Source organism: Myxocyprinus asiaticus, chromosome 38 (genome assembly GCF_019703515.2).
Source record: "Myxocyprinus asiaticus isolate MX2 ecotype Aquarium Trade chromosome 38, UBuf_Myxa_2, whole genome shotgun sequence".
NCBI classification, from domain to species: domain Eukaryota; kingdom Metazoa; phylum Chordata; class Actinopteri; order Cypriniformes; family Catostomidae; genus Myxocyprinus; species Myxocyprinus asiaticus.
Window position 1 is genome coordinate 28,395,239 of NC_059381.1, and position 209,642 is coordinate 28,604,880.

General features: G+C 37.9%; 3 protein-coding genes and 1 pseudogene across 4 annotated transcripts; 3 read left to right on the forward strand and 1 right to left on the reverse strand.

Moving 5' to 3' along the window:
- The first annotated feature begins 27,123 nt into the window (after positions 1–27,123).
- LOC127429007 (AT-rich interactive domain-containing protein 5B-like) lies at positions 27,124–56,620 on the forward strand. The gene is made up of 10 exons (XM_051677730.1): positions 27,124–27,262; positions 31,909–32,169; positions 38,965–39,139; positions 46,502–46,738; positions 46,847–46,953; positions 50,092–50,239; positions 50,392–50,444; positions 50,575–50,672; positions 53,285–53,435; positions 53,564–56,620. The coding sequence occupies exons 1-10, from the start codon at positions 27,242–27,244 to the stop codon at positions 54,884–54,886; spliced, it is 2,574 nt and encodes an 857-aa protein (XP_051533690.1). The 5' UTR covers positions 27,124–27,241; the 3' UTR covers positions 54,887–56,620.
- Positions 56,621–62,769: 6,149 nt separating this feature from the next.
- dbn1 (drebrin 1) lies at positions 62,770–185,007 on the forward strand. Its single transcript, XM_051677736.1, has 15 exons — positions 62,770–62,928; positions 145,877–145,932; positions 151,812–151,924; positions 156,472–156,561; positions 161,167–161,313; positions 162,859–162,936; positions 167,230–167,381; positions 167,469–167,526; positions 167,861–167,914; positions 169,210–169,324; positions 173,926–174,030; positions 177,720–177,827; positions 179,314–179,750; positions 182,972–183,077; positions 183,737–185,007. Exons 1-15 carry the CDS (start codon positions 62,846–62,848, stop codon positions 183,787–183,789), a joined length of 1,755 nt encoding a protein of 584 aa, XP_051533696.1. The 5' UTR covers positions 62,770–62,845; the 3' UTR covers positions 183,790–185,007.
- A 137-nt stretch (positions 185,008–185,144) lies between these two features.
- On the reverse strand, positions 185,145–201,177 carry LOC127429019 (proline-rich protein 7-like). 2 transcript variants are annotated; one of them, XM_051677750.1, is made up of 3 exons: positions 200,902–201,177; positions 198,111–198,914; positions 185,145–191,507 (listed from the first exon to the last, which is right to left on the reverse strand). In XM_051677750.1, the coding sequence occupies exons 2-3, from the start codon at positions 198,409–198,411 to the stop codon at positions 191,074–191,076; spliced, it is 735 nt and encodes a 244-aa protein (XP_051533710.1). In that variant the 5' UTR covers positions 198,412–198,914; positions 200,902–201,177; the 3' UTR covers positions 185,145–191,073. The 2 variants fall into 2 exon arrangements, with proteins under 2 accessions (XP_051533710.1, XP_051533709.1); XM_051677749.1 differs by having other exon boundaries at positions 185,145–191,510.
- A 5,981-nt stretch (positions 201,178–207,158) lies between these two features.
- LOC127428778 (uncharacterized) lies at positions 207,159–209,292 on the forward strand (annotated as a pseudogene).
- Positions 209,293–209,642: the final 350 nt, after the last annotated feature.

Consider the following 209,642-nt stretch of genomic DNA (forward strand, 5'->3'; position numbering starts at 1 on the left):
CTTATAAAAGCATAAACATTAATTTTTCTGGTAACATTTTTTTATTATTTGAGCTATAGTTCTTTAAATCATAATGTTTGCATTGGACTGCTAAATTATTGGGTTTACGATGTTGTAAAATTGGATATAACAAAGTTTAGTAAGCGGTTTTATTACACTAAAATCATGTTAACACCATTATTATTTGTCTTGTGGCTATACTTTTGAAACTGAGTATTTGAATGTTTACTGATTGGCCCTAATCACTTCTAAGTGCCTCATTTCAACCTAGACTTTTTTGTTTTTTTGTATTTTTTTTAATGTTTGTGGTAATCAACATTATTCCACAAATGCTGTCGATTAAGCTTAAGTTGTACTGAACCCAGAATATTCCTTTAAGATGCTTTTGGGGTGATCTGAAATGGATTTTGTCAAGCCAATATGATTAGTTCCCTTACGACTCAGTACACTTCACATTGCGTAGCAACGCATATGGGGAGCGCCTTCTTTCACGACCTAGTTGAAGCCTCTCTATAATAACGCCAATATTCTAATATTGGCTATGGTGTTTGAGCCCCGCCTGTTTTGGCGCGAAACTGTCCGCTATAAAAACAGGTGCACAGACACCATTTCCTCAGAATTTCTTCCTTCAAGACAGCAATCATCTCTTGTCCAGAAGCCCTCTTACCTTCACCATCGATATACACGAGTCAGCGGGCGGAATCTTCATGGCAGTGAGAAGACTTTCCGCTCCCCAGCAGTGCTCCGGCAAACATCTCTCTGCCTCGTCGCTTGACGTTTCGCTGGTGAACGGGCCTCAGCATCCTGATTCTCCGCAGTGTGTTGGCAGGTGTAGAGTATCCTTTAAAAGCAATTGTAATTTGTGTGATATAAATATAAATATTATATATATATATATATATATTATCTAAAAGAGCTACTTACATGTTCGTGTCTTTTTCAAGATGTTGTTCCATAAGTGTTCATTGTGCGAAAGGCAGATCCCGCCATCAGACCAGAATGAGAGCTGCATTTTCTGTCTGGGCCGTGCCCACGCAAAGTCAGCTTTCATGGAGACAGACTGTCCTCTGTCACTTCGCTCACGATTCGCCCTCGTTCTGAGGAACGTTTCAACCTCTCAAGCCCTCCCACCCACCTCTTCTGTGATACCCGAGGATTCACACGAGGAGGCATGGCAGGGCTGCGAGGTCGAGCAGGATGAATTTGAGGTGGATCTCGTGCCAGCACATGCCCCGCGAGCCCCTCAAACTCCACGAAGCGCATGTTTCCCAATGCGTTATGTGTGAGACAAACTCCGGCATCTGAAGGAGCATGCGGCCTTGTCTCGTTCGGTGGATCTGACACTGGGGATGATAAGGAAGATAATGATGATGTCATGTCACTCACTGCATCAGGCGAGTGGTCAGTGGATGATGCTACCGCCCCTCCCCCCAGCGAGGGTGAGGACTGTGTACGCGCCACTGACAGGGAGATGCTTTGCGTCCTTACAAGGGTGGTTTAAGAATTCAAACTTGAGTGGTCTCCCCCAGAGGAACCTGGGCAGTCTCGCCTTGATGAGTGGTTCTTGCAGTCCAGACACCATCAAGTGGCCGGATTCCGCAGATCTGCCCCATTTTTCCCTGAAGTTCATAGCAAACTAAGTCCTGGCATGCGCCCCTCTCAGCGCACACACGCAGTGATTCCGTTCTCACGAACGTGGACCACGGGGAAAAGAACGGTTATGCCCAACTACCCCCTGTAGAGGAGGCAGTAGCGGCACATCTCTGTCCTACGAGTAACAGGGCATGGAAATCATGTCCCATACATCCTTCTAAGCCGTGTAGACGGATGTCCACACTGGTGGGAAAAGCCTACTTGGCGGCAGGAGAAGCTGGATCAGCACTCCATGCAATGGCAGTGCTCCAGGTATTCCAAGCAAAGCTCCTCAGACAAATGGACAAGCAAGACTTTGATCTGGAGACTTCCAAAGAGCTACGGACCACTACAGACTTAGCGCTGCATGCCACGAAAGTCATGGCGAAGGCCATCGGCAAGTCCATGGGCAACCTGGTAATTCTGGAGCGACATATATGGTTGACCCTCACGGAGATGAGTGACAGAGAGAAACTTCTGTGTTGAATGCACCAGTGTCTCCAACCGGCCACTTTGGCGGCACGGTGAGTACGTTTGCTGAGCGTTACATCGCGACTCAGCAGTAGTCACAAGTTATAAGATACTTTATGCCCAAACGGAGCATAGCGCAGACGACTCATCCTCACTCTGTTTCAAGCCAGCGCCCAGCTAAAAGACCCATGCCTGCTAGCTTAGCGCCAACACCTGCTACCACCGAGCCACCAGTGAGGCCATGCAAGCCGTGGCCCAGACGGAAGCAGCTGTACCAGCGCCCGCCTTGTGCCGACGGGAGGAACTTCCGTCGCTCCTGATGAGTGCAACGCTTTGAAGCGGAAAACGGAGCCCGTGGTTCCCTCCGGTGCCCTGAAGAAGGCTCGATTAGAGACACAGAACACTGTTCCCCATCTCCCCACTGCTGTTCATCGGGAGAGGAGAAGAGTTGTTGTTTACAATGTTTTGCAAAATGTTGTTTCTCTATCCTATGCAATAAAAAATGCTATACAAAATGCAGTAAAGAATACAGCACTCGTTACAAATGCACGAGATGCTCATACATTCTCAAAAAAGAGCCCTTTTCCTCTTCAAAGCACACACAATATGCGCAACTGCTCTCTTATAGTGAGCGTCGCATCATATCATACGGTGAGCAAACCAAATTGCCCTCTGTCCCATTACACGGACACGTGGCGAGCCATGATGGGTATTTCAGAATGGTTACAAAAAATGATTTAACATGGTTACACAATCCAATTTGCACACTAGCCACCCTGTTTCAACGGTGTTCTCTCTTCCATGGTTTCTTCCGAAGACGTGCCAATATTACGAGCTGAAATACACAATCTCATCTGGAAAAATGCGATGGAGATTGTGCCAAATTGTCAAGCACAAAAAGGGTTTTACAGCCGTTATTTTCTTGTTCCAAAGAAAGACGGCAGACGTCGGCCAATCCTGGTGTTAAAGCACACTCAACTAGAGGCATGGCCTCCTCATGGGCATGGACGAATGGTGTGTCCTTACAAGATATATGTTTTGCAGCAGGATGGTCCTCTCAAAACACATTCGCAAGGTTTTACAACCTAGACGTAACGTCTCTTTCTTCACAAGTCCTCTCTGTTTAGAGCACTTGCTATTCATTAGCCAGATATACTGTATATATACTTATGCCCTTCCCTTTAAGTACAGGCTCCCCATCATTTGCACAACTGCCTGCATTCAGGCCATTATACAGTGCATCCGGAAAGTATTCACAGCGCTTCACTTTTCCACATTTTGTTATGTTACAGCCTTATTCCAAAATGGATTAAATTCATTATTTTCCTCAAAATTCTACAAACAATACCCCATAACGTGAAAGAAGTTTGTTTGAAATCTTTGCAAATTTATTAAAAATAAAAAAAGAAAAAAGAAAAAAAATCACATGTACATAAGTATTCACAGCCTTTGCTCAATACTTTGTTGAAGCACCTTTGGCACCAATTACAGCCTCAAGTCTTTTTATTTATGATGCTACAAGCTTGGCACACCTATTTTGGGGCAGTTTCTCCCATTCTTCTTTGCAGGACCTCTCAAGCTCCATCAGGTTGGATGGGGAGCATTGGTGCACAGCCATTTTCAGATCTCTCCAGAGATGTTCAATCGGGTTCAAGTCTGGGCTCTGGCTGGGCTACTCAAGGACATTCACAGAGTTGTCCCGGAGCCACTCCTTTTTTATCTTGGCAGTGTGCTTAGGGTCGTTGTCCTGTTGGAAGATGAACCTTCGCCCCAGTCTGAGGTCCAGAGCGCTCTGGAGCAGGTTTTCATCAAGGATGTCTCTGTACATTGCTGCATTCGTCTTTCCCTCGATCCTAACCAGTCTCCCAGTTCCTGCCGCTGAAAAACATCCCCACAGCATGATGCTGCCACCACCATGCTTCACTGAAGGGATGGTATTGGCTAGGTGATGAGCGGTGCCTGGTTTCCTCCAGACATAACGCTTGCCATTTAGGCCAAAGAGTTCAATCTTTGTTTCTCATGGTCTGAGAGTCCTTCAGGTGCCTTCTGGCAAACTCCAGGCGGGCTGTCATGTGCCTTTTACTGAGGAGTGGCTTCCGTCTGGCCACTCTACCATACAGGCCTGATTGGTGGAGTGCTGCAGAGATGGTTGTTCTTCTGGAAGGTTCTCCTCTCTCCACAGAGAAATGCTGGAGCTCTGTCAGAGTGACCATCAGGTTCTTGGTCACCACCCTGACTAAGGTCCTTCTCCCCCGATCGCTCAGTTTGGCCAGGTGGCCAGCTCTAGGAAGAGTCCTGGTGGTTCCAAACTTCTTCCATTTACGGATGATGGAGGCCACTGTGCTCATTGGGACCTTCAATGCTGCAGACATTTTTCTGTACCCTTCCCCAGATCTGTGCCTCGATACAATCCTGTCTCGGAGGTCTACAGACAATTCCTTGGACTTCATGGCTTGGTTTGTGCTCTGACATGCATCTGTTAACTGTGGCACCTTATATAGACAGGTGTGTGCCTTTCCAAATCATGTCCAATCAACTGAATTTACCACAGGTGGACTCCAATCAAGTTGTAGAAACATCTCAAGGATGATCAGTGGAAACAGGATGCACCTGAGCTCAATTTTGAGTGTCATGGCAAAGGTTGTGAATACTTATGTACATGTGATTTTTTTCGTTTTTTATTTTTAATAAATTTGCAAAGATTTCAAACAAACTTCTTTCACGTTGTCATTATGGGGTATTGTTTGTAGAATTTTGAGGAAAATTATGAATTTAATCCATTTTGGAATAAGGCTGTAACATAACAAAATGTGAAAAAAGTGAAGCGCTGTGAATACTTTCCGGATGCACTGTATAGCACTTGGCATTACTCATTATGATAGATTAAAAGCATAAAGATGATGATTGAATAGGCCTGTGTTTTCATACTATTTTGACCTGACAAATGTGCTCTAAGAAAGGGGTGGAGGGGAACGAGGGGTTGGCAGATCTCTGCAGGACAATACGCAGTTTATGACCCAGTTATGTGGGGCTTCATGAGAACATCCTAAAGACGACAAAAAGCTGTTATGATTTCTGCACAAAATACCTGGAATGGACATTAAAATGGCCAAAACTACTTGGTGACTTTAAGAATGTGAAAGTTTAAATTAAATGTGTATTTATTATATTTATTCTAAATCATATTAGTTTCAGTGAGTGTTTTGTCTGAAACTAAGCATGTTTATAGTGTCTAGGCCTGGTCTCTTGGCATGGAGTTTTTTTAATTTTCATGGGATTAAGATATTAAATGAATGTTAAATAATTTGCTTTTAATTTTGCTTAGAGAAGTAAAATCATAAAAGCGTCATAACAGTTTGCATTTATTACCTTGCAATATCTCAAAACAATTTAATCTACGCTTTCACACACTGAAAAAAGCTACAATTGCCACAATAGCTGTATGTGAATAAGTATGCATGCAGAAATTCTGGGAAATATTTTCTGTGCACAGGTTACATCGTAGATCACACAAAGTTTTGATGTGGAGTGTAATACAAGTAATAACATAGGAAGTTAGGAAACCAAAACTTGGTGCAAAACCTTTAAAGGGAAGGTGTCTGGTGCTCTCACTCATGGATGCCTCTTGATTTATTTTCATAAACAGCAAAGTATGTAAACTGTCTTTTACTGCAGTCCACGTGCATGTTAACTGGTTTTTCTAGAGATTAAGTATGATTAAGTATGACACATATTGCATCATATTTTGAAACATGTTTTGTGAAAGCTCTTAATTTGTGAATATTTTTCATATTTTATTCTGACATATAGGCTGAAATGAAAAGCTTTTAAACTTGAGAACTATTTGAGTATTGTCCCTTTAAATTTCTTCATGAAACAGTTTTATGTAGACATCAGCAATTGTTCTAAAATATTGTTCTTTGCTTGTTTATATTGCTGTACAATGTCTCGAAGTACACTGAAAAACAAAAAGGTAAAGGTGTATATTAAAAGTATAGCTCACCAAAAAATGAGATCCATATCCTCCTAATGCAGTATCAAATTCAAATGACTTTTTTTTTTTTTGCTGGAACATAAACACATATATTTTGAAGGATAAATTATTTGTCTATACATTGTCAACCCAAGTCAATGAGGTCCAAAACTTTCAAGCTCCAAACAAGACATGAGAAGGCAGCATACGATCAGCATACAATTACTTTAGGTGAGAAACAGACTAAAATTTAAGTCCTTATTCACTATAAATCCTGACATACAGCCTGACTGCAACATGGTGCTTTCAAAACGGTGATGCTTTGACAATGCACGCGGATGCCAGGTACTCAGTCCTTGATGTATAATTATACATCAATAAGACATTGCATTTTTATTTCCTACTGTTTATCGTCAACCTTTTGACAACCTTGGTATATTTTAAGAGTATCCCCAAAAAACTCAACCCACAAATCTATTATTTTAACTCTAGTCTCAAGTCACAATTTAAAAATAGCTCGACTGGACGTGAAAATCGTGAACCTGGCAACACTATGTCTGATTTGTGTACAGCGATCTGCGCAATTGTCGATTTTAATTAGACAACTGTTTTTATCGCTAATTTTCAGTATTGAATGAAATCTACCTTATGGAACAGCCTTTGTGTAGGCGTGCCTATTATGCTGTCTAGGTATGCAGCTCACTAGGTTTTGAACACAGCTAACATGTACAGTCACAGTTTGGCAAGCAACCGTTCTGTAATATAGAACTACAAGCAAGAATGCTACCTGGAACCTTGGTATGATGTTCTGTTATAATGTATTTTAACCACATTGTTGTAACACTTGAAGCCAGAAATCTAAGGGCTTTAGGAGCTTTGCAGCTGACTAGGAAGTGCACTCATTGATGAGGCTGTTTACAAGGAGTCTGGGATTGACATCTCCTGTTTGTAGGCTTACACCTGCCTCATTCAAAAAGGCTGGTTAAGAACCATGCCAATGACACAGGATATAACTAAATGCACTTACAGACCAAAAACCACCTCCTTTGCTTGGTTTCCATTCCTAATTTATCTTGCAGAGTAAAGGGTAATATTTTAAGGAATGTTGCCATTAAAACTCAATTTACTGTAGCTGCTGGTTCCTACACCCAACCATATAATTAGGACATCTTTCTATATCATCTTTAAAATATTAAAACTGACAACCAGTTAAAAAGGTAGGTGTATCAAAAGAAATGTGAGAATGTCCCCACACCAGAGCAACTGCATTTCGGTTTGCAGGATGAGATGTGCAGCACCAGCTAAAGGGGTCAATAGAACTGTAAAGGATGTTTGCATCTACACAGAGAATGATGTAATATCACAGTCACAGTGACTGGCAGAGCCAGCAATGATAAAGGTCTTACTGTCTGGTGTATTTGTTTTATGTTTGCTCACTCCATTGGTCAATAAACAGATTTAATAATAAGCTGCATGATCTGCGATGCCAATATTTTTAACTGACCTCTTACGCCACACTGATAAATATGGACGTGCAAACAGATTTTAAAGACACCGTGAAATTGCTTGACGAGTTTTGTTTTCCTGTGTTGATGTATAGTATTTCCTATTGAAACAGGAAGTTACAGATCCCCATTCAGTCATTATAATATTCTTTCAGAATTGACTTCATTAAAAAAGCAATATACACTAATATTTCAGTTGTAATGTACACAACTTCGGCCTAACCATTAGCTCCACTCTTCTCCACAATTGTAACCTCAAAACAAATTCAACATGAAAGAAACTCCTCTAAATCCCAACATAACAGAACATTAAACACTAACAAGTTTCTTACTTGTTTCATTTTGTGTAGAAATACATGAAAATAACACATCATTTTAAGATTTACTCTCCCAATCCAGTCCAATGCAAAGCATGCTGGGAACTGGAAATCTCTTGCTCGGTTTCAACAATACATTGATGCAACAACTATTACTGACATAGTCCCAACACAGTTGTATTAAGTGAACATAGATGGATTGTACACAATGAAATTAAGTTGACTCCAAATGCTACAGTCCTTCCTAAATTCACAGTATGCCCACCTCTTCAGACACTACTACACCACTGGCTGAGATGGATATAAAAGAGCAGTCCAGTCTGCCGGAGGAGAGAGAGAGGCGCACAAAGCTGTGTGTGTGCATGTAGTGCTGAAAAGCAAACAGTGATGAAAATACTGAAAAGTGCATAGAAATAAAGACTCATGTGGACTGTTTATCCGCCTCCCGGTTCCTCCTTTACAAGAGAGCTAAGAACCTGTCACAGTGGTGCCAAAACCTGGGATTAGGAGGAAGAAAATGCTGTCATGGTGTCCTCACTGCTGTCTGAATTATTCAAGACCCTCGCCAGCATCCACCAAGCCCAACATCAGTCTCTGCTTGAGCTACGTTTGGAACAGGAGCAGCAGTTACAGGTGCTCTTCCAGGCTCAAGTGGAGGACAGGCAGGAGCTCCGGAGCTTGGTACACCAGGAGGGGTCTTCAGCCATGACCCGCATGTACCGCACATCACGCTGACAAAGATGGGACCTCAAGATGAACCAAATTTTGTAGTTTGATACCTCTTCAAACTTACAGGCCAATGAGAACTCACACTTCCATGCCATGATGGCAGCAGCCAAAGATACGCTAAGTCACCCATAAGAACTAAGCAGACACTGAACAAATGGACACAGGTAGTTGGTGGGCCGTGAGCTGGGCTTCCCTGGACAACAGCGGCACGGGGCGGCCACCCACTGAGCGCTGGGCCAGTTCCATTCTCCAGCTGTCTGCTCAAAGAGCTCAAGGAACACCTCCGGGTCGTCTTGAGGTCCCATCTTCGTCAGCGTGACATGCGGTACGGCTGTAGATGTGTCCGGGGTCGCGGCTGAAGACCCCTCCTAGTTTAACAAGCACCTTGAGCCTGGAAGAGCACCTGGAACTGCTGCTCCTGTTCCAAACGCAGTTCAAGCAGAGACTGATGTTGGGCTTGGTGGATGCTGGCGAGGGTCTTGAATACTTCAGCCAGTGGTGAGGACTCCATGATGGCGTTTTCTTCCTGGTGGGTTTCGGCACCACTGTGACAAGTTCTTAGCTCTCTTGTAAAGGAGAAAGCGGGAGCCGGATAAACAATCCACATGAGTCTTTATTTCTACACACTTTTCAGTATTTTCATCACTGTTTGCTTTTCTTCCTCTCACGGCCTCGCTCTCCACAGACATCGCTCAGCCATGCCCCCATCACCACATATATGTTTAAGAATGATTAACTAATATTCTAACGCACATTGCCATGAAAAAAATCTGATGTTGCTTATATAATTTATATAATTTCTTAACATTTTGTTTTATTTTATATATATATATATATTTACTTATTTAGATTTACTTAGATATGTAATATTTATTCTAATAATTTCTTAGATTATTTGATTTGTTGAAAACTCTTCATACACTTAAATCAAATATTGTGGCTTTTCTGTTTATTCTTTAAGACAGTTTGTAATGTGTGGAGGAAGGCTTAAACTCTGCTGTGGGCAAACAGATAAATGCAAAATGCAACCCATCTGTGTGAGATACATGCCAGAAGATATAAGCAAAAAAGAGAAGTCTCACGTTGTTCCCTGGAATAATTTTTAAATATTAAATGGTCTTTTCCCCAGAACTGCACAGACAATCCTTTATTTCTATTGTTGATTGTGATGTACTGTATATGCCAAAGTGTAGACTGTGCATACAGGTGCATCTCAATAAATTAGAATGTCGTGGAAAAGTTCATTTATTTCAGTAATTCAACTCAAATTGTGAAACTCGTGTATTAAATAAATTCAATGTACACAGACTGAAGTAGTTTAAGTCTTTGGTTCTTTTAATTGTGATGATTTTGGCTCACATTTAACAAAAACCCACCAATTCACTATCTCAAAAAATTAGAATATGGTGACATGCCAATCAGCTAATCAACTCAAAACACCTGCAAAGGTTTCCTGAGCCTTCAAAATGGTCTCTCAGTTTGGTTCACTAGGCTACACAATCATGGGGAAGACTGCTGATCTGACAGTTGTCCAGAAGACAATCATTGACACCCTTCACAAGGAGGATAAGCCACAAACATTCATTGCCAAAGAAGCTGGCTGTTCACAGAGTGCTGTATCCAAGAATGTTAACAGGAAGTTGAGTGGAAGGAAAAAGTGTGGAAGAAAAAGATGCACAACCAACCGAGAGAACCACAGCCTTATGAGGATTGTCAAGTAAAATCGATTCAAGAATTTGGGTGAACTTCACAAGGAATGGACTGAGGCTGGGGTCAAGGCATCAAGAGCCACCACACACAGACGTGTCAAGGAATTTGGCTACAGTATTCCTCTTGTTAAGCCACTCCTGAACCACAGACAACGTCAGAGGCGTCTTACCTGGGCTAAGGAGAAGAAGAACTGGACTGTTGCCCAGTGGTCCAAAGTCCTCTTTTCAGATGAGAGCAAGTTTTGTATTTCATTTGGAAACCAAGGTCCTAGAGTCTGGAGGAAGGGTGGAGAAGTTCATAGCCCAAATTGCTTGAAGTTCAGTGTTAAGTTTCTACAGTCTGTGATGATTTGGGGTGCAATGTCATCTGCTGGTGTTGGTCCATTGTGTTTTTTGAAAACCAAAGTCACTGCACCCGTTTACCAAGAAATTTTAGAGCACTTCTTGCTTCCTTCTGCTGACCAGCTTTTTAAAGATGCTGATTTCATTTTCTAGCAGGATTTGGCACCTGCCCACACTGCCAAAAGCACCAAAAGTTGGTTAAATGACCATGGTGTTGGTGTGCTTGACTGGCCAGCAAACTCACCAGACCTGAACCCCATAGAGAATCTATGGGGTATTGTCAAGAGGAAAATGAGAAACAAGAGACCAAAAAATGCAGATGAGCTGAAGGCCACTGTCAAAGAAACCTGGGCTTCCATACCACCTCAGCAGTGCCACAAACTGATCACCTCCATGCCACGCCGAATTGAGGCAGTAATTAAAGCAAAAGGAGCCCCTACCAAGTATTGAGTACATATACAGTAAATGAACATACTTTCCTGAAGGCCAACAATTCACTAAAAATGTTTTTTTTTATTGGTCTTATGATGTATTCTAATTTTTTGAGATAGTGAATTGGTGGGTTTTTGTTAAATGTGAGCCAAAATCATCACAATTAAAAGAACCAAAGACTTAAACTACTTCAGTCTGTGTGCATTGAATTTATTTAATACACGAGTTTCACAATTTGAGTTGAATTACTGAAATAAATGAACTTTTCCACGACACTCTAATTTATTGAGATGCACCTGTATATTTAATTGAACAGCCTCCACTTTGGGTTTGAGTTAATTAGGCTGGGAACGGGGGTATGAGGGATGCCATGCAAGGAGCAGACATGTGAGCGACAAGCTCTGTGCACTTTGCTGAATTTTCGATTATTCTCATGTTGTAATCTGGTGAAATTTGATACACCCAGTTACACATTTGTCCTTTGTTGCAAAACATGGCAAAGAAGTCAAAATCCTCGGGCTCTGGAGATATTAAAAGACACTTACGTGTCCAAGATGAAAGCCCCGACAGGCCTACAGACCGGGGACTCGATTTAGATGATGCGGCAGGAGAGGTGATCCAGCATCAGTTGTCCAACATGTCGGTGATGTTGACGAAGATTCTTGCTGACTTGGAGGATCTCGCTGTAATACGTCGATCGATTACGGCGATGGAAATAAAATTCTCTGAGTTAGGTACAAGAGTGACTGATGTTAAAAAACGAATCGATTTTCTGGAATCTTCGGAGAGGGAACTAACTGCTAATACGCCCGCGACCAAAGTTGATTTGGAACATCTCCTTGAAAAGCTTGAAGATCTTGAGAATAGAAGCCGCAGGAATATCGTTAGAATTGTTGGAATTCCTGAGCACGAGGAGGGCAGAGATATGGTGAAGTTCCTGGACGAGTTTTTCCTGAGTCTGCTCGACATAACAGGCCACAAGCTGGAAATCGAGCGAGCTCACAGATCTGCTGAGGGAGATAGGCCCAGATCGATTCTGGCCAGATTTCTGAGATCATCCGATAAAGATCTTGTGTTGCACCAGGCAAGGAGCAAAGGGAAGCTTTCTTGGAAGAACCATAATGTTTTCTTATTCCCAGACTTTGCGAGTTCGACAAGAGAGAAAAGCGATCGGTTCAAGGAATGTAAGAAACTCTTACATCAGAAAAAGATCTCGTTTGCTCTGATGTTTCCTGCCAAACTGAGAATAGAAACGAAAAACAGTCGCAAAGTATTTACATGTCCAAATATGGCAATGTCTTTTATAGAATCAATGACTGAGTAAACCATTGGATGTTTCTCATGTGAGTGGGCCTGACTCGCTGTACCTAACTCTTGAGGAAGCTGGGCGAAATTTTGTTTTTTTTGCATTGGCTTCGCCGTGCGGCTGGAGCTTGTTTTGTGAATAACACTTTTCCTTAAAGAAACTTTTGCATTGATGGAAGATTACCTTTGCATTGAAGTTCCCGGCCAGTTTGAGAGTGGACACTATGGATGACCGCAAAATATCTACATGCTCACACAAAGGATGTCTTTTATAAAGCTGACGGATTGTGTAAGTCATGGTATATACATTTATGCAGTCTCCGAGTGAATTGACTCGATCATCCGGGGAACCAGGATGCCAGTTTTGTTTCTTTTTGTATTGGTTCTGCCTAGCGGCTGGAGCTTGTTCTGTTGAATAACATTCCTTTGGAACAGCTGTGGATTAATCTGTTCGTTCTTCGTGCTTATTCCTCCTGCTGGCTGTAGTTTGTTTTGAGTTTTTTTTTGTTTTTACGGGACATTTTAATGATTACGTCATCCGCTGAACTCATAACAGCCGGCTCACTGAACATTCGTTTGTCTGTCCGAGGAATCTGAACGGTTTTATATCAGCTGGAATTTGTTTTGTGGAAGATCACACCTTTGAGACAGTTCTGTGAATGAATCTACACATTTTTTGTGTTCATTCTTCCTATTAACTGGGTTTATTTCACAAAGCATTTTCTATTATGTAATTTTGCCTCACAAATTTGAGCAATCCGATGGCAAAGTTGTCGTGGGGACTCGTGGGCGTTCATGGACCTTTTGAGTTTAGAGGGATTGTCGCCGGTTGGCGCTGTTGTTCGCAGGGTTAATGCGCACGTTTTTCTTTTTTCTGTTTGTTTTGTTCGGGGGGATGTTTGGGGGTTGATTGTTTCACTAATGGGGAATGTGGTCTTCATAATTTTGTTTTTCACACACAATTTTTTTTTTTATTATATCATTGTCAAATGTTAATATGAGTGTACTATCTCTCTCCACGTGGAATGTAAATGGGTTGGGGCACCCCATAAAAAGAAGGAAGGTTATTACTTTTCTTGTAATATGAAATATGATATAGTGTTTCTTCAAGAAACACATCTTTCCCTGCAGGAAGCTGAAAAATTTGGGAAGATATGGGGTGGACATGTTTTCTTTAGTGTTGGCTCAAGTAAGAGCAAGGGAGTCATTATATTGATTAATAAACATTTACAATTCAAATTTATTCAAACAGATTAAAGATAAATTAGGAAGAGTAATTATTGTTTTAGCTGAAATTCAAGGGCAAAGTCTGATTTTGGCTAATATTTAAGCACCTAATGTTGATGATCAAGGCTTTTTTATAGATCTTGAAGGGATGTTGCAAACCGCTGGCACCCCTCATGATATAATATTGGGAGGAGACTTTAATCTTTTGATGGACTCAGTCCTTGATCATAGTGAAGCAAAAGTGTGTAAACCCCCTAGAGCAACACTGATACTTCACAGGATGTGTAAAAATCTTGGTCTTTCAGATATTTGGAGACTTTTGAACCCATCCGGTAGGGACTATACATTTTTTTCATCAGTCCATAAGATTTACTCTAGAATAGATTTTTTTTTTTTTATATATATCCAAATCCCTAATTTCATCTGTTGTTGATTGCTCAATTGGAAACATTTTAGTCTCGGATCATGCCCTGGTGAGTTTAGAGGTGTTGCCACATATAGAGAAAAAGAAATCATATAGTTGGCACCTTAATGTATCCCTTCTGCAAAATCCTGATTTCCAACAAATGTTAAAGACTGAAATCAGTGTTTATATGGAGACCAACTGGTCCTCAGTATCCTCTGTGAGCGTGGCTTGGGGGGCACTTAAAGCGGTTCTTAGGGGCCGGATCATACAGTATGCCTCATTCATCAAAAAATCCAAAGCACGAGAACTTGTGGAGTTGGAAGGAAATATTAAAAGTGCAGAGGCAGAGCTGAAGCACCGTATGTCAGCTGATGGCCTCAGAGAATTGACCCGATTGAAATATAGATATAATACTATTTTGTCGCGGAAAGTGGAGTTTTGGTTATTCAGGGCAAGACAGTCATACTTTGAGTCGGGTGACAAAGCAGGGAAGCTTTTGGCTAGATATATAAAGCAGAGAGAGTTTTTTTCTACTATTCCCTCAGTGAAATCTGCTGGTGGTGAAATATTTACCTCGGCCATTGATATTAATAATGCCTTTAAAGAATTCTATATTGATCTTTATGGTTCCACGTCTTCATCTACTGATGAAGATATTAGAAACTTTGTGGAACCATTAGATCTTCCTAAACTGACGACTGAGCAATAAAACTCTCTTGATTCTGAGATAACCTTGGAGGAGCTTAACGAGGTAATTAAGTCCTTACCTACTGGCAAGACTCCGGGCCCAGATGGTTTTGCCGCAGAATTTTTTAGATCCTATGCTACAGAACTGGCCCCACTTTTGTTAGAAGTTTATACTGAATCATTAAAGAAGAGAAAACTTCCTCCAACCATGACACAAGCCCGGATCAGTCTGGTTCTTAAAAAGGACAAAGATCCAAGCGAGTGTAAAAGTTACCGTCCAATTTCCCTGATCTAACTAGATGTAAAAATATTGTCAAAAATTTTGGCTAACCAATTAAGTAAAGTTATGTCATCTCTTATACATATAGATCAGGTGGGATTTGTTCGGGACCGTAGCTCTTCTGATAACATCAGGCATCTCATCAATATCATGTGGTCAGTGGCGAATGAAAAATCTCCGGTCGCTGCCATCTCACTTGACGCCGAAAAGGCATTTGATATGGTAGAATGGGATTATCTTTTTAAGATTTTGGAAATGTATGGGTTCGGGAGTACATTTCTTGTTTGGATTAAGTTACTTTATAAACACCCTGTAGCAGCGGTGCAAACAAATGGATTTATTTCAGTTTATTTTACTCTGGATAGGGGTACTCGACAGGGTTGCCCACTTTCCCCATTATTGTTCTGTCTTGCCCTGGAACCATTAGCAGCCACGATAAGAAAGGAGGATGATTTTCCAGGGGTGACAGCAGGAGGTGTGGCGCATAAGCTTCTGGATTACGCGGATGATATTTTATTATTTGTCTCTGAACCTACTAGATCTATGCCTTGCCTCCACAGAATTATTAATTTCTTTTCCAAGTTCTCAGGATACAAAGTCAATTGGTCTAAATCCGAAGCTTTGGCGCTGACAGCGTGCTGCCCAGAAACGGCTTTCCAGCCGGGCGTCCTCCAGTGGCCCAAACAGGGAATTAAGTATTTGGGGATTTTATTTCCAGCAAATTTGTCTAATTTAATGAGTTAATTTTGACCCTTTAATTAAAAGGTTTTCGAGCGATGTGGACAGGTGGGCTTCATTACATTTATCGATGATTGGGAAGGTTAATGTTATTAAAATGAATTGTATTCCAAAATTCAACTACCTGCTTCAGTCTCTCCCTGTAGATGTCCCCCTCTCTTATTTCAAGCAATTTGATAGCATAGCGAAGTCCTTTATTTGGAATGGTAAGCACCCCAGATTAAATTTCAATAAGTTACATAGGCCAATTGACAAAGGAGGGCTAGGCCTGCCCAAGATTTTGTTTTATTATTATGCATTCGGTCTTAGACATTTGGCTCATTGGTCGCTTCCACCTGAGAGAGCCCCTCACTGGTTTTGTATCGAAAAGGAAGTTCTTGCCCCTATCTCGCCACTGCAAAGCCTTTCGATCAAACTAGCCAGAGAGGTTAAGTCGCACCCCGTAATTTTGCATTTGCACTCGATATGGACAAAAGTGTCCAGAGTGTTTAATTCGGATATTTGTTTAAACACAGCCTCGAGCATATGGCAGAACCCTAAACTATGTATTAATAAGTCCCCTTTTTGTTGGTCAGATTGGATTGTGAGGGGGGTTAATGCACTTGGTGACCTATATGAGGGTGGAGTATTGAGACCTTTTGAAAATTTGGTTCAACATTTTGGCATTCCCAGATCTCAGTTTTATAAGTATTTACAGTTTCGCCACCTACTCTGCACTATTTTTGGGAGTGGCACGCACCCCCCTAAAGCGGCAGGTGATTTGGGAGAGGTGATTGCTACTTTTGGAAAAGGCCATGAAGCATCAGTGTATTACTCCCTACTAATTCAGAGTCTGGGGGATGGAGCCTTGACTTCTCTCAAGAGAGTATGGGGAAAAGATTTGAATTTGGTATTGGAGGATGGAGTGTGGACTAAGATTCTTAAAAATGTCAAGTCTGTATCTAAAGATGTAAGGGTTTGCTTTATGCAATTTAAGATTTTACATAGATTTTATTGGACCCCCTCTAGATTATATAGGCTTGGTCTTAAAGACACACCCACTTGCTGGCGATGCCAGTCAGAAGTTGGAGACACTACCCATGTCTTTTGGGGGTGTGTTAAGATCCAGGAGTTTTGGTTGAGGGTTCAGAGGTATTTGTATTTTTGAACACTCAGGTTTTGCTTTGTCCCAGACTCTGTATTTTGGGTGATGGGGCGGTCATGCATTCAGGGGACAATCATATAAAAAATTGGGTTATGACCAGTCTCATGATCGGCAGGCAAGTAATTTTAAGGGGTTGGAAGTCAAAAGGAGCACCCTCTTTTTCGGAGTGGTGTGTGGAAATGGGGAGGGTAGCTGTATTTGAAGAGGCGGTAAATAGAAGGCTGGGGTTGAGGGACTTATTTGCTAAAAAATGGGACAAATATTTAGTTTTTTTGGGGGAATCTCGGGGAGGGGATGTGGAGAGTGTAGTTTAATCATGTATGTTTATTATTTTATTTATTTGTGTATTTATATGTATATATATGTATATATATATATATATATATATATATATATATATATATATATATATATATATATATATATATTTATTTTATTTTTTTGGATTGTGTGTGTGTTATGTGGGACCACGGGGATGTTCGTTAGGGGTCAGGGTGGAACTGTATTAGTAGGGTTTAAATGTAAAATGTTGATTCATTATATATGTGTTGAGTTTTTTTTCACTGTCATGCACATGAATCAATAAAAATATTATTTACAAAAAAAAAAAAAAAAAAAAGGAAAGAATTTATGACCAGACCTTGAAAATATTATTTAAATACCTCTTTTAATGTAATTAAATACTATTTTAATGTATATAAACACATTATTAACAGTTTTGTTTTTACATGGTAATATGTTAGTTACAATAAAAGTGTTAGGTGAGATAAATATGGAAAACAGTTTGGCCCCAGTTCAGTTTATAAAACCCTAAGTTTATTTACTTGTTTTTAAATAAATATATGTTGTGGGAAAAAAAAATAAAAAATTAGGCTGGGAACGTGCCTCAAACTTTGGTGCACTGCCTGGCTTAATGACCAACTGTGATTTTCTTCATGCTGCCTTATTCTGGCTTGAAAACTATAAAATTAGTCTGTAAGAGAGTATCTAAGTCCATCTTTTTCAGTGACATATGCATCGTAATATATAACACCTTCGTTTAACTGAGCGTTGCACAATCTCACAAGACATTGGAGTAGATGGGAAATGTAGTTCACACACATACTAAACAGTATATAGGCTGTGTATAAACAGTACTGTGCAAACGTCTGTTTCACCTCAAGGTGGATGGACATGTTGTGCATTCTGAAATGCTATTCTGCTCACTAAAATTGTATAGAGTGGTTATCTGAGTTACTGTAGCCTTTCTGTCAGCTCGAAACAGTCTGGCCATTTTCCGTTGACCTCTCTCATCTACAAGGTGTTTCCATCCGCAGAACTTTTTGGCACCATTCTGAATAGACTCTAGAGACTGTTGTGTGTGATAATCACAGGAGATAAGCAGTTACAGAAATACTCAAACCAGCCCGTCTGGCACCATCAATCATGCCATGGTCAAAATCACTGAGATCACATTTTTCCACCATTCTGATGATTGATATGAACATTAACTGAAGCTCCTGGCCCGTAACTGCATGATTTTATGCATTGCACTGCTGCCACACGATTGGCTGATTAGATAATCGCATGAATAACTAGATGTATAGGTGTTCCTAATAGTATACACTGATGAGCCAAAACATTATGACCACTCACAGGTGAAGCGAATACCATTGATCATCTCCTAACAAGGCCACATGTCAAGGTCTGGGAAGATTAGATGGTAAGTGAACAATCAGTTCTTTAAGTCAACATGTTGAATGAAGGAGAAATGGGCAGGAGTAAAGACCTGAGTGACTTTGACAATGGCCAAATTGTTATGGCAAGAAGACTGGGTCAGAGCATCTCTGAAACGGCAAGGTTTGTGGGGTGCTCCAGGTCAGCAGTGGTGAGAACCTACTGACAGTGGTCCGAGGAGGGACAAACCACAAACCGGCGACAGGGTGATGAGCGCCCAAGGCTCATCAATACGCGAGGGCAACTAAGGCTATCCCGTCTGGTCTGACCCGACAGAAGGTCTATTGTGGCACAAGTCAAAGAAAATTTTAATGATGGTTAAGGAGGAATGAGTCATAACACACAGTCCATCGCACCCTGCTGCATATGGGGCTGCATAGCCATGCCCATGATGATCCCTGTCCACCATCGAAAGCACTTACAATGGGTATGCGAGTGTTGGAACTGGACCTTGGAGCAGTGGAAGAAGGTTGCCTGGTCCGGTGAGTCACATCATGTGGGCGGCCGTGTACGTGCGCGCTGTTTACCTGAGAAAGTGTTGGCACCAGGATGCACTGTGGAAAGACGACAAGCTGGTGGAGGGAGTGTGATGCTCTGGGCAATGTTCTGCTGGGAAACACTGGGTCTGGCCATTCATGTGGACAACAATTTCACACATGCCACCTACCTAAACATCATTGCAGACAAGGTACACCCCTCATGGCAATGGTATTCCCTGATGGCAAAGGCCTCTTTCAGCAGGATAATGTGCTCTGCCACACTGCACACATTGTTTGGGAATGGTTAAAGGAACATGATGAAGTGTTCAAGGTGTTGCCCTGGCCTCCAAATTCCCCAGATCTCAATCCGATTGAGTATCTGTGGGATGTGCTGGACCAATAAATCCAATCCAGGGGTTCTCCACCTCGCTATTTACCGGACTTGAAGGATCTGCTGCTAATGTCTTGGTGCCAGATACCACAGGATACCTTCAGGGGTCTTGTAGAGTCCAGGCATCGGCGGGTTGGTGCTGTTTTGGCAGTATGCGGAGGACCAACAGCATATTAGGCAGGTGGTCATAATGATTTGTCTCATCAGTGTATACTGCATATACTGTATAAATTTACATTTGCTGTGTAGATTACATCCGGTACTGAATACAAATTACATGACTAAATTTACAATCAGTAATGTAAAATCTTGGATTATATTTTTTAGATAATCTAATCCGATTACTTTTGTATTACCTCTGAGCTTACTCTTTTTATTTGATGTCATCTGCATTTGAGTTGGATAATCTATACCATTTGGACATAATTGTCATGTGTATTTTGTTGATTCATGTTTTTGATGTCTTTTATTTTGTAAAGTTTAGTCCCTGTTTCATGTCATGTGTTCCTGGTCAGGTGATGTCCTGTTTTCCCTCCATGTTCATGTGTCTTGTTTTCATTGGTTTATTGTCTTGTTATCCTGTTATCAGTTCTGTTTGTTCATTGGTTATCTTTGTCATGTGTTCTCCCATGTCCATGTATTTTAGCCCTCATGTTTTCCATTGTCCTTTGTAAAGTATTGTGTGAACCCAGCAGTTCAACTCCTATGCCTTCGTTAGGGGAATCGATCCCTGGAGGAATATGTGGGGGACTTCTGCACTCTGGCCGGCGAGGTTGACTTTAATGAGATTGCCCTCAAGGACTGTTTCCGTTTTGGATTGAGTGAGCCAATCTCCTCTTTGATGCCTGGCGGTCGCAGTCCCCTCAATCTGGTTCAGTATATCAACCTTGCCCTGCGAATTACTGGTTCTACGTTCATTGTGTGGGAGGCGGATACCGAACCGGAGTCCCACTTCATGGTCGACAAGCTGGAGTCCCACGTCATGGCCGCTGAACCAGAGTTCCACGTCATGGCTGCCGAGCCAGAGTTCCACGTCATGGCAGCCAAGCCAGAGCTCAACGTCATGGCCGCCAAGCCAGAGTTCCATGTCATGGCCACCAAGCCAGAGTTCCTTGTCATGGTCGCTAAGCTAGTGCCATCTTTTGCTCCGGATCCTGAGTCTGCTCCATGCCTCGGCCTGCTCCATGCCACGTCACAGCAAAGCCTCAGCCTGCTCCATGCCACGTCACAGCAAAGCCTCAGCCTGCTCCATGCCATGTCACAGCAACGCCTCAGCCTGCTCCATGCCATGTCACAGCAACACCTCAGCCTGCTCCATGCCACGTCACAGCAATGCCTCAGCCTGCTCCATGCCATGTCACAGCAACGCCTCAGCCTGCTCCATGCCATGTCACAGCAACACCTCAGCCTGCTCCATGCCACGTCACAGCAATGCCTCAGCCTGCTCCATGCCACATCACAGCAACGCCTCAGCCTGCTCCATGCCATGTCACAGCAACGCCTCAGCCTGCTCCATGCCACGTCACAGCAACACCTCAGCCTGCTCCATGCCACGTCACAGCAACGCCTCAACCTGCTCCATGCCATGTCACAGCAACGCCTCAGCCTGCTCCATGCCACGTTACAGCAATGCCTCAGCCTGCTCCATGCCACATCACAGCAACGCCTCAGCCTGCTCCATGCCACATCACAGCCACGCCTGAGCCTGCTCCATGCCACATCACAGCCACGCCTGAGCCTGCTCCATGCCACATCACAGCCACGCCTGAGCCTGCTCCATGCCACATCACAGCCACGCCTGAGCCTGCTCCATGCCACGTCACAGCCATGCCTGAGCCTGCTCCATGCCACGTCACAGCCACACATGAGCCTGCTCCATGCCACGTCACTGCCACACCTGAGCCTGCTCTATGCCACGTCACAGCCACGCCTGAGCCTGATCCATGCCACGTCACAGCCACGCCTGAGCCTGATCCATGCCACGTCACAGCCACGCCTGAGCCTGAGCCTGCTCCATACCATGTAACAGCAATGCCTCAGCCTGCTCCATGCCACGTCACAGCCACATCTAGGTCTGCCCAATGCCTTGTCATAGCCACATCTGAGCTATTAGACCTGGAGATGGTTCCCACCCTTATAACCACCCTTAGTTCTCCTGAGCAGGCAAGGGGAACTTTCAACCCTCTGACCCCGCCTGGACCCTCCGAGCCCTGGTCTCCGCCTTGGCCTGTCGGTCCCTCAACATTGCCTCAGCTCTGCATTCCCTCGGCTCCACTGCAGTCCTTCAGCCTGTCGGCTTTTCCGGGGTCCCTTGTCCCTCCGGCTCCGCCTTGGCTCTCCGATCCTCTGGCTGCGCCTCGTCCCTCCAATCCGCCAGCTCCACCGGGGACCTCTGTCCCTATGGCCATGCTTTGGTCCTCAGCCCCACCGGCTCCGCCTCAGTCTTCCGATCTCCCAGCTCTGTCTTGCTACTCTGAGCCTCCAGTGCCGCCTTGGTCCTCCCTGGCTCCGGCTCCACCCTGGCCCTTCAAGTCTTCGGCTACTCTCTGGGTACCAAGTTCCCTGGTGTCGCCCTTCAAGTCTCTCACAGTTCCGCCTTCCACGGCTCCACCCCTCGAGCCTCTCAGGGCCCCACCTTCCATTGACTCTGCCCTGGTCCCATGCCCCACGCCCTGTCTCGCCAGGCCACACGCCACGCCATGTCTCGCCAGGCCACACCCCACGCCATGCCCTTCCAAGCCACGCTTCAAGACCCCCCCCCCCAGCTCCCTACAGAACTTTGTGTTGATTCATGTTTTATGTGTTTGTTCATGTGTTGGGGCGTTCGGAGCAGCCTCTTAGTGGGGGGGATATGTCATGTGTATTTTGTTGATTCATGTTTTTGATGTATTTTGTAAAGTTTAGTTCCTGTTTCATGTCATGTGTTCCTGGTCAGGTGATGTCCTGTTTTCCCTCCATGTTCATGTGTCTTGTTTTCATTGTTTTATTGTCTTGTTATCCTGTTATCAGTTTTGTTTGTTCATTGGTTATCTTTGTCATGTGTTCTCCCATGTCCATGTATTTTAACCCTCATGTTTTCCATTGTCTTTTGTCAAGTATTGTGTGTGTTTGGTTACGTGTCATGCTAAGTCTAAGTCAAGTCAAGTTTATGTTAGTTGTTCATGTTTATGTTTTGTTTAGTTCACGTTTATAGTTAGGGTTTATTGGATTTCACTTTTGTAAATAAATTGCACTTGGGTTCTTCATTTCATCGTCATCGTCATCGTCATCATCATCGTCATTGCCAGTGCCAGCGCATCGTTACAATAATATTGCTTAAATGCATTTAAAAAAACTTACTTAATGAATCAAAATATGAGAATTTATTTGATTTTTGTGTTTTACACTCTATTTGTCTGTTACTACAGAGGTCAGTTCACTCTCCGTCTCTGTAGCGGATGTAAGCCGATCCTTCTGACGGGTGAATATCCGCAAAGCTGCGGGTCCAGACGGTATTCCGGGCCGCGTCATCAGAGCGTGCGCGAACCAACTGGCTGGTGTTTTTACGGATATTTTCAACATTTCCCTCTCTTTGTCTATAGTCCCCACATGCTTTAAAACGTCCACCATTGTGCCTGTTCCAAAGCAATCCAAAATCACTTGCTTAAATGACTGGCGTCCTGTTGCTCTGACCCCCATCATCAGCAAATGCTTTGAGAGACTAATCAGAGATTACATCTGCTCTGTGCTGCCTCCATCACTAGACCCATTGCAGTTTGCTTACCGCAACAACCGCTCCACTGATGATGCCATTGCATCTACAATGCACACTGCACTCTCCCACCTGGAAAAAAGAACACTTACTGTGAGAATGCTGTTTGTAGACTACAGCTCAGCATTCAACACCATAGTGCCCTCCAAGCTTGATGAGAAACTCCGGGATCTGGGCTTAAACAGCTCACTGTGCAGCTGGATCCTGGACTTCCTGTCAAGCAGACGCCAGGTGGTTAGAATGGGCAGCAACATCTCCTCATCACTGACCCTCAACACTGGAGCCCCGCAGGGCTGTGTTCTCACCCCACTCCTGTATTCCCTGTACACACATGACTGTGTGGCAACACACAGCTCCAGTGCCATCATTAAGTTAGCTGATGATACGACGGTGGTAGGTCTGATCACTGACAATGATGAAACAGCCTACAGAGAGGAGGTGCACACTCTGACACACTGATGTCAGGAGCACAATCTCTCCCTCAACATCAGTAAGACAATGGAGCTTATGGTGGACTTCAGGAGAAGAGATAGAGAACACAGTCCCATCACCATCAGTGGAGCACCAGTGGAGAGAGTCAGCAGCTTCAAGTTCCTGGGTGTCCACATCACTGAGGAACTCACATGGTCCATCCACACTGAAGCCGTTGTGAAGAAGGCTCATCAGCGCCTCTTTTTCCTGAGACGACTGAGGAAGTTTGGAATGAACCGCCACATCCTCACACAGTTCTACACCAGCACTGTAGAGAGCATCCTGACTGGTTGCATCTCCGCCTGGTACGGCAATAGCACCGCCCATAACCACAAAGCCCTGCAAAGGGTGGTGCGAACTGCCAGACACATCATCGGAGGTGAGATTCCCTCCCTCCAGGACATATATACCAGGCTGTGTGTGAGAAAAGCTCGGAGGATCATCAGAGACTCCAGGCCCCCGAGCCATGGGCTGTTCTCACTGCTACCATCAGGTAGCCGGTATCGCAGCATCAGGACACGCACCAGCCGACTCCATGACAGCTTCTTCCCCCAAGCAATCAGACTTTTGAACTCTTGATCTCCCACGATCAATACATCAGCACTGCACTTTATTAATCTTATATCTCACACCGGACTGTCATAAATTATATTATTATTATATTATATTCTCTCTTAACAACACACTGGCTATCTTACTATCAATCGACAGCCTGAATGTCAATACAGTACAATACAACCTACTGTACATTTTATATATACTATATATACTTTTTTTATTGTATAATGTGTATTCTATATTGTGTGTATTGTATACTGTACATTGAATGTTATTTGTATATTGTGTTATGTGTAATTATGTGTATATTATATTTAAATTGTGCTGTGTTAATCTGATGTTTATTGTAAATTGATATATGTCTCACCACTGTCACGACTACTATGTTGCTCGGAACTGCACCCAAGAATTTCACACACTATTGCACTTGTGTATATGATTGTGTGACAATAAAAGTGATTTGATTTGGTTTGATTACTGAGTGAAAAAAGGCACTTAAAGGGCCATGAAACACAAAAACACATTTTAACTGGTACATATGTTTTGTCCAAGGTGGCAGAAAAGGATGTTGTGAATTATTCTTGTTTAGAAGAGGATTTTTTTTTTTTTGTCTTCCAGGTTTAAATTTTTTTCTGTCCAGACGTTCTGGGCAAGGTCACTGGATATAGTTTTGATCAACTAATTTGATCCGGAATTAAAATTAGGTTTAGAGAAGTATCTAGAGAATATAAGCACTTCCCAAAAGGTCCCAATAGATAAGTTTAGTCCTTTTAAATGCATAAACAAGCTCATGCAACATTAAGGATGGAATATGAAAAAATACAGAAAACAACAAGTAAGCTGGCTTTAGAAACAGCAGCGCCCCCTTGAGGTCGCCTTAAAGTACTTCACACGACTAGGGCTTCACTTCCACAATGATGTTACAAAGTCCACTAAGATTAGTGAATTATTAATAATGATGAATTTAAAGGATTATTCCATTACTTGAATAGAGTCTCTGGGATATAAACATTAGTGATTTATGTATGACCAGAAACACTTTGAGCATTGCGTAAAGGCACAGTCCATATTCTTAAAAAATATTTTAAAAACTATTATTTAAATCTAGTATACATTACGTTATTAAAAATCGTACATTTCTCTGAAATACTGTTATTATTTTTATTATTAATATTGTTGTTATGTTTACAGTTTATTTGTAAAAGGTTGTTTGTGAATAAAATGTACATTAAAATCCTTGAATATAATTTTATTTAATACTAATTTTTAACAAACTTCATTTAATGCACTGTAAATATTAATAGTTATCTCAAATTGGAAAAAAAAAGTTTACTTTTTTTTTTTTTACTATTCTTACTAGTTTTAATTAAGTTACCATTACTCTCTAAACTCTAAAGTTGTCATTAATACAAACATTTAAGTGGTCCTAATTAAACAGTACTTGAAATATCATATTTTGAAATCATAACTCAAATAAATAAGTTCTTTAAACTTTGGCTTCAGGTACTACTAACTCAAAATTATCAAGTACAAAATTGCGGCTTTGTGGAATACCCATAAAACTTTAATTGAATAAACTGAATAAATGATGTATGTTTGGTCAAAACAAGGGAACTCATGTAGAAAAATAATAATTGTTATTTAAAAATGTATATAGTTTTAATTCTTATGACTATTGTTGTTGTTGTTTTTTGTATCTGGTTGATAGTTGTGATTTGCTTCTGGTGAACTTTGGTGAATTAAGTATGAAGTGATGTCATAAAGCTTTAACAAATGTGAAAAAAATATCCAGATACTTTTGACTGGAAATTCACCAGACTTTGACCAAATGACCTGCAAGAGAAAAACAAATCTGTACAAATGCAAGAGACTGATTGCAGTCCGGTGTGACCTGGTGTCACATGTCCTGAATCCAGGAAAACAGCATTTGTTCTGCCACAAGCAGGGGTGTAGATCACAGGGGAAGGACACATCATTACAACTTTGGAAAAGCATTGAAATTGTCAAAATTACAATCATATTGTAAAGATAATTTCTTGTTTGTTGCACTCCCCCCATGAAAAGAAATATGTACCTATAGCCACACACATTATGACCAATACTGAAATGTAAATTACTTCTCTGCATGACAGACATAGAGAACTGAGTTACAGTATAAATATTATTTTATTTCAAACCTTTGATTCAACTTTTTTTAAATGCAGTTGAGGTTTCTGATGTCATGACTTTCCATGTGTAAGAGCAGGAAAAACCAAATGTCATGGCCATTGTCTCGTGGAAATGATCACGTGCAGCCTCCCCCTGCTGGAGAGCAAAATAATAACTATTTTAGATCTTTTTTTATTATTTATATATACATATTTTAATGCATGTTTTTCAATCAAAAGATATAATCCAATTTTTATACTAAAGGACTGTCCTGGACAGTGAAATTTGTGTTTACAACTGGAAAAGTTACATTTTAAACGGGAAATCTAATACATCTATATATCAAAGACCATCTAGGGACCTATATTGTTATTTAAAATAATGCCCATTTTAATATTTTGCGTTACACTAATAATGTTAGCTTTAGAGATTCATTGTATTCGTTCAAAGTGAGCTATTTTTATATAAGAACAGCACTTTGTTCTTCTCACGCATGCTCTGTACTGAACATATAGATTTTTTTATTTCATGAAATACTGATTTCAAGTCCCCATATTGTAACTGAGCTTTATTGAATTATCACTGTTACTCTTTGGATTCAATTTAAGAGCCTGCATGTTTCCACAGGCAACTGTATGCACAATGAACAACATATATTAAAGTTCTTTTGGCAAATGGAGTTAAGCCACACCTAGATCCTGCCCTATTTTCACAAAAAGCACTAGCTTTTCTCCAGCTTTGTTTTATATGTGTGTATGCCGGTGCTGTTAGTACCCGGCTGTGTAACTCGATAGGGGGCATCGAGAGGGATAAGGGAATGTTGAGTTGCAATGGAGCAGAGCGCGATACAGGTAAACTGAATTACAACTTTAACTGTTACTTTGTTGCAGCTCGAGGTGCTCAGCGCGCGAGATGTGAGAAATGTGCTCGCGTGAATTAAGGAAATAAAGTCTTCATTTTTTAAATCGATGCTCGCGTGACACGTCATAATATTTGGAAGTTAAAATGCCGAATTGATTCCTGTCCAATCAAGCCAACGAAGACGTGAAAATATAGACTCGCATATGGGCGAAAATATATTTGTTTTAAAATGTATTTTAAATGTCGTCGATTTTGTATCGTTTTTATGTATATATTGTAATATCCAGAACGCATGTATTTGATATTTCGATTTTTTGCTAATGATTAATTTGTGTGTGTGTCGTGTTGACTACCTCGATTCTCCCCGTTGCCCCCACCCCCACATTTCACATCTGCCGAACAGATTTGGTTTAATTCTCTATTAAAAACGAGTCGATTTGACCCAGCGATTTAAAGAGAAACGTGTTTGGTTTTTACTCAACAATCCGTCAGCAGGTTTGTCGATGAAATCTCGCGAATTTACCCTGATTATAAAATGACGTGGTAATGAAACTTCTAGGAAGAGGTAAACTTGGAGGAGCAGCTGATTTTAATTTTACACAACCAAGTTATTTTTTCGCAATATTTGAGGTATATGATCGTTACAAGAACCGTGATATTATATTTAAGATGACGTATTAGCCAAAATAATTTGTAATATCGACTAGATTTAACATAATGATTATAAGACATATAATTGTGGGCTAGAAGGCTAAACACATTTTTGTCATGGTATATGAGGCACGCCTGTGGCAGAAGATAGTTACCCTAAAATATTGTATTGATCATGTATCATATTGAATGAATAGCGATATTATTTAGACTCCGAGAGGACCCGGATTGAGGACTTCCATCCGCCCGCCCGCCCCCCAATATTGAAACGATTTCATATTAAATTTAAACAACTCCAATTATAGCTTTTTTCCCCGCAATTTTCATAGTAATAAATGTCAACATTGTTAGACACTGTAGGAAGCCCCAAGGTCATTATGTTTTGGCTTTCTAAATATCTCTTCAGCTCTCTTTCTGTTTGAAGAATCCCTCATGACAGATGATACAGTCTCGTTTTAGTGCTTGTTAGAGTACATTAAATCAGTATTTGACCGTCACAGACGTGTTTTGTGGCTTAAACTGTAATAACAGTTCTCTTTTTCTTTTTTTTTTTACCAGTAGGCGCTCGACATGTGGACGCCGTGTCGTCGCCTGCGATTGGTTGATTTTTCGGTGAATATGATGGAGACCGGTGGGGGTGGGGCGGGGTGACTGACCCATGACTGTGTATTACCTCGTGAACGCGTCCTGTGATTGACATGTTAAGTTACAGTAACAGCGAGTACGTCCACTTAATGTGCCACTTTCAAGAGGTATCAATGGAAAACATGAAATACAGTTTTATGGAAATGTGGATTTTGTGTGTCCCTTTAAAAACAATATGGATTATCAAATGGATTTAGTTTGGATTTAATCTCCATGTTCCTTTTGCATTATTATACATATCACTATTTTAATAAGGTAATAAAATAATAGTGTTTTTAAATATTTATAAAGGTACACAGTCATGGAAACATGACACTGTCTTAGGGTATAAAATTAACAGTGGTGCGTGGCAAAAATGAGTTCCTCTGTGTGCTATTTGTAACATCAGATATATTTCTACTTATTCTAATCTAGGCCTAGGTGTAAAATATAATATATATATATATATATATAAGCGAGAGAGAGAGAGAGAGAGATACTGTGTATTATTGCATATAAAAGATAAAATTACTCCAAACATTTGTCAATAAATAGATTAAATATAAGTATTTGACTTTCTTTATATCATTAGAAAACATGTGCCCTCCTTAAGGTAAAAAATGCTCCAGAAAATCAAATCTAGGGGAAATATCGCCCTTTAGTGGAAAATTAATTTCTGACACATATATATATATATATATGCGCGCACGCTGTATGTATATATGTATATATATATATATATATATATATATATATATATATATATATATTATATGTATATATATATATATATATATATATATATAATTATTTAGAAAATATTTAAATTATGTTTTTGCCAGTGTGAGCAGTTAGATATGCAGCTTATATATTACAGCAGATATTCAGCTCAGCCTTCACACAGTCACATTTGTATTCCATTTTAAGTAACAGAATGTGCCATGAGCACGTTTTTATATTTGAGGCTGCAAACCACATTTTGGCATCATCTCCATGGAATTTTATCATGAGTTTTTTTCTGCCACTCACATTATGTGACACCAGGAGGTCACACCAGGACTGCAAACAGTCTCTTGCATTAGTATAGATTTTTTTTTCTTTTTCTTTTTTTCTTGCAGGTCATTTGGTCAAAGTCTGGTGAAATTCTCATGCTTTTTTTTCCATTTTGCTATCATGCTGTTCCTAAGTAGATTAATACATCGGAATGTGTTTTCAACCATGGAAATATTGCTAAAGAGGACCAAGCAATTCTGAGTACTAGATTATGGGAATGATTAAAGTTCCTGTATTAAAGGGGAGTTTTAGGGCAGTATTCGCTCCTGTTTTAGCAAAAATATAGCATTGCAATGCATTTTAGCAGAATATTTTTTGTCTTACTGGAGAAGTTGAGCTGATTTGAGAAGACTGCAATGGTTTCTGTTTAGACATAATTTGAATCATGTGAAGGGTGTTTGCATGTGTGTATTTGAGTTGTGTATGCATAAGTTTTATCCCAAAGATCTGACTGTTCTGAAGTGTTTGTGTTACATCAAACAACTCTGTTTGCTTAAAATATCTGAACAAGAGCAAATTCCAAGTGAGCTACGTGAATTGATGTTGTTTTTAACCATCAACCACAGATACTGTATATAAAAAAAAAACCTGTACTTAAAGCTTGTGAACAGTATAAGTTAATTAATATTGGATTTTCAATAACCAATTCTTTCATTTTTACATTTGTTCCTGACGTTCTTGAATATTTGGTTAATTTCTTGCTTGTGAACGCTTGTAACCTGTAAATTTGTTGCGTTCTGACTCACTATTGCTAAAGGTATTCTAAGTAGTGGTTGACCGATTTGAATTTTTTATCGGCAGATACAATGCCGATATATCACACAATTTAATATAGTAAATATCATGAACATAAAATTGCTAAAAATTAATAATAAACTTATTAACACTATATTTACTCAATTTCAAACAAAACTAAAAAATTATATTGTATTTTAAATGGTAGCAGTTTCTTCTGATTTCTGTATAGTCATCAAATTTTAGTAATTTATTTGCACATGAAGAAATTGTTAATATATTAGGAAGAAGGAAATAACAGTAGTCCAGCAACCATGGATGGCATGTCCACGTTAGCAATCGCATTTTCTCAAAAAATACCAAATCAAACCAATTGTACATACAGTGTATAGTGAATAAGACATTTATTTATAGCACACGTGAAGCGCTTTTACCTTGGGCTGCATCCGAAAACGTACGCAGCTGATTTGCTACCTTGCTGCCTAATCAGTTAATGGCTTAACTGACAGCTGTTTTGAATGAATGGAACTCTAAAGGAAACTGGTCTCCAAACAGTTTGAAAAGCACCTTATTTTAATCGTACCTCCGTATACAGCCTCCGGAGGCAGCATTTTCACACGCTCGTGCGTATCCAGTGCAAGCCTCAATCTCCTGACAGTTTAAACGGCCTGGATCGCCTACTTGGATTGTCGTCATGATTTGTGAATCAGAGGAACTTTTGATCCTGATACTGAAGTTTTTGATTCTGGCTGATAGAATACGCGCTTCAGAGGAAGATATTAGATGGTAAGAAAACGCTGGATTTTTGTGAGGTTTGTGAATGACATCTGTTTAAACAAGATATCTGCATATTTGCAAATGGTATATAATACATTTTATTTATATTTGCCTTTTATCATTAGAAAAGAAAGTTAGAAGTGACAGGGAACTGCTGAGGAGAGGCTGTTAGAATACGTGCTTTAGAGGTAAATAAATGAGCGCTCCACAGGACACTGGATCTGCTAAATTTGTGTGAGGTTGGTTTATTACATCTGTTTAAATGAGATGTGTGTATATTTGCAGATGGTAGATGATATTAGTGAAATGAAATGATATATATGAAATGTTATTTTTTTTTATATTTGCCTTTTTATCATTAGACAAGACAGTTAAACGTTACAGGGAACCGTTGAGGAGAGAGAGGGAGAATGAAACAGGCGAGCACTCTAACATTATGAGCTCAAACACGTCTGCCGCGGCTCTGATAAGCGTATCGTTTAAATGACACTGTGTTGCACATCGGTCTATTATTGTAGTAACACGATGGCACGTAACAACAAATTAACTATGACTGGTAGTTTACATGTTTCAGTTGCTTCACATGCAAGCAGGTGATTTTTGGCGCCCTCAAGAAAAAAATCGGCCAAACAGGATAATTTATTGGCCAATCCCGATAATTTAAAAAAAGTCAGAATATCGGCGGATTTATCGGCCTCGGCGATATTTCAGTCGACCACTAATTCTAAGCAAATGTGTAATTTTCTCACACTTCTATACACTAATTTTTTTGTTTGTTTGTTATTGTTTTAAACAGTGGTTAGGTGCTCCCAGCTGCCTTCGGGGCTCCTTTGCCTTTTACAAGTCGGTGAGTTGCAGGCAGGAGTCGGGTGTTCCGCCTCAGGTCTGGAAGCTCGGGGAGTTTTACTTCATGCGCTGTGGCCCTCAGGAGCCCGTTTGCATAGCTGAGGTCACACTACTATGGGAAGATCAGACACAGCACCGCCTGCTGGCCAGTTCTAGACTCTACTTCCTACCTGAAGACACCCCAAAAGGCAGAGCGGTGGAGCATGGAGAGGTAAAAAAAAGATGGCAAGAAGTAACAGGCAGAAAGACATAAATAAGCCATTAGTTCTAATACTGGCTTCTCTTTGCTTCCAGTTCTTAAACACCTAGTTCCCACTTTGTTACAGCTGTGAAACGTTTACTTTTTTTTGGTGGGTTTTTGGTGGGGGGGGGGCTTAGAGGAAGAGTGCACAGATCTGTCAATGAGGACCTGGATATTATCATATTTACAATATGTTTACTTTTTAATGTGAATAGCTGCAGTGTTTTATGGTTTATGGTATTTTGCAATTGTGTGTTGTTAGCTCTGACATTACTGCAGCAAATGTTTAACATATGGTTGTTTCCGGGTAATGCAATTTTATTTGAGTAGGGTTTCTTCAATCCTGTGTAATAAAACAATGCCTAGTGAAGCTTTGACTCTGGTTTAAATAAGCACACTTTTATACACTGCCTGGCCAAAAAAAGGTCACCGTTTGGATTTAAATAAGCAGATACTTAAGAGCCTATGATTAGATAATTATTGAAGTGAATAATATGTTTCAGCTGGCAACAATTCTTTTAACCCTAATTGATGCAGTGTGTAGCTTTTCATTTCTTAAATGACCATGTCGGAAGACGTATCCCGTGGATGTGGAAAAGATGTTACTGTGTTTCAGAAGGGGCAAATTATTGGCCTGCACCAAGCAAAGAAAACAACTAAGGAGATTATGGAAATCACTGGAATTGTGTTAAGAACTGTCCAACGCATTATTAAAACCTGGAAGGATAATGGTGAACCGCTAGCTTTGCGGAAGAAATGTGGTCGGAAAAAAATCTTGAATGATCGTGATCAGAGATCACTAAAACGCTTGAAGTCACTTCGTAAAAAATCTACAGTAGAACTCACAGCTATGTTTAATAGTGAAAGAGCATTTCCACATGAATAATGCGACGAGAACTTACATGATTGGGACTAAACAGCTGTGTGACCACAAGAAAGCCACTTATTAGTGAGGCTAATCAGAAAAAATGACTTCAGTTTGCTAGGGAGCAAAAAGTTTAGACTGTGGAACAATGTAAAAAGGTGATGTGGTCTAATGAGTCCAGATTTACCCTATTCCAAAGCCATGGGCACATCAGAGTAAGATGGGAAGTGCATGAAGCGATGCACCCGTCATGCATAGTGCCCACTGTACAAGCCTCTGGAGGCAGTGTTATGATCTGGGGTTGCTTCAATTGGTCAAGTCTAGGCTCAGCAACATTATGTGGCAATAGAATGAAGTCAGCTGTCTACCTGAATGTTCTGAACGACCAGGTTATCCCATCAATGGATTTTTTCTTCCATGACAGCATGGGAATATTCCAAGACGACAATGCCAAGATTCATCGGGCTCAAATTGTGAAAGAGTGGTTCAGGGAGCATGAAGAATCATTTTCACACATGAATTGGCCACCACAGAGTCCTGACCTTAACCCTATTGAAAGTCTTTGGGATATGTTGGAGAAGACTTTATGGAGTGGTTCGACTCTCCTGTCATCAATACAAGATCTCATCCAAAAATTAATGCAACTCTAGACAGAAATAAATTTTGTGACGTTGCAAAAAGTTGAAACAATGCCACGATGAATGCGTGCCATAATCAATGCTAAAGGCAGTCGAACGAAATATTAAGTATGGAACTTCTTTTTGGCCAGGCAGTGTTTAAGATGGTATTGTTGTCTGTAAGTATATAAATCTTGTGATTAAAATATACAGTTGAAGTCAGAAATTTACATACACCTTAGCCAAATACATTTAAACTCAGTTTTTCACAATTCCTGACATTTAATCATAGAAAACATTCCCTGTCTTGGATCATTTAGGATCACTACTTTATTTTTTTATAATTAACATTTTTTATTAAATCATGCAATAACAAGGATATACAAAACATATATATATATATATATATATAAACAACATTTAAACCCCACAACCCCCCTCCCCAACCCCGCCCCCCCCCCAAAAAAACAACCTTGTGGTCAAACGTAAGTAAATATATATTAAAAACAAACAAACAGACACATATATATATATATATATATATATATATATATATATATATATATATATATATATATATATATATATATATTATATACATATGTTTACATACACTTTGATAGCATTTGGTAGCATTGCCTTTAAATTGTTTAACTTGGGTCAAACGTTTTGGGTAGCCTTCCACAAGCTTCTCACAATAAGTTGCTGGAATTTTGGCCCATTCCTCCAGACAGAACTGGTGTAACTGAGTCAGGTTTGTAGGCCTCCTTGCTCGCACACACTTTTTCAGTTCTGCCCACAAATTTTTTTTCAGATTGAGGTCAGGGCTTTTTGAAGGCCACTCCAATACCTTGAATTTGTTGTCCTTAAGCCATTTTGCCACAACTTAGGATGTATGCTTGGGGTCATTGTCCATTTGGAAGACCCATTTATGACCGAGCTTTAACTTCCTGGCTGATGTCCTGAGATGTTGCTTCAATATAGCCACATCATTTTTCTTTCTCATGATGCCATCTATTTTGTGAAGTGCACCAGTCCCTCCTGCAGCAAAGCACCCCCACAGCATGATGCTGCTACCCCCATGCTTCACGGTTGAGATGGTGTTCTTTGGCTTGCAAGCCCCTTTTTCCTCCAAACATAACGATGGTCATTATGGCCAAACAACTAAATTTTTGTTTCATCAGACATGATGGACATTTTTCCAAAAAGTAAGATCTTTGTCCCCATGTGCACTTGCAAACTAGTCTGGCTTTTTTATGGTGGTTTGAAGCAATGTTTCTTCCTTGCTGAGCAGCCTTTCAGGTTATGTCAATATAGGACTCGTTTTACTGTGGATATAGATACTTGTCTACCCGTTTCCTCCAACATCTTCACAAGGTCCTTTGCTGTTGTTCTGGGATTGATTTGCACTTTTCGCACCAAATTACATTCATCTTTGGAGACAGAATGTGTCTCCTTCCTGAGCGGTATGATGGTTGCGTGGTCCCATAGTGTTTATACTTGCTTACTATTGTTTGTACAGATGAACATGGTACCTTCAGGCATTTGGAAATTGCTCCCAAGGATGAACCAGACTTGTGGAGGTCCACAATTTTTTTTCTGAGGTCATGGCTGATTTCTTTTGATTTTCCCATGATGTCAAGCAAGGAGGCACTGAGTTTGAAGGTAGGCCTTAAAATACATCCACAGGTACACCTCCAATTCAGTACACCTCCAATTGACTCCAATTAGCCTATCAGAAGCTAATTGCCTAAAGGTTGACATCATTTTCTGGAATTTTCCAAGCTGCTTAAAGGCACAGTTAACTTAAATTTCTGACCTACTGGAATTGTGATATAGTCAATTAAATGTGAAACAATCTGTCTGTAAACAATTGTTGGAAAAATGACTAGTGTCATGCACAAAGTAGATGTCCTAAACGACTTGCCAAAACTATAGTTTGCTAATATGAAATCTGTGGAGTGGTTAAATAATTTGTTTTAATGACTTCAACCTAAGTGTATGTAAACTTCTGACTTCAACTGTATAAATGTAAGTAAGGAATAATTGCATTATTTTTCAATAATTCAATGGGCCGGAGTCAATTATTCCACTTATACCACAGTTACCACACCACTTTCAGGGTTTTATCTCAGGAAATGTTGTTTTTTGTCCCTAAAACACTTTTGTAAGTTGAACTAATTTCTTATGCCACTTATTCAGTGTCTTGCTTTGATACAGCCCAAGCCTTCGTTGCTAGTCCTAAAACATCACTTTAGAAGTAGTAACGGAGGCTTGCGCTGGTTTTAAAGTCCCCATGAAGTGCTTTGACAAGCGCAGTTCAAAGTGGGTCCTAGCCAGTTTTATGATCGGCAGGCAGGTCATCCTTAGGGGATGGAAGTTGGCTGGAGCACCCCAATTTCAAGAGTGGTGCATAGAGATGGGCAGGGTGGCGGCATTCGAAGAAATGTCATATAGAAGGCAGGGAAACTTGGAGTTATTTAATAAAAAATGGGGCAGCTATTTGGCATTTTTGGAAGGCGTTCGGGGAAAGTGAGAGAGATGTGTAGATTTAAATGTGTGTGATTTTATTATATATATATATATATATATATATATATATATATATATATATAATATACTTTTTTTTTTTTTTTTTTGTGTATTCTCAAGCTGGACCACAGGGATATTTGTTGAGGGGTGGGGTTGGGGATTGGGAGGGCGAAAGGGAATTATGGGGGTTAAAAGTTGATTCGGTGTATATGTGTTTGCTTTTCTGTTTCATGTGTCTGAATCAATAAAAGTGTTAATCAGAACAAAATAGCCAACAGGCTTTAGTTTACAGCCACACACACACACACACACACACACACACATACCCCTTTCCAACGTGCTGCTCATGTCAGAGCTGCTTACTGGGGAAACTTGAGAAGCAATCTCAATACTGGCCAGCTTTTCCAAAGACTTTTAGAACCAAACGATGATCTGACAGCATTAATTCATAACCAGCCCACAAACGCACTTAGCACATCTCTGTCTTTGCTTACGACGACACTGGAGCCATTGTGCTAGATGAATGACAAACAAGCCAGTAAAAGACAATATATTCAAGTTTTGAATCATACTTCACTAAGCTTAAAGAATAAAGAACACTTACTGGTGCTGTACATCCCAAGAAACCCCCGGCTACACAAAAAATAGAAATAAACTCCAGCAACTTTCCTTGTGTCCGGCTCCTGTGTTGACACGTCCCCATTCAGAAGTAATCATCTCTGTACCCTATTCCCTGTGAGAGCTTCAGATGGCTGAAAGGTGACAACGGTCAGTCATAACTCACTTTTTAAGCGATTCTTTTGTGTTTGGAACGACCCTATAGCATGGATTGTGCTTCTCCGTAGTGCCCTGTGAAGGCATGATCAGTTCCAGTTAGAACACAGCCAGATGCACTGAACAGTCGTGGGGGAAGGGAGCATTCTAGAAAGCAGTTGATTGGACAAGGGTTCTCAACCTCTGTGACATTATCTATGTGAGTCTTTTTAGCCGCAAGAGAGAGAGACTGCAGATTTTAAATGCTTAGATCTTCTGAAAACTAAATTTGTCAACATTTAGAAGTACACTAGCATATAGATGACTCAAAGCTAATAGATATGGACTAAAACCAGCAAAACTAAAAATTTTATTTCACAGGGTCTTTAAGCACTTAATGCAGTAATAAGGTATTGTGTGTGTGTGTGTGTGTGTGTGTGTGTGCGTGCGCTTGAGAGAGAGAGCAAGAGCAAGGGAGAAAGAGATGAAAGTGAGTGAGAGAGAGTGCTCGGGCACGTCTGTCGCAGCTCTCATCAGCTGTAACATCGCTTCAAATCGCGAAGCTGTTAGTTTACTTTTCTCAGCAGGGTGGTAGTATCGCCATTCTTGTATGGAGATTTTCTGTTGCTAAACTGTTTTAAGTCGCAGGGGTGCGTTAACATCAAGGGTGTGTGTGTGCGCGTGAGTGTTGATGTGGGTGAAAGAGAGTGCGAGGGTGCTTTCCATGGATATTAAAATAATCTTGGATATTATAGACATTGTAATTTTTATTCGATTTACTTAGCCAATGTCTTTGTTTTGATTGGTAACCTGTACGGCTCTTTGAAATAACTTCAGTAATTTGGCAAAGTGGAACCGTTATGCGATCAAGACCTGGAACTACTTCATAGCCGTGCGTTTACTGAAAAATAATTGCTCACCTTATGTCTGTCAGCCAATCAGAATCAAGCATTCAACAGCATTCAATTAAAAATATTCTATAAAAGATGAAGGTAAAAATTATCTTTGGATTTGACTTTCATGGGAATTTTTCCTGTATGAGGGCACAGGTTTTCTCATCGTATTAAAAAAAGTCAAATTCAATTTCATCTATGTACTAACATAAATTATCTGAGTAATTATATCTAATGTTTCATGCAGTAATATGTATTCTTAGGCTTACAATAAAATATTAAGGAATATATCAGTCTCAGATGTTACAAATAAAGCACAGACAGACGTTTCTTGCCTCCACATTTTATTTAATTTGGGGAATTTGTGACATTTTTGCCTCAAGCCCCTGTTAATTTCTGACCCTGCCTTGGACCGAGAAGAATCAGTATACAGACAATACAAAAGACATCAAATAGAAAAGAAAAAAATCCTCACTTTCTGTCATGTACACTTGCAAAAATTGCAGTCATATGACTTAACTAACAGAATTGTTAATAACCAAGTGGTTGGAATGTGCTGGAATTGTCAATTAGAATTAGACAAGTTTGTTCTGCTAGTGCACTGGGATATTTTCAGTTGAAAAACATTGTTTTCAAGGTAGCAGAGTATCAAATAGGCATGGCTAAACTAGACATAGCATTTTAAACCTGGCCTCAATGTCTCTTGTAGTGTTTTATTTCTTCATAATGTGTGTGGAGCTCAAATCCTTTTTGCCATGAAATACATGACTAAGGAGAATTCTTAAAGCTACATTTCTCAGCCTTTCAGAGTTTCCATTGTAATCAGTTGAGTTGAATGTGAGAATGTCGAAAAGATAAGCATCTAAATGTCAGCTTGGCTTTTTGTCCCTTTTTTTTAAAGCAGTTTGGGTTGGTTCTTATTGCCTGAGGTGACAAGTGTCCTATTGTTAACCAATATAACAGGAAAAAAGGAGAGGGGTCTCCGTAGTATTCATTGTAGGTGTTAACCTGATCCTGCCTGTAACCTCATGTAAATGTATGAAATGCGCACTTTGGCTCTTTGTTTGCCTGCTCTTTTGAAGTTTATGTGCATTTTTGTGCACAGGATGAAGTCCTTGCTGTGTCGAGAAAGATTGTTGTGAAAGTGGAGGATCTGGTAAAGTGGACCTGTCAGGAACCGCCACAGTGGAAGCGCAGCAGTCAAAACATATACAGGTCTCACAATTCTGATGACTCACAAGATGCTGCTTATTCACAGGGAGGGAAAACGGAGAGTAATGGTGAGTAACTAATGAAAAATCCTGAGCAATGATTTTTGTTTTTTAGGCTTTGTTCTCACAGGCAGAAAAAAATCAGCCTATCTGACTCAAATCCATTTAGGTTTTTGTAGTCTGAACAGGACAAAAAAATCAGATTTTAACAAGACTGATCCAAACCACATTCGTAGGTGGTTTGGAATCTGATAAAAATCAGATTTTAGCTAATGCATCTCAGTCTGAAAAGTCAGATCGGATAAATTTGTTTTTTTTTCATTTATTGTGCGCGACGGGTTGTTTTGTCAAGAAGACATGTAATGCTTTCCAAATGGCTTAAATTATGCTTTCACAGGGCACTTAGAAAGGAAACCAATAAAGATGACCATGCTGTAGGATCGTTACAAGAAAAATGTCTTATAAAAAATGACTTAAAAAGGGTGTTCGGAATGACCGTTTTATTATACCTTTCAGCCCTCCGACAGTGGAAGGTAAAGTCTATGTGGGGAACAGGGCATTGGGATGATCACTTCTCTGTGGAATGCACCCATGTGTCATGTACATGTTACGGAGCAGCCAGAGCAGTACAAACCTTTAAAATAAAACAGATACTGGCTTTACTCACCTAAAGAGATACGTTAAGGTGCGGTAACACGCACCGGCTGCGAGCCACCACAGCGCGATAAGGTATTGAATGACTCGCGCGAATACGGGATACAATTCGCTACTCGCTAAAATACAGGACAACAGGCATCCAGTATGGGATACAATACAAGACAGATTGGCTAAAACTGGACTGTTATAAAACTTAGCAGCAATAAACAGTGCATATGCCACCCCTCTCGTTCTTTAAGCCATTGTCTGTGACGAATGTAATTAGGGCTGCAACAACTAATCGATAAAATCGATAATGGAAATCATCGATTATTTATTTGCGGTAAGCACGGAGAAGCCGTGACTGACAGCAGTGACGTCACTTCACTGAAACTCGTTTTAAAAACAATGGAGGCAAGTTGAAGCGGAAAAAATATGACCCAAGTTGTCCAGCACACGAGGGCACTTAATAAACGCTTCAAAGATCATAGTAAGCATAACGTTTTATGTGGAGCGGTTGCTGCATTAGGTGCATTGGAAGAGGTCGTATGCTGTTTGGTGCGCGAGAGTTGTTTTTCTCCAGCGCACCACTCACATTTTACTGCTGTTTTCTATGTTTTATAATGTAAACATGTTATGAATTCAAATCAGCTGCGTATTTGGCAAAACTGTTTGTTCTTACCACAAGCGAGTCTCCGTTAAACTCTGAGCAAGCGAGCATGCAGATCCGCATCAATCAAACCAATTGCAATGAAAAAAGGGAGCGTAATCATTTACATCATACCACAATTTCAGTTTCGATGTAATCATGTGTGCAGGTTTCATGGATATCCGACTGAAGTCTCAGCAGTCAAGGTGTGCCGGTTTTTAAAGTGTTTTTTTTTCTCCTGCTCATGTAAGCGCATGTAATACAGTGAGCACCGGGAGGAGTCTTTTCAGCGTGAGAGTGAATTTGCACAGGGTTTACAGATGATTGTACTTTATTAAACTGTATGTAATGCTGAATATAATGTATAATAATGCTAACGGTCCTGGTATTTCAAAGTCCTCCTGATAATTACGGTGGCCATGAAGTGCAAAACAAAACAGCAAATCATAAAACACAATGGCAAATCCAAAACAATATAACAATTCAGAAACACATCAGCAAATCTGAAAACAAAAGAGCAAATCAGAAAACACAACACCAAATCCAGAAACAAAACAACAAGTTAGAAAACACAACGGCAGTTCAGTCGAAACAGAAAGGGTAGGTACCATAGCTATCAAAATCCATGCCAAAAGGTCACTGACTGAAAAACTAAATAATTTGAGTGTTTTCTCTCTCGGGAAAAGAGTAACAGTAAACTTCAAAACACAGAGAGTAAAAACAGCGAGTGGGAAAGGTTAGTTTTAGGTACGATGTTCTCATGGTTCCTCTAGTGCGTAAGGGACCGTCTTAAAATCCACAAACTGCACCAAAACGTTGGTGGCATCCAAACGTTCATTCAGTTTGCATTTCTAACTTAAAAAAACACGGTTGTTTAAAAAAAAAATTATAAAGGTTCCGGTTGCTGCCAATGGATAGATTTTCCAAGTATATCTAATTATATGAATACAGTATTCAATTAGTTTAGAAAAAACACCACTAAAATTCATCAAGATTTAATTTTTACATTACAAAGGTTGTAGCAGGCTGCCAGTGGTGTGAATGACTAACTTACATTGTTTTGTTTTTTGTTTTAAAAAAAAAAAAAAACAAATTATTATTATTATTATTTAAAAAAAATAAATGAATACTGTACATGTATAATTCCACATCCTGGGAAAATCTCACCCAGAGTAAATCAGCATATCTAATAGCAGCCTTCTACAACCTTTATAATATGAAAATAAAATCTTGGTAAAATTTCAGATTTTTTTTTCTAAAATAATTGAACACTGTACTCATAATTGGACATGCTGGCTTCAAATGCAGAAAGTGAGCCATCACGCCAGCAGTCTACTGCAACCATTAGAATAAGACAATACTTTTTTAATAACCGTGTTATGTTAGAATATGCAAGTCAACTGTATGAACGCATAGACACCGGTGTTTTAGCGCAGTTTGTGGAATATTTAGACGGTCCCTTACACACCATAGATGAACATCGTACCTAAAACTTTTCCCGCTCTGTGTTATAAAGTGTCCCGTTACTGTTTTACTGAGTGACAAACCACTCACAATTTTCAATAATTGAGCATTTGGAATGAATTTTGAAATAATCGCGCAAGTGGGCAGAGAACCAGTCCTGAGGAAAGGACTAGATATTCTTCACACAGCCAATCAGATGACAAGCTATGGTACCTACCCTTTCCATTTTGACTGAACTGCTGTTTTGTTTTCTGAACTGCTGTTGTGTTTTCTGATTTGCTGTTGTGTTTTACGATTTGTTAATGTGTTTCTGAATTGTTATTTTGTTTTCGGATTTGCCGTTGTGTTTTTTTGATTTGTTGTTTTGTTTTGCACTTCACGGCCACCGTAGATAATGCCACATGTAATGTCTGATTTCACTAGTAAATTTATACTATGGCAAACATTATTTTACTTGATAAACATACACAGTTTTTTTGAAAAGAATAGTTTACAAACATGTAATCAGTGAAAATACTATTTAAAAAACTATAATATTAAAATACTTAAATGTATGTAATCAGTGACTGTGTACAAGCATATGTATCTAACATAATTATGATTTTTTCAGCTGGGCAGATTTTTTTTTTAATTTGTTTTCTCCCCAATTTGGAATGCCCAATTCCCAATGCGCTCTAAGTCCTCCTGGTGGTGTAGTGACTCAATCTGGGTGGTGGAGGACGAACCTCAGTTGCCTCCGCGTCTGAGACTGTCAATCCGTGCATTTTATTACGTGGCTTGTTGAGCGCGTTACCACGGAGACATCTATCACACTATTCTCCGCGGCATCCACACACAACTCACCACATGTCGCACCGAGAGTGAGAACCACATTATAGCAACCACGAGGAGGTTACCCCATGTGACTCTACCCCTCCCTAGCAACCCAGGCTAATTTGGTTGCATAAGAGACCTGGCTGGAGTCACTCAGCACACCCTGGATTCAAACTCACGACTCCTGGGGTGGTAGTCAGCGTCTTTACTCGCTGAGCTACCCAGGCCCCCACTGGGCAGAATAATAAGTATTTCTATTCTCGTCTCACTATTGCTCTCTGCTGGGATGATTTTTTGTCCCACTCCATGCCCTATGGATCATTTTACTCTTTAATGATGTGCACTTTTTGTTAAGTTTTATGAGTAAAGGAACTGTTTCACATATGTCCTGAAAGTAATAATGCTGTTAAAACTGAACTTTTCATGATTCAGGCTTTGTTCAAAGTTTTTTTAGAGTATAGAATCATGAATTCAGTAATGTAAATCAAACCTAATCCTTACGCCCTTTATCATTTCAGTTAAAAACGAATATTTTAATAAAATACTGGAAATAAAATGGCATTTTTATCCGATTAATTGATTATTAAAATAATTGTTAATTGCAGCCCTAAATGTAATATTTGATACTGCCCAGTGTCCTCATGAAAATGTCCATTGCTAAACTCTCACACATGGTGAATACGAAAGTTTGCATCGTTACTATGACAACAAACATGTATGTGCTAGCAAAAGTGACTGCTGTCTGAACAGAAAAAAATCAGACCTGTCCACAAACAGTATTGTGCAAAAGTTTTAGGCACTTGTGAAAAATGTTGCATAGTGAAGATGTCTTCAAAATTAATGACATAAATAGTTTTCATTTATCACTTAATGCCATACAAAGTCCACTAAACATAAAAATGCTAAATCAATATTTGATGTGACCACCTTTGCCTTTAAAACAGCACCAATTCCCCTAGGTACACCTGGACAGTTTTTTTGGTTGTTGGCAGATAGGATGTTCCAAGCTTCTTGGAGAATTCACCACAGTTCTTCTATCTATTTAGTCTGTCTCAATTACTTCTGTCTCTTCATGTAATCTCAGACTGACACGATGTTCAGTGGGGGGCTTTGTGGGGGCCATGACATCTGTTGCAGGGCTCCCTGTTCTTCTATTCTAATCTTTTCTATTTGCAAATGTAATGTTTGTGAGTCTAACATTTATATTTCCTATTTGCACACTAAAGCTGAAGATATAAATAACCAATCTTCAGACAAATGCTTTTGTGAAACATCTTATGTGCCTAAAACTTTTGCACAGTACTGTATAACCTGCTGTTTGAACAGTCAATCCAAAAATCGGATTTGAGAATAAATCAGTGAAAAAAGTGTTTTGGAACTTATCCGACACATCCATTTCGTTGTTTGTAGTAGGAACAGCAAGAAAGTGCATGAAGTCCAAATGACACATTCAAATGTGGTTTGAAATGTGAAAAACAGAATTCTGTAAATTCATTTCAGTCTAATGATCAGTAGTTATTTTTTATACGTTATTTCATATTGTTGATCCTCCTGTTATTTTTGACTTTGTTCAGACAGGCAATTAAAAAAAATAGAAAATAAAAACATTTATTAATTGGACTCAAATCAGTTTGTTGTCCAAACAGCAATGAAATCCATATGAAATATGTTTGTATATGGTTTGCAATGTAATTTAAAAACTGATTTTAGGGTTTTTCATTATTTAGACTGTCAACTGGGCTAAGAAACTACATTTGAATTTATCACTTAAATATGACCAACATTTGAATTGTTTAAATAATGTTCTGAGAGGCAACTTCAATCTTATAAAAAAGATAAAATAAAAATGTTTACATCTGACATAGTCTGCACCAAAAACAAAATGCATGAAATCCATGCATTTGTTTGTGCTGTGAAATGTCATTGGAAAGTTCAAGTCTGAATGGTCAGTAGTTTATCGTAATTTCACATTGTTGATCTTCCAGCTATTTTTGGCTTTGTTCAGACAGGCAATAAAAACCTAAGCAAAAATTTAGAATTTTAAAGAAATTCTTTAATTTTCTTTTAATTTTCTAATTATATTCAAATTTTGAAGACATTAATTAAGTTAAGGGGAAAAGCTACAAGACATCAGTGATCACCAGATGTTTTATTAAATTCAGACTTTTTCATTTCAATAACAGTTGTATGTGCAATAGTAATATTCCCAGTTAGCTGTGGTATTGAGTTGAACTCTGTTGTTAAGTGGCATATATCTGAGACTAGTGCGGCAGCCCAGTGAGTCCGATACGGCTGTTCGAACAAGACGCTTGACGGAGTACAACAGAAAGGAACCGAACACGAGATGCTTCCTTACACAGCATTTTTAAACGCATTGCGTATGCTGTGAGATTCTGATAGGAAGCAAGACTCAACGACCAAGACCTCCACGTTAGTCATCGTCAGTGCTAGGCTAGAGGCTGTTCTAGAAAAAATCTTTATCCCTCACTAAAATTTCCATCATTATCTATTTTTATCAGTCATACTTGTTTTCATTTCATATGTACTAGGTCTACAATAATGGGCATAGCATCCAAGACTCCAGAGTGAATCTGGTGAATCAACCCACTACGATAAAACAAGATTTTTAAACGTTGCCTGTGATGTGGGGCTTTAAAAGGAAATAACCATCCGGTTTGAAAATTTGAAAAAGTGCATACATCCACAAGTTCACTGAACTTTTTCAGTGTGCCTGATATCAACATAAAGATGAAAAGCACACACATCTGAAGCTCAAACTGCACCAAAAGAACTGAGAATTCTGCTTTAAATGTAATGTTTGCGTTTGGATTAAATGCAGGTATAATTGGCAGAAACGATACGCGACTTTTTGCGCTTTCTTTTAGTTCTGCGCTTTATTATCATGCATTTACACACTGATGTAATGATTGTTGTATGCAGTCATGAAATCAGAGTCCCTCTCCTCAATCTGAACACAACTGGTCAAAAGAGAGAAGAATGTGCCTGTCCACTTGTGATCGGATTGCCTGAAACTCATCTTCAATACCAGGAAATAAACTGGGAGAGTGAGAGAGCGAGCGAGTGAAGTCAAAACTGATGCGTTAGGTTAAAATGATTGGTAACATTTTACAATAAGGTTCCATTCGTTAACTTTTAGATAATGCATTAGGTATCATGAACTAACAATAAACAATATATATTTAACAGCATTTATTAATCTTTGTTGATGTTAGTTAATATAAATGCAATTGTTAATTGTTAGTTCATAGTGCATTAACTAATGTGAACATAACTTTTGATTAAATGTGTTACTATATGTTGAAATTAACATTAACTAAGATTAATAAATGCTGTAATAATATTGATTATTGTTAGTTCATGTTAACTAATGTTCTTAACTAATGTTAAAATATGGAACCTTATTGTTAAGTGATATCAAATGGTTTTCTTTTTTAATCTGTCAGAATGATTGACAGCATTTGAAATTATCCATCAATGTTTAAATAAATCTGTAAATGATGGAGAATTTTAGTGTAACACAACCCCTTTTCTTGTGTTTTAAATGTAGAATCTACATTTGACAGCCTTAATCATTAAATCAAAATAATACATTTAAACAATCAAATTTATTGTAAGGTAAAACATTGCTTAAATTCTCAGGGGGTTCTTCAAGTAAATAATTTAGATCGTCAGCTGACAAAAAAATGGGATGGAAAGCATCATTATGGTTGCCACAAAGGGAACTTTGCCACATTCATGATATTTTCCCTGGAGTCTGATAATGTGTTTGAGCTTGGGGGTTTCAAGTGATAAGGTCATATTTTCTTGTCATTTCAAAATGTCCTTTTATACATATATATATATTGCAGATGAGTCTACAGCAGTACAGCAGAAGGTTAGAGTTCTCAGTTACCCTCAGTATTGCCGCTTCCGATCCCTCCAGAGACGCGTCCCTTATCAGGCTGGCTGCCCTGGTCTGCAGGACCCTCTCCTGCTGGCTCTGGGGGGCATAAAAGTGGCCTTTAACAACACACGGGTCCTTTACTGTCGAGATACCTTCAACCACCCTACTCTTGACAGCAATGCTAGTATACTGACACAGATTGGTGAGTACTACTCTCTTATAATATGACTTGTTGGAAATTATAATATGAGGCTAAGTCTGCTGTCACTGCTCTAAAATATTTTAAAATATGCCATGCTTTCTGTCCCAGGATGTTCCTCTCTGAGTCTGAAGGGGCGACCTCGTAAAAGAAGAGTGGATGGCTCTGAACAACAAAACCATAACCATTTATCAGAGTCATGGATGGAAAGGATGAAGGTATGCTTTGGAGTCAACTCAATAAACGTGCATGTTGGTGAATGTGATGCTGATAAACAGGATGTTTAATATTTTGAACAAATAGTGAAGTATACTGTGACATCAATGTGTGCTTCCTGTTATGTTTTAACTGCTGACTTCCTTTCACACCATTTGTGTATTTTTGTCACTTTTCTCTCATTTTCTTACAATTGCTAATCTTTTGCATGTTACTTTGTTGGCAGTTCCAACTATCATGATGAGAATATCACGGTTTAAACTGAATTACTAAATTAATGTAGTGTTTATGGCATTTTCAACATTAGGCATGGTTTATGTATCGCAGTAAAAGTGCTGTGGTTTACTTCAAAAACATAATCAACCAGCACTGAAATGAATTGCAGCGTTTGAAAACTTGATTCGGGGCAAAACAAAGTACAAAACTGTGTACAAATAAGAACTACTCTTCCCATAAAGTCTAGTGAATTAAGTAATTGATTACATTATCAATTTTGTGTATTTTTAATATAGTCGTTATCAGAAAACAGCCCTACTGTCTTTTATAATACTAGAACATGCCATACAAAATGTTCATTGACAAAGGGTTTTTTGATTTTGTCAACGATAACAAAGACACTTTATATACACCTTAGCCAAATACATTTAAACTCAGTTTTTCACAATTACTGACATTTAATCATAGAAAACATTCCCTGTCTTAGGTTGGTTAGGATCACTACTTTATTTTAAGAATGTGAAATGTCAGAATAATAGTTGAGAGATTTATTTCAGCTTTTATTTCTTTCATCACATTCCCAGTGGGTCAGAAGTTTACTTACACATCGTTAGTATTTGGTAGCATTGCCTTAAAATTGTTTAACTTTGGTCAAACGTTCTGGGTAGCCTTCCACAAGCTTCTCACAATAAGTTGCTGGAATTTTGGCCCATTCCTCCAGACAGAACTGGTGTAACTGAGTCAGGTTTGTAGGACTCCTTGCTCTCACACGCTTTTTCAGTTCTGCCCACAAAGTTTCTATCGGATTGAGGTCAGGGCTTTGTGATGGCCACTCCAATACCTTGACTTTGTTGTCCTTAAGCCATTTTGCCACAACTTTGGAGGTATGCCTGGGGTCATTGTCCACTTGGAAGACCCATTTGCGACTGAGCTTTAACTTCCTGGCTGATGTCTTGAGATGTTGCTTCAATATATCCACTTAAGTTTCCTTCATGATGCCATCTATTTTGTGAAGTGCACCAGTCCCTCCTGCAGCAAAGCACCCCCACAACATGATGCTGCCACCCCCATGCTTCATGGTTGGGATGATGTTCCTCGGCTTGCAAGCCTTACCCTTTCTCCTCCAAACATAACGATGGACATTATGGCCAAAAAGTTACATTTTGTTTCATCAGACCAGAGGAAATTTCTCCAAAAAGTAAGATCTTTGTCCCCATGTGCACTTGCAAACTGTAGTCTAGCATTTTTATGGTGGTTTTGGAGCAGTGGCTTCTTCCTTGCTGAGCAGCCTTTCAGGTTATGTCAAGATAGGACTCATTTTACTGTGGATATAGATCCTTGTCTACCGGTTTCCTCCAGCACCTTCTCAAGGTCCTTTGCTGTTGTTCTGGGATTGATTTGCACTTTTCGCACCAAACTACGTTCATCTCTTGGTGACAGAGTGCGTCTCCTTCCTGAGCGGTATGATGGCTGCATGGTTCCATGGTGTTTATACTTGCGTACTATTGTTTGTATGGATGAACGTGATGCCTTCAGGCATTTGAAAATTGCTCCCAAGGATGAACCAGATTTGTGGAGGTCCACAGTTTTTTTTTTTTCTTGGCTGACTTCTTTTTATTTTCCCATGATGTCAAGCAAAGAGGCACTGAGTTTGAAGGTAGGCATTAAAATACATCCACAGGTACACCTTCAATTGTCTCCAATTAGCCTATCAGAAGCTAATTGGCTAATTGTCTAAAGGCTTGACATCATTTTCTGGAATTTTCCAAGCTGCTTAAAGGCACAGTTAACTTGGTGTATGTACATTTCTGATCCACTGGAATTGTGATATAGTCAATTAAAAGTGAAACATTCTGTCTGTAAACAATTGTTGGAAAAATTACTTGTGTCATGCACAAAGTAGATGACCTAAACAACTTGCCAAAACTATAGTTTGCTAATATTAAATCCGTGGAGTGGTAAAAAAATGAGTTTTAATGACTTCAACCTTAAGTGTATGTAAACTTCTGACTTCAACTGTAATTACAACGATAAACGATAATTGCAACATACTGTTGATGAAAATATGAAAAAAATAATACTGCAAGATATTACCAGTGCACAGACAGAGAGAGAAATTTCTAAAAAAAAACATTTGTTTTTAGAAGAAACATCTAGAAGGGATTTTATTAATCCAATAATCCAGTATGTTTGGTATTTCATTAAGGATTATTCACTTAGGTATTATTATATATTACATTTACTGTACAAATTACATTTGCACAGACAAAGTGATTGACCAGGTGAACATGAACTAAGTTACGTTCTAGTCAGAATGCGTTTGACACGCATTTTTTTCATTTTGCATGATATCATCAACTAAAATGTTATTTTGATTAGTACAACTAAAATTAATAAATCGGACAAAATATTGACTAAATTTAAAGGACATTTTCATCAAAAGACTAAAACTATGGCTAAAACCAAAAAACTGTGTAAAAATAACACTTGTTGGTAGCTTGCAGATGCTCGCTAACGTTTCATAATACCTAGACAGTCTGCATAAACGTAACAACCCTGCTTGCTGCGATTCCCTTTTCCATGGTGACATCTCTGATTGGTGGATCTCACTGAAGGATTGTGGGTAGTGTATTACTTCACCAGGAATTGCACAATTAATCACTGTTTTTTTTATATGTAATTGGAATTGCATTGGCTTGAGGATTCTACAGATGCATATACTGTCTATTACCAACCACCGAGCTCAGGGTTGGCCTGGCTTGAAAGATTGAACTTTATCACTTAAAATAAACTGATCTTTGGAGATTTTGAGGGAGTTTTTTTTTTTTTTTTTGACCTCTGGAACCCTACTGTTGCTGTCTATTGCAGTTTATCAGCTTATAAACAGTGATCTTGATTTAATGTGTTTTAACTCACTCCTCTAGGAAAATGTGATGGGCAGTGTAGAAATGCATTGGGACGGGAACTGGCTCCCACACCCAGAGGAGCAGCTCTTCCTGGATCAGCTACATCTCTTTATGGAGCGCAGGGGTTCCCCCATAAGCAAAGTTCCCAATCTGGGTTTCAAAAAGAGTATGTGTGCATGACTTCCTCTTTACTTGTTGAAATGGAGCAGTTCAAACTAAGCACCAGTCACAGTTCCTTTAATCAATGTAGTCTCCCCCCCCCCCCATAAATCAATTTGTCTTTATCTTTTATATTTATGTTTGCTTATTTGTCCACAGTCGACCTGTTCCTCTTGTATTCAGTTGTGAAAAGGCTGGGAGGCTATGAGAGGGTACTAGGTTATGCCGTTTTCTTTTCTTGGCTCTGCTAAGTAATCTGTAATCCATCATAAAGACATGAAAGTGATAGTGGTGATCTCAGTATTGTGAGTCAGAGATCATTGTCCTCCCCGTCGCCTGCAGGTGACGTCGCAGCGTATGTGGAAGGTCGTGTACAATGAGCTGGGTGGAAGTCCAGGCAGCACCAGCGCTGCCACCTGCACCAGGAAGCATTATGAAAGGTGAGTCTGGGCATCCGATTACAGAACAGTTCATTCTTGCTGTTTCAGAGAACTTTGTTCAACTAAGGCCACGCTTACACCAAGTATTAAGATCCATCTCGAACGATCTAGGTTAGGGATGTAGACAGTTAGCCTATTAACCAGCGCTAACAATTTGTTCCAGTAATACTATCGGTTAAAAATTATTGTTGTTTTAGAAGAAACAACTAAAGCAAGGTATTTTAATGGGTTTATCATGTAAGAAACGTTATGTACACACAAGGGCACTATTTAACTCGTAAACCACTCTTCCTCTTAAGTTTGAAACATCAGGAAATATGAAGCGTGCAGCTACAAATAGCGCTGTGTGGGACAATTAAGACTATGAAGTTGACATGTTCCAATGCTAATTACGCAATAAGACTTAAGTTTAGTAGTACCATGAGTACAATGCAGTATCACATAAACTAAAATCTGCAAGCCTTGATATCTAAGAGCATATGTTTACATCCCTGCATTTCATCCACGTTGCAAGGGAGACAGTAGGATTAGTGGTGGGATATTCAGCCACCGGTCTTGCTGTCAAATGGCTGTGTACCATACTGACCCCTGCCTATGTAGATATGTTGATTTTTCTAAACAAAAATTATTAGGATTGCTCAATGGCACAATTTGTAGGTAGGCCATTATTCCTTTGTTAAACTGGCAAAAGTTATCGCTTCGTAGGTTAATTAGGCATGCAAGCGATTCATTATTTATTTGTTTGTTAAAACGTTAAGTAGGAAATATACACCGATCAGCCACAACATTAAAATCAGATGCCTAATATTGTGTAGGTCCCCCTCGTGCCGCCAAAACAGCACCAACCTGCATCTCAGAAAAGCTGAGATGCTGTTCTTCTCAACACAGTTGTACAGAGTGGTAATCTGAGTTACCGTAGACTTTGTCAGTTCGAACCATTCTGGCCATTCTCTATTGACCTCTCTCATCAACAAGGCGTTTCAGTCCGCAGACTGTTGTGTGTGAAAATCCCTGGAGATCAGCAGTTACAGAAATACTCAAACCAGCCCATCTGGCACCAACAATCATGCCACGGTCCTAATCACTGTGATAATTTTTTTCCCATTCTGATGGTTGATGTGAACATTAACTGAAGCTCCTGACCCGTATCTGCATGATTTTATGCACTGCACTGCTGCCACATGATTGGCTGATTAGATAATCGCATGGATGATTGTTGGTGGCAGCAGGGCTGGTTTGAGTATTTCTGTAACTGCTGATCTCCTGGGATTTTCACACACAACTAGAATTTCTAGAATTTACTCAGAATGGTGCCAAAAACAAAAAACATCCAGTGTGGGGCAGTTCTGTGGACAGAAACACCTTGTTGATGAGAGAGGTCAACAGAGAATGGCTAGAGTGGTTCGAACTGACAAAGTCTATGGTAACTCAGATAACCGCTCTCTACAACTGTGGTGAGAAGAATATAATCTCAGAATGCTATTCTGAGATGCGGGTTGGTGCTGTTTTGTCAGCACGAGGGAGACCTACACAATAGTAAGCAGGTGGTTTTAATGTTGTGGCTGATTGGTGTACAGTTGTTCATTCAAATTTTAATGTAATGATTATCGCTTAATATTCAAATCTGTCATGTGAGCCTGTTATGTTTCAGCCAGTATAGACTTATTGAAAAAACATGTTTAGCCTTTGTCATGCCTGTTTGGTCACTTGTTTGATTTATGGCTTGTCTGTGGTTATTTAGTTAAAAGACTTTGCATTCCTTTTCCAGCTGTAGATACGGGTGTAAACAGGGGTCCATATCATTTTGTGATCAGATCACTAAATCCACATTCGAAAGACTTCAAAAACGCTTGTGACTAGATTGTGTTTATCTATCTTAATACATCCTTGACAGCAGGCAATCAATCACCTGGCAATCAATCACTGCAAACAAAACAAGAGTTTGAAACTTTGTGGGATTTGAGAAGCACTGTCTGATGAAAATAAATAAACACAGTAAACAAAATAAACACATGCATGAAACTTCACAAAACTCAATGTCACATTTGTGCTTGGATATGAAAATGATTTTGAGAATAAGGAGAAACCATGCACTCTCCTTTTTCTATCTTTTACTTTAGTGACTTTTATCATGCACATTGCAAAAAGTCTCTAATTTTTTCTTATTTTCCAGTAACAACATATACTTAAAACACGATACATTTATGTGAGAAACAAGTCTTGTTTTTAGAGCAATCTTAAAGTTAAATAGCATAAGCAAACTTATTAAATTTTTTTAGATTTAGCTGAAAACAAGACAATGTGTCTCGTCTTACAGTTGTTTAGATATTTTCATTGGAAAACAAGACAAAAATACCAAGTAAGAAAATTATTGTATTTTTTTTCTTTGCATTGCAGTAACTCGCTAACGTAGTGAATCGGAGACCCTTGTCCCCAAAATCTGAACAAGTTGTCACAAGAGACGCATTTGAGATACATATTACTTCCATGTGTAAATGCCAGTGTATCTCGCCTGACCACTTGTGATCGGATCACCCGAAACATATCTTAATACCAGATGTAAACGAGGCCTATCGGACAATTGACCGTTTACTCTTTTAATCAAATCCCAGGTTGATGCTCCCTTATGAAAAGCACATAAGGGGAGAAAACCCAGAAATTAGCAAGCCCATGGCTACATCAGTTTTACCAACCACCATCAAAAAGACTGTACAAGGAAGAGGGGTGTCAGCCAGCCCAAAAAAGAATGGGGTCACCAACCAGGTAAGGGTTTTACTGAATGTAGCAAAAGAAAAGTGAAATACTGATCTAATTTTATTCAGTACCTGCGAAGGTCTGTCAGTTGGATTAGCATGAGTAAATTTTACTTGCTTCCCCCACTTCCTCTTCAGGATTCACCACCAGATGGTGGCATTGTACGTAAAAGAGGACGACCACCTGGCAAACGTAATGCTAAAGTTCTGCCAAAAGGCAGAGTTGGAAGACCACCCTTGTACCCCAAACCTCTCCCTGAGACAACAAGACCCCATCAGGAGGTCCAGCCACTGTCTATTTTCCAGGAACTAAAGCTCATTAACCACCCTCAAGTCCAAGGTCTAACCCCCATGTCCTCTACCCCTGTGTCCCACCAACTCGTACTTGGACGAGATGTAAAGGTGGAGACCATAGATCCACAAGCTCCCTCATTTCTGTCTGCACCTGTCAAGCTGATGGCAGGTGGTTCCCTGGAAGGATTCAGTCCCACCAAAGGACTGTGTCCGTTGGACCTCTTCCGAGCCCGCTTGCGCCTCAGTGGAATTAGCAATTATGAGGTAACTACCCAAGATTCTTCCACACACCACCAGACAATTATAGTCCATCAGCCCAAAGTCAGCACGCCTGAGACCCCTGAGAACCTCCAGCACCAGTGTTCTGGGTGTAGCTTGGATACCTCATCCCAGAGTGGAGGTCTCGCAATGACCAGAGCTCCCTTGCCACCTCTCCGGATCCTCCCACTTGACATTGGCTGCAGTCTACAGTTGCGTCAACTGATGCGCACCCGTCTTGGGTCAGCACACATGAACTCGTTCACCAAGCGACTCTCAGAGGTTCTGGCTCAGGATCTTGGTAAGACCTCCCAAACTAATGGGAACCTCCTCGGGATTCATCAAGAGCAATCGCTCCCGCTCAACCTGAGCAAAAGAGCTATCACAAAGAGGTCTGCTGGAGACATGGAGCTGCAAAATTTGGACTTGCAGTCTATGACCGAGAAGCTAAATGCTGAACCTGAGGTGGTGCTAAAGTGGAATGGCACGTCCTTGCTGATTCCAATGACCCAAGATGAGCCGGCTGACCTTAGTTCTCCCAATAGGGCTAGAGCTTTGCGTCAAGACAGGTCAAGTGTGGCTCTGAATCTCCCCGAAGCCACTTGTTTCTCTTTAATGCCCAAACCGGATGTCCCTTCTGAAAAGCCCTCCAGTATTGGTGCCTCTCCTGAAACCCTACCTGGTATTTATCATCTGAAACAAGGGGAAGACAAGAGCAGCACGATCACAATGACAATTAAGAAAGAACCAGAGATTACATCTTTGGATCCAGATCTAGAACCTCAGCCAAACAGTGACCTCTATCCTCAACGTATACCTACTGATGATATTATAGTGGAGTCAGACACAGTTGCCTCTCTCAAAGTGCTCTCTAATTCACTCCTTTCGAAGCCATCACAAAGCTGTTAGCATGCAAGCATTGGAGAGCTTGCCTGCCTGTAACCTGCATCAACAACTCTTAATGCTAGGATGTACTTCGTTATTCTGTGTGCCATTCCGTCTCCCCACGGTTGAGCTCTCAGCCTTTCAAAGTATATTCTTTTTGACCGCGAGCCAATATGGATGCTTTAGAAGCATGCACACTAAGACTGCTTTGTGATATGCTTTTAGCAGTCAATGCCAGGCACATGTGTAAAGATGCGGATTGTCTGCATGTTTAGAAAAACTTGGATGCACATGGACAGTCTGCACTTCCTGTGCTGATGAAGAAATTTGCGTCACGCTCAATTGTTATTGCGGAACACCGAAGTATACTTGGGCCTCGTGCTTTATCGCTCCTTTCTCTCTTGCCTTTCTTAAGATCCACAGCGCATTTGTGTTGCGTATGATCAAAGAGACAGTTCTGCAGATGCATTGTTATCTGCTCAGTACCTGCTTTTAAACACTACTAAACTTTGAACTGATGCAGGTGTTCAACCAAAGATAAAGTGCCTTGTATAACTTGATTACTTAAGTCTGCATTTAAGTGCAAACATGTGCTGTAGATAGTGGATCATCAAGTCGGCAGCCAATAAAGGCCGTCTAATATGCCTCATGGAGCATTTAATGTCGTATTTGAAAAATACAGATGTGACTATTTTAGCAAAACAACTTCATGAACACAAACATTTGTGTCAGGTTACAGTTTTTTCAGATCCAAATGTCAAAATGCATATGATAAAAATTTTCCTCAATGTTAAAGATTTGGTGAGCTATTGAATTTTTTTAAATGCTCGTAAATGCTTTGTTTTTAAACAGTGTCATTGTGGGTGTAGGTCATATTTGCAGTTATTATTTATCTGTTTCACTCCTTAAGATTGCTTTGATTTCTTGAGATTGATCTCAATTTTAATTTACTGTTCTTTAGCAGTGTGGTTTGTGTGTTTTGTGTCTTTACTATTTATGACATGGAAACAAGATCACCTCTGTGCTGGATCCCAGCATATTTTTCTTGGCTACTCATTTTAAAAGAATGTACTGTACTGTTTGCAAATTATGTGCATATTTTGGGTCCCAATGCAAATGTCAATTTTTCATTTTTTGCATTTGTATTAAAATATAGTCGTATGTTGTACATAATTAATTTTTGTTTTCCTGATAAACCAATGGATGGTTTACCATAGACTTCAATGATGTGTTTACAGAGAGACTGATGCAGAAACACATGTTGTGAGAAAATGGTTCACTTAATTAGCTTTTCACTCCTTGCAAACAGACCTTTCTTAATGCAATATATTTTGGTGGTTTACAGATGATAAATTATTTTTAATAATTTACAATCAATTTGCTATAATGAACAGAATTTTTTTTTGTGTAAAGCTCATTTTATGGTTCTTTATTCTTTATATCTATTGGGCTCCTTCCATTTATTACTGTTCTCGAAAGTCAACCAAACAGAACGCTACTCCTTATTTAATGGTGTATTTAACTGTTATAGTACCACCAGGTTACAAAAAGTGTTTTTCCTCATCTTGCATGCTTATGCTAATTGAACATGGACTCTGTGACAGATTGTCATTGCAGACACATGTTTAAACACTGAATATTTATAATAATAAAAAAATGCAATTCTGATATGCTGTTACATTTTGCAAGAATAAAGCAGACCCTGACACTTATTTAATATGGGATCTACTTCAAACAGAGTAAAAAAAACAAAAAACATTCAGAATCTGACATTTTATTTTTCCCCCATTTGGGGACATCTACTAAATGTTAAAATTGTCATAACAGTTACCACAATATTGCAGTAACAAGCTGTAGTAACTGGGGGGAAATTACAGTTACCATAGTACATTTTGTAAGGGCCACCAGGTGGCAATATCATCTCATGTTGGGAAAAAGCCATCCGGCTACAAAGCCAGTGAAGCCACATAATCTCTTACAAATATACAGAGTGAAACTTTCAAAACATCTTAAATGTCATTGTCAGCATTTTCTTTAAAACTGCTAAGTTATGATTTCTTTACATTTCTAGACTCAAGCTGTTCAATACTGAGGAAATGAGACCTCAATGCTGAAACTTAAACGGTTAGGTCAACTACCTCAGACAAGACAAAGAGCTGGATGCACTCTTTTACATGAGGATTTTTGTATGACTGAATAAATGGGGACAGTTGATGGTGTTCGTGCCTTCCCCCTCCTCTTTTAGGGAAATAACTCGTAGGGTATTTCCGTTGGTCAGACTCTTTGTTTTAACTTAGACGGCTCTCCATGGTGCCTTGCTTTCATATGTCTGGTATGTGGATTGTGTTTTCACAGAGCTGCAGTGCTTCTTTAACCCTTTATAACCATTGGCTTTATTCTCAAAAAAGGCTATCTGAAATCAAAACTTCAAAGTATAACAAAAGCTCTAATTTCATTTTACCCCTCTTATACTGCTACGCATCCCTTCTAAACTTCAGTTGTTTTTGTTGTTTTAATCTTTGGTTTTTTTATGCTGGATTTTACTTGAGCTCATGATGTTCATATAAATAAGTGTTCGGTTGGTGACTGGATTTGAAAATTGTGACACTGATCAGATTTCCTGGAACTATGACTATTTTATTACTGTTCACACAATGTAATTTGAATGCTCAGTCACTCATCCTGTGACTCCCAACACACTCAGATATGTTGACATATTAAAAGTAAAATATATAGTATATCTTCCTTTACAGATATCTTCGAATATCTTTCTGCATCGCTAAAATAATGCTAAAATAAGAGGGGTTGACTGTCAGATGAATCGAGGCAGAGCAAGTATTAGGTCCACATTTTAAGACAAACTATTTTTGTCTTTGGAATGACATGCTTCGATGAATCAACATTAACATTAAAGACCAGGAACATGTATAAAGTTGATAGGGTCAATTTTAATTTCATGTTAATCTTAAAGGTACACCATGTAATTACTGCCAATATGACAGTGATACCTGACGGCGTACAGAGCTCCTTGGAGGACAAGGAGGGAATTTATTTTCCAGAATTGTTTTGTGCTCCTTCACAAAAAGTTTTGTTTTCTGTTGCAATACCTTTATCAATCCCTTATGAAAATTTACCCTTGTTTTATTACATTAAAGGGATAGTTCACCCAAAAATGAAAATTCTCTCATTTACTCACCCTCATGCCATCCCAGATGTGTTTGACTTTCTTCTGCTGAATACAAATGAAGATTTTTAGAAGAATATTTCAGCTCTGTAGGACCATACAATGCAAGTGAATGGTGACCAGAACTTTGAAGCTCCAAAAAGCACATAATGGCAGCATAAAATTAATCCATATGATTACAGCGTTTTAATCCATGTCTTCTGAAGCAACATAGATATAAAAGGTGTGGATGAGAAACAGATCAATATTTAAGTATTTTTTTTATATCTATAAATCTCACATTCTTTTGTTTTTAATCATTCACATTCTTTGTTTATATCGCCACCTACTGGGCAAGGAGGAGAATTTATAGTAAAAAAGAATTAAATCTTGTTCTGTTTCTCACCCACACCTATCATATCGCTTCTGAAGATATGGATTAAAACACTGGAGTCATATGGGTTATTTTATCTTGCCTTTATGTACTTTTTTCGAGCTTCAAAGTTCTGGTCATCATTCACTTGCATTGTATGGACCTACAGAGCTGAGATATTCTTCTTAAAATCTTCATTTGTGTTCAGGAGAAGAAAGTACACATCTTGGATGGAATGAGGGTGAGTAAATGATGAGAGAATTTTCATTTTTGGGTGAAATATCCCTTTAACCATTATATTCATAGTATTAACAGTAATAATACAGGAAAATCAAAACTATGGTTATAAAAATAATAATTTTGCCCAAAAATATGGTAAGGCTACTACAGTTTTGTTGTACTATAGTAACACCATGGTTTTCTTGTGGTATAGTATGGTTTTTAAAAAATGGATTCCACCAGAAAATCATGCCTTACCATTAATAGTGGTTTCACTGAACCTGCAGTAATCATGTAAGCATTTTGTATGGTACGAACCATGGTAAAAAAAGAAAAAAAAGAAAACAACAACAAAAAACATGTTTTTGGCACAGTGAATATGACTTTTTGGTTTTCATGTATTATTACTATGGTTTTATCATGAATATCATGGTTAAAATATGGTTAATGTAGTAAAACCATGGTAACTTTTATGGTTATAGTTTTACTACAAATCCCTTATTTGAACTAATGTTACTCTAGAAAAAGAATGGTTGATTTTCGTAAGGGATGGATAAAGGTATTGCGAGGGAACCCGAAATGATTGTGAGAAAATGCAACAAATATTGCGAGTGAACGCATAATTTATTAATACCTTTAACAGCTAATCTAATTTATAGCCCTGCTACTTTGTGGTATATTTGGAACAAATTATTACTAGCAAATCAAAGACATCATGTTTGGATCATGTAAAGTCTGCTTTGGTGTTAACATCTCCAGTCGTGCTGTTAAACCCAATGCCGTTGTAAAATCAGAGACTTGTGTTGTGCTTGGTTGTTTTTCTGATTGACAGATCTCTCCTGCTTTTGGAGGCATGCCGAGGCTCTGCCGGACAGATGTCTTTCTTTAGAACAGTCCTACTCACCACTGAATATAATTGCTACCTTTGTAGGCAGTAGGAGACGCGTCGTGAAGGACCCGATCAGAGAGAATAATTAATTAATGGCAACCCATTTAGCGAGCAGCCAAGAGGAGGGGAAACTCTGGGGCAAACGGAGATGCTGATTGGATGAGACCGAAGTTGAAGGTAAATGTGTGTGTATGCGTTAGTTGCCTGCGTGCGGCATAGCAAATGTATGTTTGTGGGTCATGGGATTACATACTGTATTGTGTCATTGTTTTAAGGCTGAAATAAAAACCTTCACTGGAGGTGAATGCATCATGCATGAAATCTGTGCTCTATTTGAATACATTACATTCACACCGATGCTGTTACTGGCAGATCCTGGCATCGTGCCATTAAACAGGCTCGAGAGAATCCTTGGTGGTCTAGACACCGCTATTAAGATGTTGTTAAGTAAAGGATACTATAGGATAAGGTGTGCTGTTTGTTTACTCTTTAAGGGATGATGAAATTCCTAGCACAAGATATCCTGATTTTTAGTATTATTAATACATAAACATAATACATATTAGTTTGTTTTTATTTATAATAATAAACAACAATTATAAAATAATATGTATTGTTTCTATTATTATTTATTATATATTTTATATAATAAAAATAATGTATTATCATAATTATACTAAAACGATTTTTAGTATTAATAATAATAATAATAAAAATAAAAATACATATTATTTTACGGTTTTATTTAGAATAATAACAATTAGAAAATAATATTTCACAGATAATAATAATAAAACCTAATAATTTTTTTATGATTTTTATTTATAATAATAATAATAATAATAATAATAATAATAATGTATTATTATTATTTAATACAAATAATTATTTATTATTAAATTAATTATAAAGATAATGTTGTTTTGAAGCTTGGCAATTCATGACCCAGATATCTTCTAAAGTGCCTTCAACTTTAATGCACTGTGTCATCAGTGCTGAATCTCAGACTTGACAGTGTCTGCCAGCTATCTGATACATCAAGTACAGTTAGACTGAACCCTGCAGCTGTTGCTATAGGCACTAGAGCAGTCTTTCCACTATACACTCAAACAGTGATCAAATAACTCAAGGGAGTCTGGCCTTTTGTCCCAAAACAAGATTGTGTCTAAAAAGATTATGTTCAGAGACAGTGAACAGAGATTATTTAGCAGGGACGGGTCACTTCTATTGAAATGAATGGGAGAAATTGGAACGCTCAACCAAGAGGCTCTAGCGCCCAACGGTCAACGGATGTAGAAAGGAAGTCTCGCATTACAGGTTAAAGAGTCAATCACCTTTTAGATGCAGACATCATCTGTCAATCAACTGTAGAACGCGCATGCGCATTAGCTATACAAGCCGAGAAATTGCTTTTTTAAATTTTTTTTTACGTAATATGAGGTAAACTATCACAAACTACCAGAGATACCAGTAGGCCTATTGCCAGATTTGATTGCTGATTTGAAATATGTTCTTTGATCGTAATCTTGACCAACCATTTTTGAGATTTTGGTCTTTCCCCATTCAAGTTGAAAGGAGCTGCACTGGCATGACTGGAAATAGTCTCCCGAGAGCGTTCCAAAGATGGCCGACAGTGGACTGACTTGCTAGAGAGACTTTGCTACCATTCTAGACAGCATTTTTTGGGCCTATGATGCCCCACAAAAGCTATATTTGCCTTTGACACAAGCAGACCATTTTTTATTTAAAGAAACTGTTCCATGTAAATACAATGGAATTTGAAAATGGTAATTATTCACCATGGTACAGTAAAAGGGGATGCCCAAAAATGCTGAGGCAGCTCAGGTCTTGAGACAACTGGAAAACTCTCTTTCCATCCTATATACAGCATAATATGCACTCGATTCATATCCGATGCCACAAATCATAGAGGAAGTATTAATCTATAAAGCCTATAAGCATCTTATCTCCGAGACACAGGAGATAAGAGGGACAGGTCAGTTGAATTACTCGACGGTACAGTTTTATGATTTATGCACTTTGCTCTAACCCTATTTGTCACTATTTGTATGTTTTATCAGTTATTTTAGTTCAAGATTTAGATTAAGATTTAACATTTAGATTTAAAATTCAGATTTATAGCTATTTAAGATTTGTATTTGAATTTATCATAGAATAGATTTAGAATAGTCATATGTATATTTATTAGCCTATTATTTGTTATTCACCATTTTTATTGATTCCTGCCACAGATTAAATAAACATGACAGAAAATACGGAATCAAATTATATGAACTATTAGCCTATTATTATAATTTTAGGTCTATTTTGTATTAATAGGCCTATATAAATTTACACATTTTGTAATCTTTTTACATTTTTTCATCAGATAGACGTCTTTTTCCAATGCGTCGCATTTTAGTGTATTTTTTTTTTTTTTTTTTTTTAAAACAACATATCAAGTTAAAAATAGTTTAACTTAAAGGAATATTACGGGTTCAAAACAAGTTAAACTCAGTCAGCAGAATTTGTGGCATAATGTTGATTATCTCAAAAAATTATTTTGTCTTGTCCCTCCTTTTCCTAAAAAAAAAGCAAAAATCGAGGTTACAGTGAGGCACTTACAATGGAAGTGAATGGGGCCTGATTTTGGAGGGTTTAAATGCAGAAATGTGAAGCTTATAATTTTATAAAAGCACTTACATTCTTCTGTTAAATCTCATGTAAATAAAGTTGTTTAATTTTTACAGTCATTTTAGGTTTTTTGACATCACATCATCATGGCAATAAAGTTGTAAAATTGGCTATATCTTGACACAGAAAAGGTTAGTAAGCAATTTTATCACACTAAAATCATATTAATATGCATACTGTTTATGTCTTGAGGCTATACTTTTGAAACAGTGAGTATTTTAATGTTTACGGATTAACCCCATTCACTTCCATTGTAAGGTCCTCACTTGAACCCAGATTTTTGCTACTTTTTTTTAAATTTAAAAAAAAAAAAATATTTTTTTAGAAAAAGAGGGACAAGTCGAAGTTAATTTTTGTGGTAATCAATATTATGCCACAAATGCTGTTGATTGATGTTATCTTGTATTGAAGCTGGAGTATTCCTTTAAAAAGGCTTAAAGAGGACCCTGCGTTCTGTTCTACTTCGTTGTGACTCGTCTATTTTTAAAAACTCTTCGGCACTAGGACCGCGCCGCGCAGTTGAGAGCAGCTGCAGAGTCTCTTTGTTCCACGCGCAACGTCTCTCCTCCTCTCGTGCTCCGCAGTGACTCTCGCGCTCCTCATCATCACCGCTACACTGGTCTTGATGATTGCAGTGGCAGCAACATGGCTGTGAATCTCAGCAAGAATAGACTGGCCCTCTTAACAGCCTACCAGGACGTTATCAGCGAGACGTCTGCAGCCGACTGGTAAGATACATAAATTCTATTTTAAACGCACTCTTTGGTTTTAATATGTTGCTACTGCGTTGCTTGGAAGAGAATTGAACTTCCACAATAACTACATGCGGATGGGTGCACAGAATGGGATGCGTGTGAATTAATGCGTGTGGGATGGATGCTGAACCTCTCGTTTCCTATTCCTTTTGTTAAATAAACTGATTTTAAATGTCGGGATAAAATCTTTGATAGGTTTTAGATATTTACATTTGTCAATGCATATACTCCGATATATTTTGAATCTTAAAAAATGCATATTCCAGCGTATTTGCTTTACTCCAGAGCTTACAGTTGATTGCAGTTCATTCTTTGACCTCCAGAGAGTTGTGCAAGGGATTCTGTACTGTTTGCTCAGGTCAAGGGAGTCTCCACTACAGCGCTCGTGATTCGCTACTTTAAAGCAAGAGCAGTTGATCACGTAAAACACAAAAATGCACAACGCTTTATCAGTTACTTAGCTATTAATTTAAGTAGATCAGCGCCCATGGACCTCCCCTCCATTTGCATCACAGGACAAAGATGGGCGAGGCAAGATGTACCTGTCAAGCTGCTATCCTTTTATTGTGTGCTCTCATCATCTTTGGGCCAGATGGGAATTGTACCTTTGTTGTAATCTACAGTAACTGTCCCAAACTATTTGGAGTCCCTGTTATGCTTATGTATGCTTACTTGGCGTGCACCCTGCATAGTCCAGTGAGGTATCTGATCTCTTTGTGTTGAAATGAAAATGGCCTGAAACTGAACTGTAGATTGGTGCAACTGTCTTTCAGCTGGAGCGCATCTTCAGTAATGCAACGTTGGGTGAGCAGAGCACCCTTAGAAAACTGGTGTTATTATTGTAATGTTGTTGTTATTATGATTATAATCAGAATATGTTGTTTGTTTTGCACTCTGGTCCTTTATGTATGATATGTTATGATGACAACTGGTAGCCTAGCGTTAGGCCGAAATATCGGCCAATACTATTGATTGTCTGATATTTGGTAATTTTGAGATAACCCTGCCCACTTGACCAATTAATAGAAGTGTTAACACAAAATATACCGATCACCTTGCTTTAAAATAATTTTGTGAGAATACTGTGTAAAATAAGTGTTCATTTAATTTCCACAATTTATCCCAATTGCTATCTTTTAACTTTATTATATATACATAGAAGTATTATGTAGACAGACTCAACAGACAGATTGATCGCATTGTGAATTCTGCGACAGTAGGTGGAAAGTTACTGTTGAAATCAATTTTGACTAACCAAAATGCGAATCAATGTCCTCCAGTGGTAGAATTGCTGTTGAACATATGGACATGTGTGAGCTCCAGTTTCCAGTTTCATCTGGCACCAACAATCATGCCATACTCCAAATCACTGAGATAATATTTTATTTTACCCCATTCTGAAGGTTGATGTGAACATTAACTGAAGCTCCTGACCCGTATCTGCATGATTTTATGCACTGCACTGCTGCCACACGATTGGCTGATTAGATAATCACATGGATGATTGTTGGTGTCAGATGGGCTGGTTTGAGTGTTTCAGTAACTGCTGATCTCCTGTGATTTTCACACACAACAGTCTCTAGAATTTACCCTGAATGGTGCCTAAAATAAAAAACATCCAATGTGGGGCAGTTCTGTGGATGGACGCCTTGTTGATGAGAGAGGTCAACAGAGAATGGCCAGACTGGTTCGAACTGACAAAGTCTATGGTAACTCAGATAACTACTCTGTACAATTGTGGTGAGAAGAATAGCATCTCAGAATGCTATTCTGAGATGCAGGTTGGCGCTGTTTTGGCAGCACGAGGGGGACCTACACAATATTAGGCAGGTGGTTTTAATGTTGTGGCTGATCGGTGTATTTAAAGAACATTTTGGACATAAAATCAATCACTTGATCTCTCGATTTCATTGAGATTGTATTCTTCATAAATACTCGGTAATTTGCTTGATTGTTGAGAGTTGCCTCATTACGCACAGTTGACTTGAGGGGAATAAAAACAAAGACTTTTCGCTACAATTGACTCCGTAAACAATGGCCTTCCTCTATATTCACCCTTAAACCTTGGCTCAAACAATATGTCTGTCCTACATCAATAAAACCACATGACTTTACCAGAACCAAACACGACTCTGTCCCCTTTCCTGTAAGCAAAACACATAATAGTGTTTATATCCACATAGTTGACCTTACCATCTCTTAGAGTATGGCTGTCCTTGTTTAAGCAACCTCACATTCTTCTTCCTGGTATTCATCCATGTTGCGTTACAGTACAACCAACACAGCTGTATCGGTGAAACCTTTACACAAAGTAAACTCTGTGTTTAAACCCACTGGGTCATCAACACTTTACAAACCACCGTATCAAGTTCCAACAGTTCCTCAGGGTAGGCTTCAAAGCTGTGTAGATAAAGCATCCATACCCAACTTGGGTTCTCAAATCTGCTGAGACACATCAGACATTGAAATTAAATTGTCTTGAGAAATCTTCTAAGGATGCATTGTGGAACATTCTTTAGGTAGTGGACCATCATCCATTGATGTGTGGATAAGCCGTAGGCTTCAGAATAGACAGGCTTTTGAAGTTGGACAAGGAAAGGTGAAGCAAGGCCAGTTGGGATAGAGTAGAATATCAGAGTATTCTCAAATATCAAACCAGAATTGTTGCAAAGAATGTTCAGGCTGCTGATCTGAAGAAGGCATATGGATATGTGATCCTCAGACTTAAACGTCTCTTCAAGATGAGTAATGTGTCTTGCACACTAAAGTGTGGTGAAGGTAATGGTATGTCTGGTCACCTATCAGTTTATATCAGATCTCTTTGTTTTAAATACGTCTTAGGTTTCTAAAGAATGTTCAAAAGCATTTTTCCTTACAGTATTAAATCAGGAGTTTTTTAAAAAGATTGTTTTCCATTCGTCACATTTTTCTTTTTTTCCATTTTTACCTCCTTTAAGGTCAAAGCAGTATTCAAAGGTCCACCATTCTGTAAACGCATTGCGCATATTCCATATTAAATGCTTTGCATTATATTTTGGTCTGGTTGACATGGATGATGAAATGTTTTGATACTTCATTGTAAAGTTGAATTGTAATAGACAGCATGGACCTGGATGCACTGTTCCCTTTAACTTAAGTGCAGTTGGAGATTTGTGATCGCACCACAGGGCATCACAGCACAGGATGTCTTGTATAACACTGCAGTAGGAAAAGTCAGGAGGTAAACAGTCCTCGCAGATCTTGCCAATGCCATTTATGAGTGAGTTACTGCGATTTAAATAGCCTTATAAAAAATTTCAATTTTAGCATTTAGAAAATTCTAGTGTTAAATAACTGCGGGTCTAATGCACATAGAAAAGAAGATTCCAAACAGGAATTTGGTTTATTTTTGAAATATTTTTCTAACATCTAGAACAAGAACTTTTCAAGAAAAATAAAGAATTAGCATTTACAAGTGTTAAACCTCATATTCAAGAGAGGGCTTGTAACAAAGCTACTCAAGAGCTTCCCAGAAAACATGATCATGCTGGAAATTGCAGCCTGGTCTCATGAAATTTACGTGAGCATTGCAACATTTTTGCAAAACTGAAATTACTTGCTTCATAACATGTTTTGCTGCACTTTTCAAGCGATTTGTCCAGCAGGGGGGCACCAGACTTGAGCGAAATGAGGTTGTAATCAGACAAGTTTAAGGTGAATTTTAGATGGAGGTTTTAATAAAACTCACCTTAAAGTTTACCCTAAATTTAACCAATAGTGTCCGAAAAGTGAAGTGAGAGTTTAAAAAAACGTATATTCTTACCCTTAACCAACACCTAACCATAACTGATAGTGTTTTAAAATGCAGAAGTGAAATGAAAAGCACATTTTCTAAAGCAACCACGTCATTTCGTGTGGTTTCTATGACTCTGTCGTGTCACATGTCAGCTTGAGTTCTTGTCTGTTTTTGAAACATGGTCCTCCGAGTCCAAAGTCCAGTGCTCTTTGAGGTTAAGCTAATCATATTGGAATAAGTGTATACATGTACAGTTGAAGTCAGAAGTTTACATACACCTTATCCAAATACATTTAAACTCAGTTTTTCACTCAAGTCCTGACATTTAATCGTAGAAAACATTCCCTGTCTTAGGTCTGTTAGGATCACTACTTTATTTTAAGAATGTGATATATCAGGATAATTGTAGAGAGAATGATTTATTTTATCTTTTATTTCTTTCATCATATTCCCAGTGGGTAAGAAGTTTACATACACTTTGTTAGTATTTGGTAGCATTGCCTTTAAATTGTTTAACTTGGGTCAAATGTTTTGGGTAGCCTTCCACAAGCTTCTCACAATAAATTGCTGGAATATTGGCCCATTCCTCCAGACTGAACTGGTGTAACTGAGTCAGGTTTGTAGGCCTCCTTGCTCTCACATGCTTTTTCAGTTCTGCCCACAGATTTTCTATCGGATTGAGGTCAGGGCTTTGTGATGGTCACTCCAGTACCTTGACTTTGTTGTCCTTAAACCATTTTGCCACAACTTTGGAGTTATGCTTGGGGTCATTGTCCATTTGGAAGACACATTTGCGTCCAAGCTTTAACTTCCTGGCTGATGTCTTGAGATTTTGCTTCAATACATCCAAATAATTTTCCTTCCTCATGATGCCATCTATTTTGTGAAGTGCACCTGTCCCTCCTGCAGCTAAGCACCCCCACAACATGATGCTGCCACCCCCATGCTTCTTGGTTGGGATGGTGTTCTTCGGCTTGCAAGCCTCACCCTTTTTCCTCCAAACATAACGATGATTATGGCCATTTTGTTTCATCAGACCAGAGGAAATTTCTCCAAAAAGTAAGATCTTTGTCCCCATGTGAACTTGCAAACTGTAGTCTGGCTTTTTTATGGTGGTTTTGGAGCAGTGGCTTCTTCCTTGCTGAGCAGCCTTTCAGGTTATGTCGATATAGGACTCATTTTACTGTGGATATAAATACTTATCTACCTGTTTCCTCCAGCATCTTCACAAGGTCATTTGCTGTTGTTCTGGGATTGATTTGCACTTTTTGCACCAAACTACGTTCATCTCTAGGAGACAGAATGCATCTCCTTTCTGAGCGGTATGATGGCTGCATGGCCCATGTTGTTTATACTTGCGTACTATTGTTTGTACAGATGAACGTGGTACCTTCAGGCATTTGGAAATTGCTCCCAAGGATGAACCAGATTTGTGGAGGTCCACAATTTTTTTTCTGAGGTCTTGGCTGATATCTTTTGATTTTCCCATGATGTCAAGCAAAGAGGCACTGAGTTTGAAGCTAGGCCTTAAAATACATCCACAGGTACACCTCCAATTCAGTGCACCTCCTATCAGAAGCTAATTGTCTAAAGGCTTGATATCATTTTATGGAATTTTCCAAGCTGCTTAACGGCACAGTTAACTTAGTGTATGTAAACTTCTGACCCACTGGCATTGAGATATAGTCAATTAAAAGTGAAGCAGTCTGTCTGTAAACAATTGATGGAAAAATTACTCATGTCATGCACAAAGTAGGTGTCCTAAACGACTTGCCAAAACTATATTTTGCTAATATTAAATCTGTGGAGTGGTTAAAAAATGAGTTTTAATGACTTCAATCTAAGTGTATGTAAACTTTTACTTCAACTGTAGGTTGGTCTGTAATACAAGCACTAAAATGTATAATTTTTCAAAAGATGCGTTAGAGTAAAAGTGTCTCGATATCATAACATAGCAGGGTCTGAGTAATAGAGAGAAAAATAAGTGTTTATAAAGTAGTTATCAGCCATGATTTCAGTAAAATTGACATCACGGCTGAATAGCTCTATAAAACACACAGTTGTTTTAGCGCTTCTAGTGTTCATTTCACCTGAAAACTGCAGGGAATTGTACCTGGAGACACGTATAACAAGTTTTGCAAAAATGTGTATAGAGTCACGTTTTCACTATGAGACCATGTTGGAAAATCGACATTCTGCTTCCGAATGTTCAGGTACCCTGAAATCGACCTCATATTGCCACATTTCTGACAAGTGCCATACTCCTTCAGACATTGCGCGAGCAACCTCTGAGACATGGATTCTGGTCCCGTGGAAACCAGGAAATAATTGTGTTCACATAAACAATGGTGAGGGCTATTCGGAGTTGCCACAAATATGCTCTTCTAGATGCAATGTCTTGATGTCACTTAGTGCACCGTGGCTGTACAAGTACAGTGTACAAGTGTATCTCTTTCCAAATGAAACCGACTGTGACGTTTGCCATTGCCAAAGCACAACCACTGCCTCTTCAGCAAAAAGTAGTCTGACTGCTCAGCAGAGCTCAAGCCTTTTTAGTTTTGTTTAGGTCTTTTGAGCACAAAGAAAGCATGTGAGAACCCCAGAGACAACTCTCCTGTTTGCATTCGGCTGCCAAGAAATGTTGGGCAAACCACAGAGAGGCCTGGAAATTCACAGTTCACGTGGTGTACCAGATTCTATAAAATGTACACATTTCCCTACATTTGGGTGTGCAAAGTCCAGACCTCTGCTTCACCTGGTTGGGGTGGGGGGTTATCTTTCTAGAGTCCTACAGTCTGATGCTTGCATTCTTTCAGCATCAGGTCACTATTTTAATGATCTACAGCCATTTATCATGGTGAAAAACCATTGCAAGGGGAGGATATGTTAAATGACTTTTCCTTTTTATAAAAGCTATTTCCCATTTAAAAAAGCTTAGTCTGAAAACTGATCCTAAATAAAGGCATACTCTTGGAAAGGCTAAGAGGAGTCAGCAGTACTAAAGAATGTCCTGCAACCCATAATCAAACTGCTTACCACCGTTATTATCATTACAACCTGGTCTCATGACAAGTCATACTTGTAATAATAGTACAAGATGGCGAAATCGTAAGAAATCGTATGTTTCAAGATTTTTACAAACCAACGAACGATGTTATTAAAAAAAATTTTTTTTTAGGTTTAACCCCTAACCTAAACTAGAGGTCGACCGATAGTGGATTTTACGGATACTGATAACTAAGTTGGGCAGTACCTGCCGATAACCAATTAATCAACCGATAGTTTTTAAAATTGAAACTGAATGAAAAAATAACACTCAAAGTAAAATAGTGCTGAACTTTATTACAAAAATAAACAGTACTGACTGAACCATGAAAATGTATTGCACTTTTTTAAAATAAATATATAAATATTAATATATATGAACTAATATTCAAATGTTAAAGTCAGCTGATTTTTAAATTGACGTTATTTCCTTAGTCCACAAGAGGGCTCAATAAATACATAAACCATTCAGCATCGTTATATTATTGCAAAGAACATTCCTGGCTGTTAAAAAAAAGAGCATTCCATTTTCAACTAATGTGCATAAAATAAATAAATAAAAAGTTTTAGTCGGTCCATATTCTCAAATGTTAATTCAAAAGTAAAATGAGTGGGGAAAACGCTTCAATAGACATTTCACATGGTGTTACACATGCACTGATTCCTACTACTCCAGACTCAAGCTTCATAATAACAGTGAAATACCACATTGTTTTTATTCAGTACAGTTGTTTGTAGAGTAGCAATATTCACAGCAGTGGTATTCGGCTGAACTTGGTGGTGAAGTGGCTCAGACTATGAGCCCAGGCCAGCGGCTGTTTAAACAGATGGAACACAACAGACTGGAACCAAACGCAAGGATTTTGAGACCCACATTTCCAAGTTGAACATCTTTCCTGACAAAGCATTTAAACAAATCACTGCTTAATCTGAGAAACGCTTATAAGAGAGCAAGACGCAACAGCCAAAGACCTCCACCAACTGTAACGGGCTGTTCACACCGAACACTTTTGCAACCATCCATTTGTTTTTCTATGTAAACGCATGCTAGATGAACGTCTTTGTTACCCCTTGGTTTTTGTTTATTCAGCATCTCGTGCAGGAGCACTGTTTTTTAGATGATGTATCTAATTAAAAAGAACTTTAAAAGCATATTGAGACACCTGCTTTCTGTTAAACTGTATTTGTTGCACTGTGTCTAGCCTTTTTTAGCGAAAGAATGCAATCTATCTGAAGTCATCGTGTTACAGTGAGGATAAAAAAATTTAATTGAAATCAGGTGCATTTCTGATTTGTATATACGTTTCTCTCGGCGGCATGAAGATATTTGTTTGCTTTCTCACGTCACTAGCTTTAAATATTAAAGCTTAGCTGGCTAACGAATGCATAAACATGACCAGCTGGATATAAACTAATGCAAAAAAAAGAAAATAGATGGTAACAATCGTGACATTTAAACATTTGGGTAGGACTTGTATTTTTGTCACATTGTTTTAACCGCTTGAGGTTAGCTTTAATTTAACGTCCTCTCAGACTTGTCGGCAAACATACTGCTGTTCTCTACTAATGCAGCATCTAGTCAACAAATTAATTACTTTATAATGATATGAAAACCTGTAATGTAGTGTACTGTATACATACCATTTTGTTGATGTTTTAAATCCGCATCTGAAATATTCCGCTCCATGCAGAGTGTAGTCTCACGTGTCAAAACAAACACCACAAGGCATCAGTGAAGTGATAGTTTTTATTTCGCCTCTAGAGGCCGCTCTCATACTGTATAAAGACAGTGGATCCTTCCCAGCCGCTCCAGCACTGGACGCAATGGGAAGAAACTATCGGTATGCCGATAACCGATAGTTCCAGAAATCTCTTATCGTTGCTGATTAATCGACAAAACCGATATATCGGTCGACTTCTAACCCAAACCTAAACTTAACCATAAAGTCTAAACCCTTACCCAAACCCTAAACCTAACCATGAAAGAAAAAATTATGATAATATGAAATGACTAACCAAATTTGATGTCTGTATTTGTAAAGTGTAATTTAAAATGTTGTTTCTTTTTTGGTTGGTTTCTAGGGGAATAAAAGTAATAGTGTTTTGTATGAGCCATGTCTTTCAACATTATTGGAATAACTGAAACTAAACTAAATTACATTACTCCAAAAAACAAAAACATTAAACATGAAAATACCATTAAATATCACGACAGGAATTTACCTTATTTAAATGGTATTAATTTAACATATTAAGTTTGGCAGCCCTAAAGTATTGAATATAATGTAAAACCTAAATATACTGAAAAACTAAAAGTGAACTGAAACTAGAAAACAACAGTAAAATTCAAACTACATTAAAAAGGACAAATTTAAAAGAAATCAGAAACAAAAGCTAAATGAAAAAACTATAACAAAAACTGTTCCTTACACATGCAATTAAGACAATTTGATTGTCTTAGGAAAATTGTAAAGTCAAATAGTGTATAGTTGCTTTATTTACTCTGCTTGGAAGCTAGCCTGAGGAACTTTTGTTGGAACACTAAAATTGTGGTTTGTAAAGTGTTGATGAAAACTGATCTTTGATGTAGCATACTGCTCTTTGGAAAGGCTAGCAAGAGTCAACAGTGCAGTGATGATGCTGTAAAAAATGCATTCTGAAGGCAGTGTAATTGATGAGAGTACATGCAGTGTTATCACTTCCCAGACATAGTGGTGCGCTGTGTGGGTAGATGATACTTTGGCTTCTCTCTTCATGGACTCAAGGCGGTCTGTGAAAGGCAGCTGATTCAGATCATGGCTATGTACTTTTCCTTTTACTCAGATTGTGAGTGACATATATTCTTAACAAAGACGGCATCTTGCCTAGCTCTTGACCCTTGGCATTACAGAAGTGCAAACATGTCCACCTCACAGTCGTGAAAAGATCCAGGCTACAAAATTCTCAAATTACACATGGGTCCAGATTACAGGTATTAGTATTTTAACCGCTGATTAGAATCAGTACAAATTTTGTTTAACAAAGATGTTTTTTAAGATTTACAGTTTGTCTTTGTCAAATATATGAAACGTTTCTATGAAAAGTTAAAGTCTACAGTAACTAATCAATAAAATCCATAAAGACTGACAATGAATGTAATGATTGATTAGTTGGGTGTTTTTGTATTAAAAGGTTTACATTTTAAACCTTTTGCAACAGTGGATTGCGTACATTTACATTTTTTGTTGTAAAGCCTCCAATTTGTGCAATGTTTGAAGGAGAGCATTTGACAAGCAGTGAAATAAAATGCTGGAAATAAAATTGGGCTTCTTTATCCGATTAATCGAAGAAATAATTGGCAGATTAATTGATTATCAGAATAGTTGTTAGTTGCAGCACTTGTTATATAACTGAAGCTGTAACTATGATCACGGGAGTCTGTTTGTTATCATAATTTCAGCAAATGTGATTCCATATTTAACTCTGTTGGACATAAAAATTTAATCTTTTTGCAATGCCTCATTGGTTACGCTTTATTAGGACTAATACTGCTTTCAGCTAATGATTCTTTAAGAGCGATAAAGTGTTGATTAACTAATGCATTGTGCTGACAAGTTGTGCCACAACTACATCAGAGGTTTGACACTGTGTTGAGGCTACAGCAAAGTAGCCTTTCATCATATTTTGGGTTTGTTTTTGTTTAATCATTTACATTTATGCATTTGGCAGACACTTTTATCCAAAGTGACCTACAGTACAGTTATTACAGGGGCAATCCCCTTGGAGCAACCTGGAGTTAAGTACCTTGCTCATGGACACAATGGTGGTGTCTTTGGGAATCGAAACGGCAACATTCTGCTTACCAGTTCAGTGCTTTAGTCCACTACACCACCACCACTAATCAGAATCATTTTAAAAATCATGTAGGCTATTGTTCCTGGATCTTTGTTTGCAAAAATGCCACATAACACAAAATTGTGAAACAAAGACATGATCCCTGATTTCACCCTGTTTTGGATGAACCAAGAAGCTACTGACATCTTAAAACTTGGCGAGAACTTTGCAAAGTTTGCTGTAATTTTGATCTATTTAAAGTTCAACTTAAAATGCTTGCTAGCACCAAGAAGTCCTCCAGACTCTAACTGTATCTTGAGATGACATTAAAGGAATAGTTCACCCAAAAATGAAAATTCTCTTATTATTTACTCACCCTCATGCCATCTCAGATGTGTATGTCTTTCTTTCTTCTGTTGAACACAAACAAAGATGTTTAGAAGAATATTTCAGCTCTGTAGGTCCATACAATGCAAGTGAATGGGTACCAACATTTTGAATCTCTAAAAACCACAGAAGTCATCATAAAAATAATCCTTATGACTCCAGTGGTTAAATCCATATCTTCAGAAGCAATATGATAGGTCAGGGTGAGAAAATTATGAGAGAATATTCATTTTTGGGTGAATTTGTCCTTTTGAACTTTTGGAGAGGAGATCCCACTGGGTTCTGAGCTGTTGGATCTTCCCATCAGGAAATTCTTCTACTAAAATAAGTGAACCAGTTTCCTTGTAGTGGCAGCTCCTGACTTCCCCACATCAAAAAGCTCTTTGTCTTTTGGCACTGGTCTTGCCATTAATTTCAGTTTTGTTAGTTGGTCACTACAAAGCAGTGAACAGAAGACTCAAGTGTAGGGGTTACTATTGCCAGTATTTGAGTTAGTTCACTTCCCTGTCTAATCTCTACTTCTAAGTAAGACAGTTTAAAGTGGATCTTGTTAATAATTTATCAATTGTTCAAACATTTCACAAGGCCAGTTTCCCAGGTTTTATTTCGCTGAGTAGGTGGGTAGTGGACAAAGATTTTTTTTAATGTGATCTCATTAGTATTCGTAGGTAATTGTACATAAGTGTGGTTCAATCAACATGATCACACAGGAAATCAAAATATTGCTTTCATGTACCCTGAAATCGACCCCATCCTGCTAAATTACAAACAAGCCCCATCCCCCATCAGAAATGTTTTCATCAATTACAATTTGATCACCTTGTGCTACTGACAGCGCATTGTGTGAGCAATCTCTGAGACACGGGTTCTGGTCCCGTGAAAACCAGGAAGTAATTGTGTTCACAAACAATTGAGAGCGCGATTATGAGGTTGCATTTTTGCTTTGAAATTACAGTTTTACTCCACTGATGGTTAGGTTCAGGGTTGGGGTTTGGGGAAGGGCATGTGGTTAATAAAATATGCATTCCTGTTGACTTTATCACATCATATACAACTTAAAAAATTCACTTTTGCTGCCACTCTGTGGATGTTTAACCTGGAAACTGGAGCACTTCCAGCTTCAGCCACTGGGGGCAGTGGTTTGAATTTCTGTAAACATGATTTAAGTGGCAGAACTTTTGATCTCCTGTCACCGAATTCACTGGTTCTATCATATGTATGTTTATAAATCAATTGAGGCTCAAAGAACCAGAAGTTTCGGAACACACACAGTCGTCAGAAGATTTATAAAGATTTGTTCATCTCTGAAGCTGTACATAAGTTAAAGTACTTGCCTTGTAGAATGTGTGAAAAGGTTGATATTGTACATTTCAATGTCTATCCAAACGTATAAAAATATCGTGAAACCATTACATACAAATATCTTCGAATACTAAGAGATCACCCTGGAATTTTTGCACATCCTGTGTTTTGATTTGAGATAAGGCCATTCTCAAAATGTGTCCTGTCTAGGAATGTGCATTCATCAGTAATTTGGTATTCGAATATATAAGCTCATAAAAAACGAATACTTGAATATTCTATTATTTAAATGAAGGTAATTAATGAGAAAGAGACTTTGTAAAATAATTTTTCTAGTCATAAAGTTTGCGTCACCATTTAAAAAAAATAAGCTTCTAATTATATCCAAAACAAGCTTATATTATGTCCTGTGTTTTTTTGTTGAAAACATTTAAACAATGTGTGAAAACAAAAAAGTATAGAATAAAAGCATTTAAGCTTACGCAAAGCGAAGAAAAAGAAACCGCTAATAAAGTAGACTGACACAGTTAACATACAGGACAAATATAAACACTCAACATATAAAAGTTATGTTTATATTGTATCTCATGTCATGTTTTTGTTGAGAAAAACAAGCATATCCACGTGCTCTGTAAACTATACTCATTTGTAAATACCAGCTTAAATGATGGCATGTCCCTTACCTCAGCTAGCATAGTCTTTCTTGGATGCCATGTTTGTTTTTTACAGAAGTATCGCGGGAATTACGTTGTTATGGGGACGCTGCTTTCTGAGGAGCTGCACATTTATGGGAGTAAAGAGTACACCGCTTATACAATACATTTATACAGGAACCCAGCTTTCTTGCAGTAAGCCACATCGCAATAACCCGCATTTTGGTGTCCATCTAAACACACTGACAGAACGGTTTGCTCATCAAATGTGATCAACTTGTGTCCACACTCAACAGCGCCACCCAGTGCATTCTGTTATAACTGCCAGTTTTAGTTTGTGTGTTCAGGATTTAACATGCATCTCACTGTATTTATGGCCAGCAAAGCAAAACCTCGAGTATTCAACTATTCGTGCACATCCCTAGTACTGTCCCCAGAAACAAATCTAACAAATTTAGAGAATGCCTTGAAAGATGCCCCCTATTCAGGGCAAAATTAGCCCTTTCGTTGCCAACACTTTGTAATAGAGTAGCTAAGTAGCCAAAAATTTTATTTTGATTTTTGGAGATTATGAAAAGTTAATCTTTTATTTTTTACTGTATTGATAATTCTCTCAATGGTAGTTTTAATGCTAAGTAGATATTTTCAATACTAAGTTCATCACTGACATGGAAAAAGTGTAATTTGTGTTATTGAATGCCTTGAAGGTGCCAATTAGTGTTTGACTTCTACATAATTACACTCTGCTCAAGTGACACAAATAGAAATAGGGTAAGTGCACCCATTAAGCCCACATACTCTTTAAGCCCACTATCATCTTTGAAGTTAAATAAAAAGAAACCTCATTTCTTTTTGGTTTTGTTTTAGATTTTTATATTTCTATTTATATTAAAGTCTATTTGTCAGTGTTATTTTCACTGCAAGCCAATCAGATGCTTTTGTGCAAGCATTCCTTAGCAACAACACAAGAAAACTTTGGTGTGAAGAGACCCTGCAAATGAACAAATATTTTATCCTTTTTCAATCCATTATTTGGTAATTATGCACAATTTTGTTAAATGTAAGAAATTAATGATTTGATCAATGCATGTATTGAAATATAATTCTGTCAATAATTACCCTTTGCTTTGAAATGGAAAGATTTGTTTTTTGATCTAGCAAACAGACCATATGGCCTGGTCAGTGGATTGGCTTCGTAATGTAGTGTACTGGCGAATCATCAAGCATGTTAACCATGGTGATTAACTACACAAAATTATGCAATTAATCGCTATTAAAAATCGACTGACAGCACTGTTAATAATGCATTGAACTGCTTATTAAAAATTGGTGTCTTTCATCATATTGCTGTTGCAGCCATTTTATAAAAGCTATAAGCCAATTGAGTCTGTGTGTTAATGTGATTTTACCACAGAAAAAGGGGATTTTAGGCACTTCGCTTGGAATCATGCCAATGGCCCTGTCCCAGATGGAACCAAAAACCCTTGTGGTCCACAAGTCCAAGGTGCTGTAAGCGATTTTATCCTTTCTGAAACTTCCACCAGACAAGCCGTTGAATTAGCCACGCCCCCTCTCTTTCCAAAACGTAAAACCCAGCACTCCAAAAACATACGAGCATATATGGGCTGCCCTGCAGCATGCACAATGATTGACTGGCAGAAAGTCTTCTGATTGGCTAAACATACGAAACGATCTGACCGCGTGCCAGCGGATATCTTTTGCCCCGCTGTTTACCCCAGCCTAGGGCTGTTAAAGAGACAGGTGTGATATTTCATGGCACCTATTTCAGTGATATCTGACAGGTAATAGAGGTGTTTTCTTCATGTCAATTCATAAAAAAAAAATCATTTACAACACCTTTAAGGCCAGAAGTCCACATCAAGTGTGCCATTTGGAGCAGGGCGTAATAACCGCCCCTTAGCCATGGTAAAATCTCTGTAACACAGGCCTCTTGTGGCTTAATATTGCTTTATTAGATTTTAGAATTAGATGTCCACTGTTCATTGAGAAGTTTGTTTTTTTAAAATGTTACTTAAACATTTATTTAAACTTAGTGTATTAAATACATAAAATGTGTTTAATGCATCTTTTAAATGTTTCAGTGGTAATGAATGTATTTAGTCTGTTCACTAAATACATTTACTGTTCACCTGATGTATTTTACATAATATAGAATTAATTATTGTGTTGCTGTAAATGTTAAATTATGTTTACCAGTCATGTTGGATATGTTTTACCAATTGTAAACAATAGAATATTGATATTTTTCAGTTAATAAAAAAGTGGGCTTAATTGGTAAACCCATGGGTTTATACAGTACATCATGTACAGTTTAAGCCCATTCCATACTTTTCACATATTTCATGAACTATTTGTATTTAATATTTTAGAAACTGTTGGAATTGATAGATACAACTTCAAATGAGAGATAAATCTCTTATTGTATCATTTTTTTTCCATGTAAACTAAGGAAATATGCAGTTAATAAAAAAATTAGTGGGTACACTTACACTATCTTTTGCATCACGTTTTCCATAAATAGAACCTAAGAATTTGTGTCATGCTCCGTAACTGTCGTGCAATAGAGATCATTCCAAAAAATCCATTCTGTTGAGGTTCTAATATGTTTAAGAAAGTTACTTACATTACTAAATTGGCTCCATAGCTTTACTTGTTGCACCAATGAGTGGGCATCATTGCATTACAGAGATTGGATCTATTTTTAGAGTGATTCTTCAATCAAGGTCATTCATCGCTACAGGCACTGAGGAGTCTCAATAACTGTTTGCACAAGTTAAATTGTCTTTCCTGCTTGAAATGTCAAATGGCTGTGGTGATCATTCCTGAAAATCATAATCTGATTGGGGGAGGAGAACTTCTGTGGTCTGGATGGTCTGAATTTGAGATATGAGATACATACAGGAAGTGAAAGTGTACAGCGCCTTGCAAAGCACAAATGTCCCATACAGCATTTGTTGTTCATTGCATATCCATGCAATTTCTTTCACTTTCAGAAATTGCAAGAAATATGATTAGGTGTTTATTCAGTTTTGTTCATTTATTTTCATGTGCATTTTTAGTTTTGCGCTTTATTCCAGAATATCTTATTTTAAGCCGAGAACCCATCGTAATGGCTGCAGATGAAATCAGTGAGGAAAAATGTGCTTTAATCCCTTTTGAAAATTTATATTTATGTCTGTGACATGGGCTCCTGTTAGTGGATCAGGCTCAGGGATTTATGAGAAATGATTTGCCTAGCGTGGGTGTTGGTTTAAAGCTCAGAACTATCTGAGACAGGGGAGGAGAGGTGAGCTTTGAATCCGAATGCCATAATGAAGAGCCTTTACAAATTTGGACAAAGGCTTCCATGCCCCTTTTAGTGTCATCAAAATAACATAGACTGGAATATTTTTGTAATATTTTAATATAGCATGTTTGTGACAATATTTCTTCAAATACACCCAATCAACCCTTCAGTAGGTACATGCAATTAACATACCTACACTACAAAAAATCCTTTTCTTAATAAGTATTTTTTTTTTTTTTTTCCATTAAAAATAACTAAACATTCTTAAAACCAGACGGCTGTCAGAAAACATTGTTTTTGAAAAAATGGCCTCTAAAGATTCCAAAGATTAATATCTCTTAAAGGGGTAGTTCACTCTATACATTTTGTTTCTTAGGTAAAATTATTTTGTTTTAAGGATGTTTAGATATTTTTACTAGAAAAGAAGATAAAAATGCTGACTAAGAAAATGATTTTTTGCCCTATAGGAACGTTATATTACGTGTACCTACATATGTAATTGTCAGGTATATTTGAAGAGAAATCCTCTTTATATAAAGTAAACATTTGCAGTGTATGTATAGAGATAAAGATGTTTTATTATTGCCATTTACACATGCACAGATTTCTAATGTAAAGTTGAGCATGATTTCTTGAATTAAACAGTACTAGATATAGTTTATGGAGGAGACTGGTGTCGCAGTGAGGTCTCAGTGCCCCCGTGAAGTCCATCTGGCTGTGTGCGTATCCTCACTCTCATCCGCAATAATATTCGCTATGATTAATTCTGAATCCTGGAATGAGAAGAGTTTGCTCGGCTGTCAGCTGATGAAGGGGATTTAGGGAAGAGATCATACATTCCTAATTACACTCACAGCACTCTGAATGACAAAAACTAGCAGTTTCAATTTCAAATTTAATACCATCCATGAAAACGGTTCACATATGCTTTGAACTGTTAACACACACTTGAACATACACAAAATGTTTTCAGGATGGTTGTATTTGGTGGATGCACAACCTTTTCCATGGACGTTTTTGCAACATAGTCTCATGACATCTTGTAATAATTTGAATGAGATGATAAAATCGTAAGATACCGTACATCTTGGCTTGGATGAAAAGCGACACCTTTTATTGCCATAGAGATCAACCAATCAGCAAACAGAATTTCATAATCGATCGTTGTGGAATTTAACGATCAGTTAATCGTTAACGTTAATACCGTAAATCGGGGGCCTGGGTAGCTCAGTGGTAAAATACGCTGGCTACCACCCCTGGAGTTAGCTAGTTCGCTAGCTTGAATCCCAGGGCGTGCTGAGTGACTCCAGCCAGGTCTCCTAAGCAACCAAATTGGCCCGGTTGCTAGGGAGGATAGAGTCACATGGGGTAACCTCCTCGTGGTCACTATAATGTGGTTCGTTCTCAGTGGGGTGCGTGGTGAGTTGAGCGTGGTTGCCGCGGTGGATGGCGAGAAGCCTCCACACGCGCTATGTCTCCGTGGCAACGTGCTCAACAAGCCATGTGATAAGATGCGTGGGTTGACAGTCTCAGACGCGGAGGCAACTGGGATTTGTCCTCCGCCACCCGGACTGAGGCGAATTACTACACGACCACAAGGACTTAGAGCGCATTGGGAATTGGGCATTCCAAATTGGGAGAAAAAGGGGGAAAAAAATCACACGTGGAGGACTCCAAATAATATGTGCATGTAGTCTACTGTTAAATATCATTTAAATTAATATACTTAAGAAATGCAAGTATTGGCATTTTCCTCTTAAAATATTCTTAATTCAGTGTATTTTCATTCATTTAGGCTATGTTTAGTATGAAGTTGTGAATTGTTTAATTACTGTTAATGAATTACTGTTAATAATAACTTGTATTCAAGATAAATATTTGAGTTCATTAAAACTTCACGTTGTGGATTGTGGGATATTTCGGACCTTTGGACTTATTTTTTTATTTGAAATGAAGTCAAATCATAACACGCTGTGTAAACACAGTAGTCTTCATAACATACCGTTTATCTGGTGTTGGTGAAACAAGACAACTGTGCTTGTTTTTATGTTGTACTTTAACACACTATTGTGGTTTATGCAGAAAAAATTATTTTCATTTACAGCGGCTGTGTCTGAAACCAAGAAAATTTTGATGCCTGTCATCAAAGCTTATGAACTTATTCCATCATAATCAAAACTCACTATGCATCTAACCTTAAATACAAATTCAGTTTTAAACTGCGGAAAAAAAACAGACAAACTACAATCATGGTCGACTAACATGAGTCTGGTAAAATAGTGAAGTATCAATTTTACTTGCTGTCATTAAGCTACGTCACCTAGCAGTGTGCTGGGCTAGCGACAAAAGATACTTGTGAGATGCACAACGCATGAGTAGATGCTTTTTTTTTTTAACTGCAAAAGATAGGATTATTTCATTGCATATTTATCTGACCTTTATGACTCAACCATTTTGGTGTTTCTACACTAGAGGGCACACAAATTTAATTTGCCAGTGAGAAATACATGAACTGGGTTTGAACATTATTATAGACAGTGATGAAATCAAAAGAACGGTAAATCTCAGAATTTTATTCGCTTACCCCCATTGTCACCTCCAGGTGTACGCATACCCCAGTTTGGGAAATACTGCTTTAAGGGAAACTGTAGGTCTGTATCTTAGGTCCTGTAAGTGATCACCATTTCTTTTAAGTTTTTCACCATTTTCATTTACCTTCACTGGTTCATTTTAAATGTAAAGTTAGTGTCATTACTTATAGTTAGTTAGCTTTTTTGATGATTTAACTGTGCAAATCAAGACCTTGAAGTCTCTCTTACCATGTCGAGAGGGCATATTTTTGTCTGTGTGTTCAAACAAAACATTCTGGCAGACAGACATTTAGCCTGGAGGGACAAGATGGCAACTATAGCATTAGAAAAAGTGCATCAGTATATTTAGATCAGTCTTGGACACTACCTGTTGACTCTGACAGATTCTGTACCTGCCATTGAAGTCCAAATCCCTGAACACTGTAATCTGCATCAGTATAAGAGAATTAAGGACACGGATTTACAAGTCTCCATATATGCAGAATGGCACAGTTAAAAAAAAACAAAAAACAAAAAAAAACATACAAATTGCATATGAGTTATTTTACCATTTAGGTCAGGTTCTTCTGGGCTTCTTGGGAATAAGCCTAGTCCTTATTAAAACATTTAGTCAGAGTGGTGCCAGCAATGAGTCTTTTTATGTTGCCCAAATACTTGAAGCGATGAGGAGATAATAGAAGAATGTCCTTTTCTTTTTTTTTTTTTGGTTAAGGGGTGTGTTTGCTCAAATGGCAGTATCTCCATTTGTAGCCTACCATTGATTTGTACTACTAGTTTTGGCCTTCTTGATTTTATATGGAATAGTCAAATAGATGATGTTCTGTGAGGATTAGGGTATTGGGGCCAAGTTTATTTCCTCACACCTACAGAGCAGCAAGACAAATGTTGAGCTGCATTCAACGCCTCAGCTGAAGCTATTGATCAAGAGAGCTGCAACATAAATGTCCGATCAGAATTTAAATGTTACAGAAACATGAAAATACATGAATAATTATTCAAATCAATCTTTTAGTCCTTTTAAGAGTGAAATAAAAGTGGCAGGAATGTGGATTCAAAATTTATTAAAACATGCATTAATGGATAATATGTATAATGTATAATAGTTTCAACATTAAGATAGTTGATGTGACATTGTCCTGCAGTGTGAAATGCTATACTTAAAATGTATAAGTTTTTACATTTAAAAACTGATATCTTCAAACTTAAAAAAATATCAAAATATGAATAACTACAGTCTTGACCAACACAAAATAGGTATAGTTTTAAAGCTTAGAAGCTGTACTTTACAATGCATGTAGGCATTATGACCAAAACTGTGTTCCATTTCAATAATTTATTATATATTAAAAAAACTGATCAAATAGCCATGAGTCATATGTCCTTGGAAAAAGTAGAATACAACCAGCCTAATTATTTTACCTTACAGACAAAAATATAGCTAGTAATAGCTAAGTATATGTCTTAGACATACATGTTACATGTTAAAAGGTGTTGCTTATATGCCGTATTTTCACTTAGAACTACATAGAAATAAACAGAACATCAAATATCATAACATTACTTAGAGGAGGTGATTATCTTTAAAACGAGCCCACACCCCATGTAATCCAATGCAAATATCATTAGATAATCCACAGGAAGCACAATGTGCACAAAATACATAATGTGCTTTCTGGCTGAAAACACGTTTGCTTTCCTGGATCAGATGATTTCTTCGGAAATGATGTAGTTCATTGTCCAGCATCATGGAATGATAAACCAATCGTATTAGGATTCAGATCGGTGAAACCAGAGGTGGAAGTCTTCCAAATATGAGCAGAGAGGATCATTCACTCTGATTACATTTGGACGCCAGGAGATGGTGTCAAGTACATGACACAGACTCAATGATGGCTCAAATGACACAGAATGGAACTGAATGAGATCTCGTTACTCATGCCTGCATGCTTTGGAGAGAGAGCATACCTTTAGTTATTGCTGTGTTTGTATGTGTAATTAGTTCTTATGTACAATTATTATGTTTTATTTGTTTGGAGAGGCTTTTGGACACTTGGAGACGTTTTTGGTCAACTAGGATAAATTATTTTTGTAAGGCTATAATTTTTGATTGCTTTGTCATATCAACAAACAATTTTACTCAGTTACAGGTGACATGATTGGAAACAAAGCAAACGTATTTCCTCGGAGCTACCTTATTTACAGCTTGAGATATATAGTGTCAAATCAGGAAAAGCAGTTTCTTAGGAGTCTCAGAATGTATCATAAATTTTTTAAATTTATTTTTATTTTTAATTTTAGCCCCTTTTCTCCCAATTTGGAATGGCCAATTCCCACTACTTAGTAGGTCCTCGTGGTGGCGTGGTTACTCACCTCAATCTGGGTGGCAGAGGACAAGTCTCAGTTGCCTCTGCTTCTGAGACAGTTAATCCGTGCATTTTATCACGTGGCTCATTGTGCATGACACTGTGGAGCCTCCCATATGTAGAGGCTCATGCTACTCTCCGTGATCCACGCACAACTTACCACGCGCCCCATTGAGAGGGAGAACCACTAACCACGACCATGTGGAAGGTACTCCATGTGACTCCACCCTCCCTAGCTACCGGGCCAATTTGGTTGCTTAGGAGACCTGGCCGGAGTCACTCAGCACACCCTGGATTCGAACTCGCAACTCCAGGAGTGGTAGTCAGCATCAATACTCGCTGAGCTACCCAGGCCCCCTATAAAATTTTCTTGAAAATGATACCAAACACTTGACCCTCCTTGTTTTGTTTTGTTTTAGTTATAAGCCTTTAATTTTGGGGATGCCACTGAAACAGGAAATCTTTAAAATCACCCTCAGAGCTTTAAGTGTTAAGCAAATAATTAAGCATGTAGTTTATGTATTTGTATTTTTAAAAATGTATTTGTCTCACAGCAGGACTATTTTGGTGAATTGCAGAACAGCTAAAAGGTGACTAAAATGTTTCTAATATATAATGCCTAAAATATATACTTTCCCTTAAACATATATTATTTTTCATAATAATGAAAAATTGGTGCTTAATTCTAAATATTTCATTGTATTCATCCTCAAAATTACAACATATTTAAACATTTTATGTAATATTAATAATGTGTAGTAATAGTAATGTGAATGAATTTCAGTTTAGTAAAGAAACCCAAGTATGATGTTACTGATTTGAGTTTCTATCATGTTTATGCAATTTTTTCAAAGTATATTCTCACACAGATTATTTATCATGTAGCTGAGATGAGAGAGTATGTGAGAACTACCTGTGTGGGAGAGGAAAGTATTTACACATGAAAACATTGTGTAATTGAATGAGGTGAATATTCTGCACACACACACAGATACACACAAAATCTCACATTTGCAATTGATAAAATTGCCAGGCAGCACTTAGAATGACAATCAAGGTCAGAGTTGAGTTTGCTTGCCTTGTAAGTTTGTATTAATAAGGAATTTGACCTGGGCAGATGGTCACAAGATGACACTGAACAAACATTTAATGAAAAATATGCACTATGTGTACTGTATATAAGTCAATTTCACTATGTGTTGTATCATGTGTGTTTCATAAGACAATAAATAGCATTTTATAACCATAAATAGATTAAAAGCCCATATTGGCTGTGACAGCATGGTATTGGATGCTAACAGTAGTGTTATTATCATAGTGCGTGGTTACAGAGACTGGTTATCCCGAGACAGAGTACTTGTATTAAAATTAATGGGTGAAATTGGAACACCCACTATGGCAGATGTAGAAAAGGAAGTCCCGTCTTACTGGTCAAATAGACAATCACCTTTTAGATACAGAGATTGCCTGTCAGTCAGCTCAAGAATGTGCATGCAAAAAAGAGTTATCTGAGCTACAGAAGCACAATTTATGATACCACTGTTGTCAGATTTTCCTGCTGATTTGAAATATTTTCTTTGATTGTAATCTTGACCAACCGTTTTAGAGATTTCGGTCTTTCCCAATTCACATAGATAGGAGCTGTACTTTTATTCTGCTTGTTTACATTGAAAAATAGAGAGTATTCCAAAGATGGCCGCCGAGTGGATGACTTGCCTTGAAAGAGATTTTGGTGTTTAGGAGGGATGTTATTTGGTGATTATATTGATGACTGAGCTATTTAGAGCACAGAGAGGCATTTATGGTGAAGGCTGCATCAATATATGTAGTTTAAACTGAAATAATCTAAACACAATTGATTCTGTTAGCCGAGGCAACATCTCAGGAGCAAAAGCTTTTCTGCAGTTGGTGATTGATTGCCTTTGTCTCCATTTCTGTGATTGCTTACTACCTGCTGATTATGGAGACATTTAAAGGAATAGTTCACCCAAAAATGAACATTCTGCATCGTTTACTCACCCTTATGTCTTTCAAAACCTGTATGACTTACTTTCATCCATGTAACACTAAAGCTCTTTTCCATACAATGAAAGTTAATGGTGGCTATGGCTGTCAAACGTGCCTGATTTTTAGTGAATAACGACTTAAATTAAATTGACTTTAAAGTCAGTTCTTTGCACAAAGCTAGCATATGACTTCAGAAGACTCAGAATATAGTTTATGAGTTGTATGGACTAATTTTATGGTGCTTTTTTGTCCTTTGTGGAGCTTGGAAGACCTTGGTCCCCATCCATTTTCATTATATGGAAGAAAGCAACATAAACACATTCTTCAAAAAGTCTCTTACAGATCATACGGGTTTGAAACAACATTATGTAAATGACTGACAGAATTTTTATTTTTGTGTGAACTATCATTTTAACATTTGAGAACGTAAGAAATAGTGATGAACAGTCCTTTTTTGGGGATGAAATAAAGCGGATGATGGGAAAGAGGGAGATTTGGAAGCTAAGGCAAAGATTTAGAAGGGGAAAAAGGAGATTGACAGAGTATGATCCGGGGATAAAAGAATGAGAGAATGATTGTGGAAGTGAGACCGAGATAGACATGCTGTTAGCTAAAGCCGTTGTTTGCTGAGGTTAGCACACTGCATAAATGGATCGGTTAGGGGGGTGTGGGCGGGCACAGAGGGCTTGATGGGTACCAGCTCATGCCAGGCCATGTAGTCGTCGTTCTGATCCGCTCTTTCTGCCTGGATGTAAAAATGACTACGCCCAGACAATGTGTCCAAATGCGCTCGATACTCTCACCCACCTCATTCACCACTGTTTGTTCTGTCAATTGTGCCGGATACTTAAACCCCTGTGGGTCATGCAGTGTCAACTCAAGGGATGTGCAAAACTACATATTTATTAAATCGGCTAGTCGGTGGGTTTCCTGAACAACTAGTAGAATAACTGGTCTTTAGGAAGCTTTGAATAATTATGCTGGTTTATGGATCACCTGACCCCGATCTGACACGTTTTTTTATGGAGTGTTTACATTAGTTAGGATAAGATAATGCACTTAGGAAATGTTATTCTGTAATAGTTTTTGTCCTAAATGAGATCCTAACTGAAATTGCCATGGTTATCAAACATACACGATTCTAAAGTTAGGATCTTTCTGTAATACGCCCCTTGAATTATAATTTTGCATTCTATAGAGGCTTGAAGATGTGGTTACCATAAACTGCCATTGTATGTCATCACTGAGCACATTTTTTTTTTCTTCAAAAATGTCAGCCTTTGTGATAAGAAAAAGAAAGAAAGTCATATAGGGTTATAACAACACAGGTGTGAGTAAACAATGACTGCATTTTCTAATCTAATCCTTTAAGGTTTAGTGTAGGGAGCTAAGTTTTTATTGATATAAAACTCGATAGTGTAATAACCTCAAAAACCTCATCTGTTTAGGGGAAGAACTTGCTTTTAGCCCACACAATGGACATTTCACCTTGGAACTGCCACATTACATGTAAGGAACCACTGCAAAACGTTCAACATAGTCACTTATTTTCATGTGATCAGGCTGTAAAACAGCACAAGGCGGCCAAAGACATCTGTATGAATGTGCTTGGCTATAGCGACGGTGCTTTAAATGGAGTTAATTTAAAGACGCAACTTTTCTGAGAGGGTTTTACCAACCAAACTGTCTAACAGCTAAAGCACAGCACACTAATTGAAAAACGGCACTAAAAATATCAAAACTAAAAAAACATATTAGAAAAATCTAAATAAACGAATCGACCTCACTAATCGACTTGTTGGTTGATTGACGACTGCTCTACTAGTTGTCGCATCCCTCGCGAGTTCATGAATTTGCCATGAATGACTTTGCAATACTTTTTTTGGAGAGGAGATGAAGAGGAAAACTGCACCAGGTCACGTCATTCCTGGCAAGGGGTCTCTTTTCTGCTCTGGTGGGGGCAACCGGATTGCCGCAGTGGAATTTTAATACCCTGCAAGCATCAATCAGTTGGAACAGGGCTCGGTACATTCCACCTGTGTTTACTGTTTCCTGTCTCCCTTCTTGGCCATGTTAAGGATTGGTGTTTGGAAAAAATGCCATTCGGACTTATGTTGGGAATTACAATGACATATCAGATGGTGAAAACCAAGTTAGTCTTTCATCACAGCTGAATGTTTTGCATTTGCATCATGTTCTTTTTGCATCACTAACATCCTTGTCTTGATAACAAATGTTACATTGGCCACAGGACTCGACAATAAGGATTTTTCTCTGCTAGCTATTTTTAGGAACGTATTTTTAGTGACTATTAAATAAATATGTTTGCATTTTTCATCTACAGCTGTAATGTAATTTCATGAGAGCTATAAATTCATAATCACACTTTTGGTGGAATATGCTGGCATATTGTGATTTAAAAAAAAATATATTTTCCACCAATTCTGGTGCTTCTAAACAAGTCAAGTCAAGTGGGTTTTTATTGTCATTCCTCTATATAGCTTGTATACATTGGAACGAAATGTCATTTCTCCAGGACCATGGTGCAACACAGAACAGTATGCAAGACTACTTAAAGTGCAATACACAACAGAATGAGACGAGTGCAGGACAATAAATACACAGAACAGAACAACAGATACACAGGACAATGAATATACAGGACAATAAATACACAGAACATGAGCTGTAAACTGTAAACTATTTTGTAGTGTAGCAGCAATAAGTATAGCGGCAATATTGGCAGCAACCGATGCATCCAAATAATAATTCTTGCAGTTTGGACTAAACCACAACTATATCATCATTTTCTCACCCTGAAACATGCCTTTCTTTCTTTTGTGGACAAAATCGAGATGTTAGCCTGAATGTTAGCCACAGTCACTCTCATTGTATTGGTCATTAAGAAAAACGTGCAATAAAAGTGAGTAGTGACTGAGTCTGACATTCTGCCTAACATCTCCTTTTGTGTCCAAAGATGAAAGAAAGCCATGTAGGTTTGGAATGACATGAGGGTGAGTAAATGATGACAGAATTTTCATTTTTGACTGAACTATCACTTAAAGTAGTGACGTTGGTCTTTTAAATTCAATTCTCAATCCTACAGAGCTATTAACAAGCATGTCAGACACAGCCAGTGATAAATCTGCACAAAATAGATTTGGTAGAGGGTACTTTTTCCATCAATGCGATAACACAATGAGACAGATCTTTCTAAAATGTGAGAGCTAACCTTTCTTTTGGTTACACATTGAGTCAGAGTGAGGTTATATAATCTAGGACTTCCTTAGTCTTTTTTTTCTGTAAGGCTCAATTACTGATTCTTTTGTCCAAGTTCAACTGAAGCAGACAGCGTTTTTTTCTATTAAAAAAAAAAGAAAAGGTCTGCCAATTTTGAAGCCTTTTTCAGTCTTAGAATAAAAATGCCACAGTGGAGACCTCACCTTCATTCCCTGAGTTAAAATCCGTGATTGATGTGGCTATACAGGAGTCCAGATAACTGTCCTTACTAAATTTAGCCATAGAACAACTGAGACTGTAATTGAAAACGGAAGAGGGATTTTGCACCTTTTCTTCAGCCTTGATCCATTCTCTGATCACCATTCAAGATTAAAAGTGTACTTAATGATAAAAATAACCAAGGTTAGACCCAGGACATGCACCTGTACTTTAAAACATAATGGCTGCTTGAGCACTTAGGCTAAGCTATTAGCATAGGTATAATCGCATACAAGATTATCACAGCAAACCTACACAAATGCGAGCCATGTAGAGTTTTCTGTTACTTTTAGAATGCATACACAAACTAGAGTTTTTGGTGCAGAAGTAATCGCAATTAACCGCACATATCAATATTTACTGAGAAAAGCCCCCAAATAGATAATTCAATAAAAAAAATACATAATATTTTAAATAATAATAAGAAATATATATATGTAATAAATCAAATATTCAGATTGAAATATATTGCATTATTGTGGCAGATGAGTAAAGCATTGAATAGACAATATGAAAAGTGGCTTTAGAAGTCAATATTTTTTTGTATTATTATAATAACATTGAATGTACTGTAAGCCTAGAGTCCACGGCAATCCATTTTGAAATTGAATTTGTCAGTCTGCCTTGTTCTCATATGATGTTCCGTCTGCACTATTTGTAATTATATATTGACATCCGAGATATACTTATTGGCAAACGTCTAATAGACATATTGCAAATGAGCAAACAATGTAAAAAGTATGTCTTGCAGATGTAAACACACGTCAAATAGACATCTGGGTGATGTATGTGAGCTATCAGGGTAATTACTTGCCTCTGCTGATTGAAATACCATGACCCATGTGTCCAGTTAATTGTCTGGATCCCAAAACAAATCGCTCTTGTGATGAAAAAGCTCTCAAATAAACAGGGGCGGATCTAGACAATAATTTAAGCAGTGGCAAGGGGGTGGCAACACCAAAGTAAGCGCCCCATGCATAGCTCTTCTGGATTAAGATACCAAGCTTCATTGCAACAAGTAGGCTACTAGAAAATTTAAATCACTATCAAATTACAAATGCCCATGAATTTGTGATACAGTTGCATTTCCACAGAGAGGCCACAAAGTAATCATTGTGCTACTATTTTGCTAACATTAAAATTATTTTATTGCTTTTTTTTAGTGCTGTCAGTCAATTAAAATTTTAATCGTGATTAATCACATAATTTTAAAAGTGCTACAATTTGATACTATATATACTTCTTGTCAAAATTCATTTATTTCCATCTTAGTAAACAAAACAAAACAACATGTAGCAATATAATGCTTTATTAACATTTTCCAAACAAAGCCTTCCACAATATAAAGATAGAAATGTACTAAAATATCACCAATTCAAGTAACATTAAACTTTTCCCCAAAGTCTAAGAGAAAGGTGGACTAATTGAAAGAACTAGTGCCCACATAGGTTGCATATTCATCGCAATGGGCATTAAATCTCTTAAAATCTCATCTTCCACAATATTAATCTGCCGATAGACTGTGGCTATCTGCTTTGTTACAGCAATCGTGAAGCTGCGTTCATGATTCGCGTCAGAGCGTCAATGCCAGCATCAAGTGCCACTTTGAACTCACCATGAAAAGTGCTTGCAAACAAACACACTTACAAAGGCTGAAAAACACTTCTATCACAAATCCCATCTGGGCTTGTTTTGTACATCAAATGGTGCATAGCTCCTTTCTCCATAATTTTGTCACTGACAGGGAAGCAATGCCAGAGATTATTTTATTTATCGAGATAACAAGCTACGCGGCTCTATCACAGAAGAGAGCGTAACAATCAACTAGCATGTTACGACAGTACCGTCCATAGAATGTCTATGGGACCGCCTCGTTATGCTGTTTTATGCTAAGCTTGTAGGCTTGGTAGAAGGGCTCTGGCGCAGTGGCGTGTGCATCAGTGTAATAACACATTACAAAGGTTCCGTCCTTCACACAAGTGTTTATGCTGTATTATTGCATGGCTGTCTGGAATATTCGATTCTGATTGGTTAATGGCGCCATCTAGCGGCCTGTTATTGCTCTGTAACAACCGCAGCTCCACGTATCAGACTGCTTATCCAGGTCCTTGCGAGCTGTCTCGCTTCTTTGATCACTGTGCGATCTCTTCAAGTAAGGTAATAAAATACTTTCAACTCAAATCAATGTTTCATGTCCATTTATTTGTTTATTTGGCAAGTAGTCTTGTAAAAGCCTGGATAATGAGGAGGCAGTCGGCCATTTTTGCAAAATAAACATCCAACAGAAAACTCCGGCAGATGGCCCTTTTTGCTAAATAAACACCTAACAGAAAACTCCGATGCAAACCGGAGGTTGATTTCAGCTGTTCAGTGATTTATTTCTTCTCACATAATTACACAATTTCAACACAAATCAAAGTGTCATGTCCATTTATTTGTTTATTTGGCAAGTAGTCTTGTAATAGGCTGAATAATGAGGAGTCAGACTGTCATTTTCACAAAAAGAAACCACCAACAGAACTCCGATGCAAACCAGAGGTTGATTTCAGCTGTTCAGCTATTTCTTTTTTCTCAAATTACATAATTTCAATGCAAATCAGTATTTTATTTCCATTAATATATTTATTTGATAAGTAGCTGTGTAATAAGTGGGATAATGTAGGCTACAGTCAGCCGGTTGTTATCGCAAAATATACCCATGGTGATACAAGACCCCTCCGCTTCGAGTCAGAGTCCTGATCACCCTGTCGAGATTTATTGTGCGGCTGACTGTACATTATCACTTACTTAAAGGTCAATGCATTAATCGCAATTAAGAAAAATGTATGCATTAAAGGTCTGCCAATTAAACTTAAATTAATCGCATGTGTAACGCGTTTATTCTGACAGCTTCTTTGCATTCTTACATAACATTAAAAATTAAAAACAAAAATATTAATATCCAGAGCACCAACTCTATTGGTCCATTGTCTATTAAACGCATCAACAGATTCTAAACGCTCCTTAGCTTGACCAATGCTAGTTATCATACTTTTTACTCTAGTAAATATTTCTCAGAGTAGGTGGTAGGTTTAGTTTTTGACGTCATATATCTGTAAAGCCATATACACTGAAATCTTGGCTACAAGAAGAAATTCAAAATGTTCAACTTTATTGAAAAAATATCAAGTTCACTGAACACACAGTGGTGTAAAACTCATTTTAAATTTACAGCCGGATTGGACAAAGTCACCTAATGCAGGCCAATTCATTTATTTTTTAAAACATTGATGTACATGTACCCTTGAATGAAGAGTATGCACAGACCATGTTATTAAAGCTAATACAGTCCTGTATCACCTTTGAAATTCACATGTAACCTCTTTTCCATGAATATGTCCATGTAGTCATTATTTCCCTTGTTGAGGAAAAATGAACTGGGTTCCCTTGAGAGTGTCACTCACATCCAGTTTCCGATGGAAAAAACGAGTCAGCACGTGGAGTATATGCTAAACCGTGAGTGCAGAAAGCTGCATGGGGCGGGTGTGTTGGAAGCCCCAAAACATGACTGTATTCTGAAAATAAGCCAAAAAAACACGAGTGCCCATATTCATAAGCAACTTCATGAAAAAAATCCCAAGGACGCTAAATAATAAGCGAACTTGGCAACTATGCCTGTCAGATGCAGAATAAATGTGCACGTGCTGCGGTACCCAAACATGCGATTGGCCGCAGCTGCGATCAGTGATGCGATCGGCCACAATAGTCAAGGACCGCTGTACCAGAGATTATTTAGCAGAGATGGGCCACTTCTATTTAAATGAGTGGGAGAAATTGGAACGCTCAATCAAGGAGCTCTGAGTGCCCAACAGTCAATGGATGTAGAAAGAGCCAATCACCTTTTTAGATACAGACATCACCTGTCAATCAACTGTAGAACGCGCATGCACATTAGCTAAACAAGCCGGGAAAATTGTTTTTTTTTTAGCACAGTATGAGATAAAGAATCACAATTTGTGATACCAGTATTGTCAGATTTTATTGCTGATTTGAAATATGTTCTTTGATCATAATCTTCACCAACCGTTTTTGAGATTTTGGTCTTTCTCCATTCAAGTAGATAGGAGCTGCACTGGCATGACTGGAAATAGCCTCCTGAGAGCATTTCAGAAATGGCCGACAGTGGACTGACTTGCTAGAGAGATTTTGGCTGTAGTCATTTATGCATTAGGTTAGAGTTGTGACAAGTCGACATAAATAAACTCTTACATAACGTCAGTATCAACTATAATATACTTACATTTATATTTTATACATTGGGATACCACATGCTGGGGTGGCAATGCTTTTACTTCGGGGGACAGTTGCCACCCCATGCCACCCCGGTAGATCCGCCCTGCGAATAATCCAATTCTGAGAAGTAAGGGTTTTTCATTTAACCCAGTTATTGGACCTACAGGGCCTGAGCTTATAGGATCAGTTGTCAAGTCCATCCAAATCCACTTCCCTTAGGAATGGTTTGGAAGCGTCTATCTGTGTGTGTTTTGCGTGGATAACGGGATTTGCCTCTGATGATGGAGGCAGTTTCACAAGAATGGCATTAGCGCTGGCCTGTGATCACAGCACAGAGTTGGACAGAATGGAGTATGAATCTCTTCAGACTGACAGCACTAGTGCCATATTTCAGAGATTTGCCACAGAAACATGGCACATGCACATCCTTGTAGTTCACTAGAGCTAAAAGCAAGGTAAAAGCATGGGCCAGTCTTCTATCACTTTTTTCTGTTGAAGTATAAGCATAATAAGTATTTTATCATTTACTCATTAATTATTCACTCTCATGTTGTTCCAAACCCATATAACTTTCTTTCTTCCAATGAACACAAAAGGAGGTATTAGCCAGAAGGAGAAACAAGGACTTGTGTATGAAAGAGTGAGAGAGAGACTGAGCGTGTGATTACCTGCGTCTGTTGCAGTGATGAACAGTAATGCTGCAGCTATTAGTTTAAGTCTGTTCCTCAGCTGTAGCGTGATAATCCGATCGTAGAATGATGCTGCCATACGTGCTATTGGAATTATCCTATAAATATTTCACTCATGTTCAAGTGTTTTGTTCTTGTATATTTCTTGTGGAACTCTTATTTTGACACCTACAAAGAAACCTGACTCTCCTCCACCATGTTGAAAGTTTTCATCTTCTCCCAACTCGAAACTTGTGTAAAGGGTAGGTGCCCTAAGCATGTTTGATTGCTCCGTCTGTCGTGACTCTTAGCTCTGATTGGCAGTAATGCTGAAGCTGTTAGTTTAACTCTATTTCTTAGCTATAGTGTAGTAGTAATCCAAGCGATCATGGAGTGAGAGACAATTCCGGATGACTTTAAGAAGCTCACGCAACCAATGACTGACACAGTCAAGTCAGCTGAAACTCGCTCATAGCACACACGACACAAGGTCTTTTTTTGACCTGCTGGCTCAAATCTTTAATGTCACAGGGATGAATGGAAATTCACACATCTAGCTGCTCTTACATATCTGTACTGCTCTTACACATTAGTTTGAAATGAACACAAGTGGAGTGATACAAACAGTAAAGCATCCCATTCTTGGATCACCTCTTGTCCAATCAGTTTCGATGACTGGAACTAACTGTTGTATAATTGTATATATCTGAATATTTAAATATATTGATTCTATGCTTATAATCAATAACTTTAAATCAATAGTTTGATATTTTTCCATAGTTTTTTATTTCGATTATGTCATTCACAAAGACGGTAAGTCTTTTTGTACGATGTTCAAATAATTTTTGCTTCAAATCAAAGTTTGGAATGTTGTGATTCACTTTAGAGCTGGTTGGTTTGGTTAATTGGCTTAGAACTCTTTTATGAAATTATTTTATGAAATCCCAATGGACAAAATTAATGGGAAAAATACAACCAGAAGGCTGAAAAGGTGGGCAGGCACTGTTGTGATGTATAGGACTATTACATTGATAGGGATGTTATTCCTGAATCCTGGACCAACAAAAAATATCCAGGAGTATGTCTTGGCAGAATCATGATAACCCATGAGCAGAGAAAGAAATGATGTGGGGTTTGGGCCAAAAATGCCACCAAAATTGACTAAATGTCCCCGGAATTCAGAATATAGGACCTAAAATTGCCCCATAATGAATTCTGTGTTTATCTGAAGTAGTAGTACAGGCTTCTTAATAGAAGTTAATTTCTGATACTGGCCTGTGCCCTATTTAGCAACAGTTTTAGAGTAGATTTGACAAGTGCACCTTCCGTCAGTCTCCCAGTCTTGGAAAAACACTCACACTAGTATTGCATGCCTCCAGAATTAGCAATTGGGAAGCACACAGTGGCCATTTTTGGGACAAAACTCCCACTGCTAGGTATATAGTGTGACAACTGTTCCGGTGACCAGGAAACAAATCTGTGCCATGCCTGAGTAGAAGCAGTGTGCTGACTCAGATATTAGCGTCTCCTCCCTTAAGAAGGACAATTCTCAGCTTTTCTCTTATAGCGATTCCTTAAATATTCAGAAGAAGACTGTTTTCACTAATGAAATCCATATGCATTGCATCCTGTTTTTTCCTAATAGCTGGCTAGTACACATAGGCAGTAACTACAAGCCAAGTCATCTGTGGTTTCAACATGTTGTTTTCTCCATCAGACAGATAGCTAGTCAGTATTCAGTGTGAAATGGTGGTACAAATTGTGTTTGTTTGTCATTTAGGCTGTGCAGTTGCAGATGCTGGTAAAATCCATTTAGGGCCACTGGCACAAACCATTACTGGATATACTAGGATTTCTCTGCTATGGTTTTTCCTCCATTCTGACTTTCAGTTTTGTTCCCTTTGCCATCAGTCAGTCGGTCAGTGCTACCTTAAAGGTCCACTATGTGCTGTCAAATTAGCTTTACCATTAGCATTAGCTGGACCAGCCTAAACAAAACCGTTTTTTTAGCATGATTTTAGCTTAACAAGCTAAACTTAAACTAAGCAGTAACTTAAAGGGATAGTTCACCCAAAAATGAAAATTCTGAACCCTAGGGATGAAAGGATTAGTCGACGTTATCAATGAAAAATTGTCGACAAAAATTTTCATTGTCGAATAGCCATTTGATCTCATTTAACGTAACATCTAATGATGGCGCGAGAGGAGCACTGCAGCTTGTGCCTGACTGAGGAAGAGGAAGAAAACAGCTTACACGATGCACTCTAAACTTTCCAAACAGCTTCAGGTGATGTAGATAGCAAAGTATGAGGGAATTATACAAAAATACCAAATAAGTAAAAACAGAAGCACTCTCGTTGTGGAATAAGTGGAGCTGGAGCAAGACTTGGGTGTTGAGCATCTTTAAAGGAAACACCCCGGCGTTACATCTTTAATGCAGTTATATTTAATGTGTTATAGCTTTATTAAAGTTCAAATAATAAGGAAGTAGGCCATGTAAATAACTACAAACTCTGAAACTGTCATTTCTCTGTGTGGTCAGCGCCTCTTCTATGAGTTGAGCGAAGTGTCCTGATCTAAGGGGGGAGAGATTGAAACTGCACCCGGCTGATGCACACTCTGATGCGGGGACGCTCATCCCTTGAGCGCGCGCACTTGCTGCAGCTAGATTATAACATGATGGCTCGTGACTTATTGAATCATAATATATGTGTCACTGTGCATTTCTTATCGTGAAGAAAATTGGCAATACGCAGCTTTATTAATACGAGAGAGTTTGTTTTTTTGTGAGTTAAAGATGGATTGAAGTGAACAGAAAGGTGAGAGAGGGTAGTCTTTGCCCCATTATACACTGCAACAAAATAAATGTTTTATTTGTTTTTGTTTTGGCTTTTTTTCCAATATAAATATCTAAAACTCCTTTAAAACAACGTACATTTTCTTTAGCAGCTATACTGCAGAATCAGAAATTGTTATCTGAGAATATTGAATATAATATTAAAAACACAAATATTTTAAAATATCTAAAAATTCTTTAAAAAAGATGCATTCACCTGAGAAGCAGCATATAAGATATTTAGACTTGCTTTTAGAGAATAGAACTTGAATAAGTATATTTTGTCTTTACTGCACTCGCAGAAGTATAACCAAGTGAAAAAATACACTTGTATACAAAATACACTAATATTTGTCTCTTAAAGCAAGTCTAAATATCTTATATGTTGCTTCTCAAGTAAATGTATCTTGCTTTAAGGATTTTTAGACCATTTTAAATGGAAAACAAGACAAAAACATTTGATAAAAGTAGGATTTTTTTGCAGTGAATTTTTTACTGAATTAAACTTAAGTAATAAGTATTTTTTTCCTTTAATTCAGTGAATGTCATTTAGAGGTATTTTTAAAAGATGATTTTGTCCTCTTTATTGTTAGCAAGCATGTTTAATACAACCTTTTTACTTCGGTCACAAGCTGAATAGTCAGTTAAGAGCTAATGATTAATCGATGCAATAATCGCCCAAATAGTCGAATGATTGTTTAAATATTCGTTAGATTAGACGATTATCAAAATAATCATTAGTTGCAGCCCTACTGAACCCTCATGTGGATGCAAACCCGTATAATTTTCTTTTGTCTGGAAAAGGAGAATTTTGAAGAATGTTGACACTGCTTTATTTCATAGAATGAAAGTAAGTGGTGACTGAGGCTAACATTCTGCCTGATCTTTTTGTGTTCCACGGAAGAAAGTTATACAAGTTTAAGGGTGAGTAAATGATGACAAAATGTTCGTTTTTGAGTGAACTGATTCTTTGTATTCTGCATAATTGGCTTTCAGACGGGCTGCAAGGATTAATGATTTTTATTCAAGCGATCATTTAACAAAACCCTTTTCAAGAAGCAGTGCATATATTTCATGCATCATAAAGGAATGTTAGGTTTAATACAAGTTAAGCTCAATCAACAGGATCTGTGCTGTAAATTGCCACAGAAAAGCATTTAGACTAGTCCCACAGTTTCTAAAATCAACATTTTTTGGTTTAATGCTCTTACAATAGAAGTCTATGAGGCAAGGCATTGCACTGTAATTAATGTTAAAATGCACACTGTTTTAAAAGTATTCAACATTATACTGTATGTGTTAGCATGACTCTAGTGTAATGAAATTGCTTACTAACCTTGACTGTGAGAGGTTAATCTGCCTAGAACAGTAGTTTCACCATTAAAAGGAAGATTAAGATAACTTCACAACTCAAATAATAACAATTTTTGTTAGGAAGAATTAATAAGTGCTTTAACATAAATGAGTTTTGTATTTCTGCTTTTAAATCCTTTTAGAATGCCTTGTCCCATAAACATGATCACATGGGAAATTGACATGTTGCTTCTGAATGTTCATATACCCTAAAATTTACCCCATTCTGAAAAATCACCATGCCCAAAAAGCGGCATCCCCATCAGACATGTTTGCATCAGTTCAAAAGTGTTTACCATTCCCTATGACGCTACTAATAGTACGTTACACGATCAACCTCTAAGACACGTGTTCTGGTCTTACGGAAGCCAGGAAATAATTGCATTCACATAAACAATGGTGAGTATGATTTGGACGTTGAATTTTTGCTCTTAAATGATATTTTTTACTCCACTGACGGTTAGGTTTAGGGTTTGTGTTTTGGTTAGGGGGTAGATTTGTAAAAATACAACTCACTTTTGGTGCCACTCTGTGGACATTTCACCTGGAGCCCATGTGCCCAGATGTTCAACAGCACTTCCAGATTTGGACACTGGGGCCAGTGATTCGAATACTTGTAAATGTGTGTTTTTTTTAACACACTGAGGGACGAGTCGAAATTCTTTTCTGTGGTAAATATCCATATTCCACGAATGTTTTCAATAGAGCTTAAGTTGCATTAAACCTGGACGATTCCTTTTAGGTTTGTGTTGGAAACACACATCTTTGAGGGCACCTTGCACCTCATGATTGCCTCTTCACACCTTACACAGGTGTTGTTGTCTCTTGACACTTTAGAGAGGGTAACCGAAGCAAGCCTGTTGTTATTTAAAGTGCAGTCTGGATTAGTTTTTCATCACATTTCTAGCATTTCTAGCAAGAGGGTCTGTATTTTCAATTTGCTTTGGTGTAGAAAGCACTTTTGGGCCTTGAAGTTGAAGACTGGACTGCCAGCCATGGTTAGATGGTGCAGTTACTGCAGAGTGCTGTTAAATATTCCTGGTGATGAAAGACCCAGTTGATCTTGTTCGTGCAAAAGCAGACCGTAGACTGCATGTCGCACATTGTGGCTTATCATTTACTCACCCTCATATTGTTCCAAGCCTTAATTACTTTTTTCCCCTAAGGATAACATTCTGCCCAACATCTCCTTTTTGTGTTCTACAGAAGAAAGAATGTCATATGTGTTTGAAACAATATTAGGGTCAGTAAATGATGACAGAATTTAAATTTTTTGGGAGAACTATCCCTTCAGATGTCTGGCACTCATCTGTTATACCTGTGACCTGAAGTGTGATATTTTTATGTGATTTTGTAGTTTGAATAGAGATTTGCTGCTGCTCGGAGAGAGATGTATGTGCCATAAGCGTGCCATTAGTTATCAGCGTAGTAAAGGAAAGCTGTGGACAGAGATTGACTGATAATTAATTTTGTTTATCATGGTGTCTGTCAGAGCTGGAAACAAGTTTTCTGTCTACACGTTGTTTAGAGAGCATTGATTCTCGTATAGCCTGCTCAAAATGTGCCTTCAAGAAGAGTTCTATAGGTGATTCATGAAAATGGACTGTGGTGTTGGCTTGTGGTTGTTTGGTGATTTCTTTTTAAGACTTGTTTGTGTGTCCACTGTTCTATCTAAAGTGCATTTAGCACAGCTGAAGTCTAGCGTTCGTTAGACCTGCCAATGGTAACCTGCTACAACTGCGATTGGCACTGTTGAGCAAGATTGTATATTTATGGACTATGGCACTTAATGAGACAAACAAGGGTGTGGATGAGGAGGCATGAACCTCTTTGATATCATCCACACACACACACACACACACACACACACACACACACACACACACACGTTGGTGTGGCTATCATTATGAGGACTCTACATAGACATAATGATTTTGATACTGTACAAACTATAGATTCTATCCCCTAACCCTAACCCTACCCCTAGACCTAACCCTCACAAAAACATTTTTACATTTTCTATAAAATATAGTTTAGTATGTTTTTTTAAACGATTTGAATTATGGGGACACTAGAAATGTCCTCATAAACCACATTTATAGCATAATACCCTTGTAATTACCAGTTTATAACCTAAAAAAAAAGTCCTCGTAAACCACTTAAACCTGCCCACACACACACACACACACACACACACACACACACACACACACACACACACACACAAATAACTAGCATAAAACAACTCCAAACATTGTTCACATTTAATTAACAGTGTAGCTTTAATTCAGTGAATTGCTTTGAAAAGTGACTGAGTGAATTATTAATAATTGAGAGTTGAGTGTGTCCTTGGATTGTGTGGTTTGGGAAAAAAAAAAAAAAAAAAAACATTTCCAAGTGGAAATCAAGCCATAAGATGCAAACATTGTAACTGTGTTTGTGTAAAGGGCAGTACTTCAATTTGGGCATAGAGATGAAATGATTACCACAAAATGGAGACTGTTAAAATGGTCTGATTTTACAACTCTACTCGAATGAAAAAGATATGAAGATATTTTAGTTATGAAAAAGATACTAGGTATTGATGAAACAATGCTGACTCTGTCTCTCTCTCTCTCTTTGGAAGTATAGAATTACGAATGTCTTTACCTGACTCTTATGTAAGAATAATACACCCCAATAATTACATTTTTTTTTGTAATTATTTACTCTCTTATTTGCCCTCAATCAGCACACAGTGATCAATAAAAATAACACCATAAAAATAACACAAAATTATTCTATATGACTCATTTACTGTATTCCAAGTATTTTAAAGCCATACAATAGCTTTGTGTGAGGAAAAGGCCAAATGTATTTGCTTATTCGCTAATAGTCTTCCCCTCCGCCACAGCTCTGAAAATGCATTCGTGCTTCCTCATATTAAAGTTGTCATCTCAAGTGAACCTTGATGTTACTTTTCTATCCTAGGAAATGAGTATGTGAACATGAGTATGTGATACTTATTTGATTTATTTATTTGTTTAATTTTATAGAATATTTGAAATGTCACACTAGAAGACGGTTTTAGAGTTTAGCTTCGAAACATTAGTTCAAAATACAAAAAATGCTATGATCATTTACAATGTTGGGTAAGTTACTCAAAGTAATTACTTCTCTAAATATAATCGGATTACTTTACTGATTACTTAACTGGAAAGGTAATTACATAACAAAAGTTGTTTTTCCACTCAAATTCAAAATAATGTCTATATTTTCTCCTTGTTCATAGTCGCACAACCTTCAGATTCACAGAAATGGAAGCGGATGTACTGTACATATAAACATATTAATTCATATTTTAAATGTATTATACATAAATAATATTCAAAAAATTTGTGTAACCCAAGAAATGTACTTAAAAGTAAATACCTTTATTAAAAGTCTTTAAATATAATATGATTACAAGAATTTAAAATGTAATATTACACTACTTTTAGACTAAAAGTAACCGGATCAGATTACACCCAACACTGATCATTTACTTCAAGCAGTCAAGATCATGTGCAATGTCCATCTGTGTGAGTTCTGCGTCCTGTTTACCAATATTTTTTCCCCTAACCTTTCATACTTAAATGTCAAGCAGCCATTGTATTGTCTGGCCACAGGTTCCAGTGGCTGTTTGTGCTTGATACATTTCAGTTCCTCTCTCTTTGCGTTCGGTCTGGTCTGGAGAATAAATGGACACATTGGCATTTTGAATCCAGAACAGAAGTTCATTGGTCATGCTTTCACTTGTACTTCTTGGCTAAATGTCACTCTGCAAGAGCTTGTCTTAGAGCTCTCGCTTTCCCTATGGAGCCGGGCTTGGTCTGGAGGCTTTCACGCCTTCCTTTTAGAGCTTTTGCCAATCACCTCCAAGAAGAGAAGAACACAGCATCTATGCGAGCAACCACCTCCCTCCTGATGCATTAACTGGCCTTAAAGGGTTAGTCACCCAAAAATAAAAAAATGTCATCATTTACTCCCCCTTAATGTTGCTCTAAACTCTTATGATTTTCTTCCCTGGAACACAAAAGTGATGTATGTTTTCCATTCAATGAAATATTTGGAATGACATAAGAAATGTCTTGGTTTTACTGTCCAATATTTTGGTTTCCCCTTTATAATACACAAACCTGTTTCTTTATAGGCTCATTATTCTATCATAGGAATTATATGCAGTATTGCTATGTCATTCCAATAATGTAAACTGGTGTCTAAAATCAAGACTTTAGCATGTTATCCTGGAGAACAAATATTATATTTGAGGTTGCTTCAGTTTTCTGAGTAATTTGTTTTTCTCTTGTAACTAGTTCCAGATGCTTCCTTGTTTGGGATGAGTTACAAATTAGACCCTTCTGACAGATTTCATGCTCTATCCCACATAAACTTATGTGGACTGGAGAAGAAAACAGTTGTAAAAGATGCAAGGAAATCACAATTGTAACACAACTCCAAAAGCTGATAGCTTATCCTCAGAACTTTGGCCAGAAACATACTTTATGCAAGTACGCAAATGCAGGCGCGAATGATTGGCCAAGGTGTTGCAAATGCGCAGTCCCATGTACATATTTAAAAGGATTTGTGGTAGTTGAGCAGAACTTAAGGTATCAGAAAAAACATATTTGTAACTGCATACTGCTCTTTCTATTTCTGTCAGAGATTGACAAAGCAGAAGTAGTTATAGTATCAGTAGGATGCCATTGCAAATTCAGCCCATGAAACGTACATCATTTTCATCTGAGATTTCTGCCCAATCACGAATAAGCTGTGTCATCATCAGAGCTTGTGCAGCCACTTAAGAAAAACTGCAGCAGCTGAGCCAAGCGGCTTGTCATGACTCGCTCTCACTTTACTTTGATGGCATACGTCACGATGACATGCCGGTGGCACTGAATAAAGTGGGGCAAAATTTCTCATTTCTAAAACCACCGAGATGCAGATCAATAGTCAAAGTGGACCGTCTAGGAAATGTTAACTTCGAAAAACAATTGAAAAACAGTGCAAATGGATCCAAAAACGGTCCCTTTGGCTCATTGCAGGTTTTCACATGCATGACACTTGGTCCTTGGTAGCACTTGGTAGACCATCAGGTTCAGTTCCCTCCCACTGAAGGGTTTAATTGCATGTGTATGACAGCAGGTGGCACAGATTTTCCCTTCAGTAAGGAAAATGTCAGAGTAGCTTGACTTCACCCATTAAATGACAACAGAAAGATGACAGGAACCTGTATACAATGTGGGCGTGAAGCTTCAATGTTCCAGGTGCACAAAAGAGGCAGAAACTACACCACCTCCATTTTCTGTCATCGTCTGCCACCTCAGATTTTGCTGCTTCCTTCAGACAGATGTGGCACTATATTTAAATGCTGGTGAATTATGGTGTCATATTATGTCATCAAGCTAAGGGGACCCTTTCTACAGTGCTGAAAAGACCATCATACAGTATGTTGTGTTTTGGTCTGGTGTACCTAAAACCAAACAGTTTAACACAGCCTATGTTTGTTTACTGCTTTCAGCCGGTCTACCTGCCTTGACTGGTTTAGAGAGGTTTTGGGTTATTTTGAGCTGGCATTTCTCAGCCTCCCAGCTTAACCACAAACATGCGAACAAATATGTTGGCACAAAATTAGCATCAATGTTCACTTGCTCTTCAATGGACATCAAAAGCCAGATGTTACCGTAAGAGAAACTTGGTTTGTTTAGAGTTCTCTTCAGGAACTGTCTATTGAAAACTTTAAAAAAGGATGACAACAGCTAACTATTGCCTGAAGGAAAAACTAATTGTAAATGTGACTGTTTTGTGGATCAGAGCACTTTGAAGAATTTTGACCTTGCGAGAGAGCTCTCGTATTCTTCTTTCTGAGATAAATAACACTCATAATATTATTCACATCCAGCACTTCTGCTCAAGGAGCTAACCGTCCTCCCGGGAGAACAGTTTGCAGATGAAGTCAGGCCATTTAATGACTGTCTGAAAACATTTGAGTGTCCTAATCAGAAATGACCATTAGCAAGATGCACCCTTGTCTTTTGTGACCCAACTGGTAGAAAATAAAGCTGCTGTTAGCATTAGTATTCAAGCATGGAATGTGACTATAACCTCAGCCACCACCAAACTGAACTGCCTGCTTGTGCAGTCACATCATGACCACATGACAGACCATTCATGGAAGCTAAAAAAGAACGAATGTGGGATAGACTATGAGAAAATAAGAATTTTACTTGGGAATCATTATGAGCAATCTGTCAAGGCACTGGCAGCCCCCTCATGTGTAATACAGTATGAAATGTTTTTTGCATATTGTCTTGGTTTGATGCCAAGTTGAGGATTGGTACAGGAACAATGTTAAACTTCCTGACACAACAATGACCTAAAGTTTTAAAGGTTTGTTTAACATTATTCCTATTGTTCCAGGGCTGCAGGGTGTGGCTTTTTGTGGAGTATATTGGAAAGGAATAGTTCACCCAAAATGTCATTATTTTTCATAACGTATTCACCATTTACTAAAGGAGATGCTGAATGTTTACGTAACATAAAAGCAATCCATACAACTCCTACCTACCCCTATGACACAGCTGTTAAATCCTTTTAACATACACATTTTTCAGTCTTGTAACTTCAGTTAAGACGACAACAACATATTCTCGTGTATGGTTGTTTCTTCATCTTCACACACTTTCATATTGCAGGGGATGATTTTTATTAAAACAAACAGATTTCCACTTTTTTCCTTTTATTATAGAAAGGTCTCGTCATTTATTTTTGGTACTTTTCAAAATGCCTTTTATGTCTAGATTTAACTGTTTTAGCCTTGTCCCAGATCCATACTTTCAATATTAAAGTTTGAAAATCCATTATAAAAACAAAAATTATTCAGTTTAAACAGATCAATATTTAAGTCCTTTTTTACTATAAATTTCCACTTTCACATTCTTCTTTTTTGTTTTTGGCAATTCACATTCTTCTTGCATATCGCCACCTACTGGGCAGGGAAGAGAATTTATAGTAAAAAGGACTTAAATATTGATCTTTTTGTAATCCACATCTGTCATATCACTTCTGAAGATATAGATTTAACCACTGGAGTCATGTGGATTACTTCCTTTATGTGCTTTTTCAACCTTCCAAGTTCTGGCCAACATTCACTTGCATTGGATGGACCTACAGAGCTGAGATGGTGCTTTCACACTTGGTTCGATTGCTTGGACCAAACCCGAGTTTGTTTCCTCCCCCGCCGGCTGCCCGTGCTGGTTTCTATACACATCATATTATTTGGGTCCGGACTGTGGTCCGATTACATCATCAACGTGAGTACAAGCGGCTGTTTACCACTGTTAATAGGTAACAACTCGAGAAGACGTCACTGTGTTCAGTGAAATATTAAAGTTTGTCTCTTTGGATTTACCACGAAAATTTACATGCACAGAACAACACTTGTGTTTGTGTCCCGCGGATGCATTTAATGTGCAATGATGTGATGAATATTAGCATTTGTCTGCCGCTCACACGCGGATATGTTGGAAGAGATGTGAAGTTTGTGACCTGCTCTCTGAAGTCGGTGATTTTGGACACAAGCAGGTATGAGAAAAGCATTATACTATAATAATTGCAATCGCAAGCCTGCAAAGACGCAAATTATACATCGTCACAAGCGGTTCACTTCCACAATTTGGTACGATTGCATTCATATCAGCAGTGAACCGTACTGGAGTTCACATGAACCGTACCCCAGACCACCTTTTCAAGCGGACTCGGGTGTGGTTCGCAGATGCGCACCCGAGTTCGGAAATCAGCATTCACATTTTTCAAACGAACTGAGCTTTGATGTCATTTGATCCTGGGTGCACACCAAAAGTGCTAGTGTGAAAACCCCAAAAATGTGAAAATATTATTTAATTGTATTTAGGATACATAAAATGTTAGCTATAAAATTAGCTTTAGCCACACAAAAGAAGCTGGACATTTTATTTTAAAAACATTAAAAATGTAATTTCATTCACCATCATTTCCACCAAAGAATTCTATTAAACTCAATACAGAATTTGAAATGTGCTGAAAATGACACTGGTACAAAAGACAAAAGTTGGACATTGTTAGTAGACAAACTAAAGAAATTAGTAAGTGTGAAAATGTTTTAACAAGACTTTGAAGAAATCCAAAAGTGTCCACAGTTGAAGAAACACCCATATCTCGTAACCGAACACATGCACTTATTCAAAGGATTTTTCATTTTTGGGTGAAATATTCCTTTAAAGAGTTTAGATGTAAAATATTTTCTATAGATCTCCCTTAGTTGGATTAGTAATGGTGAACTTTTCTTTTTAAATGTTTATAGTGTTCAATACAGATAAGCAGTTAAGCCTGAAACTACAGTCCCTACAGAATCCTAGGTATTAAAACATGTAAAATAATCAAGCTGTTACATCACTTTAGCAAAGACACAGTGACACTTCATGTAATCGGGTAAACCTGAATATGAGTTCCTGGAACCAGGACATTGCATTTTGCTGCCTGTTTTACTGACTTGAAACCTGATTATCTGAAGGGAATTGGGACAATAATTTCATATGAAGCCTCTCTCAGCTGTTTTGTGCAACAAAGTCGTCCCTCGCCAAAGCAAACGAGAGATCTCGGATTAGTTCAGTGACGGCTTCTTGGCAACAGCCTGAAGACAGGCCTGTCAGCTTGCTTTTGTTTGCCGATTCTGTCCGCAAACCTTGTTTACAGCTGACCATCTGCTGTTGGTAAGGCTGGGCCATAACCTGTACCACTCAGAGGTTAGCTTTAGTTCTGACGCTGAAAACGAAACAGCCGTGCTGACTCTAGAGCAACAGGAAGCCAAGGGAATAAACACCTAAAGCAGTGCAACACAGTAAACACATAGAGGTGCTGTGAGGTGAAATGGGAAATTACTGCCACAATGCACTAAAAATAGTTTGCATGAACAAGACTGTGCCACTGTGGAATATATGTAAAAATAAATAAAAATAAATAAATAAATAAATAAATATATATATATATATATATATATATATATATATATATATATATATATATATATATATACACAGTGTATATACAGGGCTCCAGACTAAAAAAATGACTTAGGAGCCATTGGCTCTTAAACTGAAATATTAAGGAGCCAAATGGCTGTTTTTAGTTGCCAAATCATATAATTGCTCGATTTAGATTGCTGTTCAGAAACCAGATAGAAAGCCGAAGAAAAGGAAGACAGCTGATAACCCATTAATCAGAGGTTTAAAAACAGTAAATATAGTTGAGAAGATAAGTTTGCATTCCCTTTTGTCTCATAAATGTTCACACCCCTTTCATAATTTATACAAATATAAGAGATAACATTTTTTTTTAATACTGCTCTTCACAATCTACATTACAGATAATTACATTAAGTATAGTATGCATATAGTAGTTTGTTGTCTTCTTGAGCATCAATGAATGTTTGCACCTTGTGTAGTAGTTGTGAATAAGTCCCTCAATTGTCCTAAGTGTCAAAAGCTTGATCTCATCTATCTATCTATCTATCTATCTATCTATCTATCTATATATATATATATATATATATATATATATATATATATATATATTGTTTTACAATATAGACCTTATTCACGGTAGTGCCATCTTTGATTTTTAATGGGAATGACAACAAGGCTGTGAAAGATAGACTTACCATCTCTTCAATGGACTGTACTGCAGTTTAAAGTGTCTTTGGATCATTCTGTGGTCAAAACATTGATAAAATATCTGTCCAAGAACATTCTGTATACAAAGAACTCCAGACAACATGAGTTGTGGAAAATCAGATGTGATCTTTATACGCCTTTACACAATTCGTGCCATTGAAGAGACTGTACGTCTGTCCCTCACAGCCTCGTTGTCATTCCTATTAAAAATCAAAGATGGCGCTATCCTGGGGTCACGTGACGCCATGCAGAAGCAGATGTGTGAGCGACGAGCTCTGTGCACTTTGCTAAATTTTTTATAATTTTCATGTTATAATCTGGTGAAATTTGATACACCCAGTCAGTTGTCCAATATGTCGGCGATGTTGACGAAGGTTCTTGCTGACTTGGAGGATCTTGCTGTAATACGTCGATCGATTACAGCAATGGAAATAAAATTCCCTGAGTTAGTTACAAGAGTGACTGATGTTGAGAGACGAATCGATTGTCTGGAATCTTCTGAGAGGGAGTTAACCGCTAATCCACCCGTGACCAAAGTTGATTTGGAACATCTTCTTGAAAAGCTTGAAGACCTTGAGAATAGAAGCCGCAGGAATAACGTTTGAATTGTTGGAATTCCTGAGCATGAGGAGGGCAGAGATATGGTGAAATTCCTAGACGAGCTTTTCCCGAGTCTGCTCGACATAACAGGCCACAAGTTGGAAATCGAGCGAGCTCACAGAGTCCCAGCTCACAGATTTGCTGAGGGAGAAAGGCCCCGATGGGAAGCTTTCTTGGAAGAACCATAATATTTTCTTGTTCCCAGACTTTGCGAGTTCGACAAGAGAAACGCGAACAGTTCAAGGAATGTAAGAAACTCTTACATCAGTGAAAGATCACTTTTGCTCTGATGTTTCCGGGCAAACTGAGAATAGAAATGAAGGACGGTTGCAAAGTATTTACATGTCCCAATCAGGCAATGTCTTTTATTGAATCGATGGGTGAGTAAACCATTCGGTGTTTCTCATGTGAGTGGTCAACTCGCTGTACTTACTCTGGCTTTTGAGGAAGCTGGGCGGCATTTTGGTTTCTTTTTCTTTTTGCATTGGCTCCGCCAAGTGGCTGGAGCTTGTTTTGTGAATAACACTTTTCCTTAAAGAAACTTTTGCATTGATGAAAGATTACTTTTGCATTGAAGTTCCGGCCAGTTTGAGAGAGGACACTATGGATGACCGCAAAATATCTACATGCTCACACAAAGGATATCTTTTATAAAGTTGACGGATTGTGTAAGTCATGGTATATACTTTTATGCGGCCTCCGAGTGAATTGACTCGACCATCCGGGGAACCGGGATGCCGGTTTTGTTTCTATTTGTATTGGTTCCGCCTAGCTGCTGGAGCTTGTTCTATTGAATAACACTTCTTTAGAACAGCTGTGGATTAATCTGTTCGTTCTTCGTGCTTATTCCTCCTGCTGGCCGGAGTTTGTTTTGTTGAGTATTTTTACGGGATATTGGAATAAGTACGTCATCCGCTGAACTCATAACAGCTGGCTCACTGAACATTCGTTTGTCTGTCCGAGGAATCTGAATGGTTTTATATCAGCTGGAATTTGTTTTGTGGAGGAACACACCTTTGAGACAGTTCTATGAATGAATCTACACGTTCTTTGTGTTCATTCTTCCTACTGGCTGGGGTTTATTTTACAAAGTATTTTCTGTTATGTTATTTTGCCTCACAAATTTGTGAGGCAAAATTGAGCAATACGATGACAAAGTTGTCGTGGGGGCTCATGGGTGTTCATGGACCTTTTGAGTTTAGAGGGATTGTCGCCGGTTGGCGCTTTCGTGCACGGGGTTAATGCGCACGTTTTTCTTTTTTCTGTTTGTTTTGTTCGGGGGGAAGTTCGAGGTTTGATTGTTTCACTAATGGGGAATGTGGTCTGTATAATTTTGTTTTTGACCCAATATATTTTTTCTACTATATCAAAATGTCAAATGTTAATATGAGTGTACTATCTCTCTCCACATGGAATGTAAATGGGTTGGGGCACCCCATAAAAAGAAGGAAGGTTATTACTTTTCTTAAATGTAAGAAATATGATATTGTGTTTCTTCAAGAAACGCATCTTTCCCCACAGGAAGCTGAAAAATTTGGGAAGATATGGGGTGGACATGTTTTTTTTAGTGCTGGCTCAAGTAAGAGCAAGGGAGTCATTATATTGATTAATAAACATCTACAATTCAAATGTCTCAAACAGAACAAAGATAAATTAGGGAGAGTCATTATTGTTTTAGCTGAAATTCAAGGGCAAAGGTTGATTTTGGCTAATATTTACGCACCTAACGCTGATGATCAGGGCTTATTTTTTTATAGATCTTGAAGGGATGCTGCAAACCGCTGGCACCCCTCATGATATAATATTGGGAGGAGACTTAAATCTTTTGATGGATGCAGTCATTGATCACAGTGAAGCAAAAGTGTGTAAATCCCCTAGAGCAACATTGACCTTTCACGGGATGTGTAAAAATCTTGGTCTTATGGATATTTGGAGACTTTTGAACCCATCTGGTAGGGACTATACATTTTTTTCATCAGTCCATAAGATTTATTCTAGAATAGATTTTTTTTATATCCAAATCCCTCATTTCATCTGTTGTTGATTGCTCAATTGGAAATATCTTGGTCTCAGATCATGCCCTGGTGAATTTAGAGGTGTTGCCATATACAGAGAAAAAGAAATCATATAGTTGGTGCCTTAATGTGTCCCTTTTGCAAAATCCTGATTTCCAACAAATGTTAAAGACTGAAATCAATGTTTATATGGAGACCAACTGTTCCTCAGTATCCTCTGTGGGCATGGCTTGGGAGGCACTTAAGGCGATTCTTAGGGGTCGGATCATACAGTATGCCTCATTCACCAGAAAATCCAAAGCACGAGAACTTGTGGAGTTGGAAGGAAATATTAAAAATTCAGAGGCAGAGCTGAAGCGCCATTTGTCATCTGATGGCCTCAATTGAAATACAGATATAATACTATTTTGTCGCGGAAAGTGGAGTTTTGGCTATTCAGGGCAAGACAGTCATACTTTGAGTCGTGGGACAAAGCAGGAAAACTTTTGGCTAGATATATAAAGCAGAGAGAGTCTTTTTCTACCATTCCCTCAGTGAAATCTGCTGGTGGTGAAATATTTACCTTGGTATTAATAATACTTTTAAAGAATTCTACTTTGATCTCTATAGTTCCACGTCTTCGTCTACTGATGAAGATATTAGAAACTTTGTGGAACCATTAGATCTCCCCAAACTGACGACTGAGCAAAAAAATTCTCTTGATTCTGAGATAACCTTGGAGGAGCTTGGCGAGTCTCCGGGGCCTGACGGCTTTGCCGCTGAGTTTTTCAAATCTTATGCTACAGAACTGGCTCCACTTTTGCTAGAAGTTATACTGAATCATGCCAACCATGACACAAGCCCGGATCAGTCTGATTCTTAACAAGGACAAAGATCCAAACGAGTGTAAAAGTTACCGCCCAATTTCCCCGATCCAGTTGATGTAAAAATGTTGTCAAAAATTCTGGCTAATCGATTAAGTAAAGTTATGACATCTCTTATAGATCAGGTGGGGGTTATTCGAGGCCGTAGCTCTTCTGATAACATTAGGCATCTCATCAGTATGTGGTCAGTAGCGAATGAACAATCTCCGGTCGCTGCCATCTCACTTGACGCCGAAAAGGCGTTTGATATGGTAGAATGGGATTATCTTTTAAAGATTTTGGAAATGTATGGGTTCGGGAATACTTTTATTGGTTGGATAAAGCTACTTTATAGACACCCTGTAGCGGCGGTACAAACAAATGGACTAATTTCAGATTATTTGACTCTTTCCTCATTATTGTTCTGTCTTGCCCTGGAACCATTAGCAGCCACGATAAGAAAGGAGGATGATTTTCCAGGGGTGATCGTGGGAGGTATGGCGCATAAGCTTTTGCTTTACGCAGATGATATTTTATTATTCGTCTCTGACCCTACTAGATCTATGCCTTGCCTCCACCGAATTATGAATTCCTTTTCCAAGTTCTCTGGATACAAAGTCAATTGGTCTAAATCTGAAGCTTTGGCTTTGACAGCATACTGCCCAATAACGGCTTTTCAGCCGGGTGCCTTCCAGTGGCCCAAACAGGGAATTAAGTATTTGGAAATGTTATTCCCAGCAAATTTGTCTGATTTAGTTAGAGATAATTTTGACCCCTTAATAAATAGGTTTTCGAATGATGTGGACAGGTGGGCTTCATTACATTTATCGATGATTGGGAAGGTTAATTTTATTAAAATAAATTGTATTCCAGAATTCAATCTCTCCCTGTAGATGTCCCACTCTCTTATTTTAAGCAATTTGATAGTATAGCGAAGTCCTTCATTTGGAATGGAAAGTGCCCCAGGTTACATTGCAACAAGTTACATAGGCTGATTGACAAAGGTGTTAAGCCTACCCAAGATTTTGTTTTATTATTATGCGTTCGGTCTCAGACATTCAGCTCAATGGTCACTTCCACCTGAGAGAGCCCTCCCTGGTTTGGAATTGAACAGAAAGTTATTGCCCCTATTTTACTATTACAAAATCTTTCTATTAAACTAATTGGAGAAGTTAAGTTCGCACCCCATTATCTTGCATCTACACGCACTATCGACAAAAGTGTCCAGAGTGTTTAATTCAGACATTTATTTAAATGTTGCCTCAAGCATATGGCTAAACCCAAAGTTGCATATTGGTGAGTCCCCTTTCTGTTGGTCGGAGTGGATTGAGAGAGATGTTAATACACTCAGTGACCTATATGAGAGTGGTGGGTTGAGATCATTTGAAAATTTGGTCCAACATTTCAAGATTCCTAGATCTCAGTTCTTCAAGTATTTACAGCTGCGCCACCTGCTCTGTACTATTTTTGGGATTAGCATACACCCCCCTAAAAGGGCAGATACTCTAGAAGTGGTGATTACTGCTTTTGGAAAAAGGTCATGAGGCATGAGTGTATTACTCCCTGTTAATTCAGAGTCTGGGGGATGGAGCTTCTACTTCTCTCAAGAGATTATGGGAGAGAGATTTAAATTTGGTATTGGAGGAGGGAGTGTGGGCCAAGATTCTAAAAAACGTCAAGTCTATATCTAGAGATTCGAGGGTGCGTCTGATGCAATTTAAGATTTTGAATCGATTATATTGGACCCCCTCTAGATTGTATAGACTTGGTCTTAAAGACACATCCACCTGCTGGTGATGCCAATCAGAAGATGGGGACACAACCCATGTTTTTTGGGGATGTGTTAAAATACAGGAATTTTGGTTAAAGATTCAGGGATTTATGTGTGATGTGTTGGACACAAGGTTTTCTTTTTGCCCCAGACTCTGCATTTTGGGTGATGGGGAAGTCATACATTTTGGGGATAGCCACTTGAGAGGTTGGGTCCTGGACGGAATTATGGTGGCCAGGCTAACAATACTCAGGGGGTGGAAGACGTTTCGGGAGTGGTGCAGGGAGATGAGCGAGGTTGCGGCATTTGAGAAGGCAATCTTCAGAAGGTTAGGAAAGTGGGATTTGTTTAATAAGAAGTGGAGTGGATATTTGGATATTTTGTGGAGGGTTCTCGGGGAGGGGCAGTGGAGAGAGATTTTTGATTTTTAATTTTTAGTTTGATGTGTATGTGCACTCTATTTTTTTTTTAGTTTGTTTCTAATTTTTTGTTATAATTGTAAGAGACCACTGTAATGCAAGTTTGTGTCAGGTGGGGGGGATGTTCGGGGGGAAGGGTTTAATTTATATATCTGATTCCGTATTTTATGTTGTGTCTATTGGTTTTTTATGAATGGAATCAATAAAAATGATGGCGCTAGCGTGAATAAGGTCTATTGCCTTAGTCTTTTACTGTTACCAGATGGCCCAGACACAGAGACTACAAGAGTGCAAATTGAATGAAATCCCAGCTGCAGTTTATTGCACTACTCCAATCCCAATCAATAATTACCAGAAGAAAAAGACGGGACTTGTAATTATAAAGAAGCCCGAAATACACATGGGACTCTTATTTTGAAATGTCTGCACTCCCAGTTGTGAGCTCACTGATGGCTGATTCGCTTAGAAAGTGAATCTGATTCAAACTGCTAACCTGAGCTCTTGAATTCAAACCCTCAGTTCTTTTCGGGTGATTCATGAAAAGATCCAGTTCAAAAGAGTAATTTGGTCACGACTCTCTCGCGCTGGGTTTGTTGTTGTTGTTGCGTGCGGTGCAGCAAGCTCGTCACCACAACAGAACGTGTGAAAAGCGGTGCAAGACACACTGGTGCTCGCTCTATAGATTCATTAACTCACTAGATGATATTTGACGAAACCGCCTATGAACGCACACAACCCGACTGTCGTCAATGGCGACTAGATTTGAAATTATAGTCACAATAAATTATTTTTGGTCGCATTTGCGAACATTTTAGTTACAGTCTGGAGCCCTGTGTATATATATGAATATATATATATCATAAGACACAAAATGTTTCCATTGTAAAATGAACTATGTTCCCTTCCAGGCAAGTCACTCCATGTGGCGGCCATCTTTACAACATCCCTAGGGTGGCAGTAGGAAAAAGTACAGGTCCTATCTACTTCGGTGAGAAAACAGTGAAATCTTCAATTTGGTTGGTTAAGCTTACATTTCATTAACATATGTCAAATCACCAATTGAATTTGACAACAAGGGTTGATCAATACTTGGGCTCAAATCAGGTAAAAAAGCCTAAATATTTCTGGTTGGTTCTGCAATGGTGCCTACATGGTTTATTCAGTCACTGAAAGCTATTTGAAAACAGTGTTTACTTTTGCACTTCTGCTTGGTAGCACTAGTGGTGCAGAAATTGCACACTTCAGCTAGATAAGACTCTTGAGACTAAGGATGCACCAATCTGATACCTGGATCTGTATCGGCTCCGATACTGAAGCTTTTAGACAGATCGGGTATCGGTCCGACGAGCCCGATCCAAATCCGATACTGTGTGTTAGTCATGTTCGTTACTGTCAAGCTCCAAAAATGACATAAAAGAATCATAAAAACACCATTAAAGCAGTTCATATGACTTGTGCATTTTATTAAAAGCCACTTGAAGAGGTGTGATAGCTCTGTGACTCACAAAAGGCTGTGTTTAATAAGTAAATGTATAGTATGCGCAGCGCCAGCACAGCTCTGTTGACACAAACTCTCGCACAGGCTGGTGATGCACTCGCGGCTGTTTTTAGCCTTCACAGCGGTGCGGAATATTTGAGCACTACTCAAGAACAGCATCTCAGATGTAGATGCTCAGTAGTTCGGTTCACTTATAATATGGATTTACAGTTGCAATCGAAATTATTCAACCCCCCCAAGACAGTAAGGATTTACAAAGGTAAGCTTTTCTGATGACCCAGAATTTTTAAACTTTACATCAATAACAGTTGAGTGACACATTCAAAGTCATATTGTGAATATATAACCTAATATTTCTAAATAGCAGGATTTTTAAAAAAATACAGCCATGTCATAATTATTCAACCCCTATTGCATGTAGCTGTTTCTTAAATATGTAAGTAATTGTTTTAAAACAAAATTAAGTCATCAATCTGCAATGGCACTTATTTAAGTTTTAAAATGTAAGTTTAGCGTTGTAAGCAAAATTGTATTTCTATGCAAAAAATGCAATTAAAAATAAGCTGTCTCAAAAGCTAATAGAGGAGATTATTTCATTACACAAGAAAGGTCATGGCTAAAAGTACATTTCCAAGGCACTTCAATTTCCAATAGACAAAGTTGGCAGCACCATTCATACATGGCACATATGGTACAACAGCAACCTTCTTGGGGTGTGGAAGAAAGCAAAACTTCACCAAGGGAAATGTTGACTTGAATATTCAAGAAGTAATAGGAAAAAAGTAGGAAAGACCTGTGGAGTCCTGGAAGAATGTTTTATAGACGTATGACACTAAACTGAAAATGAGTTTTAGACCCATGGGTCAGCAGTACGTCTGGAGTAAGATGACAAGGTGATGACAAGAACAACACCATCCCCACAGTCAAGCATGGAGGTGGGTCAGTCCTGTTATGGGGGTGTTTTGCGGCTGCAGGAAATGACTATTCTGACTATGTGACTGACACCATGAATTCTTTCAGGTATCAGGCCATTTTGGCATGAAAAATGTGATGCCTTCGGTGTGTAAATTGAAGCTCATGATCACTGGACTTTCCAGCAAGACAATAACACCAAGAATACATCCAAGCTGTACAAAATCTGGTTCAGGGATAGGTCGTGGTATGTCCTTAAATGGCCCTTTCAGTCCATCATTAAAATCCCATTGCAAACCTTTGTTGGGATTTCAAGGAAGCAGTGGCAGCACAGAAACCAAAGAATGTCAATGAGCTGGAAGCTTTTGCTCATGAGAAATGTGTAGAAATTCTAATAGAGTGGTGTCCGAAGCCTGAGAACACTTACCTGAAACATGTATTTGCTGTTATTAAGGATAAAGGATGCTCCACAAATGATTGACTTTGGGGGTTGAATATTTTTGACATGACATTTATGGAGAGAATTAGTTATTTTTTATTTTAAAATTTGGGTAAACTGAACTCTTTGTTCTCAAAATCACTCAAATGTGTATTAAAAACTTACTTTGACTGTTTACTGAGGTTTTAGTTGATGTGTTTTAATTCACATCACCAGAATGTATTGCTGGTCAGGGGGGTTGAATAATTTTGATTGCAACTGTAGAACGGCACTGGAGGTGCATTTTACCAGAATTTGAATAAGAAGTGAATTAAACTACTGTGAACTTGCCTACAAACAGACACATACAGGACTTCCTGGAGAGTTCAGAATGTCAAAATAAAAGCGTGAGGGTTTAAAAAGTGCACGATTTAAATATATTACTGTTTTATTTAAAATTAAAAGTCAATAATAATAATATTAATAACAATGTATTATTATTATTATTATTGTCATCATTAGTATTTGTTTACAATTTATAACACATTTAAGTTGAATGGGTTCCAAAAAATAACTGTGTGAATGAAAAGTGAGCTGATGTCTTACAACTAAATTGAACAAAAAAGAGATCTGAATCCTTTAAAGTCCAGATGCAAGAAAAACAAACAAACAATGGTTTCTTTTCTACTGAAGACTTGAAGACTGGAATTACTGTTAATTTTGCTGCTACATGATCCAGTATACTAGTTAATAATAAAGTGTTTCTTAATAAGCTATACATTTATATTGAAATAATGTGTAGTTAGATGTTTGTGTTTCTTTACATATTAAAGAGCACACCCAATTAATTCCACACAATAATGTAAAGATATTCTAAACCGATTATGGAAAAAACAACACTGGTATCGGCTTGGGATCGGTATCGGCCGATACTGAGATTTCCGATATCGGAATCGGATCAGAAGAGAAAAAGTGGTATTGGTACATCCCTACTTGAGACATTAGAGTAAGTTAGGGGTTGTGATCATCACGATTTGGACATTGGTTACCTTACATTCCTTCTCACTTTCATCCCACAAAAGTTTAGCAAGGTTTGATTCTCCAAAATAATGCTTTTGACACTCTTTAGGGTGTCTTCTTTAGCTACAGATAGGTGACTCTTTTGAAAGAAAAAATAATTATGGTGTCTCTTCTTGAGAATGACATTAACTTCATCTTTTTCAATGGTGACTGTGGACAGACAGGCAGCTGTATCCACAAGCATGGAATTAACTTCTACTTAATCAGTTTCTTTGTTTTTCTTGGGCACCGTGTGGCAGTTGCACAACTTGTTTAAATGAATTGTGGTGGCGATCTTTTATGTGGAGGAACCGCCTCCTTATTTAAATGACAATGTGAATCCGTCAGCTAAGATTGGATGAGGGAGAAGTTTCGCCTAAATTATCCTAGAATTTGACTTTGCATCAAGCAACTTAGATCTTATTCAAATGTCTTGAATAGTTAAAAGTCAGAGTATAATACACATTCTCATTTTCAAATCTTCGTCATATGTGGTTTGGCCACTGCTGCTACACTGCCAGTGCTCCAGGAATAGACATATTCATCCTTCCCTTTCACATAAGGCCTTTGACATGAATCGATGTAATTTTCCTGCCGGTTGTACATTTACAGGCTCTTTGAAGAGGCGTGGATTTCCTAATTATAGAAACCCTTGTAGAATGAGGTTATTTTGGTTATCATTCATCCCATAGCTGAATGAAGCAGATGTAACTGTGTGTGTTTGTGTGTGTACAAGCATAAAAAACCTCGTCCGTCAAAGAGCGCTAAATGAAATATACAGTTTATTAGAGCACAATGTGTGTAGTATTTTGTGTTTTTTTTTTTTTTTTTTATTTTTATTTTTTACTTGAGTAAGCAGTAAGAGCTGAAAAGGGTATTTATGGCTGACAGAGTTTGAGTCAGAGCTAAACTGATGCTGAATGTGATATGACCTGATCTCCATGAGGACCCTGTGACACCGTTTCTGCACTAATGCATCTCTGAATGGCTTTATTTATGTGTGGATATGTTTGTATGTGTGAGCTTGGCTGACTACATTTTAAGACAACATGGAACAGGCATTTGCAACCTATTTTACATTTGTAATATGACATATTTAAGAGTTAAACAGGAAATTCAGTGAAAACTAAATTTCGGGCAGGACTTGATTTTGTACATTGAGAATTGATTGGATTCTGAAAACTGGGCATTCCATACCACAGTGGAGCAGATCTGAATGTAAGTCTACGGTCGACTGTGGAGCACTGCTGAAAAGGCCAGCACTGCTGGTCACCAGCTTATGTTGTGTTTTGTGTACTGGTACCCAAACATGGGATGCTGGTGTCCCCATCAGGCTTCTTAACCAGCTTCACCTGAAAGACCATGCTGGTCAATCAACTTAACCAGCTAGGTTTTGCTGGTGAAAAGCACTCGGCCAGCACCAAACCAGCACTAACCAGCATTAACGATCTTAGACCAGCATGGTTAAGCTGATCTTTTTAACAGGGAGGACTACTCCCTTCCTGAAACACTTTTGAGGAGGCTTTTTGACTTGGATGTGGAGGTTAAATGTCAAGTTTACTCCATCTTGCCATATTGCAATGGTAATGCTTATTTCTTAAAGTCTTTATTTGATATTATTGCTGCAACCTTCATTACAGTAACATAAAACAACGTTAAATTACTGGGTTAACTATTGACAAGATTTTATGAATGCTGCAATACCTACTACAACAGCCAAAATCAATGGGTTAATAGCAAATTTGGCTTTTGGTTAACAAACCGTGGCCTAGGTGATGTCAACTGAAAAGGAAAGTTGTTTCAGAGACTGTGAAGTATTCAGACTGATCTTACTGTGAAATCAGTGACAGTGGGTCGAAATTTCTTCAGCAGAAATCTGTCTGTGCGTACTGAAATTCAAATCACTGCCCCCAGTGGCCGAAGCTGGAAGTGTTGCTAAACGTTTAGGCATGTGTGAGCTCCAGTTTCAAGGTATTTTAAATTGTAAATTATGTACAATCAACAAGAATGCGTATTTTATTAACTATATGCCCTAACCCCAACCCTAAGCCTAACCATCAGTGGAGTAAAAATGTAACCTTAGAGCGAAAATGCAACCTTTGAATCGCACTTGTCACTGAGTATGTGAATGCAATTACTTCCTGTTTTCATTGTGGGAACAGAACCCGTGTCTCTGAGGCTGCTGACGCAATATGCTATTAGCCGTACCACAGAAAAAGGTAAACACATTTGAAAATGTCTGATTGTAATCGCGTTGAAATATTACAAAGTCAAAAAAATAATAATCTTTGGAATAATATGCACTGATGAATCGTGCATGGAACATGTTTTTAAAAAGTAAATTGATTTCATGTTGACTTGGCATGTTCACATTATTTGTTGTGTGTGTGCATGTGTCCCACATCATCACTGTCACAGATGTCGCTCCACCCCTTAGTGCACTATGGTTAAATGAGATTTGCTTTCAATTGTTTTATGTTGTGGAAAATCTTCATGCGCCTGCCCCATACTCTGCAACTCAAAAATGGAAAAATTGCATGGAACCTGTGTAATCACCGCAATTACAAGTAGTTACTCCTCAACATCACACTGAAGTGTTAATGAAAGCAGAAAACTCAGAAGGTGGTCTGTATTTCCTCTGAGTCGGCCTGATTTATTGATACCAATTGCATTTTATTCCTGCAGCACATGGTCATTTCCTCATGGATTCCAGGGCCTTGCTGTACTCATGACTATATAAGGGTATTTTCCTAGCTTTTCCCCTCCCAATGCTAATGTACCGCCACATACTGGAAACACATTCCCAGACTGAAGAAATTGTTTCAGGCCCTCTTCTCCACAGCTCAGCCCTTCTCCTCTAGTCTAACAGCAGATGCTAACTCAACAAGGAGGGAATGATGTCACTGCACTCTAGCTGAGGGTCAAGGGGTGACATAATTTGTATGCTCCCCTCCCATTCACCCCTCCTCGCTTGGCATCACAAAGTACTTTGTGCTGATTACATCCACTGCATTGAAAAATAGTTTTTACTTGTTTTAAGCATAAACCTCACAAAATTTGTATTAGATTTATGATTAAAAATAAGATAAAACATGTGCCAGTGGGGTAAGAAAAAAAAACTTAACAATGCGATACAAAAATACTGATTAAGAAAATTATTTTTAGCAATAGAGAACTAGTTGAGACATTGATTTGCCACTGGAATAGTTTAGGAATGTACCATCTAGAGTCAAGAAGCTGGAATTCCTTCTCCACCGCATTTTTAAACTGGCTTCTCCTGATTAAAAGCCATAGATTTTCCAGCCATGTGCTTATGTTTCACATGCCTCATAGCCTCTACTGCCTCATCAATTCAAGTGTTTTTGTTCCTCAAACAGGAACATAACATGAGGTATTTTAACCCAGGAAGATCTCAGTCTGCTCATGTTATTTCCCTGTAAATATGTGGAGGTCCTGAGAAAATGTTGTCTTGGCTGACAACATTGGTAATAACCACTGTGGAGGTGAGATTCGACTTAATTTATCTGAGTTGTGATAATCATCTCGTGTGGAGCCGGTGTTGTGCAGGCATAGAGACACAAACTTTTCATACCTTTAAGAGATCCTTGGCTCATACATGGAAAAATATGGCTCTGTATGTAGCAGATGACAGCAGGCAGAGCGCTAATTCACTTTTTAGTCATATACAGACTACATATTTATTTATTTGAATATTTGCCTTTAACAGTTTAATAATCACTGTGATTCACGTAACGACCGGCTTTTCCGGATTGGGAATCTACCATCATTACGTCAGAGCTCCTTGGTTATAACAAAAAAACACTTCAAAATAAAAGCTCATCCAAAATAAAAGCTCAATTTAGATGAAAAAAGTATGAAAGTAGATCGCTACTGTATAGTTATGAAATATTCATTGTTATACTACTACTATTACTACTAATACTAATAATAATATTAATACATCAATAGTAACTATTATATTTAAGCAATATCTCACATCTATGATGCTCTGTAGTGCAGCACTTTATTTGACAAAAATAGCTTCAATGTTGTATTTAGGTTTGTGCTGTGAGGTTCTGTATAAAACACTTAATTTGATAAAAATAATACAATATCATGTTGAAAATTAATTGTTATACTTTCATTTGATTAAAGTTTTAATTAATTAATTTAAATACAATTTTGATGATAAAATTGAAATAAACTGCTGATATGGAGTTCAGAAAAAAATACAGGTATCAGAGTCTGTATCGGCAAGTACAAAAAAAAAGTATCGGTACTTGTTCTCAAAAAAATGGTATAAGGACATCCCTAATACAAACCAATACTGATGGAATTAGGTTAATGCACATACAGTATATAAACTCTGAGTCTACATAAACACTATCACAATTTTATAATTTCACATTATTCAGAAAACTAGAAGTGAATGTTGGCTTTTTATAAAATGTGCTTTGCCCTTGTTCAGAGATTTAACGCACATACACACTTCCCAGTTGAAGAGGCCAAAATAAACTAACATGAATTTCCATGCCGTTCTCGTAAGATGTAACTGTTAGAGGTCGACCGATAGTGGATTTTGCAGATACTGAGGTGGTAGAAATGCAGATGACAGATTAATTGGCCGATTGTTTTTAAAATGGATTTATTTAAGGTTCAAAAATTTTAGAAGTCTTTTCTTGCTTTGACGAGTACAGAGATAGAGGCTACAAGAGGCCAGAATGAATAAAATCCCAGATGCAGTTTATTGTGCAACCAAAATCCTAATAATATCCACAAAAAATAAAAATAAAAAAATAGATTTGATGCATAACAAAGGACTTTTAACTATAAACAATCCCGAAAAACACGAGGGACTCTTATTTTGAAATGTCTGTGCCTCCAGCTCAACAAATAATAAAGGTGAAATAAATAAACATTCAATAATAACATTTTGTCAATAGTGATAGAGACTTGGCACAGTTACAATGCTCTGTATGTAAATATTCACCAAATTAAGCTTTTATAGCCTATATATAAGAGGTCAACTGTTAATGTGTTTTGCTGATAACGATATTAAGGTGATGGAAAAGGTCGATAACAATTAATTGGCCAATAGTTTTTTTTATTGATTTATAGAATGTAAAAAATGGAGGGAGAACCATGGCATTTTTATTTCTCTGTTGTCTATGACGCCATCCAAACAGACCTTTTGGGTCACGACCCACCAGTTAAGAAACACTGATCTAGATGATCCATGCAAAATTTAATGCAAATCGGACAAATGTCTAGGAGGAGTCCGAAAAGTAATGCCAAAATGGCAGAAGGAAGTGAAATTGAAGATACACATTTTGTTTCGCTAATCCTTGTAAGTTTGCAAACACCATACCGAAAAGGTAGCTTGAGTACTTAGTAATGAAATTACTTTGCCCCTGACAAGTTTGGTCATTCTCTCCACTTTTCCAAACTGCTTGGACCCCGATAATTGCAACTTGCGCTGAAATAAAATTTGATGAAGCACAGTAATGACACAAAATATACTTTTAGTATACTGTATGTTGCTAATGGTGACTAACCAGATACATGGAACCATTTTAATTGTTCCCACACTTTCAGAAGTTCAGAAATAATTTTTTCTGAGCTAATCATTACTTTTCAAAAACCCATGCTATAAATCAATGTGAAATCAGTCTATTTACTTTCTTAAAACACATATCTGGGCTTAATTTAAATGATTAAACTATGCATATTATTTGAAAGACAAAAAATGTCTAATAAAATATCTTGACTTTAATGTGCCCACCCACTTTTCAAGCTGTTCCCATGCTCTTGATGACTTGTTTTAAATTACTGTTGCAATTTTTATTTTATTTTTTGCCTTTTTGACCATTTCATTTGCCGTCTGGAGTACTGCATTAAACACCCATTACAGAGACACTGAGAGATTGTCTTGTGGTTCAGCACAGTTCCTAACCATGGCCAACAAATCTGTAAACCTCAGCACATTTTCCAGTGACTTATTGCTTTCTCTACAAGGATCCTTATGCAGTGATGTGAAGAAAATGCACTAGGTTTTGTGATAATCTTTCCTGAAGGACTATCTGTCGTAGTCAGCATAAGGCTTTTCCACCCATGAGGGTTTTTGCCAAATGTTTTTCCATAAGTGTGACTAATATGATTCAGTTTATAAAACACATTTGGTAAAAAAAAAAAAACTTTGCCAGGAAACCACAGTGCATCAGGATCTGTCTGGGATAATCATTAACAGAGCACAATGCTATTGTTATTTTTGTAGCTTTCTCTTATGTCACAGTCATGATTTCTGAGTGTTACACTGCTGCTGGGTATTTCTAGAACATTAGCAGATACATCTCTAAAATATTCACAGTTTAGAGAGCAGTGCCTAGAAGCGAATTATGGCAGCTCAGTTTTAGTTCCTGTAGAGATGAACAGTATTCCCCTGTGCATTATATGGGATTTTTGGTTGCCATGACAACTGAGAGGCAGATATCCCTGTATATCCTCATATTCTATGTACGAAAATGTCACAGCTGTATTTTCACTTCAACTTAAAGAGTCCTTCCTGAATTATGAAGTGATGCTTTTGGTCAGCAACCACATGTATATTTGAAGTTTTACATATCTTTCCAGGTCAAAGACACAGGAAATGACTTCACAGTTGAAGTCAGAAGTTTACAAACATTTAGGTTGAAGTCATTAAAACTAATTTTTTAACCACTCCACAGATTCCATATTAGCAAACTATAGTTTTGGCAAGTCGTTTAGGACATCTACTTTGTGCATGACACGAGTAATTTTTCCAACAACTGTTTACAGACAGATTGTTTCACTTTTAATTGACTATATCACAATTCCATTGGGTCAAAAGTTTACATTCACTAAGTTAACTTTGCCTTTAAGCAGCTTGGGAAATTCCAGAAAATGATGTCATACCTTTAGGCAATTTGCCAATTAGCTTCTGATAGGCTAATTGGAGTCAATTGGAGGTGTACTTGTGGATGTATTTTAAGGCCTACCTTCAAACTCAGTGCCTCTTTGCTTGACATCATGGGAAAATCAAAAGAAATCAGCCAAGAACTCAGAAAAAAATTGTGGACCTCCACAAGTCTTGTTCATCCTTGGGAGCAATTTCCAAACGCCTGAACGTACCACGTTCATCTGTACAAACAATAGTACGCAAGTATAAACACCATGGGACCACGCAGCCATCATACTGCTTAGGTAGGAGATGCATTCTGTCTCCTAGAGATGAATGTAGTTTGGTGCGAAAAGTGCAAATCAATCCCAGAACAACAGGTAAGGACCTTGTGAAGATGCTGGAGGAAACAAGTAGACAAGAATCTATATCCACAGTAAAACAAGTCATATATCGACATAAGCTGAAAGGCTGCTCAGCAAGGAAGAAGCCAGTGCTCCAAAACCACCATAAAAAAAGCCAGACTACAGTTTGCAAGTGCACATGGGGACAAAGATCTTACATTTTGGAGGAATTTCCTCTGGTCTAATGAAACAAAAATTAAACTTTTTGGCCATAATGACCATTGTTATGTTTGGAGGAAAAAGGGTAAGGCTTGCAAGCCGAAGAACACTATCCCAACCACAAAGTACGGGGGTGGCAGCATCATGTTGCGGGGGTGCTTTGCTGCAGGAGGGACTGGTGCACTTCATAAAATAGATGGCATCATGAGGAAGGAAAATTATGTGGATATATTGAATCGACATCTCAAGACATCAGCCAGGAAGTTAAAGCTCTGTCACAAATGGGTCTTCCAAAAGGACAATGACCCCAGGCATACCTCCAGAGTTGTGGCAAAATGGCTTAAGGACAACAAAGTCAAGGTATTGGAGTGGCCATCACAAAGCCCTGACCTCAATCTGATAGAAAATTTGTGGGCAGAACTGAAAAAGTGTGTGCGAGCAAGGAGGCCTACAAACCTGACTCAGTTACACCAGTTCTGTCTGGAGGAATGGGCCAAAATTCCAGTAACTTATTGTAAGAAGCTTGTGGAAGGCTACCCAAAACATTTGACCCAAGTTAAACAATTTAAAGGCAATGCTACCAAATACTAATAAAGTGTATGTAAACTTCTGACCCACTGGGAATGTGATGAAAGAAATAAAAGCTGAAATAAATGATTCTCTCTACTATTATTCTGATATTTCACATTCTTTAAATAAAGTAGTGATCCTAACTGACCAAAGACAGGGAATGTTTTCTACGATTAAATGTCAGGAACTGTGAAAAACTGAGTTTAAATGTATTTGGCTAAGGTGTATGTAAACTTCTGACTTCAACTGTACTTAGAGCTGACTGCAAGTAGGAATGAGAAATGACTGAAGAAATACAAGAGAGTGATATACTTCATGACTACAAATGCACTCAAAGCCTCAGATCGGACAGTCCTCGGTGCTGTGTTGTTTTGCAAACTGGAGTAAAGGTCGACCGATATTGGATTTTGCAGATACCGATAACTGAGTTAGTGGAAAAGGTAGATGACCGATCAAACAGCCAATAGTTTTTAAAATGTATTTGTTGCATGAAAAAAACAAAATCTTAGTCTTTCCTTATTGTTAAAGGCACACACATAAAAGAAACAAGGGTCCAAATTGATTAAAATGCCAGATGCAGTTTATTGTACAACCAATCCAAAATTTGGTGCATAGCATGTGACTTTTATCTATGAACAAGCCCAAATTACACCAGGGACTCTTATTTTGAAATGTCTGTGCAGCCAACTCACACACACATAAGATAAACAAAACATGCACTCTTACAATAATTTACAAAGTATTGCAATATAAACACTTAAAGTAAGAATTGACATATAAAACTTTCAGCAAACTATCGTCATTGCTTTTTTACCAATGTTCCATAAGCAGCTATCGGTGCAGATTAATCAGCAAAAACAATCTAAACTGTGTTTATGTTGCCTTCATGTGCTATTAGAATCCTATTTCCCAGTTCTGAAGTGTTCTAATTACAAGCACGTCGCATTCAAGTGGTTTGTTGTTGGAAAGAACAGGAAGCAAGGATGACGCCAGGTACATTCATGCATATTTCTTGTATGATAAATAACACCATGTTAAATATTACTCAGTTAGCTTGCTGATGATTATGGAATTTTGGTCAAATACAAGCTTTTTGCATGGTGTAAAAATGTACAACGTGCATCAAACGGTTGATGATATACATAAATTAATATGACTGAAATGGCAAGCGCTTACAATTAGCTGTATTTTTAAAAACGAATAAAACCTGTCATTCACTACAGAAACTGTACTCTCCTCCGCCATGTTGATAGTTTATGACTCCCATCTTGAAACTCAGATATCAAAATTTTCTTAGATATTCCCAGTTGTAATTACGACTTGAGGGGTCATTCATGTGCAACATCCGAGTAGGAAACTTTACGTTAATTCCGATAGCACATGTAGGCAGCTTTAGATACAGTGTTCCGACTCTAATGGAAATATCAGGGAATTTAAAAATGGTGTTTTCCAAGACTTCGTAGAAATTAATAAAATTTGAAAAGTCATGGAAATTTCTATGGTGAATATAAATTTTTCTAGTTATAAGTGGCTAGTTATTGCCTTTGTGTAAAGCTTGTGTAGGGTATAACTTGCTCGCAAGCCATAACGATTCATATAAAATGAATAAATCATTTTTTTGAGTTGGTTCTTGTCAATAAATGGTTCGTACTGATTCATAAAGTGATTCATTTTCAAATCAGTCTGACTCAAACTGTTTTTATGACATAAATTATTAAGTAATCACAGATAACTGGAAAGGTCATGAAAATTCATTGGCCAAAAAGTTTTGGGACCATATGGACCTGACTGTGATAAGTTGGACATAGACACACAAACAAACTCACAATTGGCTCGTCCAAATGAAAATGACCTACTTGTGCTGTGCTGGCCACGAGCAGTGATTTAGAACAGTAATTTGGCCAAATTTCTCAGGAAATTCCAGTCTATTCAAAAGCACAACAGACGTATTCAGTAAACACACTGCTTTTGCAGTGACACTGTTTCGTCTGCAGTGGTATTGTTTTCGTCTCTCGTCTGTGAGTTTAACAAACATTTATATTTAACTCTCTTTATTAGCACTTTAATGCCTTCTCCGATGTTTAAAAAGTTGCTTTGATCTTCGCTTGTTAAGTTGGCACCCCATATAATAAAGTCATAAACAAACTGTTTTTGAATTGATTTGTGCTGCATTACAAAAGTTTGGTTCGTTTGATTTCTGAGATATTATTTTAAGCCTTGTGACGTCATTTTTCACACCAAGTAACTCAAAGTCACTTCCAAATGGTCTTATTTGTTTGAGCTTAATTTGTGCAGTTTTGTGTCGTTAAACAGAATATTGTTGCTATTTTTTTATTGAATACTAAAAATATTCATATTACATATAATGCTGTATATTACAATATATTAAAGCAAAAAGGCACTCAAGATCATGCATTACAGTGATTTTACAGTATCACAATTAAGGGGTATTGTTAATAGGCCCAATTTGAAACAGTATACAAAGCAGTACTGTTCAACATAAAAGCATTATAAAATTACACCAAAAGCAATATTATAAAAGACCAATGTTCAATAAAAAAAATAGAATTATAATCAGGGGTTAAATTGGGGAGGGAAATCAGATTAAAAATAAATTAAAAAATATTGGCAGTTTGTTTGTCACCTCATTCTCTGTCAGGCTCTAGTTCAGTTATTTTTTTATGCTTTCCGTCTCCATTTAGCAAGTGTACTTGCTTGAAAACACCTTTAAAGTTCTTTAAAGTTAATTACATAGGCATTATACTTCCGTCTATTCTGTGTCGGAACCTGGGCGGCTATATCCGCCTTGAGCGACACTATTTTGATGGGGTGGGTTGCACGCTCGCTCCTCCTCGCTTCGCTGCCCACTTCTGTTCCCGTTAGATTACAAATGAATATGCATCCAGTGCTCCAAGTGGGAAGAAATGCGTAGTGGCAGTGGGGGTGGGGGTTGGGGGTGTTAGGGTTCCCCTTCCTCAGAAATCCCAATTTAAACCCTGATTATAATCAGCAGTACTGGGAAGATTACTTATGAATTTTAATCTGGTACTGATTACAAATTACATGATGAAAAGTGAAGTCAGTAATGTAATTACTTGGATTACATTTTTAGGTTATTTTGGTTACTTTTGGATTACTTCTGACCTAATTCTTGTTCATTTGATGTCACACGTATTTGAGTTGGATAAGCTTGCCTTGTACCATTTTACATGATGTTGCCTAAATGCATTAAAGAAAACTTACTTAATGGATAAAAAATTTTTAATTGTATTTTAAGAAATGCTTTTACTCCGGCAATTTTTTGCATTACACATGCCATCCATGTGTAGTAACAGATCAGAACAGTTATATTTTTTAATTAACATCACAAAAAAAGTTGTCGCAAAAGCAAAAGCGCATTCATGTACATTTTTGATGCTGAGTATAAAAGCAATTTGCAAAACTATAAATAACTTTACTGCACTTATGCAATTGGTTCAGCATGAATGTGTGGACTACCATTCCATCTTCAGTGTAATTATGGATGATGGCTAGTATCAGGTCTGTGTGTGCAATTCCACATCTAGAACAAAATGTATGTTTTTTGCCATTATTGAAAAGTGCGTGAAATTTACTGTCCCGTTCTACACACAAAGTAGGTTTAAAGATACAGGCGTTTTAGTAAGCCTTGAAGATTTGAAGTGGTGTCAGTCTGTCCTGGTGTGTAGAATTGGGTTCTCTTATCTGTCAAACACACTACATTTGGACCACTATGGAACATCCTAATGCATGCACACACCCCTCTGGCAGAGAGACGCCTGTGGACCAACAGGCAGGGATGCTCTTGACTGACTGTCCTAATGATGCACTCAGGGGCTTCAGACCACAGGTAATGATGGACCTGAGTAACAGGGGCCCTCACTGGAGGGGGGCCCACATAAAGGCTTCACTGATATTCCATTATATTATCATTATCTTTGATGCCAAAATGTTTTTCTCCAGAACTCCATGAGATACATGTGAAATTTTCCTCAAATTAATCCACCAAAAGAATATGTGAGGAACAAAATCACCTGTTGTTGTGCTCAGACGCCATTGTCTAGTTAAAGAGATGGTACCGATTTAACATGTGTTCTGAGTATCATTGTAAATAATTGTAAATGGAATAATTTATGCATGTGAACAATAAACATGTAACAAATATATATGCTAAATAATAAATGCAGTTTCAAGATATTTATTGATGGAATATAATGAATTTGACAATTTTTCAAAAGCTAAAATGGAACCAATATGAGGAAAAACTGACAAAATAAAATTTGTAAAATTTAACCTAGAAGCGTTATCTAAAATTTAGAAGGTCCCTTCATAATTAACAGCATGAGCTGAGAAATAATTTATTTCAATTGAAGTTAAATGGATATTGTAACCAAAATACACCTATATGAATCCATATAAAATAAAATAAAATGATAATCGAATCAAGAGCTTGTGAATCAGAATCAAATCGAATCTGGAAACCTGTAACAATACCCAGGCCAGCCCTAATTTTAAGTTAATTTTGGACCCTGTGTAAATATCAGTTAGCAAGTTAAGACTTTCTAAAACTACCTGAGAGCAGAAATGTCTCAGTATAGACTGAACAATCTGGCACTCTTCTCATTTCAGTTATGGTGACTTTGCCAACAAGAAAACTCATAAATTTACACAAGTATAATTTATTTTGTTTACTTTTTTTCTAATAATGTATTTCTTGATTCAAATAATATTTGCATTTGAAAATAAAAGTTATATATTACTTATTAATTAGCACTGTTAAATATCCATCTAAAATGTTTAGACTGGATATTATCCCCACCACAAACCCAAATTGGTCAGGGGGCCCTAAAATAGTTCTCTGTCCGGGGCCCAACATTTGGTGCTACGCCCCTGGATGCACTGCAGGGAGTGGAGGAGAGGGCAAGCTTTAACTTGTTCTGAAAGTGAGGTGCTGGGGCAGGGAAAAGGAAAGCATGTATTCATATGTGTGAATACATGCACATTCATGTATTGCTTTGTGACTGTGTGTGTATGTGCATGTTTTGTGTGTGTGTGTGTGTATGCGTGTGCATGTGTCCAAAAGCAAGCAATCATCTGAAATGGATTTTAATTCATGTATGGACTAAGATTATTGCTGCCTGTTTTCTAAACAATGTTTGAGTTTTTTTATCAATGGGCCTCATCCAGATTCAGATACGTTGCTTACACCCCAGTTTGTTCGTTAAATGGGTGTATGTTAGTGAATTCCAAACATTCATAAATAGGGGGTGTGTGCACATTCATTCACATCGTAAAATTTTGATTTAGCAAACACAATAGCGTCTCAAAGAAGTTGAAGAATTTACTTTCAAGAACTATGGTTCTTTTATGAATCAAACAGTCCAAGAAGTTGAATCCAAGAACTGAATATGTTCAGTTCACGCCACAAGGAAGATATCCACCAACATTAACCTTCTCTGGTTCTGTTGAGTGCATCGGCAGCATTATTTGTGAAACTTCTCGGGTAAATCATGATGGTAACAGTGATATACCTCTCTTGAAATTGGAAGAATCTTCATAGAAATTAATAGAATGCCTGAAGAAGATTTTTGACCGAAGCGCTGTAGGTGCCTGGCAGCACAACAATATATTTTGCAAATTACTATCGATATTTGATAAAGGTGGAAATAAATTTTTGACCTCTAAGTTAAACCCGGTTCATATTGTACTGTAAGATGTTGGCCTTCTGAGACAAATTTCAGGAATCATAAAAGATATAGTTCATTGTGGGGTAAAATCAGCAGTCTTTGATTGCTAAGTGTGTGACATGTTCACAGATGGCCGATTAATTGTCTTTGGGATGAATGTTAGTCTCCGACAGAGTTCTTACAATGTCTGAAATTTTGGGTTGCAGTCCTGCAGTGTAACAGCTCCTATGATGGCTTCTAATAAAGAACCAATAGGAGCACAGCAATTGATGATGTAGATGTGTGTACAGTCAGTCCCCCTCTGAAAAGCTCTCACAGCAGGCTGCTGGGACATTTTGGCTCAGGGTAGCAGATGTCTGCAGTGGTACACCACTATCTCAAATCCTACTATTGATTTTCTTGTCTTTTTTTTCACCATCCAGTCATTAACTCCCCCCAAATCCCCTTCTCCCCTTCCTCTTCTTTCTCCTTTCTTTGTGGTGAATGAGGGGGCTTCCTGTCATGAATTAGTCAGTGGATTTTCACTTCTAGCATGAACACTTTCACTGCAGAGTTGAAACATAAATTATTGATTTGGGGATTTTAAGATATTCTGAGGCAGCAGGGGTGATGAGAGATGCTTAAATTCTCATCGTACACTGTCATGTTCTCTCTGTATCAGAGCAAATGTTTAAACAGTAAGTACTAGGGGTACGATATAGGCATTTTGCTTATACTGATAATTCTTGATACTCAGTATTTTCAGTATTGCTGTTTATGTGATGTATATTGTAATGTATTTGTACAGTATTGTAGTGTTTGTTCAATTATGTGCAAAAATTATACATTGCACATAATTGCACAAACAAACATTACAATAATGTACAAATACATTACAATATACAGTACACCACACAAACAGCAATATTTGCTTTTATTGAAATCAGACATTACAGCATTTTAATGTACAGTGTGAAAAGATATCCAACTGCATCCAGTATTGGCTTAATCAAACCAATGCAAATATTTTTTTTAAATGCTAATATGGTCACTGATCTATTGTGCATCCTTATAGCTTACTGGTATAAACTGGTAAAGTAAACATAACATATGTAGTCTACACCAATGGAGTGAGAACAAGACAGCAAGCAATTGAAGCAAAAACATTGGCATGCTTCCCAATGTACCACTGCAAAGCAACAGAATCACCATTTTCTTATTCTGAGAGGTGTGAATAACAGGACCGTATGTGTGACTATATGTGCCATCTTCACACATTACATTCAGACTTGCTGACGGTCTGGTTAAGAATTCCTTTGTCATGATCTGTCCGGCTGACATCTGTCAATGCAGGGACCACGTGTCGGCCTGACCCCTCTCAGCTCATGACCCATACTCCCCATCTCCTGTCCTACAGCCTGCAGGCGCACACTGCCAGATGCCTCCATCTGCTTCATTCTCCTTCTCTCTCTCGCTCTGTCTCTTTGTATTCCCCTCCTCCCAGTCTATAGACCTTAGTCAGAGTAGACACCATTTTTAATTGATGCATATGAAAGTTGGTTCAAATGCCATAGTTGTAATTATTAGTCGCAGTCTTAAAATAATGAACACATTTCCATATCTCACAGCCTTAATTTTGTTCAACCCCTTTTTTTTTTTACTTTCATATAAAAAATCTTACTCATTAATCAAATATTGTCCACTGCTAAAACAAAGCTGCAGTGTTCGATGTGCACTACAAAGGGTTGGGTAGAGAGTAATGGTTGACAGCTGCATGTTTCTTTTCTTTCAAGTTAGTGTGTCGTGCCCTGTAGTGCATAAAAATCTCTTTACTTCAATCTGTCAGGGTTCTCTAGCACTTTTTACCACTATTTTCAAATATATATGTGTTTTTTCAATCTCTTTTTGTTGCAGTGTTTCTCTGTCATTTGCTATTTGGTTTGAGTTCCTGGTAGAGCTAACCTGGTCTCATGTAACCAGACTTAAATGTTGCAAAAAAATTTTTTTACGTGGCTCTTAATATGTATTACGGCAGTTTGGCAAAATAAACACTAGAGGCGTGTTACGAGGAGGCAGGGCCGGGGCGTGAGTGCACACGGTTGGCCCCCAATCGGGCTAATCAGCCGAGGAGAGGGATAAGGCAGAGCCGGATGCGGCAGTTCAGGAGAGAGAGAGCCCACACGCAGCTGCCGTGTGTGTTTGTTTGTGTCTTTTTAAGTTTTCATTAAACATTATTTTGACTGTTCAGCCAGTTCCCGCCTCCTCCTTGCCCATTTTAAACCTTGTTACAAGGCGCTACAACAAAAATGACTTTTACTCATTTATACACAAATAAGGAGTAAAACAGAAGATTATGAGGTCATAAACTCTTACTTTTCCCCCTGTTCTTCATGAAATGCTATCTTATGACATCAAAACACTTTTACTAAAGCGACTTGTAAAGTGATATATTTAAACTTTTGCATTACTTAACCAACTAGCCTACATTTACAAGCTTGTTCGAGTGCAATCAAATTGCACAGTAGCTCAACTGATAGAGCGCTGCACTAGTGATGCAAAAGACAGGGGTACAGATCCTGAAGAGCACACTTGAGCTTAAAGTGTCATTGAAGCACCACAAAATTACGTGGTTGCTTCAGAAATTTGCTTTTTTTTTTCATCTCACATTTGTTTTTTTAGGACTATCAGTTAGGTTTATGGTCTAGGGTAGGGATGCCGGTTTTGTTGATTTAAAACTCGATAGGGCATCATTTGTTTGGGAGAAAATTTTACTTGCTTTTAGCACCACAGTGGTGGTAATATAACCGCGTAATATAATTTAGCAAAAATGGCACCATAGTCATTACATTTTCATTAGGTTAGGCTGGGTAGAGAATAACGGAGCAATGCCTGGGTCATAGGTTCAATTCACAAATAACTAACATACTGGTAAAATGTAAACTTTGAATGCGATGCTAGTCGTTATATATATATATAAAGTGACTATTCATGCCTCGCAAAAAAAAAAAAAAGAGAGATCTCAAAAGACCTACAGTCAAGAATTGTTCCTAGCTGGTAAGGGTTACAAAGTTATCTCGAAAAGCTTAGATATTCATCTGTCCACAGTTAGACAAATTGTCCATAAATGGAGATGATTTAGTACTGTGGCTACTCTCCCCAGAAGTGGCCATCCAGCCAAGATGACTCAAAGGGCACACTGCATAATGCTCAATGAGGAATTAAAAATTGTAAAACCCCTGAAGTATTCAATTAAACATTCAGAATGAATTTGACATAAAAACTACTACTGGTCTTCCCTGTATGAATAATACTTTTATACTAGAGTTAAACAAGTAACGTTATCCAGCCAAGAGCAGTGAGTGGTTTTTTCGTTTTCTTGTTATTGTTGTTTGATTAATATTAAGGATACACTAGACAGCAGCAGGTCTATTAGGTTACATTTAAACTTACAAGTTTCAATTTCGATACAAATCATCTTTTCCCCCAGCGTTTATGTTCACTTTAAACATAACTCTCTGTTTTTAAATGAACACCTCACCAAGACGGGCATTCTGGCGGAATTTTGAAATGTATTTGACTGTTTAGGCACGAGCGTTCTCAGAGCACACGCGCATGTAAAGCACACTGCACACACACAAGCAGCCTGTCAGCCAAACAACGCACATCTGATCATTTTGCTGCTCATCTGATCTTTTAAATCCAAACCATCTCCAAATAACTGAACAATTGTTTTTCTTTTTACTAACCAGGTCTTCTTCAGCAGTGTGAACCGGCGCTGTGTCTCCCTCCATGTTGCAGGAGAACTTGTGAGGGAGTGGGGCGGGGCCGGGTTTGCGCGCAGACGCAGAGGGATAGTAAAGGCGGGGTTGCGCGGAGAGTGTGAGAGTGGAGAGATGCAAACACGGCATGGCTTTACGGAAGAAACAGGTTATGTAACGCAACATCAAACTATTTCGATATAAACGGTATCGTCTCATCCTATATCTCGTTTGAAAATATATCGATATACCTTAAAAAGTCGATATACCGCCCCTCCCTAATCTGGACCGAGTGTTGCAATTGAACTCTTATCAGGCCACAGAACAGAGGTGATGTTTTACTGCTGACCAGTAATCCCACATCAAGCCTAATGAACCATTAGATAAAACCAAGAACTACTGTTCTATTTCAGAGCATTTCTTTATCTTCAGCACTCTCCTTATCTTTGAAGTGTACCTCATTTTCCCTTTTAATGAGCCTACCCTTTTTTCTCGCTCAATTTGTGTTCCAATTAAAATGTCTGTTCTCGGTACATCAAACATAGCATATATCCATCTGCAGTGCTGATTGCGTGACCCATAAACTGACCTTCATACTTTGTTGTGAATAACATAGGGACTGTCAGGTTTGTCAGTGTGCAAGGTGAGAGGAGGTCACTTCCTCTCTCTCATTTATATTATCACTCTTTCTCACATCATGCATTTTGCAGGACTGCCAATTTTCAAGTGTTTTTTTTTAATGTTTAGTAACTTAATGACTCTAAAACTGTGGGTTTTACATAATTTTTTTCTTAATCTAATTTGGCAGTATCAGCCTGTTGTAAATGATGGTATTTTTATATCCTTTAATAATTATATTTAGGTGGAATCTTCCTCCCCCTCTTGATTTGCAATCTACAACACTGCAGAATTTAATTGCTTGAATTCCTCTGTGCCTGGACATTTTGCTGAGCTTTGTTGTTTGCAAAGAGGCATTCACTTAGCAAGAGAACAGCAGAACAGTTTGTGCATGTGTATGATAAGTGTATGTCTTTGGTGGTATTTAAACTTGGTCACTTCATGCTTTTTTACTGATTGGATTGCAATCCGATTGAATAAGCACATTCCATTTACACTTGGCCACATAAATGTGTCTCCACCAACCAGATATACACTGTAAATCCGGTCTTCAGTTCCCGCGCTGAGTTCACTTCTGTGATTATACTAATGCCGGGCAGCGAATTTAAAAGATCTGATGTAATATTTGTTTCCAAGTGACTTTGCCCAGTGTGCGTGTTTGTCTGTGTATGTGCACTGTGTATTTTTTCCCTCGGGCTTGTCATAGATAAAATATTTCCACGCACATCAGCTGCACTTTTTGTCAGCGTTTACTTTCAGTTTTGTCAGGGATCTGCCTCAAATAAATGAATAAAAAAAGTTCTGTTTCTGCATTGTGCATCCATTTCTTGATTTGTTATTATTTATGGCGCGACGAGAACCCTATGCAAATTCTCGGTAGCATCTGTTACTGTATGTTTCACAGTTTCCCTATGTTGACGTAGCGCTGTTTGGGCGGAGTAACGTTTACATATGTAGCTTGAACAGCCAGATGCATATACACTTGATCGAATTTCGAATGGAGTGCATCTCAAACCACCTCCGGAGGATTTATATCCATCTTGGAGGGCATTTACACTTGGTCTTTTCATGATTGGAACGCAAGAGACCGAGTCTGTGGAAGACTCTCGTTAGTTTGATGAGGCGTGTTGCCTATAAGCTGGAGCACTGACTGACTTCTACTGCCACAGATTTGCAAAAATATAGGTGGTACATCAAGCTTGAAATGCTCAGATGGTAGGAACAGTCCTTATTACGTAATTTACGTACGGGTCAGGGACATAATTAATTGTGTTTTTAACGTGTTATTTTTCCATAAAATTAATCACACTAAATTAACATGCTAAATCGGCAGCCCTAGAATTTGCTGAAAATTGTAGTGAAAAATTGTGTCCATATTCATATTTGTATGATGTATAACTGTTATGTGAAAGCAAACTCCTTTAAAACAGTTAAAAAAATATCCCAGGTGGCATCTCATGAAGTTGGTTGAGGGAATGTTCAGAGAGTGCAGAGATTTGAGTTATTTAAAAAAAATTAGTCAATACATAATTCCCATATTTCCATTTGTGTTATTTAATAGTCCAAATTGTATTTTAAAGGTGAGGTGTACTTTTGACTAGAAGTGTATGTTGACCATTGTTTTTAATATCTCCACAATCTTTGTTTCATTTTCAGTGCCCTTCCCCAGAGCACACCTGAGAGACCTGATATTATTAAATGAAATCTGTAATCACAGCATTTCTTTTCCCTGTTGGCACTAAATGCACGCCATCACAACAGATGTGAATTCAGTTCATTTTGCTGCTATTTACCGTATTGAAATGTGACATTTCTCTGGTTGGCATATTAATTCCCACATGAAACACATGAACTACAAAACCATCTTACTAAGATGTGACCTTTTCTCTCCAAAGTCTCAAACAGCATCTCTCCCTCTTTTGCATAACAGGAAAGTAACTTTCTAAGGGGACATGTGTGCTCACTTTAGAGAAAATTACCTGCATCTTGTTTCTCATTGATGTAAGATGTATTACACATTTGGGATCAGTTTGTGAGGCTGTAGGCAACATTTTGGAAATGTATGGCAGAACAATATGCCCCTCCCTAGAATTATCGTTTTCCCGCCTCTTCTGAGGTCTGTCCTCCAGCCAGGTCTACAACTGGAGTTGGCAGGCATGAGAAGGGGTGTTATAACAGTCCCCGTCTGGCAGCTTGTGATGCATCTGTGGGTAAAAGAGCCTCATCACCGCTGCCTTTAAAGATGGTGCGTGCCTCTCCTCAAGTCAAGCCAAGTCATTTTTATTTGTATAGCGCTTTTCACAACACACATCGTTTCAAAGCAGCTTTAACTGCATTAACTGAAATCATGCATTAACAAAACAAAAAATGAAACTGTAATATTTATAAAGTTTTACAGTGATCATTATGTAGTTTGCTTAAACATAATTGTAAAATGTGTATAGAAATTAAATAATTAAATAATAATTGTATTTAGAACCCCTGTGAGCAAGCTGAAGGCGACAAAGCTGGTAGGGTTCCAGCGCGGCATCCTAGGAAGCAGAGTCAATAAGAAGAAGCCGCTGCCCCTTGCAACCTTCAAATAGTCCCATTACACCGCCAGGCTGTCCTTTATTTTGGACACTTTATTCCCCTTTTTGGAAATTTTGTTGTTGTTTATTACTTTAAATAAATGCCTCTCTGAAGCCTGATGCCACACCCACTCTCTGTCTCTTCCTCACCCTGCCACAAATGTTTGATTACTTTGGCTTCCTGGAAAAAGAGCCCTGTCATGGATGAGACAGATTGGACATGGCAGATTGGACTTAGCAGCCCATGCTCAGGTGAGCAGTGGAGTAATCATAATGACATGGTTGAAAATGAATGCCAAAGCACAGAATGGAATTAATTTCAGCAATATCGGCTTAACTGAAAATGTTTACATTATTTCCTCTTCTTTTGATTTTAATTTGGCCACTTAAGTATAACCAGACAAATGTGATCTCACTGTAAATTCGGCAACAGTAAGTTGAAAGGTATTCAGCAGAAATCGGTCTGTGCTTACTGAAATTCAAATCACTGCCCCAAGTGGACAAAATTGGAAGTGTTGTTGAAAGTATGGGCATGTGTACGTTCCAGTTTCTGGGGTGAAATGTCTATAGAGTGACACCAAAAGTGAGTTTTATTTTTAGTTGTAAATGATGTAATACAGTCAACAGGAATGCATATTTTATTAACTCTTCCCCCCCTAACCCAAACCCCAACTATAAACCTAACCGTCAGTGGAGGAAAATGTTTATTTCAGTCAGGACCACTTCCGTCAAATTAATACTTTTTTGACACATAGACAATCGAGCTGTATGGTTCTGTTCTGGGCAAACTCGAATAAACCCCCAGGGGGAACAGAACGGATCCAGCAAATTCATATTACAACATTGCACAATTGTCGCATATCTGTTTGCAATATGGTACAGTAGATAATTTGCATAATAAAGATTACATTGATACTTGATAGAACCTCAATTATAAAAAAGTTGGTAAATTAAGAACATACCTCAAACACATTGAAGATAGACTTACAATTGATTGTCAGTCTAGAATTACAAAGAGCGCAGAATAACAGGTCAGATGTTGAGATAACTAAATGCAAAGCTGTCATACAAAAGCTGGAACTGGGGATGGAGGAGGGTGTTTGAAGGGAGGTCTTTAAAGGACTGCTTTGATTGGAGACTGAATTGTATCATGATCAGCTGAGCATCAGCTGATTGCAAGCTTGACTAACATGATCTGCCTGAACTAACGCTATGCTTGATTTTAGAGCAAAAATGCAACCTCCAAATCGCGCTCACCATTGTTTATGTGAATGAAATTACTTACTGGTTAACATGAGATCAGAACCCATGTCTTTGAGGTTGCTTGCGCAACTCGCCATCAGTAGCAATAAAGGGACATCACGCATTATTTGACGCAAAAATCTTTGATGGGGCTGCCTCTTGTCAGTTTCAGCAGAATGGGGTCGATTTCAGGTTGCATGAACATTTGGAAGTAACACATTTACTGTGTGATCATGTTGATATCTACTAATTAACAATGAGGAAAGTCACTAGTTGTCACAATAGTTGTAAAGATGCCAAAATTTCAGTAGTCGAAAACAGTTAAATTGTAAAATTCTCTATATCAAAGTAGGGATGTGCAAGGATAGTCGTTATTTGGTTAACCGTTCGATGCGCATTTATTAGAATACCAAAATAACTTATACAGTTATTCTACACATGCAATAGAGGTCTGCAACTCGACCTGAGCCCAACGGGACCTAAGAAACCGTCAGGTTTTGTGTCAGGTTCGGGTGAGTTTTTCTGGGTAATTATAGGGCGAGTGAGGGGCTGTTCACACAATTTACGTCTGCACTGTTTTCCCAATTGTTTTCTATATAAGAACACGCTGAACGGATGTCTTTGCGACTTAATTCCCTGCTATTCTGAGAAGTTTTTGCATATCCATTGCAATAAACATTGTTTATTTCAAAGTCCCGACTCCTGACGAAAAACCATATAACCGTTCATGAACCCTCACGATTAACCGAATATTAAAAATGGTTACTGTGCACACCCTATTCAAAAGCAAATACTAATGTGTGAAAACACTATTATTTAACAAATTATAAAAAAAACATTTAATACAATAACATGTCGTTTTTAATGATTTCTCAATTAAGTAAACATTGTTTGTATGATAAGTTTATATTTTTTTATTTTTCCCCTTTTTCTCCCAATTTGGAATGCCCAATTCCCAATGTGCTTTTAAGTCCTTGTGGTTGTGTAGTGATTCACCTCAGTCTGGGTGGCAGAGGACGAATCCCAGTTGCCTCCGCGTCTGAGATCGTCAACCCGCACATCTTATCAGGTGGCTTGTTGAGCGCATTGCCACGGAGACACAGCACGTGTGGAGGCTTCACGCCATCCACCGCTCACCACGCGCCCCACCGAGAACAAACCACATTATAGCGATCCATGAGGAGGTTACCCTCCCTAGCAACCGGGCCAATTTGGTTGCTTAGGAGACCTGGCTGGAGTCACTCAGCACGCCCTGGGATTCGAACTAGCGAACTCCAGGGGTGGTAGCCAGCGTCTTTACCACTGAGCCATTTTGACCAAGAAATGCATTTGACAACTCATGTGTGCAGCCGCATCACCACTACTGCTTCTGTAGAAAAACTGGTATTGTTATAGTTGGTTCCAAAATACTGCTAATTTTGACATCTCTAGCCAATATGTATGTTTTACTTAAACTATTCACATCATTGCAATATCAAACATTAAATTATTTTCAGTAGTTTGCCTAGTGTTGATGTGGCACAGAGAACAGCAACAATGTTTCTTTCACAGAAAGGGAGTGCTCTAATTGGTGTGGCAATAGAGCGTTTGTTCGCATCATTCCCACCCCACGAGACAATGGAGGAGGCCCCCCACTCTCAGGATTTAGCGAATTGCACTCATCCTCACTCTGGGCTCACTAACCTTCAGAGCTGCGTTTCTAGGTCATGGGAGTCTTTTATAAATATTAAAATGCATCTGCTTTAAATTGCATTAATTGCACAACTGCAAATTCTGCACCTCTTTCCAATGTGATTTTCTGTTATAGTTTTTGTGTCACATTTGTGGTAATTCTTGTTTTGATATTTATTTTGTTGTTGTGCTCATGCTATGTGGCATGTTCGTCAGTTTTGTTTACCTCATGTTGGCCAGGGTGACCGTGGGACGGGCTGTGAATGAGCTAATGACTCCCGCTGGGGCCCCGTGGGGAGGGGTTATATTTGCTTTGCAAGCAAAGCTCCATTAGGACCTTGAGTGTAGATTGTAGCAGGCAAAGGGGAAATGGTTTGGGTAGAGGTGATGAAAGAGGAACTTGGAGCATAACAGGAATATTTGGTTAAGGCAAGGGTTGAGGGTTCTGGCCTAGATGTTTAATTGTGAGACCACTCAGAAAACAATTAGAGCGTAGTCAGGTAGGTCTGTTTTGTTTCTGTATTTTTTTCCAAGACCACATTATGAATTTCTAGTTCCCCTATAATCAACATAATAATAGTGTGATCCAATTAATTAAATGCGATGGATTGAGTTCTCAACACTTTCCTCACTGGATTCACATAATGCATGATATTGCAGTGTGTTTATATATATATATATATAAACAGTACAGTACGCTGGGGGCCAGTGTTATTCTTTCAAAATTATTATATATTTTAAACAGTGTACCAGCCTGTTAGAAAGGCTCAACCATTGACTTTATTCTCTTCCATATTCCATTTTGTTGCATTGAAAAAGGGATCCGAGTCATAATCAGAGGCTTGAGGGTGGGCTCTTTTGATTTAGGCCCGTAAGAAGCCACCTAGCATCCACCCAGAACACTTTGTCATTCACATTTCAATACCATAGCAACTGAGAACTCCCTAGCAAACACATAGCAACACCCTGGCAAACACACTTTTTCCAAAGGCAAGCACCACTTCTTTTTCAGAACATGTACAAATCTAGTTGCCTTATAAGATCTCATTAATTTGCTTTTATTGCCGTAAACCACATATCACATTAATCTCAAATTAACTTATAATTATGAGCATACAGTATTAAAAGCCCAGCCACTAAATGTAAAATGGTGTTTGGTGTTTTCAGATGATAGTAATGAAACTGTAATGCTGTGAAGAACTGATGCAAGCACAGTCGTGCTGTTCATATAACACTGTGCTCTGATCTCTGGTTGATGTAATTTACTAAAGCTGATTATGGAGTTAAATAAATGATTTGGGGAATGAGGATTAATCGACCAGTGCAGACCAACATTCCTCTAATTATGACACTCAGAGATGAGTCAGATGAGGGTGATTCAAATTAGACCCCACTTCCACCTATAATTGGAATTATTTTCATTCTAATTTAGTTGTTATTTCTATTTTGTTTTCAATTTATCCTTTTGAATTTTGTTTAGTTTTTGTAGTTTTCACTCTACGAATGTTTTCTAGTTTCAGTTCAGTTTTTTATTATATGTAGTGTTTATTTTAGTTTTAAGATTTTAGGGCTGACAAAGTTAATGCATTGACTGATATTATTTTAATTTGTTTAACGGTGTTACATTTTCTCAGGGCTTTGCAGCCCATCACCAAGGTCAAACTGATTGTCAGTGAAAAAGTACTCTTCATTTGATCCATTTGATAGATAAAAGTATATAAAATTACAAAAACATCCTTACAAAAAATCTAAATTAGCCGCAAACTTGCCACAAATTTGGCGCTCATTATTTTAACATGCAAATGAGCTTTTGATTCGCTGCAAATGTTTGACAGAAGTTTGTGGCTCTTCGCCGGTAGTGGTGAACCTCCGGCAAACCTTTGGCAACAATGGACAATTTGCCGCAAGTTTGCCGCAAAACTCATTTGCATGTGAAAATGATCAGTGGTGAATTTGCGGATTTCCGTAAGCTATAAACACCCAGGAAACATTAGCAATTGCATAGCAACACGCTTAAAACACTGAGAACACCTTAGAAACTGTATAGCAACATACTAAAAACATTCAGAAAACATGAGCAACTACATAACAACATGCTTAAAACACCCAGAACACCTCAGCAGCCTAGATAGCACACATATGTCTCAGAGATGTCTGTTTCAGATCTTTTCATCTGGAAAGCAACACAATCTAATTAACATCCCTAAAATCATTTTAACACATATTGTTTATGTCTTGTGGCTATATGTATAAATAGTGAGTATTTTAACGTTTAGAGATTGGCCCCATTCACTTCCATTGTAAGTGCCTTACTGTAACCCAGATTTTTTGCTTTTTTGCTTTTTTTAAAGAAAAGGAGGAGCAAGTCAAAGTTTATTTTGTGGTAATCAATATTATGACACAAATGCTGTCGATTGAGCTTAACTTGTATTAAACCTGGAATATTTCTTTAATAAAATCTAGTTTCTAATCTGGGCACTGTCCAGTTCTGCTATATATATATATATATATATATATATATATATATATAAGCCATCATGATCAGTTTTTATTTGTCAGGTAAAACAATACAACACCATACTTCAGTTCAACTAAAGAGCAAGGGCCACCATTTTCCACAATTCACACTTTTGCTTATGGCAGTTGAACTTCTGTTCCTCTCGTTGTTGTCTTTACTAGCGTAGCTCCAAACTCCCACTCATTATTTCACAGCAGTGGGGAAATGAGATCAGCTATGTGCAGCAGTATGTAAATGATTACCTCCATTATTAAATGAATGAAACATCAAAGCCCTGTCATATCAAAAATGCAAGGATACATCTTATCTGAGTGTACACAGTTCATTAGTATCTCTGGATGTTGCTTTAGAACTATAGGATTGTTACCAGAATCATACTTGCTTTTGCCAGTAAGTGTTCCCATATCCAAGCAACAAAAAGACAGAATGAAAAAGTAGCTGTTACACTATTGTTAGAAGGCTAACAAGTACTAGTACTCCATATTTTATCCTCCTACGCAACACTCTCAGATGACAGATGATAATGCCATTTTCTCCTCCGAGCTTGCAGCACCCTTGACCCAGAGTGAACTGCTTTGGCCCCGCTATATAGTATGCATTGCAGTCTGTTTGGGCTCCTAGCTCAAAACTGTGGAGATGAAACCTTTTAAAAAGGGGTTGTAGTGAAAGATGTTGCACTTTGTGCATGGATTTGAGCTGGAAAAGGGTTTGCATTCGTTTGTTTTATTGTGCTTTATGTTGAGATAATGCTTAAAGGGATTATAGTTCACCTAATGTATTCTGTCATAATTTACTGCTTGTTGAAGAGAGGTGTGCTAGTACTTTTTTAAGCGATCGGACTTGCTGTTTGGGATGCTCAAACAAACTGTTTAATGTTTTGGTAGGGTGCTTCACTTAGGGGGAAATCATCCTATGAACATGCTAAAAGCACTCAGAATAAGCTAAAAACCATGAGCAGCATACACTCAGAACATCTTAGTAGCATAGCATTATATGCTAAAAAACAAAACCCATTAACACCTTAGCAGTATAGCAATATATGCTAAAAAAAAAAAAAAAAAAAAAAAAACCACGGAGAGCAATATGCTAAAACACTCAGAACACCTTAGTAGCAGAGCAATACGCTAAACATAGTGAGAACATCCTAGTAGCATATATGCTAAAAAAAACATGAACACCTTAGCAGCAGAGCAATATGCTAAAAACACTCAGAACACCTTAGTAGCATGGCAGTATCCTAAAAAAAAACAAAAAAAAACACACACACACACACACACACACTGAGAATGCCGTAGCAACTGCTTACCAACATGCTGAAAAACACTTAGAACACCTTAGCAGCATAGCAATATGTGTTAAAAACATGAACACCTATATAGCAATATGCTAAAAAACACTCAGAACAGGTTAGCAGCTGCATACAAGCATGCTAAAAACACTCAGAACATATCATTTACATAGCATTTGCAATATGCAAAAAGTAATTCGGTGGGACTTAGGCCTTTACAGTTGTTTCTGCATATTAAGCTGGAATAGGAGAAAATATTTTAACATTGAAAAAATTACACACTCCCCTTGTTATTTAACATTCTTCATAATTCTTTTTGAGTACTTTATCTCAAAGTTGTTGATTTGATTGAAGAGTTTCTTTACTGAAAATGTCTTTCTCTTCTCTGCAGGGCCTTATACACATATGAAGACGACAGTAATGATTTGATCCTGACTGCATCAGGAGGTAGGCAAAATCTCAACATACTTCCTATCCAAATATAGATGATCTAATAATAACCAACATGAATCTAGTCATGCACAAGCAATAACACTGTCAGTTGTGACTGATGACATTCATATGCATTGTTGAAGTACCATGATTTTGTTGGAGAATGACACTATGATTATATAATGACAGAGACCAAATGCATTAAATGCGATATTAACGCTGTTGGTGTGGAGTGCAGACAAAGGTGTTTTTCATTTGCACCATATCTCAATATCCATAAAACTCAATAGACTGTAACCCTTACAGATTCAATACAAAGCCATCAGTAACCAAAAGAGTAACTGTTAAGGTTGTTTTACTTGGTACGTGGTAACCGAGTTCATTTTCAACAGAAACAGTGGCATGCTAGGATTCCTGCAGTTTGTGGCATTTCAAGAATCCTGCCGTTTTTATGTGTACATACCGCGCAAGATAAAAACATTTTATCTCTTCATAGCCGCCATGTGCCATTGACTTATTAGAGGAGATTTTTTTTTCATAACAAATCAACTAGCATTTAGCTTTTGTGTTGTTAGTTCCCATCTGAATAATCTGAAATCGCTCCCGTTTCCTTATATAGTGTACTATGTGGCATTTACTATATAGGGAATAGTGAATAAGTGAACACGTAAGTCATTTCGGACACAATGTCTGCCTACCAATCCTGTAAAATTAGGCAGAGTTCTATTAATCATGGTTAACTTATTTCATAGAGAAATAGCATATTTTATGAAGAAATAAATGCAGTTTTTTAAATTGCATACTGTGTAAAACATAATTTACTGTCCAGCAGTTCACATACCGCAATCAAGCACAAGTCAAAGATGATCTCAGACTATCCCTGACCAATATTGAACCACGGATTGAGCTACTTCGCAGAAAAATGCTAGCTCATCCTTCACACTGATTGGCCGCATTTGACTGCATTTGATCCTAGATGCGTATAATTCAGCATATACAAAAACAATAATAAACAATAATTTGCCTTTATTGATTCATTGTTCTTTTTCAACTATTCATTGTTCATTACTCAAGTTCAAATTCTTACTCAATTTCATGCTCTTATCCAAGTTTTTATTCTTTTTTTTTCTCTCCCCTTTTCTCCCCAATTTGGAATGCCCAATTCCCAATGCGCTCTAAGTCTTCGTGGTGGCGTAGTGACTTGCCTCAGTCCAGGTGGCGGAGGACGAATCTCAGTTGCCTCCGCGTCTGAGACCGTCAATCCGCGCATCTTATCACGTGGCTTGTTGAGCGTGTTACCGCGGAGACATAGCGCGTGTGGAGGTTTCACGCTATTCTCCGCGGCATCCACGCACAACTCACCACGCGCTCCACTGACAGCGAACCACATTATAGTGACCACGAGGGGGTTACCCCATGTGACTCTACCCTTCCTAGCAACCAGGCCAATTTGGTTGCTTAGGAGACCTGGCTGGAGTCACTCAGCACGCACTCCAGGGGTGGTAGTGAGCGTCAGTACTCGCTGAGCTACCCAGGCCCCCTAAGTTTTTATTCTTTAATGCCTCATCAAAAAGAACATATTAAAAATATTTAACAAAACACACACACACACACACACACACACACACACACACAGAAAAAACAATAAAAAAAATTAAATAAGAGATCAAATAATACAATCCAGACTTTTTCTAAGTGTGGCATAGTGACACCAGCAGATAGAGGTTAAAAGTTGGTTCATGAAGTTCTTGTAGAGGCTCTCTGGGGAGCCTGACTTAAGTAAGTTTGAGAACCCCAGCAGTAGTGCATCAAACTGCATGCTGTCTCTTGTCTCAGAGCTGGAGGAGGTAAACCTGTCATTTCACATTGATGACAATCATTGAGTCTGTATAAGATGGAAGGCTTGTTATTAAAGGTCATGCTGATTTGCACAGAGGACATTATTCAGGAGTTTTATTTGTCGTAGAAAATCTGTTTGAAAGAGATTTCCCATACTACGTTTATGTGCAAAGTCAGTTTTTAAGTATTTTTACGTGTAACCTTTAATGGTTTCTGGGAACTGCCACAAAATTAACCTTGTGTGACCCCTCATACACATGCGTGGACATTGTATTTTGGTTTTACTATATGCAAAGCATTATTTAAATTAAATCGACAGAATACTGTTTACAAGGCTCTAGACTATCATTTAAGGGTTAAATTCTGCCGCACCGAGTCACATGACACAACAACATTACATCAATTTCCGTGAATCACTTCTATGGGCTCAGAGCCAAGAAAGGTGCCTCTGATAAGAAAGCTGTTTAAAGTTTTTTTATTGAAACCTGTTCGGCTGTAAAGAGTAATGTTTCTAGTTTGTTTGATATGCCGCTTAAAACAATTCATTCATTTTTCGCGCATCAGTGCACTGATAAACATGATGTCCACATACGTGGATTTTGGGACATTATTCCCACATTATTCCTATATTCACTGTGCAGTTTCACATTGAGAACCAAACGATTCATCAAAAGCTGAAAAATGTTGCTTTCAGAGGCTTTATATGGAGTTAGGATGAAAATAAAGTGCATTTCAAACTGTCCTGAGACCAGTGCAGACAGACAGCACACTGGAGGTTAAGTCATTCACTAAATAGGGAGCAAGGGAGCATTCTATAGCTCTTTACTAAATCCGACCAAAAGTTCAGCTTCAGGCTGTAGATGATATTTGGACCACTCAACATGTTTGGCAGACATGGGACAATGGAGTAATCAGTACATAGATTCAGAATGTATAATGTATAATTTTATTTTAACATGGTTGGCAGTGATTGGATGATGCTGGACATTATTTTGAATCAGAATTAATTATGCTAATTTCAGCTGAAATGTCTGTAAAGTCTCAAAAACATGAATAACCAACACTCCGGAAAACATAATAAACAATTTGATAATAGCTTTCTATAGCTTGGTATTATTTAAAATTTCACAACTTAGTCCCACTGTCCACACATGTGGACATATATTTTTAGGAAAACTATTTGCTCTAGAAATTTTTTTATTATAATTTATTTATTTATTTTTTGTTGTTTCTTAGGGGCGATTAGTTAAAAATAAAAAAGGAAATGGAAAATGCACACAGCAGTCAAGCTCGGGTCTCAGGAGGTTAATTAAGTTATAGACAAGTTTTATTTTTGCTTTAGAAATTAACCAGACAATAAATGCACAACTAAAAAATAATCATTATCATGATAGTACCCTGTTCTTGAAGAGGTACTAAAATCTATCTATCTATCTATCTATCTATCTATCTATCTATCTATCTGTCTGTCTGTCTGTCTGTCTGTCTGTCTGTCTGTCTGTCTGTCAAATCTATCAACAGTTGAAGTCAGAAATGTACAAACACCTTAGCCAAATACATTTAAACTCAGTTTTTCAAACATTCCCTGTCTTAGGTCAGTTAGGATCACTACTTTATTTTATGAATGTGAAATGTCAGAATAATAGTAGAGAGAATTATTTATTTCAGCTTTTAATTTTTTCATCACATTCCCAGTGGGTCAGATGTTTACATAAACTTTGTTAGTATTTGGTAGCATTGACTTTAAATTGTTTAACTTGGGTCAAATGTTTTGGGTAGCCTTCCTCAATTTTTTCTCAGTAAGTTGCTGGAATTTTGGCCCATTCCTCCAGACAGAACTGGTGTAACTGAGTCAGGTTTGTAGGCCTCCTTGTTCACACACGCTTTTTAAGTTCTGCCCAGAAATTCTCTATCGGACTGAGGTCAGGGCTTTGTGATGGCCACTCCAATACCTTGACTTTGTTGTCCTTAAGCCATTTGCCACAACTTTGGAGGTATGCCTGGGGTCATTGTCCATTTGGAAGACCCATTTGCGACAGAGCTTTAACTTCCTGGCTGATGTCTTGAGATGTTGCTTCAATATGTCCACATAATTTTCCTTCCTCATGATGCCATCTATTTTGTGAAGTGCACCAGTTCCTCCTGCAGCAATGCACCCCCACAACATGATGCTGCCACCCCCATGCTTCACGGTTGGGATGGTATTCTTAGGCTTGCAAATCTCACCCTTTTTCCTCCAAACATAACGATGGTCATTATGGCCAAACAGTTCAATTTTTGTTTCATTAGACCAAAGGACATTTCTCCAAAAAGTAAGATCTTTGTCCCCACGTGCACTTGCAAACTGTAGTCTGGCTTTTTTATGGCGGTTTTGGAGCAGTGGCTTCTTCCTTGCTGAGCAGCCTTTCAGGTTATGTCAATATAGGACTCATTTTTCTGTGGATATAGATACTTGTCTACCTGTTTCCTCCAGCATCTTCACAAGGTCCTTTGCTGTTGTTCTGGGATTGATTTGCACTTTTCGCACCAAACTACATTCATCTCTTGGAGACAGAATGTGTCTCCTTCCTGAGCAGTATGATGGCTGCATGGTTCCATGGTGTTTATACTTGCTTACTATTGTTAGTACAGATGAACATGGTACCTTCAGGCATTTGAGGTCTTGGCTGATTTCTTTTGATTTTCCCATGATGTCAAGCAAAGAGGCACTGAGTTTGAAGGTAGGTCTTAAAATACATCCACAGATACACCTTGAATTCAGGCACAGTTTACTTAGTTTATGTAAACTTTTGACCCACTAGAATTGTGATATAGGTAATTAAAAGTGAAACAATCTGTCTGTAAACAGTTGATGGAAAAATTACTTGTGTCACGCACAAAGTAGATGTCCTAAACGACTTGCCAAAACTATAGTTTGCTAATATTAAATCTGTGCAGTGGTTAAAAAATTAGTTTTAATGACTTCAACCTAAGTGTATGTAAAAATCTATCTATCTATCTGTCTATCTATCTATCTGTCTGTCTGTCTGTCTGTCTGTCTGTCTGTGGAACAGTGATTTATTGTGACTAATATTATTATTAAACTTCTTTACTGCTGTTTAACTTCAGGTTTGGCAAACTTACTCATATTGTGATTTTGTGATTTTAATATCTTTTAATACCTGATTTACTTTAATACTTACGTAATACCAGAATTTTTATATATGTTACCTGGTGGAAGAATTGTTTATTGTGACTAATAATATTTATTATATATTATTTATATAATTTAATTGACCCAAAAATAGATAAGCAAAAGTGATGTGCTGGCACAAGTGAGTATATATCTGCAATTTTAAAACAGCTTTAAACAATAACTATACTAGCCATAACAATTTGTTTTATATTTTTTATTTGAAGTGGAATTTAAAATAAAAAAAACAACTGGAATAGGGTGTTTTAAAATAATTTTTTACAACATTGCTGTGTTGTTAAAATGTATAATGAATAGTTTTTTATTTTATGAAGATTTTTTACAAGTTTGTCAGTAAGATTAGTTTAAGGTATGTTAAGTTTATGTACCTTAATGTGTCTTAATGTCCATCCAGTCCAGCCGTCTCCGGAGATCAGTCTCTGTCTGAGCTTTTAAGCCCTGATTGGCACAGCCGTAGCTCTCTCGAGAATCATTCTCTCACTGATCAGTCATGGTTATCAGCATAATGTGTAGCCAGCAGACAAGGTGATTAAATAGGCATCTGAAACTGAGAAGTTTAGACCCATGGGTTTTGAATTGTATTATAGTATTAAAGGGATAGTTCACCCAAAAATGAAATTTCTGTCATCATTTACTCCAGTCACCATTCACTTTCAATGTATGGGGGAAAAAAAGATGCAATGATAGTAATGAAGTTTTGTGTTTCACAGAATAAAGAAAGTCATGAGGGTGAGTTAATGATGACAGAATGTTCATTTTTGGGTGAACTATATCTTTACTATTTTAAAGAATAAATACTTCATATTGAAAATATGTTTTATGGTACTTTATGTATGAAATGTGTGATTTGTGTGTTTGACAGATGGTGGGCTGGCAGAGATTGCAGTTACCTTCGATAACACCCGCATCATGTATGGTTTCTGCAGCCTGAAGGAGCCCACCGCAGCTCTGCCCCGTTACATCCTCATCAACTGGGTGAGTTCACGTCACAACCACTCAGTGACATTGCCATTTTGCAAGCCATTAGCAAAAACACTTAGAGGCTCTAGAGGTCAACAAAGACAGAGTAGTCAATATAACTTCATAGACTATAGACTTACATGAGATCTCAGTGGCACTCTTAAAGGGATAGTTCACCCAAAAATGAAATATGCTAATACAGTATGTCTACTTAGAAGTAACGATGTCTGATTCTTGAACAAAATGTTCTTTGAAATCAGATCTTTTAAATCAATCAGTTGAATCAGGGTGAGTAAATAATGACAGAATGTTTATTTTTGAATGAATTATTCCTTTAAATCTACATTTTCAATGGCCAATTCTTAAGTCTTACTATTAATATGCTAATAAAAATATATAAAACATTAAAGTAATGCGCAATTATACAATAATATACAGAAAAGTTGTATGAAAGATCCATGATTAGATTAGAAGACTGTAACTGTGCTGCTTGTACATATAATGTGCAAATATAATAGCTATTGGCCTGAAGGTTTTTTGATATTTAGAGATGAGTTGAAGGCAGAAATCTTTGGCTGAGTCATTGGATAATTTTGCTCAGAATAAATAAGAACCAGCCAAAAAGCCTCCAGACATGATATTATACTACATACAGTGGCAAGAAAATGTATGTGAACCCTTTGGAAATACCTGTATTTATGTGCTTATTTATTTATGTACCATTTGTCATAAAATCTTACAAAAAAGTTACAATAATGAACAAACACAATCTGTTTTAACTAATAACACACAAATTATTGAATTGTTCTTGTACATATTGAATACATCATTCAAACATTCACAGTGGAGGATGGAAAAAGTATGTGAACCCCTAGGCTAATGACGTCAACAAAAGCTAATTAGAGTCAGGAGTTGGCAAACCTGGCATCCAGTTAATGAAACGAGATTGGAGGTGTGGGTTAGAGCTACTTTGACTTATAAAAAGCACTCAAAACATTTTGAGCTTGCTGTTCACAAGAAGCATCTGCTGACGTGGACCATGCCACACAAAAACAAATTTAAAAATAAGAGATCTCAGAACACCTATGATCAAGTATTGTTGCTTTGCATAAAGCTGGAAAGGGTTACAAAGTTATCTCGAAGAGCTACGACATTCATCTGGCCACAGTTAGACAAATTGTCTATAAATGGAGATGATTTAGTACTGTGGTTATTCTCGGGCAATTCCAGCATTACGGACGTGACATTTGCAGGGAAAACATCAAATTTAACATCACAAATAAAGTACTCATGATCAGTATATCGAACCATTTGAATGAATAATCATAGATACTTGCAGATAGAGTCCAGACATCAGAAAATGTTCAGTCTAAACAAGTTTTCTTCTACTTTAGATTAGGAAATTAACTTGCGTTACGAACGTGACTAAAATAGACATGAGTTGTTGGGAGACCGCACACTTTGTAAAAATTCTGTGAAAGGAAAATCACAATCCAGAAATATTACTAGCCACATAATATAGGAGAGTTGGCACTCCTAAGAACATGTAATATTTTTTTTATTAATTGTTTTCACACAAATGGGGAAAAACTGTTGTTACATGCATGATGTCTCTTCGTCACGGACGTGACAGTTGTGAAAGCAGCACTTACATGATGAGGGGAAAACCATCCAAAATGCTCAAACTTGTAGACTTTGACCTCTGAGACATCTGTATGATATCTATCTAGGCTGCATAATTGATTGTACTAAGACTGAAATCACGATATAGCCTTGCACGAATACTAAGCTGTGAAAGGCTGCGTATTAAAGTCTGCACTGACCGCTTCAGACAGCACTGCGCGAGCGAATGGTTCCCTGGTGGGAGTGAAGTATAAGCGGAACATGCAGAGTAGTGCAGCAATATTAGATAATTTTGATCAAATTACTATTCAAATCGCACAGATTGTCAAAATAGTCCCTTCCCAAATGCTGGCTATAAATGCAGTAGCTTAATACAAGTCACAGATCAAAGCAATAGTCAGTGATCTGTCCGAATCATCATGGTAATGAACGAGCAATGGAGGTATGTGTTTCTTTCACTGATATTCATATGACTTGATATGAAGCGTCCATAACGGTCATGTCTGTAATGCATTTTTATAAATGTTTCAAGTAACAAAGGGAGACCATTTGTTCATCATACTTTACATCAACATAAGTTAGCTTTGTATGGAAAGTATCGACTTATTTGAATGAATATTGCTTGAGTGATATAAACGTAACTTCTAAAACGTTACGGACGTGACACAGCGCTGAAATGCAGTGACATCATAAATGTGGCTTTTATAATGTAAAAAAAGGCACTAATGACAAAGTAAGTGTGCATACATTATTTTTTAGATAATTCCTTTTCTCTCTGGAAAATTATTTTTGTTAACATAAAGTGAAAATAAATAGTCCTTTTGATCCCTCTTTTGCAATTATAAAATATAGCTGTTTGAAAATATTGTTTTAGAAATGGTTTCCCCTCATGTGAGGTGAATAAACAATGCCATTTCCTAAAATAGAACCAATTATAGCACTATAATAAAAATCAATATATAGCACTATATATACAGTAATATATATATATATATATATATATATATATATATATATATGAACAATTTAAAAGGGGTTTTGTTCCTTTGCTTAAAACTTTATTTTTCCATGTTGTGGAAATTATCATGTAATTGCTCTCTCCCTAAAAGTGTCCTTTCAGCCAAGATGACTCAAAGGTCACACCGCAGATTGCTCAGTGAGGTAAAAAAGAACCCTAGAGTGACAGGTATAGATTTGAAGGAATCATTGGAACTGGTTAACATCTCTGTTCATGAGTCTACTATACAGAAAACATTAAACTGGCCTGGAGTCCATGGCACAATGCTACTGGGATAATGTTTTGTGGACTAATGAATTTAAGGTTGACTTGTTTGGGAAGAACACGCAGCACTACGTATGGCAAAAAATGGCACCACATACCAACATGAAAACATCATCCCAATGGTGAGGTACGGTAGAGGGAGCATCATGATTTGGGGCTGCTTCATTGCTGCTTCATTGAGGGAAAAATGTATTCCCAAGTATATCAAGATATCCTACAGGATAATGTCAGGGTGGCTGTACGCTGAAGCTCAGTAGAAGTTGGGTGATGCAGCAGGTCAATGACCCTAAACACTGAAGTAAATCCACTACTGAATGGCTTTAAAAAACCCTTTAGGAGTGGCCCAGTCAGAGCCCAGACCTTAGCCCATTAGACATGCTGTGAAATGACCTCAAGAGTGCCGTTCACACCAGAAAACCTAAGAATATATCTGAGCTAAAGCAGTTCTGTAAGAAAAAATGGTCCAGAATTCATTCTGAATGTTGTGCCGGTCTAATCCGCAGCTTCCGGAAACGCTTGGTTAACTGCCAAAGGAGGATCAACCAGTTATTAAATACAAGGGTTCACTTACTTTTTCCACAGCACTCTGAATGTTTAATGGGATGTGTTCAGTAAAGACATGAAAGATTGTAATTGTTTGCGTGTTGTTAGCTTAAGCACATTGTGTTCGTCTATACTTGTTACTTTGATGAGATCACATTTATGATCATTTATTGCAGAAAAACAGCTAATTCCAAAGGTTTCACATACTTTTTCTTGCTACTGTACGTATCAATATAAACACTATAAAAATTGCACACAACACTTGTGAGAAATATGCATACTTGTATACTTCAATGGGTTGCAAAAGAATAGGTTGCAAAAGTATTATTCAGTTATGTTCATTTAATTGCAGGTGTTCATTGTACTTTGTTGGTTTTCTACTTTTCCATTCATGCCACTTTAATTATATTAAATTGTGAGAGGTTTATTATATTGAATAGGTACTGATAAGAGAAATCTGCCTGTTGTTAGTTGAATTGTTAAAGAGAGACGGTATCTCTTTAAATGTATTGTTGCCCTGGAAACGCCCATCATGTCTGTCTGCAGTGGAACTCAATTTTCACCTCAATTTAAAGCTGTGAGTATCAGTTTTTGGTTTTGTGAATGCGGTGGGTGGCTGTAACTATCTGCTGGAGCAATCTGTGACAATTACATATTGCTGAATTTTTCCCAATATTTTACACCCACTGCATACGAGTAGCTGACGCGTGACATGTCCATGTACCTTTTTTCTTTCAACATCCAAATTTTAGGTTAAAATGTAAATGAATGTATAAAGGAAAGTCTATATTTTAGGTCCTGCAACTGGTCTCAAAGATTTTCTCCATTTTTATTTACCTTTTTGGCTTCTCTAGTTCATTGTAAATGGTCCTGTGGTGTGATAAATTAATTTTTTTAAAGTAAAAATATTGCATGTCTCTCAATTAATATGTGGTCATAAAAACTACATGCATAATAAATATAGAAATGCAGTTTACAATAGTTTTAGATCGAGTATAACCTGTCACACTGCAGGACATGTCAACTTCCCAAAAGTATTTAATGTCCACTACCCATAGACAGTACTGCAGCTGTACTTGGTGAAATAAACTTCTGCATGAAATTGTGTGTTTAGGTTGGTGAAGATGTGCCTGATGCCCGGAAGTGTGCCTGTGCCAGCCATGTAGCCACCATAGCTGAGTTTTTCCAGGTGGGTCTCACCAAGGTAAAACAAACAACTTTCTATTCCCTTTTCAAATAGGTAATGAGCCATTTTCCACACAAATCACTTCATTGTCACTGTCATTTTCACACCATCACTCCTCTGAGTATGTGACAAACAATGGAATATTAGGTGTTGGGCTTCACTGTTGCCTTTTGCAACATTAAAAACAGTCTGCAAACACAGAAATGTGATTTCGAGTTCTGTAAAAAAATTTATTTGTTCTTAATCTAACCCTTAAAATGCATGTATTCATAATGTATTCATGTTGATTCAGTGATGTTAAATAATATTTTTGACTTGATTTAAACCAGTTTATTTAGATGTTACCACATGAAGCAAATTGTTTTGGGTAACATTTTTTCAGTGTAGCATTGGAAGTTAGTATTAAGGGTGAATCTCATAGTCTGCCAACATCTGTGTCATACTGTATTTCCCCACAAAAAATAAAATAAAATAAGGATTTCTATTTTGCATTAAGAAAATTAAGATTATTTTTGCACCAAAGAATTTTTGCAATGACTTAACAATTTCTATACAATTTCCTACAAAATTACCATAATGCAAAAATATGGGTTACTGACCAGAAGGTCGGGGGTTCAAGCCCCAGCACTGCCAAGATGCCACTGTTGGGTGAGCAAGGCCCTTGACCCTATCTGCTCCAGGGGCACCGTATCATGGCTGACCCTGTTCTCTGACCCCAGCTTAGCTGGGATATGCAAAAAAAAGAATTTCACTGTATATATGCAAAATGTATAATGTGAGACAAAATAAAGGCTTCTTCTTCTAAATTATGTTATCTAAAATTTTAAAGTATTTACTGAATACTTTAATCATTTTTAGGTAAAAATCATTGTCTCTGGACATGTTTTAATTCTCTGGACTGATTTTAATTACTGTATTACAGTTACAGTCATCATTGTAAACAGTTTTGGGTGTAATCCAATTACAAAGTAATTAGTTACTGTATTCTAATTACTTAGTCAAAAAGTACTGTAATGAATTTCTTTTTTTAAATTCTTGTAATCAGATTACAGTTACTGACTTTCAATTAATTTAATTACTTTTAAGTACATTATAGGGTTATGCTTATTTCTAATATATTATTTATGTAGAATACATAAATTATGGCCCTGTAATGAGTCATTGTGAAGGAGGAATGTGAGGTGCTGAGTGTGTGACTTGTGTGTAACAATGAATAAGAAATATAGGTATTATTTTGAATTTGTTTAACGAAATAGTTTTAGAAAGTAACTCCAAAGTATAGTAATTAGTAATGTGAATACTTTTTCAATTAAGTAAAGTTAGTAAAGTAATCTGATTACAATTTTTGAGGAATAATTAGTCATTTGTAGTGTATTACTATTTTTAAGTAACTTACCCAACACTGATTGTAAATAAAAGACTCTAACACATCACAGAATTGGTTGGAAAATGTGTTTAATTAACATGAAAATAATGCAAAAACTCTTAATGGTCCTAAAAATACACTTGATTTTCTTTATGTAAAATTTAATTTTGGGGTTAAATATATCCCGGATGTGTTTTCGCAAGATTTACCCATTGAGACATACAGTCTTTTTTTCTTTTTTTTTTGAAAGTTGTTATTCTAAAGTGCATGATCAAATTTCATATTTTGACTCATCATGTATGCATAAATTCTCACTCAGTACAGCACCTCTCAATGCTTTTCAATACAACCATTTTGTCTCTGCTTGCTATATAGCATTGTTTAACAGCATGACTCTATAGCTCTACAGGAATTCAATCCCACGCTAAAGCGAAACATAAGTCATGTGGGTGGGCTTCGGAGACTTGTGGGGTTTGTTGCATGTGTGCATGCTTGTGTATGTACCTAACAGCAGGTGATGTGCAGTGGAGGATATTTGTAGATGACTAACAGGGTCCTCTCCTGGGCTATTGTGTGAGAGGTGTCTGTCGATGTGAGAGATCTGAATGGGGGGCTACTCTGCTTTTCAAAGCGCTCAATCTTCAACGTGGGTGCGTGGGCGAGCAAGAGAGAGAGAGAGAAAGAATAGCAGTATTGAAGTAGAGGAACATCAGCGAGACGACCAAGGCCGATGCAGGGATTGTGCTTTTGGTGCTGAAAAGGAGACTGTGCTATCAGGAATGAATTGATCTTAAGTGCCAATCAACACACTGGCTGCTCTTTTAAAGTTATTGAAAAGACTGTCGGCAGCATTTTTGTAGAATTGTGAGCTTTTGCTTTCTGGCTCTGTGGAATACAGTACACTTGAACTAGATACACATATTCGGTTGTTTGATGTGCTTACAAAGGCTTAGTTAGAGGTGCAGCTAACCATGTTGTAATGCGAGCGCAAATGCAGTTAGACAAGCAGATTGAAGACTTGTTTTATCTTTAGGGAATGTGTAATTGCTTTTATTACACAGGTATCTGAAATACTCTATTCTGATTAGTCACTGATGCCATCTAGTGGTCTGATATTTCTGAATAATAACCGCTTATCCGGGGATTATGACTTATTAGAATGGTCATCGGGGTAATGCGAGTCATCTTTTCTACTTCTTGGATCACTGTGTGGTCTCTACAAGTAAGCTTATAAAATAATTTGAACTCGTATCATTTCCTTTTATTTATTTGGTAAGCAGTATTGTAATAAACTGAATAATGAGCAGTCAGTCATTTTCGCAAAATAAACACCACCAGAACTTCGACGCGAACCGGAGGTGCAAATCACCTGTTAAGCCATTTCTTTCTTCTCACATAATAACATAACTTCAACGCAAATCAATATTTCATGTCCTTTACTTATTTATTTGACAAGTAGTCTTGTAATAAGCTGGATAATGAGCAGTCAGATGGTAATTTCTGCTAAATAAACACCAACAGGGGTCCTGATCAATCTATCGGTGTTTATAACAACTGGCTCACTATGCTTTACAGTATCCCTTACTTACTTTCCATTTGAATTAATGTAGTTGTTTTTCATGGTAGTACTTCTATTTCTAAATTGAATTGTATTTATTCATATTTATTCTTTCTTTGGCAGTGATAACTTCATAATTTAGTAATTTTATTGGTCAATCATGTTTTTTTTAAATGTAACATAATTCATGTTTTAATGAATTATAAATAAATAATATTATTTTAGAAATATCTGTACTTCTGTAATCAGTAATCTGATTATAATCTGATTATAATAATTATAAATGTAATGGGTAACTTTTTGACTTTAAATGTAATTAGATTACAGTAAATAATTACTTTGTAATCAGATTATACCCAGTACTGATTGTTACACTGTAAGTTTGGAATGCATGTACTTATATTATTCAAACTAATGTATATCTTTAATTTAAATAGATAACTCTATAATTCTGCTAGTATCACTCAGTTTCAGTGTGCCTTGTAATAAATCACAGTATCCCACAATATAATTGGGAAACAATAATTCCCCATTTCTCTATTAAAAATGTTTTGTGCCAGTGCTGTTAGATTCATAATCTTTTGGGCTTTAACATTATGGGGTTCAAGGTCAGTGAAAAAAATGGCTACTATCGGCCTTAAATTGCACCACCCCACAGTCAGTGTTGTTGTGCTTCTATTTGAAGCATGTGGTCACCATGATGTCACCATAAAAAACATAATTTTTAGGGGGCATGGGTAGCTCTGCGAGTAAAGACGCTGACTGCCACCCCTGGAGTCGCGAGTTCGAATCCAGGGCATGCTGAGTGACTCCAGCCAGGTTTCCTAAGCAACCAAATTGGCCCGGTTGCTAGGGAGGGTAGAGTCACATAGGGTAACGTCCTCGTGGTCACTATAATGTGGTTCTTGCTCTAGGTGGGGCATGTGGTGAGTTGTGCGTGGATGCTGTGGAAAATAGCGTAAAGCCTCCACACACGCTGTGTCTCCGCGGTAACACGCTCAACAAGCCACGTGATAAAGTGCGCAGATTGACGTTCTCAGATGCGGAGGCAACTGAGATTCGTCCTCCGCCACCCGGATTGAGGCGAGTCACTACGCCACCACAAGGACTTAGAGCGCATTGGGAATTGGGCAGTCCAAATTGGGGATAAAATGGGAGAGTAAAAAAACTAAACCAAAAAAAGGGGGAAATGCATTTTGAAAGGGGGAAATGCAATAGCATAACAGTATTGATCAGAATGTGCAGTGACAAAGACAAATTCTTGCAGATGAATTGGGACTTGGCTGATATTAAGATGAAAAAGTTTTGTTTTAAAATATATGTTGCATTATAAGCTTAATAGAGTTAACTTTGTCAAATAATGTGAAAGGCAATGTCCACACAAATTAGTTTTGAAACCTGAAAAAATATATTCATAACATCATTTTTTTCCAAAGTATATGGTTATGGAGAGCGTTTTCGAAAATCTCTGTTTTCGGTGAAGGAAAACCGAATTCTGTTGTGGTAGTGGTTGTGTGGTAAGTTCAGTATCCTGTTAATTATTTCAGTTTTAACTCATGGGGACACACAAAGTAAACACAAATTGCCCTGTTTCCTGGCAATGACCCATGCCATACAGATTTACTGAGTCCTCATCATTTAAATGTAAGGTTGATGCTAGTTGCAAGGTGATGTGAGTGCCATTCTTTTCTCTCTCCAGGGTGTTGACATCATCGTCAATGCCAGCAGCATAGAGGACATCGACCCCTCTGCCATCGGACAGAGACTGACCAATGGGACAGCTCCAGTGGCCAGTCCGGTGCTCAGCCGCCTGCGAATGAGAGACGAGGAGAACACAGAGCACGTTGTGCGTGATTTGTGACAGAAGGGATAGGGGGGTGGCAGTGTGTGTGTTTGCGTGCATACAGACTCTAAAAGCAAGGGGTCAAATCAAGTTGTCTGTGAATGGCTCTCTATTAGTGTAATGTCTGACAAAAGGGCATAGCCTTGTTGCTGTTTTTAGAAGAAAGAGCTCTCGCTTAGAGGAACTGAAACAATGATCTTTTCTGTGCTATGCGAAACAGGGAGTTGATTCACACACACTTATAAATTAATCAAGATCCTTCCTGCTGTTTTGCTCACTTATCTGAACAACCTCCCTGTTGATGTCACTTAAAGGGATAGTTCACCAAAAAAAAAAAAACATTCTGTCATCATTTACTCACACTCATGTTGTTCCAAACTCATATGATTTTCTTTCTTCTGTGGAACACAAAAGGAGAAATGTAGAAGAATGTACTGGCCACTATTTTCCATATAATGGAAGTGAAAGTTGAATGGGGCTGTCAAGCTCCAAAAAGACAAAAAATCACAACAAAAGTATTGTAAAAGTAGTCGATATGACTTCTTCTGAAGCTATACAATGGCAATGTACAGACTGAAAGTTGTTATTCTTCGATATTCTTCCCCTACACTGAAGCTCTCAAATGGACTACAAAAACGATGCATCAACCCGTTTGATGCTAGATATTATTGATACTTGCGTGTATTGCACTGCAAAAAATAATTTGATTATTACTGATTTTTGTCTTATTTTCCAGTAAAAAATATCTAAACATCCTTAAAACTAGAAAACATTACTTGGGAAGCTTAATAACATAACATATGAAGTCTTTTTTTTTTTTTTTTTTTTTTAAGAAATCTAAAAAGATTTAGTGAGGTTAATCTTTTTGCTAATGGTGTAAGTAAAAAATAAACTTGTTACCTTTGAATCAGGTTTTTTTTTTTTTTTCTTACCCCATTGGCAAAATAGTTTTTTCTTGTTGTAAGCATAAATGTAACTAAATTTTGTTAGATTTCTCGAAAACAATGTTAACTTATGTTATTTTGTAAGTAAAATAAATGTATCTTGTTTTAAGAATGTTTAGACATTTTTACTGGAAAACAAGACAAAAATACTCAATACTCAAACATTTTTTTTTATTATTATTTATTTAAATTGAGGGCTTCAACGGTGGGAAGGATTTTTGGAGAATAACAACTTAAATTTCTGGCTGGTTGTCACAGAAACTTATATGGGTTTTGGAACAACATAAGAGTGAGTAAATGATTGCAGAATTTTCTTTTTTGGATGATTTATTCATAGTGTATACATCATTGCAGTCAGTAGACCTTGGTGTTATTGTATTGTACCATAGCTTTTCAGCCAGTCAAATTCAAGCACAGAGTATAATCTAATCACAAAGTCAGTTTTTACATCTTCAGAGTGCATGTGCTTTCTGGCTACCTTTATATTTGGTGAAGAAACAAACTGTCCCCTTAATGCCTCCGCTAAATCAACATCTCTCTCCTTAGCTTGCTGTCCAATTAAATTGGCTGGCATTCACACCTCCCTTTTTCCTCCTGGCCACAGGGCACCACCTATGAGAAAACAAATGCAGAGATCGAGATGAAGAAAATCAATCGAGAGGAGTTCTGGGAAAAAGCCAAGGTAGAAATTTGATTCCTCTGGGTTTCTGGTGCAAAGATGCTTAGATCTAAAGAGTGAGACTCTTAAGGATGGTAATGTGTTCACTGTAAGCAGTGCTAGCACACACTGTTCGACTGACTAACCTTAGTGTTTTAGCATTAAAATGAATGAGGAAGTGCTTCTTTCAAATTGTTTGATGGACATTCATCATGGTTCCAATATCATACCACACCAAATACAGATTATGTATATCTCATATAAGATCTCAATAATTTGGGATGTGAAGTATACATTTAACTGCTGATTGCAATAGAAAAAATATAAAACTAGAGGCCAATATCTTTTACAAGCATTGTTTATAAGATACATCATAAACAGCTCTTCAGCTCTAAAGTCTAGGGTATATTTCGTTTTTCCGCATTTCGGGTTGTCTCGCAAACATTGGAGCGCTCAGCCTACTCTCCTGACCGAGCAAATATTAACGTGTTTGACGCGCGCGGACTGCAACTGCTTTGTGATGCTCTTTTAGTACAGTCAATGGCAGGTGAATGTGCCAATGATGCGTACAGGCGAGGACAGCCCCCGTTTTCAGAAAATCTGGGCTGCTCATAGACAGTCAGCGCCGACTGTGCTAATGACAAAATTTGCATCACATATATTGTACACATTCTGATCAACCTAAGTATACTGTGACCTTTAGTCACTGACACTGTTCAGTATAGTGCTCTGAAATGTTTAGCTTTATTTTGTGTCCATCGAATTGTAGAACCACATACAATAAAGGATTGATAATTAATAAAACATTGCAAAAAAAAAAAATCGTATTTTTGTTTTGTTTTCCAGTAAAAATATCTTTACATACTTCAAACAAGATATATTTACCTGAAAAGCAACATTTTGCAAGATAACAAGACTTGTCTTTAAGGATTTGCCAATGGGGTAAAAACTAAACGTTATTTAAAGGTGCAGTATGTAAGATACAGAAACCCTTGTTATTAATGACACCTGTGGCTGTTAAGTGAACTGCAACCTGTTGCGTGATCGCGCGCACACACTCTATAGGGACGCAAGGGAGCATGACCAAAACAAAGAGACTGAACGTGATTCACCGGCATCATGATGACAGATGAGATAGCATAATTAAAATTACACAGTTATGATTGTTTTACTACAAACTTTGAGACTGTATATTATATTTGACTCTCCAGTGCTGGAACAGGGCTAAAACAAAGTGTGGATATAGGTCTGACTATGCGAGACTGTAGTTTGAAGTAATCACATTTCTTTGCATGATACATTGATTGCATTTATACGATAGTCGGCGTTAGCTAGCTAGCCAGCTTTATCAATAGTTGTTAGCTAAATTTGGTGGATGATGACAGTAGTTGTTTATAAAATAGACTGTACATTATAAATATGTTGACACAATTCAGTATTGATGTGATTCCATCACAACTGTCATTCTGAAATATCGATGCGCTATTGTTTTATAATAATAGAATGTATATATTTTCTGTATAACCAAGTTACATTACACTAATAAGTGGAGCTTTTTCCATTATCTTGAACATTGTCTAGCATTCATTTCATGTGTTATTGTAGTTTACCTTGCTGAATAATTACAGATGAACATTATGTCAGTTACTGTGAATCAGCATACCTGACTTTTAGTATAAAGAGAAAATCGTTGAAATTATTTGAAAGTTATGAAGCATGCATTAGCAGGCAAGATCAAGTTAGCTAAAATGACACAGATCAATCCTTATGACACTATATTTCACATGCTTTGCAGTTATGTACAGTAAGCTTACCTGTCCAATAAGAAGAACGTCATTTCTGATCCCCAAAACCGAATGAAGGTCCCTGCAGGAATCAAATGTCCTGCCGATGTTCACTCTAGTTTTCTCTCGACCACGATCACGTTCCCGCTTAGCCAGATGGGATTCAGTAAATGTTTTTTTTTTATTGTTTTTTTGGCATACTCGGAGTTTGTGTAGGAGTTGGTGTTGTGTTTGGAGCCAGCCGTTTGCTGGATTCCATCTCTAAGGTAACATTACCTAGTGTTGCAGACTGTCTGTTGACACTGTTAAATAGCGGAAGCACTGAGGCAAGGCTCTCGGGAGCGCGAAAAAACATCACATCCTTTGGATTTTCCCGGCAAAAGCGACCCGCTCCCTTCACATGAAAATCAGTCTACAGGCTTTAATAGGCAACCTAGGAAGTCCGGGGAGGGCTCATTTTTTAAGTTGCGTTACAAGCTGTTCACACATTGGCAAAAAAAGGCGAATATTACATGAAAATTTTTACATATTGCACCTTTAAAATACAGAAATATAAGCCTTATTATCTCATGCAATTTTGCTTCTCAAGTACATTTTATGGACATTTAAATATTTTTTATTGGAAAACAGGACAAAAATACTAATGACAAAAATTATTTTCTGAAGTGAAGTTGTAAAAGGATATAAGGACAAATAAAATATGAAAAATGTTGGTATTAAGAAAATGCAAGAAAGTCAGTATTATAGGCAAAATAACATTATTACCTCATAAAACAAGAGTAATTTCTTATTTCTCTGCCCCACCATACTAAAAAATTAGTCTTTTAAAAAATGTTTTTCTAAAGAATAAACAAATTCAGAACTGACCACTAGAGCTGCATGGTTAGGAGGGAAAATGTGATATGTGATAAACTTGGATAATATGCAGCAATGTGATGCGATAAACCTAGATTAATGGGTCAAAATAAAATGAATTTAAAACAGAGGATTTCTCTTGAGAAAATCATTTCCAAGGGACATAAAGTGACATTCTGTAAAATGTATTATCCAGCACTAAACAAAGGGTAGGGTAAATAAACAATTGACATGCAAAATTACATCACAAAATAAACAAATTATTAGGAGAATGGAACATTGACATTTTTCTACACTTTCTGCTTTCCAACTCCTCTCACTCCCACATAATCTTTTTTCATATTGTTTATTTATATGTACTTAACATTTTTATCTGAAAAAGTAGGCCTCCTGAACAAAGTAGGCTTAATCTACAATTAATTATTTTTATATTTTTTTTATCACAAATGCCTTATTTTTTTTGACAAAATTATATTTTCTAATCGCAATGCTCTTCTCCAATGTGCGGAATAAAACATTTTCCCATTTTTGGGAGTTATACCAACATCTGAAAATCCTGAAACTCTGACACAATTGTTAAAATTTAAGATGTCTTCCTGAAGAGGACGCTTACTGGCCGAAAATGCGGAATCCTCCATAGAGCTGCATTAAAAACTCAGGACATTTTTTACTTTTTGACAGGAAACATTTTGTACACGAAAAGTATGCTTGTTTAAATCTACTTATTTCAAGGATTGGATGTAAAATACCAATGGAAATCCGCCCGCATAATATCCAGAAAATATATATATGATTGGTGGGGGCCTGGGTAACTCAGCGAGTATTGACGCTGACTACCACCCCTGGAGTCGCGAGTTCGAATCCAGGGCATGCTGAGTGACTCCAGCCAGGTCTCCTAAGCAACCAAATTGGCCCAGTTGCTAGGGCAGGTAGAGTCACATGGGGTAACCTCCTCGTGGTCACTGTAACGTGGTTCTTGCCCTTGGTGGGGCGCGTGGTGAGTTGTGCTTGGATGCCGCGGAGAATAGCGTGGGTATCCACACGCGCTACGTCTCCACAGTAACGCGCTCAACAAGCCGCATGATAAGATGCGCGGATTGACGGTCTCAGGCAACTGAGATTCGTCCTCCACCACCCGGATTGAGGCGAGTTACTACACCACCACGAGGACTTAGAGCGCATTGGGAATTCCAAATTGGGGAGAAATAAAAAAAAAAATAATACAAAAAAATGTGATTGGTGCATCCTGAACAGTGCTGATAAAGTTAAAAAAGGTGCCACGTGACAACATTGTTTATGTGCTGCTTCAGAAGAGGTAGGACAATAATTTACACATTAATAATTATACTAAGGACATTTAATAGTTGTTCAGATAAAAAAATAAATAAAAAAATAATGTATGTGGTAAAATTGCCCAAATGTTGGTCGGGACATTTTCGATTTTCTGAAAGTTGATTTCCCTACATGTCCCTATCATCCCTACCTAAAATTACGCCTCTGGGATTGAAAAATGCATAAATAAATAGAGCCGTAACCACCATAGACGTTTAGGGGGACACGTTTCCTTCAATATTTATATTAATATACTATCAAAATGGGTTTTTCAGTATAAATGTTATTGTGACTGTACATTAATTTGACCAAAAATATACTGATCTGTCTTTTGTCTTGTTGAAAGCGGGATGAGGAGATAAGGAAGGAAGAAGAGAGAAGGAAGGCTGCAGAGGAACGGCAGCGCTTTGAGGCAGAGAGAATGGAGCTGGAGAGAAAAGAGCAAGAGGAACGAGAGAAAAGATACCGTGAGAGGGAGAGGCAGATAGAGGAACACAGGTAAGACAGATCCCACAGTGGTCAATACAGCTGAGACTTAAGCTTACATTATTTATAATGCTGTTTTGTTTTTATTTGTGCTCTCAGGAAGAAGATGCAGGAGGAAGAGGAGGCCAAAGAGAGATCAAGGAGTCAAACCATGATTGTAAGAGTGTGTGTGCTGGTTTGGCATCTTAAAAAATAAATTGATGGTTTAATAATTTCTTGATCAATCAACTTTTTTAAGAATGCATGATGGTTTATGGGGGTAACCAGAAGGTTGCTGGTTCGATTCCAGTCAGGAACTTTGAGCGAGGCAATTAAAGGGATAGTTCGCCCAAAATGAAAATTATCTCAGATTTATTGAATTAGTTACTGGTAAAGCAAATAATTTACAGATGGCTATATTTGGAACCATATCTGACGGTTACCAAATAAAAGCATAAGTGTGCTGCCCCCTGGTGGGCATAAACATTAATGAGCATTCCTCATCTTTGCAGACAGAGCCCAGCAATGAAGACCCTTCCCTGGACAAGAAGGAATCTGAGGTCGAGGTGGGTTGATATAGAGCTTTTAGGGCCACATTAGCATCATCTTGTTTCTCAGATGAGTGTTTTTCAAATTGAATATAAACTGCGAGCTGGTGCGACCTTAACAAGCTCAAATGTGGGGCAGATTTGTGTTTTGGTGACAGATATTCCTCTGGGATTTACATGTGGGTCAGTGGGATTCCTCTTGCTATTTCAGGACAGTGTGTTTTTGCAGTCAATGATGGTGGTGGTGTAAGACCTTTAGTCTGGGAAGAAACAAAAAATAAAGCCTTATTCAAAACACTTATTACACATTGCAGTTAGTATTTTTATCTGGATCTAAAATAGCCTTCTAAATGTACAGTGTGCTAAAAAGCAGTGCAAATTAAAGCAATTAAGGGGGCATTGCGCCGTGCCTATCAATACGCCTTAACCAGTGGTGGAGTCTGGGTGAGATAGCCTGGGTTAGTTCCAAAAATTGTGCAATGAAATAGATGGAAAATTACCTGTTATTGTTCAATATTTATTTATTCAAATTATATCATTATGTTACAATACATTGCAAATCCTTGTCTGCTTAATGGCGGTGGCCACAACACCATTTGGGACCTTAACTACTGTTATGGACAACTTAAGTGGCTTAATGCTTTTTTACAACAGTGGCAACAGTGGTATGATAAAAGACACTAATGTTTAATAAATAATTACATAAATACTAATAATCATAATAAACCTTTTTTCGTCAAATATTAGTTATAACTGTGGCGGTAACAAACCTCAATACTCAAGAGGGCGATAAAGTTACCTTCAAAAGTGCCATAAAACCAGATGCGTTATTATGGAGAAAAGTTGCTGTAAGTATATTTAATTTAATAATATTACAATATTAAACAATATTCTTTTCAAACTCTTGCTCTGCCATAACAGTAGTTGACTTGAAATGAAAACTCACCATAGAAGCAGCTATAGCGCCTCTTGTGGCTACATTAAGAATGCAGTATGTACTTGCGTTGGGTAATGTATTGAAGTCGGACACATTTTGGAATGCAAAAACTGCTTCGCAAGTTTGCGTTCCTACTCTCCTGCGTTCGCATGCGTATGAAAGGTAGTGAATGGAGCACAATGTCTAGTGTGACCACACTCGCTTACATTTGCCTGTAGCAACTTGATGCATTAATATAGAATTCAACTGATGTGCAGTCACAGGTGTGTATATCTCTTACATTACAATGGTTTTTAATGTGGCTCATCCAGTCAGATTTTAGAGCTGGAACTATCCATTTTGTTTCACCTCCTTTTCTGTGTTAATGTGTTCATAGGAGGCAGCAGCTATCATTGCCCAGAGGCGCGACAACCCACGGGAATTCTTCAAGCAGAGAGAGAGGGCATTGGCCAACAGCGTGGATGTCTCACCAGTCACCACTCACAGGACAGGTAAGATCATGGGGCATAAAAGGAAGGAGAAGAGGAGGATGAGGGTGTTGATGCTAAATCCTAAGCCTCTGTTTGTCCTGCTACTTGTCCCTTACTTCTTTCTCAATCTGCCATTAAATGTGAATTAAACAGCACAGCTCTGTAAAGACCATCTGCTTTCGACAGTGCTGAAATCCCTGCTCTGGATAATCAGATTTGTGAGGTTTGCAGACCGTTTTATCTGAATCTTAGTTTTTTAGAGGTTAAAGAGGATTTCAACTTTCATATAGGTTTGAAGGAAGATGGTGGAGAACTGAAAACTCAGTTTTAAACTTTATTATTAACTTAAAGGTGAACTGTGTAATTTCAACACCACTAACATCAACAAACAGAACTGTAAAAACAATGACACGTTTTCTGAACATTTTCCCCTTTTTGTCACTAGTCGACAAAACAGATGGTCTCATCCCAAGCTTGTGCCATTGGTTGAGCCAGTGTTGCTGTTTCAGGCTGGTTGGCGTGACCACCTGCAGGTGCATGCTTGTTCTAAATCTTTATGACTTGCTGTGATATCATGGCGACGTGTGTCAAAAATACTCTTGCGAGAGCGAGGCAGGCCGCAGTTTTTAAAGCCAGGCGATGAAGTTGCATTCTCCTGGCTGCGCAAACTGCAAGCATGATGGGAAATGACTTGCTCATGAAACAGCTTAATGCTCATGGGCTTAAACAACCGTGACGTTTTGTTCTCTTCTAAAATGTTGATGATTATTTAACTCAGATATCATGTTTTTATGTGTATAAATTATGTTCGAATATTCCCAACACTCTGAAAGTGTGATCTCTGTATGGGATATGTGATTGTTATCATATTTCTAAAATATCTAAAATTTGTGTCTTTATTAAACTAAAAATGGATGAAAAAAACACAGCTTTTGTGGGGAATTAAATAACAGGTTCTTTGGGTTACTATTTCATCATATTTATTTTCATTTAAAAGCAACAGAATTTAAATTACATCCACTTTATCAGCAACAAAGAACATGAACCTGAGTCACATGATACTGTATCTGCCTTTGATCTCGTGAGCGGCTGATCCACTACGAGAAGTTAGAACTGTCCGACTTGGCAGCACGTATTTCGCTCCTCCACTAAATGCAGCCGCCTACTCTTGTCTACTTTCAAGGAGAGGCATTTGGCATCTCAAACTAGCCTACTGTTTGATAGCACCACAGTGTTTACACTTTTCGAGAGAATCAACCTACAAATGGCTTACAGTTGTCTCTGCATATTAAGATTGGACAACAGAAATTATTTTTGCATAGAAAAAATTACACATTTCACCCTTAATCACCTTTTTCATGATAAGCTAGGCAGAAACAATATGCTGTCTTCTAAGATACCTTGTTTTGGCTAAATTCTAAGGCAGCATTGAGAGAGAAATGTCAACTATAAATATACAAGTATTGACATAAATGGTGCAATCTAATTAAAAATAAAATGTTTTACCTAATATTTGTGTGTACTATGTATTTTTAATTCTCATTTGCCCTTACAAAAAATCTAACGTTCTGGGAAACTAACCACAAATTTGCAGAAAATATCCCACTCATTATTTTCACATGCAAATGAGCTTGTGATTCGCCGCCAATGTTTGCCATAAGTTTGCAGCTCTTCACCGGTAGTGGTGAACCTGCAGCAAACCTTTGACAACAATGGACAATTTGCTGTAAGTTTGCCGCAAAGCTAATGTGCATGTGAAAATGATCAGAGGTGAATTTGCGAAAAAGTCTGCAGGTAAATTTGCCATGAACTCTTGATTTTTGTAAAGGAGAGTATTGTTCAATGAAAAAAATCGAGAAATGTGGACTGTAAATATAGAAATATATACATTGAATGAAATACAGTGGTGAGAAAAAGTATGTGAACCCTTTGGAATTAATTCCAAATTCTCTTCATCTAAGTTACAATAATAAACAAACACAATCTGTTGTAACTAATAACACACAAAGTATTGTGTTGTTCTTGTACATATTGAATACAACAACAAAAACATCAACAAAAGCTAATTAGAGTCTGGGGTTGGCAAACCTGGCATCCAATTAACGAAACATGATTGGAGGTGTGGGTTAGAGCTACTTTGACTTATAAAAAGCACTCAAACATTTAAGTTTGCTATTCTCAAGAAGCATCTGCTGATGTCGACCATTCCTCACAAAAAAGAGATCTCAGAAGACCTATGATCAAGAATTGTTGCTTTGCATAAAGATGAAAGGATTACAAAATTATCTCGAAGAACTTAGATATTCATCTGTCCACAGTTAAACAAGTTGTCCATAAATGGAGATGATTTAGTACTGTGGTTACTCTCGGGCAATTCCATTGTGACATTTGCAGGGAAAAATTCTAATTTAACATCACAAATAAAGTACTCATGATCAGTATATCGAACCATTTGAATGAATAATCGTAGATACTTACAGATAGAGTCCAGACATCAGAAAGTTTTCAGTCTAAACAAGTTTTGAAGGAATCATTGGAACCGGTTAAGTCTACTATATGGAAAACATTAAACAGGCATGGTGTCCATGGCAGGAAACTACGAAGGAAGCCGCTGCTTTCCAACAAAAACATTACTGTGCACCTAAAGTTTACCAAAGACAACCTTGACACTCCACAACGCTTCTGGGAAAATCTATTGCGGACTGATGAAACTAAGGTTGAATTTTGTGGGAAGAAAACGCAGTACTACGTATGGCATGAAAAGGGTGCCACATACGAACATGAAAACATCATCCCAACGGTAAAGTATGATGGAGGGAGCATCATGATTTGGGGTTGCCTTGCTGCTTCAGGCCTGGAACGCTAGCCATTGGAAAATTAATTCCAAGTTTATCAAGATACTGTATCCAAGAGGATAATGTCACGGTGGCTGTGCGCCAGCTGAAGCTTAGTAGAAGTTGGGTGATGCATCAGAACAATGACCCAAAACTTTGAAGTAAATCCACTACAGAAAGGCTTCAAAAAAGGAAATCCAACTTTTGTAGTTGCCCAGTCAGAGCCCAGACTGTAACCCAATCGAGATGCTGTGGAATGGCCTCAAGAGAGAAGTTCACACCCAACATCCTAAGAATATGGCTGAGCTGAAGCAGTTCTGTAAGGAAAAATGGTCCAAAATTCCTTTTGAACGTTGTGCAGGTCTAATCCGCAGCTACCAGAAATGCTTGGTTGAGGTTGTTGCTGCCAAAAGAGGATTGACCAGTTATTAAATCCAAGGGTTCACTTACTTTTTCTTTCCATTGTACCTACATTTCATTCAGTACTGACAACTGTCGATAAATGGGCATTTTTCCTGTCTATTAGTCTGTGGTGTCGTTAGCTTAGCAACATCGAACACTATTGAAATAATTGGTTAATTGTGGGTGCTTTTTTAACTTGTACAGTTTTCTGATTTATGTTGTTTTGTAAGCACCCAAAAATTGTTGTGAGTAGTTGGCAAGATATGTATGTATTTATTTATTTATTTCATCCAAAAAGCTCCTTGATCTCTTTCACATCATTTCTTATCTCTCCACAAATAACTTTTGTCTTCCATTTTATCACATTATCTTAAATGTGCATTTACTTTTTGAAGACTATACCTGTAGACAGTGTATGAGATTTTCCAGTTGGGTAAATTTATATGATTTTAATGCTCTTTACCCAGCACATATTGTAATGATGGCTTTATTTTCAGTTAAGTAGTATTGGTGCTGTTTCCCTGTTGAAAAGACCAGCATTGTTTGTCACCAGCATATGTTGTGATTTGGATTCTGGTTTCCCCACTAGGCTTCTTAACTAGTTTAACAGCAAGACTTTCTTGGTCAACCAGATTCACATGAAAGATGGTGAACAGAATGACTATGACCAGTATAAACCAACCTGGCAAAGGATGGAAGTTCATGCTGGCCTAAACTGGTCTTTTCAGCAGGATTGGTATTTCCAAACAGGCTGTATGATACTGCTCAACTATGCAATGTTATCACTGGATGATGCTTTGTCATGTCATTCTTTACTTAAGATTGTACAGTTGCCTGTTTAGTGTTGGAGATAATGTCCAACCCTTCACAGCCATCTATTATTGAAGGGTTCCAACACAGAAATATTTCTGTGTTGTCTTGTCACTGTATGCTCAAAGTTTAGGCTGATTTAAGTTGTCATTTACAGCAGGGACGGTGTGAGGTATCACACTAACAGCTTCTTTTCTTACCTCTCTCTCTACCTCACCTTTTTCTCTCTATTTCCCACTAATTTATTTTTTCTTCTTTTCACCTCATCCTTTGATTATGGACACATCTGTTTGGTTTCCTTTTTCAACCATCTGTCAATTCCATCTCTCCTTCTGATGATCCTGGATCTTTTTAAAACCTTTACCCAACCGCTGCAAACCCATCATCTCTGTTTTTCACTTCTTCTCTCTCTGTAATTATTACTCTTTTTACAAATTTCCTCCTCTCTCTATCCCTGGATTTCCTTCCTACTGTCTATCTGTTCTGGTCTTTCTCTGTCACACCTGTGTACGTCACTCTATGTTTGTGCATGGGTGTCCGCGTGTCCCGCACGGTGGTTCTGTCTACGTCAACCAGGCCGCTTGGACAGTCCATTCTTGAGGCAGCAGCACAGTCCGTCTGATTGCAGCCTGCCCCCCTCTCGCACTCCGCCCCCATCGAGGCGGCAGCCAGGTCCACCTGGTAGGTACTGGACAGATCTTTGCTGAGGGTCACTGCATCAGTGTAGGCTCACCAGGTCACCAGCCGAGCCTGTAGCCACCCTCTGCACTGAATTACCATTTTTTCTTTTGGCTTCCCCAGCAACACTGCTCTTTTCAAAGCTTTCACTATAGCTGCACTGCACCATGTTGTTCAAAGCCATATGGTTTTCTTTCTTTAATGGAACTCAAAATGGCAATTTTAAGGGTGGTTATAATACAGTCAAGCTCCAAAAAGAAAAAACTTCATAAAAGTCTTTAGATGCCATACAATCTCTTTGTGTGAGGAACACACCAATGTGTAGTTGTCAGTGTTGGGGAAGCTACTTGGGCTGTAGTTTCCCAAGATGCGAGCTACTCAACAGTAGCTTAAATTAGTTAAACTACACTTTTTTAAAAAGTAGTAATCTACACAACAAGCAACTTATAAGTAGCTACACTGAAGCGGTTTAAAGGAGAAAATATGTAACAAGCAGATGTAATAATTTATTCTTATTTAATAAAAAAATAGTTCTACATTTAACTAAGGTGACATTAAACAATTAGGGTAACAACATTCAATTACAAATTTGTACAAATACAATAAATGACTATAAATAACTATATGCAAAAAAAAAAAACATCAAATAAAAACTGACCTTGCTTTTTGGGGCCCCCTGGTGGCTTGGGGGCCCTAAGTGTCCGCTTATACCACTTATAGCTAAAAACGGGCCTGATGACCAACACAATTAATTACATTGAAAAGCATGGGAATTCTGCATTTCTCCTTTTGTGTTCCTCAAAACAAAGAAAGTCATATGCATTTGGAACGACGCAGCTGTGAGTAAATAATGACAAAATTTTTCTTTTAAAATTTAACCATGCCTTTAAGGATTTCGAATGGCAGTTGTAATAGCTGCTGTCAAAGCCTTATGAAAATGAAAGATCTTTCAATGAATTTAAATAGTCTTGTCCCACTCTAGAGTAATTTTAGGGCTTCCTGTTAAAGTAAAATCACTTTTCTAAGTACTTCAGAAAGGCTCTAAACTATTACGTCCAAGTAACCTTCTGTACTAGCTAATTAAACTATGGCCATCTCAGTGTCGCAATCCATTCCTTCTCATGAAGACTGCATTTGATCCACATTGACATCTTCTGTGGGTCCATAGTCAGTATATGTGTTCTATATTTGTTGTCCATTGACTGTGTATTCTGCACGGGAAATATTCAGTGTGTTATTTTGAAGCTGTGCAGTGGACGTTTGGAGGACTGAGATAAAATGGTTCTTTTGCTTAGGGAGAAGTGGTTGAATCTTACCAATGTTACTCCCCTCATGTCCCCTTCCTCTCCTCCCATGCTCTTTCTGATGGATCGCGGCGGCCCTACCTGCACTTTCCTCACTCATCTCGACCTGTGAGTGTCTTCAACGTTGCGCCGCATGTGATTGTGGTCTCCAAGCCCTTGGGCTTGCGTGCCGTGGACCCTGTGTGACTGTGATATCATGTGTGACCTTTGTGGAGTTGACCATATGGTGTATTCACTGTCAATTTAAACAGCAACATGATGCCCACAATTATCAACGTACACCACGAGGACTAAACACTCAGGTTTTTTCTAATACAGTATATAGATAGATTGGATTTCTCTTTCAGAAATGGGTGAATTTGAATCGTGTGACTTTTCCCATGCACCTGTTATTGTGCATTCATTTTTATGATGGTCGCTGTCTGTTCATGTATTGTCTTTGTTCTATGTTGTGTTGAGTTTCATTCAGTTGTGATGTCTTGTACATAATATCACATTAAAAATTAAATCTTCAAATTTTGCATAGTAGAACTGTTTCTGTTTTCAATTTTTACAAACCCATGAGATTGGTATTCCCAAATGAAAATTGTATTGCTCAGAGGTTGCTTTTTTTTATACCTTAAGAGGCTTAAAGGGATAGTTCACATAAAAATGAAAATTCTCTCATTATTTACTTACCCTCATGCCATCCCAGATGTGTATGACTTTCTTTCTTCTGCTGAAAATATCTCTGCTCTGTAGTTCCATACAATGCAAAAGAATGGTGGCCAAAACTTTGAAGCTCGAAAAATCAGTGGTTTAATCTATATCTTTGGAGGTGATTTGATAAGTGTGGATGAGAAACAGATCAATATTTAAATCTTTTTCACTATAAATCTCCACATATACATTCTTTCACATTTTGAAAGTGAAAGTGGATTTATGGTAAAAAAAAAAAAAAAGAAAGTGGTGTTTTTCACCCACACCTATTATATAACTTCTGAAGATATAGATTTAACCACTGGAGATGTATGGATTACTTTTATGCTGCCTTTATGTGATTTTTGGAGCTTCAAAGTTCTGGTCACCATTCACTTGCATTGTAAGGACCAAAAGAGCTGAGAAATTCTTCTAAAAATCTTCATTTGAGTTCTGCAGAAAAAAAGAAAGTCATACACATCCGGGATGGCATGAGAGTGAGTAAATGATGAGAGAATTTTAATTTTGGGGTGAACTATCTCTTTAACGAACTTCTAAGTTAAGTTTAAAGTATCAGCTATTTCTCAGATGTTTCCCTGCAAAAACCTTAGGGAGAAATAAAAATAGACACGAATGACACTTACTAAAATAGACACTTACTAACGTTATCTTTGTAAAGTTATATTACAACTTCTTGTCATGATGACATAACGTTGGTAAACCCTGTAATCTGGTAAACTCCCTGATAATGTTTACATTTTGTGGATATTCCTTTGAAACAGCATGCATTTTAATGTTTATGGATTGGCCCCATTCACTTCCATTGTAAGTGCCTCACTGCAACTGTGATTTTTGCTGTGATTTTGTTTTAGTTTTTTTTTATAAATGAGTAACCATTTGAAATTATTTTGTGGTAATGAACATTTTGCCACAAATGCTGTCGATTGAGCTTAACTTGTATTGAACCTGGAACATTGCTTTAAGCAGAATCTCAATTTGCCCTCCATTGAATTTCATAGCTGTCTAGATAGGAGAAACAACTGAGATATTAAATAGATCTCAAATGTGATTTTTCTTTCCATTGGGCTAGTGTGTCACGTTTCCTAAAATTGCACACACAAGAAAAATAAATAAATTCCTGATTATCTTGTCTTTTAATGACGACGTGCCAATTTAATCAACTGAATTAATTAAATATTTTTTAACCTGTCAGCTTGCATTAGCTTGTCATGAGATCGAGAGGTCAACCTTTAATGTTTCTGTATGTATCATTCCATAATGCCAAGACACATTGTTAGATGTATATAAGACATGCTTCAGTACTATTTTAAAACTTTTTTGCCATCCTTCTTGCATTGATGCTTGTAGAAGTGTGTGCATGTTGAGAAACGACATGCTACATGAGTACTTGTGGTATTTTTACATGTGTAAACTCATCTTCCTGCTATCAATGTGCTGCCATGTGTTGTGCCTTGGTTATTTTGGCATGTCCTTATTTTGATGTCACAATTATTGACAGCCGGACGCAGAAGATGCTGCACTTTTTGACAGGCGAAACACTGCTTGCTATTGTTTTGCATTTATAGAATCCCATTCAGACTGTTTGTAAACGTTGTCATTGGTGTTGTGATTGATATTTTGACTGGTTTAGAGTTGTTTTAGATTTGTGTAAGCTCACATTAAAAGTTCACCTTCTCTTTGATGTCTCAGATGACTTGACTGAAGGAATCCTGGAGCGCAGCATGACCACTGGGTGTACGCCCATCCCCAAAATCGCCATTCAGGAGGAAAAAGACGACTTCATTCGAAGAGAGTTTGGTAATGCAAGAACTCTTATTGATCTTGAGTCAGTCTGTAATCTCGGCTTTTGATCAATTCAGGAATGCTTTAATCAAGATATAATGTAGAAAGAGGGTGGAATGAATGGTTTCATTTTAATTATATAGCAGTGCAAGTGAGAAGCAACTAAATTCTACATTGTGTACTGTGGGAGCCGTGGTCTTGCGGTTAACATGTGCGTTGACATACTGTACTGTGGTGCTCATGTGGGCAATGCAAGTTCGAATCTAGCTTGCACTTCCCATTCTATCCCCCACCTCTCGACTTTCTGTATAAATAAAAACAACAAGGGCAAATACAAGATATTAATTCATTACAATGAAATATTTTAATGTAATTATTTTTTTCATTGAATGTATTTCAATTTAATAAAGTATTATTTTAAAGATCATTAAAATATCAATTATTATACTATAATTCAAAATGCATTTATTATAATAATGATTACTATAATTTATTAATAATAACTATTACTTAAAAATGTAGCATTTTTGTTTAAGATTTATGCATTTAAATTTTCAATTTCATAAAAAAAATGAAAAATAAAAAAAAAATTCCACCAAATTGAATTGTGTAATTAAATGTAAAAAAATAAAATAAATAAATAATAATATATATATATATATATATATATATATATATATATATATATATATATATATATATATATATATATATAGTCCTCCAGAACAGTTAATAAGTTAGCAAGGACTCTAATGTGTAATGATAAATCTCATCAGTTTAATAAATTACACAGATGGGAGTCTATTATTGCTCACCTCAAATCATCTCTATGTAAACTGACCCAGATGTCGTGGTCTGGGACTCATTTGTTTGTCCAGGTTTCGTTTGCCTTCACAGCTGACTGACTCTCTCAGCTTTCGTGTGTGTGTCCTGACTGCACTGTGTGCTGAGATAATGCACTCTTCTGGGCATGTAGTTACTGTTCACTATGATAACAGGAAGAACACATGCCTCGAAATATCTTTGATATTGCCATGACTGCTTCCTTAACATGAGGGAAATATGAAGTATATTTTTCCATCAAAAGCTTAGATAGTTTAGTTAAAGGGCCATTTTGGTAACAATTTCTATGAAGCCTGAATTTATACAGCATGATGAGGGTGCATCTGTTTTGCATTTATCTAATTTAATACAGTTTGTTTTCATTACAAATTATATTAGCATAATAATTTAAGTAAAAAGTTATTAGTTGCATGTACTCGTAACAATTGTAACCAAAGCTAAACTTTTATAATACTTAGCCTACCTATTCATGATTGCACCTAAAGAGTATCATGCATTAAAACACTTGATCTTTCATGTGTATCTTATACCATGTGTTATAAGGCATTATGAATACTTTCATGCATTATTTATACAAACTTCATATAATGTATTAACACAGTTTCTATAAGGTTAGACTAAAGACATGAACATGAACATTTCCTTTGCCTTCCTCTAGCCTTTGAAACTCCAAAGCAATCTCCAGTGCAGGAATCAGGCCATGCCAAGACTGCTCAGAGTGTTTCCCCTCAGCCAGTATCCAACACAGATGACAGCCTGCTGGACCTTTGGGACAGTGGTCCGGCACCAGCTACGGCCCCCTCCCAGGCCGCCCACATCATGGACCTGATGGAGGACACCCCAGAGCCTCATCTGGCTGGCTCCTCCCCCAGCCTCCCACAGCCGCTCCTGAGCTTCGATGAGATACCTGACACCCCCTATTGCACAGGCACAGAAGATGACCCCTCCAGCCTGGTAGATGTGGCTGGACCCCATCAGATGACCCTGAGTTACCAGCAGGCTCTGCAGCACGCTTCCGGCTCTGACAGCCAGGACATGGATGACGGACAGCTGCTGTTGACCAATGGAGACACGCTGCTTAAAGAAGGGACCCAGGTAAGAGCCTTTTGCCAGTCATATAAAAATATATATGCTGCCTTACTTCTCATACTACATTATCTTTTATGGCAGATGCTATACGCACCCCACTTTAAATTGTGGCACATAAACAATTAGCATTTTGTCTACTAACTAGGGCTGTCAATGTAACTCAATAATTCAGTGCAATTAATTGTATAAAATAAAAAATGAATAATTTCTTCTGGACCATAATATGGAATATACCTACCATCGGAGCAATTTAAGCTTGAAGTACCACCTGTTTTCAGCAGCAGGCAGTAAGCACAACTCCAACAGTATAGGAAACGGGCAGCTGTACAGACAAGAAACCACATTCAGGCTTGCCACTTTTTGTATTGTCTTATCAACACTTTACTCATCTGCCACAATAATGTGATGCATTGTAATTATCGGAAATATTATATTTATAATATTATATTTGTAATTCTTTAAATGTATATATTTAATAATTATATTTTGAAATATTGTTATTTGAGGGGCTTTCTCAGCAAATATTTTTTATTGCAATTTATTTGATTAATTAATCAGCATATGTAATTAATTGATTGACAGTCCTACTAACAAAATATACTATTATAAAATAGTATTTAATATGATAACATAAATAGCGTGTAAATAAATATAGCATAATACATATAGTTTAATAACATGTCATATTTTGTATGTTGGGTCTATATTATATCTTATTAGTGTGTTATTGTATATATTATGCTATAGTATATATAATAGAATCATTAGAATAATCATAATAGTTTTTTATTGGTATTGTTATATGTTATACAATTATTAGCGTTTTGTCTAGTATAATTACACTGGTGGCCAAAAGTTTGGAATAATGTACAGATTTTGCTGTTTTGGAAGGAAATTGGTACCTTAATTCACCAAAGTGGCATTCAACTGATCACGAAGTATAGTCAGGACATTACTGATGTAAAAAACAGCACCATCACTATTTGAAAAAAGTAATTTTTGATCAAATCTAGACAGGCCCCATTTCCAGCAGCCATCACTCCAACACCTTATCCTTGAGTAATCATGCTAAATTGCTAATTTGGTTCTAGAAAATCACTTGCCATTATATCAAACACAGCTGAAAGCTATTTGCTTCGTTAAATGAAGCTTAACATTGTCTTTGTTTTTGAGTTGCCACAGTATGTTGGCTGTCTTAAGGTCAATTTTAAGTCAAAAATGGCAATAAAGAAACATCTTTCTCTACAAACTCATGTCAATCATTGTGTTGAGGAATGAAGGATATTCAGTGCTTGAAATTACCAAAAATCTAAAGATTTCATACAAAGGTGTACACTACAGTCTTCAAAGACAAAGCACAACTGGCTCTAACAAGGACAGAAAGAGATGTGGAAGGCCATATGTACAACTAAACAAGAGGATAAGTACAACAGAGTCTCTAGTTTGAGAAATAAACACCTCACATGTCCTCAGCTGACAGCTTCATTGAATTCTACCTGCTCAACACCAGTTTCATGTACAACAGTAAAGAGAAGACTCAGGGGTGCAGGCCTTATGGGAAGAATTGCAAAGAAAAAGCCACTTTTGAAACAGAAAAACAAAAAGAAAAGGTTAGAGTGGGCAAAGAAACACAGACATTGGACAACAGATAATTGGAAAAGAGTTTTATGGATCTTAACCCCATTGAGCTTTTGTGGGATCAGCTAGACTGTAAGGTGCGTGAGAAGTGCCCGATAAGACAGCCACATCTATGGCAAGTGCTACAGGAAGCGTGGGGTGAAATGTCACCTGAGTATCTGGACAAACTGACAGCTAGAATGCCAAGGACCCGAAAAGCTGTCATTGCTGCACGTGGAGGATTTTCCGACGAGAACTCTTTGAAGTAGTTTAAGAAGTTCTGAACATTTAAAAAAAAAATTGTAATAGTAATTTTTCATGTTATTAATGTCCTGACTATACATTGTGATCAGTTGAATGCCACTCAGTACCAATTTCTTTCCATAAGAGCAAAATCTGTACATTATTCCAAACTTTTGGCCACCAGTGTATACTAATATGTTATATAATAACATATATAAAATAGTTTAATAACATATTATATATAGTTTATTAACATATTTTATATGCTGGATCTATATTATTAGAGTGTAATTGTAAATATTATGCTATATTGTATATGATATAGAGCTATTAGAATAATCATAATAGTTTATTACTAGATATGTTATACGTTGTACAATTAGAATTTTGTCTAGGAACATTGCAAATTACATATACTATTATGTTATACAGTATAATAACACATAAATATGTATATTATATTATATTTACTATATTACATATAGTTTTGTAACATGTTATACGTTGTGTCTATCTTATTAGTGTATTATTGTATATATTATGCTAAAGTATGTATAATATAATAGAACCATTAGAATAATCATAAAGGTTTGTAACTAGATATGTTATACAATTAGTGTTTTGTCTGGTAACAATACATATTACATATACTAATATTTTAGATAATAACATATAAAATATATGTTGTGAATTATATATAGTTTAATAATATATTATATATTGTTTAATAACATATTTTATATGTTGGGTCTATAATATTAGTGTATTATTGTATATATTATGCTATATTATATATAATAGAACCATTAGAATAATCATAATAAGTTGTTACTGGATTAGTAATGTCTTACACTATTAGCGTTTCATCTACATGTATTATTATGGTATATAATAACATATGTAGTATATTAGATATAGTAAAATGGTTTAGTTTAATAACACTATATACAGTATATAATATATTGTGTATAAATAAGTGTGCTTATTTTTTTCTTTATATGAATTACTTTATTTCATTCATTTCATATATCTGGTGGTCAGTAAATGTCAAAAGCTAGTGCAAAAATACTAATACCGATGTTCGACCCTACAGTCCACAACTCCACCTTGTATTGGGGTGCAAATATCTATACTGTGCTGTTTACACCCATTTCATTCCATAGTTTCATTTACTTTGCCACTAGATGGCAACATATGTTCTATACTTCACATCAGTGTAATGCCACAGACCTCACTGTAACAAAGCAGGATGTTTCTGGTTATCTAACAAAGATTTTGAGTAGCCTGTTACCACACAATACATATTTAATTAATGATTTTTACTGTGGAATATGTTTGCATGGAGCATTTTATTTGTGTTTATGCAGGCGAGTGAAGGTTATTTCAGCCAATCACAGGAGGAGGATTTCGCCCAATCAGATGACTGCACTGCAAAAGTGAATCCAATGCCAGTTTTTTATAACAAACCACCAGGTGAGATCACAGTAACGTTTTAGTAACAAAGACCATTTTCTTTCCTGTGTTGGGGCAGAGCTTGTGTATCCAAGGCTTTGTCCTGTTTTTATATTCAGTATACTGAATAATACTCACTCACTGTTTTTAAGACATACAGTAGTATGTGAAACATTATGAAGTGATATACATTTCAGGCAATAGTGTGCTACATTGTTGTCACATGACCTCATGTGCATGTTTAATCCTGTGATTGGCCTTCACTTCTGATCTTGGAAATAAAAATGGTTATGGTTAACAGCCCGATCAAATAATGGGTCAAGAAAAATATATATATAAAAAAATCTCAGCTATAATAAGAGAGCATTTTAATGGATGTGCCAGTAAAACAGCATCATCAATATTTCTGGTCAATTTTAATTGTGTACAAAATTTTATTTTGACAACTTTTAGGAGTACACTAGCGTATAGTTGACCACAAAGCTAACAGACATTGACTAAAAGCCACAAAACTTAATGAGATCTTTAATATGTCCCTTTCTTGCAGCTGTATGTGCTCATAATCCTACAAAAATAAAAATAAAAAAACTGAACAAAGAAAAGATTTCTAGTTGTTACATCACTCCTTTTGCTGAGAAACGATCATATTATAAGGTGTCTGTCTTTATTGTCTGCCACAGAAATCGACATTACATGCTGGGATACAGACCCTGTGATGGAAGATGATGATTAGGAGCAACAGAGACAAAACATGGCGACACCTTAAAGAAAACTGATTTTACAAAAGTTACAGAAGTCTTGCATCAAAATGTTTTAGAAAAAATTGTTAGCCACCAAAGAAAAGGACTCGGGTTATTGTTAAAGATGCCAATGGGTATGAGCACTCTCAGTTTTTGTATGTGCATTTGAGTGTGTACATTATTTATTTCATTTCTCTTGTTTTGCTATGCAGAGTATAGCACAGTGCGTATCTAGCGCTCACCTGTGTTGTATCAACTCCCTGTGCCTAACAGGTGTGTGTAGTAGCAGATTAAACCGTTTAGTTAAACATCAGATTTGCTTTATCAACACTGAGCTCATGTCTACTCAGTGGTTCAATCAATTTTTTGGTAGGACTTTCCTGCAATGTTAGCTGTTCAGACTGGTTGCTTAGTTGAATCACACAATATGTGTATGAGTGTTACGCCCAGATGGACCTTTGGTTTGATTAATCGTTTGGTCAGGGTCCTTTTTCAAAGCAAAGGCATGTCAGAACTAGATTTTAGCCTCAGTTGAGAGTGACAACGCTCAAATTTAGTAAAAAAAAACTTAGTTTGTGGGATTATGAAACTATTTTGTGTTGTGCCGATTATTTCCAGTATATTGACGTTTCGCCCTGTGTTGGTGTAATCGCCTTTTAGAATTTTTAGCGCCAAGTAGCATATGTATATTTTGACTACATATGAGACAATGTGTATAAACAGTGGCATTCCTGAATTTTTTTATTTTTATTTTTTACAACTGCAATAGAATTGGCTTCGATTTGTTAAGAAACTTAGGCAATAACATTTGTAGTGGACTCAGTTGGGAAATGTTTTAGTTATATTCGGCATTGTGTGTGTGTGCGTGCATGCATATACTTGTTTTAAAATAATAGGGGAGAGTCTTCTATTATAAGGGAGGTCACAAACATACTCTACGCAATTATGCAGACACAAATGCTTTGCCAGCGGATTGCAAGCACGTAATCCCGTTGTACATAACACATTTTTCATTACTGTTGTGGCAACAAAAAACGTCAGTGTTTGAGGGGCCGATAAAGATACCTTCAGATACCATTGTGGTTCAGTGACGTGATGCACATTTTGTTTTGTCCAGATCTATTAAGTTATTCAAAAATATATTTCAAATGCAATTCACACAAAGCAATAACTTAAATACACCTGATGGACATGTTTTCAGTTACTGAGTTCAAAGTCATTTTGGTATTTGTTTCTGGGACTTGAAGTAAAAAATGACATGTGGTGTAACTGCCCAGAGACCAAACAAAATAACAAATAAAAAATCTTAAAATAAAAGTCTCAATAAAAGCGGAAATTCTTATAATAATAATAATAATAAAATAAAGAAATGTCATGTGTAGTGCACAATAATCTTTTGTTGATTTTTTTTCTCTTTTTTTTAATAAGCTATAAATAAAACATGATTAATATTTGAAAAACTTTTGTCCACAAAATAAAAGTAATGTGGTGTAACAAACATGTAGGTAGCCATATTGTTGTCATGTGACAAAAAACATAAAACAGAGATGGACCCTTTAGACCTTAAAGACTGTAAAGTAAAAAAAACAACATTATTTTGTCATATAACATTTTATGAAAATTCACATTTTTGTTCAAGTCATTTGGAGTAACCCTGAGAAAACTTTATTTTTAAATTAAAAAATCCTGACATTTGTAAAAAAATAAATGTTTTTTCACCTTTTTTTTAAATGAATGAAGTTGCATGCACTCTCATGTATTCAAGATGCAAGGAAAGTATTTCAATATCTTTTACTTGATGGTTACACCACATGACATTTTTAAAGCCATCAAATCAATTTATTAACTTTTCTTTTGTTAGAAAATGCTATGATTGATGTTTTTCAAGAATTTTGTAAAACCAAAAGGACTTAAATATTACATTTCTATGAACTTGACACGTGTTTTAAACTAGATTTTTAGAAGATTTCTCATTTGTATCACTTTAGATAAACTTATTTGTATGCAGAACTCCGCAGAAAAGCGACATCTGTCATTCGTAAAAGTTCTGTGCATAATTTCATGATATAATAAGCTTTTAATAAGGGTATAGTATTCTCAGATCCATTTAAAACATTTTACTATGTTTAAATCCCTTCCACAGAATTCCACAGATTTCAAATCAGTGCAGAAAATGAGGAAAATGTCTGCAGATTCCATTTGGGACTGGTTATTATTCAAATAACTAGCTATAAACATGTCAACAGTTTAACTTTAACCAGCTTTCTCGGTAAGATTCCCTTCGAACTGCTGCACTGTCATGACAGTGGTTGACCTTCTACGGTCACTTGTTTCCTTCAGAAGACTGTTTACGATAATGCCTGCTATAGCGCCCCATGTGGCAAGGCTGAGAATACAATGCTTGCGTTGTGTTACGAATCGTATTAGGACACATTTCAGTATGCAGCAATGCATAAAATCAGACTTGCGTAGATAGATGCATTTGTGTAATTGCATAGAGTATGTTTTGAGTATTGTTTTTAGATTAATTACACAGTCCAAAGTAGAGTGAGTCCCATCATGAAGGAAACTTCTTATAATCACACGCATTCCAAGCCAATGTAACCCACATAATTTAATTATAATATTAATATGACCATCATAATCTTTTGTATGTGCTGTTGCTAGTTAACAGTGGATTAATCACAATCTATCCGGGACTTAAATGTCTAGAGTGATGTGACCTTAGGGGTTATTCAATGATTATCTTCAGCGAAAGCAATTTATAATATGTTTTTATGGACCTCAAAATATTACAACCTTCGAATGAAATTTGGATTTGAAAATGACATGAAACTTAGAAAACATTTTTCACTCAAAGATAATAGCAGGGATCCTCTAGAGGTCTCCTAGGGGTTGAGCAGCTTGCTCAAGGGCACAATGGTGACTCTCCATTGACTCAACCAGTACACTTTGTTTTACCTGACCACATCCTTTACCACTAAGTTATCACCACCTACTGTCTTCCTCAGTCTGATATTTACAGTCATTAATACACCTTAATTTTATGTTACAAATAATTTATCACAAAAATGCTGAGTGGAGTAAGCGAGCAATAAGACGAAACCAATATAGTATTGTTCTGTAAATAGCTCTAAGTTTGTGCTCAATGTAATATGTACTACAATCACTAATATGTATTGATTCACCTGCCCCTGAAAAACTTACATTTGGATTGGGTTTCTTAAAACGTTTCGTGAGAGCGAAAACAAGGTTGCTCAGTTTTAAAGCTGGTGATTTTCGATGGGAGGTAACCCGCATCTTTAACAGTAACTTTGCCCTTTTTGAAATGACTTCAGTGTACTCTTGTTCACCCTCCAACCTCCTTAGTAGTGATTATTATTCTCTTTCTCCCTCAAACTACTAGGAGACTACTACTACTACTATTACTACTACTACTACTGTTCTACTACAGTAATTTCGTCTTTGCCCCTGAAGCAAGGCTTAGCATCTCCTGAAAGTTCTCTTTTTTTAATTACATTTTTTTTTCTATCTCTTCCTTTTTCCGTCCGCTTCTCACATGCTGTTTTTGAAACAAGCACAATATCTTTTGTGACATGCTATGTGCTTATGTATGTTAATAAAAGACTGTAAAAACCTTCCAAAAACTTGGTGTACTTTTCCTTCATGTTGGGTAAGTTACTCAAAAGAACTAATCTGTTACAAATTGCTGATTACTTCTCAAAAATAGTAATTTAGGTTACTCTACTGATTACTTAATATAAAAAGTTATCACATTACTATTTACTTTTAGTAAGTTTAAGTAATTAGTTAAGACAGTAAGTTACTTTCTAAAACACTTTAAGACAAATTTTGTTTTTCAACTCAAAAGAAATAAATAGCAATGTCTATATTTCCAAAATTTTTAACCAACCACGACAAGTGGCATTTTGTCAGTATCTTGTTTTTTTTTTTGTTTTTTTAATGTAGCTTTGCACTGGGTAGACCCACCCACAGAGAAATCTCTTTGGTCCAAACTCCCACTCCACATAACTGTATATTAAACATCAGGTACATTCTGACTGGCTGTGATTTTGTCGCATCAGTACTGCATTTTCACCTTTAGTGTAAACAGACAGATTATTTGATTGGTTAGGACATGGTGTGGAACAAAAATGGACAATTAGAAAAGCTCAAACATTATCGCAACAGTTGCACCTCAGTTTTATTAATGAGAATTGAGTTTACTGGCATTCATTGGCCCAGTCCATGTATTGTATATACTGTATTTAAAAAATAAAAAATTCTTACATAATCATGGAAATACTTAGCAGCTAAAAAATAGTACATAGCTCCAATTATTGTGTGTCCACACTCACAAGCACATTTTTGCATGCTACATGGACATTGCATGGTAAACTTTCAGTTTGCCATTCACAGTTCATGTGATGAAGAAAGAATATTAGTTATCTAGATTGAAAATAATCTGGATTTTAAATTGGAAATGAAAAATTGGGAGTCTATATTCATAGCTCCTATCTTATCCAAACAAATATACAGTACTCACAAAAAAGTAGTCAGCCTAAAATGATAACGGCTTTCATTGTAAATGGCACAAGTGTGGTACCTTTGGTACATAATATGTATCATATATGCTCATTTGCAGACCACATCCACTTATCATGGTGGATGTGAGGAGACTGTGTACCCAGCAGAGTGATATAACTGTTCACTTCATCTATGTAAACAGATTCACACGGCTCTGTTTCGGTCGCATAGCAACACATTGCTGGCAGACAGATGACAGTTTACATCTCTGTCTTTTGCCTCTCGTGATGTAACATAATTTTAAAAAGCTAAATTTAAAAATGAGACAAGATAATCATTGTATTTACTAACCCACTCTCCAAAAAGACCCCTCAAACCCTTCACATAGACACATTTTAAAGTGAAATTATTTTTGGGCCATAGGCGCATTTTGAATCGCTGCATTAGTGTACTATGGAAACAAAGATGATTGTAAATTAAGGTGCAGTGATTTTGCAAAGCTAATACATTTTTCCACTGATTGTCTTGATAGTCATTGATAGTCTGTGCAAAAAAAATAATATTTCCCCTGAATTGATCAACATTTGGCCATTTAATCCATTGGACATTCTCGATCTTTATTTAAAACAGAGGAGGGCATACTTCAGCCTTGAATTGGTCAGCAAGGTGTTCTTTTTCTTAAAGGAATATTCCAGGTTCAGTACAAGTTAAGCTCAATCGACAGCATTTGTGGCACAAACATTACTACAAAATTAATTTCAGAGGGTTTAAAAGCAGAAATGTGAAGCTTACAATTTTATGAAAGCACTTACATTCATTCTTCTGTTAAAACTTTTAAAGTTTTAAAGTGGTTTAAATCATCAGTTTTACGGTCATTACTTAGTGTTACATCATTTTGGCAATGAAGTTGTAAAATTGGATATAAGGTTAGTAAGCAATTTTAGCACACTAAAATCATGTTAACCACCATATTGTTTATGTCTTGTGGCTATACTTTTGAAACAGTGAGTATTTTAACGTTTATGCATTGTCTCCATTCACTTCCATTGTAAGTGCCACAAATGCTGTGGATTGAGTTTACCTTGTATTAATCATGGAATATTTCTTTAAAGGGATAGACAGAATGGTGGCCTCAGTCACCATACACTAATATCAAAATAATATTTTTCTATATCATTATATAACTTAATGTAATTGCAATACATACGTTTGCACAGGTTATTATAAAGAAGGGAACAATGCCTACACCTTTTAAGATGAGCAGGCACAACAAAAGAGAAGATTTTCATAATGTGAGAAATATGATTCCTTTATGCTTTTGTTATTTTTGGGCAGTCTAGTAATGGCTGCCCAGTTTTAAAAAAAACTAAGCATTTCATTGTCATGAACCAAAGATGTCACTGTGATGTTGTAAAGACATTATGTTGAATTTATGCCACAATTGCTTTTCATATTTCCAAAATGGAGCTTATTTTAATCAAATGTCATTTGAAAGCATCCAGTACATGCATGAAAGCAGTGTTATGTGCCGGTAAGCTGACAAAGACAGCCATTAGATGAATTGAGGTAGAGTTGTTTAAGGGCATGGAAACATAATAGGAAATGATGGTGATAAAAGAAAAAAAAATAAATCAAGCCTTTTCACAATGCAGCAGTCACCACATTGAGGAAAAACACGCTGCACTACCAAAGTGGATTCAGTTTGTCTAACTAGGACAAGCACCAGTGTGAATACGCTGTAAATCTCAAATGGTGTGGCTGCAACAACAGCAGGGTGTAAAAATGGCAACATGTGCAGAATGAAAACGTTACAAAATTCTGGATTCCCATTCGTTGGTCACTATAAGGCCCTATCATCAATTTGAGGAGCACTTTAGGAGGACTGATTTAATGCTTTACAAAAAGTCATCATTCATACAGAGATTCTGAAAATGCTAAAAAAGAAAAAAGGATTGTACTAATCACATGAAAAAAAAAAAAAAATCCGTCTCTCAATGTACCTGCATGGACTAATGAATTAAAAACTGTGGGAGTCATCTTCCTCCAATGGAGACTACAGATGTTTTTTTTATTTATTTTTTTATGTAATTCTTAACGCAGCTTCAGCGAATCCTTTAGAAGACATTTTTTGAATGACTACATTGAAGCTTTGAATCCCCAAAAAGTTAAAAATACCTCCAGAGAAAGGAACTCACACAAAAATCAGTTTTCGAAACATTTACCTCGAAAACCAGGTATTGTTTCATGTTTTATAAAAAAAACATTGATATAGTCGAGCAGCATTGTGTAGCTACAGTACAGACCAACCACTGTTACTTTGCTATGTGTCTGCATTATGTTATACCCTGATTTACAAAGACAGGGTTTGAAATGTCACTTGTATTATATCAGAGGGCCGCAGATGAGAAGAAAGGGAGAAAGAGAGGATGTGAAGGCGAGGCATTGGTGGGCTGCAGGCAGCTCTCGGGAGCCATGGCAACAGCATTCACATAATAGCTGCTGCTCTGCATCAGGCGAAGATGCCACGGAGTGCGAGAGAGGGAGGATGAGAGAGAAAAGAGAGGATGATGGATCTGCAGTGAACCCCTCTCTCACGAAAACAATATAGATAGTCTAAGCTGAATCATCCTGAAATTAATCTGCCCCCAAAACTGCAATCGAAAAAATCTGGAAAGCCTCTTTCAGACACGTCTTACCACGTATGACTCAGCTTTGCGAGAACGTGGTCTGCAGGTCTTTTTTTGTGGGGTTCATACTGCTGTGCTGCGCCCCAGAAGGGGAAAGGCGGTGGGCAAACCATAGTGTTGATCCAGACCGTGGAGGCCCCGAAGACCCAAGTCTGTGTGAGTCCGGCCTTCACGAGGCATGGTGGCAATGGCAGAGGCCTGAGGCTCTACGGGCAGATTGTTGTGGTTGAGGTCCATGGTGGACAGAAGGTGTCCCAGCGAGTCCCAGCGCCTGGCAAAAGGTAGTCGTATGAGGGAGGAGGAGCCACGTTCGGAAAACACAGTCATGGGGGCCATCTTGCTGGTTTCAGACTCCTGTTGCTCCCTGGAGGACCTGGTTGATGGTTTGGTGTAAGTTCCTCCTCTTGGGTCAGCCAGAACCTCACTGTAAGGCGGCGGAGGGTCCTCCATCAATACGGCTTCTTCATAGCAAGGAGGTTTTCCAAAGACATCTGTGTCTGCTGAGACAAACCATATGGTTCACAGAGGAACTTTAAGTGAAACAGATATTGCAAGATGCACCAAAAACTTAAAGTTTTACCCTTTCTTAAAATGGTAACTGTGTTTTGGAACATGTTAGGTGGTTTTTAGCTGGTCCAAGCTGGTCATTAGCTGGTTGACCAAGCACCATGGCAAAGAATCACCAAAGGGGATAAACATATTTTCTAATGTTTAATGAAAATGTGTAAAGGAGTGTAAATTGGTATTTATTACACAATTTAACAAAATAAGTCATCCAAAAGTAATCAGATTAGATCATTTAAAAGAATAATCTTAAAGATTATGGTACCGATTACAATTTTAGATGCGTAATTTCAGAAGTAATCTACCTTACACTGGGTATGACCACAAAATTATCTACCAGCTTTGACCAGTTTAGACCATCCTCCTTGTTCCAAAACACAGCTAACAGCTTAAGATGGTTTTTCAAGCAAGGTTAGTGCAAAGTCCTTTGCATAAATGCTTTGCAAATGACTTGGGTTCCCTCCCAAGATATGTGGACATTTCTTTTTCCAAGTCAACTCGAACATCATTAAACATAATATAAAATAAGCAGACATCAACTTCTTATCAGATAAACAACCACTGTATAAAATCAAGTAGTTAGAGGAGGACATAAAACAACAGAAATGAGGGTTCAGTATATTTTATCAGGGGGGCAGAAGAACTGTGGATCTTTTATTATTTCTTCCAAGTGTCACCTCTGACTCCTAGATGAAAGCCTGGATAGATTTTCTCCTGTGAAGGAAAGTGATATACCAGCATATCGAGGTCAGAGATAAGAATGTGTTTGGCGATGACTTGGCAGTGTTTTTTCCTAGCAGCTGTGCTTTTGCCAGAATGGAAGATGAAAGGTAATGGAAAAGTACCCTTGGAGCCTTTGGGCCTAACTGTGCTTCTGGGCAGCACTTTGCTTATTGGCTTATTGGATGTAGGATTTTTATTTTATTTTTTAAATGAATGTGTAGCTCAGTTGTGTTCTTCATTTGCAAACCAAACTTGCTTAGTAAACAAGATTTTTTACATCTTCTGAAGAGATTGGGGTTAGTGCTTGCACATGCAAAACTCACTGCCATTATGTAAAGGGTGTTCTGGTTGGTTGCTACCTTTTAACTGCATCCGACAAACGGCAGACGATAGACCGGAGGTCATTCATTTCCAATGGAGAGGCGCCCGGGGGCTGCATGGGATTCCCACCATCTCCGGATGTGACATTTTCTGATCCATTTTGAGCTTCAGCAGCGCTGAAATATTTCAACTTGTGTGACTAGACTACATGTGACTGCCCGACCGGACGTGATGTATTCATTCAAAACTATGAGTGCGAAGTAAGAAATATCAATAAATTTTGTCCTAAATTTTTTCTGAACACCTGCTACTTCTGTATATTGGACGATTATGAATGTAGAAGTCAGAAATAATCATCTATGTTGCAAATATATCACAAAAGATTTTTTAATTACAGTAATTACTAAAAAACAATATAAATAACAAATAATAATAATAATAATAATAAATTAGTGAATATTAATTTCATTGAATTCATCAATCTGTACAACAAAAATCACACACAGTTACATCATTCTGAGGTTTGCTGTCAAACCGTTGGTAGCTTCTCCCTCAATGAATGGCATCCATTGCGAGCAAATTGACAGTTCATCATGACTGCAACTAGGGGGAGAAATACGACAGTCATTTGTGAATGTCGGAGACTGTGAAAAGGTGGCTTTAAAGGCCCAAGTCAAAACAAACGACACCCCTAAACTGCCCCACATGAGTGAAACCCAGTACCCCCATCCCCGGTTCATCATAAAATCCTCAACAAATTTCATAATATCATTTTAATACATCATATGATATCACAAACACAATATCATATTTTGTGATTTTGTGACATTCAAAATTTAGACGTACTAGCACAAGTAAAAAGAGCCCATTACACATCTTTATAATATTTTTGGTCCCTAGCAACATGATCACATGGGAAATCAACATGCTACTTCTGAATGTTCATGTACACTGAAACCCCTTTGCCGAATTACTGACAAGCACCATCTCCCATCAGACATTTTTGCACCATTTCACACGTGTTTATCTTTCCTTATGGCACTAATGATAATGAGTCATGTGAGACATGGATTCTGGTGATTGGAAGCAATCACGTTCGCTCCGAGACAAGGGTTCGGGTCCTGTGGAAATTACAAAGTAATTGTGTCACAATGATGAGCACGATTCGGAGGTTGCGTTTTCGCTCTAAAATTACATTTTTACTCCACTGACAATTAGGTTTTGGGATGGGATTTAGGTTAGAGGGTAGGGTTGATAACATATGCATTCTTGTTGACTGTATTACATCATTTACAACTAAATCTAGCTTTTGGCGCCACCCTGTGGACATTTCACCCGGAAACTGTTCAACAACACTTCTAGCTACAGTCGCTGGGGGCATTAAATCGAATTTTGGCAAACACAGACTGATTTCAGCAGCAGAACTTTAAATCTCCTGTTGCTGAATTTACAGTGTGATATGTCTCTAAATGGGGCTTGGGTCCTGAAGCTGTAGTTGAAGTATAATACTTAGAGTTTGTTCAAATCTGTATCACTAAGTACAGTATGAGCAAAATTGATGAACTATAAGAAGTCTTCAACATCATAAAACATGACAGGGAAGGTGTTCAGATCTGCTTATAACACCATCTTTAACTGCTATATTTAATTAATCTACCAGAATTTAGATATAAACTTATGCAGTGGCCAATTGTGATCAGACACACGTCAAACTTAATCATTACAGAAAGGGTCACCCACTTCCCACCATAGTATCCATGGGTGATGTCATCAAATGAAAGGATTATATGACAGAGAGGTCATTTGAAAGTCCTCACTGGTGACTAGACTGGATTCTATTCATAAACACTTTTCCTCATTACAAAAATCCCTAGACAGCAGTTTTAATATCATTGTAGAGGCTGGTTTGAAATGGTGAGGGTACCATTTCAAATAAGCCTCAATGTCAAGCATGGTAAATGGAATATGAGCTATTATAGTATGTTGTTGCAAATCTTGGATTATATGGCATATTGTGCATTTTTAAGTGCTGTGCTTATATTAATACTCTTTTACAGATTTCGATGAAAATGTACTTAATATGAAATATTTTGAGTTGTTTGTTTTTGTTAATAGGGCAGTGTATCCCTCAACATTTTTAAAGTCTAAAGTCAAGATACAAGACTTCTTGTAAAACTTTGTGTTCTTGGAGGAGAATGTTCAACTACAGTATTTTAAAAAATATATACTGAATATATATAAAATGTGCATTGCATTCAAAAATGTGTTAGACTTCAGAACTATGATCATATCAAAGGCAATTTTTTCATATGGTACCAAAGGCTTCATAAAGGATATAATGAGCCTGTTGTTGTAAAGTGATACAGAGTCCCTTTAAGAGCTAAATTCTTTCTGACTCTTACCCTTTTAAGAGCTGACTTATTACTCAGGCCTTGTTTTAATGTGTGGCCATCCGTCCTGTGTGTTTGGCACAGGTTTAAAGGCACATTCTTTGCCCATGTCCAGGGATTCTCCATCTCTGGCAGTCTGCCTGTCTGCAAGAGCAGATGATTAGCCGGACTCTCGCTGCTGCTAGCTGTCTCCTGTACTCTTCTGCCTACACGACACCCACAGAAGGCTCACTGTTACCATGTCACACATGAAAGAATGCGGACTGCCAGCACTGTGTGAGGTGTGGAGTTTTTCGGTGGTGCAGCTTGCATGGAAAGGCTGATCTTTGGGGCATTGGTTAACAGTGATTAAACACAACATGTTTGTTACTTGAAAGGGTAAAAAAGGTGTAGCCTTTGCCATTTAGTTATTAGATTATGCTAATCTTTATTTTAAAAGATTGTAAATCTAACTACATAAATGTTTACATTTTCTAAAGAGAAATGATGGGTGCTTAATGTTGTAAAACATCATGAATGTTGAAACAGAAAGTTGAGGTGGAACTACTGTATCAACCCTCTATGGACACGCTGGAGAAAGGACTGGCTGTTGGCTATTAAATTTAGTTTTTACTTGCCAGACTTTTGACAATATGTAAGCATAATGCAACTGATCATTCTATCAATTTAAATGATGTCATGAAATTGCAATTATAATGATGATGCCACTACATCAAAAGTACTTTGTAAAAAAAACAAAAAACAAAAAATTGGGGCAAGGCTTCACACAGGTTTTTTTTACCAAACCACTGCATAGAAGCTGCAAGAGCCTATTTGTTAAATTCTTCAATATTTACAGTGTTTGTTGAAGCTAAAATATTTAATAATGTATGATTGCCCCTTTAAATATTTATATGTTTACACATTTATTACACTTACTACATTTTGTTACACTGGACTGTAGCCATGCTGTAAAATGGAGAATGTTGTGAAAACAGTCTGTGGAAAAACTTAAGGAAAATCAGAGTTGACGTCGTTAAATGCAATGTAAGTGCAACTATGGCATATTATAACTAATGGGATGGCGACACTGCGATCCACGACAACTCAGGACCCACTTCACCCAAATAAGGTACATTTCCTTAGAGTGCACCCTAATGAGACAGCATGCAGTGAAAATCTCAGTGCTAAAGTTCTTCTTCGCCACTTCACAACTGCGGGTGCATTTCAATAAGCTCCCTAGTTCAGTAGTCAGGGCACTGATCAGGGAGTCGGCCATTTCTAGTGCTGTCCCAATCGCCAAATTGCTCCAGGGCACTGAAACGTTCGCTACCTAAAATCTCCCACAATGCAATGTAAAAACCAGGGAGCATTGTTGCTCACTATGGTCCCTTACCAGAAATGTTGTCATGTCTTCTGAAGTCTTTCAAGTCTTTAGAAGATGAGCACAAGTGTAAAACTATGAAGTCAATCCTTATTTTCTCTTTAAAAGAGATGTTGTTGTCACAGTGTGTTTCCCTCGTGTTTCCAAGGACTCTTATTTTGAAGTGGTTTTTGTCCTCTGTCTTCTGTTTCCCCCAGACTACATTTCCCATAATGCACTGCCCTCATCACTGCCATCTGTTCCCCATTGTTCTCACCTGTTTTCCATTCCCTCATTAGAGCGTATAAATACCCTCTAGTTTTGTTCCCTCTTTGTCAGCTCTTGTTTGTTGTTATTTGAGTTCACGTTTGTTTGTTTCGCTTTCATCACCTTCATTAAAAGCCTGCAATTAGATCCCCCGTCTCATCTCAGCAACTACTCGTCACAGTTTTTGTAATATCTTTCATCCATAATGACCATGAAAGGGAAACTATCTTTTAAATATATTAGTGTTGTTAGAAGAAGGACAAAAATACACTCTAATAACAGATATTTTTAGTCGCATAGCACAAAATTTGGTTGCATATGCGAATGTTGAGGGCTGGACTATTGTTGGGAACCAAGAACCGGTTCCATGTTTTAAAACCGTTTTTCCTGCATTACAATTGAGCGGCACTGCAACACCACTAGTAAATCAACAGCATGACTAGTTTGGTCCCATTCCCGCAAGAATGACTACTTTTTAGACGGTTCTTTTAAGTTTACAGTGCACAACATACAGCTTGAACAGTGCAGTCCAATTCCGATACGTCCAAGTACTTACTGAATCACAAACCATTCATTTTGTCATGTCCAACTCAAAATAAACCAAAAGTTATTACTATACATGTACTTATGGCTTGTGAGACTTCAGTGTAATTATTAAATGGTTGTTGATATGCCGCAGTGTAGTTAAAGATTTACATTATGAATTTTTTTGTCATTTGTGGTATTTTATATAAATGACTGAATGAATAAAATATATTCATTAAAAAGTTGTTAATCGTTAATGGAACCATTAAGGGATCAAAATCGTTAAGAGTAAGCGGAACTGTTCCTTTTGATTCCCATCCCTAGGTGGGGCATATTGAAGGGCTCCTCTTTCTTTGAGGCATCAATGTTTATGGTTCATTTCTCCAGAAGAGAAATACTCTACATTTAAAATATATCTGCTGAAAGTGTATTTTTTGTCAAAATTTTTAGGAGTGCAATAGCTAACAGACATGGACTAAAAGTCACAAAACTTCCATCTTGATTTTGTTGAAGCTGAAGTATGCAACTTTTTAAGTGTTAAAATATTTTATTTTATCTCAGCTTAATATGCAGAGACAAATATAAGCAAGACATGGATAGGTTAATTTTCTCGGACACTGTAAACACTGTGTCTCTGTAGCACTGTAAAATTCCAGTGTTTTATTTTGAGTGACCCCGCATTGACCCGCCTCAACAATGTTACTCAACCAATGGCGTGAGTTGGAGGCGGGACTATCTGATGGTTTGAACAATAGCAGACGAGGGCCGTATTCAGAAAGCTGTTTTGAAAACGTTGTTTATTTTTGCAATTCCGTTCAGTGGCGCTAGTGAATATTATGAAATTATGAAATAATGATTCTCTTCAAATCAGTAATTGAGAGGACAAATGCCCCCTCAACTCTAATGGTATGCATGCCTCTGATTAAACAGAAAAATGTTCTAATGAAGAACTGGTTACAAAGTCCTACCTTCAGAGACAGTCCAGTTTGCTTGAGGGAGAGTGTGGGTAACAGGCAACTGTGGGGGCATCATTTCAAATGCTGGGCAGAACTGGGGGGGCTCTCTGATGGGGTAACCACCACCTGTACACTCAAAAGGCTCCATCTCCAGTGCTCGCAGGCACTGTTCCCTCAGTCTCTCTTCACGCCGGCGCTTCAGTTTGCGTTGAGCGAAGCTGCAAAAGCAGCAAAGCATGACAATGAGCGCCCAGATCAGCCAGAAGCCGGCAAAACACACCAAAAACGTGTAGGTGCCCTGCGACATCACCATGATGATAACCTTGATGAAGCTCGGGCCCTCCAGGATCCAGTGTAAAAGTCTTACGGAGACCTGCTGGTTGTTTCGCTGTGGTAGAGTTCACTCACTAAGTCTCAAAGCAAACAAACATGTCATAGCTATCCTATTTCTAAGAATCCCGTTGTTAAAAACCCATATAGAGTCTATCCAAGAGTTAGCTGAGTTCATTTTCTCAAAACTAACCAATGGAAAGGTTTCCCACTGACCAGAGGTCAATGAAAGTGACCTGGTTTCACTCTTGAACAACTATCCTGTGTAGCTCTTTCCACAAAAATGCCAAATGTTCAGTATAATGGAAAAGTGAAAGCGAGTAGGCACTTTCCGAAGGTCTCACAGAGCCATTCTCAAGAAGAAATGAATGTCTGCAGATGCTCTTTTCCCGACAGCTGGTGCAATGAGGGAATGCTAACTTCTCGCAGTGCCTGGGTCTCCCCCGTGTTGTGATCCTCAGCTGAGCAGATTCGGGCTCTTTAGATCTCCAGAGGACATCGGCAGTCACGACAAAGGGAAAGAACACAGAAGGGGACAAACGTCATAAGTTATAAACTTGTCATATTTTCAAAACACAGACCCTTAACATTTCACACACAATGGCCCATTTCATAATTAACCTCAGCTGTTCAAGCACAACTCGCACAATGACTTTAGGGGGTAAGTATTAGTTTCGTGCATCATGAGAGTGAGAGTACACAAAGCTCTCCATAAATACACAAAACACAGATTGTGAGGAAATGATGTCAACAGAATGAGCCTTCATTCACTAAAGTATTTTCAGACATCCACTGCTTGACCATTAATGATGGCTTTCAACTGTCGGCTGTTTAATGATAGCTCTCAACAGCAGACAAATAAATATGCCATTACCACTATGATTAAGACAGGTTATATAACCACTTCTGCTTTGCACTCATTCACAGTTCAAATTCAACAGTGACAACTTCCTCTCCTATGCACTTTGATGAAAGATGAAAGATATTCACATCTCGGTGACCTTGAGAAAGCAGATTTAATCTTTGTCCTGCTTATGGCCTTTTCTCCTTGGTGCTGATTATCCATTTCTGATTGATTCTACATACTGACTTAAAACTGATCAGTTATTCATCATTGGAGGACATATAGATTATCTCTCATGAACTACCAGAGCTGCTTTACACTGAACTTGCAGAATTATGTTGATGATCCGAGAGCTCTATTAAATACTCATTGTTTGAATGAGCCGGAGGCTGTCATCACCTCTTACTTAACCGAGTAAATGTGACTTTGCCTAGCCTCAGTGATGTCCCCTATTAACACAACTTCATTCACAGTAATACATAAATGCATTATTATGATATATGAACAGCATAAACTTTTTCATCACATACCTTTAATCCAGAATATTACATATGAAATAAGATTAAAACAACATAAAGAGTTTTAAGGTGGCTTTATTAAAGGAATATTCTGGGTTCAATACACGTTAAGCTTAATCAACATTTTTTGTGGCATAATGTTGATTACCACAAAAAAATAATTTACACTTGTCCCTCCTTTTCTTAAAAAAAAAAAAAAAAAAAAAAAAAACAAAAGCAAGAATCGAGGTTACAGTGAGGCACTTACAATGGAAGTGAATGGGGCCAAATTTTGGAGGGTTTAAAGGCAAAAATGTGAAGCTTAAAAGTTTATAAAAGCACTTACATTACATCTTCTGTTAAACTCATGTATTATTTGCGCTGTAAAGTGGTTTAAATCATTGTTTTTATGGTCATTTCAGGGTTTTAGGGTTTACGGCTTTACGTCGTCATGGCAACAATGTTGTAAAACTGTTTATAACTTTACACAGAAAAGATTAGTAAGCGATTTTATCACATTAAAATCATATTAACACATATTGTTTGTCTTGTGGCTATACTTATTAAACAGTGAGTATTTTAACATTTAATGATTGGCCCCATTCACTTCCATTGTAGGTGTCTAACTGTAACCATGATTTTTGCCCCTTTTGTTTAAAAGAAAAAGAGAGACAAGTCGAAATTAATTTTCATGCTAATCAAAATTTGGCCACAAATGCTGTTGATTGAGCATAACTTGTATTGAACCTGGAATATTAAGGTTTCTAAGTTGCTAAATTGGAAAATGCTGTCTTTATGTTTTTATGTATAAAAGGGCATACATGAATGAATCAATCAATTCATAAATATTAATAAGTACATCCTGTTATTAATGAACAGTGAGGTCGTGCCTCACAGGCAGATGATAGCCTATTTGTGGGGGAAATGCGCGCAACAGGTAATGGCAGATAAACAGCATATTATATATTATGAAGAGCAAAATACAATATTCAATGTTCATAAACGTGACCTGTGGTCTACCTACCTCTGCAGCAACAAACAACAGCAACGGAGAATATTTGATTACGCATAAGTGACCATTGATATTTGCTGTTTAATAATCAATTTATCAAGTTTATAAATAAATACTTACTTGGTGCGCGTCTTCCAGTCACGATGAGTTCATTTTCAGACGCATGACACCATTTTAATGCCCGGGACGTGTCTTAATCCAAATAAAGTTGCTCGAGTTGTCAGTGGCACACGTTGTTAATGACAGACTTGAACCGCAGAGTGTTCACTAATGTTTACCTGGATAAACGGAAAGCGCTCCGTGTTCCGCGTCACTCCTCGAGATCGTGATGCGAGCGATGGTTAATGGATAGATGATAATTCACGCGAGCGCGTCATGAAACACTCCGCTCTGGGCTGCTGCTGTCACGAGAACTATTTCAAATTGAGAATAACGGTCCTCCAAACAAACTGACATTAACGCTCGCTCCTCCTTTTTAACTCTTTGTAGAACAAAGCGATTGGAGTGATCACGTCTTGTCTGAATGGGATTGTTTGTTATGTCTGTTTCGGTCAGATGTGACGTGGTTGTGATCGGCATAATATATGAAGTCCTTTAACTTTTGTACATGAACGATAGATCTATCTATCTATCTATCTATCTATCTATCTATCTATCTATCTATCTATCTATCTATCCATCCATCCATCCATCCATCCCTCCAACCATCCATCCATCCATCCATCCATCCATCTATCTATCTTATCTGTGAGGCAGTTCAGAAACATTGACCTTCAGCTGTAATGAGAGCATTTCTTTTATGCTTGGAGAGGAAAAAACACTGTAACATTTTGCTCCACTCCATTTCCCACACCTTAACAATCAATCCCATTTCTGTATCTCTTCACCTTACCAGCATAATTTTGCCCTTGCATGGCACACTTGAATAATATTTGTGTTTAAGCCACAGTGTGTAATTTCTTTGCCGTTAGCAGAACCGAACTGCATTTGCCATTTTCATTTCCAAACAGGTTTCCCAGACACCAGGGTTACCAGATCTGCATAACAAAGACATCCCACTGACCAATCAAAATATCCTTTTATTTGTAGGCCTACTATATATGTAAGATACACTGTAATATTTACTGTAAAAAAGTAACTAAATGCGATATAGTTTAATTGAGGCTGGACAGGCTGCAGGGGATTTTTTACTTTCAAACTGATCACACTGTGAATTAGGCAACAGTAGGTTGAAGGTTCTTCAGCTGAAATCGGTCTGTGTTTAACGAAATTCGAATAACTGCTCCCAGTGGCTGAAGCAAAGCTGGAAGCTTTGTTGAATGTATGAGCACGTGAGCTTGTTTCCAGGTGAAATGTCCACAGAGTGACACCAAAAGTGTGTAGTATTTTTAGTTGTTAATGATTAAAAACAGTTAACAGGAATGCATATTGTATTAACCCTTTGTAAGGGGGTTCAGTGGAAAGGAGGAGGCGAGAACCGGTTTGACGACTTAAATAATAATTTAATGAATAAAGTTAAACAAAAACACACAACCATAAACACACACAGCACAGCTGCCTGTAATTCTCTCTCTCTCGAACTGTCATCCCCATCCGCCTTTATCCCTCACGCGCCCCATCAGGCTGATTGGGGACCGGGCGTGCGTCATTCCAGCCCGGCCCCGCCCTCCTCGGCTCTACACCCTTTCATTCGTACCATCACACATTTGTGATGGTTAATAACTGGGCCCCGCAGAGTAGCGTCACACATATTTGTTTCTGCAACAGCCAGTTACGTTACAAGCTGCCAGTTTCAAAACGGCTTTTGCGCCGACACAGGCTAAGCTGGTAAAGCGCCTGTCATTTATATTCGCTCAAACAGTTACTCATACAGTCTTTTAAACCACATAATAAGTTCATTTTATATACATCCATCCAACTAGTCACCAAAGTACCATGATTTTACAGCAACGTTTACAGCTCTTATACGCACAGTCAATACATCAAATGCGATTCCTCCGATGTGTGCTGCCATTTGTTTACATTAGTAGAGGTTGTCATTCGTCAAACAAACAGCTACTCAAAGAGTCTTTTCAAGCACATAAAATGTTTATATTATAACTAAATGCGATATAGTTTAATTGAGGCTGGACAGGCTGCAGGGGATTTTTTACTTTCAAACTGATCACACTGTGAATTAGGCAACAGTAGGTTGAAGGTTCTTCAGCTGAAATCGGTCTGTCTTAAAAAATGGTTATTTTATGTAACAAACAGCCTAATTGTCACCAAAGTACCACGATAACAGTTCACAGCTTGTATAAACACAGCCATCATATCTAAACGCGATCTTCCCATTCACGCAGCCACATCTACTTATTAGGTGCAGATGCAGTTTCCATTCACACAAACAGCAACTCACAACAGCAAAATTCACACAAACAGCAACTCAAATAGTCTTTTCAGGCATGTAATCCGTTTGTTATCTGAAACAGACCACTATCACAAAAGCACCACGATAACAGTGAAAACATGCTGATTGAGCGTGATTATCTGATGCACGCAGCTAAGTCTGTTTACATAAGCACTTGTCACTCACACACACACACAATATCTGAGAAGTCAAACAGTGCATATAGGCAACCAGACTGCCGATATTATTTGCTCATTTGTTTTTTGTTTTTTTCTATAAAAATGAAACAAATCAAACAAATACAGGACAGCAGACATAACCCATTTGTTCACGTTTACTCTATTATAAATAGTATTTTATCTTATTTTTTTATGACTAGAAATCAAAAATTAAAATAAAATAAATAAATAAATACCTCTACCGGCTGTGCAGTGTCACATGCAAAAATAACTCACTTCAGGGGGCACTACAGGGGAATTTAGACCCTACTCATGAAAAGGTTAACCCTACCCCCCTAACCCAAACCCCAACCCTAAACCTAACTCCAAACTCAGTGGAGTAAAAAAGTAATTTAGAGCTAAAATATAATGTTCACATTCACCATTGTTTTGTGAACGCAATTAATTCCTGGTTTCCATGGGACCAGATCACATGTCTCTGAGGTCAGTAGCACTACAGGGACATGTGAGGGGAAAATGTCTGAAGGGTGATGATGGCCCTAATCAGTAATATGTTGAATAGGGTTGATTTCGGGGTACATGAACATTTGGAAACAACATGTCTATTTCACGTTGGATAATTTAAATGCTTACTTCATATCTTATATACATTTTCATATACAGATACATACAGGTGCATCTCAATAAATTAGAATGTCGTGGAAAAGTTCATTTATTTCAGTAATTCAACTAAAATTGTGAAACTTGTATATTAAATAAATTCAACGCACACAGACTGAAGTAGTTTAAGTCTTTGGTTCTTTTAATTGTGATGATTTTGGCTCACATTTAACAAAAACCCACCAATTCACTATCTCAAAAAATTAGAATATGGTGACATGCCAATCAGCTAATCAACTCAAAACACCTGCAAAGGTTTCCTGAGCCTTCAAAATGGTCTCTCAGTTTGGTTCACTAGGCTACACAATCATGGGGAAGGCTGCTGATCTGACAGTTTGTCCAGAAGACAATCATTGACACCCTTCACAAGGAGGGTAAGCCACAAACATTCATTGCCAAAGAAGCTGGCTGTTCACAGAGTGCTGTATCCAAGCACGTTAACAGAAAGTTGAGTGGAAGGAAAAAGTGTGGAAGAAAAAGATGCACAACCAACCGAGAGAACCGCAGCCTTATGAAATTGTCAAGCAAAATCGATTCAAGAATTTGGGTGAACTTCACAAGGAATGGACTGAGGCTGGGGTCAAGGCATCAAGAGCCACCACACACAGACATGTCAAGGAATTTGGCTACAGTTGTCGTATTCCTCTTGTTAAGCCACTCCTGAACCACAGACAACATCAGAGGCGTCTTACCTGGGCTAAGGAGAAGAAGAACTGGACTGTTGCCCAGTGGTCCAAAGTCCTCTTTTCAGATGAGAGCAAGTTTTGTATTTCATTTGGAAACCAAGGTCCTAGAGTCTGGAGGAAGGGTGAAGAAGCTCATAGCCCAAGTTGCTTGAAGTCCAGTGTTAAGTTTCCACAGTCTGTGATGATTTGGGGTGCAATGTCATCTGCTGGTGTTGGTCCATTGTGTTTTTTTGAAAACCAAAGTCACTGCACCCGTTTACCAAGAAATTGTGGAGCACTTCATGCTTCCTTCTGCTGACCAGCTTTTTAAAGATGCTGATTTCATTTTCCAGCAGGATTTGGCACCTGCCCACACTGCCAAAAGCACCAAAAGTTGGTTAAATGACCATGGTGTTGGTGTGCTTGACTGGCCAGCAAACTCACCAGACCTGAACCCCATAGAGAATCTATGGGGTATTGTCAAGAGGAAAATGAGAAACGAGACCAAAAAATGCAGATGAGCTGAAGGCCACTGTCAAAGAAACCTGGGCTTCCATACCACCTCAGCAGTGCCACAAACTGATCACCTCCATGCCACGCCAAATTGAGGCAGTAATTAAAGCAAAAGGAGCCCCTACCAAGTATTGAGTACATATACAGTAAATGAACATACTTTCCAGAAGGCCAACAATTCACTAAAAATGTTTTTTTTTATTGGTCTTATGATGTATTCTAATTTTTTGAGATAGTGAATTGGTGGGTTTTTGTTAAATGTGAGCCAAAATCATCACAATTAAAAGAACCAAAGACTTAAACTACTTCAGTCTGTGTGCATTGAATTTATTTAATACACGAGTTTCACAATTTGAGTTGAATTACTGAAATAAATGAACTTTTCCACGACATTCTAATTTATTGAGATGCACCTGTATGTACATATAAGGGGAAAATACTAAGTCCTTTAACTGGGTAAAATTTCTTTTAAGTTTGTTTCCATTTTTAATCACCTTTTTGCCTTCACTAGATGAAGTTAACAAGTTAACTAAAGTTCGGGAGCAGGCCACGCCTCAACCAATCAGCTACTTCCCATCAGCGCACTTATACTGAACCAACCTCCTCAGCTCTGTTTGTCTCAGTTTCTCGACAGACTCACTTATCATGGATCCCGAGCTTCAGATGAACCCTTCTGACGATGATTTATTTAGAATAAATTCTCCTTCACCCAGGAAATCATCTCAACAGTCCTCACACAGCCAAATTTCATACTGGCTGCGTTCCGTCGTTCTTATTCCCCAACCTCGCGGGCATTCTCATCCAAGCTCACTGTCAGAGATTTCTCCAACCCCGACTCGATCACAGGACCGCTCTTCTCTGCTCACGGGAACTACTATCCGAGATCGCCACAGGCACAGAAGCCGATGCGATCGATCTCCTCGTCAACAGCGTCTCTCTCATCCATCCACCCACAGTCCTCCTCAGTGCGTTCGTGTGCACGGCACATCTCCCAGACCAGAGACCAGCATCAAGGAGTGGACCATGGCTCGCATTCAACGAGCTCTTAAAGATAAAGGCATCCACTTCAGCTGCTCCAACAATAAATCAAGATTATTTCAACTTTACACAGCATCCAACAATACGTCAGCAACAATAAACTCTAAGCCCTCAATACTTCCGGCATTCTCACACGATCCTCCCACCGTCATTATTGATGTCACCACGCATCCTCCACAACAGCCTCAGCCAGCAGCATTCGCGCCACCTAGTGGAGTCCAAGGGCAAATTCCAGCAATATCTGCTCCTTCTACCTCAGATCTATCCCAGATCATTACATCCTTCTTTTCATCCCTATGCTCACAAACAGCTCCAAATCCTCATGCACTTACATCCTTTCATCCCACCATCCATCCCTCTACCCTTCCTTCAGCTGTTAACAGCAGCACGGCTCCTGTCATTCCCAGTTCCTCTCTATCAACCAACCCAAATCAAATTCCCTTTGCAGTAAACCCAGGAATTCTACCTCTCAATGGATATTTTCAACCTCATCCTATTTCTTCTTTCTTTCCAACTGATCTACCCCTATTCCCCTCCCTCACCTATCCTAAACCCTCCCCTTCCCAATACCCTCACATCCTGCCAATAAACAGTAGCCCATATGTCCTGGCTACAGCAGTACCACCTCCTCGCCCAGCTTCATCAATTCATCGGCCCTCCCCTGTTTCTTCATCCTTACATCTGCAAATTCTATCAGGTAACTACACCGACCTAGCCCAACTTCTTCAGCCATCCCTCTTAAATATCAGCCAGCCCAGAGAGCTGCAAACCAGCCAAGGCCTAATGCAGCTCAGCCACACAATAAATTTCCACTCTAAAGACCTCACCCCTATTGAATTCGCTTTAGCCTTCTCAATTCTCTGCGACATAATTTGCTCTGTCTATCCAGATCAAAGGACCGAGCTAGACGATTAACTATCATTCATTCTAGACATGGCCATATGTTTCGGAGGGACAGGCTTCTACAACTACCACGTTCTTTTCGCCACTCAAGCAGCAGGTCGGTTACAGCAGTTCAACCAAGGAATATACTGGGGCACCCTCTATGCTGAACTCTACTGCCACATTTTCGCAGCCTGTACTTCACTCTCCTGCAAGCTATGTGGAGCCCCGTCACATCCAGCCTCAGTGTGCACTGTCATCACCCCCTTTCACTCTCAACCCTCCTCCTAATGCTAAAACTCAGTACTCAACCAATTATCTACAGCAGCCCCACCTCCTCCTATTATTCGAAAACTCCTCGATATACACCCCACAGTCAACGTTCCCATACCCAAAATCATTGACAAAAGAGGATGACCAATCCTCTACCAAGGAGGCAGAATGGTCTGCAACAACTTCAACCATCTCGGCTGCTTCCTTTCCAACTGCAGACTCCTTCACACCTGCTCCTTCTGTGGCGGTGCCCATGCAAGGAACTCTTGCCCCCACAAACCAACCGCTCTTCCAGACTGACTACTTAAGTATCTCAGCACACCAGTTAAGCTAAAAGCCCTAGCCACCGCCTTACTAAATCACCCCGACAGAGAGTTCATTGACTTCCTTATCAACGGGTTCAAAAATGGTTTCCATCCAGGTATAGAAATAAATCCTGACACTTTTTGTATCCCCCATAACCTCCAGTCCGCCCTCTCTGAACCAGACACCGTTGACACACTAATTGCCAAAGAAGTCCAGCAAGGTTTCATGATAGGCCCGTTCAAAGAGTTTTCTCCATTCCACGTTAGCCCCATTGGCATTGCCACTAGGAAGTATTCCGGAAAAAAGAGATTAATCATCGACCTCTCTTCCCCCCATGGCACTAATGTTCCTAGCACCAATAGCATCATTCCAGCCCCCGACTTCTCTATGCAATACGCAACCATCGACCATGCCATCACTCTCATCCGCAAGGCAGGCCAAGAAGCATGGCTCTCCAAAGTAGACATCACCAATGCTTTCAAAGTCATGCCCATTCGCCCAGAATTCTGGCATTTCTTTGGAATATTCTGGAAAGGAGCTTATTATTTCACAGTGTGCCTCACCTTTGGCTGTAGAAGCAGCCCCAAGATCTTCGACTCCCTCTCGGAGGCCTTATGCTGGATTCTCATCAATAATTACAAGCTTCCCTACGTCCTCCACCTTCTCGACGACTTCCTCATCATCACACCTCCATCCGCGCCTCCACACTCAGGACTTTCCACCCTCGTCAAAGTCTTTTCCAAGCTAGGTGTTCCCCTTTCAAAAGAGAAAACCTTAGGGCCATGCACTTCTATCGAGTTTCTAGGTATTACCTTAGACTGTCTCCTTCCAAGCATCTCTGCCTCCCACAAAAATACATTGCATATCACTGCTCTTACCAAATTATCTTCTAGCAGTCAAGTGCACAAAGCAACAACTGTTAGCCCTCCTCGGTCACCTTAACTACACCATCAGAATAATTCCCCAAGGAAAATCTTTCCTTTCCAACCTCCTAACAAAAGCAGCAACAATCCCTTCCCTCCATGACAAAGTCACTCTGGACGAAGCTTGTAAAATGGTAATGCACCTCTGGCAACAATTCCTGTCTTCATGGAACGGCATATCCTTCTTTTATAATGACTACATCACACAACCCGAAGACATTCAGCTCTACACAGATGCAGCGCCTTCCACCGGCTTCGGGGGATACTACAGCGGCTGTTGGTTCACTTCCAAATGGCCACCCGAGTTCAGCCGCTTCGTCCAACAATCAGACGTTCCCTCATCTGCACTCTACGAAATATATCCCGTCATCATAGCAGCTATCCTTTGGGGGCACGAATGGTCCAGACACTCCATACTCATTCACTCAGATAACTCAGCAGTAGTTGAAATCATAAATAAAGGCCGATATCGTTCCCCAGCCATCATGCCATTCGTTTGCAGACTAACACTAATATCTGCCCAACACCAGTTTCTCATTCAAGCAGCTTACATTCCTGGCTACCACAATACCATAGGTGACTCTTTGTCTTGTTTTTCCTTCCAGAAGTTCAGAACCTTTGCTCCAGAATCAGATATCCACCCCACGCCAGTTCCACCGTTTTCAGCCTCCATCTTCAACTAAATCCACAGTTGGAAGATCTTTCAAATGCTTCACGAGAAGCTATCCTCGACGACCTCGCCCAGAGTACCCTCTCCACTTACCTGACCATTTGGAATTGTTTCAAGGCATACCACTCCTTTTACCGACTCCCTTTTCCTCTAACAGATGTTTTGTCCATTTGCAACTTCATCACTCATACCCATTCCAATCAAAAAATCAGTGCGTCCTCCATTCAGACCTACCTATCCGGAATCAACTTTATCCACAAACTCGCTACCGACAACCAATGCCACTCCATTTCTCATTCTCACGTGTCAATGCTCATTATAGGTCTATGGAAATACGAACCAGTCACCATCACTAAACGCTTG

Excerpts from the sequence above, each read along its gene's own strand:
- LOC127429007 (XM_051677730.1), top strand. The coding sequence starts at position 27,242 with ATGGAGCAGAGCGCGATACAG. Across the intron at positions 27,263-31,908 it reads TGGAGCAGAGCGCGATACAG|TGGTTAGGTGCTCCCAGCTG; the intron begins GTAAACTGAATT and ends TGTTTTAAACAG. Across the intron at positions 53,436-53,563 it reads AGAATGGGGTCACCAACCAG|GATTCACCACCAGATGGTGG; the intron begins GTAAGGGTTTTA and ends CTTCCTCTTCAG.
- dbn1 (XM_051677736.1), top strand. The coding sequence starts at position 62,846 with ATGGCTGTGAATCTCAGCAAGAATAGACTGGCCCTCTTAACAGCCTAC. Across the intron at positions 162,937-167,229 it reads AGTTCTGGGAAAAAGCCAAG|CGGGATGAGGAGATAAGGAA; the intron begins GTAGAAATTTGA and ends TCTTGTTGAAAG. Across the intron at positions 179,751-182,971 it reads TGCTTAAAGAAGGGACCCAG|GCGAGTGAAGGTTATTTCAG; the intron begins GTAAGAGCCTTT and ends GTGTTTATGCAG.
- LOC127429019 (XM_051677749.1), bottom strand. The coding sequence starts at position 198,411 with ATGGTGATGTCGCAGGGCACCTACACGTTTTTGGTGTGTTTTGCCGGC. Across the intron at positions 191,511-198,110 it reads AAACTGGACTGTCTCTGAAG|CAGACACAGATGTCTTTGGA; the intron begins GTAGGACTTTGT and ends GGTTTGTCTCAG.